Here is a 253,708-nt window from a genome sequence, read left to right as displayed (position 1 = left end):
TTCTATATCGCTGTTGAATCACTGGAACTATATCCTCCCTCAAGTTGATTTTGTGCTTATACACAGCCGGATCCATGCCCTTCAAATCAGAATAATCCCAAGCAAAAACATCAATAAACTCTGTCACACAACTGCTTCAATTCTTCCTTAAATGCATCATCCAAATGAACACTTATTTTGACAACTTTAGGACTCCCTTGAGATCCCAAATCAAGATCCTGCAATTCATCCTCTTTGACTATGGAAACCTTTTCCATCAATTTATCATAAAGAAACTCTTCTCTGAGGATTGCTTTCTTTGGTGCAATATCCCCTTCGGAATTATCGTGATCCTTTTCTGCACTACTATGACCAATTTGTGACTTCTTATCTGACTTCAGATCTACACCTGCTGCTTCTAACTTATTAGTTGACTTCTTCAACTCTCTTACTGCACATACTTCTCAACAATCTTCACAACATCCACTTCAAACACTGGAACCACTGTAGGATTAGCCTCTATAAAACATGCTTCCTCATCATCTTCAACTTCCTCACCTAAATTTATAGTATGAGCCAACATTGGTTTCATCGATGTCAACAACAGCTTCTTGGAACTCATCGAAATCCTCATTGACTTTTTACCCTTCTTCAAAATGACCTCATTATTTTCCCAATCCTGTTTAAGCTTTGCTGACTTAAACCATGGTCTACCCACCAACATAGAATAAGCATTACCAACATCTTGCATCTTCAGCACCACAAAATTTGCAGTAAAAGACAATCCATGTACTTTAAGAGTTTGACATCTCAACATGCCAATAGGCTGCACTCTCTGCTGGTCCGCCATCCGCACTTGAAATGGTGCAGGCTCCAACTTCACATTTATCATCTTCTGAAATTCAGTTTTCGACAAAATATTCACCCCGGATCCACCATCCAACATAACTTCTGGAAACACACTGCCATCAAACTCGAGCCGCACAGTTGGTATAGTGAAATCCACATCATCTGGATTGATTTGATAACTCCCAATTGATTTCTCCAATGAATTTGAAGTCATGGGGACTTTTGTCATCCTGGTTGCCGAATAAAACCTATCTCGGAAAATTGGTACCAACGAAAGCAACTAATCCAATGTAAAGTGCATAGGAGTATTTAGCAGTTCTTCAAACAATGCTGCTGACGGTAATTCAGAATTGACCACTTTTTGCATCTGCTTTTGCATCTTTTTAGAAATTGTCTCATTAGGACCCAACTTCTGAACTTCCTCAATTGCTTCATCTCTTACATCTCTTTTCTCCTCCCAATCCAAAGGTGGTTTAAGACGTGCTTTTGAACGTGTTACTGGCAAACTATCCAAATCTTCCCACATATCATTTGAAGAACCACATTCAAAAGGAAAATCTACCGAAACCGTATTTGCTTCGTGATCTGGAAAAACCTCAACACCAACTAAATTGCTCTGAGCCTCTTCCTTTGGTGCTACCTGTTGTGCGGGTGGTGCAAGCAACTGTGGTACCTGCGCATTCCCTATTTGCGAATTCCACCCTTGTGAATTCCAATTTTGTGGTTGTTGCCACCCCTGTGGCTGCTGCCAGTTTTGCTGCTGATTCCAGTTTCCTCCCCATGGCCTAAAATTCTAATATCCTCCAAACCTTGGTCGAAATCCTTGATTGAAATTTCCCCAAAATGGTCGATTCTGATTAAAAGGTGGTCTCCACCCCAAGAATGGCTGCTGATTTCGCTGCCATCCCATACTATTAAATACCTTCTGTTGTCCACCTATATCCGGAAAGACTCCACTTGCCTATGCCATATTTTGCTGAATCTTCTGTTGAATCCTCTCTGGGATTGGTCCTCGAAAATTTGGATTATACCAACAATTAGGTGTAACATGACTATCTTTTCCACAAATGTCACAATGGAGCTTCCTGGTAGATGACTCCGGCTTGACACCCAACTCTTTCAATTTCTTCTCTACCATCATTTACACTGTACTACTCTTAGACTTCCCTTTGGCCTTCTTCTTACCCTTCTTCTTATGCTTCCTCTTCTTGGCCTCCTTCTCTGAATCAGAATCAGAATCTGAACTCTCATCGGAGTCTGAATTGCTATCAGAATCTGAATCAAAATCTGTATCTGTATCCGTATCCAAATCGAAATCGTAATCTGACTCATCCGTACTACTGTCATCTACTGATCTCTTCTTCTTTTTAACCTTTTTCTCCTTCTTTTTGGACTTCTTTTTAGAGGAACCTGGGTTAACAACTCCAAACCTCTTCTCTGCCCTTGTGGCAGTTGCTACCAAATTATCCAATCTTGCTCCAACATCAACACCTACAACTGCATTCCGCAATTCTTTCCGCAGCCCATTAATATAATATCCGGCTAACATTTCATCCGTAGGCCTCTCTGGATAGGTAAGCCTATTCAGGTACTGATTAAACCTCTGAGTATAATCCTCAACAAAAAATTTCTTCTACTTAATGTCCTTCACTTTATTAAGCACGTCATTTGGTGTCTTCTCCTTTCGGAATCTGTTCAGAAATGCATTCCTCAATGCATCATAATCCACAAAATGTCCCACATTGAAATTACTCAACCACTGGATGGCTTTCCCCTCCAATGTCGCTTGGAATTGTCGCATTTTGGCTGCTACATCATATACTCCGTCAAATCCTTTGGCCTGCCATCTTGTCTCAAATTGAGCTACATGGCAATCAGGGTCCTGTTTGGATTTCCGTGAGAAGGTCCCGAACTTGACGCGTAAATCTGCTCTAACCGCTGTCGCCATATTCCTTTGCGGATTTGGAGATAACTGCCCTGCTGAAGATGATGATGATGATGATCCCGATATTACTGGTTGCCGTGGAATATTTATGCCAATGCCCAGAGGGTCATATTCTAATCTTCTCCTGGTCATAAACAATTGCTGCAACACTTCACCTCCAACATATCCTGGGTCTAATGGCCTATTTGCCTCAACTTCATTGAAAATTCCCCCATATTGCTCAATGACCTCTAAATCCTCCATACTCGGCTCTGATGCTTCCTCCCAATTGTCAACTTGGACACCTCGGTCTTCACAATTCTCCTATCCCGCTTCACGTTGTTCCTCCTGTGTGTTGCAACTCCCGCTGCCTCGGAGCCAACCTTGTCAAATAAGAATGTGATGGCTGTGGTAAATTATCCAGAACGGATTATCCAATGGCACTTGACCTCTTCAAATCCAAACTGTCATAATATTTGCCGATGCCTTTTCGATTCCACTTCATCCTGACACTCCACCTTCTCACAGAAGAGAGTAACTTCGTCCATGAACACACGTCACCAACACCGTGATCGCTAGTGTATTATTGTCCTTTTCTCTCTCATTTAAACATCATCCTACTCTGACAGACACTCTGACATTCACAGAATTCCGCCATTGCTACAAACTTCAGTACCGACTTACACACATACTCTGGAAAGACTCGCTGCTTCCTTTATGCATTTAGAATACTACATTGATGAGAATATAGAAAGAGAGGAAAGACAACAATGTTGAACAAACATTTGTCACTTTCTTAATCCTGCAGGAATCCGCCATTACATCTTCTTCATCATCGTAACTGAAAAACTGTCTATTGCCGAACACTTCTTGACATAAATAAACATCCCTATACTTAAGATCCCAAAAGACACACCTCCATATTAAGGTTCATTACATAGTCACTATTAAAGGAAAAATCCTACTCCACCGAGGTGTAGCCTTAACACACATATGAATCATCAAGTGCTGCACTGTCAAGGGAAATGAGAGGAAGACTGAAGGAGAGGTTCAAGAATCAAAGGGGTCATGATCACTCAAGGCGGAGCAAGTCACATACAAAATCAGTTCTTGAGTGATGGAACTGCGATAAGAAGGGCCACATCAAGAAGGATTGTTGGTCCAAGAAGAAGAAGGAGTCAGAGTCTCAAAACAACAAGCCAACATCGGAGGCCAATGTGGCAGGTAAAGTAGAGCAAGATGCTCTAATTCTATCATCAAACAATGTGTCTAACTCTTGGATAGTAGATTTTAGAGCTTCATTCCATGTGATACCCCACAAGCAGTGCTTCCAAGATTACACCAAAGGTAATTTTGGGTATGTATACTTGGGAGATGATGAAGCTTGTGAAATTGTCTGCAAAGGTACAATTTGTGTCAAAATTGCAAGTGGAATTGTATAAAAGTTAAATGATGTTAGACATGTTCCCTCTCTTCACAAAAACTTGATCTTTACAGGTCAATTGGATGATGAGGTCACAATAGTGCATTTGGAAACAAACGTTGGAAGACCTTGAAAGGATCAATGGTGATTGCAAAAGGAGATAACGTGGGTACACTCTTCTTGTACGGTCAACATGCAATCTTCAATTTGTGCAATAGCTACAGAAGTTGATGGAAGGCTTCTACCAGGTTTGAAAGAAGTGGACCTATAATTGTGAATATTGTGTTTGCAGTAAACAAAAGAGTGTAAAATCCTTAAAGTAGGGAATAAAAGAAAAACTTGAATTAGTTCATGCCGATGTATGGGGTCCTGTGAGTACACCATCCCTTGGTGGCTCGTTATACCATGTAACGTTCATGGACAATGCAACTAGGAAAACATGGGTTTATGCAATGAAGAATATATCCGATGTAATTTCCATATTTCAAAGGTGGAAAGCCTTTGTGGAAAATGAAGCAGGTAGCAATCTTAAATGTCTCAGATCCGATAATGGAGGTGAGTATTGCAGCCAAGATTTTGAAAGCTTTTGTGCTAGCAGTGACATTTGAAGGCAAAGGAAAACCCCAAGGACACCTCAACAAAATGGAGTTCTGGAAAGGATAAACATGACAATCATGGAGCAAGCACAAAGCATGCGACTACATGCAGGCCTACCACTTGAGTTTTGGGTAGAAGCAGTAAGTATGTATGTATACTTGACCAACCGGTCACCCTCAATGACACTGGATGGAGGAATTCCAAAAGAGGCATGGATAGTTAAACCGGTGAATTATGAATTTTTGAAAGTGTTTGGATGCGAGGCTTTTATGCACATAGATAGAAGACTAAAGTCAAAGCTAGATGCAAAGTAGCCAAAGCATAACAATTTGACACATAAGATGCATGGAAGAAATTATATGAGTACGACTAGATGTAGGTGCATCCAATTTATTGTCAGGCAAAGTATGCACCAGCCATTTTGCAAAAACTCTAGCCTGCTCATTCTCTGCCTTTCCACATCAAGTATATCATGTACATGTGCATCAAAAATAGGTTGATCCATAGCATTCTCAAAAAACCCCATAGGCTATACATTTGACTCGTTGGAATTTACATTTAAGTTTCCACCATGAAAAAGAGATAGCAAATTGGCATAAATGTCCCATGAGTTTACATTAGTATCTCTAGTATATGACAATAAAGGTTGAACAGAATCTTCCATAAACACAATATCTCGTGACACCAAGATACGTTTCGTTTGTGGACGGTATAACTTGTAAACTTTTCTTTTAGTACTATAACCTTTAACAGTCTTATCATCCAACTTTTTGTGTTGCATTTGTGGAAGTGTGTGTGAGGTGGAGAAAGACAGTGAAGTGAGGCGGGAATTCCATTAAGGGTTGCTAATCCCTTTGTAACCTACTTCAAGATTAAAGTGCAAAACCATTAAGTGACTGCTTTCTCATTGTCGTGCTGCTCCGCTTCCATGATAGAAAAAAGGGCCATGGGATGCAAGTTTAGCTTCTTTGAAGCCTATATGTATATTGAGCAGTGGCCAGGGCTTGATAACAGGCAAGGTTTGATGCTAAATGTACGCCAGATGCAGGTTTAAAGGGCCAGAACCTATGTTTTTAATGCTAAAAGTGGGTATGTCTGAGGTGATTAAAATGGAAGTTTATGGATTAGAATTGTAGTACTCAAGGGGCTCTATGGTTCTGTCTTTATGGCTTGACAATCGGAGCTACGATGAAGAAGTTATGCAAGTTTGAAGTTGGGATTGGTTGCAGAACTGTACCGGATTGGGCAACTGCAGATGAGGGATTAGGATGAAGTGAATGCATGGGCCTAAAGTGCTCATCTTGTGGAGCACGTCGGTCTTTTCAAATCAGCAATCGGAGCTCTCGTTGCCAAGATATTGGTAGTTTAAGTTTCCTCGGGGGCCAGTTTCGTACCAGTTTGGTCGCCTCGGTGAGTGTGCCAATTGGGATTTTTTTGGCTTTTGACCAGGTTATGGAATGCGATGCACATAATAGGGCAATAAGTGGTAAAGTGGCATTTTTCCCGAAATGTCATCTCCTGCAGTGCATTGATAACGGGGAATGCTTCCAGAGTTGTGCTCAACACTACGGTGGATAGGTATGTATGCAAAATATGGTAATTTGACAATGCTCAACTGGCATGTACCCTAAAGGTTATTCTCGGCAATGCTTAGAGGGCGATAAGTGCTTGAAGAGATTCGTGTCAGGAATGTCGTCTCTTGGAATGCAATGATTGTGGGATGTACCCAACAGAACCAGAGCTAGGAAGCTGGCTATGTTCAACAGATGCAAAGAGAGGACAACTCTCCAAATGCAATCATGTACTCTTGTATCTTGAAGGCAAGCGGCACCATGCAAAACATTGACATGGGCAACAAAATTCATGATGATATTGTTAGTTGAGGGCTTTGTGAAAAGATGTCGTGCGAGGGAATGCCTTGGTTAAAGTGTATGGTCATTATGTATGTCAAATGTGGTGCCTTTACGAAAGCACACTAGATTCTTGATGGGCTTGGTGTTTCAAACATGTGCTAGGCAATGCCTTGGTTGACATGTAAACCAAATGTGGGAGGTCGCCCAAGGGCCAAAGACTTGGCCGCCCATTGATTAAATTACACAAGAGGTGTGAATAAAGGGGAAAAAAATAAGGCATGGCAATATTGAGCAGGCTACGGCAGTGTATAGGGAGAAGGAGTGACTTGCGCAGGGAATTGGGAGCATTGGATGAGCTTGTGCATGAAGGCGAAGTTTCTCAGCATGCAAGGGCGCATCATTACAATCCTGCTCACGTCGGGTTTCATGCACGCCAAGGCCGAAACTACCACAACATCACAGAGTGTTCACAAGCCACATCAGTCTCACGACGTCGTGACTAATTGACTGAGGCAAAAAAGGGAAAAAAGGGAAGGCGCTTAGGGGTGTGGGAGAAAATAACGAAGGTGCTCTCCCTTACTCTTGCTCACGAATGGGGTTCAAAGGAACACGACGGAGAAGAGGGGAAGCCCAACCTCGTCACTATATGGCACGGCTCCGGGTCAGAGGGGATCTAGGGCCCAAAGTTAGGGGGCAAGTCGGCTTTAATCTCTGCCATCGGATCACATAGTGAACTAGGGGTGAACTAGGGGCGGGTGAACTGAGGGTGAACTAGGGGCGGGTAAGTTAGGGGTGGGTGAACTAGGGGCGCCTAAACTAAGATATGATCATGTGCCATGCCAACATGGACAGTGACGCACGCTAGCGTGGTGGTAGGGAATTCGTGTGGCAACCAAGACGTCCCAGGTTTGACCCACACTCCGCGAGGCAGGTGAACTAGGAGGAACTTGGGGCGCCATTTTTGCCCCGAGTACACCCCTAGTTCACTACGTGATCCGACGGCTGAGATTAAAGCCGCCTTGCGCCCCCAAATTTGGGCCTTAGATCCCCCCTGGCTAGAGCGGTGCCATATAGTGACGGAAGCCCAATTCTCTCTCTCTCTCTCTCTCTCTCTCTCTCTCTCTCTCTCTCTCTCTCTCTCTCTCTCTCTCTCTCTCTCTCTCTCTCTCTCCCTCCTAAGTATGCCAAGAAATCTCTCTCACTCCCTCGCCCGTGATCAAGAAGGATTTTCTATCGACCTAGTGAAGCAAGCAAAGGGCAAGAAGCTCGGCAAGGAACCGAGGACATAAAAGAGCAAGGAGCATAAGGGAAAAGCAAGGTGGCTATCTCGCTCTAAACTAGAAAGCATGGAAAATAAATATTTCTCTTGATCGACTCAAGGAAGAAACCGAAGTATCTCGGTCTCAAGATCGCTCTCTCTCGCGATCAACTCAAGGAAACAAGCACAGGAGTAAAAATTAGGGCTTAAAGATATCTCTCGATATCTCTCTCTCTCTTCCATATTTGCAAGATACAGAGACTAGAGGGTGCAGAGAATTTAAGCTAGATTGCATGTTTGAAGAATCAAAAAGGCGGCAAAGGTGTAGAAAGGCTAAGTAATTGGGTTGATACCGCGTATTAGTTTCCTAGGATTTGGAAATTGGCGCAAACTAAGGGGCTCCTATGTGTTCAAAGGCTTTGGGATAAGAAGGGTCAGCTCATCTAGCAGCTAAATGATTGCCACTATTTGATGCCAAAGCCAATTTATATCGAGGAGCTTGAGTGCATGCGGCTGTAAGGGCTTGGACATGCAACGGGAAGACTCCAAGATTATGATGTGATTGGAAGCAAATCAGTGGTTCCATGTTGACTTTATTGCTGGAGCTAATGAATTTACCCAAGGTTTTTGATCATCTAGGTGATTATAAGAGGTCAATTCGACCACATCATGTATAGTTTGTTCCAATTCTAATGATATAGCATTCATTTTGGGTTCCTATTAGCATTCATCTATCTGTGTATGTTGTTTTCTCTCTCTTCCACCTCTCACAGCTAGAGGCCCCGTGTATTCCCGATTCACCACACGAACCAATATCACCCGACATCTTTGGTGAACCCGACGCGAAGCGAGCCAGGGTGGGAGATATAGATGGAGAATTTAGAGCAAATGATGAAGCTTATGGAAACATTAACTTCCAAAGGATTTGATGAAAATCTAGTAGCTCTAGATTTTTCAAAGATGCTTGAATTGGTCCAAGGATATACACTCGAAGTGGAAACCATGAAGACAAAAGAGCAAATTGATGATGCAATAGATATGGCACTTGATGCCGTATGGAAACAATATGGAGTTTTTCAAGGGCACGATTCGGAAGGTTTTCTTGCATGCTATGAAGCAGAAATGAAGAGTCGAGGAGTTCCACAATATCGAATGGTTGCAGCTTTTGATGAACTTGTAGGTTTCGAGTTTAGAGATCAAGTTCCCACACAGTGGGACTATTTTGCAGATTGTTTCATTAATGAAATCTCAAGGATTATAGACTTGAGAAGTAAGCAAATTATTGAGAAGAGTTAGATTACTTTCAGCAAAGGTGATATGAAGATCAATTGCAAGTACTTAGCTATGATGAATTTTGGGAACAAATTGGTGCAAGAAGTAAAGTGAAAGCAAATGCAACCTTGGAGGTAGCATATTTAGTCTTAGATGATCATGTTTCAAGCAATGTAGCATAGAGGAATGATAAATGGATGCTAAAACTAAGATTGATGGAAAATTTTCAAAGATTGCTTGCATGGCAGCTATGCCCATTAGTGGCTTCAGTGAAGATGTAGATTGTACTATAAGTGTTTCACAGTCTACTTACCTTTGTATGGGTTATTTTCAAGGAATTCTAGACGAACTTTACAGAGTATAAGTGGAGCTTTCAACACCATGGAAGCATATGAAGCCAAACATAACAATATGTTTGCTGAAGACAATTGCATAGATAAAGTTATGTGTATGGTAACTGATGAAATGCACAAAATTGTGGAGATAAAACAAGAGGTACATGAGAATACAAATGAGTTTATGCTTATTGCTGACAGCATGTTCACATGTGTCAGTGTCACAAAGCAAGAAGAGAATGCCATTATTGATGAATTCTTAGCAATGCCTGATGGAGATGAACTCAACAATCTAGAAGGGCTTTCGAATGTATGTACCTATTCAAAGGAGGTGCAAGAAGAAGCTTTACAGGGTGTCAAGGAAATTTTGGGTCACATAGATGCATATAAAGCAGAATATGATGAAGAAACATATGAAGATTACCTAAAGGATGAAGTATTTAATGTGTCTTAAAGTTTTGAAACGACTGAAGTGCAGTATATCTAGGAAGTTCTTCCTTGTATGCTATCTCATGAGTTGCAAGATCAAGCAATTTCCAGGTCTTTGACAAATGATGATTATTTTCAAGGCTCTACCAGTCCAACAGAGGATGTTATGGATGAAAATTTACAGGTTGAAGTTATTTTCCATGATGAGGCTAGAATCCTAAGTGAAAATGGCTATGATGCTACAGGTCTAGATTGTTCCAAGGTTCTTCATGATGGCTATGAAGTCAGAGGGGGTGATGAAGCTAAATCATCGTGGGTATTGCAAAGGGTGCACAAATGTCTTCGTTTCCTTGGGCAATTCACAAGCTATGGTTGGGTTTGGATGGTCTTTCTAATGATGCTTATGTCAGTGATGTTCAGGATGCCAGTAAAAGGGAGTGAGTGCTCTTTAATGCTTGCTCGTAACGAGATAAAGTTGGCAAAATTTTATGGGATGCAGATACTACACTATGCTTCAGGTGAAGCTCTAGTGTATTGTGGGGCTCATCAGTGCTATGTAATCTCAATGGTGTTTGATCGAGGAGATTCTAGGGATCTGGAAAAGCAGGTTCAATATGGATGGATTCTTTTGGATACACATTACGGTTGCTTGTTGTTGGATCCAGGAATAACATACCTACACGAGAAGTGTTTGATGCTGATTGATACAAGCAATGTACGCTCATGTTAATATTATACTGCTCCACTGTTTGGGAAATTCCTTTGATCTAGGAGGGTGTTGTGCTGACTATGACTTGGGGTAGGGCATTTCTATGTGCCACGACACTGGGGACTCAATGGATTATGTTCCGTTGATTACATTCTCTTTTATCGTCCGTACAGCTGCCACGTGTCAGTCATTTCCGCGTGATTTCCGGGAGAGGTTGTGCCACTGCAAGAGAGAGTGTGTGTGTTTTAGGGTTATGCCACGTCACCATTTTGTGACATGTTTCATGTCAGTCGCCTTGAAGAAAAATTAGGTGAAGCTGACGTTGTTGTGCCTATCGAGGAAAATGTATGGCAAGATATGCAAACTTAGTATATTCCTCGAGAACCAGAGGCGGTTTTAGATCATCGTAGGCTTCATGTCCAAAGCTATGTGGACAAAAAGGATTTCTTCATCTCCCCTCTCAAACATGAGAATGTTATCATTGGGGCACCATGGTTTAACCGCATGGCTCCCAACATGAAGTTCCCTTAAAGGAGAATCTACTTCACCTTCAGGGAAAAGAGCATGTACAATGATACTCATGAGTCGGGGAACACCATATCCCTACAATGAAGGGAATAAGAGGAATTAGAGTTGTCTAATTTCCTAAATAGATTCCAAGATGTTTTCATTGATGACATCCCTAGTGAGCTACCTCTAAAATGAGGGATGATGACCATGCAATTGAGCTCCTAACAGGAAGCTCACCACCTAACAAGCCTCCTTATTGAGTTTCACAAGCTTAACAAGAGGAGATCATCATGCAAGTGCATGAATTGATCGAAAAAGAGATGGTGAGGTCTAGCTCCTCTCCATTTTGTTCACCATTACTTTTAGTGCAAAAGAAATACGACACATATCACATGTGTGTCGACTATAGAGCACTAAATAAGATCACTATCAACAATAGATTTCTCGTAATGTAGGTAGAAGATCTCTTTGATAAGTTACAAGTTTTGGACTGACACATGCTCCAGACACATTCAAACTCATGATGGACAAAAGTCTTTAGGCCATTCAAATTCTCTTGAGGACTACAAGCGACACCTCTAGGTAATTTTTCAAGTTGTGAGAGAGAATAAGCTTTTCATTAAAAAAGAAAAGAGAAATTTTTTCTACAAGAGATTCAATATTTAGGTCACATTATCTCTAAAGATGGCACCCATATGGATGCAACAAAATTAGAGATAATAAAAGGATGGCCTAATCGAAGGAATCTACAGGAGGTACGAAGCTTCATAAGTATGTGTGCATACTATAGATGGTGCATTAAAAAAAATTCTCGCTAATAGCAAGCCCATTACATGACTTAACAAAAAAGAACGTTAAGTATTCATGGAGTGCAAAAGTGCAAGAAGCTTTTGAAGAAGCTTAAGGAGAATCTTATCACTCAACGTGTACTCACACTATTAGATCTCTCAACGCCATTTGAGGTCCAATGTGATGCTTGTGGTAATTGCCTTGGAGCTATTTTGCTTCAAGAAGGGCATGCCATAGCATATGAGAGTCAAAGACTCAACTTTGATAAGTGAGTATTGGGCAAATACGAAAAAGAGCTACTAGCTATTCTATATGCCCTAAACACGTGGAAACACTATCTCTTGGGGACTCCATTCATCCTACTAATGGATCACAAAGCCTCAAGAACTTCATGACGTAAACCAAGCTCTCCGATAAACAAATGAGGTGGGAAAATTTTCTTTTGCAATTTAAATTTCATATTGCTCACGTTGTTGGCAAGCACAATCAAGTGGTTGATGCACTTTCACAACGACCAAGGGTAAATGTGGTGTCTGTAGCAGCTCACAATGATCTATCTTTTATGATAGATGAGTATGCTACGGACCAAGACTTTAAGTATGTAATTACATCCTTTGCATTAGGGAAGAAAAAAGAACCATTCACCTTGAAGGATGGTTATCTTCCAAACGGCAATAGGCTATGTGTTACTCATCCATACAATAAGAAAGTCATGTATGAATCCCATACTTCTCCTTATGCGGGGCAAAAAGGGATTCCATAGTCTACTCTTCGAGGAGTAGAAATTTATTTCTATTGGTCTATCATGAAAGTAAACATACAAGAGTAAGTTTCAAAATGCGTGGTATACCAAAAGTTGAAATTTGATCGAGGGAAGCAACTTGGATTTTTTTAATCGACAGGCTTAACAAGAGAACACACTCTATGCCTGTCAAAAAGACTATTAAGGCACATCAAATGGAAACCCTCTTCAGATCTCAAATTGTCAAACATCATGGATTGTCAACATCCATAGTGTCGGACAAAGATCCTAGAATGACCAGTAATTTCTAGAAGGGTCTCTTTTGGAATCTAGGAAGTAGATTAAATTTCTCTTTCGGCCTATCATCCACAAACGGATGACCAAAGTGAAACAACTGATCTAACGATTCTTGAATCTACTACAAGCCTATGTCATGGAAGTAGATCAACATTCTCAATGATAGAAGTACCTACCTCTTATAGAGTATGCATACGATGACATTGTACATACTTCTATGGGGAAAGCACCTTTTGGGGTTAAAGAGGGAAGATCCAAAAGTCCCTTCCCCCCTCCAATAGGCATTTGTATTATAGTTTCTCCCATCAAGAGAGACTTGGCACAATAAAATCTTTGTGTTCCTTGTGACTTAGGTGATGCAATGAAGATGGAAAGCTTCACACATCACAAGCATAACATAAACTTTGTAGAAAGCATTAACTATCCCAAGGCTTCAAACACCTTCGAAGGTGGAGAGAGCTAGTGAGGAATGAGAATAGGGAAGAGGAAGAAGAAACATTCCATATGAGAAAGAAATAGTTCCTCACTTATCATCACTCTTCTTGCTAGCATACATAATAGCATAGTAATGAAGATGGAGAAGATGACAAGCTTAAGCATTGAAGCATGGCCCTTGGTTGGATTTGCATTCCATAGCCAAGAGTGTGGGTGTAGGCTCTGACTTCTCATAAGCTTGGAGAAGGAGGTGGAGTTCCTCAACTTTCACCAAGTGAGAATGAATCCACAAAATGAGTGTGTGTGTGTGTGGTGTATATCCCCCTAGCACCCTCCTTGCTTGCTTGGGGCGAGTTGTAGCTTTTACACAATTTTCAAGCTCATTGGACCCCTCTCCCCCCTAGCCAATCACATACAACACGCATTCAAGTACATGGGTAGTCTTTGGACAAGTGTCCTCCTTGCCCCTTACAGAGAGAGAGCTTGAAAATATCTAGATATTTGTTGGATGGAACTAGAAGCTCATTGGAACCCTCTTTAACCCAACCAATAGCATTCAAGCACACCATGTGGTTAAGCATAGGGAGAGTCTGACATGTGTCACATGTGCCCTTTCAGAAAAGGGGTGCCCTTTGGGTGAGTGGTGGTTAAGTCAAAGATTCCCCTAACTTTGGGACTCTCATGCATAGGAAGCTTCTCAAGCACCTTCCTCATTAAGTTTGTAGGGTCTCTTTTTGACTCAAGCACCTTACCCCCCCATGCATGGGAAGATTCTCAAGCACCTTCCTCATTAAGTTTGTAGGGTCTCTTTTTGACTCAAGCACCTTATCCCCCATGCATGCGAAGCTTCTCAAGCACCTTTGTTATTAAATATGACAAGCACCTCAAGTACCTTAGTCATCAAGCATGACAAGCACCTCAAGCACCTTACTCATCAAGCACAACAAGCACCTTAATCATCAAGCACGCACCTTAGTCATCAAGTACGACAAGCACCTCAAGCTTAGGTTGGGTTCCTATTCAAGCTCAACCCTAGCTTGCCTAAGGTCAAAGGACTTTTAACACTAACCATTGGAGGTATTTAATGAAGCTCACCCTAAGGTCTTCTAAGCTCCATTAGTTGCACGTTGCTCTTTGATAGACTACCTCCATTTGGACCCATATTGAGATGTAACCATCTCTCCTCTTGGTCCCCTGCTGAGATAAGTCTAGAAGCATTTATTGCACATTGCTCTTCGGTAGACCATCTCCTTTTGGACCCGTATTGAGATGCAACCATCTCTCCTTTTGGTCCCCTGTTGAGATATGTCTAGAAGCACATGTCTCAATTCTAACTCTTGTTCCCGTTTATTCTCCCATATTAATGTCATAAAATCTAATACCTAACTAACCCAAATTATTTTCTCATATTAAACTGACCATTTATGTGGGAGAATAAACGGGAACAAGAGTTAGAATAAACACATGTGCTTCTAGACATATCTTAGTAGGGGACCAAAAGGAGAGATGGTTGCATCTCAATAGGGGTCCTAAAGGAGACGGTCTACCAAAGAGAAATGTGCAATAAGTGCTTCTAAACTTATCTCAATAGGGGACCAAGAGGAGAGATGGTTACATCTCAATACGGGTCCAAAAGGAGGCAGTCTATCAAAGAGCAGCATGCATCTAATGGAGATTAAAAGCCCTTAGGGTTAGTTTCATTAAAGACCTCCAATAGTTAGTGTTAAAAGTCCTTTGACCTTGACCTTAGGCAAGCTAAGGTTGAGCTTGAGGTGGGAACCCGACCTAAGCTTGAGGTGCTTGTCATGCTTGATGACTAAGGTGCTTGAGGTGCTTGTCGTGCTCGATGACTAAGGTGCTTGAGATGCTTGTCATGCTTGATGGCTAAGGTACTTGAGGTGCTTGTCATACTTAAAGAGGAAGGTGCTTGAGAAGCTTCCCATGCATGGGGGGTAAGGTCCTTGAGTCAAAAAGAGACCCTACAAACTTAATGAGGAAGGTGCTTGAGAAGCTTCTCATGCATGGGGGGTAAGGTGCTTGAGTCAAAGTCCCAAAGTTAGGGGAATCTTTGACTTAACCTCCCACTCACCCAAAGGGCACCCCTTTTATCAAGGGGCACATGGGACACATGCCAGACTCTCCCTATGCTTAGCCACATGGTGTGCTCGAATGCTATTGGTTGGGTTAAAGAGGGGTCCAATGAGCTTCTAATTCCATCCAACAAATATCTAGATATTTTCAAGCTCTCTCTCTCTCTAAGGGGTAAGGAGGACACTTGTCCAAAGACTACCCATGTACTTGAATGCATGCTGCATGTGATTGGCTAGGGGGAGAGGGGTCCAATGAGCTTGAAGCATGTGAAAAGGCTAGAACTCGCCCCAAGCAAGCAAGGGGGGTGTTGGGGGGGTATACACCGCACTCATTTTGTGGATCATTCTCACTTGGTGAAAGTTGAGGAACTCTACCTCCTTCTCCAAGCTTATGAGAAGTCAGAGCCTACACCAACACTCTTGGCTATGGAATGTAAATCCAACCAAGAGCCATGCTTCAATGCTTAAGCTTGCCATCTTCTCCATCTTCATTAGTATGGTATTATGTATGCTAGCAAGAAAGAGTGATGATAAGTGAGGAACTTTTTCTTTCTCCTATGGAATGTTTCTTCTTCCTCTTCCCTATCCTCATTCCCCGCTAGCTCTCTCCACCTTCGAAGGTGTTTGAGGTCTTGGGACTGAGGCTTGGGATAGTTAACACTTTCTACAAAGTTTATGTTATGCTTGTGATGCGTGAAGCTTTCCATTTTCATTGCATCACCTAAGTCACAAGGAACAAAACATTGTATTGTACCAAGTCTCTTTTGATGGGAGAAACTATAATACAAATGCTTATTAGAGGGGGGACCGGCTTCGTATGAATCCGGTCCTCAATTGTTGTCATGTTCTCTAAACTCTTTCTCTTGCAAAAGTATTGTTCATGCCAAGTTAACTAAGTACCATGTTTATGTTGCTACCATCAATTAAATTCACCCGCTATGCTCACAAAGTAATCTCACAAAAGTGCTTCATCTAATTCCTAATTTCGCTACTCTCAAAGTTCATAGGCCATTCCCATTACAAGTACAGACTCCTATGGAATATGCTAACCACTCATCCATCTATAGAAGGCCAATTTTTCTTTCTCTCGGGCTGTCCTTATCTTAGGCATCACTTCTAATTGAAGGACTATTTCTTTCTAATGGAGAGGAGATGTCCTGTATGTATGCAAGAACCTGTGCGGGCCCTTCTCACTATTTATGAGATGTCCTGTATGTATGCAAGAACCTGTGTGGGTCCTTCTCACTATTTATGAGATGTGCTCCATCTTTGCAATTCTATTATTATCCCCGTGGGTTTCGATAGCAAGCCTGCATAGAGGAACACCCACAATAGAGAGCATGCCACGCTTTTCCTACTACAATTATAACAAGAGAATCTTGGATGGTCATAGTTGGTTAACTCAAGCAAAAGAAAAGTAAAAATATAGATGTAAATCCAAAATTTATGCAAGAGTTAAATTGCAAAAAGGAAAAAGAACATAAGAAAACGAGTAAGATGATATCTTTGTATGTTGAACGAGCCAAAAAAATTTAAAGAAGGGAACTGCAAAGCCTTTGAACAATCCAAAACGGTGGATAGAAGTAGTTGAGAGAGCGTTTCTTGTTTTGTTTATGATTGTAGGCATTTTGATTAATTTTAAGGCTGATTTTGAACACTTTGTGATTGTCCCTTGAGAGTGTAAGCAATGCATGGATTGCATTTATTGCTTTTCTTCAATTGCTTGCATCTTTTCTTGGAAGTATGTTGCTCGTAGTTTGATTGAAACTATTGAGATGAAGAAGCTTGTTATTCTTGCATCTTTAGCAAAAAGAGACCCTTTCAAAAGCTATCTTCTTGAGATATTCTAATAGAAATTTATTTAATTTGTCCACAGGAAGCACTCTTTTTTGCTTCTACACACTATCTCAAGCGTTTTTAAAGCTCCCATATCACTGTTGGCTTCTTGATATTTTCCCAACAGTTTTAACACAACTTTAATTTATTAAATATAAATAAATTCATCAAAACAATTGATTGAATAATCACAAAACATAAAGAAAACAACATAAATAAGAATCAAAACACGACACCATACTGGGTACCAACCATCTATGATTCAGTATTTACCTTCAACCTCTTTATTCATTTCATGGAGTGTGAATTACAATAAGATAAATATATGAAAGATAAGAGAGCACGAGTTGCGTAATCAAGAGAATGTATGCCGTGATCAAGGGAGAAAATTCAATGAAAAAGGGCAAAAGTGTATCTTCTACAGCTTGACTCTAATGGAGATTATGATGGCTTCGTTGGCTTCAATGATAACAATGATGCACCAACTGGAGCTCAGTGAGGTGCAAAATATAGCTAGGTGTCTGGAATTTACATGCAAAAACAAAGGCCACGTTTTGTCACGCACATAATAGAAGCAAGACTATCACAATTTTCACATTGTTGGCGATGAGAAGAATGTGAACCAAAAAAGAAACAACAAGTATTATGGATTGCAGTCACATGTTGCAAAGAACATGATGGCACAAACCATTATGCCCCTTCACTTCCAATGTACTATAACTAGGACCTAGATGTACTTATCATACACTCTTCTTTGCGGCTTCTACCCTATCAAGACTATGGTCCCTCATAGTTCAAAATGATTATTGTCTACATAGTAACTTTACCCTAAGTGTTAAGGACACCATTAGAAAATTGGCCCAAAAAAAGTTCTTTGATGGAGTTGCAACTATTCATAAGATAAAATACAAGCATGACTAGGTCACCACAATCTTGGAAAAGGAGGAATTAAGGAGAACCTCTTAAGATTCTCTCTCTCTCTCTCTCTCTCTCTCTCTCTCTCTCTCTCTCTCTCTCTCTCTCTCTCTCTCTCTCTCTCTCTCTCTCTCTCTCTCTCTCAGGCCAAGGGCCAGGATGGACATGCGGTCAAGGGGCGCTATATTTAGGGGCTAGGAGTCTATATATGGCACGGTTGGGTGGAGAGTTGCATGGTCCAATCCCCCGCGGTCTTACATTGGTATCAGAGCTCAGGGGGAGAGAGGAACTATGGAGGGGAGGAAGCCTTGCGGAGGAGGAGGAAGCTTTACTTCGATGCATGTTCTCTCTCTCTCTCTCTCTCTCTCTCTCTCTCTCTCTCTCTCTCTCTCTCTCTCTCTCTCTCTCTCTCTCTCTCTCTCTCTCTCTCTCTCTCTCTCTCTCTCTCTCTCTCTCTCTCGATCTCTCGATCTCTCGATCTCTCTCACAGCCCTGGCGAAATTCAGGTCTCATGAAAAGCCATGAAAAGGAGGGTAAGGTCGTGCATCAAGTTGCATGGCAGAAACGGTCACCATCAGAGACTCGACAGCAAGCAGGGCTATGGGATGCAGTCCCTCCAGAGTCGAGGAGGCCGCGTGTGAAGCCGACCTTGCATGGAATTGGGGAATCCGTCGACCTGCTTGGAATCGAGTGCCGTTTGGCCTTATGGGAGCGCGCCGGGTTGAGGAGCAAAGCTCGCTTCATGAGCGCGCTGTGTCGAGCAACGCAGGCACCTAGCATGGCGTTATCTTTGCTTGCGCAGTTCGGCAGCCCGCCATAGCCTTATGCAGGCTTTTTTATTTTCATACCAAAGTTAATTGGGCGCCCAAGGGTGCCCAGGGGCAAACCTAGGGGCCCATCCCATGGAGAAAACCTCCAAGAAATGCTTCCATAAGTGCCCACAGCGCCCAACGCTTTGGAGTCCATAGCCGTCGAACGAGAGCTCTCTCTCCCATGGAGAAAACTTCCCACAACACGACAAAAAGAGCGACTGAATCCCGTGACCACAGAAGCCAATGGCATACACAACCCGAACTCGGCAAGGGTGTAGTCTAGGGAGAGTTGCAACCTAGATAGGTGCTGAAAGGCTTCTCCGTAATCTCGGCTGCGGTTTCGGTTGCGGTCTAAGGTCCATGGACACATTGACTCACGGGTCGAATCGCATGATTGACCAGGTATGCAATAGTTTTTGTTTTGGGTTTGCTGACGTTTTCAAACATGCTATGTAGCTATTGCATGCAGGCACAAGCACAGCTTGTGACAGTTCAGTACATATTCTACTTTTGTTGCCTGCTTTGTTTGCAATGATCAACTGTTGGGTTGCGGGATCAACATCAAGCACGGCTTGAGTATACTGTTCGTCGGAGAGTGAAGGTTGATACAAAAGAAACTAAGGCAGGGCCTGTGCCATATCCTAATACAATATTCGGCAAGGCCGACCAGTAGCAACGCTCTTGTTCAAGGTGCACAAAGCTCGGCATGATCGGCGCACACTTTGTGTACCACCACTGGAGCATTGAAGTTGCTCACAAGATTCCAAATTGGTTGCGAATTGGGCAAGGCCCTTGACAACATGAAGTAGAGTAATTATTGAGCAAAGTGCTTGATAATTCTCGTATACAATGGAATGAAGGATCACGGTTATCATTCATAGCGCTAATCAGCTTGCTAGGAGCAGGCAATATGGGTACATGAAGCATCGTGGAACAAGCATTGACATTCACAGCTAGGAGCGAGATGCAACGTTGACCACCATATGAATTTTCACACTGCCAACTTGTCAAGCAAAGGTTGCTTTGATCAAGCAGTATTGGACAGTCGCTGACAATGGATAGTTCCGCTGTAGCTGATATCTCTCTCACTGTCGAGCAATCTTATGATTCTCAATCAGTAGCAACATTTGGCAAGGCCAATTCTCTACGCAATTTTGACAAGGTCAATCTTTTTCTGCTCGGACATATGTGTGTCACCAAGAGCATCTGTTAGCTATGAGCTTTTAGGTTACATTCTTGTCTCATCCATTTGATGACCTTAAGTGAAGCAAGGCTTCTATTTATGCATCCTGCATTGAGACTCCCCACATTTGGCATTTGCTAAGAGCATACAAACTAGGGAAGGATTTACCAATTTCCTTGCATTGTTATTTCATTACATGCACAAAAGGTGTATATGATACACACGCCAACTCTCTCTCGTACAACAGCATAGGCTACGAGCCTGATGGGAATGAGTTCCTCCATCACGCGTTCAGGAAAACCGGTTCCAGCAGGATAACCAGGTTAGACAAATTTTAAATTTGTTTATTTTGCATGTTTTCATGGTTACTTTGGAACATGTTGTTTGTTGCGGAAAACACAATGCTTTGATAACTCGACATGAAGCAAGGCTTCTCCTGCGTGCCATGCTACTGCCCATTGCTTTGGCATCAAGGGTATTGGTACGCAAGTTTGGAGAATTGGTTGTGCAAGGCACTTTTGGTTTCGACTCTCACGCTTGAGGCCGTCATAGTAGCCACGCGCTTACAAGCTTGCATGCAAGGCATGTTAGCCAGGTGGACTCACCTCCACCCCATCATGGATTACGCTTCCGCTATCACACTCGTCACTCTGTTAGCATACATGATGGATTATTTCACAAGATTGTTTAACATGATTGTTGGTTGCTATTAATACACAACAACACTAAAAGGGACCTCACTCTAGGACTTATTTTATGGGCAAAGTGCCATAGCTCAGTCGTACTCATACACTCACGACCCCTACAAGGTAGGTGGGTCGGAGTGATTTTTGTGTTTCTGTTACCTATCTCGATGAGAGCGTCATACCAGAACACTGTGGAATGCTTATAGGATAAGCTGCACTTCAGGCATACGATGCGTAAGAGCACACAGCTTGGGCACCCACTCTACACACTTAAGGTTAGTTCCTCAGCCCAGCATGCTCTTATTCTCTCGTTCTCTCTCTCTTTAAGGGAAAAATGAAATGAAAAATCTTAGGAGAAGCTTTTGATACGTGTTTTGCTCGTGAGTCAGCCTGAGCCAAGGAGCTCTAACTCTCAGCTAGCATGTAGCTAAGATGCTACTCAGATTAGTCTTCATCAGTTCGTCCATTGAACACTTATTCGCACAAGGGCTATGAGCCACACAGGCTAAGAGCCATTGTCAGGCCAAGGGTAAGACCCAACTAGTGGCATTCTTTGGGTGATTGTTTTCAAGATTGAACAGATCTACCCAAGGAAGTATACATTGACGTTAATGCACAAGCAAGAGTCTTGTCATTACGGATGTTTAGGGTGTCATTTTTGCACTACATGTTTTCAGTGCGACACTCAAGCTGAGTTTTTGATAATCTTCAACTCACAGCAGTTGATCTCTATAAGGAAGTATAGATGCAGCAATCAGTGGTGACAGTCTCTATAGCACTACAGAGTGTCTATGGACATATTGTTTTGGGGTACGACCCGACGGGTGACTGCTACATCACCCCATAGGCATGGAGGATCATAGTTGATCTGCATTGAGGATCACAGTTGATCTGCATTGAGGATCACAGTTTGATCTCTCTCAGTTAGACTTTCAAGGAAAGAATTCCGCAATCTACCACGCGGTATCGGACAAACTTAACTTTTCAAGTTGATTCCAATCATTATGTACACGGTTAACTATGTTGGTTGCCGTTACGTGCTAGTTGAGCAGTTTCTACAAAGGGTCTTACCAAGGGGTTTGACTACGTAGATTTTAACCAAAGGGGTTGGATTGCGAAGGCAACACCCACGGTTCCCAGTGCAATGCTATTTGTTTTTCAGGTAGGAGATGTGCTCCTCTCCGTCTGAATACTGGTAAGTGAACATTACGTTCAAACCTCCAGGTACGCATCTATTAATTTGGTGTTATTCCATTTTTTGTATGCTTTGCTTGTTTTTTTTTTTCAAGACGTATAAGTACGCTTGAATGTTACAGAGCCATGCCAAGGGCATGTTGGCACAAAGTATTTTGGGCCAAGTGTCCAATCTACCTTTTTGCCTAATGTTGTTACAAACCTACTTGTAGGGTTCGATTTGGCACATGTTGTCACATGGGATACAACATGGTCTAGGAACTCAAGGAGTTTGGTTTAGCCAGTGTGGAGCATGATAATGAGGGTCCCTCTCACTCGCGTTGCAGAGTGTTCGTAGTTACCTCTACACACAAGTACAGCTCGTACTTGATGGATGTCACTTTTCCTGGCATCCTTACTTGAGACATATTCCACATGTGGAGAATATGAGTCTTTGGGACTGACACTGGTGCCCAATTCGAAATGATATGTCGCGACGAAGTCCCTAGGTGCTAGTCGCATCCGTTCATTAGACAAATTGACGCACACAGTATCAGGAACAATTTCAGTGGCCAAAAATTGTCGGGTACTAAGTACAGACTTGTTGTGATTACAAGTGCTGTGAAACCACCTTAACGGAAGGTCGTTTCTACATATAGCAAAGTATGCTACGTTCATGAGAATGTCTCATGGTTGGTTCCTAGGTGTGACCGGGTTGTCACATTCTATTATGGTCCAACTTTTGCTGCAAAGTATGCTACGTTCATGAGAAGGTCTCATGGTTGGTTCCTAGGTGTGACCGGGTTGTCACATTCTATCATGGTCTAACTTTGTTGCAAGATTTTCATGTAAGTATCGTGGAAAGTCTCGTCATGGAATTGCGGTTTGGATATGTTTGTGTTAAATGCATGCACACTAGGTGTTATGGGCCCTAGTGTTTAACACAAATTTATTTGGAGCGGCATGCAAAATCCATGGACTTTATTCTTTCTGCACCCTTTTTTATTGCTAGTGCAATCTCTCTTGCAGATTTCGTATGAGTTTACACCTGCCATACAAGGTGATGGCTGAGTATGGATATTAGTGATTGGTTGCTGGAACCTCCAATCTACCTTCAACCTAGTTGGTTGTCTCCATTCCATATCGAGTATATGGCTGGATACTCAATGGTTGAGTCATAGTTTGTCGTCAGTCGTGGAAGACTGTCTCTAAGTGGTTGGGGAAAGTACCTCACTCTTATTGCTGTTATTCATCCCATGTTGGATGGGCAGCTTACAAGTATTCTATTTAGTACTAAAGGATATGCTAAGCGCATACGTTAGTAAACCGTGCTAAAGGATCTGCTAAGAGAATACGTTAGCACAATGCATTCTGAATAGGTGATTCTCTCCTTATTCTAGAATTTGCTTCGGTTAGGTTTTCAACTTTGAACACCTGTTGTGGTGGGGTTGGATACTGACAGTTTCATAAGTCAAGGACTTAGTAGGTGTGCTGACAGAGTATGTTGGCATGTAACCTTTGTTAGGGGTGAACATGTGGTTCTGTGTGTTCCAAAAGGTTCAGAAGTCTGACATGAGGACACTCCCTATTCTATCTTTCAGTAGCTATGAGCTTTTCAAGATACTCACATGAGTTATCATGAGTTACCATTTAGATACGGGTGGTTGCAAAAGGACAACAATGTTGAAAATCAAGATGTTGCTCTTGGTTTCATTGAACCTCCTCACTACACCAGGTATCGGTCATATGGACAATTGGCCCGTGTAGAGGATGCCAATAAGGAAAACATCAGTGTTCTTACGAAGATACTACCACTTGTGTTTTCGAGGAAGAAAACGCTTCTCCAAGGGGGAAGTAATGTCAGGCCAAGGGCAGGGCCAAGGGCCAGGATGGACATGCGGTCAAGGGGCGCTATATTTAGGGGCTAGGAGTCTATATATGGCACGGTTGGGTGGAGAGTTGCATGGTCCAATCCCCCGCGGTCTTACACACACTCTCTCTCTCTCTCTCTCTCTCTGACTATGTGCGGAGCTCCTTATGCTCGTGGTATTTTAGAGCCCATCTTGTCTATCTACTCATTTACGTGCTGATAAGTTAGAGCATTCCATCGTTTGTGCATAGAGAGAGGTAGCATGGGGTTGCATGGCTGGGAATGTGATGGGTGTCCGTTGAACCTTGTAGAAACTTTTCAATGGGTCTCATTCATATATATATATATATATATATATATATATATATATGGGATTATGAGTGCCTATGGGTAAGCGACATGTGAAGTAGGGGGGACGCGATGTGCATACATAAGCTGGGAGGATAGCGAGAGGGGGAGAAAAGTGTAGCCTATAGTGCAAAAAGGGTTCTGAAGGGGTTGAGCGAATCTAGGCATCTTTGAGGTATTAATGGTAGCTTTTTTAATAGCGAGCCAGTAGTATGTGTGCCTTGACAACAAAAACAACAATATTGAATGGAGCATTCTACAGGTTCTCTCTCTCTTCTCTCAATTAATATTCTCTTTCTATCCATGGACACACCTTCACATCTCTCTCTCTCTCTCTCCCCCCCTCCGCCCTTCCCCCCCAGTGGCGAGCAAGTTCTCTCTCTTTGTCTATTGTGTCGAGGCGAGTCCCCCTCTCTGTCTGTGTCTTTCTCCCTATGTTGCATTGAGGGCGGACGAGATGCACATCTCCCAAAAACGTCCCCTCAACCCTACGCTCACCTAAGGGGGGGATCTTACTAATAATCCAGTTTTATCAAAAGTGGAGCCAAATATGCTGGTATCCGTATCGAGAGTCTAAAGTTATCACATTGAGAGGGGAAGGGTTCCGTAGCTTAAAGCTTACTACTTTTGCAACGTGGGAATGACTTGCAAACTTAAAGGTAGAGAACTTTCCAACAGTTAGGTAATGGCTTCTAAATAAATATTCCTCTTCTCTCTCTACTCTCTCTCTTTCAAAATGTAATCACGTGGGTGATCGTCGCTAAAGAGGAAAAGACTCTTGCCAACCTTACGCTGCGTACCCGCCGTGTCCTCCTCTTCCTGTTTCAAACCTCCGCTTTACCTCGCTTTCATCAGCAGTAGCAGTGGTCGGAGTGTCTCAGAGAGAGAGAGAGAGAGAGAGAGAGAGAGAGAGAGATGGATGTAGCGCTTTACCTCCAAGACACGGTTATAAGCAGCACGAAGTTCTGCTAAACCCACCTGAAGGTGTTCTAGAATGCTCTGGTAGACATAGTTTAACTTTGAACTGAAAATGTCCCATAGCTCGCAGCAATATTGGCCTTGTGACTCATTTGTTTCACTCTCTTTTTTCTTTGCAAAAGACAATTGATTTCTTTTGTTTGTTTTGCAGATAATAGGTATCTCATAAGCATGCATGCTGATTAAGCATGTTGATCCATTAAAGTGCTGATCATTACACTGTTTGCATTCCTTTGATGCACATAGAGTTTCATCAAGGTAAATATTGATCATGGGCAATCATTGCCTCCGCAAAATACGCACACACACCCTTCACTGCTGCATTTGGTTATGGAAAACTTGTAGTTGATGATAGACGGTGTCTCTATTTTGCAGGCATTGTAACTGTCCTCCCTTGCATTAGTGCATACACAAGCTGCAAATCCAAGCAAAATATACTGCAACCCAAGTTCAAGAAAATGGATCTGCTAAATAAACGAGAGCATAATTAGAGAGATGACCATGCTAAATTTTACCGTGTGGTGTTGAAGCAAATGCACCGGCAGTTTTGGGAAGCGAGTTGATAAGAGATGTGAGAGGTCCAAAGAGCTAGTTGCCTCACATGTCTTGGATTGAAGGTTGCTATGAGCCAAATGTCAAGGAAGCTGCAGGAAGTAGAGAAGAGACATCGGGTTTGCACGATAAGGTTGAAACAATGCAAGTCGAAACAATGCATGCAAACCACATACCTCTTGGGGAAGCCAGTGAAACTAAGATGCAGAATGGAGACATCTGCATTGGAACCTACGAAGTCAATGTTCCAGATGGATTTGGGAAGCACCTATGGTCAGATGGATGTTTATATGAGGGTGACTGGGTTTGTGGTAAGGCTACTGGCAGAGGGAAGATGTCATGGCCTTCAGGAGCAACTTATGATGGTCAATTTTTTGCAGGCAATTTACACGGAGTGGGTACTTTTGAACATCCGGGAAACACTGTCTATAAAGGCAGCTGGGTCATGAATGTAGAACATGGTTTAGGACGAAAGTTGTACTCGAATGGTGATCTCTACGAGGGCTTGTGGAAACGAGGGGTGCAAGATGGTCTTGGTAGATATGTGTGGAAAGATGGGAGCGTGTATTATGGGGATTGGAAAAGAGGTAACATGTGTGGCCAAGGGTGCTTGTCATGGCAAAGCAAGGAGTCGTATGATGGACAATGGCAAGATGGACTGCCCCATGGACATGGAACCTTCACTTGGGCCGATGGTAGTGCTTACATTGGCTTCTGGAGCAGAGGCAAGAAGGATGGTAAGGGAGCCTTCTATCCTCTGGGCTCACAACGTCCTCTCCATTCACACATGCTTATGCAAAACGAGTACATTCCAACCCAGGACTGCATTCATGTGCAGAAGCCTTACAAGCTTCCACTGCAAAAAAGGTTCGGAAGACAATCTTATTCTGTAAGGAAATCCAAATCTCTGCCTTCCTGGTACAAGGTAATCGAAAAAGAGTTGAGTTTGAGGGGCCGAGTAGATATGTTGGTTGCAGATGGAGAGCCCAGCTTGAGTACTGATGCAGGAAATTGCTGCATTCCAGAAAGGAAATCGATGCTTGTTCTTGAAAGGGAATATGCCCAAGGTGTTCTTATTGGAGAGCTTGCACATGACAATGTGCAGTCGAGCTTGTCTCAAAGTGGTAATCTATGGCAGAGACATTCAGCAAAGCAATTACGAAAGCCTGGTGAAAAGATTGTCAAGGGTCACAGGAGTTATGATTTGATGCTGAATTTGCAGCTTGGAATCAGGTTGGTAGTGACTCTTTTTTGTTTACAATTTTTGAGGAAGAACAAGCATAAAATACTTTTTAAGTGTGCATAATAGAAAAGGATTGGTTCTATTGCCCCAGTGCAAGACCATTGAGGCTCCACAATGCTTTACGTAACAGTGGAATGCATTGGCTGGCTCCATGAGGGCCTTGCAGCATCGCCACACCCAATTTCTCAGTTACCAGGGCGATGCTATTGCATCAATATCAGGCATATACATGATCATTATCATTCTTCTTACACGCATCCTATTAGTTTCCCTGACAACACCCTCTTGCATTGTCATGTATCTATTACAATTTGATATTGTTCTATTGGGAGGGTCATTAGTGCAACTTTTGAGACAATACACCTTGTGCAATAAGACTTACTCAAGGCATACTGAGGACATTGGTTCATTGGTCAGAGACATATTTGTTAGTCTCTTTTTTTATGGCCTTCTTAATGATGGCAAAGTTTCCTGTTTACATTGAGATACCTAGATTCTGGCTGAGAGATGGATCCCAGGTTTGACATTTTCATTTGGAAATATTCTGCACAATGGGCTTCTTTCCTCTAGACATTTGGAGCCACTACCAATGGTGCGATTTGTGTTTCAGTTTACGTCTGTCGTACTGGACTGTGACGGAGGTCAAGTTCCTCAGATCTCAAGCCTATCTGGTACTTTTCCTGTTTTGCGATTCTTGAATGGGGAGGTTGGAACTGTCAGCATCATTACAACTTGGAATCCTCAATGAGCCTGAAACTTGGAACTCTCAATGAGCCTGAATCACATCATGTCACATCAGTGAGCCTCATGGGGTGGCCAGCGGTGGATATTTACATAACAACATGGATCCAAATTGCAAAGGCTTTGTGTGCCGACCAATCAGCAGAGGGAGCTCGCCCAAAAGCGAAGGGAGCTCGCCCTTTGCTTTTGAGAGACGAACCACACAGCCAAACCTTGTGGAATGTGAAATCTTGTACCTAGAGAGGAAGAAGCTCCATGATGCCCAATGGAAACACTTAATGTTGGCAAAGTGTCAGAGGGCTTCTCCAAGAGTGAGGCTACGAAGAGTTTTCTTATTCACGCTTCATGTTTTCTTATTCGTGCAATGAAGAGAAGCCTGGCATCTTCAGCTCTGGCAATAAAGTCCTTTGAGGTGAACTCTGGTTGCAAAGCTTCGCCCGGCTTCTACTGTTTGGCTTTGGAAATGGCTTTCTTAACCCCACGTGCCAGCCAGTAAGCTGGGTCACAGGACCCTTGGTTGGTCATCAGGTCGAAAAGGGTTTCTCCTGGCTTTAGCTCCAGATTCTCAAGTTGGTCTAGGGATTGCTTGCGGTGGTTTCCGAGCCTAAAAGCATTGTAAAAAGCAGTCCATAGCATATTCTAATCGGCAAAGTGGTTTTTTCCATACTGGATCATACTACTGGTAGGTTCTTGATTTTATTGGGTGGAATCTTTATAGATTCCGCTCCAGTCCTACCCTTGCGTGGGCATCAGCCAAAAATCCCTGAGCAGGGATCGAACTTGGTTTGACGCAACCAGAGATCCAGTTACATCACGGTAACCACCTCACCCAAGGGAACTCGGTGCTGAACGGGTGTCACGGGTATATGTAAAGACCCTTTTGCAGTTCCCTTCTATAGCAGCTTCTGCGCACACAGTTGGTTTCCTCGCTTGCCACCTCGAAACTCACTTTAGCCGGTTTCCTCACCTGCTCTCCACCTCTCCGCCTTCATTTGCATCGAGCAATTTTTTTCTTGAATTTTTTTCTCGACACCTTTGCCGGCATCTCCTGAAGATTCGCCTTTATTCAGAATTTCTTGAAATTGTTAGGACATACTAGTTGTACTAGTATGCCAAACTGTACAAGGTGGATAAGTCAACAACAGTTATGCATCTTGATTGTTGAGGCTTTAACTCGGAAAATGGATTTGAAATTTTGTTTGTGTCTTCCGTAGAGTGCCCCTTGAAGGTGGGAATTCCTGGCCAAAATGGTTACTAGGTCTCTCTCCATGAGAGCTGAGGAAGAAAAGTGGAAAGGGTGGACAATGGGGAGAGGGCGGTGAAGGAGAATTGGATATTGATGGAACCCAAGAGGGTGGGGAAAGTGTTGGGAGGCAAGGATCCGCAGGAAGAGGCAACGAGAGAAGGGGATACAGAGTGTAGCGCGGATAGTGTGTCGTGTTCTCTACAGTGGGTGCTCCTCAGTGCAATGTGCGTGACATCTCACTCAAAACAGAATGAAACAATGGAAACAATAGAGAACAGTTGATCAACACAGAGACACAGCAGCAGACCAGAACATATGGACTTGAAGATTCGCCTTTATTCAGAATTTCTTGAAATCGTCAGGACATACTAGTTGTACTAGTATGCCAAACTGTACAAGGTGGATAAGCCAGCAACAGTTATGCATCTTGATTATTGAGGCTTTAACTCGGAAAATGGATTTGAAATTTTGTTTGTGTCTTCCATAGAGTGCCCCTTGAAGGTGGGAATTCCTGGCCAAAATGGTTACTAGGTCGCTCTCCATGAGAGCTGAGGAAGAAAAGTGGAAAGGGTGGACAATGGGGAGAGGGCGGTGAAGGAGAATTGGATATTGATGGAACCCAAGAGGGTGGGGAAAGTGTTGGGAGGCGATGATCTGCAGGAAGAGGCAACGAGAGAAGGGGATACAGAGTGTAGCGCGAATAGTGTGTCGTGTTCTCTACAGTGGGTGCTCCTCAGTGCAATGTGCGTGACATCTCACTCAAAACAGAATGAAACAACGGAAACAATAGTAACAGTTGATCAACACAGTGACACAGCAGCAGACCAGAACATATGGACTTGAAGATTCGCCTTTATTCAGAATTTCTTGAAATCGTCAGGACATACTAGTTGTACTAGTATGCTAAATTGTACAAGGTGGATAAGCCAGCAACAATTATGCATCTTGATTGTTGAGGCTTTAACTCGGAAAATGGATTTGAAATTTTGTTTGTGTCTTCCGTAGAGTGCCTCTTGAAGGTGGGAATTCCTGGCCAAAACGGTTACTAGGTCCCTCTCCATGAGAGCTGAGGAAGAAAAGTGGAAAGGGTGGACAATGGGGAGAGGGCGGTGAAGGAGAATTGGATATTGATGGAACCCAAGAGGGTGGGGAAAGTGTTGGGAGGCGATGATCTGCAGGAAGAGGCAATGAGAGAAGGGGATACAGAGTGTAGCGCGGATAGTGTGTCGTGTTCTCTACAGTAGGTGCTCCTCAGTGCAATGTGCGTGACATCTCACTCATAACAGAATGAAACAACGGAAACAATAGATAACAGTTGATTAACACAGAGAAACAGCAGCAGACCAGAACATATGGACTTGACTATCTCAAAGAACCGATACAGACTCTGGCGTGGCAGCACACTCAGCTCCAGCCCAGAACTCACAGGTACAATGGGGGTGTCGAGGCTCAAATGTGCAGGGATAGTGCTTACGTGCTGTGTGTATAGACTCGCTTGAGAGACTCTAGATGACGGACCACACAAAAGTAGATAATGTGCCTACCGACGACTGGAACCAACCCCTCATATGTATCTCCCAAGAGCCACCAACAGCTGGCAGATATCCCAATCCAGCTAAGCCTATCTCCTAACTGAGGTGGTGGTGATTTGGCCACGGTGTCCAGTGGACCACCATCCGTAACACTTGCCACGTGTCACTGCCCAGTAGGCGAGAGTCCGCCCAGTGTGAACTCAAGCCCAACTGCAACTAACTGCTTGTCCCATGCCAGTTAGCCCTGCTACACAAAGAGGGAGTGTAGAGATACTTCCTGTGCTGTTAGAGCTTGAGTGGACTCTTGATGAGACTCACCCAACAATTTTAAGGCTCAGGCTTAGCATGGGTCATGCATGGTTTACCGTCCAATGAGACGGAACTTTCTAACGAGATATTATCTTCTAATGGACCTTTCAATGGACAGACCTTCCAACCGAGTCTAGACCTTCCAATGGACCAGCCTCCCAGAAGGTCCTTTCAATGGACAAATCTTCCAATTAGACCATACCATCTAATGGAGAGACCCTCCGACAAAGACTGGACCTCCAATGGAGAGACCCTAGACTTTCCAACAGATTGGCAATACAAAACTTGGACATGCTTTCCAAGGCCAACTGGACTCGGGTAGTCTTTTCAAGAGACTTGGATAGTCTTCTAACCTGACTTGGGTTGTCTTCCCAAAAGACTCTGCATAGATAGGTGTTCACTATTGTGATCTTCGTGAGACTTTGTGAAAGGCCAACCTGGGTGTGCCAAAACGAGAGCATATGTAGCAGAAAAAACTATGTTGTTGTTTCACGTGTCACGTTGCCTCTGGTGTAGTGTGCAGAAAGTCTCAACTCACAAGGCAATCATGAAGATGATATGCACACTAGTAGAATTTCGAGTCAGAATACAACACCTACAATAGAAAAAGAAACAAACAGTGCACAAAGACCATGAACTGAGCAGTTACCTTAATACACCATTCCAAAATATTAGTTCAAGTGTGACTAGCTTGCAGCACTCTCAGCTCCACCCCAACGACTGAGGACTTAGATACATGGGTGGTAGTGTGCTCTAGTGAGAACTCTATAGACTCTAGACTGAAGACTCAAAAGACTCTGACAATCTTATGTACTGAGGAGGAGATGCTCCACCAATCCCATTACATGTACTGTGGCAAAATCGTGTGCATATGTGGTGGACGTGGGAGGAGATGCTCCACCAATCCCAAGATATGTACTATGACAAAATTGTTTGCATATGTGGTGGACGTGGGAGTGGATGTGTGAACGAGCTAAACCATTTGCTGCCCCTCTAGCGTCTCTTCAGGAATCTGGTTGACACTTGGAGAGGTTATACTTGGCCTTGTGAACCAGAGTACTAGTGCAGCCATGTGGACCATGAATACCAGCAAGGGGTGGAGAAAGGGATGGTTTACAGGCACATAATGTCTTCTTGAAATTTACCTCCCTCTTCTCTTGTTCAGTTGTCCACATCCACAAACCTACAGGTACATTTGCAGCAAAAGAGTTTAGATTAGACTATCTGTTAAGAGTTTGGTCTTTCTCGTCATTCCAGGTATTTCCCAGGGATAGGTGATAGGGAGTGAGGGATGTTTTGTGCCTGTGTGGGTTAGGTGATTTTATTTCTTGGTATGATATGTCACATTCTAGCCCCTGTGAGTGGCTCTTTGCGGCTGTGTATCCTCCTGCACTGTTGGAGTATTTTCCCTTACATTGCAGCCCTCCTTGCACTCATAAGGGGGACTTGCCTCCTTGTGTTGTTTGGAGCAGCCCGTATGGGCATTTTCTGGCAGCCGATTGGGGGGTGTCACAGGGACAGGTACCACGTGCCAACGGAAAAGAGCAGACTGAACAACTTTAGGCACTTCAAATAACAACTGAACAGAAAGAGATGCACGACACACGAGACGGGGAGTGGCGGAGCTCCATCCCGAGAGAGCACTGGCCCCAAATGTTGTCGCCCCTTTCAGTATTTCTTTGTATTGCATCAATCGAGTACAACTCCCATGGCTCTGCTCTACATCCCCCACCGGTAGACTGCTAGAGAGAGAGCCCATGGGTCATATTTAAAGGCCCTTGGCCTCTAAAAGCAGTTTACATGAAAAGCATTCAAACTCAAAAGCAACCAGTCAAAAAGCTGCCAGCGCAATTTTAGGGAATCTGTACACCTGCCACGTCATCAACGTAAAACACAAAAATCTGTACAAGTCACATCAGAACAACCAGCGTAAAATGCGGGATTTTGTAAAACTCTTGCATGTCATCAATCTTTACGCCTGGATTTTGTGTGGGTCCTGCTTTATTTAGGTCACTTGGGTCACTTTGGCCCCCGTCGAACGGGGTCCCAGAAGTTGGTAAAAACTTCTTCTGTTGCTTCTTCTTAGGGTTTAGGCTCCTCGGCCGGGATTTGCAGGTTGGCTCCGTTCTTCAGTGGCTTGACACGTCAACAATTTGTGATATCCCCCCTATTTGAAAGAAAGTAATCGCATTACTTTCCGCGATTACAACATATATGCAAAACAACTCAAGCTAGCTCAAAAATATTTAAGGGTCATTCCGAGGAACAATCAGTTTTCTCATTCCATATTGGAGCTCTTGATATCGTGGGTCGTTGGCTTCCCGGAAAAATCTCATCCAATAAGGAGTCTCATTCCAGATTGGAACTCTTGATATCCAGGGTCTTCGGCTTTCCAAAAGAATCTCATCCAATAAGGAATATATTCAGTGGTTGGCACATCACAATACAACACAAATTCTCACATATGCATGTTACAAGACATAGAAACATAAAGTCGCCGATGAACACTCCCCCCGCAAATAACCATCCAGGTCCGAGCCATGAGCTGTTTCCCTCATCACTCCTCCCGCATAACCTAACAAGGTCCGAGCCAGGAGATAGAGAGGCCTTTTACAACCAAACGCCCCTCAGACCGCAGCCTGCTTCGTTTGGAGGTTTTCCAGTATACAACAAAACGCTCCCTAGACATCCAACATTTCTCACTACTCCACTCAAGAGTAAAATCACCAATTATTGAAACCAATATTAAAACCAGAGTCAAACAATTCAAATCTACACCAAGACAGGTTCAAAACAGATACCATCCATTTCAAACAAATTCCAAACAGGATCACCAAACAAGTTCTCAAACAGAACTCAGAGAACTGCTGAAAAAGCATCCTCAACATTAATTGGGCTTCTGTTTCACTTGTACCTCTAGAGGCTCCAAAAATAATTGAAGCTAGTTTATTTGAAACTCCTTCAATGGCAGTGGTTGCAGACTCTGCCTCAGTAGTTGTGCTTGAGTTAATTCTACAGCCCCAAGAAAAAGATCTTGATGTCTCTACTACAAAGAATGATGATTGCAAAGATTTAGAGAATGAAGAAATTGATGAGCCATTAGATGAAAGTGTTGATGCCATTCTAGAACTTCTACAGGGAACATGTTAAGCTGGCTATTTTCAAATTTCCCATGATATTTAGATCATTGATATTTGGATTGTTGGTATGCACAGATGACAGCTTGGTTCAAGCTATATGGTTTTGACATGGATAGACTACCCCCTTTCGAGTATTCGTTGGATGCACCCTCCTTATCTCTCACATTGACCGAGATCACTCAGCTCATCAGACAACTAGACACTAGGAGGACATGGATACAGCCTATGCGTGTGCTTGGCATGAAGGTGGATTTCTACAGAGAGCATCTCCTTGAGCTTACAGAGGATGGTTTTGTGATCAGACCCTCCTACATGGACACTCATCTATCCCATGGATTACGATGTGCTATTGGACAGATGTGCACATCGTCACGTCAGTTAGAGATTGAGACTGGTAGATTTAGAGAAGTACCAACAGAGGCCAGGATTTGTTAGCTATGTCATATAGAGCCAGAGACAGAGTTACATCACATTTGTCACTGCCCAGTCTACTATGAGATACTAGGCCGTTTTCACTGCCTATTCAGAGAAAGTTTTGGACCACTCGCGAAAGTTATAAGATATCAAGATCAGAGATGCTTTGGGCTATTTTTTTTGGAGCTGCGCAGACATAGGGAGAGCCTTTTGAGGAGACTAGACAGTAGGAGACACTCACAGAGGGAGATCACTGATTTTTTCAGACTACATGCGCGACATTCATATGAGCAGGCATCACAGCAGACTTCAGAGTCCACCTGTACCAGGGGTACACTAGCTGATAGGGCCAGTAGAGCTCTACACGACGGTGTGAGACCTATGGGACCACAATGAAGATGGCTACTTGGAATTGTAATGGATCTATGAGGTTGGACGTTGGTGCCTTTGAGGACAGTTTCAGAGAGAGGGACGTTGTTTTCTTCTCAGAGACTCATCAGGCCCCTGGAAAGCTTATGCCACATGGTGGTGGATACAGATGGGAGATAGCCCACAGGACAATCGCGAGATCTGAGCATGGTAGTAGAGGTTCAGGAGGAGTAGCAGTGCTATTTAAGGAGGAGTTACAACCACTACTACATATTATACGGAGAGATGATCATGCTAGATACATGTGGGTGAGGCTGAGAGCCGACACATGCCGATTTCTATACATTGCCATATGTTACTTCCCCCCTAGTACGTCAGTATATGCTGCACCCAGAGGACAGTTGCCTTTCTCTATACTAGATGATTTTACGACACTTCAGATGAGATGCTTAGAGAGCTGGATGTGGGTGACTTGGGGCTTGACAGATGCTCACATGGCAGTGAGCAAACGGAGTATGGGAGATATCTCACGGAGAGAGATATGGACGACCACACATGGGTTAGCCATACTTAATGGCTTACAACGATTTCCTGGAGCAGCCGGTTTCACATGCTTTCCACATAGACACGGGGCGAGTACAGTGGACTATGTTATGGCACAGCCAAGCTTTATTCCTTGTATTCAGGATTTCATAGTGGGAGCTAGACCGGTCGGTGTAGCAGTGGATCATGCTCTTTTGACATTGTCCGTTTCATTTCAATATAACACAGCCCAGACATCAGGAGGCAGGTCACATACCCGTTATACATTTACACCAGAGATTGACTTGGTTTACACAGAGGAGATCTATCGCTGTCTATGCACAGCCAGTCCTGTCTCTCAGTGGAGGTCTGCACCACTTTACTGACTGAGACACTGCATGGTGTAGCATTAGAGGCATACCCACACACTCAGCTGGGTCAGAGTTAACATTTTGGGAGCATGCCCCAGAATAGTTGGTATGATGAGGAGTGCAGAGAGATGAGAGCCCAACTCCAGAGAGATCTTCTTTTAGGAGTCATCACTTACAGACAATCTCGGATTGGTTCCCGGCGCCTTGTGCGACGAAGGAAACGAGCTTACTTGGCCCATATGGAGCGAGACTTGTATAGGCTGTTCTTGAGTAGAGACTCAGGAGAGGCATGGCGATTCTTTCATGAGCACTCCCCTCCCCCGGTGATTACTTCTCCTGATGTGTGGGGCCAGTATGCGACGATGATCTATTGTGTGTCCACAAGATGTCCCCTTCATTTTTGTAATGGGTATCTTTCAATATTTATATGATTGTATCATCTAAAATTTATTTTAGAACAAAGATGTGTCGATTTGATGAACACTTTAATGAAGTGCACCCTGCTCTAAGGGGACTTTAATGTATTACTAGAGTGTATCCTATTGTAAGAAGATTTGAATGTATTGCTAGAGTGCATCCTTTTTTTTGGGACTATATACAGTTCCTGGACAGGAACCCCTTCCAGATCCTACAGAGCCATGCCCACCTACCAGCACCTTGTTTACCACTGAGATGGTAAAGAGAGCCATTGACAGGATGAGGACCAGCAGGGCATATGATCATGATGGTCTAGTAGCAGAGCACTTTATACATGCTAGAGATATGCTGGTAGAGGTTCTTGCAGTGTTGTTCAATCGTGCCATTTGTGAGGGGTTACCTGCCATTTGTGAGGGGTTACCTGAGACTTGGAGGTTGTCTACTATTGTGCCGATCTTCAAGGTAGGTGATCCTACAGAGCCTGGGAATCACCGCACTATTATGGTTGGGCACACATTGGCATGGTTGTATGCATCCATTCTTGAGCAGCAATTGAGTAATTGGACAGAGGGTGAGGGTGTACGAGCAAAGGGCAAGGCCGGTTTTAGGAGGGGTTTTTCCACTCTTGATCATATTCTGACACTCAGAGCCATCATTGAGGAGGGCAGGTCATATGGGAGACGGATTTATTGTAGCTTTGTGGATTTTTGCAAAGGATTTGACATGGTACCTAGAGCTCGATTGATGCGCAGACTGTAGGAGATGGGGGTGCCCATAGTGTTGATTTGGGGGATTATGGCTCTATACAGATCAGTGATGGGACATGTACGCACCGCGGCGGGGATATCCGATTTAGTTCACTCCACCATTGGGGTGAAACAGGGTTGCCCATTGTCTCCAACTCTATTTGGTATGTATGTTGATGAGGTGTCTGATTACATTGACAGAGAGGGTGATAGAGGTGCCCAGCTGGCAGGGACGTGGATCCCATTGTTGTTATATGCTGATAATATTGTGTTGATCTTTGACTCACCAGAGGGTATGCAGAGACAGTTGGATGCATTACACAGTTTTGCAGAGGATAGTGGATTGTCTGTTGTAGCAGGCTACAGTGTCACTTTCACAGGACAGTTAGTTTACAGTTGGGCTTTGGTCAATTGGTCTTTGGTCTGGTCGGTTCACACTAGACGGACTCGTTGGGCAGAGACACGTGGCAGGGATAGGGTGGTCTAGTGGACATCGTGGCCAAGTCACCACCGCCACCCAGTGGGGATAGATTTAGATGATGTTCTTTATGAGCCGTTGGTGGCTCTTGATGATTGTACATATGAGTAGTCGTTTTGGGCCAGTGGATTATCCTGTACGTAGTGGTCTAGAGGGAGTGAGTCTATACACAGAGCACGACTTCACCATCCCGGCACATCTGAGCCTTGACACCCCATTGTACCTGTGAGTCCTGGGCTGGAGCTGAGTGTGCTGCTACGCCAGAGTCTGTATCAGTCTTTGAGATAGTCGAGCCATATGTTCTGTTCTGCTATTGTGTCTTTGTGAGCTCTGTTGACGTCTATTGTTCCTTTCTGTTTAGTGTGTTTGAGGGAGATTCAGTCTGTTTGAGTGAGATTGTCACGCACATTGCACTGAGGACCACCCACTGTAGAGAGCAGGACACATTATCCGTGCTACAGGTGCTCTCATTCAGGCCGACAGACTTTTAGAGACGGACAGAAGAGCCATTTCGACGATTATGAATGTAGCCCTCTCATTGCAAGGTACCAACGGTCTGCATCGCGCTTGCTATGATGGTATGCAAAGGGAAGTGCAAGCTCATTGTCAATCTGCGATGGATAGGGACAATTTCATTGCTACAGCTCAAGATCGCATAAAAATCTTAACTTAACAGGTAGTGGACCTCAAACATATTGTCCACACTCAGCAAAAACAGTTAAAAGAGGCACATGATATGACCGCAGCAGTTCAGGACCTCTCTCCTGTGGTACATACACTGTGTCCCTCATGTGCAAAATACCAAGCTGTAGCCATTTCACAGACAGTTCCAGCTACAGCTACAGCCATAACTACAACCCTGGTTTCTCCGTAAGTTCCTGCTATGGCAACACAGATACAAACACAGACGGACATTTCCAAAGCCCATTCAGGGGATTCTCAAACAGCAGAGAAAGCAAGTCCTACCAATATGGAGTCTAAGCCAGCAGGATCTGTCTCATCACAATTTCATGGACCCTCTATGGCCTCCCCCCCCAGTCCCCATCCTTTCCTCAGCACTTCTACGGCTTCCTTGGATTCCAACAACCTGTTCCACCCTCTCAGCCTACCCAGTCTTTTCCTGGGTTTCCACCAGCTCCACCTACTCACCCTCACCCTACGCAGCCTGCTGCTCATGGGGTGGCTACTCCATACCCGATGTACCCTCCTCATGGCCACTACCCCTCACCATACACTTGGCCTCCATCTCCTTACCCACCTTTCTATCAGCCTCCTCCTCCTCCTCCATCATCCAACCACCAACAGTAGATCGCCGATATTTCAGTTCTTCAGTTCCGCTCTCCGGCACGGGCAGCGGTCTTGTGGCGGGCAACCTATAGCAGGCTACAATGTCACTTTCACAGGACAGTTAGTTTACAGTTGGGCTTTGGTCAGTTGGTCTTTGGTCTGGTCGGTTCACACTAGACGGACTCGTTGGGCAGAGACACGTGGCAAGGATAGGGTGGTCTAGTGGACATCGTGGCCAGGTCACCACCGACACCCAGTGGGGATAGATTTAGATGATGTTCTTTATGAGCCGTTGGTGGCTCTTGATGATTGTACATATGAGTAGTCGGTTTTGGCCAGTGGATTATCCTATACGTAGTGGTCTAGAGGGAGTGAGTCTATACACAGAGCACGACTTCACCATCCCGGCACATCTGAGCCTCGACACCCCATTGTACCTGTGAGTCCTGGGCTAGAGCTGAGTGTGCTGCCACGCCAGAGTCTGTATCAGTCTTTGAGATAGTCAAGCCATATGTTCTGTTCTGCTGTTGTGTCTTTGTGAGCTCTGTTGACGTCTATTGTTCCTTTCTGTCTAGTCTGTTTGAGGGAGATTCAGTCTGTTTGAGTGAGATTGTCACGCACATTGCACTGAGGACCATCCACTATAGAGAGCACGACACATTATCCGCGCTACATCTGTAAACCTTGGTTTTACCAAGGTTATGGTGTTTAACACCACACCACAGTGGATCAGGAGATCATCACCGACTTTCACATATGGTCAGGAGATTGTAGAGTATACAGATGCATACACTTACCTTGGGGTTGTCTTCACTAGGCTGAGATTTTCTTTGGGGAGAGCAGCAAAGACTAGACTGACTAGAGCTTATGCGGCCTTGGGAGGCTTGGAGAGGATGTGTTCGCAGGTTCAGTTCCAAGAACCTCTGACAAAGTTATGGCTCTTTGATACTTTAGTAGCCTCAGCTATGTTGTATGCAGTGCAGATATGGGGACCTTCTGTAGGCCAGGATGGTTGGAGACGTATGGAGAGGCCCTTGGTATCTATGACCTCTCGACTGATCGGAGCCAAGGTCTCCGTACCCTACGCTATCATTCGAGCAGAGCTAGCTGCCCCTCCTATGGAGATTGAGGCGCTTACCAGATCAGTCTCCTTTGTGCAGAGCTTGTGGGATACTACTAGAGACAGATATGCTAGACTGGCCCTTGAGTCTTCCAGACAGTAAGCTCTTCAAGGGAACACTTCATGCTGGTATGCACAGATGACATCATGGTTTCGGATGCATGGCTTCACCATGGACAGGCTGCCCCCTTTCTAGTACTCTCTTCAGATTCCCTCGATGTCTCTTACACGGGTGGAGATTACTAGACTCATTCGTTAGGACCTGATCCAGCTGGATACTAGGAGGACATGGATAGAGCCACTACAGGAGTTGGGCACGAAGATGGATTTCTATAGAGAGCATCTTCTCCACCTCACAGGAGATGGGTTTGTGATTCGACCCAACTACATGGATACACATGTCTCATGGTTTGCGGTGTGCCATTGGTCAGATACGCACATCCTCACATCAGCTGGAGATTGAGACTATAGATTCAGAGGGATACCAGCAGACAACAGGATATGCTGCTTACGCCAGCTAGAGCCAGAGACAGATCTACATTACATATGTCATTGCACAGTGTACTATGAGATTCGGGGCCGTTTCCACTGCTTTTTCAGAAAGGGTTTCGGTCCTTTCTCTAGGGTCATGAGTTATGAGGATCGGAGATGTCTTGGGCTATATCTACTTGAGTTACACAGGTATAGAGACAATTTACTTGGGAGAGCTAGAGAGAGACAGTCCTAGAGAGAGATTACAAATTTCTTTCACTAGATATGGGACAGCCAGAGGAGCAGCCATCACTGCAGAGCTCGGCCCGCACTCATTCGACCACTGGCCCTCTCATCGACCGAGCACTGGAGCTATGGAGATCCAGATGGCCACAATTGAGGAGAAGGGCTACACAGCATCGACGGAGACTACAACAGAGGATTCGCGCCATACTCTCTCGACATCCAGAGTGCAGATGAGGATGGATTCTAGTAGTAGTAGTATTTTTGTTCTAGTCTTTTTGTACCCAGACATGGTATCAGATTCACAATTTTGTAACAATTTGGTCTCATAAGTCATTTTGGCCTTTTGAAGACGTTAATATAACATTTCATTTCATCTCTCTCTCTCTCTCTCTCTCTCTCTCTCATTCTCAGATGTCTTTGTCTTTGTCTACTGCTATGATCTCTCTTCTCCACCATTGCATTGCAGGTGTATATGACATTGCAATTTGCAGGTGTTCTCATGTGGGAGAGGGTCCTACAGGAATTGAGCCAGATCGTTGAGGTGTCCACTGGATCAAGGCCATTCCATGTCATTACTGCATGTTCTGCTGCCCATTCTGACATATCAATATAGAATATGAAGGGATCAACTTGGCTATGATAGTAACTTCTCATTTCCTGATGAAATCCATAATAAGGACAAGGCTCCTTCATATTTTAAACGGTCTTCTATGGTCAACTTTAACTCCAGGCCCTATAAACGGCAATGCCTAATGGGCTATGAGGTGGGGATTGCCTTCCCTCCTTTTGGATCAGCTTGGTTTTACCTTTTATTGGACGAGTGTATTATAACACATCTTTATATTTTTCAGTCGGGCCCATGTTTTTGAAATAATTTTTTGATAGGATGATTTCTTTTGTGGGGAAGAAAACTCCTGTTCTCCTGAGATACATTAAGCTGATTGCAGTCTGTTTACCAAGGAAAAATTCTTTATTTACAGGTTGGAAACCAGCGTACGGACGTTTGTCTTTCCCCTGCATTCACGTTTTGTAGCTTGTGTCTCTTGTGTATAGTATTACTGTGGTGCTGGCCTTGACCATCATGCTTCCCTTTTTTGTGCATGCATAGTTGTCCCCTTTGAGTCTTTTCTAAGAGTACAGACCCTTTAAAGGTTCTTGGTACACCAGAAACTTTAGCCAGTAATGCATATTCTTAGAGACCTAGGCTTTTTTTCTTGGAATGACAAGTACTGGTTTTCATCACCAAAGGATAAAGATATTGTGAAACCTTGAAGCTTTTACTGTGTTGCTCTGTTTGCACCTCAAAGAGTGATAGTAGGATCTATGGTAACAGTTTTTAACTGTTGAAAACCTCACATGGATGGAAATTTTGGGAAATACTCCCTACGAGGCCACCTTGCAATGATGAGTAATAACTCTTGTCCTTGAACCGGGCAATAATGGACTCATGTGATTGTCACAAGAAATGATCCACTTACTTTGATAGTAAGATCATTTATTTCATCTCTCTTCTTGATCTGAACGATTATTGGTAATTTGGGTTGCCCTTTTCAGGTACTCTGTTGGAAAAGCCAGGAAAGAGTGCGAGTCAGAGCTATGTTTTTCTGATTTCAGCCCAAAAGCGAGAGAGATGATATTTTTCCCCAAACAAGGATCTCAGAAAACTCCTCCTCACCAGTCCAATGATTTCAAATGGACGGACTATTGCCCAAGGGTTTTTAGGTGCTTCTTATCTTTTGATCTCTGCTCTATTTTTCTGGGTGCATGCATTGATATTGTGCCTGCACTTTAAGATGTTACTTGTTTGTTTATTGTTTGATTGAGGCTCCCCACATCATTCAACATAGGCATAATTAAATGGTAGCCACTCAAAGGATTCTTCTTTCAGGCAAAGTCTCCTTCACTCATGCTGAGAACTGACTTACCAAGCCCCATGCCTTGGTCCGGCCTATGATACATAGATTTTAATGCCTTCCTTTGAAAATACTTGCATGAAAAACATGGAGGATCTTGCTCTAAATCAAGGGTCAAAATCATGGGTACTGACTTTCTAACACACAAATTCATTTTAATTCATTATCTTCACATTCTAATCAGACCAAGCGCAATGTGAGCACTGCATTACCCTCATTTTCCTTCCCATGTATACAATGCTCGTTTCAGCCTTTGCATATTTTCAGCCAGCTAGTGGAATTTTCTTGTAGTAATACTTTAATACTGTTTTCGTATATTGAAAGGTCGTTTATAGGTTCCATTTTTTATTGAAAGGTCATTTGTAGGTTCCATACATATTCATGAAAGGTTTCATAAATAATCATGAAAGTGCCTGCTTTAATTTATGTGAAACTATTACAGAGAACATGGTGTGAATGACCTTTGAAGTAAAGACACTCAAGGCTCTTTATAAATAGCCAAAAAAACACTAGTTTCATTCATTCCAAGTTTCTCTAAGTATCTATTTTCCCTTTAGTTTTCTCTCTTCACATATTTACCATGCTTAGGGGGAATCAAAGACAATGTGATTAGCATGTTCAACCACCCCCCAGATTGACCCCATCAACAATATGCACGCCAATTACATTCTCAACAATGTATATGCCATGAATGATGTATGCACAACAAAAAGTGCACACAACTACACGGACACTCTACATGCAGTCAACAAGGCCACATGCACCATCACCATCTCAGAGGTGAAAAAAGCACATGTGTGTGGGCATGGATCGGGGGGGGTCGGGAAGGGGGGGCTGCTCAGGAACTGTGTACAGAGATGATGCGTACTGGCCCCAGGCCTCTGTAGAAGTGATGGCAGGGGGGGGGGGGGGGAGTGCTCCTGAAAGAGCCGCCATGCCTCACGTGAGTCTTGACTCAAGAATAGTTGGTATAGATCCTGCTCTAGGCGAGCCAAAAATGCCCTCTTCTTCCGCCGCACTAGGCGTCGGAAGTCAATCTGTGACTGTCTGTGAGTGATGTCCCCCAAAAGCACCTCCATTTGAAGTCTAGCTCTAGTGTCCCGGCATTCCTCATCATACCAACTGTTCTGGGGCATGCTCCTCGAATGGCATCTCTGCTTAGGCTGGGTATGTGGGTATGCCTCTGCTGCTGCATCATGTAGTGTCTGTGTCAGTATAGTAGTAAGCTCCTCCAGAGGTCGCCCTGGCTCCTCTGTGCACAGGCGTCTGTAGATCCCATCTATGTATACAAAGTCCGTCTCACACGTGAAGGTGTAGCGAGTAGGGGCTGCTGCCCGTAGCCTGTGTGCTACACTAAACTGAAAAGAGATGGTCAACGACACAAGAGCATGATCCACTGCCACACCAACAGGTCTGGGTCCAACCGTAAGATCTTGGATACTAGAGATGAGGCTCGGCTGTGCCATGACATAATCCACTGTGCTGGCTCCATGTCGGTGTGGAAAGCATGTAAAACCCCCGCAGCGGGACATCTCTCTAGGCTATTCAAGATGGCCAATCCATGTGCAGGCCCCATGTCTATCAAGTGTCGTCCATACTCAGTGTGTTCTCCATCTTGTGATAGTCTGGATAGGCCCGTCTCTGCAACATCAAGCTCTCTCAGCATCTCCTTTGAAGTATCATAAAATACTCTTTGATGATGGGCAGTCCTAGCATTGAAATCCCCTAGAATAATGATGTCACCATCTCTAGAGAACTCCCATATGTCATCATCTAAAATAGAAAAGGGGGAGTGTCCTCTAGGTGGTGCATAAACTGACGTACTCGGGGGAAAGTAGCAAATAGCAATGTAAAGATATCTGTTTGTCTCTGCTCTCAATCTCACCCACATGTACCTATCTTGCTCATCCCTGCAGGCTATATGTATCAATGGCTGCAACTCCTCCCTGAATAACACTGCCACTCCTCCCTCTGTGCTCTGATCGTGTCTCTTGTCTACAGGCTGTCTCCCATCTATATCCACTAATGTGAGGCATAGACTGCCCAGGGGCTTGATGTGTCTCAGATTAGAAGACGATGTCTCTTCCCGTAAAACTATCGTCAAAAGCACCCACATCAAGTCGCATAGATCCATTACAATTCCAAGTGACAACTTTGAGTGTGGTCCCATAGGTCTCGCACCGTCATGTGGAGCGCCGCTCTACAATCACCACCCGGCCATCTTTGTAGAAGGCCGTCTTTCCCTTCTCCCTTGACGCTTGAATCTCTGGCATTACCTCTCTCATATGCGCAAGCTGTGTGAGAGTGAGGTCATCTCCAAGGAATATGCCCGTTTTCTTTAGTGTAGGATGCTTCTTCAAGAAGTCCTTCTTTGCCTCCATAGATGGGAAACGGATGATTAAAGCTCTCCCTTTTGAAGTCTCCCCATTGCCTTGTGTCTTCTTTCCCACCCTCCATGCGTTTGTATGAGTAGCCTCACTATCCATCATGCGGAGAAGTTCTTTGACTTCCCCTTCCACATCATCTCAGTCTTTTAGACAGGTTACACTTATATGCAAAGCTCTAGTTTTCCTTCACTGCTCTTCTTCTAGAGTCATGTTGATGATTGTAGGAGTGGGGACAGATGTGGTTTCTTTCCCTTTCCCTTTCTTAGCGACTTCTATCCATTTCTCGGCCTCATCCGCCTTCTTTTGCGTCTTCGTGATCACATCCATCCACGAAGACGTCTTTACCACCTTCTGTATCTCCTCCTCTTTGATCATCCGTACCTGCTCTTTGATGACCTTGATTTCCTCGATCACCGAAGGTTGGAATTCCCCTTCCTCTAGTCCATTGCTTGCTCTATCAGCAAGCTCTCGCTTGAGGGCAGAGACCTCTTCTTTAAGTGCTTTGGAGTCCGCCTTAAGTGCTTGTCGCTCTGCGTGCAAGTCCTCTTTCTCCTCCTTCCACTGCGCGCCTTCGTTGAGAAACATTTGAAGAAGGTTGGCCTTCTCTTTCCACCATCCCTCCGTATCTGCTTTCCATTCTTTCATCTCCCTTTCCATTTGTGTTATCCGCTTGTTTGTAAGCACAAAGGTTGTCTTCGGATGGGGCTTACACACTGGCGAAGCGCTCATGACCAACCCACTATGTCCACATGACCTCCATCAAAACACAATCTGCACTTCTGCAAGGCCAACCCACTATGTCCACATCACGCATACATCCAGGTCCCGCATAATGCATACATATATTTTCCTCATATCAATCATACATTTTTGATTTTAATTTTTTGATTTTCTGCTAGTTTTTGTCAAAGCTGTTCTGTATTTTGTAAATTTGCAGGTCCTTGCAATTTCTGCCCAAAAAATCCTTGCAATTTCTGCCTTTTGTAAATCTGCAGGTCCTTGCAATTTCTGCCAAAACTTCTCCAATCTGATTTTTTTTTTGAATTTTTTGTATTTCCTGTATTTCTGAATTTCTGGCTGTTGTGGGGGGATGTACCGTCGGACACTTTACGTGCTGCTGAGGGAGGGGGGGCGGGAGGGGGGGGGTCTGGCTGGGCGAGAGGGTTGGGGATGGCGCAGCAGGCGAACAATAGCCAGTAGCAGCAGCGTCGTGAGAGAGAGGCTGCTTTGTGCTGCGAGTCAAATTCGAACCTGAGAGAGAGAGAGAGAGAGAGAGAGAGAGAGAGAGAGAGAGAGAGAGAGAGAGAGAGAGAGAGAGAGAGAGAGAGAGAGAGACACCATGCTGTTCACAGTTGATACTGACTACTCTCAGGGGATTCATGCTAGATTGACATATGATACCACCTCTCCGCACCTTGTCTACCCCGGCGCTCGATGGGAGGCCATACGAGGACCCGCTTTTCGCTTCCGCTGGTGTAGCACTTCGGAGGCTTTGGGTGTGGGAGGGTCGTGCCCTATCTCAGCTTTATTGGGACCCAGGAGAGTGGCATTGGCCTCACTCTAACCCCACCGGTGCACCTGTATCATTCTTTGAGTACATTGTTAGAATTGGAAGATTAGCATTGATGAGACAGCACCCAGAGCAACCCACTCGTATGCGTTTCTGGTTACATTCAGGTCTCTCCCATGCCTATCTACAGCAGTTTTGGTCAGCCATCTGGGATTTACATGCGGCTCGTCGTATTTCTTTTTTCATGTGGATGATTGCACATGCAAGACTTCCAGTTGGGACTTGGCTAGCTACTATGGGTCATGATCCGTTATGTACTCGCTGTCCTTTGCGACTACATGAGTCACCTGCACACTGTCTTTCATCTTCTCATGTAGTGTGGCTAGCAGTTTGCTTTTTACTTAGCAGAGCCGGTGTTCAGCATGGATTTCTCACTTGGGGATCTGTCTCATGGTTGATGCCGATGCCCGGATAGCATCTTTTCTACGAGGGCTAAGACACAGATCAAGCTCTTATGCTTACCTCGACTGGTTATCGGCGAGGGACTTTGGCTATGTTACCACAGATTGCTTGGCAGGGGGATCCTCAGACACGTGATGAAGTTTTTTCAATCATCACTAGCATTACACTATGGAATGTTTGGAGAGCTCGTTGTCTTCACATTCTCAGTGCGGCTCCACAGCTCCTTCAGGATACCCTCACTGCCATTTGGCTGGACATCATTCACACCCCGATTTGGCAGTGGGATTCTTCCTCAGGTACATCTCGAGCAGCCGAGGCTCATCGATTTGCCTTCCTTCGACGTTGGGCCCGATCTCTACTCTTGTTCACACTTACAGGTGGCCAGATTACATGGCATTATGCCCCCCCTCGGTGGTTTCTCCTCCACTCATCACACAGACCACCATGAGATTGTTCTAGTTGAGTTGTCAAGATAGTGGCTCTCACCCTTACATTCAGCTTGTACACCCCACGTGATAGGCTATTTTGGCATCCGCTGGGGATTATATTGTACTCAGTAATATACAGTCTTGATTTTTCCAACAAAAAGAGAGAGAGAGAGAGAGAGAGAGAGAGAGAGAGAGAGAGAGAGAGAGAGAGAGAGAGAGAGGAAGATTCCTCTCTTGACTTCAAGGTGGCTTGCTTCAGAGTCCACGTACCGATTCTAGCAACTAGAGGGGCAGAAGCCCTGGACACATCGGCTGGTTTCTCCTTCCCACTGAGTGGCATGGACCAGACTGATTGGACTCTAGACTCAGTTATGGATTGGCTGCACCACACGGGAGATTTGGGAATGACATATTTGATACAGACCCTGTGGTCATTGGCCAAGTTCATTGTGACACCACCGATACAGCAGGATGTAGGCACATTGTGGTACATTTTTTCGTTGACACGCAGAGTCCACCCTGCTATGTATACATACATGAGGACTCTTGGATAGAGGAGGTTGCTTGACGGATGGCACGCTCTTCCTGGCCTGGGTGGGACAGACTTTACACTCATGACAATCTCGAGGTCGCTCAGATTTGGATCACTCCCCATCCAAGCCGGCCTCAAAGATAGCGAGGTTGGCTGCTATTGTAACATCGGTTTTTTCTTACTGACTTTATGAGGATTGTCTCATGGAATGTGCAGGGACTAGGTGAACCCCTGTTTAAACATCAGAAGGGTCACTTGCATCAAGAGCTTCAATGATGCCTTGTGGGCGGTATGATTGATATTCTTATGCTTAAGGAGCACCATCTTGTGAGCCGCATTCGGTGATGTGGTCAGATTTTGTGTGTCACGTGCACACCTAATCCTATGTGCATGTGGACAAGCTAACCTACTTATAGGGTTTAGGTAGCCTAGGAAGTTATCTGGCACCCTTGTGAGCCTGTACGCGGGTCTGCATGTCTAGGTAGCTGCATACCCGCTGATTGCACAACCCATGATCACTAGCATTAACATCAGTACCCTGCATAAGCATTTTCCAGCACATGAACCCTTTTTTTTGGCCAAGATCGTGGGGCTTTGTGGAGCACTGATCGACCTAGACTTAAGCACCTATATATGTGACCCATGGGGCGCCATGCAAAAGCAGAAGACATAGAATAAGCAATTCAAGGAGCGCAGGCAAGCAGTGCACTGCAGGACCAGCACCGCTGGCGTTTTCTCACAGATCTAGCGCTTTTGCTAGCAGAGAGTCAGCATTTTCAGCATCAGTCCCCTTGGCATTTTTGCATCCGCAATGAGCCCTTAGCCTCGCAACACAGTACCCTTCCTGCACCAGATCCTCGCGGGCATCAGCCATCGTTTTCAGATTTCAGCCACTGTTTTCAGATTTCAAACACCAGTAGCAAGGGAGGGTCTCCTTTCCTCTAGAGTAAGAGGAACCTTGAGCACTCATTGTTCACTCATCCTGAGCTTACACCATCATTCACTTCCGCTACACATTACATTGGTATCAAAGCTCTTTGGTAGTGTTCGGTATCATTACTCAAGGAAGAAGCACAAAGTGAAACCGGCCCGTAGGGCGGTAGACGTTAGCTTTCACCCGATTCTTTAACACTTGACTTTACGACACAAAGCAATGACTTAATAGGAACCTGTAACTGAGACTGGAATTACACTTCAAAACAAAAGCACGGCCAGGAAGCTAGAATGCTCCCAAGCAGACAGTGACCTGTAGGCCCCAAAGGTTGGTGCCCCTTTCGGTATTTCTTTATTATCTTTCAGGAATGAGGAATAGACTACAAAAACGAGAGTCCTTGAGACCTTTATGTGTATCCAGCAAGATGGCACCTGTACAGGCGGAATTTTGGCAGCATAACGGCCCCAAAGCTTGCCCTGGACAGTCTTCCAAGCTACGACTAGATATCACCTGTGCAGGCAAAATTTCGGTAGCACAACAACCCCAAAACTTGCCTTGGACAGTTTCCCAAGCTCTGACTCGTTTCCAATAGCATAGACCCCCCGTTTCCTGCGCAAAAACAGTAATTACAGCACGTTGTAATTACTCGTTTTTTCTCTGTTTTCAGCCCTAAACATCGCCCGAACTGTCATCTAACAGTGGGGCACTATTCCCAATGCTCCCGGCATCATGACGGCTGTAAAACAATCCAAATTCAGCGCGTACGCAGCGTTGAAATCACACCTGTTTGGTGAGGTTGTCACCCTCACCGGTGCCTGCTTTGGTGTAGCAGTTAGCTACACCCGTTCCTGTTCAGAGAGGCTCTTGCCTCGGCACAGAAGCATAAATCCCCACAGCTGTACATTGGTCAAATGAGAAGCCCACTTGGGGGGCATAACATAACTGCTCATAGGGGAGAGAGAGAGCAGTGCATAGCGTGCAGGGCATCACTCCTGGCACTGCACTTTACATAAAAGGGAAAGAAAGCACTCCATAGCTTTTAACCTGACAGGAACTTGCAAATGAGCCTGCCAGCTATAAATTCAGCGCCACTTTTTCTTGCATGAGGAAAGTGCACAAAAATGTGCCACTGGGCGCATTTACAAGCCATTTCCTGTTTTGGGGTTGCCGCCTAAAAATCTCCCGACTGGTTGCCAAGGTGACTTCACGGCAGAGTTGTAGAATGTTCCCCTTGTCATATCGGAGGTAATGACGCGAATACATTTTCAGGTCTGAAATAGCAATTCTCTAAATTTTAGGAGATGCTTCCATGGCACTCACACTGGTCATTTGACCATCAATCACCACTGTAATCTCATCGAAAAATGCAATGTTGGCCAGCTATCAAGTGATTTACACTCGTAGCCCCACCGTGGCTAACCTTAGTCCATTTGCCCAACTTCAGTGCTCATTGGCCGTCCGGCCTAGACTCTCATTGTCCGCCTCACACTATGCAACTCGGGCATTGGCATTTCCAGAGGGATGCTTTAAAACAAGTCAAATAAAATTCCCCCAAAAAGAAATCAACAAGTAAAGTTGCCACAGTCTCGACATACCCCCCTCTTGAAATCGCGAACGTCCTTGTTTGCATGAATATCAATCCATTAGTGTGTACAACACTTTATGGACACCGTATCACGGTTGTAAACCTTTTCGTGTGTACAGACCTGGTCGACATGGTACGAGACATACATGCTCGTAGTTAACACTCTTGTGTATTCAACACTTATTAACTCATGTATGGTCTACCTGTGAGACTGTTCCATTGACATAGTGGATAGCTTTCACGTTGTGCCATTGGCTTTAATAGAGTCCATAACTGTTAGTACACTTCGAATCCTTTCAAGCATAATAAACCAGCAGTTAAAAAATGCGTCAACATGTACTCATTAGAAGCAATTGCTGTACTCTTGACAACCGACAAGACATACTTACTTCTATAGCACTGAACAGACTTTTGGACAAAACTTTTATTCCCCAAGGGCAATTGCCAAGCAGGGTACACTTCTATTGCACTAAATCCATAGATACACGAGAAGTGCTAGCTCCTGGATCACCCCCCTCTAGCGCAGGTCTCTTTCCTTCTGAACTTTGCTCTTCTTGAGTTGGAGAATACGTAGGTGGTAAACTAAAGGCTTCAAGGTATAGCTGCAATACATTTGGTGACTCTAACAGCTCGCTCTCTTCCATCCACTTTGCATCCATAGGTGGATAGTTCTTGAACTTCACCAAATATCGCCTTGTAAGCTTGCCTTTGACTTTTCTTTCCTTGTGTGCCATGATCTGTTTTGGGACCAAAATTTCATCAAGCTCTTCAACTTCTGGCTGCTCTTCAACTGGCATATCCTCTGGCACATCACCATTAAATGGTCTGAGTAGACTCATGTGAAAGGCATTGTGAATCTTCCAGTTCTCAGGCAATTTCAGCCTATAACTGACGTCAATGATTTTCTCTGTTACTTGAAAAGGCCCATAATAACGCATACTAAGCTTTGTAAAGAGATTTTCTTTACCTTTTCGCTTCTTTAAATTTCAAACCGTAACAGTACCCAATCACCAAGTGAAAACAACAATTCACAATGGTGGAGATCAGCAGCTTTCTTTGCTTTGCCTGAGTCTTTTCAAGGGCATGCTTTATCTTCTGGTACATTTCATCCATATTCTGTACATATTGATCTGCTTGAAATATCTTTTCCTTGGTATGCAAAATGGAAGGAACTTTGACATGACCTTCGACAATTTCAAAAGGTGCTTTGCCTGTTGAAGAATGCACTGTATTATTGTACGCATACTCAACCAACGGCAAATACTGCTCCCACTTCGCCTTGTGCTCTGACACATAGCACTTAAGCAGATCCAAGACAATAGAATTTGCCTCTTTTGATTGCCCATCTGTCTGTGGATGAAACGACGATGAGAACTTAAGCGTAGTGCCCATATTCTCAAATATGCCTCTCCTGTCATCCGTGGATCACGGTCACTGACAATTGACCGTGGCATACCATGGTATTTAAAGACATTGCACATAAAGAGACGTGCCATTTGATCTAGTTTTATCTTCTTCCTCACAGGAATGAAATGAGCTTGCTTGCTGAATCTGCAAATAATGGTCCACATTCCATCATTTCCTGTTTGTGTTCTCGGAAGATCAAAAATAAAATCCATAGCTATGCTTTCCCATGGTTTATCTGGAATCGGCAATGGCTGTAACAACCCTGGTGCCTTTTGCCTGTCAAACTTGACGTTTTGGCAAATCACGCATGCTCGCACAAATGCATCCACATCTCTCCTCACTGTAGGCCAATAAAAGAATGTCTCAACCGCATTCACTGTAGCATCTATACCACGATGCCCTCCATATGGTGGGACATGACACTCTACCATGACCTTATGTCGCAATGGCCTAGTGACACAGAGTCTGCCATGCATCATCATAAAACCATCTCTGAGGAGGTAGTGCTCATGACGTTGTTCTTCTGTAACTGTTCGAAGATCCTTGCAAAATCTTCATCACTCGTATACTGTTTCTTCATATCATCAAGCTCATGATGATAAGGAATTGACACAACTGAAATTTGTGGCTTTCTTGATAACTCATCAGCCACAACATTCTTCTTGCCTTCCACATACACAATCTGAAAGTGAAACATGGATAGAATGTTTGCCCATTGCATATGCTTTTCCGATAGCTTTGACTGTGTCAGGAAGTATCGCAAGGTCTGATGGTCTGTTTGGACAACAAAATCAGCACCTAGCAGGTAGTGTTTCCAACTTAAGAGCGCATGAATCACAGCCAGTAACTCTTTTTCATAGACCTGCATGGTCGTCTTTGGCCCTTGCAAGATTTTCTCTCATAGGCTACTACCCTGCCATCTTGCGTTGGCACTGCACCAATGCTACTGCCACAAGCGTCACACTGGACCACAAATGACTTCCTGAGATATGGCAAAACAATGATTGGATCTGAAGTCATCTTTTCCTTTAAGAAATTAAAATCTGAAATTTCTTTCTGGGTCCATCCGAAAGTGACCTCTTTCTTTTGCAAAGCATGTAAAGGTGAAGCAATCTCTGCAAAGTTGCAAATGAATCTTCTGTAGTAAGAACACAGCCCTAAAAAGCTACGGACATCGTGCACAGTCCTTAAAGCTGGCCATGTCTTGATTGCTTCTACCTTCGCAGGATCCATTTGGACACCATCCTTTGACACAATGTGTCCGAGAAAGTGGATCTCTTCCAAGAAGAACTCGCTTTTCTTGACATTGATGAGAAATCTATTCCTGCGCAACTCTTCGAACACAATGGTCAAGTGATGCCTATGCTCCTCTTCATTCTTCGAGTAGACTATCATGTCATCAAAGAATGTGCCAGCAAAGTTCTGATATGGATGGAAGATCCTATCCATCATCCTATTGAACATAGCAGGAGCATTCGTAAGACCAAATGGCATCACTAAGAACTCGTAGAGACCAAATGTCGTTCTTAATGCAGTCTTGTGCACATCCTTAGGCCTAGTTTGAATATGATGGTACCCACTTTTAAGGTCGATCCTACTGAAAATCGCTGCACCCTCTAGGCGGTCAAGAATATCATCAATCCTTGGAATAGGAAACCTATTCTTGATAGTATTCTTATTCAGCGCACGGTAGTCAATACACATGCACCACGAGCCATCCTTTTTCTGTACTAAGAGACCTGGAGAGCAATTGGGTGACGAGCTAGGTTGAATCAGCCCTTTCTCTAAGAGCTCCTCCACTTGATTCATAATCTCTTTCCGCTGCATCTCACTAACCCTATACGGTGGCCTATTTGGTGGGCTACAACCTGGCACCAAATCAATCGCATGATCCTCGGGCCTCTCCGGCAGTAGTTGAGACGGTAATGAATCAGAAAAGCAGCCATTAAACTTTTGCAAAAATGCTAACCTGTCTTTACCTAGTGCAGATAAATTTGACTGACAACTATCTGAAACATGACGTGCAAAAATCAAGTACGCAGAAAGATGATTCTTTATTACAGAAGTGATAGCAGAAGCAGATACAATAGAGACTGACTCTCCTTTTAGCTTTACATCCGAGATGTGAGTTTTGCCCTTATGCTGTACAATGATCTTTTTGCTGTAGGCATCCAAGACTTCATGCACTCGGAACATCCACGGGATCCCCAACAAGGCATCACATCCTTCCAGCGGCATGATGTAGAACTCTTCTATGTCTACATACGACTGAATATGCAGACGCAGTTTTCCAATGATGAGAGTGATGCATTCTGAGTGGCCAGGACATGCCAATCTTGCCTCTGTGGTGTACCCCATCTCTTCAGCTCTGATGGCCAGCTTCATAGCTAATTGTGGAGTGATAAAGTTCGCTTTGGCACCTGGATCAAAGAAGATAAGTGCCATCTGGTCTCTAACTTTACCCCACGTGCATAACTCACTGGCATCTGTACCAGGCCTGTCCCCCAACATGTCTGGTACTAAACCTGCCAAGGGCATATGCTTCTTTCCTTTCCTGTCCTCTTTGTCATCTGAGTCAGCTTGTCTTTTCTTTTGTGGGTAGTTGGTTGCAAAATGATCAGTCTGCTCGCATATAAAGCACTTGTTTTCAGCCATCAAGACCTTCTTTTCCTCGGGCGTCTGATGCATAAAAGGCTTCCTTTTCTGCTTCTTTGCCTGCGCTCCAGAAGTCTAGGCTGAACCCTTGCCTTTATTTAACTTTGCTGGCCCCTGGAACGCTTCAGGAGCCGCTTTCGTAAAGGTCTGCTTTGCTGAATTTTTCTTTTGCTGCCCTCCTTTCTCGTTGCTCGGAAACCCACTGTCTTCTCCTTTCAACGAGGCAAGACCAGTGTTTGCAACTTGCATAAGCTGAGTGAGGGTAGCCACTCTGTTCCTGGTACAGTAATCGCGAAGCCCTTTAGGCAGCCCACAACAATACTTCTCTATCTGCTCTGCCAATGGCACAAATCTGTAGGAGGTCAATGAGAGTAACGCTTTACAAAACCTCCTATTGTACTCCAGCAAGCTCTTGCATGTAGCCGAAGTAAGCTGGTGCCAATCTATCATGACGTCGGCTTCAAATTCATTTGATAGCCAAGCAGATGCAAACATTTGCTTGAAGTAAACCCAAGTGGCGGGTGCCTGTCCTTGCATCAACAATGTCGTCCACCATGTAAGCGCATTTTCCTTTAAGAAAGTGACAGCTTTTCTTACTTTAGAGGTCTCCGTAAAATTCCCTCCTGCATTAGCTGTATCAAACTGCTGGAGGAAAGTAAGAGACTTTGCTTTATCCTTGAAGCCACTAAAGGTGCTGAACTTCACAGCTGCATGGTTTTGGCTTCTCTATTGGCCCCAAATTGTCATAGGGAAGCGTCTGCAGCATGGACATTGTAGTAGGGACCATTTGTGCCCCTTGGTTATTGAGATTCTGCATCAAAGGTGCCATATCTGGCTGCTGTCCAGAAAAACCAGCCATGCCAAAATTGACATGTGGCACCCCAAACTAGCCTTGATGCTCTGAAAGTCTTGCTTCATGCCAATGTTACCATACATGGGGTTTGGCATCATGCCATGCATACCCCCAAACACTGTTCTAGGCATGTACTGTTGGTTTCCAAGCACATAACCAGCCATACTTTGGAACATGGATCCACCTCCAAAATACCCAGGAGGTATCGTGGGTGGTGGAAAAACCTGATGCATTGCCTGGAGACTAGTTCCCTGTCCATTCAATGCAACATTTTGACCCTGAAAGGTGGCGGGCTGAACTAGAAAAACCTGAGGAGTAGGGATCCTCGCCACCTGCTCATGGACAGAAAGGACCTGTCTAGGAGCTTGACGTGACTCCGCAACATGTGAATGCTCCCCGTCCTGCTGAGACGCATGGGGGACCTGGGCTTGGGCCTCAACAGGCTCTGTACGATGAGGGCGTTCCCTTGCCTGTTGTGACTTTGATGGTGCTTGCAAATAATCCATAAACCTGGGATTCTGCACCAACTGAGTGAAAACATTCACAGCAGCAATTAACTGTGTCCTAAACACATTCTCTTCAAAGTGCCCAGTCATGAACCCGTGAACCTGTTCTCGCTGTGCATTCACACGAACAAAAGGCGTAGACAGTGGCGGTCGTGAACTCTCGCCAACTTCATGCTGTAAAGGAATAGCCCGTCTACCCTGGGAAGAGGAACCCTCTTCTCTAGCATCGTCTGTCCTGTCAGCCATAGTGTAATTCCAAGTTCCTGTGCTTTGTGTCTTCGCCGCAAACCAACCAAGGTTCACTTCTTAAGGAAAAAGTGATCTTGTCCCGACGAAGGAACCATGAAACTGGCCCGTAGGGCGGTAGACATTAGCTTTCACCCGATTCTTTAACACTTGACTTTACGACACAAAGCAATGACTTAATAGGAACCTGTAACTGAGACTAGAATTACACTTCAAAACAAAAGCACGGCCAGGAAGCTAGAATGCTCCCAAGCAGACAGTGACACCTGTAGGCCCCAAAGGTTGGCGCCCCTTTCGGTATTTCTTTATTATCTTTCAAGAATGAGGAATAGACTACAAAAACCAGAGTCCTTGAGACCTTTATGTGTATCCAGCAAGATGGCACCTGTACAGGCGGAATTTTGGCAGTATAACGGCCCCAAAGCTTGCCCTGGACAATCTTCCAAGCTACAACTAGATATCGCCTGTGCAGGCAAAATTTCGGCAGTACAACAATCCCAAAACTTGCCCTGGACAGTTTCCCAAGCTCTGACTCGTTTCCAATAGCATAGACCCCCTGTTTCCTGCGCAAAAACAGTAATTACAGCACGTTGTTTTTCCTCTCTTTTCAGCCCTAAACAGCCCCCGAACTGTCGTCTAACAGTGGGACACTATTCCCAATGCTCCCGGCATCATGAAGGTTGCAAAACAGTCCAAATTCAACGTGTACACAACACTGAAATCGCACCTGTTTGGTGAGGTTGTCACCCTCACCGGTGCCTGCTTTGGTGTAGCAGTTAGCTACACCCGTTCTTGTTCAGAGAGGCTTTTGCCTCGGCACGGAAGCATAAATCCCCACAGCTGTACATTGGCCAAATGGGAAGCCTACTCGGGGGGCATAACATAACTGCTTGTAGGGGAGAGACAGAGTAGTGCATAGCGTGCAGGGCATCACTCCTGGCACCGCACTGTACATAAGAGGGAAAGAAAGCACTCATAGCTCTTAACCTATGAGACGGGAAACTTGCAAATGAGCATCCCAGCTATAAATTCAGCGCCACTTCTTCTTGCATGAGGAAAGTGCACAAAAATGTGCCACTTGGTGCATTTACAAGCCATTTCCCATTTCGGGGTTGCCGCCTTCCCGGCTGGTTGCCCAGGTGACTTCGCGACAGAGTCGTAAAATGTTCCCCTTGTCATACCGGAGGTAATGACGTGAACACATTTTCAGGTCCAAAATAGCAGTTCCCTAAATTTTTTAGGAGATGCTTCCATGGCACTCACACTGGTCATCTAACCATCAATCACCACTGTAACTACATCGAAAAATGCAATGTCGGCCAACTATCAAGTGATTTACACTCGTAGCCTCACCGTGGCTAACCTTAGTCCATTTACCCAACTTCAGTGCTCACTGGCCGTCCGGCCTAGACTCTCACTGTCCATCTCACACCATGCAACTCGGGCATTGGCATTTCCAGAGGGGTGCTTTAAAACAAGTCAAATAAAATTCCCCCAAAAAGAAATCAACAAGTAAAGTTGCCACAAACTCCTGACAAAAAGAACCACAGAAAGTTTTTTGCTTGTTGTGGTTGCACGTAACCCAAGACCACTTGGGCGTGTCGATCCCTAATCTGTGTTTTTGAAGAGTGGGAGGTAACTCAAGAAAGAAGGGCTTGTCTAGCCTCCCCTGATTCCTCTTTTCCGCTCATTGAGAGTGGACCTTGCACTTAGTGGCAGGCCAATCAAGGTGAGGTGGAAAAAGCAAAATCAACGTGAGGCCAATCAATGTGCTGCAGGCCAATAAACGTGAGGTGCACTTAGCGGAAAGGTCACCAAGGGGTGCACCCGCAGGAAGGAGTTGAGCTTGGGTAAGAGAAAAGCCTTCTTAAACGCAGATTGCAAGCCAAGAACCTCAAGAACTTCAAGAACCCAAAACCCTGAAGAACTCAAGAACCTCATGACCCTCAAGAACTCAAGAACCCAAGAACCCAAAGTACCTAAGAACTTAGTGCATTGGTAATCACTTGAAGCGGAATGGATAATTTGCATGAAGGTGATGAGAGTGGAGTTGGAGAAGACGAAGTTTCTACACCAGGAGGATCGTTCCCCGATCCTCCTCCATCCCCAAGAAGGGCAGCTATGGAGCTCGAGCGTGAGCAAGCACGCGAGGCTCAATGCATAACAGCTGAAGAGAAGCGAGCGTCTATGGAGTCAGAACGAGAGCCGCAAAGGGACCAATGCATGCAGGCATTGGTCCTACATGTACTCTCCACGAAAGGCGAGCCACTCAAGGAGGTCAGCAAGTTATCACGTAGTCCAGGTAGAGGTAACAACTCCAACAATCTAGTGACTGCGAAGTTTACATTAGTAAGTATGATGATAAGATGGATGCATTTGTGATTCGTTCTTGGTTGCATCAATTTAATGCTTACTTTGTGACTAACAAGAAAACAAGTAACAATAAAGTCTTGACGGCTGCCATGTATCTAGCAGATGATGCCATTAATTGGTATCAAGCTTGGCAGGAGTCACAGTTGGCTGAGCATCTTGAGCATGTTGAGGAAGGCGTACCTCTCTCTCTTAGTTGGGGCCACTTTCAAGACAAGCTCAAGGCTCGCTTTATGCTGACGGACGCAAAGCAGACCCCGAACCCCGACGGCCTCTAAAACGACGGGGGCCGAATGGCACGCCTCGAGCCTGCCACGGTAAAGTGAATAGGGGGCACCAACTAGCTTTGAGCGGCTAGGACGCAAACCACGATGATATGAACACCGCAAACTTACACACACAGAGAGAGAGAGAGAGAGAGAGAGAGAGAGAGAGAGAGAGAGAGAGAGAGAGAGAGAGAGAGAGAGAGAGAGAGAGAGAGAGATTTGCAAATGATGAAAACCCTCGGGGGTGTGAGGGTGAATTATTTCTGCAACATTTACAAAGTGGCATGCCGTGGTGATAGAGAGATAGGGAGAGGAGGTGGTGCAACCTACTTGGTGCATTCTCTAAGACGGCTCAATGATTGTGAATACTTACTACCAAGAGCGTGTATACGTGTGTGCATCGACCATTGGAGTCGAGAGATGGATGTGGTTCCCTTCGCATGGTGCAATTCCCAAGGCAAACCCAACACACAAACCCCCCCCTCCCGTGATGGTGATGGTGTCAATCCTTCCCACTACACTCTACCAAATGCTTGGCTCCTCATGAATTGCCCCCCCCCCCCCCCCCCCCCCGATAGTGACCTCTTAGTGCCAATTTATAGGTGTTGGCTGCTTTGATTATGGTAATCCCAGTGTGGTTAGGGTAAGCTTAATCGGGGAGACAAAGCAAGTGGTGGGCCCGGTGTGGTTGACCCTTGCTTTGTTTTGGGAGGTTATTAAAAGATGGGAATCTCTAGGTGGGCCTTTGTGACCATCACCTAGAGAGAGGATATTTACAAAAAATGGAAATTTACAATGGCTTGGATGAAAACTGAAGATAATGATGAAAATAACCTATAAATTACTGGAATGGCGTCGTGGTTGCGTGTTGCCGGCGAATGGTGTGCTGCCGGTGCATTGATGTCGAGCGTACTTCTTTTCGGAGTCGGCCGGGGCATGCCTTCGGCGCATTTTCTCTTTTTGTTGTTGGCGGCGCGTGCTTTGGATCCTTCTTCTTTATTCGTCGATGTCGTAGTCGTTTTTTTCCTTTGTATTTGTGGTGTGGTGCGTATATGCGTGTGTGTATGTATTCGTGCATGAGGGCGGATGTGTGTATATATGTATATGTATGTGTGTGCGCGTAAACGTGCGTGGGAAGGGGCTTTTATATATATATATATATATATATATATATATATATATATATATATATATATATATATATATATATATATATATATATATATATATATATATATATATATATATATATATATATATATATTTTTTTTTAATGTTTTTTCGTTGATGGTTGACGGCCGGCTGCCTGTCTTCTACGCGAGGCGGATGGGGAGGGAAGATGGGGTAGAGAGAGAGCGGGAGTGTGTGTGCGGTGTGTGTGTGTGTGCGCGCGTGTGTAGGTGTATGTGTATGCGTGTGTAGGTGTATGTGTAGAGGGCGGATGACGGTCTGCTACCGGCGCGTGAGTGCCCGGGTGGGAGAGAGAGGGTGGTTCTGTTGTGGGCTCGTGCACAGCGCCAAAGGGGGGGGGGGGGAGGTGTGTGATGGTGTGTGTGTGTGTGTGTATGGAGAGAGAGAGAGAGGGAGGTTCTACTGCCGCGGTCCGTTAGAAGGAGAGAGAGGGTGATTTTCTGCGCGGCCTGAGCGCCTGAGATGGAGAGAGAGAGGGTGGTCCGCGCCTTCGGGCTGAGAGAAGGAGAGAGTCTGAGGGGGAGAGGGAGGGATAGGGTATGTGGGTAGAGAGGGTGTGTAAGGGAGGGAGAGTGTGTGGATAAGGGAGAGAGGGAGATTTTTCAGCGCCTTCACAGGCTCGTGAGAGAGAGAGAGAGAGTGTGAGGGAGAGAGAGGGATAGGTCCGCGCCTTGTGGCCGCCGGACAAGAGAGTGAAGGAAGGGGGGGGGGGGGGGGTTGGCAATGGAGTGGGGTAAGGGAGATGTGTGGGTGTGAGAGAGAGGGAATAGTATCTACTGTCTTGCATGGGAGCTTAAGGACGAGAGGAGGGAAGCAAGTCAATGGGTGGGAGTGAGGGAATATATCAGCGGGCCAAGGGGGAGAGAATGAGCCGAGGGGAGGGTGAGGTGAGCGGGTCGGGAAGAGGGGGGAGGGGTCGGGGAAAGAATATTAGCGAGGCAAGGGGGGGGGGGGGTTTCCATGCGGCTCGCACAGATGGAGCACGAGAGAGGGGTGGGGGGGGGGGGGTGAGTGCTCAAAGCTTTCGCCTGGCCGGGGGGGGGGGGGGGGGGGAAATAAGCTACGGGGGGGGTAATGAGAGTGGGGGGGAAAAATAAGTTTTTTTCTTTTGTTTTTCTTTGATTTTCGAAAGTCGGCTATCAATGCCATCGTAGTACCTATATCGGTTAAAAGAAGATTGGCGTGGTTTTAAGCAAAATGACACTCTTGTTATGTCTTTTTCTAACCGTATTTTGTAGATTGGCGTCCAATTGCGCGAATCGGATGCGGAGCGAAAAGAGGCTTTCCTTTTTGGGTTGGATGAGTACATCAAGTTTGATGTGCAAGTCTTCAACCCTACGAACTACAACACTGCAGTGGCGATAGATCTCGCCCAAGAGATGAAGCACAACAAAGGCAAGCCTAAGGAGGCCAAGTCGTCTCAAAGTACCTCTCAGAACCCTCAAAACCCACCGAATGGTAAGACCAATGGTAAGCATAACAGTAACTCTTCTTCTCAATCTTCCTCCACACCTAGAGCAAAAAACTCTCATAATGAATCTAAGGGAAAGTGAAACCGGCCTGTTCAATCCAAAAAGGGCAGTAGACTTTACTTTAAACCTTGATCTAGCTTTCACCCATTATTAGTCGTCTATTTTACCTGTACTTTCAAGACACAACAAAGGGGAGAGGGATACAGGCTGCTAGATTGCACCTGTATAAGTAGACCGACACCAGATTGGCCCCTAACTTAGGCGCCCCTTTCGGTATTTCTTTATTGTTCAACAGAGGGAATAAACGTTGTGGATCCCTACAAGCTGCCCCGCACACACTTGGCTGAATTTCCACTGTTCCGGCCTGATTTCGGCAGCATAACTGTACTAGGACACTTCACAATCAGTATTCCCACGCATTGAATGACTTTCCCGACGCATACGGGCACTTTGCAAAACCTGGCGAGAATCTGCAGCACGCTGAATTCTTTGTTTTCAGCCCTGAAAATGCGCCAGATCGCCTGTATAGCGATCCCCTTGCGTCCCCAAACCTCCTGGGGGTATTAGGGTCCGTTTAGGGCCAAAACCCTAAACCTGCAAAAATACACAGCAGGCTGTAATTTACTGTTTCGGGCTCCATTTCGCGTGCCGGTCGCATCCGTAGCAAGTCCTCGAGCTCCCGCACTTGTAGGGCTACTTGCCCTTTGAATCGTACGAGATTTCTGGCGTGAAACCTCTTCGAATTCACCTGTACCTGCGGGGGATTAGCCGCTAGCTAATCTAGTACCTGTGCAAGAGGCTCTTGCCTCGGCAATCGCGCATGAACCCACACAACTGTACATTGGTCAAATGAAAAGCCCACTAGAGGGGCATAACATACTGCCATAGAGGAGAGAGAGGGCAATGCGTAGCGTGCAGGGCATCACTCCTGGCACCGCACTGTACATAGGAGGGAAAGCAAGCACTCCATAGCTCTTAACCTGTGACAAAACTGAAAATCAGCCTCCTCTCTCATTTTACGCGCCCCCTCCTCTAGCCAGAAGTAGCAGAAGGCTCACAGAGTGACACCTCGCCCAGTTTCTGATTTTGGCCAACTGGGCTAAAAATATCTCAACTGGTGTGTCATTTGACTTGACAGCAGAGCAATAAAATGTTCCTCTTGTCATTCCGGAGCTAATGACGCAAACACATTTTCGGGTCCCAAAATAGCAGTTCCCTAAATTTTAGGAGATACTGCCATTGTATCTTTCTAGGTCATCCGACCCCCTTTGTACACTGCAGCCACACCCAGAACTGAAATGTAGCCTCTGTAGCAAAGGATTCCACTTTGGCTAGTCAATGACCCCACTTTGGCTAACCATAGTCCTTGTCCAACCTTAGTTCTCTCTTGCCCTAAGGCCTGGACTCCCTCTGGACAGTTCCACACTAGCTATGCAATGCAGGGCAGTTAGATTTCCCGAGGGGTGTTTCCAAAAAGTGAAAGTAAATAGATAATAAGAAAGAAATCAACAAAAAGGATAGATAGTAGTCACACGCTGGTGACAGAAAGAACAAATCTCAAGATAAACCAAAGTTGACACCTGATGAAAATCCTGCTCAAGGAATCTGAGGGGGATGGTTAACTTTGGAAGAAAGAGCCTCTTATGGCAAAGAAGGAAGATGCTATCAATGAGGACATTAAAGGTCATGTAAAGAAAGATTGTCCTAAGAAAGCACCCCCAAAAGCAACCACAGAATCCACATCTTCTGTCAACACCTTGATTAAGCCCAAAAGCACACCACACTTTTTTGATGAGCAGCTTGGTGAGTCTCTCTTTAAATGTTATGGTCAACCTATTGTGGTTTTGTTTGACTCTGGTAATATGCATGACGTGGTCAAAGATTCTCTTGTAAAGAGAGCTCGCCTAGAAGCTATTTCAGCGGCTCCTATCGAGGTGTCTAGTTTCGTTCCTAGCATGCACTTTTTAATGCTCCTATAGCATAAGAATGTCAATCTCACCACCCACAAGGCATCTCTGAAGCTCCTGACGCAGTCGACCCCTCTGACGCTGAAACTGGGGCCCTCCTAATCCCTGCACATTCCATGAGATGATCCTCATGGAGTCAGTGAAAGAAAACAGATGTTGCCACAACAACCAAGCTCGTTATCTTTGAGGCCGGTTTGGATGGGGAGTAATCCGCATTCGAACGACCTCTTGACAAGCATGAAAGAAGTGACTGTCCTGCCCAGGCCCAAGCCGAGCGTGCAGCCCGAAGGGCTACATCCTCTGTCCAAGAATCCTCATGCACAAATGCATAACAAGGAGGGCACTGAGTGTCAACAAACAAGTGCATCACAATGTGCCTGCAACTCGCTGCATCCTGAGGCGTCATGCTGAACTTGGCCAGAGGCTAAAGTGTCTGCACCAGATTTGTCACCCCTAAGTCCCCTCTGTGGTGTGAGAACGCAGTAGCCTGCATCTGGAGCCAGTCAAGGACTATGTGCTGGGTCCACTCTGTGAGATCCCTACCACACAGCGGAAAGGAGAAGCCCACTGCCGTGTCCAAAGCCTCAATGCCTCTAGCTGCAAGAAAGAGGACGTGGACTCGAAAGCTAGCCTCCTCCAGGTCAGAAGAAGAGTCACCCAAAAACCGAGTGAAGCTGTAGTCGAAGAAGTCCCAACGTCTGCGTATGTCGAAGCTAGTCAAACCTCGAGGGATTGTTGCTAAGGGAGAGGCCTGCACTAAGAAAGGCGGCCTCAGGCTGGACTGTCCCTCTCGAGCCACACGGCTCGTAGCGAAAGCACTACCAAGAGAATGCCTCACGGTAGAAGCGTGTCCAGAACCCTGCGTCTCAGAAGGAGTGGAGGGGTTCGGAGATGAGGTTGTGGGCCCCATCGGGGAGAGAGGAGGGGCGGGAGGTGAGGGTGGGGTGGGGGAGGGGGAGGAGGTGGGGGAGGCGGAGCGGCAACGTCTGAGGAAGGAGGAGGCGGTGGGGGAGGCGGAGCGGCAACGTCTGAGGAAGGAGGAGGCGGTGGTGGATGTTAGGTATTCAAGCCCGAGTTCGGCTAATTTTTCGGTATACCCATGGGAACAAGCCCCACAAGGCATGCAAATAGAAGTTTAGTCTATGTGCAGATTGCATGCTAAACTTCTATTTATATTGTAAGGTCTTTACACAAAAATCAATCAATCATAGCGTATTTTTGTTCATTCTGCTGTGTCAAGCTCTCTCTCTCTCTCTCTTCTCTGCACGCCCTACTCCAAGCCATGGTTACCCTCCGGCATCACCCGCCATAGCTCCTTTTTCCCAACATATGGTATCAGAGCTTCGGTGCTCCTGCAGCAGGTGATCCTTGGCGCTGGCATCTCAAGACGTAGTCACAGCCGGTTTGGTACGCAGTCACAGCCGGTTACACAGTCAGAGCGTCTCAAAACGCTACTGTTTTGTGGCTTTACAAGACCTAGGTGTAGTACCCCTGCGTAGAACATTTCAATACGCTGCAGGAGATCAAGGAGCTTGTCAAGGCCACGGTTCTGCTACAGATCAAAACTGCACTCAAGGCGGCTCACAAACAGTGGCAAGGCAAGGAGTTTTGAGACGTTGCAGTAGATGCAAAGTCAGCAGAGGCTGCTTGGCGCTGTGTACAAAGGTTGAAGGCACAATCTCAAAACGCGTTGCAGCTGTGGTTGAAGGTCACGAAGTCGGCATCTGCAAAGCCTAAGGCATTTTAGAGGCAGTCTTGCAGAAAGGCTATGATTAAGCGCTGCTGGCTGTGAATAAGCTATTAATTAATTTAACTAATTTAAGCAAGAACCCATTCACGCTTGGCCTCATCTGTGTGCAGCATGCCAAAATCTGCGGGTAATTTTATAGATGAATTGCCTTGCAATGCAATCATGCCAACAAAATCCAAGCAAAGAGAGAAAATCTCCCCTACTTTCAGTTTGTGTGACTCACGTGTATCGGACATTTGGGTATCGGGGTCTCTCAAAGAGTATGAAGAAAATGTTTCGAAAGAATCAATTGATACATTTTTTGATGGTCGAGGCTACGGTGGAGCACTATTTCGATACTTGCTGGTGGTTGGCCAGTACAATCAAAGTTGTGGGTGAAAGCTGTCTGAAAATAGATGTCAGTTTCTGCTTGAATTTGTTGAAGCAATATCCAAGAATGATGTTCTCTAGTATCAGTTCGTCTTTATGTTATCACAGATTTGTCATCTTTTGTCAGTTGTCAGTCATGCCATGTCAAAAGTTGTACGGGATATAGACACTGCCATCCATAAATGGTAAGACCTCCCATTTTGTCAGTTCTCAGCCTGTTGTTATCACTTCTCATGAGGTTATTGGGTACACCTTAAACCCAAGGTTTGGCAGTGAACCAAAAACTCCATTTTTGGTAGCTAACTTTTTTGAGCTACACCCTATTTGTTCAAGGGGGGTTACTCACCTAGCACCAGGTTATGGATACACCACAAGTGAGAAAACCTAAAACTCACGGTTGCCGTGTATACCAAAAACTCGAGGTATTTCATGAGAGGGTCTGTCCAGTTCGGGCTTGAGGGGGAGATTGTTAGGTATTCAAGTCCGAGTTCGGCTAATTTTTCGGTATACCCGTGGGAACAAGCCCCGCAAGGCATGCAGATAGAAGTTCAGTCTATGTGCAGATTGCATGCCAAACTTCTATTTATATTGTAAGGTCTTTACACAGAAATCAATCAATCATAGCGTATTTTTGTTCATCTGCTGTCTCTCTCTCTCTCTCTCTTCTCTGCACGCCCTACTCCAAGCCATGGCTACCCTCCGGCATCACCCGCCATAGCTCCTTTTTCCCAACAGTGGAGGAGCTGAAGTGGGCGCGTTGAGGAGATGCGTCAGAGACTAGAGCTGCCTCTCCAGCCAGAGGAGCTCCATGAGGCTCTTAGGGCACTCCCCCGAGGTAGTTGTCTAGGGGAGGATGGTTGGACTGGACCCAGATTTTTCTTGGAGTACTGGGACTTGCTGGATTCGGATCTTTGTAGTGCCTACCATACATTTTGCACAGTAGAGGGTTGTCAAGTTGGCTTGGAATTATCCCCAGAGCAGCAGACTGCTCCCCTCCTCACGCCCATCAGGAGGAAATTGCTTCATTGGAGTTCTACACGGATCCCTTTTCCCTTTGGTAGGCAGAGTTGTAGTGGCCAATCAAGTGCTGTTGGCTACCACGTGGTACATCACATCCTGCAAGATCTGCTCAAGCTCCTGTATCAGCCAGTTGGAGAGGCTGATTAGGATTTTTTTGTGGTCAGGGTGTGACAGTTAGCTAGCCCGGGCCAAAGTGGCCTAGCATGTCATCACCTTACCATGTTCTTAGGTGGGGCTGAGGTTCATCTACACAGCACAACAGAGCAGATCCCTCCTTGGGAAGCTTGTGGTCAGAGGACTCCTTCCAGGGGAGGAGCCCTAGAAGGATCTATTGCTTCATCGGATTCGTGCTCGAGTCCCTCATTAGGGCAGCCCTTGGAGCCCGTCCACCAAATGGATTTTTACAAAGATGTGCACAATTGGTATGAGCAGGAGGTTAGAGGACTGTTTTGCTACGAGCCTGCCTAGGTCTTGGGAGCAGTTGAGGAGTTGCCTGGAGCAGCATCAGTCCACTTGCACGGAGGAGCGCTTGAGGCAGTCCCTTGTTTGGAACCCCATGGTCTGCACACAGAGAGGCCACCTGGTTGGTAGTAGGCCTCATGTTTCTTGGGATCCCATGGTAGAGGGTCCAGTCCGCACTCTCGGCGACTGGTTTCAAATTTTAGGCTTGCCCGAGGAGGTTCAGAGCATACAACTAGGAGGCATGAGGGGGGTGCAGAGTATGTGTCAGGATATTACAGAGGGTATACCAGCTGTGTGGATTTCCTCTCTAGGGGCAATAGCTCCCATATGGATGGGGGCCTTCACACGACTGGAGGTCCTCGTTGCAGTTTGAGCTTGCTCGGAGTGAGTACCCCACATGTTCTTTGAGGTTCAGGGAGAGGGTCCCCTTCACAGAATCGCAGTTGAGGCTCCACAAGTTGCAGAGTGTTGTTTTGAGAGGATCCGAGTCGTGGGAATTTGTAGGAGGACTTGTGTCATAGATCTTGACCTAACAGATCTTGAGACAGGACATTGGCGGCTTTGAACTTGGGAGAGCCGCCCATTGGCACGAGTGTAGTGGGAACCGAGAGAGTGGTTTTGGCGGGATCCTTTCTCTTTATCCAATCACCCAGGGACTCCCTTTTTCCAATACATAGCTGGCTTGGGGCGCCACATACTGACAGCATGGAGAGAGGTTCGTCCTGCTGTAGCACTTGAGTGGCGAGAGGAGGGTCTCACAGCCGAGTTCTTGTCACGTTTCTTGGTGCGGTTGTGGGACAGCAGGCAGCTGAGGAGAGTTACTTTGTTTCAGTGGCTAGTTGCACACAGAGCTACATCAGTTGGGACTTGGTTAGTACAGGAGTTGGTTAGAACATAGCGACTTCTCGGCAGCATGTGCAGCTTGCGGCCATCCTCTAAAGAGTCAGTGTCACTATTTGTGGGACTGCAGCATGGCACAATAGGTTTGGCTTCCGGTTCTGCGATTGATGCTTGATCTTTCCATGTGCATTCGCCTGTACCCACCTGTTCTCAGCCCGGTGTTGGGCCTCGATTGAAGGCCTATGTGCTGTAGCGTCACGTTGCCCACTCCGGGTCAAGTGGAAGCCCACTGAAACGTTCTCGGATCCTCATAACTCATGACCCTAGATAGTGGCCCGAAACCTTCTCTGAATATACAATGAAAACGGCCTCGTATCTCATAGTACACTGTGCAATGACATATGTAATGTACCTCTGTCTCTGGCTCTAGAAGGCATAAGCGGCATATCCTGCTATTTGCTGGTGTCCCTTTGAATCTGCCAGTCTCAATCTCGAGCTGATGTGAGGACGTGCGTATCTGGCCAATGGCACATCGGACACCATGAGAAAGATGCCTGTCCATATAACTAGGTCGAATCACAAACCCATCCCCTGTGAGGTGGAGAAAATGCTCTCTATAGAAAGCAGTCTTTGTGCCCAACTCCTGTATCGGCTCTATCCATGTCCTCCTTGTGTCCAGCTGAATCAGATCCCGACGAATGAGTCTATTAATCTCTACCCGCGTCAAAGACCTCAAGGGTGCCTGTAGAGAGAGAGAGAGAGAGAGAGAGAGAGAGAGAGAGAGAGAGAGAGAGAGTCACAAACTACTAACGTTCAAGCCATTGAAGAAAGGAGCCAAATTGGAGATCCTCGCCAAGGGGCCTAAACCCTAAGAAGAAGCAATAGAAGAAGAAGAAGAAGAAGAAGAAGAAGAAGTCTTTCCAACTTACAAAGTCTTGTCGAGTGGCCTATTTTTAAAGAAGAGTTCCCACCAACTTACGGGACCCCGTCCGCCGATGGGGCCCAAGTGACCTAAAGAGATTACATAAAGCGGAAAACACACACACACACACACACACATTTTTTTTTTTGTAAATCAATTTGATTTAGCTATCTGTGGGAAACCTCAAAGAGAGGAAAACCCACCAAAAAGATGTACAAGGAAAGGAACACAACAGTGTTCAGCGGTATAGAATAGCTAAAAACATTCATAAGAAAGCTGATGTATCTCTGCTGTGATATCACCAACTTCCAAGGCAAACCTCAAAGACTGCCGAAGGGAAATCTTGAAGAAAGGTAGTGGATCCGTATGAATGCGATGGAACATATAGCCATTACGCTGCCGCCACAGGCTCCAGTATGCCCAAAACCTGACCCACATGAAGAAGGCTGCAAAGCACTGCAACGCCGGCGAGAAGATACCGAAAATCCAAAACCGCTTATGGAATACCGTCGTGGGAAAACGTAGCCGCATACACGTAGAAACCCGACGAAGGAATTTCGAGTGACACGGCAATCCCACAAGAGGTGACAAACATCCTCATCGGCAGATAAGCAACGGACACATGATGAAGAGCGGATACGGCGCATCCGAAGAAAGGTACCCACTGGGAGCACACCAAGTAAACACCGCCAAAGAAACAAACGCTCTTTCAACGGCAAACGACTTTCCCATATTGCAGATATAATCCTGCGCCACCAAATATGGGATTTATGCATGTGCCAAATAACGTTGCAATGATCAGCAATCCATGGACGAGGCAGCAGAAGAGCATATGCCCGGCCAGCAGAAATATCACGAAATGGCATTTCCCCAAGCTTCCAGACAGACATGGGATCACCATCTGCCAAAGGTGAAACTGGCAAGAAACCTGACAACATTTGCTGTAATTCTCTCCAAAACTGGCGATAGTGCATGCCCAATCCAAAGTGGCGAGCGGCAAATGGAAACTCAAAAGTGAAACCATCCGCATCCACCACATCCTCAACCACTCGAATGCCACGACAGGAGAGGAAATACGCCTGGCGAGGCGAGCGGTCAACCAAAGTAAGAGAAAATGCCCGACTCCAATGAAGACTCTCCGCACGAAGCGAGTTTTCTTCCCTCCGAGCATTCCAGGAAAGATAAATCGTAACCTGTTTCCATGCAGAAAGCAAGGTGGAAGAAAGAGGGCATCCAGGAATACGAGCATCCATCTTACCAAATACTGCCTCCCACATGGATGATTGCGAGTGACCAAATGAAGATGTAACCACATGCTGAGTCAAGTGTGCAAACATAAGAGTCCAAGGCTGAGATTGTTGTACAAGTGTAGGCAAAAGCATAGCCTTCCTGGCAATGACATGCCTTCGCAGATCCAATATATTCAAACCACCAAAGCGCTTTGATGTACATAGTTTCGCCATCGATATCAAGCGCAACCCTTTTTTGTGAGCACGCGTTCGCCACAAATGAGACAAAATGGTCGACATTAGAGAGTCAAGACAATGACGGGGCCAATGCAACAATGGCAAAAAGAACTGAACATATGCCACGAGGATACTCTGAACAATACGAAGGCGAACATGTAACGGCCAGGTAGAAAGCTTCCAGTAATGCAGTTTAACATTCAGGCGATTCATAACCCAATCCACTTTCTGCGTGTGCGTAACATTCCATCCAATTGGATAACCCAAATGCCTAGTGATTACATTTGGAAGAACAATCTCTCCTGGCCACAACAGAGCATGCCAATCACAAGAACGAAGCGGCAGAAGCTTTGATTTACGGAAATTGACTTTTAGACCAGCCGCAAGCGCAAACAATTCCAAAGCATTCATAATCTCTTGAACATCATTTTGCTGATTGTGGGGCATAAACAGCGAGTCATCTGCATAACCCTGTCCAATAAAAGTATGACCCGAAGGAAGCTGCAAACCATGAAGACGGTGCGCAGAGGTCAAGTGATCAAGATACATCAACAAAGGATGAGAAGCAATTGCATACAGCAAAGCACTAATAGGGCAACCTTGCCTAACCGAACAACCAAGCGGCCACGATTCTGTCAATTCCCCGTCCAGGATGCCCGAAGATGTACTACAATCATACAAAAAATAAACCACATTTGCCAACTTAGGACCAAATCCTAGACATCTCATTGTGGCAGCAATGAAGTCCCAATGCACAGTGTCAAAGGCCTTTTCAATATCAATTTGCATGACGAGCACATCTTGCTGCGTATACTTAGCATATTCCATGCCAATCATAAGATTTGCCAAATTGTCCATGATTTGACGACGAGGAATGAAACCATACTGAGCCTGATGAAGCCCTGTAAACAAATGGTCCTTGATGCGATGGACTAACATTTTAGCCAAAATCTTGTATATCACCGGCATCAAAGTTATAGGCCGCCAATGAGAGAACTGCTCGCAAAGCGCTTGCTTGGGTAACAACTTAAGTAAGCCCTCTTTCCATGAAATTGGCAAATCCTGTTTTTCCCATGCCACATTTATTGTTTTTTCCATGCCACATTTATCATGAAGATCAGGGGTTGTTTAAGGTCATCCCAAAACGAGAGCAAAAATTCCACAGTAAGTCCATCCCAACCAGGAGATCTCCACCGGCCCAATGCAAGCAAGGCACCATGCAATTCGGCGACAGAGAAAGGATCTTCAAGGCATTGTGCGTCCTGCGAAGACAGGATCGGACTAACATAAGAAAGCAACAATTCACGCGCTCTACAAGTTGCCGAAGAAGGCTGAGATGGGGCAGCAAACACCGTACGATAATGTGAAACCATAACATCAGCCAATTCTCGCTTCGAAGAATTCCAGGCACCCGAAGGAAGCATAATACGTTTAATCGACTGTGAGACTCTCGAATGATGCAACTGCTTAAAAAATTTCTTAGAAGCACAACCTTTATCCATAAAGGCCTGTTGTCGGGCACGCGTCTGCCACTTAGCAATCTTCCTCTTATCATTTTGCTGAATACACACTTGAGCTTCGCATAACTCCGTCATCTCAGAGCCAGACAATGGCCGAAAATCAACCAGCTGATGTAATCGTTGACTAACCTGTTTCGCATCACCGACAGTCTCCCGAATACGCTGCATATGCTGCCTACCATAGTCAAAAATCACAGTTTGTATTCTCATGACAAAACGATACCAAGCAGCATCCAAATCAATATGCATTTGAGCTAACAGCGGGGGAATAATATCGGCAACCATGTGACGAAAAGATTCATGAGTAAGATAGGCATTATTAACATGCAACAAATGTTTCTTGTGAAGAGGCCGATCACAAAGAGACTGTCCAAAAGACAACGACAGCAAAAGAGGATAATGATCTGATAACTGTAGAGCATAATCTATCCTCATGTCACATACAAATTCATCATATTGTTGCCCATTAAGAAAATACCAACGATCTAATCGTGCTCTGTAAGAGGAATGAGCAGCATGCTGAAAGGTAAAACCAGAGGCATCAGGATGCAAAGAACGCCATATATCTATCATTTGAGCAGAGGTAGCTAGAAGATCCCAGTTATGCTTCTCCGTAAGCAACATATGCGAATGTCCTGTAGTACTGTCAAGTAAATCAGGAGTATTATTGAAATCTCCACACAAAAATGCATTCGATGTCCATGGGTGAGACGAGATTTCTCGCCACAAAGCAGCTCTTTGCCCAGAGACCGTATATGCATATGTACCTCCAAATTCATGAACTCGACCATTCAACAAACACTGTACAACCATCCACCGACCAAGCGGATCGTTGTATAACATAACAGGCTGAAGCTCATGTCGAGTCATCATCAATACACTAGAGAAATCTTGCAAGCCAGCATACGCAATCCAATATCCAGCAAAATAGGAACATTGACCAGAAAACTCGTGCTGATTGTGCTCTTGCAATACAACTATGTCTGCCCTACATGTATGTACATAGTGCCAGGTCAGCCGCCATTTGTCCAGGTTGCATAAACCACGCACATTGTATGAGATGCATTTAATATGACTCTGCATTGGAAACATATGTACATAAAGCAAGAAGTTTCAAAATCAAGTGGAGGTGCCCATAGACACGTCTCCATCCACTGCATCCGTGCGAGGACCCATCCTCTGAGTCAGGGCAGGAAACGTGTCCACAGTGTTCACATGCGATGTGGAAGCCTCACCAAGGAGTACAGCTTTGTAAGAGTGCATCACTTTATCCCATGCATCAATCAGCGTGCGATTGTCATTGCATGGAAGTTGCTTAAATGATGCATTCTTGTTAGCATTAACAGAAGGAACGTAATTACGAGCCGAAAGTGGCGTGCGAATCTTCAGTGCTTGTTTTGGCACCACCCATGTATTGAGATCATCAGGGCCAACTTTTTTTCCTTTAACAGCAGTCCCAGTCCCAAGATCAGTAACTTGTTGTACCTTGCCTTTCCCTTTGTCCATAGTCGAAGCCACTTTAGCAGTAGAAACTCCACTTGACTTGGCATCACTTGTGGGTTTTCCAGTAGGGAGAGAGGTGGACAAAGGAACAGCAGAGGGAGGGGGTTGCAAGACTGGCTCCGGACATTCAGATTGCATATGACCAAATTTGCCGCATCGAAAACAAGAATTCGCAAATTTTCCCCATTTAAGTTTAAAAGGGCGCTTGCCCACTCAAGGATCACCTGAGTCAACCATAATACCATCAGGGGTAATCTTATCCGTATCCCAAAGAATACAAAACCTGTTGGTATTCGCATCCAATTTTGGAGGACAGATAACCTTCCCAAGCTGCGCAGCCAACAACGACAGGAAATGTCTCCACGTGCGAGGGAAATCAACAACTTCCACCCACACCGGGCATTTGTGACGAATAAGACTCTGGTAGTCTTTAGTGAGTGACCACGGGAGAACATGTGTCATCTGCGTATTAAAAAAGAGGGGAGACATCTCAAGCAAAAGATTTCGAGCTTCTATATCTGCGAGCAAAACTTCATAAAATCCACGCGCCCCAAAGTAGACACCACGGACAGCTTGACGCTTAAGGAGAAAATCGACCCATTGGCCGACATCTTGCGCAGTAGGCATTTTCCCCGGAAAAAACAGAATAACTGCATTGATAGCGTACTGCGCAACTGGGTCCATAAGATCCTGCACCGGAATACGCACCTCAAGAGCAGGCGCTTGACCATTCCATGCCTGTCGAGCCTCCTCAAAGTCCTCATACAAGCATGCCTTTATCTTAGAAGCTGCCTCCGACGTGGAATCCATTGCTTTCCGACGCCTGTATACAAACTCCAATTGGCGTGCAAAGCCTTCTGCAGCTGTCACCAACAATCTGGTTTTGCAACACTGCACCTGTCAACAGCAACGCACAGGAGGGTGCACTGCTTACTGCTGCTGCTGTGCGCACTGAATTGGTGCAGCAGTTGCTTCACGCGCTGTCTCACAGCAGTCCGCCTTCAGAGTCTGCCCACACACACAACCTCGCAGGAATTTTTCGAAAAATTACACCTCTCTCTCTCTCACACACACACACACACACACACACACACACACAGATTTGCACGGAGCATGATGATGTGGCAGCTGTACGGACGCCCGTATTTTGCACTACAGTGCCACATGGTAGAATTTACAAATTTCCTTGATTTGTGCTGCTGACATGGTAGGTGTACGGATTTCCGTGAAATGCACTGGTAGATTTTGGGACCAGATGGTTTTAGAACAAGAATGAGTCCCATGCTGTTCAGGTTCTACTGTTGAGTCGCTGTGATTGTTCGCTCTGTTAGTCATTGTCTTCAGTGTTTTCATTCTATAGGAGCGAGATTTCACGCACATTGCACTGAGGAGCACTCACTGTAGAGAGCACGACACCTTATCTCCGCTACAAGTGCTCTCATTTTTGGCACGCTCGGTGGGACCTCAACTGAAGTCTCACTCTGTCGAGAGTTGAATCTTCTAGGCGTCTGTGCTAATCTGCTCGTTTCGACTGGCCTGATCGAGCTTCGTCCGGCTTGGTCTAGTCCAAATTCGCCCTAGACCAGCTTCGCCTTGCGCTACACCAGCTTGGTCTAGACCAGCTTCGCCTCGCCCTAGACCAGCTTGGTCTAGACTAGCTTCTTTGCCCTGGACCAGCTTGGTCTAGACCAACTTCTTCGCCCTAGACCAACTTGGTCTAGACTAGCTTCTTCACCCTAGACCAGCTTCGCCCTAGACGAGCTTGGTCTAGACCAGCTTCGCCCTAGACCAGCTTTGCCCTAGAGTAGCTTCTTCGCCTTGGACCAGCTTGGTCTCGCCTCGTCCAGCTTGGTCTAGCTGGTCTAGTCTCTCTTGCCTCTATTTAGCAAGAGTGGTGTAGGGTCTAGTGGGTCTAGACTATCCAGAAAGTTCGAGGATCTCAATGTCCAGAGCTTGTTGGGATGATTGTTTCTACTGCATGACACATACAAGTTAGTCTAAAGATCGGCAAAGCCCACTGTTGAGCCCGCTGAATTACTACCACGGAAAGCGTCAACCGCTCGTGCCAAGTAGAAGTCCACCAGCCCTGTTACCCCTACCATCCCACACATCTATCTCCATTCCCTCAACCAGATCTTCACCTCCAAGGTCACCTGCCCCGGTACAGTTGTCACCCACTGTGTTACAGCAGCCTCTTGAGCAACATGTTCAGGAGCAGATAGCCATGGAGGAGCTGACAAGCATTCTGGCTAAGGTGAACATCAAGTTCGCGACTTTCAAAGGTCTCTCCACAGAGGATGCAGATGACCATGCTAGGATATTTGTATCCTTGTGCAGGGGTCGTGGTCTCAACCGAGAAGACGCCTACCTAGTACTCTTCCCATCCACCTTGGATGGCTCAGCAAATAAATGGTATAGTCAGTTTGCAGAAAACCACTTTACGACTTGGGCCACATTAAGACAACAGTTTTGTGAAGCTTTCCGACCAGGGGACTTCCAAGAGGAGGTTCTGGATGAGTTGTCCAGCCTGATGCTCTAGCCCAATGAGACTTTTGCAGAACTCATGACTAGAACAAAGTCTCTAGTAGCCAAGCTTCCTCAGCAACCGAGTGAATTTATGGTCAAGAAGTGGGTAGAGAAGGCTCTTCCTAAGACTTCTCAACAAAAAATCAGAGAGAGTCTCCGACCTGAAGCCACTCGAGAGGAGTTTATTGCTGCTGCTACTGGGATAGAGGGGGCAAGGAAGCTGTTCAACGACTCTCCTCAGGTAGAGACTACCTCTGTACTCTTGAAAAGTCAATCTGACGTGTTGAATTCTTTATGCGGAGAACTAAAAGCCCTAAAGTTACAACTAGCTCTTCAAGAGGAGAGATCCTTCTCTCTCAAAAAGAAGAAGCCTCCACATCACGAGGCTTTGGACCAGATCAAGCGCGAGCAAGAGGAGCTCAGGTCTCAGCAGAAGACTAAGGCTATGGTCTGGTGTAGCTCATGCCGCTCTCCAGGGCACCCTCCACAGGAATGCCCCCTTCGGACTTATTGCCACTCCTGTGAAAAGTCTGGACATGAGGACAAGGATTGCTACTACTTCAAGGGATTGTAGAAAATACAACAAAGTCTTGGTCCTACTCTCCAAGAGGCATTAGCACTTGCATCCAACATAGCTTCTCTCTATGGTGATCCAAACCACATGCCCCCTTTGCTTACAACCCCTCCTATGCAAGGTATGCAAAGCACTTTTCCATTGCAAAGCTTTTATCATGCAAATGCTCCCTCGGCCCCTCAAAGCTTCTACACATCCACCTCCACCTCCGTGCAGCATGAGCAAAGACTGCGCTGTCCTTCGTTTTGCCCATCCAATCAGCCCATTTTGTGCTATAGATGCGGGAAATATGGGCATTACCAAAGCAAATGTCCTTTGCCAAAAGGGTGTCCTTGCCACATTGCCCCGAGTCTCAGGATCACTATGGTAAGGATTGCACAAAACAACGTGCATCTACGTCTTCGAGCCCACCCAAATTCACCTTTCGCAAAATAAATTTGATAACAGTTGGCACCATCCCTCAACCATCACCTTCTACTCATGTGGTGGCCCCTCAAGACAACTTCAAGTAGGTCTAGGAGTCCACTCGTGTCCTCACTCGGGCCCAAAGAGCATCCTTGGGTCTCTGTAACTGGCTTGGACACTCCAAGCGAAAAATCAATAGCAACACACGAACATAACTTCATAATCACTGAACTTTAATAGAATGAGAGAGAGAGAGAGTCGACACAGCTCGGCGGAGTAAAGTGCTCCCTCTCAGACTCTGCGTCCAAATGCTCTGCGAAGTGAGCCCCTTGGGTCACTTATAAACATTACAAGGGATGCTAAAAGCAGAGCCCCAAAAGCATGAAACTCAAAAGCAATTGAGTCCCAAAAGCAATTCCCAAATCTGCGAGGAAAAAGCATCCAACACAATTTATGGATTTCTGTATAGTTTTGCCACGTCTGCCTGTTAGCGTGAAAAGTGGGATTTTCGTACAGCCTGCCATGTCAGCAGCTGTTAGCGCAAAACGCAGAAATCCGTATTGTCTACCACGTCATCTGTTAGCCCGCGGGTGTATTTTCCACATCATCAGTTTGTGACATACCCCCCTCTTGAAAGAATTAAAATCGCCCTTGATTACGCTTGCGAAACAGACAGAGGACATAAACCAGTTCAATAGACACTAACTAAGTACCGACGCACTAGACACGACACATCTAGTAATTGTACAAAGACGATAGTCACATCACCGGACATCACATGACAAATCAATCACAGAAAAATTCATTCCAAATCTTAGACCATGGATGCAAGCAACGTATTTAGTAACCGCATCTAGATCTATCTCGGACCTCACTGATGCCGGATTAACTAATCCTTATTGCGATCATGTCTATAGAGATTTATGAGACCGAAATGCTGCAGTCATTTCGTCTTTCAATTCCTGCACTCAAACAAGTCAGACAAGTACAAATCAATCATATTCAATTTCGGGAATTCCATTTCATAAAGTCATACAACAGAATACTGTCAGCCCAACAGTATCCCTGAAACCCAAAGGGGACATCAGTGACGTTATTCAATCAAGGTCTGTTGACAAAGGAGCGGAGTGACTCCCCTCTTGCGCATCCCCTCTGAACCAGATTCAACCTTGCTGATTTTGGGGATCTATCGGAGTAGACGATGCTAAACCAAATGCTTCAAGGTAAAATTCCAAAATCTGAGGAGTATCTGCTAGGTCCTCCTCCTCCTCCATCCTCTTCTCATCTAATGCCGGATAGTTCTTGAATTTAACCAAGAACTGCCAAATCACTTTACCTTTCATCTTTGTTTCCTTGTGTGCCAAAATCTGTTCAGGAACGAGTACCTCCTCGCTCTCGTTCACTTCAGGGTGCTCATCAGGCTCCCCATCAGCTGGCACCGCACCTTTAAAAGGTTCCAAGAGACTCACATGGAATGCATTGTGAATATTCCAAGTATCGGACAGCTTGAGTCGAAAGGAGACATCATTTATCTTTTCTTAAATCTGGAGAGGGCCATTGTACCTCATGCTAAGCTTTGGAAAAAGCCGCTCCTTTCCTTTTCATTTCCTTAGGCCGTAGAAGAGATAAAGCCTTAGTCATTAGTCAATGTTTCTTAGCAAGTAGAGGATCCCGTTTTACCCTACGACATCATTCCAAGATGGATAACTAATCCATTTGGTGCTTGGGAGACGTAGCTTCCGCAAGCATGTCTGCTCTTTAGTCCATTTCATTCTCTCAAGTAGAGGGACAAATTCCACTTGGTGTTTGAGAGATGTCGTCATCACAAACATGATTCTAAGCATGCATACTACTTAAATTTGTGCACAATGAAAAGAGACTTAGTCTTATAAGACAAAACATTGGTCATTTAAAAGAAATTTGTACATTTTCTTACTTTAATGTAGCATTGTAAGCATTGACAAGGTTCGTACTATCCTTAAGCTGTATTCCTTGCATCCATCTAGCATCTTTAAAAGGATAATTTTTGAACTTAATAAGATACCGTCGGATAATCTTACCATGTCGTAGTACCTTGTCTTCATGCCGAAGGATAGCTTCGGGTTGTAGCACCTCTTCTTGGTCGGGTCTTCAATAATTGGTTCACTTGGTGACTCTCCTTTGTAGGGCTTAAGTAGGCTTACATGAAAAGCATTTTGTATGAGCCAATGGTTGGGCAGCTTGAGTTGATTGGCTTCAAAATTTGAAAAGGACCATAGTATCTTTTTGCTAGTTTAGCATAATACTTTTGATGGCCTGTAGGATTTTTGCCCGTCGTTTGCCTCAATCAAGCCTTGGGAAACTTAAGTAAGATCCAATCATTTTCTCTGAACGTTAAGGCCCTTCTGTGTTTGTCAGCAGCAACTTTTTTCCTTCGTTGAGAGATGGATATAGGCTCCTTAATCTTTTGGAAAGATTCTTGTTGGTCACGGATATACTCATCGGTAGTGAAGATCTTCCGATGTACTTTAAGTAGCAAGGGACTTTTAGGTCTTGCGCTTGCTTGCTAATCCTGTCGACTATTGTCTATATTCCCATATTCCCATGGATTGACTTGGTTAATCCAAAGATGAAATCCATGGATATACTCTCCCATGGTGAATTAGGGATTAGCAATAGCTAGAGTAATCCAGGTTGCTTCCCTCTATCATACTTAGTCTTTTGGCATACCACACATTTTGAAACATACTCTTGTATGTCCACTTTCATGGTAGGCCAATAGAAGTATGTCTCTACTCCTCGAAGAGTAGGTTGAATGCCTCTATGCCCTGCATAAGGAGGAGCATGGGATTAAAACATGACTTTCTCACGAAGGGAGTGGATAACACATAGCCTATTGCCATGGAGAAGATAACCATCCTGCAAGGTGAATGGTTTTTGTTTCTTCCCCAATGCAAGGGCTGACGTTATGTCTTTAAAATCAGGGTCAGTAGCATACTCATCTATCATAGAAGACCTCCAAGGACTTGGAGTAGATGATGATATCATCAAAGAACACTCTAGTGAATTTGCGGTAGGATCTAAAGATTTTTTTCATTAAACGATTGACGTGGCTGGTGCATTAGTCAAGCCAAAAGGCATGACTAGATATTCATAAAGACCAAACATTGTACGAAACGCGGTCTTTAGGATACCTTCATTCACTATCCTTATTTGATGATAGCCACTTTTAAGGTCAATCCTACTGAAGTAGGTAGAGCCTTGTAGCTTGTCAATCAGATCTTCTACCCGAGGTACGAGAAATTTGTTTTTGAGAGTGATATGGTTTAGTGCTCGATAATCCACACACATGCGGTATGTACCATCTTTCTTTTGCACTAGAAGGACTAGAGAAAAAAAGGGAGAGGAGCTAGGCCTCACCATCCCTTTGTCTACCAATTCTTGTACTTGCCTCATGATCTCCTCTTGTTGAGCTTGGGAAACTCGATAAGGAGGCTTGTTAGGCGGTGAGCTTCCTGGTAGGAGCTCAATTCGATGGTCATCATCCCCTCGTTTTGGAGGTAAGTCCATAGGGATATCATCGACGAACACATCTTGGAATCCTTTTAGAAAATTAGACAAGACTAAGTCTTCTTGATTCCTACCATTTAAACTTGATGAAAACATTAGGACCTTTTAGAGACTCTTTGACAAAAATCATGTACGCAGAAACTGAGCTTTTCATTGATTTATCAAAAGCAGGAGGATATACAAGTGGTACAGTCTGTCTCCTACCGTTTTCTCTCTTTAGCGTTTACAGTGTACGTCTCATTCTCTCTCTAGCGTGTTGCAGGTTGGCGTTTTCTCTATGCGATCTCTCCTCCATCCACTAGCGCTTCCCAAGGAAGACTACACACCCTTGCGGTGGTTGTAGTGATAGATTGGAGAACTTCAATCCTCTAATCTAAACACAAGCAACATCTCCAGCTGATTTTTCAATCATAGAGGGAGAACACAAATGAGGTAACACCTTCGATGAGATCCGGTGCCCGTTCGGTGTACGGTACGCGCTTGTGCCTTGACGGCGAGGAGATCCATCGCGATAGATACGAGATCTATTGGCTGCCCGTCACAGAGAGGTGCCTTGATCATGGTCGCAGACGAGTCTCTCATCTGATTCACCTTCTTTCCGCTGCACCTTTGACAGGATCCACCCGAAGCCCTCACCTGGTGACCAATGAGGCGTAGAAGCACTGCCGACCCAGAAAGCCGTTGTCTTTCTCCAGTTGATCAGTGCACCTAATACACAACAAAACACCTCTAGAGCCTGCTCATACTTGTGCTCCTGGCCCTCCAAGTACAAGGTTGAGTCGTCGGAAAACTCAGCGTCGAGTAGCTCATTCCCCTAATAGGGAGCTCTAAACCCCGCAAGCCAACCTGCTGTGAAGCCAAAAATCTGCTGCTCGCCTCAACATAGAACAGAAAGAGGAAGGGGGCTAGAGGGAAACCTTGTCTGATCGAACATGTGAGCAAGAAGAGTTCCCCTCCCAGAAATCTCAATTAGCTCTGTTGTAAGCCTTCTCAAAATCGAGAAAGAGTATCACTAGATCCTCTCCTCGGAGACGCGTGAGGGCAGACGCCTCCCAAAAAGTGAAGATGTTGTCAAGGATATTACGCTCCATGACAAAACCAGCCAAACCATCCTCCCTTGGACAGCTACCTTGGGGGAGTGTTCTAAGGGCCTCATGGAGCTCCTCTACCTGGAGGGGAAGCTCTAGTCTTTGATGCAGCTCCTCAGTAACAAGGCAGGGCATCTGTGCCCAAACCTGCTCTCTGCATGCATCCTGACGCTCTTACTGTGGCCCAACTGACACCAAATCTTGGTAAAAGTCAGTAGCAATTGCACGCTTATCCTATGAAGCAACTGACCTGCTGGGTCTCCTTAGCTGGCTCACACTGGTGTGCGCATGGCGGGGACCCACCGTCTCAAAGAATTCGCCAGTAACTCTGTCAACCACCTGGGTCCGCTAAGATGCCTGCCGATGGAAGGCAAACTCATGACGCCACTCCTCAATGCTAGCGAGCTCCTCTAGAGTCTGTTGCATTTTCTTCTCCAACCAAGGACTGTCTGGGTGATGCTCCCACATCTCTTGCAAGGAAACAACGCCCCATCGGAGACGCTTCTCCTCCTCCTTGGCTGCAGCCAATCGAGCTGCAGACTCCTGGAGAAAGAAGCGACTAAGCTCAACAAGTCCAGAGGCCACTCTACGAATAGGGATGTCCTTCGTGTCCAAGCTCTCTGTCCAAAGTGCCACCACTCGCTCTCTAAGCTCTAGGTCCAACAAGATCCTCTGAGGGATGCACAGCATCGTGCTCCACCTCCTCTGCCTCTCTGTCAACAGTGAGACATGGTCAGAAAAAGTAGTCCCTTCCAGAATGCAAAGAAATCCCCCCATGTCACAGATGTGGTCACTGGCGTATTCGAGATAGATTCACTCCTCCTATTTGTAGCGCAAACAGTGTGTCGTGCTCTCTACAGTAGGTGCTCCTTAGTACAATGTGCGTGACAATCTCACTCAAAACAGACTGAAAACAGGAAACAATAGACAACAACTAAACTCACAGAGACACAACAGCAACAGTAGACCACAACAAATGACTCGACTATCTCAAAGAACTGATACAGACTCTGGCGTGGCAGCACACTCAGCTCTAGTCCAGAACTCTCAGGTATAATGGGGTGTCGAGGCTAATATGTGCAGGGATGGTGAATAAGTGATCTGTGTATAGACTCTCCTTCTCTCGACGACGATGCTAGACTAGATGTAAAAGAAGAAGATGATCCTGACCCAACAGCTACTACTCACATGTACCATCATAAAGAGCCACCAACCGCTCATAAATGTATGTCAGCTAAGTCTATCTCCAAACTGAGTGGTGGTGGTGACCTGGCCACGATGTCCTCTAGACCACCGTCGGTACCTTGCCACGTGTCACTCCCCACCCCAGAGGGTCCGTCTAGTGCGAACCAGACCAACTGTAACCAACTGTCCAACTGTCTGTCCTCTGAAGTGACACTGTAGCCCTGCTACAGGTTGCCCGCCACAAGACCGCTCACCGTCTTGGTGAGAGGAATACTGAAAAAACTGTGAAGGAAAACCACTAGGTACTGCATCCGTACATCTTTCTTGAAGCAGGTGTTCAGCCCATGACCTTACATACCTCAAAAGTGGAGTTAAAAACATTGCACTGCTTGCAATCGCCTTAAGCCTCTAACTACGCAGGAACCCAGTATGTATGATTGCATAGCCTAAGAATCCCAATTGGCAAAAAAATGAGTCTCTATAGCAAAGAGATAAGCTCAGTTTGATTCCAGTGCATCTTTATCGTCCCTAACCATAGTGATAGGAAAATGACATGGTCCATGCTTGCAGTTGCAGATAACCTTGCCACGCTTTTTGCAACAACACTCTTCTCGAAAAGAGGGATGACCATAAGCCCGAGTAACACTGCAAATAGGGTTAAGCTCCATCATGATGGCAGAACGAAAAAGCCTTCACAGCAACAAGATGGCAACCAAGTGAATGCTTGAGAGACAGCTAATCATGCGGGGTGGGGGGGGGGAAAAACTTGCTGAGGTTGAGAGGGGTGGGGAGGGCTAGATAGGGGCGAGTGGTGGAAGGGGGTAGGTAGGGGCGAGGGGGGGGGGGGGGGGGGGGGGGGGGGGGTAGGTAGGGGCGAGGGTGGAAGGGGGTAGGTAGGGGCGAGGGGGGGCTGGCTAGGGGCGAGGGCAAGAGAGGGGGTGGGTAGGGGCGAGGGCAAGGGAGGGGGTTGGTAGGGGCGAGGGGGGGACTGGTTAGGGGCGAGGGCAAGGAAGGGGGTGGGTAGGGGCGAGGGGGAAGTGGGTAGGGGCGAGGGCAAGGGAGGGGTTGGGTAGGGGCGAGGGAGGATAGGGGGTGTGAGGGGCGAGGGCAAGGGACTAGGGGTGAGGGTGAGTGGGCATGGGGACTAGGGGCGAGGGGAAAAAAGGTAGGGGGATGAGTGGGTATGAGGGGAAGGGTAGGGTGTAGAGGGATAGGGGGTAGATGGGGGCGAGAGAGTGTGAGGGGGTGGCAGGTAGCAATTATCAATCTCCAATGCAAAATATGACCGGAAGAGTTCGTGTTCCATTGCAGACGAATTCCCTGGTCCACCGGGTGAAAGTTGAGATGCTACAGAGCGTGGTAGTTGATGGAGAGCATGAGGAGGTACCATGAGCAAGACAACTATCATGAGCAGGGAATTCATCTAGCAGGACGTGCCGTGTGAAGGGAGTTCGCTAGACCTAGAGGAGAGCTTTGTTTTGGTCGGAGAAGCAGATACCACTGAGGCTGATGTTTGAAGGGGGGTGAACTCCTGTAGAGGGGATTTCTTTCCGCTTCTATGATTCTTCATAGGCTCACCAAATTCACAGGCTTCCACCAAGGGTGCATCAGGAGTATTCTCTGTGTCCTGCAACCTTTGAGCTAGCTCAGGTGGCTCATTAGGTTTAGTTACTGTGGAAACATTGGAAGAGGGTGTAACTTCAGGCAAAGAGTGAATAGAGACTCCATAACAAGGCATAGGTTTGGTAGCATTCAACCTCTCCAACAGATCCTCATCCGACTCGTCAGGTGGAGTAGGCTGTTCATGTTCAGGGTTGGTTTCCATTGACAAAGAAACTTGCTACACCATGGGATCCATACCTCCTTCTAAGAGAATGGGTTGCATCAGGGAGCCAGAAGTATGTATCCACATTGCATCGTTCCCCCAATCATGGAGTGCCTTAGTGTGTCGCAACCATGGTCTTCCAATGAGCAAGGGAAATCCGCCCTCAACCTGGGGAAGACGAACCACCACAAAATCCAAGTTAAAAGTAAAGTCTTGTACTTGCAGAGGCACATTGTCCACGATGCCCACTGGGTATACTGTCCGTTGGTCGGCCAATGTAACTGTGAAGGGAGCAGGGCGAGTAGGCTGTAGACCTAGAGCTAACATAGTGAACTCGGGCGTCAGGTTGATGCCAGATCCACCATCCACTATCACTCCCGAGAATTGCCGACCCAAAACGGACATTGTCAAGCGAGGGCTTCTATAATCAGTGAGTGGAGTAGCGGGATTGAATATCATATAGGACTCTTTGACGGTCGCACTGGGAGGTGCCTGCCACTAGGACCTGCTCCAGGGTAAAGTGACTGAATAACTGCAAGGGTGTCACTTCTGAAACTCGCATCTAGCCGCAACATGTCATAGAGGGACACTTGTTGGAAAGTGTTCTTCAAGACTATCTTTGCTGTAAGCTTCTCTTTTTCTACCTGTTGCTCCTCTGGTACCTTGACCTTCAATGGATCGGAAACTGCTTCTAAGAAAGCTTCATCAAGATCGGAGAGCAAAGATTTGGATTCCTTCATGGCACTGGGGGATGGCTTGTTAACAGCTGAAGGCAGGATATCCACTGGTGTGAGAATTTGTGGGGGAGTTGAACTTGTTGGAATGCTAAGACCGAGAGCGGCTCTCTGGGCCCTGGTGAGGACGCCAAATGGCTCCTCTACCAAATGTGGCGGCTTACTTTGAGGTGTAACCACGTGGGTAGAAGGGGGCGGCTGAGAAACGGTGCTAACTGCTATCAAATTGAGCTTGGGAAAGGCAAACTCATTCTGGCTTTGACTTGGGTTCGAAGCCGTGGATGCATGAATTTTAGGGCAATCCTTACTGTAGTGATCCTTCGTTTCGGGGCAGTGACGGCAGGGAGGGGACCCTTCGGGCAGAGGGCATTTGCTTTGGTAATGACCATATTCCCCGCATCTGTAACACAAAGTGGGCCGATTCAATGGGCGAGTCGAAGGGCGAGGTCGTCCTTGCTCCTAGGGCATGGAGTTGGAGGTGGAGGCATAGCAGTTTTGAGGTGATGAGGGAGCATGGGTATGATAAAAGCTCTGAGATGGAAAAGTACTTGGCATACCTTGCATAGGAGGGGCTATTAGCAAAGGTGGCATATGGTGTGGATGGCCACAGGGAGAAACCATGTTGGATGCAGGTGCTGGCCCTTGTTGAAGAGTAGGACCAAGACTTTGCTGTATTTGTCGCAATCCCTTGAGGTAGTAACAGTCTTTGTCCTCATGCCCAGATTTTTCACATAAGTGGTAGTAAACCCGAAGGGGCCATTCCTGTGGAGGGTGCCCTGGAGAGCGGCATGAGCTACACCAAACCGTAGCCTTAGTCTCTTGCTGACACTTGAGCTCTTCTAGCTCGTGCTTGATCTGTTCCAACGCCTCGTGATGTGGTTGTTTCTCTTGTTTAAGAGAGGACCTCTCCTCTTGAAGAGCTCGCTGCAACTTTAGGGCTTCTAGTTCCCTGTGTAAAGAAGTTAAAGGATCAGAAGGACTTTCCAAAAACACAGAGGGGGTCTCTATGTGAGGGGGGTTGGTGAACAGCTTCCTAGCCCCCTCTATCCTTGTAGCAGCTGCGATGAACTCCTCCAGAGTGGCGTCGGGTCGGAGACTCTCTTGTAGTTTTTGCTGAGAAGTTTTGGGAAGCGCCTTCTCTACCCACTTCTTAACCATAAATTCACTTGGTTGTTGGGGAAGCTTGGCAACCAGAGACTTGGTTTTCGTCATAAGTTCCGCAAAAGTCTCCTCTGGCTGGAGCACCATGTCGGCCAATTCATCCAAAAACTTCTCCTGGTAGTTACCTGGCCTGAAAGCTGCACAAAACTGTTGTCTTAAGGCTGCCCAAGTTGCAAAATGGTTCTCTGCAAATTGGCTGTACCATTTGTCTGCTAAGCCATCCAAGGTGGATGGAAAGAGTACCAAATAAGCATCTTCTCTGTTAAGACCACGACCCCTACAGAGAGATACAAATCTCCTTGCATGGTCGTCAGCATCTTTCGAAGAGAGTCCTTTGAAGGTAGGGAACTTGATATTCACCATAAAGGTACAAAGTGGGGATAAGTGTCACCATGATACAATATAACAGTAGCATGAAGCCTATCCCGATCGACATTCTTGGTGTCGTACTAGAATCCTGTGGATCCTCTGCCGCAATCTCCGCCGGTGCTGCGTGGCTCCCCTCCTCAGTCGCGGTCGTCTCGATCTCCCTAACTCTGTAGCTCGATCAATGAGAGTACCGCTGATGTGTGTATGGGTGGGAACCGAGCTCTCTGGTGGTGGTGTCCCCTCTGACTCTGTGGTACCCAGACTAAAGAAATCTGAGATGCGTCTCTGGGACTGTCTCTGTCTTTGCCCATTCAATAGAGCGTCTCTATGTCTCTGAATCTCAAGTAGGAATAATCCGAGACATCTTTGATCCTGATATCTCATGACTCTGTCTAACGAGTCAAAACCATCTCTGAATAGACAATGAAAGCGTCCCCGTATCTCATAGTAGACTGTGCAGCGACATATGTAGTGAAACTCTGTCTCTGGCTCTGCATGGCATAACTGACATATCCTACTGTCTGCTGGTATGCCTCTGAATCTACCTGTCTCAATCCCAAGCTGGTGTGAAGATGTGCGAATCTGGCCAATAGCACATCGTACCCTATGAGATAGATGTGTGTCCATGTAATTGGGCCGTGTGACAAATCCGTCTGTCGTGATTTGAAGAAGATGTTCTCTATAGAAAACCCTCTTCGTACCCAACTCCCGTGATGGTTCTATCCATGTCCTCTTGCTATCAAGCTGGATAAGATCCTGCCGAATGAGTCTAGTAGTCTCCATCCGTGTAAGAGCCAAGGATGGTGCATCAAGAGAATACTGGAAAGGGGGCAGCCTGTCCATGCCGAAACCATGCCTCTGAAACCATGAGCTCATCTGTGCATACCAACATGATGTATCTCCCTGTAGTGCCAGCTGTCTGGATGACTCGAGAGCAAGCCTGGCATACCTGTCCCTGGTGGTGTCCCATAAGCTGTGTACAAATGATACTGATCTGGTGAGTGCCTCAACCTCCATAGGTGGGGCAGCCAGCTCCGCTCGTATGATGTCATGTGGGACTGAGGCCTTGGCTCTAATCAGCCTAGAAATCATAGATATCAGGGGTCTCTCCATATTAGTCCATCCAGCAATGTCAATAGACGGTCCCCAAACCTGAACCGCGTAGTGCATAACTGAAGCGACCAAAGTATCGAAAAGCCAGAGCTTTGTTCGAGGTTCCTGGAACTGAACTTGCGAACAAATCCTCTCTAAACCACCTAGGGCTGCATAGGCACGAGTCAATCTAGTGTCTGCTGCCATTTTCAGTGTGAACCTCGGTCCACTAAAGACCACCCCAAGATATGTGTATGCATCAGTGTACTCCATACTGTCCTGTCCATATGTGAAAGTAGGTGCTGATCTCCTAACCCACTGTGGCGTGGTATTAAATACCATGACCTTGGTTTTACCAAGGTTGACAGACAATCCACTATCCTCTGCAAAACTATGCAATGCGTCCAAATGTCTCTGCATACCCTCTGGCGATTCTGATATCAACAGGATATCGTCAGCATACAATAAAAGAGGGATCCATGTCCCTGCAAGCTGAGCACCTCTATCTCCTCCTCTTTCAATATAATCAGAGACCCCATCAACATACATACCAAATAAAGTAGAGGACAGTGGGCATCCCTGTTTCACTCCGATGGTGGAGTGAACTATGTTGGATATCCCCTCTGATGTGCGTACATGACCCATCACTGAACTGTACAATGCCATGATCCCCCACATTAGCTCTGTGGGTACCCCCAATTCCATAAGCCGGTGCATCAATCTGGCCCTCGGCACTGTGTCAAAAGCTTTGCGAAAATCCACAAAGCTGCAGTATATCCGTCTACCATGTGCTCGACCCTCCTCAATGATAGCTCTGAGTGTAAAGACATGATCTAGTGTGGAGAAACCCCTTCTGAAACCAGCCTGCCCAGGTGCTCGTATGCCCATAATCTCTGCCCAACTGCTCAGCCTATGCTCGAGGATGGATGCATATAACCGTGCCAATGTGTGTCCTACCATGATAGTACGGTAATTCCCCGGCACTGTGGGGTCACCTGTCTTGAAGATAGGTACAATAGTAGATAATCTCCAAGACTCAGGGAGACCCTTACACATGACACGGTTGAATAGCCGTGCAAGCATCTCTGCCAACAAATCCCCAGCATGTATAATGTGCTCTGCTACCAAACCCTCATGATCCTGTGCCCGTCTGGTCTTCATCCTGTCAATGGCCTCCTTTACCATCTCAGTGGTAAAGAAGGTGCTCGTAGCCGGACATGGCTGTGGTGGGTCTGGTAATGGTGGTTGTCCAGGTACAGTGTATAAAGATGTTGCATAGTGCCCCCATATCTCTGTAGAAGTAATCACTGGTGGGGGAGACTTCTCATGGAATAGACGCCAAGCCTCTCCTGAATCTCTACCAAGGAAGAGCTGATATAAATCTTGCTCCATCTGGACCAAGAAAGCTCGCTTCTTCCGCCGCACTAGTCGTCGTGTAGCAATGCGAGACTGTCTATAGGTGATCACTCCCAATGTAAGGTCCCGCTGTGTCTGAGCTCTCCTCTGTCTACACTCCTCATCATACCAGTTGTTCTGAGGCATGTGTCCAGAAAGACGTCTCTGTCTCGGCTGAGTGTGTGGATATGCCTCTGTCGCTGCCCCATGTAATGTCACTGTTAGCATAGATGTGATCTCCTCCACTGTGTATACTCGCTCTGATGTACATAAAAGCCTACGTATCTCCTCTACATAGACTGAGTCAGTCTCTGATGTAAAAGTATAGCGTGTATGTCCACCACCCCGTGAGGCCTGATATGTATTGTACTCAAAGGAGACTGATAATGTTAAAAGTGCATGATCTACTGCTATCCCAACTGGCCTGGGCCCCACTGTGAAATCCTGAATGTGAGAGATAAAGCTCAGATGTGTCAGAACATAGTCTACAGTGCTGGACCCATGTCTATGTGGAAAACAAGTAAAACCTGTAGACAATGGGAAAGTCGTTAAGCCATTCAGTATGGCTAAACTGTGAGTAGTCGTCATCTCTCTCAGGTATCTCCCATACTCTGTATGCTTTCTGTCGTGTGAGCATCTCTCAAGTCCCAACTCCTCTGGCTCTAGCTCTCTAAGCATCTCCTCTGATGTGTCATAGAAGACTGTCTGTGAGCTGCCTGTACGGGCATTGAAATCCCCCAGGAGTATGATGTCTCAATCTCTGGAGAACTCCCAGATATCATCATCAAGTGCAGAGTAAGGAGACTGTCCTCTGGGTGAAGCATATACTGAAGTGCTGGGAGGAAAATAGCATATGGCGATGTAAAAGAAACGTCCAGTCTCTGCCCTCAGCCTCACCCACAAGTATCTGGCCTGATCATCTCTCCGAACTATGCGCAATAGTGGTTGGAGCTCCTCTCTGAAAAGAACTGCTACACCTCCTGATCCTCTAGTCCCATGTGCAGTTCTGGTGCATGTCCTACAAGCTGTCTCCCATCTGTATCCTGATATGTGCGGCATCAACTGTCCTGGAGCCTGATGAGTCTCTGAGTAGAAAACAATGTCTCTGTCTCTGAAGCTATCCTCAAAGGCCCCCACATCAAGTCTATACGAACCATTACAGTTCCAAACTGCCATCCTGAGAGTGGTCCCATAGGTCTCGCACCGTCATGTAGAGCGGTGCTCTGTAATCACTACTCATCCATTTCTGTAGAAAGCTAACTTCCCCTTCTCCCTTGCTGCTATAATCTCTGGCATGACCTCTCTCATATGTGCAAGCTGTGAGAGCGTAAGATCATCTCCTAAAAAGATACCTGTTTTCTTGAGGGTTGGCCTCTTCTTTAAAAAGTCTTTCTTTTCTTCCATGGAGGGAAAGCGCAAAATGAGAGCCCGTCCTTTTGAACTCTCCCCATTACCTTCACTCTTCTTGCCCACTCTCCAAGCTTGTGTGTGCGAGGGCTTATCCACCCCCATCATGGACATGAGGTTCTTCACCTCTTGGTCCACCTTATCTGAATCTTTTAGGCCGGTCACTCTCACGTGTAGAGCGCGTACCCTTCTTCGTTGTTCCTCTTCTAGTGTTTTGTTGATGATGTCGGGTGTCGTCAGAATTTCCTTGCCCTTTCCCTTCTTGACAACTTCAATCCATTTTTCAGCCTCGTCCATTTTCTTTTGCGTTTTGGAGAGAACCTCCACCCATGAGGTCTTCATTTCTCCTTCCTCCTTTATTTCTTTGACTTGTGCTCGTATACTATTCAGCTCGTCAATCATTGATGGCTGAATTTCCCCATCTTCGAGGCGTCTTCCCTCTTTGGTTTCGTCGAGTTCCTCCCGAAGGGCTGAGATGCTACTTTTTAAAGTTTGAATTTCGTCCTGGAACTCCTTGCGTTCTAGTTCCCTCGCCTGTTCCTCCCTCTTTTTCCATTCGAGAATTAAATTCTTCTCTTTCTTCCACTCATCCATGTGAGCTTTGCATTCTTTCAACTCCTTTTCAATGGCTGTCATCCTCTTGCTTGTGACCATGTAGTGCGCCGCCATTTGTCTTGCCTTATTTGTTTCACTTTCTGAGAGAGAGGAGAGAGCAACCTATACGCACCGCATTATGCATACATATGTTTCCCCATTCAGCCTACATGGCATATGTTTGCTTTCTGTATGTGTCAATTTGCAATTTCTGTGAGCTTTGCAGTTTTCAAATTCCTTGCATATAAATCCCTGCAGGTTTGATGAATGTTGCAAGCCGGTAAAGCTGGTGGGCACTGCAGAGGGTGACGGCGATGGGAAGTCTAGCACTGAGTTGATAAAGAGAGAGAGAGAGAGAGAGAGAGAGAGAGAGAGGGTGCACCAATGACCTCCTCCCTTTTCGTTTCTGCAGCCCTGTACTTTCAACAACCCTAGCCTGCCTTAAAACCTGTGCGCTGTGGTACTGAGGCTGAAAACTTGCGCACTGTGTTGCTGAGGCCGAAATTTGCGCGCTGTGGTGCTGAGGCTGAAACCTGCGCGCTGTGGAGCTGACTGAAACCTGCGCGCTGAGGCGCTGTGGTGCTGAGGCTGAAACCTGCGCGCTGTGGAGCTGACTGAAACCTGCGCGCTGAGGTGCTGAGGCTGGAAAATTACACTGCCACTGGCTGCAAATTTTGTGGCGCAGTTGCTGTATCAAGTCGCACAGAGCTGATAGGCTGCGGGCAGCAAAAGCAAATCACCCGTAGGCCTTGAGCAGTTACGTAGAGCCAGTGGGAGACCTTACGGGCACAACTGAGTCGCTGACGCAGGCACAGAACACCACAGCAGGGAACAGAGGGGCCTTCGCAACAGGGGGCAGAGATTCAACCCTCACACACACACACGCTGGCGAAGATGCAGAGGGCTGCTGTTGCGCGCAGAGAGAGAGAGAGAGATGAAATGTTATATTAACGTCTTCAAAAGGCCAGAATGACCTATGAGACCAAACTGATACAAAACTGGTGAATCTGTTACAATGTCTGGGTACCTTAGTACTAAAGTACTAAGTGTGAAAGTGTGAAAATAAATGTGAATGTGAAAAACTAAATACAAAGTATTAAATAAACTTCTTAGGAGCATTCTGGGTGTCTGGCTAGAATGCTTCTAATCCTTTGTTGTAGTCTCCTCCGGTGAAGTGTGCTTTTGCATCTCGGTCGTGGTCGTCTCGCTTTCCTAAGCTCAATCACCCTGTCAATGAGGGTGCCTTTGGTATGAATGTGGGTACTCCTTTGTGCTTCTTGCTTCTCCTTCTACTCCTGCTTCTCTCGATCCGAAGAAATCTGTGATCTGCCTCTGAGGCTGTAGTGCTCTTTGTCTTCTCATTAGATTATCCCTGTGCCGATGTAGTTCCAGTAGGTACAAGCCTAAGCATCTTTGATCTTGGTATTGCATGACTCTATCTAGAGGTCCAAAGCCTTCTTTAAATAGGCAATGGAAACGCCCACGTATCTCATAGTATACGGTGCAATGGCATATGTAGTGTAATTCTATCTCCGGCTCCATCCCGCATAACTTGCAAATTTTGCTCTCAGGTGGGATTCCCCTAAATCTGCCAAATTCAATTTCCAGCTGGTGTGAGGATGTACGAATCTGACCAATAGCACATCTCAAACCATGAGATAGGTGGGTATCCATGTAGCTCGGGCGAATCACAAATCCATCTTCAGATAGCTGTAGGAAGTTTTCTTTGTAGTCGGCCATCTTCGTGCCCAATTCTTGTGTAGGGTCTACCCATGTCCTCTTAGTATCCAACTCTTAAAGAGAGAGAGAGAGAGAGAGAGAGAGAGAGAGAGAGAGAGAGAGAGAGAGAGAGAGAGAGAGAAATGAAATGATATATTTACGTCTACAAAAGGCCAAAATGACCTATGAGACCATCACGGTTACAAAATGATGTGTCTGATACCCTGTCTGTAGAACTGAAAAGATGAAAAAACTATGAAAGAAAAACTAGACTGAAAGCTGTAGTGACAAGCTAGGGGGGGGGGGGGGGGGGGGGGGGGCATTGACTAGAGACTCTCTAGCCAGTACAACAATCCAATGATACAAAACTCATGCACATGAAGAAACTGAGGGTGAGGGAGCATCTGCACATCAGGGTCCCAAGATGTCCAGCATCGGCCGCTGGCGAATCTCATCAATGTCCTCCATAGTAAGCACTCTGGCTGGGCGTCTCCCATATCGTGCTAGAATGATCCTGATCCTCTGATGAATCCTCTGTCGATGCAGTGATGATCCTCGCAATCGCGGGCGTCTAGATCTCCCAAGCTCAATGGCCTTGTCAATCAGTATACCTCTAGTGCAGGTAGGTCCTGGAGGCTGCTCTGGATCCTGCTCCTCTGACTGGCGCGTCTCCACACGAAAGAAATCAGTGATCTCCCTCTGGGACTGTCTCCCCCTATCTGATCTCCTCAAGAGGCTCTCTGTGTGTTTGCGCAGCTCTAGCAAGAATAGCCCAAGGCATCTCTGATCCTGGTACCTCATAACTCGAGATAGTGGCCCAAAACCATCCCTAAAGAGGCAATGAAAACGACCTCGTATCTCATAGTAAACTGGGCAATGGCATATATAGTGCAGCTCTGTCTCTGGCTCCAAATGGCATAACTGACATATCCTGGCCTCTGCTGGTACTCTGCTAAACCTACCCACCTCAATCTCCAGCGGATGAGAAGATGTGCGTATCTGACCAATGGCACATCGTAAACCATATGACAGGTGTGTGTCCATGTAGCTAGGTCTAGTCACAAAACCGTCCTCTGTGAGCTGGAGAAGATGCTCCCTGTAGAAAGACATCTTCGTGCCTAGCTCATGGGTCGGCTCTATCCAAGTCCTCCTGGTATCCAGCTGAGTCACATCCTGTCTGATGAGTCTGCTAACCTCTGTCCGAGTAAGGGACAAAGAGGGTGCATCCAGCGAATACTGGAAGGGTGGTAGCCTGTCTATGCTAAAACCATGAATCTGGAACCAAGAGAGAGTGTGCAGCCCATTCAGGCCTCTTGCTTTCTCGAGTAAGCAGGCCCATGCTTAAAAAGGAATGCTTTATTCAGGAAATATGAAGGTGTCAGCTGAATCATTAAAGAGATGTCTTCATTTAGAGTATATGCAACACAAGAAGGGTGTCCATTTGATGAGAAATGGTTCTTAAGATAGCAAGGACAACAAAGTCGCGATGTGGTTTAGTTTTGGGAGGCCCGTTCCTTGACTAGTTGAAGGGAATTTCTCTTTTGTTGGTGGGTGCTTCGAGTTAAAAAAAAAACAAGGAAATTCACTTCAAAGCAAAGAGAGAATTGTTCTTTTTTTTTCAACAGCCATTATTTTCAATTGTCTTGTTTTCCAAAGGCCACACCATGCTTTGACATAGCATGACTTCACTGAAATGTTACCATTTGTAATGTCAAATGCAGTTGAAAGAAATTGATTTCAAATCTATTGACATTTCTGATATTCAAGAGGTGTTCTAGGTTTATTCAGAGTTGTTTCCGTTGTACTGCACTAATGCCAAGTTATGTATTGTATGCAGGAAAATTCGGTCAATCTTTGATATAAGTGAGGTGGATTACCTGATGTCAATATGTGGAAATGAGGGGCTAAGGGAGCTTTCCTCTCCTGGAAAGAGTGGTAGTGTATTCTATCTTTCGAATGACGATCGTTATATGATAAAAACATTGCGTATGTCAGAAGTAAAGGTAATGCTACATTCATTTTGCATGTGAAACCAGTTTTTTCATTATTTTTCATTTTGTTATATACAATGTTTACGAGATATTAGCATTTTGTTATTCTCGTTGGAAATGGAAACTAGCCTTGAGGAGGTGGTGCCACTTGATAAGATGTTTGTGAGAAGGACGGACAGATTAAAGCCGGATTCCCATCTTGTATTCTTATAGAAATATCTCCCATGGTCATAATCTACTATTTAGAGCTTTTAGGGATAAAATTATGGCTACATTTGTTTGAGGTTGAGATATTACTATATTCTTTGTGAGTTCAAGTTTTTAAATTGTGTTATTGCAGGTTCTGTTAAGGATGCTCAAGAGTTACTACGACCATCTTTGCAAGCATGCTGAAACTTTGATCGTAAAATTTTTTGGACTTCACCAAGTGATACCTGATGGTGGTAAAAAGGTATGATATTCAAGTTTACAAAAACCATGTCCGATTTGGTCCATGATTAGGCTGTAGAAAGTAATGTAAAGCAAATTTATTTCTCCTCTTTTCGTAGGACTTGCTGTTATGCGCCTTCTTCTACTTTTCTTTCACACTGTGCAAACCTCCTGTAATATTTTTAGCTAAGACTATAAATGAATAAAGATGATTTTTGTGCATTTTCAGTCTTAGCTATATACACCCCCCCCCCCCTCCCTCCCCGGCAACCAACACACACACACACACACACACACACACACACACACACACACACACACACACATTTTTTTGTAAATCTTGTTGATGGAATTTACAAGTGGGCAACCTCAAAGCGAGGAAAACCCATGAAAAATAAAAGATACAAAAAGTGGAGCACCATAAGGCTCTGAGGGCTAGAAACAGTCAAAGTAAATCCTATAGGAATCAAGAGTGATATCCTTAGCATCATAAGCGAAATGCAGTGCTGACCAAGCGACAATTTGAAATAGGGAAATGGATCAACATCGGTGACTTAAAACATTAATGAGTTTTGGTGGTGCCAAATGGCCCACAAGACCCAAAATCTGACCCAATAAAAAAACATTGTGAACTGAGATTGCCTAGACTAGAGCACCCCAAAAAGCCAAAACTGCCTGGGAAAAATCCCGGAAGGAAAACACAACCGAAGAGCAGTGGAGGATTTAGAGTAGCACAACCTGCAATATGTGTGGCACAATCTCCTCAACTTCATGGTATCTGAGACAATGAGAAGACGCAATATGATGTGCATGCAAGCTGCCAACACGTAGAGCTCCCACTAAGTAGCACCACAAGAAAATACGTTCTTTTAGAGTTTATGACTCTGCCAAATGCTAGACAATGTTCGTTGCCACCACAAGGATGACTTGGAGAGTGACCACAGCTGATTGCCATGACGCACAATCCATGTATCAGACCGCAAGAGGACATAAACATTGCCGGCTGAAATACATTCTCGTCTGATAGTAACAAGATTCCAAATAAAGAAGCAGGAGCCTACATCCAAAGGAGGAATGGGTGAGAGATCAACAAGCATACTTTCAATCTCCTGCCAAAGAGGAGAATAGTGGAGTCCCAACCGAAAATGGGACGTTGCATCAGGGAACAAAAGAACATAATCCGTGTCATCCACCATCTGATGTACCTGGCATATTCCTTTTTAAGAAAGAAAATACGCCCGGCGAGAAGACCGCTAGACCAATTTGAAGAGAATGCTCTGCTCCAATGCAAACTCTCCAATCGAAGGGAGTTTCCTTGAGAGGATTGCCGACCATGCCATGCCAAATACGAAGTGACAGCCTTCCAATCAACAATGAGAGAAGAAATAAAGGGATATCCTAGAATGTGTCCTTCAAGATTCCCAAAAATGATGTCCCAATATGTCGGCTGCCAATGACCGAAGGATGGCGTGAATATGTGCACACAAATGTGATACCATGAGTGTCCAAGGTTGTTGCTGCTCCACTAAGACTGGCAATAACATAGCTTTTCGAGCCAAAACATGTCTTTACAAATCCAAAATATTCAGCCCTCCAAGGCGCTTAGGAGAACTCAACTTGTCCATAGAGAAAAGCGAAGACCCTTTCTACTCGATGAGATGCGCCAAAAATGCTCCAAAATACTAGACACAAGAGACTGCAAGCGCAATTGAGACCAAGATAATAGAGGCAAATACAACTGTATATAAGCCATGAGAATGCACTGGACAATCCGAAGCACATGTAGTGGCCAAGTGAACAAATTCCAATAATTTAACTTGGAATGCATATGTTGGAGCACCCAGTCCACTTTCTGCGCAAGTGGTACATCCCAAGCCAGCAGATAACCCAAATAGCGAACTATGATGTGCAGAGGAACAACCTCCCTCGGCCACAATATCTTATGCCAATTGTACTCATTTAGAGTCAATAACTTGGATTTACAAAAATTAACTTTGAGGCCTGCGGCCAAGCCAAACAAGTGTAGAGTATGCATAATTTGCTCCACATCATCATAGTGATTGCGAGGCATAAATAAAGTGTCATCCGCATAGGCTTGACCAATAAAGTGCTACCTAGATGGTAATGCCAGGCCATGCAATCTACCAGTGGAGGTCAAGGAATCCAAATATGTAAGCAGGGGGTGAGTAGCGACTGCATAAAGCAAAGAACTGAGAGGACACACTTCCAATGTGCGTTGTGCACTCACTGCTGCTGTTCATCCCCCGCGCCCCCTTGCTTGCCATCGCCCCCCCCCTCGTCCCCCTGCTCGCCTTCGCCCTCCCCCCCTACCTGTTCGCTGCCGCCTCTCTGCCCGCTGTCTGCCCACTTGCCCTGTTGACCTACCCGCTTTTTGCTTGACCTGGCCGCCCACAAGCTCAGCCGTACCTGCCAGCCAGCCAGCCGGCCCGTTGCTTGCCTGCCCGCCTACCTGGCCGCTGCCCCGCCTGCCTGCCCACTGCCACTAGTCCACCTCCTCGCCCACTCCCAATCCTGCTTGACTGGTTTCGACAGCACTTTCGACGTGCTCGGTCTAGCAGGAGGTCTTCGTTCGCCAACACCTCTTCCCCCTTTTTTCATAGCAGCAGATACAGATGGAGGCTCAAGCTCCGCCATAAAGGGACTCCGATGGAGTCCCCTCGCCCAACCCTACTGAACCCACTATTCGACTTGCTCTCACACCGACCGAGCAAGCGAGCCTAGCCGCAGAGGTGGAATGCCTTTAGGCGACTTCCGTCATCTGCAAGATTCTCGGGACTGGACCCAGCAGAGGAGAGATGCGTGATCTTCTCCAGGCCCCCCTACTCGCAGAGGTGGGCAAGATCTAGGATGTTCAGTTCCTCGGACGCGGCTACTATCAGATAGAGTTTGAGACTTCCGAGATGGCGTCCAAGGTCATTGCGATGAGCCTTGTTTCTAAATGGACTATTTTCTTATTTTCTCGAGTAATTTCTTTTTATTGAAATTAGGATATTTAAAGATGTGCACTTGAACCGTAAGGTTGGGAACTGTAGATCTACTGGAATTATTAAAAGCCATCCGGAGTGGAAACTCTGATGCGTCATATGATGGGTGACATTAAGCATCGCGAAGGGGTTTTACCGTTAGTTCGGTAGGAGAGACTGGGAAACGAGTATTCCTGATGTGTCACGTGGTGGGGTGACGGGAGCATCGGAAAGGGAATATCTCGTTGGTTTGGTAGGAAATCAGAATTGGAAAGAGGAATACGCGTAAAGACGCAAGCACAAGATACAGATGGGTTCTGAGAAGCTTTTCTTAAAAAGCGGAATATTTTAACGAGTTTTCCGGGAAGAGCAGACGCTTTCTCACGAGGAATCTATGTCTGCATTGCATTTGTGCATGTGGTTGCATCTAAGGACGTCTGGGAAGTACTGTGAAAGGCATTGTTATAAGGTTTTATTGAGTTTTTAGGCAGGTTCAGACCAATTTTAAAAGATGCCGGCCGCCCACTTAATAAGTGGACAGCCACTTAGAAAATAAAGCAACAAAACCAGCCAGCGAATTCTCTCTCCCTATTTCAGGTAGAACATCAAAAAATAAAAATAAAAATAAAGAAAAATCCGCCGCGATCTCTACGCGGCCAGCCTCTGCTCAACTATTTCTGTTGTGGCCAGGGAGCTATAAAAGCACCACATGCCCTCACTCAGGGGAGTTGTTGCTAGCGCCCGCAAGAGAAGGCTCTGCCGCCAGAAGACGCAAGAGATCGCGAGACTACGAAGCACGGAAGTCACTTTTCCTGCGAAAGAGTGACAGGTATCTATTGTGGATTCGCCATACGAATTGTTGTCCCGTGTTTGTGTGTGTGTGTGTTTGAAGGTACTTCATCGTGAAGGAGAAGCGGGAAGGCTTCAGCCTATGCTTGGGAATTCCGGGAACGGAATTCAAACATTGTCTGCGGAGTCTCGACTCCGAGTACAGACGGAAAAAGGATTGAGAGCTCGTCTCTCGGATTTCCCTTACAGGAAGAAACGACCATCGAGTCAGGGAATTAGAACGGAGGGGTTTTCTCCGGTTCTTGTGCTTGTAAAAAGATTCTCCCTAATAAAGGGTTCTCTTTAAGGGGGGGACCAGCCCATCCTCTGGTCACAAATACTGTGTCGAACTTCTCCCTCAACTCTGTTTAGTTGAAAGATTATTTATTTTCATCTTGTTGATTATTCGTGTGCGCTCCTGTTTGTGACAGTGATATCAAAGCTCGGATTCCTCTCTTTCTCCGCAAAGAAGGACGATTCCGGGGAGGAAGGGTAAGAACCAAGCCATGGAAGAACCGCTGAAGACGAACTTCAGCAAGTGCGAGCCCAACTCGCGGAATTGCAACAACTCATTTCGTTGCCGGCTGTCCAAAAGGCTTTGGACGGAATCAAGAAGCCGCAAGAACGGATGTCGATGGACGTGAGGAAAATCCTGTTAATGGAAGTAACCCGCAGGTGGATGGTGCGGAAAGAGGTGCCGAAATGCACAAGGGATCTCCGGATCAGGACAAACGGCCTTCCAAGAGCAAGGGCCAGGAAAAAGAACTTTCTCTGCTTAACGAAATAAAGGATGTCTCTATCCCTTCTCCATCATACTCTCTTGAATATACTACTACATCTACTTCTCATACAATATCTAAATATTCTCCCAAGAAGAAAACTCCTACTACTTCCCTACATACTACTAAAGAGAAGCCCCAGTTCAAGAGGGATAACCGGAGACGTCACCGCAAGATGCGGATTTTCAAATCCGGTGACAAGGATGTGAAGTTTGATAACTACACAGGACATAGAGATATCTCCAAGGCACCGTCTTTCATCAGGCAGTTTGAAGTTGCTTTTGCCAACGGAAACTTCACTGAAAAACCCAAGTTGCGTCATGTTGGGATGCATCTCAAGGAGACTGCAAGCAACTGGTGGCTAGCCAAAATTCTGGCAGATACTCAAGCCAGAACCTGGGCTCAATTCAAAGCTGAATTCTATGAACAATTTCTTCCACCCGATTTCGAGAAGGACATTCGGAAGGAATGGGACTGGCTTGCCCAGAAGGAACAAGAGAAAGTCATGGCTTATGTTGACAAGTTTTGGTCGGTTCTTCTAAAAGTTACGCCTTTTATGAAGATTTCCAACGAGGAAAAGATGCGAAAGTTTGAAGCAGGTCTTCAACAACCGCTTCGGAAGAGCATGAAGGTGTACCCACATGACACCCTTCAACGGATGATGGAGTCGGCAATCATTGCCGAGGATTTACATTCCACTAATACCCCGAGACGGATGGAACATAGCACATACCGTGCAAGGCAAAGAGCAGTCTGTGATGACCATGGCAACCAAGGCAAAAAGCGTTCCCCAAAGGACCCGGATGAGCCTAAGAAGCTAGAGGATACCGGAAAACGGCTTAAGTATCTCACACCGAACCAAGTACAAACCTTCAAAGAACAAGAAGGTGCTTCTATGTGGTGAAAAAGGACATATAAAGCTCAACTGCTCTGTTCGGCAGCAACGGCAAGAACAAGCATCTTCGAAGAAGAAACAATCGAAGAAGGAACCCGCTCCTCTGAGCTTGAATTCCATTCCTGATGTGCAAGAGAATACAGAAACCGAGAAAGGGAAGCGCCAGCTCCTTAAAGGCTCCTTAAAGGCTGGGGATCTATGGATAACCAGCGGGTGTTGATCCTCTACGACCCTGGATCGACGAACAACTTCATCTCACTGGAAACTGTAGAATGCCTGGGCCTTACACCAGCTCAGCTTGGAACTCCGGTCACTTCCAGATCAGCATTTGAGGGGTTGACCACCAATGCAACTCCCGTGCAAGGACAACTCAATCTCCGGATTGGTGAATACAAGGATCGCGAATTCTTTTTGATGGCACCTTTCGTGGGATGTGATATCATCTTGGGTATGCCATGGCATTACCATATGCAACCGGTCCCAGGTTATGTAGAAAAGACCCTCGCTTTTGAGCATGAAGGCAAGAACATCAAATTTTTTGCTGATGCAGGGGATTGGCTATTCCCTATTGTAAGCCATATCTCTGGCAAGAAGGAAATGCGTTTCTGCTTACTTGATTTTTGCACGTGAAAGAGATAAAACTAATGAGGGTTCGCTCTCTAGTTTGGAAATTAAACGTTTTCAATTTCTTGAAAAGTATAAAGATTGTTTCACAAATACTCTCAAGAATCGCTTTCCGATACCCCGGATTGATGATATTCTCAATAAGTTGCAGGGAGCAAGCATCTTTAGTCGCATTGACTTAAAAGCGGGTATCATCAGATACGCATAGCCCCTGAAGATGTCCATAAGACTGCCTTTTGCACAACTTTTGGACTTTATGAATTTTTTGGTAATGCCGTTTTGCTTGACCAATGCTCCTGCCACATTCAATCGAATGACGGATCGGATTTTCAGCCCACACCGAGCTTTCACAGGAGTGTTCTTTGATGACATACTCGTCTTGTCAAAGACCGAGGAGGAACATCGGAAGCACTTGGATATAGTGTTTCAGGAATTGCGAAAGCATGAGTTTCATGTGAATGCAAAGAAGAGTGAGTTCTTCCTCATTGAGATACGCTATCTTGGCCATATAGTCTCACACAACCAAGTGAAAACGGATCCCGCAAAGATCCAAGTCGTGCAAGATTGGCCAACCCCCACTACGGTACATGATGTACAAAGTTTTCTAGGATTGTGTTCTTACTATCGGAGGTTTATCCGAGCCTGTGCTCAAGTAGCAGGACCACTTCATGACCTAACAAGGAAAAAGATCCCTTTCAGGTGGGGATCGAGACAACAAAGTGCCTTTGGTAGGCTAAAATACCTATTAAGCCATGGACCTATTTTGATAGTGCTATACTTAAGGAAACCATTCGAGATTCACTGCGATGCTTCAGGTGATTGCATCGGTGCAATGCTTAACCAAGAAGCCCATGCAGTGGCTTATGAAAGTAGACGACTTAAGGATGCAGAATTGCATGCCTCAATCTACGAGAAGGACCTTATGGCTGTGATCCACGCCTTGTCTACCTGGAAGCATTATCTTCTAGGAGCAGATTTTGTGATCAAAACCGATCATCAGAGTTTTCTTACGAAACGGAAATTATCTGAGAAGCAAATGAGACGGGCCAACTTTTTGTCCATGTTTCACTTCCAGATCCTCCATACGGTTGGGAGTAAGAATGTGGCTGCAGACGCATTGTCTAGACGGCCTAGGGTGAACGCAGTTACTTTTGTGTATCACCAAGAATTGGAATCACTTCCAGAGTTGTATCCGAATGACCCAGACTTCTCCTCCACTTGGAATAAGTTACAGAACGGAGAGGATGAATATCCCTATTCTATTAAGGATGGTTACCTCTATCACCACCAAGCAATTTGCGTGGTAGAACCATTGAGAAAGAAAATTATGGAAGAAGCACATGCTTGACCATATGCGGGTCATCGGGGAATTCTCCCTACGACCTTAGCATTGGAAAGATATTTCTTTTGGCCAAGCCTTAAAGCAGACATTGATCAATATGTCAGGGAATGCTTGGTTTGCCAAAAAGTAAAGTGTGATTGGCATAAGACGCCTGGGTTACTCCAACCTTTACCTATGCCTGATCAACCCTGGGAGAGTATTGCCATGGATTTTATTATGGATCTCCCAAAGACTCAAACTGGAAATGATGCGATATGGACTATCGTGGACAGATTTAGCAAACAAGCTCACTTTATTCCAATTAAGAAAACAATCAAAGCAGACCATATGGCTAGAATTTTTCTAGCACAGATCTTTAAGCATCATGGGCTGCCCAAGTCTATTGTGAGTGATCGAGATCCTTGCATGATAGGCAACTTTTGGCATGCCTTGTTTGATAACCTTGGCACAAAGTTGAATTTTTCTTTTGCATATCATGCTCAAACGGATGGGCAGAGTGAGATCACTAATTCCATAGTATTGGATATGTTGAAATCTTATGTGTCAAAAAGACAGTCTGATTGGGAGAAGTATTTGCCCCTTGTTGAGTACTACCGTGCATTCGTCTACGGGGAAAGCACCTTTTGAGATTCTCTATGGTAAGCCTTTGCTTCCACCGATCCTTGTCACTAAGGATAAGATTTTCGCAGTAGATGAGTTTGTCCGGATTTGGACACAGCCTATGGACAAGTTAAGAGAGAAATTTTGCGCTCTCAGGAAAAACATAAGAAAGCTGCAGACAAGCACATAAGGAATTTGGACTTAACAGTTGGTCAATTAGTCTTACTCAAGTTTGAGAAGGCAAGACTTAAGAAACAAGCGACTCATAAAGTGAAAGTGGTAAAACTTTCTAATCGCTATTATGGGCCGTTTAAGATAATTGACCAAGTGAACAATGTGACGTTCCGATTATACTTACCATCTAATTGGAAGATCCACAATGCTTGCCATGTTAGTTTACTCCGGCCATATGTGGGACTGCCTCCAAGTCAGCCTATTGCTGAGCAACCTCCTGAGGTTGAGGAAACGGAAGAAATACTCCAACCGGAACAGATCATTCATCATCAGGAGCGGCCACTTAAGTCCGGGAAGATTACAGTAGTTTTTGGTAAAGTTTAAGAATTATTCTACTCTAGATGCGCAGTGGATGACCGAGCAGGAATTAGCATCCTATCCCGAGATTCTGGAAGGATATGTACAAGCACTATAGTTGAGGACAACTGTTTAGAAGCCAGAGGGATGTTGTTAAATGGACTATTTTCTTATTTTCTAGAGTAATTTCTTTTTATTGAAATTAGGATATTTAAAGATGTTCACTTGAACCGTAAGGTTGGGAACTGTAGATCTACTGGAATTATTAAAAGCCATCAGGAACAGAAAACTTTGATGTGTCATATGATGGGTGACATTAAGCATCGCGAAGGGGTTTTACCGCTAGTTTGTAGGAGAGACCGGGAAACGAGTATTCTTGATTCGTCATGTGATGGGGTGACGGGAGCATCGGAAAGGGAATATCTCGTTGGTTTGGTAGGAAATCAGAACTGGAAAGAGGAATACGCGTAAAGACGCAAGTACAAGAATAAAGATGGGTTCTAAGAAGCTTTTTTTAAAAGGCGGAATATTTTAACAAGTTTTCCGGAAAGAGCAGACGCTTTCTCGCGAGGAATCTATGTCTGCATTGCATTTGTGCATGTGGTTGCATCCAGGGACGTCTGGGAAGTGCTGTGAAAGGCATTGTTTGTAACTTATAAGGTTTTATTGAGTTTTTTTTTTCCAAAAAAAGATCCTTCTATTAGTTAATAAAACTGCCCATAGGGCTACAACCACCTCTTCAAGAGAGGGCTACAACAACCATGAAGGGGAGACTCTCCCAATGCAAAAACAGCATATGTACAATGAGGCTAAATCAAGAAATGGGAGGAGGGAAAAGCCACACAGGTGGATGGTAGTGCCATCTGAGTACACCCTGGACCATGGTGAAAAAAGGCCCAGGACGCCAGAGTCGAAGGAAGGCCTCTCTACCCTCCCGCATGCGGTCGGAGCTCCCTGGAGTCTCTCGAGATGTCCTCTGAGAGTGTGGATTAGCTCTAGCCAAAGATCGCGAACAGTCTTTGCTGGTGGTACAGGGCGAGCCTCAAAGATGCGGAAACAGCGGGCCCGCGAGATGAACCAGAGTGTCAGGCGAGTGATGAGCTCCCAACACTCCTCTCTCTCACTGCACCACTCCCGTGGAGTAAGCTCTGTGGCAGGCTGGAGTGTAGGTCGCCCCCCCTGCATCACTATCATCTTGCTGGTGGAAGATAGGTCAAACTGAAGTGCCGGGCCCGTGAGAGTGAACCAAGCTGCTGCCCCCCAAGTGTACTGCTGAGCCGTGGAAAGAGCAGGCATCAGCCGAAGAACACGAAACCACACCTGCTGTGCCAAAGGATAGTCCCAAAGACAATGACGCTGACTCTCCACAAGGTGGTCACAAGCTGCACATGCGGCCGAGAGACCACTATACACCAGCCAACTCCCAACTATTGTAGCTCTGTGGGCAACCAGCCACTGAAACAAAGTGACTGGCCTCGGCTGTCTAAAGTCTCACAACCTCTCCCAAAAAGCTGCCAAGAACTCAACTGTGAGACCCTCCTCCTACCAATGAGGTGCTGCAGTAGGGCGAGCCTCTCTTTGTGCTGCCAGTATGTGACGTCCCAGTCAAACAGTGTACTGAAAGAAAGGGACACCTCAGTGGTCTGCAGAAGAGAAAGGGTCCCTCCAGAGCCACTCTCTAGGGTCCCACTGTACTTGTGCCAGTGGACAAGACTCCCACATCCACAGCCTCCAATGTCCAGTCTCAAGAGCTGCTGGGTGAGAATCGATGACACAAGTCCTCCCACAGATGTGCACCACTTGGATCCTTTGAAAACAGCACTCTGCTACCTGCGGGGCCTCTACTGCAACTCGCTGTAAGCGTCCCTCACCCTCTAGCTCGAAAAACAGGGAGGGAACAATCTCTGAGCAAGCCCGAACAAAGATGAGAACCTCCAGTCGCATGAAGGTTCCCATCCATCAGGGCGCTGCTGACTCGAGAGGCGTGAGACACTTAGCTGGTACTGCCTCTGAGATGTCCTGGCACATGCTCTGCACCCCTCTCATGCCCTATAGTAGCTGAAAGCCCTGTAGATCCTCTGACAAGCCTAAAAACTGTAACCAGTCACCTAAAGAGTGTGCTGGACCCGCTGCCATGGAACCCCAGGAAACATGAGGCGAACTACCAACCAAGTGACCTCTCTGAGTGCTAACCATGGGGTTCCAAACAAGTGGTTGTCGCAGGCGCTCCTCCGTGCAAGTAGGTTGATGCTGCTCGAGGCCTCGTCGCAAGTGCTCCCAAGATCGAAGCAACCCCACAGCGAAGCGATCCTCCAGTGTCCTGCTCAAACCAACCTACTGATCTTTGTGAAGATCCATTTGGTCGAAGGTTGCCAGGGGCCTCTTGCCTGAGGCACCCTAGCACGAAGCCGCTGTAACAAGAACTCCTTCCAGGGCTCCTCACATGGAAGAAGACCTCGGAAGATGAACTTCCCAAGAAGGGCTCTGCTCTGCTGTGCTGGGTCAATGATCTCAAGCCCTCCCTATGAACAAGGAAGAATGATGACCTGCCAAGCCACTTTGGCTCGGGCAGTCAGAGTGTCAGCTCTACCTGGATGATACAAGAACTGGAGAAGATCCAACAAGAAGTGATGTACCACATAGTAGCCAATAGCACCTGGTTGGCCTCTACAACTCTGCCAGCCAAAGAAAGTCGTGCGGAGCTCCAATGCAACAACTTCCTCCTGATGAACAGGAGGAGGGGAGCAATCTGCTGCTCGGGAGACAAGTCCAAACAAACCTGACAGCCCAAGTACCGAACTGCAGTCCCTGGGGAAATCCACCCGAAACCCTCACCTGGCATCCAGTTGAGCACAGGAGCACTACCAACCGAGAAAGCCACTGTCTTTCTCCAGTTGATCAGTGCGCCAGATGCACAACAGAAGGTCTCAAGAGCCTGCTCACACATGTGAAGGTTGGCCTCCTGGCCATCCAAGTACAAGGCTGAGTCGTCAGCAAACTCAGCGTCCAGTAGCTCATCTCCCTGAATAGAGAGTGCTAAGCCCCGTTGACCAACCTGCTGCGACACCAAAAACCTGCTCATCGCCTCAACATAGAACAGAATGAGGGAGGGGACAAGAGGACAGCCCTGTCTGACCGAACGTGTGAGCATGAAACGATCACCTCTACCTCCTGACAAAAGTACTCGACTGCGTGCCTGTCTGTACAAAGCTGACATCCCTCTGATCCAAGTAACTAAGAAGCCAATCCTACGTAGAGTGCCCTCTAGAAAGTCCTAGTCAACTCTGTCTCACCACGGAGCCACGTTAGGACAGAAGCCTCCCAAAAAGTAAAGATGTTGTCAAGGATACTCTGCTCCTTAACAAAACCTGTCTGAGTCCCATGTATAAGGCTCTCTAGAAGTGGCTGGATCCTCAAACTCAAAGCCTTGGCAAGAATTTTATAGGCAGAGTTGAGGATGGGGATGGACATCCAAGGAGCCAGCCTCCTTGGGAATGAGGTAGATCAGACTCTCACTCATGCTGTCAGGCATCTCTCTTGTGTGCAAGATGTACTGAAAATCACTACAGAGATCTGGGCCAAGCAAGTCCTAGTACTCCAAGAAAAAACTGGGAGTCAATCCATTCTCACCTGGACACCTACCACGGGGGAGTGCACTAAGAGCCGTGTGCAGCTCCTCAAGCTGAAGTGGTAGCTCAAGCCTCTGACGCATCTCCTCAGTCACAAGGCAAGGCATCTGTGCCCACACCTGCTCCCTGCATGCATCCTGACGCTCTGATTGAGGCTTGCAGACAGTAACTCACGGTAAAAGTCAGTAGCAACTGCACGCATGTCCTCTGGCTTAGAAGCAACTGACCCGTTGGGCCTCCTCAACTGACTGACCTTGGCATGCATATGACGAGGTTCCACTGCCTCGAAGAAAGCACCAGTCACTCTGTCACCCACTTGTGTCCACTAAGATGCCTGTCGGTGGAAAGCAAACTCATGGCGCCGCTCCTTTGTGCTAACAAGCTCCTGGCGAGCTTGCTGTAGCTGCTTCTTCAACCAGGGATTGTCTGGATGCTGCTCCTGCATGTTCTGCAAAGAAGCAACGCCCCGTCTGAGACGCTGCTCCTCCTCTCTCGCTGCAGCCAGGCGAGCCAAAGACTCCTGGAGAAAGAAACGACTAATCTGAGTTAGTCCTGAGGCCACTCTGTTAGCAGGAGAATCTTGCATGTCCAAGCTCTATGTCTAGAGAGCCTCTACTCGCTCTCTGAGTGCAGAGTCGAGCAAGACCCTCTCTGGGATGCGAAGCATTGTGCTCCCCATCCTCTGCCCGTCTGCCACTATGAGGATCACTGGTGCATGGTCCGAGAAGGAAGTCCCTGCCAGAATGCCAACTGTCCCACCCAAGTCACTGAAATGGTCGCTAGTGTAGAAGCGATCTATCCGCGATAGATTCACTCCTCCCACTCTGCGGTCCACCCGAACGAGAGAAGGCCAGGCTGTCTGAGGGCCTCACAAAACTAGAGTGCTGCCACACATCCGAGACCCTCAGAGTCATACAAAACCTCTCCCAAGCTACCAACTCAACTCCATGCACAGTAGCATGTCTACCACCGATCCTGTCAGAAGGGTCCTCCAACATGTTGAAGTCACCCCCTATGCACCAGTGTTATGTATGCGGCAGAGACTCAACAATCTGTGACCAAAACTTTGCTCGTGCACTCGCCACATTGAATGTATAGACATTCAGGAAGCCCACAAGGCAACCCTGAACCTGCATAGTGATCCACTGAGCCCTGCCTGGCACAATAATCCCTCTGCCCACAATGGCCCGCTGCAAAGAATCCGCAATAGTCATACATACCCCTCCCTGGATGCCTCGAGGTCCAAATGCAGCTGACCAAAAAGTATCATATCGTCCACGCAAGAGTTGACTAGAACGTCTAATGCGTCTCTCACACAGATGATGCAGATGATGCTCCTGTAGCATAAGGAGATCTATCTCTCCTCCCACAAGGCAGCGCTGAAGCTCCTGACGCAGTCGGCCCCGCTGACGCTGAAACTGGGGCCCATCAAGTCCCTGCACGTTCCATGAGACGATCCTCATGGGGAGCAAGAGAGAACAGATGCTGCCGCAACAGCTAAATGTGCTATCTTCGAGGCTGGCTTGGATGGGGAGTAATCCGCATCTGAGCGTCCTCTAGATAGGCGTGACTGCTATGAGTGCCTGGCCCAAGCCTGCCCAAGTAGAGCGAGCCGTACGTAAAGCAACCTCCTCTGTCCAAGAGTCCTCATGAATGTGTACATAGCATGGCAAGCACTGCGTATCGGCAAAGAAGTGAACCACAATATGTGTACATCCTGCTTTATCTGGAGGGGTCCTGCAAACTTGGCCAATGGACACAAAGTCTGAAGCATGTCTGGAACTCCTAGGTCTCCCATGTGGTGAGAGAACTCTAGGACCTGTGTATGCAACCACTCCAACACTGAGTCGAGAGTCCACTCAGTCCGGTCCCTGCCGCAAAGGGGAAAAGAGAAGCCAACCGCTGAGTCCAAGGCCTCTATCCCCCTAGCTGCAAGGAACAAAACATGGACCCTGAAAGGCTGCCTCGTGGTCTGCTGAGGAGTCGCCGAGAAAATGTGGAAAGTCGTAGTCAAAGAAGTCCTATCGGCGCCGAATATCGAAGCTCGTCAGACCACGAGGGACTGCTGCAAAGGGAGACGTCTCTACCTGTAGAGGGGGTCGCAAGAAAGGCTGTGCCTCTCTCCAAACGACTTGTGGCAAAGGCGCTACCAAGAGATCTCCTAGCAGCCGGAGATGGTCCTGTCCCCTGGGTTGACTGTGGAATTGGAGCGGGAGGGGGGGGTGTAGGAGTAGGGGGGAGCGGCAGAGGTAGAGGGGCGGGGGGAAGAGGCGGCGGGAGCAGGAGGCGGGAGGGAGGATGATGAGGAGGGGGGAAACTCTGGGGGGGGGGGAGGGGCTGTCTAGGGTGAAGCTGAGGTGGGGGCTAGAGCAGGGACCTCATCCTGCTCAAGAGGACCGAAACGGTGCCCAGTGGGAACCACTGCTGTTGCGCAGGCGCCTGAGGACCACCCTGAGTGCCAGGCTATCGCTTGGCCCCTGCTGTCGTCGGCCACGGACCTGCTGCCATCCCTCCTCCGTTGGAGCCCCACAACCGGCTATGCTGCTGGAGCCCCATCATATGACCTAACTGCCTATGCCACAAAGCAATAGTTGGCAGCTCGTTTACAGAAAGAACACTGTTCTTGTCAGATACATAAAGAGGATAAAGTGTACCAACTTTAGAACCATGGGCTAAAATAAGATGACCTTTCGCAATACGCCAAGACTGCTGATGAAAAGTGACTTTGTAACCCAAGTCATCAAGACGTCCAACCGAAATCAAATTTCATGTCAAAGCTGGAACATGACGCACATTATGTATGGTAAACCTCACCCCATTTGCCATAACCATAGCAATATCACCTATGCCCACAATGTCACAAGAGTAGCTGTCACCTAGCGTAACATTGCCAATGGTTTCCTTATATGTAGTAAACCAATGCCTATGAGGTGTGACATGCAATGAAGTGCCCGAATCAAGAATCCATGTATGGGACACTTCACCACTAACAAGTAGCTGTGCTGGCATAGAACTCTGCAAAGATAGAGTTTCTTGTGCATCATAAAATACATCATTATTTTCGGTCAACATATTGATGTCTTGTGCATCAGAATCATCTTGCACTATGTTCAGTTCTTCAATCTTAACCAAACTCTTTGGTTTCTCCTCTTTATCATCATTGTCTTTGCCTTTGCCTTTACCTTTGTCACGCTTCCAAGCATAACAATCCTTCTTTATGTGACCAAACTTATCACAATAATGGCATTGAACATTGCGACGACCAGGAGACTTTGATCTACCCTTTGAAGCATCTTTATTGCCCTCTTTCTTGGATTTACGATTCCAAGAACGACCTTTACGCTGTTTTCCATCCTTTTGCACATAATGAGCTTCGCCATGATGCGAGCTATCCATAGCCTTGCGGCGCATTTCCTCTGACAAAAGAGAACTAGTGACATCAATGTACACTAGCGTACCATTAGGAGCAGAGTTATTGACAACTGTGCAAAAGATATCCCATGAGGGTGGCAACAAACAAAGTAAGAAGATTGCTTTCATCTCGTCATCAATATTGATCCATTGTGCACGAATCTGGGCAAATAGAGAATCAAAGTCAATTATATGACTAGCAACACTCGTTGACTCCTTCATGCGAAGGTTAAACAGTTTTCGCATCATGAAAACCTTATTACTTGCCGTATCCTTCTTATAAGTGTTGCATAACTTTTGCCATAAAGCATAGGCAGATTCACATTCTAGCACTGAAAAGTACACTGACTCAGCAAGGTGCAATCTAATAGTAGATTTGCATAGCTCATGAAGCTCCTCCCACTGAAACTGAGTCAAATTCATCTCTTCAGTCCGTGTCGCATAAATAATAGGAAATTTTTGTTTCTTTTGGACAAGCACATCTTGCATCTGATTCTTCCAAAGCTAAAAATTAGTGCCATCAAACTTCTTTATGTTATAAATGTCACGGTCTTTGCTAGTAGACATGGTGACAAAACTACCAAAAGATTCTGGGAAAATTTCGGCAGAGTCTCCTTTGTATTTGGGACTATGTCAACCAAAATACGAGACAAAATGACCAAGTATGTCACTCACAAAGCATAGAAGAGAGCAATGCCTCTCAAAAGCACACTGTATAGAGACCAACTGAGGTGCATAAACAGTCAAATTGACCATAGACCGCTAACTCGACGTCAAAAGCACCTATACCACTCTATACATATCCTATGGCGAGGCCTCGTAAGGGATGCTCCAGCTACCTGTATCACCGAAGGTATCTCCACATTTGAGAATACCCGAGTTCAATGAAAACCTCACGCTATCGACCCTCAACAACGTAGGTTATGCAGCAAAAAACGTATAGCCAAGTCTCAGAAATGGCTATCTTCCGGACCAAGTCTCAGAAATGGCCAGGACTGTCGTACTAGCCAAAAGATGGCTCCACAAAAGCGTACAATGGCAGTATCCACAAAGACGTACAAGTCTATCAAGACGCTCAAACACGCGTCAAAAGCATGTGCCTGCAACTAAACATCCCTGTGGGGAGTCAATTTGCTCTCAAAAGAGCTCAAACACTGTCAAAAGTGTCAACATATGCATGTACGCATAAACAACTGCTCCCACTGGAACCATAATATCGCAAGCACTGAAACCTTTAGCCTGTACCTGTACCTGTAGTCGAAGAAGACAATGTTGTCAAGCTCCCACTCTATGTGTGTGTATGAGGCCACTCCGAAAGAGGCTACACACTCCTGAAAGAGGCTACACACTCCTGAATGAGCCGTGGTCTCTCGTAGATGGAAGAGACTGCAACAATGGTACCTGTAACTGGCTATGGAAGCACTGCAGCACAAACTACCACAAGAGGGCTGAAAATTTCAGCTCTTGAACCGTAGCTTGAATGGGGTTTCTGATGGCTCGAATGGCTCCGAAAGAGGGGGTAAAACTGTAGGACACCTGCTGGGAATGCTCTCAGGAAGCTGAACTTGCCAACGGCGAAATCGGAATCCTGTTTGCACTCTTGAAAGTGCGCGTGTGCGGAAACGATTTCGGGAATGAAACCGCTCTAATACCAGATGATGGGAGGAACTCGGAGCACAATGGAAGAAGAATACGCACGCACACACTCACACACACACCACCATAGCCACACACAGGTTGAAGGGGGAGAGCCAACGTATTGTATGCCCCTTTCTTTCTTCTCTTATCTTATGCATTAAGGCACAATACACATTGTACTTAGTGTTAGTGGCTTACACAAGTGTATAGCTGTACACTTAGGGTTAGCGGCAGTTAGTGATGGGCGGTCGGCCACATGGCCATTAAACCTAACATTGTTGTCCCATGTTTGTGTGTGTTTGCAGGTACTGCATCGCGAAGGAGAAGCAGGAAGGCTTTGGCCTACGCTTGGGAATTCTGGGAATGGTATTCGGAAATTGTCTACGGACTCTCGACTCCGAGTATAGACGGAAAAAGGATTAAGAGCTCGTCTCTCGGATTTCCCTTACGGGAAGGAACGACCATCGAGTCAGGGAATTAGAACGAAGGGGTTTTCTCTGGTTCTTGTGCTTGTAAAAAGATTCTCCCTACTAAAGGATTCTCTCTAAGGGGGGGGGGACCAACCCATCTTCTAGTCCCAAATACTGTGTCGAACTTCTCCCTCAACTCTATTTAGTTGAAAGATTATTTATTTTCATCTTGTTGATTATTCGTGTGCGCTCCCGTTTGTGACAAGCCCCTTGGCTATCTGAGCAGTTCAAGCCCACTTTTGACAGTGGAGGCATGGTTTTGATCCAACTACAGATGTTCTGGTAGAGGAGGCAGACCTTCCTATCTCCTTCTGCTTTCCTGGTTTGAGGAGGAAGTACCTATCACTCTTGTCCAGGATAGGCTCAGAGATTGGGACTGTCCTGGAGACACCTCGCACGGCGGCCTCTGTAGCTGCCAAGGTGGCCGGCATCCCCTCAGCACGTGTTCTAGTTCGGGACACCCACACTCTCCCGAAGGTCATCCTACTTCCTCAGGTGAGTGGGGGTTGGTTCTGACAGAGCGTGGAGTATTTGGCCCTCCTGAATCAGTGTTTCATTTGTCGACAGATGGGCCATCTTGCGAAGGCCTGTCCACGGAGGAGACCCCGACCTACACCACAGGCCCAACTCAAGCCTTCAAGGGCTGGCCCAGCAACAACAGACAGAGTCACAGAGTACGCAGGTAGAGCCGCCCTCCGAGCCTGGGGCTCAAGCAGAGGAGGGTTGGCAGTAGGTTCGTGGTCGATGTCGACAGGGGCCACCGCGCCAGCCTGGCACTCAGAGTAGTCCCCAGGCTCTTATCCAGCAGTAGTGGGTTCCCACAAGGAACCGATTCGACCCTCTTTAGCAAGACGAGGTCCCTGCTCCAGCCTCCATCTCAGCCTCACCCTTGATAGCCCCTCCTCCCCCCGAGTTCCCCTCTTCCGCCCCTCCCCCTCCACCTTCTCCCTCTGCCTCTCCATCTCGCTCTCCTCCCTCTGCCGCTCCTCCTCTCCCCCTTCTCCCTTGAGCCCCCCTCCTCCCTCATCTCCTTCCGCTCCATGTCACAAACTGGTGACGTGGGTGCCTTGTACACACATAGATACCCTCCCTTGGCTGGCTGAAATGCTGACCCCGCTTCAAATACTGACACATGGCAGAGCGTACGGACACCCGCAGATTGTGGCGCAAAACGCGGGATGGTGTGGCAGCAGTTGTACGGATTTTTCCTACGCAAAAAGGGGTTGCTTTTTCTACGTGAATGAAGTTGGAAATCCTACGCAAATTCTTGCTTTATTTTTCCACGCAAGCTTGAGAGAGAGAAAGGGCTTTATTTGGCAAGCTTATTTTTGGGGCCGTTTTTTATGGGCAGGTTTTGAGGCTCTGCTTTTGGCACCCCTTGTAACTCTTTATAAGTGTGGTTTGGGCTCCCACTTCTCAAAGCATCTGGACGTAGAGTCTGAGAGTGAGAACCACTCCCTTGTACTTTGGCAACAGATTTAATATAAAAGAAATACCGAAAGGGGCGCCAGTCTTTGGGGCCAATATCTCTTGGCACGGAACTCCGCCGGGCCGGTGTCGAATCAAATTGTGAACTGTTTTGAAGTGAATTCCTGTCGTCCCACGGTAGATTCTTGACTTGGAGTGTCCAAGTCTGTTACAGTGGTATCAGAGCATAGAAAGAGTCTTCTTCTACGGAGGATCCGATCCTTTTTACAGCGCACGCAGGGTTTGGGAAAGAATCCCCGTGTCTCGACCCCGGACTTATTAGCCTTTCCCACCCTTCATACATCGCGCATCGGGCGCGCTGCTGTCTTCATCGCTCTGTCTTACAAGGCATAAAGCCATTAAAAATTCCAGATTACACATGGGTTGTGGTGAAGAATCTGACAGTGATGACACTTTCTCAATGGTAAGGCAAAGAAAAGTTGAAGATCCAGCGCGGGAACTAAAGAAAAGAATGAAGATTTGGGCAAATGTTTTTTTGAACAGGTTTTGCCAGAAAAGGAGTACAAACGTCAACTGCAGATTGACATATATCTGAATAGATTAATTAAGTCTCCAGGAACCCGAGATTGGAAATACACCTGAAGAATTACCCGATTGATACGATTTACTCGAGATGACGTGTGGCCATTTCTTTTACTCTCAAGAAGGGAGTAAAGCCGAAAAGACAAATGAGTGTAGAAAAGTAGATGTTGTACTCGTAGAAAGACATGGACAAGCAAAGCTTCAGAAAGGGCAAGAAAAAGGCAAAGAAGCCTAGATTTTGCCTAGTTTTTGACAGCTCTACCGAGGAATCATCCTCAGATACTTCGGACCCCGACGATCACATGTTTTATGCAAAGAAGAAACATTTTTTTTAAAGCCAACCAATATGACTTCCTCGAAGATAAAAGCAAGAAGGTCATAGAATTTAAAGAAGGTGGACAATCGATTTGAATCCTTTTCTAGGTTCCGTGATGCTCGAACATGGTGGTTCACTCTTCTACTGAGAAAGGAAGCTCCGGTTAAATGGTTGGCTTTTTAATTTCTTCTTGGCTAACTCGGGAATACGAACGAGATATACGAACTGCTTGGAATCATCTTCGGATGACCAAGGAAGATTCTTTGGACGCTTATTACGAGAGATTTTGGAACTCTTTTCTCCCAGCCTCTTCATTTATAAAGGTTTGTTTAAGGAACAGATTGAGCGGTCTTGCTACGGACTTCCTACAGAGATCCGAGACTACTGCTTGGAATAGAAGTTGAATTCTATTGAAGAATTGATGGGTCATGTGAAACGGGGTTTTTGCGATACATTTGAGAAATTTGACTTACCCCATTGATGAGATCTTGACTCAGAGAACCCAACAGACCTCTTGCAATAAAAGTAGAAAGAGAAAGAGTTCCCAGAACAACGAAAAGAATGATACATGTCCCCGACAGATTCTTAGAGAAAGGGTTATCTATCTCAAAGAGGGGAAGTGTTTTGGATGCGGGGAACATGGGAACATCTCCGCAAAGTGCCCCAAAAAGGCACAGCAAGAACAGATTGCTGTAGCAGGCTACAGTGTCACTTTCAGAGGACACAGTTAGTACAATTGGTCTAGGCTGTTTCACACTGGACGGACCCTCTGGGTTGGGAGTGACACGTGGCAGTGGTGGCAGGGTACCGACGGTGGTCTAGTGGACATCGTGGTCAGGTCACCACATGGCTGACATTTATGAGCCGTTGGTGGCCATTTATGGTGTTACATATGAGTAGTAGCGGTTCGTCATCGGCAGGATGGGCTTCACCTTTGGTCCAACATCGTCTAGGTAGCAAGTCTTACACAGAGCACTGCTTCACCATCCCTGCACATCTGAGCCTCGACACCCCCATTTGTACATGTGAGTCCTGGGCTGGAGCTGAGTGTGCTGCCACGCCAGAGTCTGTACATGGTTCTTTGAGCTAGTCGAGTCCACATGTTCTGGTCCACTGTTGTGTCTTTGTTGTTATCCATTGTTTTTGTGTTTCATTCTGTTTGAGAGAGTTTCCATTTGTTTGAGTGAGATTGTCACGCACATTGCACTGAGGGGCACCCACACTGTAGAGAGCACGACACATTATCCGCGCTGCAGGTGCTCTCATTTTGGCGATCACGGTGGGACCTCAACTGAAGTCTCACTCTGTTGAGTAGCTGGTTTCTTCGCTTCGCTTGTGCAGCCCGTTGGTCTGGTCGAGTTTCACCCTTGACAGCTTTCGCCTTGCTGGTCTGGTCCTCTCTCGCCCTGGCCCACCCAGTCCTCGTCTTGGTCTAGTCCTTCTCGTCCCTGGTCTAGTCCTTTCTCGTCCTGGTCCAGGCCAGGTGGTCTAGTCACTCGCCCTCGTCCTGGTCTAGTCCTTCTCGTCCCTGGGCTAGTCCTTCCTCGTCCTGGTCCAGGCCAGGTGTTCTAGTCACTCGCCCTGGTCTAGTAGAGTCTAGACCAATGTTCAGCCAAGTGAAGGTTGTCTTGCCCAAGTGAAGGTCTTCTTGCCCAAAGCTTGGTGGGGTTGGCGGTTACTGCATGACACATACAAGGAGGTCATTGGAGCGTCAAAGTGCACTACTGAGTCCTCTGAAGTACTACCACAGACGGCGTCAACCCTTGGTGCCCAGTAGAAGCATATTAACCCCATCACCCATACCTACTCATACGGCTACCTCCATTCCTTCGACCGGTTCTACATCAGGTCACCTTCTCCGGTAAGGCTCTCCCCCATTTTGTTACAGCAAGCTAGTGAGCAACAGACTCAAGAGCAAGAGGCCATGGAGGAGCTCACAAGTGTTCTGGCAAAGGTGAACATCATGTTCCCTACCTTTAAAGGTCTCTCTATAGACGATGCAGACGACCATGCTCGGAGGTTTGTCTCTCTTTGCAAAGGTCTTGGCCTCAACAGAGAAGACGCATACATGGTGCTCTTTCCGTCCACCTTGGATGGTCTTGCAGATAAATGGTACAATCAGTTTGCTGAAAACAACTTTACTGCTTGGACCATGTTAAGACAGCAGTTCTGTGAAGCTTTCCGACCAGGGGATTATTAAAAGAAGATTCTAGATGAGTTGGCCAACCTGTTGCTCTAGCCCAAGGAGACATTTGCAGAGCTCATGACCAGAACAAAGTCCCTGGTCGCCAAGCTGCCTCAGCAACCAGGGGAATTCATGGTGAAGAAGTGGGTAGAGAAGGCTCTGCCTAAGACTTCTCAACAAAAGCTCAGAGAAAGTCTCCATCCTGAAGCCAGTCTGGAGGACTTTGTTGCTACTGCTACTAGAATAGAGGGAGCAAGAAGGCAGTTCACTGACTGTCCTCAGTTAGATACTGCCCCTGTACTCGTGGACAGTCCATCAGACCCCTTGACTTCTTTACGCAGGGAACTGGAAGACCTAAAGTTGCAGCGAGCTCTTCAAGAGGAGAGGTCCTCCTCTCTTAGACAAGAGAAGCCTCCACATCACGAGGCATTGGAACAGATTAAGCGCGAGCTAGAAGAGCTCAAGTGTCAGCAAGAGACTAAAGCTACGGTTTGGTGTAGCTCATGCCGCTCTCCAGGGCACCCTTCACAAGAATGCCCCCTTCGGGTTTACTGCCACTTCTGTGAAAAATCTGAACATGAGGACAAGGATTGTTACTACCTTAAGGGATTGCGACAAATACAGCAAAGTCTTGGTCCTTCTCTTCAGCAAGGGCCAACACCTGCATCCAACATGGTTTCTCCCTGTGGCCATCCACACCATCTGCCACCTTTGCTGACAGCCCCTCCTATGCAAGGTATGCCAAGTACTTTTCCGTCTCAGAGCTTTTATCATACCCTTGCTCCCTCATCACCTCAAAGCTTCTATGCCTCCACCTCAAACTCAATGCACTAGGATCAAGGACCACCTCGCCCTTCGACTCGCCCTTTGAATCGGCCCATTTTGTGCTACAGAATAGCAGTGAGCACTGTTTCTCAGCTGCCCCCTTCTACCCGCGTGGTTACCCCTCAAAAAAAGCCGCCGCAGTTGGCAGACGAGCCATCAGGCGTCCTCACCCGGGCCCAGAGAGCCGCTCTCGGTTTTAGCATTCCAACAAGTTCAACTCCCCCACACAGTCTCACACCAGTGGATACCCTGCCTGCAGTTAACAAGCCATTCCCCACTGCCATGAAAGAATCCACATCTTTGCTCTCTGATATTGATGAAGCTTTCTTGGAAGCAGTTTCCGATCTACAAAAGATCAAGGTACCCGAGAAACAACTGGTAGAACAGGACAAGCTTACAGCAGAGTTAGTTTTGAAGAACACCTTCCAACAATTGTCCCTCTACGACATGCTGCGACTAGATGCAAAGTTTAGAAGTGACACCCTTGCTGTTATTCAATCACTTTATCCTGGAGCAAGTCCTAGTGGCGGGCACCTCCCAGTGCAACCATCAGAGTCCTACATGATATCCAATCCCGCTGCTCCACTCACTGATTATAGAAGCCCTCGCCTGACAGTGTCCGTTTTGGGTCGGCAATTCTTAGGAGTGATAGTGGATGGTGGATCTGGCATCAACCTGATGCCCGAGTTCACTATGTTAGCTATAGGTCTAAAGCCTACTCGCCCTGCTCCATTCACAATTATATTGGCCGACCAGCATACGGTCTACCCAGTGGGCATAGTGGACAATGTGCCTCTGCAGATACAAGACTTTACTTTTAACTTGGATTTTGTTGTGGTTCGTCTCCCCCAGATCGAGGGCGGATTTCCTTTGCTCATTGGAAGACCATGGCTGCGACACACTAAAGCACTTCATGATTGGGGAAACGACGCAATGTGGATACAAACTTCTGGCTCCCCGATGCAACCCATCCTCTTAGAAGGAGGTATGGATCCAGTGGTGCAGCAAGTTTCTTTGTCAATGGAAACCAACCCTGAACTAGAACAGCCTACTACACCTGATGGGTCTGACGAAGATCTGCTGGAGTGGTTGGAGGCTACCAAATCTATACCTTGTTATGGAGTCTCTATTCACTCTTTGCATAGATGTACACCTTCTTCCAAGGTTTTCACAGTAACTAAACCCAATGAGCCACCTGAGCCAGCTCAAAGGTTGACTGCCATAGAAGTTACCTCGGATGCACGCCTGGTGGAAGTCTTTGAATTTGGTGAGCCTATGGAGGATCATAGAAGCGGGCAGAAATCTCCTCCGAGAACACAGCTCCCTTCACAGAGCTTGTCTTGCCTAATGAATTCCATTCTCAGGATAGTTGTCTTGCTCATGGTGGCTGCGCTCAGTAGCATCTCCTCTTTCAACCAGTGGTACATGGACTTCATCTACAGCCCTAGTCCCCCTCACAACTCCTCGCCCTTGCCTTCCCCTACTCGCCCTCTCCCTACCCCCTCGCCCTCGCCCTCACCTACCCCTAGCCCTCTCCCTACCTTCCTCGCCCTCGCCCTCCCACTTACCTACCTACTCCCTCGCCCTTCCCCTCCCACCTACCTACCCCTCGCCCTAGCCCCCTACAGTGTGTCTAAACTCCACTTTTGGGCCTAGAACCTGCTTCAAGAAATATGTGCAGATGCAGTACCTAAGGGTTTTCTTTCACAGTTTTTTTAGTATTTCCTCTCACCGAGACGGTGAGCGGTCTTGTGGCGGGCAACTTGTAGCAGGCTACAGTGTCACTTTCAGAGGACACAGTTAGTACAATTGGTCTAGGCTGTTTCACACTGGACGGACCCTCTGGGCTGGGAGTGACACGTGGCAGTGGTGGTAGGGTACCGACGGTGGTCTAGTGGACATAGTGGCCAGGTCACCACATGGCTGACATTTATGAGCCGTTGGTGGCCCTTTATGGTGTTACATATGAGTAGTAGCGGTTGGTCATCGGCAGGATGGGCTTCACCTTTGGTCCAGCATCGTCTAGGTAGCGAGTCTTACACAGAGCACTGCTTCACCATCCCTGCACATCTGAGCCTCGACACCCCCATTTGTACCTGTGAGTCCTGGGCTGGAGCTGAGTGTGCTGCCACGCCAGAGTCTGTACATGGTTCTTTGAGCTAGTCGAGTCCACATGTTCTGGTCCACTGTTGTGTCTTTGTTGTTATCCATTGTTTCTATGTTTCATTCTGTTTGAGAGAGTTTCCATTTGTTTGAGTAAGATTGTCACGCACATTGCACTGAGGGGCACCCACACTGTAGAGAGCACGACACATTATCCGCGCTACAATTGCAGACAGGCCAGAGAGTTCTAGAGCAACAGAGGAATGTGGCATAAAAGGCAGATGAAAACAGAAGTGGTACCACATTGCGTGGGGCACCAACCAAATCAGTTGAATAAAAGTACAAAATTTGCCGCACCTAGGGCAAAGCGAAAGAACAGGAAGCCCTCATTTTTTTTTGATGGAGGAGCCAAGGCCAACTTCTTTTCACTTGAATTGGCGGCTCAATTTGGGATTACGCTCGACAGGCTGAGGCCATAGGCGGAGATAGTTCTAGCGGCACCCGGACGGGATGATGCCATTACACCGATCATTGGCAAACTTCATTTGCAATGTCAGGGGTGTTTAGGACACGAGGAATTCTACGTAATGCCCTTGGGAGGTTGTGACGTCCTCCTCGAAATCCCTTGGTACCATATGAACAATGCCGTGGTTGACTCTCGGGTTGAGAAAGGGACTTTGACAAATGAAGGGCACAGAGATTGTGAAATTCAGCTTCTTTCCTCGATTTTCTGGAGAGAATTGAATGATGATTGAAGGTCGAATATGTTTTGACATAGAAAAAGAACGCCAAGATTTTCTCCACACATGCTGATTGCTTTTCTGAGGGCCTGCCAGGCGAGTTGTCACCAGCTCGTCGTGAGGATCATACCATATTGATCGGATTCCTGGAAGTACACCACCGAACTGGCCACCTTACCGTGTGAGCTGACCCCAGAATGAAGAAATTATGAACCAAGGAAAAGACCTCTTGGAAAATGGGTCTTGTCCAGCCGTGTACTTCATCGTACTGCACTCTAGTGTTGTTGGTTTGGAAGAAAGACGGATCTTGGAGAATGTGCATCGATTATAGAGCTCTCAATAAAATCACCATCAAGAACAGATTTCCAATTCCTAGGATCGATGATATTCTTGACAGACTACAGGGATCCTCGTGTCTTAGCAGGATCGATTTGAAGAGCGGATATCATCAGATCCGAATCGCGCCGAGAGATGTCTACAAGAAAGCTTTTCGGACGACTTTTGGGTTATTTGAGTTTTTGGTGATGCCTTTTGGCCTAACCAATTCTCCCGCAACATTTAACTGGATGATGGACAAGATTTTTCGAGAGTACAGACTATTTGTTGGCACTTTCTTTGACGACATCATTGTCTTCTCCAAGGATGAGGCAGAACATAGAGCACATCTGCTACAGGTCTTTAGGCATTATGAGATCACAAGTTGGTGATATATACAAAGAAAAGTGAATTTTTCCTACCAACGTACACTTTTTGGGACACATTGTCTCAGCAGCTGGAGTGCAGATGGACCCGGTCAAGATAGAGACTATCCGTGATTGGCCCGACTTGAAGAATGTCCATGAAGTTAGAAGCTTCTTGGGCTTAGGTTCTTACTACCGGCGGTTTATTAGAAAGCTTGCAGAGGTTACTTCCCCTTTGCATATGTTGACACAGAAAGGAGTCCCTTTCTTGTGCAGATCCACAGAGGTGACTCCCTTTCAGACATTGAAAGAGAAATTGACTGCAGGACTAGTTTTGACTTTGCTGGACTTGCAGAAGTCATTTGAAGTATATTGTGATGCTTCTGGTCGTAATCTGGGTGCGGTCTTAATGCAAGAAGGCCATGTCATTGTGTAACCGGCCTACTCAATCCAAAAAGGGCGGTAGACTTTACTTCAAACCTTGATTTAGCTTTCACCCATTATTAGTCGTCTATTATACCTGCGTTATAGTGACACAAGAGAGGGGAATGGGATACAGATTCTAGAATGCACCTGTATGAGAAGACCGACACCAGATTGGCCCCTAACTTAGGCGCCCCTTTCAATATTTCTTTATTGTTTAAAAGAGGGAATATACGCTGTGGTTCTTTCCAAGCTGCCCCGCACAACCTTGGCTGAATTTTGACTGTTCTGGCTTGATTTCGGCAGCATAACTGTACTAGAACCCTTCACAGTCAGTATTCCCACGCATTGGCCGACTTTCCCGACGCATACGGGCACTTTGCAAAACATGGCGAGAATCTGCAGCACGCTGAATTCTCTGTTTTCAGCCCTGAAAATGCGCTAGATCACCTGTACAGCGGTCCCCTTGCATCCCCGAACCTCCTGGGGGTATTAGGGTCCGTTTAGGGCCAAAACCCTAAACCTTCAAAAATACACAGCAAGCTGTAATTTATTGTTTCGGGCTCCGTTTCGCATGCCGGTCGCATCCGTAGCAAGTCCTCGAGCTCCCGCACCTGTAGGGCTACTTGACCTTTGAATCGGACGAGGTTTCTGGCGTGAAACCTCTCCGAATTCACCTGTACCTGCGGGGGAATTAGCCGCTAGCTAATCCAGTACCTGTGCAAGAGGCTCTTGCCTCGGTAATCGCGCATGAACCCACACAACTGTACATTGGTCAAATGAAGAGCCCACTAGAGGGGCATAAGATACTGCCAAAGGGGAGAGAGAGGGCAGTGCGTAGCGTGCAGGGCATCACTCCTGGCACCGCACTGTGCATAAGAGGGAAAGCAAGCACTCCATAGCTCTTAACCTGTGACAAATCTGAAAATGAGGCTCTCCCCCTCCTAAATTCAGCGCCACTTCTTGTTGCATGAGGCAAGTGCACCAGAAGGTGCCACTTGGCACATTTACAAGCATTTTCCCATTTGGGGGTTGCCGCCTAAAAATCTCCCAACCGGTTGCCCAGTTGACTTCACGGCAGAGTAAGAAAATGTTCCCCTTGTCATTCCGGAGGTAATGACGCCAACACATTTTCAGGTCCCAAAATAGCAGTTCCCTAAATTTTAGGAGATGCTGCCATTGTATCTTTCTAGGTCATCCGACCCTCTTTGTACACTCCGGCCACATCCAGAACTGAAATGTAGCCTCTGTAGCAAAGGATTCCACTTTGGCTAGTCAATGACCCCACTTTGGCTAACCATAGTCTTTATCCAACCTTAGTGCTCTCTTGCCCTCAGGCCTGGACTCCCTCTGGACAGTTCCACACTAGCTATGCAATGCAGGGCAGTTAGATTTCCCGAGGGGTGTTTCCAAAAAGTGAAAGTAAATAGATAATAAGAAAGAAATCAACAAAAAGGATAGATAGTAGTCACACGCTGGTGACATACCCCCCTCTTGAAATCTCAAGCGTCCTCGTTTGTATCTATGTCGTACATGCTTACTGTCAACACTGATGTATTCAACACCTGTCGACACATATACGACACATACATGCTCATTGTCAACCCTGGTGTATTCAACACCTCGTCGACTCATGTATTGCCTGCGTGTGAACCCTGTCCCAATGACATAGTGGTAGCTTCGCACTCTGCCATTGCTTTGAGTCACTAACTTTCCAATGACAAAATGGTAGCTGCACATTTTGCCACTGTCTTATAGTACACGTTGGATCCCGTAACACTTTCGAGCATACCCAAACCGACAGTTTAAGAATGCAGTTACACATGTACTCTTCAATAGAAGCAATCACTGTATCCTTGAAAATACTGACAAGAAATACTCACTTCTATAGCACTAACCAAACTTTTGGACATTCCATAAGAGCAATTGCCAAACTGACAATCTGTACAGCTCTAACATTCATGTAACAGGTATTTGATTTGAGCTCACTTTAAATACCATGTACATGATTTGTTTCAGAAGCCATTGTCATACTGACAATCCATGTAGCTTTGAAACTGAAGGGGTGAAGGTAGGTTGCAAATCGAAGGCTTCTAGGTAAAGTGATAACACAGTTGGTGACTCTGCAAGTTCACCTTCTTCCATCCACTTAGCATCCATTGGTGGATAGTTTCTGAACTTTACCAACTAACGCCTAGCAACCTTGCCTTTCACTTTCCTTTCTTTGTGTGCCAAAATCTGTTGCGGGACCAAGATCTGGTCAAGTTCCTCAACTTCCGGCTGATCTTCAGCTTGCATATCTTCTGGCACATCACCCACATAGGGTCTGAGAAGACTCACATGAAACGCATTGTGAACCTTCCAACTGTTAGGCAATTTCAGCCTATATGCAACATCATTGATTATGTCGCATACTTGAAAAGGCCCATAGTAACGCATGCTGAGCTTTGGAAACAGTCTTTCCTTGCCCTTCATCTTCTTTAACCTTGCCTTTTCAAAGCGTAAAAGCACCCAATCACCAAGTGAATATACCACTTCACGACGGTGACGATCAGCTGCTTTCTTTTGCTTTGCCTGAGTCTTTTCTAAGGCCAATTTGACCTTCTTGTACATTTCATCCATGTCCTGAACATACTTATCTGCTTCAAATATCTTGTCCTTTGTATGCAGTATGGGAGGCACTTTTTTGCCACCTTCAACTATCTCAAAAGGTGCCTTGCCAGTTGATGAATGCACTGTATTATTGTATGCATACTCCACCAATGGCAAATATTGCTCCCACTTTCCTTTATGCTCTGACACATAGCACTTCAGCAGATCTAGGACAGTAGAATTGGCCTCTTCTGACTGCCCATCTGTTTGAGGATGAAATGACGAAGAGAATTTGAGCATGGTGCCCATATTCTCAAACAAGCCTCTCCAGAACAAACTTGTTATGCGTGGATCACGGTCGCTAACAATCGACTGTGGCATGCCATGATATTTGAAAATATTGCTCATAAACAAGCGTGCCATCTGATCTGGCTTTATCTTCTTCCTGACATGAATAAAATCAGCCTGCTTGCTGAGTCTGCAAATAATGGTCCAAATACCATCATTTCCTGTCTGCGTTCTCGGAAGATCAAAGATAAAATCCATAGCAATACTTTCCCATGGTTTATCTGGAATAGGTAGTGGTTGCAATAACCCTGGTGCCTTTTGCCTGTCAAACTTGACCTTTTGGCAAATTAGGCATTCTCGCACAAAGGCATCCACATCCCTTCTCAATGTAGGCCAATAGAAGAATGTCTCAACCGCTTTAACTGTAGCATCGATACCACGATGCCCTGCATACGGTGGGACATGACTCTCTTCCATAACTTTGCGTCGCAATGGCTTTGTGACACACAATCTGCCATGCATCATCATGAACCCGTCTTTAAGAAGATAGTGTTCATGACGTTGTCCTTGCATTAGCTGCTCAAAGACCCTTGCAAAATCTTCATCATTTGCATACTGTTCTCTCATATCATCAAGTTCATGATGATAAGGAATTGACACAGCTGAAATTTGTGGCTTCCTTGACAAGGCATCAGCCACAACGTTCTTCTTGCCTTTCACATGCACAATCTGAAAATGGAACATGGACAAGATATTTGCTCATCGCATATGCTTCTCAGATAACTTTGTCTGTGTCAAGAAGTACCGCAAGGTCTGATGGTCCGTTTGGACAACAAAGTCTGCACCTTGCAAGTAGTGTTTCCAACTTAAGAGCGCATGAATCACAGCCAGTAACTCTTTCCCATAGACCTGCATGGTCATCTCTGGCCCTTGCAAAATTCTGCTCTCATAGGCTACTACCCTGCCATCTTGCATTAGTACTGCACCAATGCTACTACCACAGGCGTCACACTGGACCACAAATGACTTCCTAAGATCTGGCAACACAATGACTGGATCTGAAGTCATCTTTTCCTTTAAGAGATGAAAAGCGGAAATCTCTTTCTGTGTCCATCTAAAGGTGACTGCCTTCTTTTGAAGAGCATGTAAAGGTGAAGCAATCTCAGCGAAATTTCGGATAAACCTGCTGTAATAGGAGCATAGTCCCAAAAAGCTTCGGACATTATGCACCGTCTTCAAATTTGGCCATGACTTGATCGCTTCAACTTTTACAGGATCCATTCTGACACCATCCTTTGAGACAATGTGTCCCAGAAAGTGAATCTCTTCCAGAAAAAACTCACTTTTCTTTGCATTGATGAGCAACCTATGACTGCGTAGCTCTTTGAACACAATGGCCAAGTGATGCCTATGCTCCTCTTCATTCTTTGAGTAGACTATCATGTCATCAAAGAATGTACCAACAAACTGCTGGTGTGGACGGAAAATTCTGTCCATCATCCTATTGAACGTAGCAGGAGCATTTGTGAGACCAAAGGGCATCACTAAAAATTCGTAAAGGCCAAATGTTGTTCTGAAAGCAGTCTTGTGCACATCCTCTGATCTAATGCGGATCTGATGGTACCCACTCTTTAGATCTATCCTGCTAAACATAGTTGCTCCTTCTAATTTGTCCATAATATCATCAATTCTAGGTATAGGGAACCTATTCTTGATGGTATTCTTGTTCAGTGCACGGTAGTCGATGCACATACGCCATGAGCCATCCTTTTTCTGCACCAACAACACTGGAGAACAGAATGGAGATGAACTGGGCTGAATCAGCCCCTTTTCTAACAGCTCCTGTACTTGGCCCATTATCTCTTTCTTGGCCCATTATCTCTTTCTGTTGAGCCGCACTAACCCTGTACGGAGGCTTATTTGGTGGGCTACTGCCTGGCACCAAATCTATCGCATGGTCCTCGGGTCTCTCTGGCGGTAATTGAGACGGTAATGAATCGGAAAAGCAGTCACTATACTGTTGTAAAAACATTGACCTTTCTTTATCTAGCACAGATAAATTTGATTCATCACAATCTGACACTTCACATGCAAAAACCAAGTACGCAGAAAGATGCTTGTTCATTACAGAAGTAATAGCAGAAGCTGATACAGTAGGAATAGACTCCCCTTTAAGCTTTACATCCAGAATGTGAGTCTTTCCCCTGCTCTGTACAGTGATCTTTTTGTTGTAGGCATCCATGATTCCCTGTACACGAAACAACCAAGGAATACCTAACAACACATCACATCCGTCCAGTGGCATGATGTAAAATTCTTCAGCATCTACATAAGACTGGACATGTAGACGCAACTTTCCAATGATGGGTGTCACAGCCTCTGTATGGCTAGGACATGCCAAACCTGCCTCTGCTGTATACCCCATCTCTTCAGGTCTGATTCCCAACTTTGAAGCCAATTCTGGGGAAATGAAGTTGGCTTTGGCACCTGGATCAAAGAAGATAAGCATTGTTTGATCCCTGATCTTTCCCCATGCTCTGCAAAGCTCATTTGCATCTGAATTTGGCTTGTCGCCCACCATATCTGGCACTAGACCAGGCATGGGCTTCTTTTCTTTCTTGTCTTCCTTGTCATCAGAATCAACTGGCCTTTTCTTTGTAGGACAGTTGTAAGCGATGTGGCCAGGATGCTCACATATAAAGCATTTGTTCTCTGTCCTCAGGACCTTCTTTTGCTCTTCTGACTTGCGAGGAAAACGTCTTTTCCATTTCTTTGCTGGTCCTTTTTCTGATTCAGCCGTAGCTTTGTCTTTCCTTGCGTTGGCTGACTCCTGAGTCCCTTTAGGAGCCTCATTGGGAACGTGCTTTTTGGCTGAATTTTTCTTGCCTGATCCTGCCTTGACGCCAGTGTTAAATTCACAATCTTCTCCCTTGAGCAAACCATTCCCAGTGTTTGCTACCTCGATGAGCTGCGTCAAAGTAGTGACTTTTGTCTTCGTGCAGTATTTTCTCAATCCTTTGGGTAGGCCACAACAGTATTTTTCAATCTGTTCTGTCAATGGCACAAACCTATAGGAAGTTACTGGAAGTAGAGCTTTCCAAAACTTCCGATTGTAATCATCCAGATTTCTACAAGTGGAAGCATTAAGCTGGTGCCATTCTGTCATGACATCTGCTTCAAAGTCATCAGATAACCATGCTGCTGCAAAAATCTGCTTGAAGTAAATCCATGTGGATGGAGCTTGCCCTTGAAGCAATAAATTTGTCCACCATTGTCCCGCATTCCCTGTCAAGAAAGTGGCTGCCTTGCGGACCTTTGAAGCCTCTGTAAAGTTTCCCCCTGCATAGGCCTTGTCAAACTGCTGGAGGAATGAGAGTCTTCTTCCTGTCATCAAACCCTGTAAAGGTCGTGAAAGACACACCTTTGCCACCTTCTTTGTACGGAGTTGGCCTCTCCAACGGCGTTACATTGTCATATGGAAGTGACTGAAACATGGGAACACTACTAGGGTTCATCTGTGTTCCTTGGCTGCTATTAACTTGACTTGGAAATGCCATATTTGGCTGCTGATTTGTAATTCCAGCCATACCAAAATTTGCCTGTGGCATCCCAAATTGGCCCTGAGTGCTCTGAAACCCTGGTTGCATACCCATGACACTGTACATGGGGTTAGGCATCAACGTTTGAGCACCCCCAAACACTGTTCCTGGCGTGTAAAACTGATTTCCAGGTGCATGACCAGCCATGCTCTGGAATACCGATCCACCTCCAAAATAGCCAGGGTGTACTGAAGGTGGTGGGAAGACCTGTTGCATAGCCTGTAGGTTGCTTCCCTGCCCATTAGAACCAGCTATTGGCTGCTGAAAGGTGGCGGGCTGAACTGGTACAGCTTGAAAGACTGGCATCTCAGCCACCTGTTCTTGCACCTTAGGCACAGGTTGTGGAGACTGCATGTTCTCCGTCAAGTGTACAGGTGTTTCCATTGACTGTGCGGTATGAATCACCTGTGCTCGAGCCTTAACAGGCTTTTGAATATGATCCAGTGACCCAACTTGCTGAGATGGAACAGGAGGTTGCAGAAAGGCTAAAAACCTTGGGTTCTGCATTACTTGTGTGAACATAGCCACAACAGTAGCCAACTGCGTCCTGAATATATCATCATCTGTCTGTGGTGGTCTTGAGGACTCACCCACTTCATGTGTCTGTTGACCCTGTGAAGAGGAAACCTCTTCAGTCACATCATCTGGTCTGTCAGCCATAATTGCAATTCCCTGTGTTTGGTCTATGATCCCCTGTGTCTTCAAGCCCAAAACTGACCAAGGCTCACTTCTATGGGAAAAAGTGATTTAATCCCGGCAATGGAACCATGTAACCGGCCTGCTCAATCCAAAAAGGGCGGTAGACTTTACTTCAAACCTTGATTTAGCTTTCACCCATTATTAGTCGTCTATTATACCTGCGCTATAGTGACACAAGAGAGGGGAATGGGATACAGATGCTAGAATGCACCTGTATGAGAAGACCGACACCAGATTGGCCCCTAACTTAAGCGCCCCTTTCGGTATTTCTTTATTGTTTAAAAGAGGGAATATACGCTGTGGTTCTTTCCAAGTTGCCCCGCACAACCTTGGCTGAATTTTGACTGTTCTGGCTTGATTTCGGCAGCATAACTGTACTAGAACCCTTCACAGTCAGTATTATCACGCATTGGCCGACTTTCCCGACGCATACGGGCACTTTGCAAAACCTGGCAAGAATCTGCAGCACGCTGAATTCTCTGTTTTTAGCCCTGAAAATGCGCCAGATCACCTGTACAGCGGTCCCCTTGCATCCCCGAACCTCCTGGGGTATTAGGGTCCGTTTAGGGCCAAAACCCTAAACCTTCAAAAATACACAGCAGGCTGTAATTTACTGTTTCGGGCTCCGTTTCGCATGCCGGTCGCATCCGTAGCAAGTTCTCGAGCTCCCGCACCTGTAGGGCTACTTGCCCTTTGAATCGGACGAGATTTCTGGCGTGAAACCTCTCCGAATTCACCTGTACCTGCGGGGAAATTAGCCGCTAGCTAATCCAGTACCTGTGCAAGAGGCTCTTGCCTCGGTAATCGCGCATGAACCCACACAACTGTACATTGGTCAAATGAAGAGCCCACTAGAGGGGCATAACATACTGCCAAAGGGGAGAGAGAGGGCAGTGCGTAGCGTGCAGGGCATCACTCCTGGCACCGCACTGTGCATAAGAGGGAAAGCAAGCACTCCATAGCTCTTAACCTGTGACAAATCTGAAAATGAGGCTCTCCCCCTCCTAAATTCAGCCACTTCTTGTTGCATGAGGCAAGTGCACCAGAAGGTGCCACTTGGCACATTTACAAGCATTTTCCCATTTGGGGGTTGCCGCCTAAAAATCTCCCAACCGGTTGCCCAGTTGACTTCACGGCAGAGTAAGAAAATGTTCCCCTTGTCATTCCGGAGGTAATGACGCCAACACATTTTCAGGTCCCAAAATAGCAGTTCCCTAAATTTTAGGAGATGCTGCCATTGTATCTTTCTAGGTCATCCGACCCTCTTTGTACACTGCGGCCACATCCAGAACTGAAATGTAGCCTCTGTAGCAAAGGATTCCACTTTGGCTAGTCAATGACCCCACTTTGGCTAACCATAGTCTTTGTCCAACCTTAGTGCTCTCTTGCCCTCAGGCCTGGACTCCCTCTGGACAGTTCCACACTAGCTATGCAATGCAGGGCAGTTAGATTTCCCGAGGGGTGTTTCCAAAAAGTGAAAGTAAATAGATAATAAGAAAGAAATCAACAAAAAGGATAGATAGTAGTCACACGCTGGTGACACATTGCCTATGAGAGCCGATTGTTTTCAAGGCCGCAATTGATAACATAGATTTATGAGAAAGAGCTTTTGGTGGTTATTCATGCTCTTACTCAGTGGCGACATTAGCGGATTTTACGGTCTTCACAGACCATCAGAGTTTACGCTACTTCTTGTCACAGAAGCAGTTTACGCAAACATCTTGTCAGAATTTCACTTCCAAATTGTCCATGTGCAAGGACATAAGAATTTGGTGGCGGATGCTTTGTCCCGGAGGCCGTTGGTTCAGGCGCTTTCCCGATACATTATAGGAGCTTCGAGGATATGGTCGATCTGTACGCCACGTATACAGATTTTGCAGATATTTTCACTCGGTTACGGAATGGGGAGGTAGTAGCGGGATATTCCATTCGAGATGGCTACTTAATGAAGAAAACCATGTTCTGCGTTACATAGCCGTTGAGGGAAAAGGTTCTAACCGAATGCCACTGTCTACCTTTTACCGGTTACCGCGGCATTGCTATCACCTTGAAAGGTGTAAGTGATACTTCTTTTGGTCGAGAGTCAAGAAGGACGTGGACGATTTTGTACGCAATTGCTTGGTATGCCAGAAGGTCAAGTTTGACAGGCATGAAGCATAGGGATTGTTACAGCCTTTTCCCATACCCACCCGCGCCCATGGGAAAGCACTGCAATGGATTTCATTTTTGATCTCCCGAGAACACAGAATGGGCACAATTGTTTATTGCCCAGATCTTCAGATTACATGGCATTCCTGAGATGATTGTCTCCGATAGAGACCCTAGATTCACGAGTTTGTTTTGGAAGGTTATTTGGGAGAACACTGGCACGCGGTTACAGGCTATTTGGGAGAACACTGGCACGCGGTTACAATTCTCATCATCATTCCACCCGCAGACTGCACCCGCAGACTGACGGGCAATCAGAGATGGATAATTCAGTGGTACTAGATTTGTTGAAGTCTTCTTCTTTGAATCTAAAGACTTCATGGGAAAAGTTTTTTACCTTTGGTGGAATATGCCTACAGAAACACGATTAACTCTTTGATGGGGAAGGTGCCATTTGAGATTACTGAATTTGCTACAAAGGTTCCACACTTGCTTAGCACGAAAGATACGATTTTCTTTTGAAGCCGAGCAGTTCAAGAAGGACTTGGACTTGGTCCGAAAGGCTTTGGAGAAATCTCAGAAAAAGGCAGCAGATCGACGTCGTCGCGATTTGAAATTGAAGAAGAACGATTGGGTGCTCTTAAGTTTTTTTTTTTTCCAGAAAAAGATCCTTCTATTAGTTAATGAAACTGCCCATAGGGCTACAACCACCTCTTCAAGAGAGGGCTACAACAACCATGAAGGGGAGACTCTCCAAATGAAAAAACAGCATATGTACAAGGAGGCTAAACCAAGAGATGGGAGGAGGGAATAGCCACACAGGTGGTTGGTAGTGCCATCGGAGTACACCCTAGACCATGGTGTAGAAAGGCCCAGGAAGCCATAGTCGTAGGAAAGCCCCTCTGCGCTCCCGCATGCGGTCAGAGCTGCCCTGTAGTCTCTCGAGCTGTCCTCTGAGAGTGTGGATCAGCTCTAGCCAAAGATCGCGAACAGTCTCTGTTGGTGGCACAGGGCGAGCTTCAAAGATGCGGAAGCAACGGGGCCGCCAGATGAACCAGAGTGTCATAGCTCCCAACACTCCTCTCTCTCACTGCACCACTCCTGTGGAGTAAGCTCTGTGGTGGCAGGCTGGAGTGTAGGTCGCCCCCCCTGCATCATTATCATCCTGCTGGTGGAAGATAGCTCAAACTGAAGTGCTGGGCCCATGAGGGTGGACCAAGACGCTGCTCCCCAAGTGTACTGTCGAGCCGTGGAAAGAGCAGGCATCAGCCGAAGAACACGAAGCCACACCTACTGTGCCAAAGGATAGTCCCAAAGACAGTGACGCTGACTCTCCACAAGATGGTCACAAGTTGCACATGCGGCCGATAGACCACTATGCACTAGCCAGCTCCCAATTGCTGTAGCTCTGTGTGCGACCAGCCATGGAAACAAGGTGACTCGCCGCAGCTGTCTGGAGTCCCACAACCTCTCCCAAAAGGCTTCCAAGAACTCAACCGTGAGACCCTCCTCCTGCCAATGAGGTGCTGCAGCGGGGTGGGCCTCTCTCTGTGCTGCTAGTATGTGACGTCCCAGACGAACAGTGTACTGAAAGAACGGGACACTTGGGTGGTCTGTAGAAGAGAAAGGGTCCCTCCAAAGCCACTCACCAGGATCCCATTGTACTCGTGCCAGAGGATAGCACTCCCAAGCCCACAGTCTCCACTGTCCAGTCTCAAGAGCTGCTGGGTCACGATCAATGACACAAGTCCTCCCGCAGATGCCCACCACTTGGATCCTCTGAAAACAGCACTCTGCCACCTGTGGGGCCTTACTGCAACTCGCTGAAAGCGTCCCCCCCCTTGTAACTCGAAAAAAAGGGATGGAATAGTCTCAGAGCAGGCCCGGAATGAGATGAGAACCTCCTGTCGTGTGAAGGCTCCCATCCAGCTGGGTGCTACTGGCTCGAGGTGAGCCACTTAGCTGGAACTGCCTCTGAGATGTCCTGTCACATGCTCTGCACCCCTCTCATGCCCTATAGAGCTGGAAGCCCTGTAACTCCTCTGACAAGCCTGAAAACTCTAATCAATCACCTAGAGAGCGCGTTGGACCCGCTGCCATGGGACCCCAAGAAACGTGAGGCCGACTACCAACCAAGTGGCCTCTCTGAGTGCTAACCATGGGGTTCCAAACAAGGGGCTCTCGTAGGCGCTCCTCCGTGCAAGTAGGCAGTCGCTGCTCCAAGTCTCGCCGTAGGTCCTCCCAAGATCGAAGCAAACTCACAGCGAAGCGGTTCTCTAGTCTCCTCCTCACACCAACTCTGCGCATCTCTGTGAAGATCCATCTGGTCGAAGGTCGCCAGGGGCCTCCAGCCTGAGGCACCCTAGCACGAAGCGGCTGTAGCAAGAACTCCTTCCAGGGCTCCTTACTTGGAAGAAGTTGTCTGATATTAACTTCCCAAGAAGGTCTGTGCTCTGCTGTGCTGGATCAATGATCCCTAGCCCTCCCTGTGAACAAGGAAGAGTGATGACCTGCCAAGCCACTTTGGCTCGGGCTATCTGAGTGTCACGTCCTGACCAAAGGAAGTTCTTGATCAGCCTCTCTACCTGGCTGATACATGAACTCGAGAAAATCCAGCAAGAAGTGATGTACCACATAGTCGCCAACAACACCTGGTTGGCCACTACTCCTCTGCCAGCCAAAGAAAGTCGTGCTAAGCTCCAGTGTAACAACGTTCTGCTGATAGACAGGAGGAGGGGAGCAATCTGCTGCTCGGGAGACAAGTCCAGACCAACCTGACAGCCCAAGTACCGAACAGCAGTCCCTGGGGGAATCCACCTAAAGCCCTCTCCTGATATCCAAGCAGGTACAGACCAACCGAGAAAGCCACTGTCTTTCTCCAGTTGATCAGTGTGCCAGATGCACAACAAAAACTCTCAAGAGCCTGCTCACACCTGTGAAGGTTGGCCTCTTGGCCATCCAAGTACAAGGCCGAGCTCTCAACAAACTCAGCGTCCAGTAGCTCATCTCCCCGAATAGGAAGTTCTAAGCCTTGCAAACCAACGTGTTGCGACACCAAGAACCTGGTCATCCCCTCAACATAGAACAGAAAGAGGAAGGGGGCAAGAGGGCAGCCCTGTCTGACCAAATGTGTGAGCACGAAACGATTGCCTCTACCCCCTGACAAAAGTACTTGACTGTGTGCTCGTCAGTACAAAGCTGACACCCCTCTGATCCAAGCATCTGAGAAACCCATCTTGCGTAGAGTACCCAAAGTCCCAGTCAACTCTGTCGTAGGCCTTCTCAAAATCGAGAAGAAGAATCACCAGATCCTCACCACAAAGCCTTGCTAAGGCAGAAGCGTCCCAAAAAGTAAAGATGTTGTCAAGGATACTACGCTCCTTGACAAAACCAGTCTGGGTCCCATGTATAAGGCTCTCTAGAAGTGGCTGAATCCTCAAACTCAGAGCCTTGGCAAGAATTTTGTAGGCTGAGTTGAGGATGGTGATGGGGCGCCATTGTCGAATCTCATCCAAGGAGCCACCCTCCTTGGGAATGAGGTATATCAGACCCTTAGTCATGCTGTCAGGCATCTCTCCTGTGTGCAAGATGTACTGGAAGTCACTACAGAGATCAGGGCCAAGTAAGTCCCAGTACTCCAAGAAAAAACTGAGAGTTAAGCCATCCTCACTTGGAGAGCTACCATGGGGGAGTGCACTAAGAGCCGTGTACAACTCCTCAAGCTGAAGTAGAAGCTCAAGTCTCTGGCGCATCTCCTCAGTCACAAGGCAAGGCATCTGCGCCCACACCTGCTCCCTGCATGCATCCTGACTCTCTGACTGAGGCTTTGCAGATAGTAACTCATGGTAGAAGTCAGTAGCAACTGCACGCATGTCCTCTGGCTCAAAAGCAACTGACCCATCGGGCCTCCTCAACTGACTGACCTTGGCATGCGTATGCCGAGGTCCCACTGCCTCGAAGAAAGCACCAGTCACTGTCATTCACCTGCGTCCACTGAGATGCCTGTCGGTGAAAAGCAAACTCATGGCGCCGCTCCTCTGTGCTACCAAGCTACTGGCGAGCCTGCTGTAACTGCTCCTCCAACCAAGGACTGTGTGGATGCTGCTCCTGCATCCGCTGCAAGGAGGCAACGCCCTGTCTGAGACGCTGCTCCTCCTCTCTCGCTGCAGTCAGGCGAGTCAAGGACTCCTAGAGAAAGAAACGACTAAGCTGAGCTAGTCCTGAGGCTACTCTGTTAGCAGGAGAATCCTGCGTGTCTAAGCTCTCTGTCCAAAGAGCCTCTATTCGCTCTCTTAGTGCAGAGTCCAACAAAACCCTCTCAGGGATGTGTAGCATCGTGCTCCTCTGCCTCTGCCTATCTGTCACTGTGAGGATCACAGGTGCATGGGCCGAGAAGGAAGTCCCTGCCAGGATGCCAACTGTCCCACCCGAGTCACATAAAAAGTCACTAGTGTAGAAGCAATCTATCCATGATAGATTCACTCATCCCACTCTGCGGTCCGAACGAGAGAATGCAAGGCTGTCTGGGGGCCTCACAAAGCTAGAGTGCTGCCACACATCCGAAACCCTCATAGTCATACAAAACCTCTCCCAAGCTGCCAGCTCAACTCCCTGCACTGTAGCGTGGCTACCACCAATCCTGTCAGAGGGTCCTCCAACATGTTGAAGTCACCCCCAATGCACCACTGCTCTGCTTGCGGCAGAGACTCAACAATCTGTGACCAAAACTCTGCTCGTGCACTCGCCACATTGGGCGCATATATGTTCAGGTAGCCCACAAGGCAACCCTGAACCTGCATAGCGATCCACTGAGCCCTGCCTGGCACAATAATCCCTCTGTCCACAATGGCTTGCTCTAGAGACTCCGCAATAGTCATACATAACCCACCCTGGATGCCTCCAGGTCCAAAAGCAGTTGATCAAAAAGTCTCATCGCGACTATGCAAAATCTGACCACAACGCCGAATGCGGCTCTCACAAAGATGATGCTTCTGCAGCATAAGAATGTCAATCTCATCACCCACAAGGCATCTCTGCAGCTCCTGACGCAGCCGACCCCTCTGTCGCTGAAACTAGGGTCCTCCTAATCCCTGCACATTCCATGAGATGATCCTCATGGAGTCAGTGAGAGAAAACAGATGCTGCAGCAGCAGCCAACCTCACTATCTTTGAAGCCGGTTTGGATGGGGAGTAATCCGCATCCGAATGACCTCTAGACAAGCGTGCAAGAAGTGACTGGCCCGCCCAGCAGGCCCAAGCCGAGCGTGCAGCCCGAAGGGCTACATCCTCTGTCCAGGAATCCTCACACAAAAACATAACACGGAGGGCACTGAGTGTCAGCGAACAAGTGTACCACAATGTGCCTCCAACCTGCTGCATCTGGAGGTGTCACGCTGAACTTGGCAAGAGGCCAAAGTGTCTGTACCAGATCTGTCACTGCTAAGTCCCCTGTGTGGTGTGAGAACTCAGTAGCCTGTGTCTGGAGCCAGTCCAGGACTGTGTGCTAGGTCTACTCTGTGGTATCCCTACCACACAACGGAAAGGAGAAACCCACCGCTGTGTCCAGGGCCTCACTGTCTCTAGCTGCAAGAAAGAGGATGTGGACTTGAAAGCTGGCCTCCTCCAAGTCGGAAGAGGAATCACCCAGAAACTGAGTGAAGCTGTAATCGAAGAAATCCGAGCATCTGCGAATGTCGAAGCTGGTCAGACCTCTGGGGATCGCTGCAAAGGGAGAAGTGAGCACCACAAAAGGCGGCCTCAAGTGGGGCTGTCCCTCACGAGCCAAACGGCTCGTAGCGAAAGCACTACCAAGAGAACGCCTCGCGGCAGAAGTGTGGCCAGTACCCTGCGTCGGAGGAGGAGTACCGGAGGGGTTCGGAGACGAAGGTCTGGGCCCCATTGAGGCGGGGGGGGGGGGGGGGGGCGGGGGACGAATGTGGAGGAGGGGGGGGGGGGAAGGAGGCGGGGGAGCAGCGGCGGAGGGAGGAGGAGGCGATGGTGGAGGAACAGAAATGGAAGGGGCCTCCTCAGGCAGGACCTGCTGAAGGGGGTCAAAATGGTTTCCAGTCGGAACCCAGTGCTGCTGAGCTGTAGCACGTCGGCCACCAGGAGGAGCAGTGGGGTGAGCTCTCCCCTGACGGCGGCAGCTAGGCACCTGTTGCCAACCATCAGCTGGCCGGTCACTAGTCTTTGTCGAAGTACCAGCCTGTGTATCCTGTGTACCTGGCTGCTTGGCATGCTCAGCCTTGGGTGGCTGCGCATGCGCTGTGGGTCGAGGTCTCCTGCGAGGACAGGCCTTTGCCATATGGCCCATCTGTCTGCAAATGAAACACTGGTTCAGGAGACCTTAATACTCCACACTCTGTGTAATCCATCCCCCACTCACCCTAGGCAGCAGTACCACCTTGGGGAGAGTGTGTCACGAACAAGAATCTGCACAGTAGGTAGACCTGCGGCCTTGGCCACAACGAAAGCTGCCGTACGTGGAGACTCCAAAACTGTCTCGAACATGGAACCAATCCTGGGTAGGAGGGGGTGGTACTCACGCCTCAGGCCTGGAAAGCAAACCGAAATCGGCAAGTCTGCCTCCTCCGTAGTAGGGTTGAAACCGTGATGCCAACGTCTGAAGTAAGTTAGAGTTGCTCTGATGCCGAGCGGGCTCATCGAAATCACTTTGGTCGCCATGTCTGCAGACTCGAACTCGACCTGGTAGTACTCTCTCCCGAGGATTTGGACATCTGTAATCTTGCCCACATCGGAGATAAGACGGGCCTGCAGTAAATCCTGAACTTTGCCCTGACTGGAACGAGTGCAAATGACTTTACAGATAACCGAAGTGGCCTGCAAGCGCTCCACTTCGGCCATCAAGCTCGCTTGCTCTTCTGGCGAAAGAGCAAGTCGAAGGGTCGGCTCCGCGGTGTCGGGCGAGGGGGCTTCTGTGGAGTCCCTCTGAGGTGGAGCAGAGGCCGCCATTCTGTGTTTGCTGCTGAGAGGATAAGGACGTTGGAGGCGAGGTGAATGCCCGCAAGCTGAAAAAACAGCCTACAGGCTCGAATAAGGCGAAAAAAGGGGCGGAAAGAAGGGGGGGGCGGGGGGTGTGAGAGGGCAGAGGCCAGTGGGCGGGAGGCTGAAGCGGCAGCAAAAGGGGGGTGAGGGGGCTGGCTGAAACTGCGCAGCAGCACGCTGGGGGACCAGCGGCGGGTAGGGCAGCAAGCGTGGCGGGCAGGGCAGGGCAGCAGCGAGGGCGCTCTTACGTTTTGAGAAGGCACTCCTGAAAAAGAAAAAGAGAAAGGAGCGGCTTTTTTGAAAGCTTAGCATGAGATAGTGTGGACCTTTCCAGATTTTCCAAAAAGATAAATGATGTCTCCATTGGACTGAAGCTGGATGCTTGGAGAATTCACAATGTTTTTCATGTGAGTCTCTCGAAGCCTTTTGAAGGTGATGTGCCCGATGATGGGAAGCCATATGAGCAACAGGAAGTGGAGAAAGATAGAAGGTAAAGCGATAAGACGGTTCTTGCTTAAATTCAAGACCTACTCCGCAATGCGAAGTGAATGGAGGAGGACCTGGCAGATATTCCTCATATTGTGAATCTTTACCTTGAAGCATTTGGTTGAGCATAGTCTTTTCCAAATGGAATCCCGAACTCAGCTTGGGCGGAATTTGGTGCAGCGCGTATGCACAAGAGGAGAGTCGCTCCGCTCCTTTGTCAACAAATTGCCCCGATTTTTGATACTAAAGTCATTGATGTCTCTTTTGAGTTTCAGGGATACTATGAGCTGAGAGTATTCTGTTGTAATGACTTTATGAACTAGAATTCCCGAAAACAATGATATTGATTTGTCCTTGACTTGTTTAAGTGCAGGAACCGATAGGCGAAATGACTGCAGCATTTTGGTCTGAACGATCTCGATAGACATGGTTGCAATAAGGATTAGTCAATCAGGCATCTGTGAGGTCCCGACTGGATCTAGATACGATTGCTAAATACGTTTCCGATTAATGACGGTCTGAGATACAAATGAATTTTGAATGTGATTTGTCATGTGATATCGTGATGTCACTATCGATTGGTACATGTGCTAGATGTGTGTTCCTAGTGCGTCGCTACTACCAGTCAATGTTTGCTAAGACAGTTTATGGCCTCTGTCTGTTTTGCATGCGTAATCGAGGGCAATTACAATGCTTTCAAGAGGGGGGTATGTCACAAACTGGTGACATGGTTGCCTTGGACACACACATATACCCTCCCTTGGCTAGCTGAAATGCTAACCCCGCTGCAAATGCTGACATGTGGTAGAGCGTACGGACACCCCCGAGATTGCAGCGCAAAACGCGGGATGACGTGGCAGCTGCTGTACGGATTTTTCCTATGCAAAAAGGGGCTGCTTTCTCTACGTGAATCAAGCTGGAAATCCTACGTAAATTCTTGATTTATTTTTCCATGCAAGCTTGAGACAGAGAAAGGGATTTATTTTTAAAAGTTGCTTTATCTTGCAAGCCTATTTTTGGGGCAGTTTTTTTTCTGGGTAGCTTTTGGGGCTCGCTTTTGGCATCCCTTGTAACTCTTTATAAGTGTGGTTTGGGCTCCCACTTCTCAGAGCATCTGGCCGCAGAGTCTGAGAGTGAGACCCAACCGCTCCCTTGTACTTTGGCAACAGATTTAATATAAAAGAAATACCAAAAGAGGCGCCAGTCTTTGGGGCCAATATCTCTTGGCACAGAACTCCGCCGCGGGCCGGTGTCGAATCAAATTGTGAACTGTTTTGAAGTGAATTCTTGTCGTGTCGTGATAGATTCTTGACTTGGAGTGTCCAAGTCTGTTACACTCCATCCGCGCAGCCATCCCAGGGGGCAGGACCTTCCTCGGCTGCTAGGAGATCTCTTGGCAACGCTTTTGCCACGAGTCGCTTGGCGAGAGAGGGACAGCCTTTCTTGCGACCCCCTCTTCTGGTGCAGACGTTCCCCTTTGCAGTAGTTCCTCATGGTCTGACGAGCTTCAACATTCGTCGTCGTTGGGATTCTTTGCCTACGACTTTACATGGTTTCTCGGAAACTCCTCACCAGACTTGAGGCAGCTTGCTTCAGAGTGCATGTAATGTTCCTTGCAGCTAGGGGAAAAGAGGCCTTGGACTCTGCGGTTGGATTCTCTTTTCCCCTATGCGGCAGGGACCAGTCTGAGTGGACTCTAGAATCAGTGTTGGAGTGGCTACAGGCACAGGCCCTAGAGTTCTCCCATCACATGGGAGACCTAGGGGTTACAGACTTGGTTCAGAATATGTGGCCGTTGGCCAAGTTTTCTGTGACACCTTGAGACTTAGCAGGATGTAGACACATTGTGGTTCACTTCTTTGCTGACACGCAGAGCCCGCATGTTATGTACACATACATGAGGACTCCTGGACAGAGGAGGCTACTTTGCGCATGGCTCGTTCTACTTGGGCTTGGGCTAGACACTTTTTGTAGTCACGCCTATCTCGGGGACGCTCGGATGCGGATTACTCCCCATCCAAGCCTGCCTCGAAGATAGAACGGTTAGCTGCTGCTGCAGCATCAGTTCTCTCTTGCTTTCCATGAGGAACGCAGGGATTAGGCGGGTCCCAGTTTCAGCGTTAGAGGGGCCGACTGCGTCAGGAGCTTCAACGATGCCTTGTGGGAGGAGAGATTGACATTCGTATGCTACAGGAGCATGATCTGTGTGAGAGCCACATTAGACGTTGTGGTCAACTTTTGCGTGGACGTTATGAAACTTTTTGGTTAGCTGCATTTGGACCTCGAGGCATCCAGGGAGGGGTATGTATGACTATTGCGGATTCTTTGCAGCAGGCCATTGTGGGCAGAGGGATTATTGTGCCAGGCAGGGCTCAGTGGATCACTATGCAGGTTCAGGGTTGCCTTGTGGGCTTCCTGAACATCTATGTGCCCAATGTAGCGAGTGCGCGTGCAGAGTTTTGGTCTCAATTGTTCAGTCTCTGCCACAAGCAGAGCAATGGTGCATTGGGGATGACTTCAACATGTTGAAGGACCCCTCTGACAAGATTGGAGGTAGCCATACTACTGTGCATGGAGTTGAGTTGGCAGCTTGGGAGAGGTTTTGTATGACTCTGCGGGTTTCTGATGTGTGGCAGCATTCTAGCTTTGTGAGGTCCCTAGACAGCCTGGCCTTCTCTCGTTTGGACCGCAGAGTGGGAGGAGTTAATCTATCTCGGATAGATCGCTTCTACACTAGTGACCACTTCAGTGACTTGGGTGGGGCAGTTTGCATTCTGGCTAGGACTTCCTTTTTGGACCATGCACCAGTGATCTTCACAGTGACAGATAGACAGAGGAGGGGGAGCACGATGCTACGCATCCCAAAGAGGGTCTTGCTGGACTCTGCGCTTAGAGAGCGAGTGTTGGCTCTTTGGACAGAGAGCTTACTCTCCTGCTAACAGAGTGGCCTCAGGACTAGCTCAGCTTAGTCGACTCTTTCTTCAGGAGTCTTCGGTCCGCCTGCTCGCTGCAGCGAGAGAGAAGGAGCGCTAGCGTCTCCGACGGGCGTTGCTTCCTTGCAGAGGATGCAGGAGTAGCTTCCAGATAGTGCTTGGATGGAGGAGCAATTGCAGCAGGCTCGCTAGGATCTCGTCAGCACAGAGGAGAGGCGCCATGAGTTTTCTTTCCATCGACAGACATCTCAGTGGACCCAGGTGGGTGACAGAGTGATAGGGGCTTTCTTTGAGGCAGTGGGACCCCGGCATACGCATGCCAAGGTCAACTAGTTGAGGAGTCCTGAAGGGTCAGTTGCTTCAGAGCTAGAGGACATGCGTGCAATTGCTACTGGCTTTTATCGGGACCTACTGTCTGCAGAGCCGAAGTCAGAGTGTCAGGATGCATGCAGAGAGCAGGTGTGGGCATAGATGCCTTGTCTTGTGACTGAGGAGATGCGCAAGAGGCTTGAGCTGCCTCTTTAGCTAGAGGAGCTACACGCGGCCCTTAGAGCACTTCCCCGTGGTAGTTGTCCAAGTGAGGATGGTTTGACTCCTAGCTTTTTCTTGGAGTACTGGGACTTGCTTGGCTCAGATCTCTGCAACGCTTTTGAGTACATCCTCCACATAGGAGAGATGCCTGACAGCATGAGTGAGGGACTGATTTACCTCATTCCCAAGGTGGGTGGCTCCTTGGCCCGCTGCTTCTACCACCAGCAGAGACAGTTCGGGATCTTTGGCTAGAGCTGATCCATACTCTCAGAGGACAGTTCGAGAGACTCTAGGGCAGCTCCGACCGCATGCAGGAGCGTAGAGAGGCTTTTCTTCGACTCTGGCGCCCAGGGCCTTTCTTCACCATGGTCCAAGGTGTTCTCAGATGGCACTACGATCCACTTGTGTGGCTTTTCCCTCCTCCCACCTCTTGATGGTTGTAACCCTCTCTTGTAGAGGTGGTTGTAGCCCTATGGGCAGTTTCATTAACTAATAGAAGGATATTTTTCTCGGAAAAAAAAAAGAACTGAGAGGACATCCTTGCCTTACGGAACGTCCCAGAGGCCAAGAATCTATGAAAAATCGATTCAACATACCTGCAGAAGTGTTGTGTGCATACAAGAAAAATACCACACGGGATAGCTTAGGCACAAATCCCAATTGTTTCATGGTATGTGCAATGTAGTCCCAAATAATAGTATCAAAGGCCTTTTCAATGTCAATGTGCATGACCAAGACATCTTGTTGAATATTTCATTTTAATGATGACATTGCGAAATTATCAGTAATTTGATTTCTTGGAATGAAGCCATATTGAGATTGATGTAAGCCTTCATGTAGAAAGCACTTGAGTCGATTAACAATAATTTTGGCCATCCACTTATATACCACAGGCATGAGCATAATTGGCTGCCACTGACAGAATTCTTCACATAGTGCATGCTTGGGTATCAACTTGAGCAAACCTTCTTTCCAAGAGGAGGACAGTTCTTGGTTCTCCCAAGCCTTATTCATCATGATCAGCAATGGAAACTTTAGGTAATCCTAAAAAGACAAGAAAAATTCCACAGTGATACCATTCCAGCCAGGAGCTTTGAAATGGCCCAAATCAAGCATTATGTCTCAGCGAAAGTTACTTTCAAGTCTTGAGCCTGCTGAATCGAAAGAATGGGAGTAACATGCGATAGAAACAAGTGACATGCCTTTAGCAAGCTTCTTGTGTAAAGGAGTCACACAAAAAATGGATTGGATTTTCCAATATCTGCATTCAAAGATAAATTATTGGAAATTGTCCACTTGGCCACTACACGTGTGTCTCAAGACAATACATTCTCATGGCTTATGTGTAGTTTTACTTACCTTTGTTATCTTGGTCTCGGTTGTGCTTGTAGTCCCTTATGTCTAGTATTTTGGAGCATTTTTGGCGCACCTGGCTGACAGAAAGATTCTCCGGTTGTATGGTCAAGTTGTGTTCTTTCAAGCGCCTTTGAGGGCTAAATATTTTGAATTTGCGAAGTCATGTTCTGGCTCAGAAGACTGCGCTATTACCATTCTTGGTGGAACAAAAACAACCCTGGACACACATTTCTGTACACATATTGTCACACCATCTTTTGGCCATTGGCAGCAACCAACATAATGGGAAGTCATTTTTGAGAAGCTTGAGGGCACATTCTAGGATGTCCCTTTAGTATTTCTCTCATTGTTGGTTGGAAGGTTATTTTGCATTTGAAATGGCATGGTTGACAATCCTCTCTAGACAATTCCCTTCGATTGGAGAGCCTGCATTGGAGCAAAGCTTTCTCTTTGAATTTGGTTCTCTGACGGTCTCCTCGCTAGGCGTATTTTCTTTCTCAAAAAGGAATATACCAGGTACATCAAGTGGTGAATGATATAGGTCATGTTCTTTTGTTCTCTAATGCGGCGTTTCGTTTTCGATTGGGACTCCATTATTCTTTTTCTTTGGTGGGAGATTCAAAGGATGCTTTCTGATCTCACATATTCCTCCTTTGAATGTGGACTCCCTCTATTCTCATTGGAACGTTGCTGATACCAGCCTGGAATTGATTTCAGCCGGCAATGCTTATGCCCTCTTGCAATCCGATGCGTGGATTGTGCGTCATGGTAATCGGTTGTGGTCACTCTCAAAGTCATCCTTATGGTGGAAACGAACATTATCTAGAATTTGGTAGAGTCATCTACCTCTGAAAGAACGTATTTTTTTGTGGTGCTGCTTGGTAGGAGCTCTACTTGTTGGCAGCCTATTGCATGCACGGCATATTGCGCCTTCTCGTTGTTTCATATGCCATGAAGCTGAGGAGATTGTGCCACACTTATTGTAGGGTTGTCGCTACTCTAGATCCTTCATTCCGCTGCTCTTCGGTGCCATTTTCCTTCCGGTACTTTTCACAGACAGTTTTGGCTTTTTGGGGTGCTTCAGTCTCCACAGACGGTTTCAGCTGGCGGCTACTCTTTTGCTATGTTTTCCTTCTGATTCTTTTCATAGATGGTTTTGACTTTTTGGGGTGTTTCAGTCTCTACAGTCTCAATTTACGGTCTTTTTTGGTTGGGTCAGATTTTGGAATCTATGGGACATTTGGCATCATCACAACATCTTAATGTTTCCAAGGCACTGATGTTGCCCCATTTCCTTATGTCAAACTGTCGCCTGGTCAAGCACTGTATTTTGCTTATGATGCTGGGGACATTACTCTTGATGCCTATAGAATTCACTTTGACTGTTTCTAGCCCTCGAAGCCTCATGGTGCTCCATGTTTTGTACCTCTTCTTTTTTGTGGGTTTTTCTTGCTTTAAGGTTTCCCACTTGTAAATTAGCATGTGCTTCAAAAAAGAAAAAAGTTTATGCTTTCGAGTTTGTGTGGATTAGGCTTGTGTTTGTTCTCCTCTTTCCACACCATCCTTTCCTTCCCCGTTTTCTTCAATCTCTGGATTGTTTGCTACAAGCATATGCTTCATTGTCGTTGTTAGCGTGCAAACAAGACGGAAAATGAGAACCTCTATAGCCTTGCACACACCACACCGTTGGAAAGAAACACTGTTAAGCTGCAAAAAACACCTATGCCGAACACTTGTAAAGTCGGGCGGGAAACAGCTCTAACCCGAACCATGACTAAAATTGTTGAAAACCGAGACCATAAAGACTAAGCTTGTGTCGTGTAGACCTCCGTAGAGTATCCATATGCTTGATTCCGATAACAGATGACAGAGTTACAAGCTTCCGAGGATGGGAGTCTCTCAAAAAGCTCCAAAAAAACAAGTCTCTGTAAGCAAAAGGGGCGTGCAGAGAGTTGGAGCTAAAATAATGGGGGCATTTTCTACTTTATTGGATTGGATTTCTCTTCCTTATCTTAGCCGACATCCTTCTTTCTCATCTCCCCTTTTTATTGGCTCATTTTGATCATTTTTTGGGAAAGGGGGGCTCTATCGGTCACTTTGACTTGGGGAGTGGGCAGCGCGGAGTGTCCAAAGGCCAAAGAAATAGTCCAGGCGCGTGTCCAACAGGTGAGAACCTAAAAGGGGCGCCCCCTCTCTCCCCAAACACCCACGAGCCCCCATAGCCAAGGAGTGAGAGCTCCAATTGCCCCTTTGATTCAAACTTAGGGGGTACCCACTCCCCCTTTATACCCCCCATTTTCCACTCGCTGCCCCCCATGTGGGACTACTTTATTGCCACTTGGCACCATCCTCCCACCTCCCCACCAAAGCATAAAATTTTCTGTTTTGCTCCCCAAATGTAGCAATCTTGGCGGAAGTATGGCGGATGACTCTGAGCACCAAATGCAACGCCTTACAGCACGGCTCGGAGCTTATCACTTTGGCTATCTCCATAAATCCTCGACCACATCATTTATAATTAAATTTATCAAATCGGCCCACTTGCCTTTCCTCGCATGCATCCGCAACCACTTTCTAATTAAGGGACCGCCCACTTCAAATTCATGTAACTCATGATGTATGAGTCCGATCCACAGGCTATCAAGCACGATTGAAAATGCTTATTGAAAACCACCTTTTGAAAGTTCAACCAACCCGAAACTCCAGCAAATAACTTAGCAAGACCAAGCTTTTATACATAAATTTTACAAGGACACTCTTAAAGCTCAAAGCATTATGTATACCTCTGTACTCGATGCTGGTGGGCAAGCTTTTTAGCATGGATTAGTGACTTTATCTTCATCCAAAAAATGCATGATATAGCTTGCCAACCTCCCCAGTCTGCTTGATCATTTATGACAAGCAGAGGTTTCTAGGGTGAACAACTGCTGCATCTCATCCCCAGAAACCTCATCTACATCCTCATATATCTCCATATTGTCTCCCTCCATTGATAACATCTCATTTGTCACAATGGTCATCAAACGCGCCAGATACTTTTTTAATCTATAACCATTAACACGATATTTATGCTGTGCACCGCCCAAATCTGCCAACTGGCATGTGCCATTATCAGATGTATTCACAACAGTAAAAGGACCCTCCCATTTGATTTGAAACTTCTTCTGGAAGGTATTGTCCAACTTACTATTGTATCGCAGCACTAAGTCACCCTCTTCAATTTTCTAGTTTTCCACGCATTCATTGGCTTTTAGCTGAGCTTTCCTTGATACTTCCTCATAGTAGCTCAAAGCTAAGACTCTGTCGAATTGCAAACATTGTAAATGCAACAATCTTTTCTTCTAGGCATTTGCTTGCTCTTCATCTCCCAATAACAACTTGAGTGCAACAATTTCCACTTCAATTGGCAATAAAGCTTCCTTGCCATAAACCAAGTGGTAAGGAGAAAGTGCTGTGCTCGTTTTGATAGCAGTCCTGTAGGCCCATAATGCACAAGGCAATTCTGAATCCCAAGTCTTCATTTCCTGGGCAGCATCACGAGCTTCTTCATTTTGAGACCTCTCAATATGCTGCAAACTCCATGCTTCAAACTTTTTGAGTAACGCTTTCACTTTGAAGTATAAATTCTTCACTTTAGGGTTCTTATTCTTCCATACTCCCAATACTTGCTTCACAACCAACAAAGCATCTCCTTTGATTTGCAAGCGTTTAATTCCTAATTGTATGCAAATATGCAAAACACCTTCAAGAGCCATGTATTCTGCTTCATTGTTACTTTTTGCATCAAATTTCAGCCCTTGCTTTCTCATAAGCTTCCCTTGTGCATCATAAATGATAATGCCTCGCCCGCTGCTGCTGCACGCTCCCCCCCCTCCCCTTGCGCCATCGCTCCCTCTCCCCCCCCTTTTCTCCTCCTAACCCTCGCGCTGCCCTCAGCCACCCCCGCGCTGCCCCCCCCCCCCCCTTCGCCCTCGCGCCACCCTGCCCAGCCTGCCACCTGCCCATCCCGCCACCTCCTGCCCCCTTCGCCCTCGCGCCACCCTGCCCAGCCCCCCAGCCTGCCCAGCCCGCCAACTCCTGCCCCCTGCTGCCCGCCGCCCTCCCCCCCTAGCCCTCCCGCTGTACCCGTGCTCGCTCGGCTCTGCAACACCTTTTCTTCAGAACAGGTGTTCGGCGTTCTCGGCTGCAGATTGTTCTTCTCCGTCCGCTTCTTCGACTCAGAAGTAGACACAGACGGAGGCTCCAGCTCCGCCACAGAGGGACTCACCTCAAGCCCCCTCGCCCGACCCCGCTGAGCCCACCATTGGACTTGCTCTTTCGCCGACAGAGCAAGCGAGCCTTGCCGCAGAGGTAGAGCGCTTGCAGGCGACTTCTGTCATCTGCAAGGTTCTCGGCACCCGTCCTAGCAGAGGAGAGCTGCGAGACCTTCTCCAGGCCCGCCTTCTCGCAGAGGTGGGCAAGATTTTGGATGTCCAGATCCTCGGACGGGGGTACTACCAGATCGAGTTCGAGACTTCCGAGATGGCCTCCAAGGTCATAGCTATGAGTCCACTTGCTATCCGAGCATCATGCGCCCACTTTCGACAGTGGCGACACGGTTTTGACCCGACTTCCGATGTACTTGTAGAGGAGGCAGACATCCCCATCTCAGTCTGCTTTCCGGGTTTACGGAGGGAGTATCTTCCACTGCTCTCCAGGATTGGCTCCGCCATCGGGACTGTTCTGGAGACACCTCGTACGGCAGCATCAATAGCTGCCAAGGCGGCCGGCATCCCTTCAGTTTGAGTTTTGGTCAGAGATACCCACACGCTCCCGAAGGTCATCCTTTTGCCTCGGGTGAGTGGGGGTTGGTTTAGGCAGAGTGTGGAGTACTCGGGTCTCCCGAACCAGTGCTTCATTTGCAGACAGATGGGCCACCTAGCGAAGGCCTGTCCACGGAGGAGACCACGACCTGCACCTCAGCCTCAGCCCCAGCCTGCCAAGGCTGGGCCGCAGCCTCAGCCAGCGACAGCGCACAGATTCTGAGCCACCCTCCGAGCCTGGGGCTCCAACGGAGGAGGGATGGCAGCAGGCCCGTGGGCGTCGACGCCAGGGGCCACAGCGACAGCCTGGCACTCAGAGTGGCCCTCAGGTGCCTACTCAGCAGCAGTGGGTTCCCACGGGGAACCGCTTTGGTCCTCTTGAGCAGGAGGAGCCTCCTACGCAAGCCTTCTCTTCCGTTTGACCCTCGCCAGCCCCTCCACCTTCAGATTTCCCCTCTTCCTCCTCATCCCCTCCCCCGCCCTTTGCTCCCGCCCACTCCCCACCTCGCCCCCCTGTCTCTGTCGTCCCGCCCCGCTTCTCTTCTCCTCCGCCCTCCCCAGCTCCTTCTCCCCCTCCTCCTGCTTCAGTACCACAGTCGACTCAGGAGACTGGCCCCTCGCCGACGGCTAGGAGATCTCTTGGCAGCGCTTTTGCCACGAGTCGGCTAGCGAGAGAGGGTCAGCCCTTCTTGCGGCCCCCTTTGCAGATTCAGACATCTTCCCTTGTAGCTATCCTTCGTGGTCTGACGAGCATTGACCCCGGACGCCGCTGGGACTTCTTCGATTACGGATTCACTCGCTTTCTCGGCGATTCCGCAACAGACCTCGAGGCAGCCTGCTTCAGGGTCGACGCTCTGTTCCTCACCGCTAGTGGGACAGAGGCCTTGGACTCAGCAGTTGGTTTCTCCTTTCCTCTCTGCGGTAGGACCGAGACAGAGTGGTCCCTCGACTCAGTGGTGGGATGGTTGCATACACAGGTTCTCGAGTTCTCTCACCACATGGGAGAACTTGGAGTTACAGATTTGCTGCAGACTTTGTGGCCACTGGCCAAGTTTGCGGTGACACCCCCAGACTCAGCAGGATGTAGGCACATTGTGGTGTACTTTTTTGCTGATACACAGTGTTTGCCTTGCTATGTATACATACATGAGGACTCCTGGACAGAGGAGGTTGCTTTACGCTCGGCTCGCTCTGCTTGGGCTTGGGCCAGGCACTCACTACAGGCTCGCCTATCTAGAGGACGCTCGGATGCGGATTACTCCCCATCCAAGCCTGCCTTGAAGATAGCCCGTCTTGCTGCTGCGGCAGTATCTATTCTCTCTCGCTCCCCCTGAGGATCGTCTCATGGAACGTGCATGGATTAGGTGGGCCCCAATTTCAGCGACAGCGGGGCCGATTGCTGCCGGAGCTTCAGCGTTGCCTTGTGGGAGGAGAGATTGATCTCCTTATGCTTCAGGAGCACCATTTGTCTGAGAGCCGCATCCGGCGCTGTGGTCAGATTTTGCGTGGACGTTATGATACCTTTTGGTCAGTTGCTTATGGACCTGGAGGCATCCAGGGTGGGGTATGTATGACTATTGCGGACTCATTGCAGCAGGCCATTGTGGGCAGAGGGATTATTGTGCCAGGCAGGGCTCAATGGATTACTTTGCAGGTTCAGGGTGGCCTTGTGGGCTTCCTGAACATCTATGCACCCAATGTGGTGAGTGCTCGTGCAGAGTTTTGGTCATAGATTGTTGAGTCTTTGCCACAGGTTGACCATTGGTGTGTAGGAGGGGACTTCAACATGTTGGAGGACCCTTCTGACAGGATCGGAGGCAGCCATGCTACTGTGCATGGAGTCGAGTTAGCAGCTTGGGAGAGGTTGTGTATGACCTTGAGGGTCTCGGATACATGGAAGCATTTTGGCTTTGTGAGGCCTCCAGAGAGTCTTGCCTTCTCTAGATCAGACCGCAGAGTGGGAGGAGTGAATCTATCGCGGATAGATCGCTTCTACACTAGTGACCACTTCAGTGACATGGGGGGGTCAGTGGGCATCCTGGCAGGGACATCCTTCTCGGACCATGCACCAGTGATCCTCACAGTGGCAGACAGGCAGAGGAGTGGGAGCACGATGCTTCGCATCCCAGAGCAGGTCTTGTTGGACACAGCACTCAGAGAGAGGGTAGAGGCTCTTTGGACAGAGGGCATGGACAGCCAGGATCTACCGGCAGACAGAGTGGCCTTAGGCCTAGCTCAGCTTAGCCACTTTTTTCTCCAGGTGTCTTTGGCTCGACGGGCCGCAGAGAGAGAGGAGGAGCAGCGTCTCAGACGAGGCATTGCTTCACTATAGAGGATGGAGGACCAGCATCCAGACAGTCCATGGCTGGAGGAGCAGTTACAGCAGGCTCGACAGGAGCTTGCTTGCACAGAGGAGAGGCGCCATGAGTTTGCCTTTCACCGACAGGCATCTCAGTGGACTCAGGTAGGTGACAGAGTGACAGGTGCCGTTTTTGAGACAGTAGGACCTCGGCACTCGCATGCCAAGTTCACTCAGCTGAGGAGACCCGATGGGTCAGTTCCTTGTGAGCCTGAGGATATGCGTGCAGTTGCTACTGACTTTTATCGTGAGCTACTGACAGCTGAGCCCCAGTCAGAGAGACAGGATGCATACAGGGAGCAGGTTTGGGCGCAGATGCCTTGTCTTGTGACTGAGGAGATGCGCCAAAGGCTGGAGATACCTCTTCAGCTTGAGGAGCTGCATATGGCTCTTAGGGCCCTTCCTCGTGGTAGCTGTCCAGGTGAGGATGGGCTGACTCCCAGCTTCTTCTTGGAGTACTGGGACTTGCTTGGCCCAGATCTTTGTAGTGCCTTTCAGTACACTCTGCACACATGAGTGATGCCGAATAGCATGAGTGAGGGCCTGATTTACCTCATTCCAAAGGAGGGTGGTTCCTTGGATGAGATTCAACAGTGTCGCCCCATCGCCATCCTCAACTCAGCCTACAAAATTCTTGGCAAGGCTCTGAGTTTGAGGATTCAGCCACTTTTGGAGAGCCTTATACATGGGACTCAGACAGGTTTTGTCAAGGAACGCACTATCCTTGACAACATCTTCACTTTCTGGGAGGCTTCTGCCCTGGCACGTTTCCGTGGGGAGGACCTTGTGATTCTTCTTCTCGATTTTGAGAAGGCATACGACAAAGTTGACTGGGACTTTCTAGAGGGCACGCTACGCAGGATGGGCTTTTCAGATGCTTGGATCAGAGGGGTGTCAGCTTTGTACAGACAGGCTCACAGTCAGGTGCTTTTGGTAGGAGGTAGAGGTGAGCGCTTCATGCTCACACGATCGGTCAGACACGGTTGTCCTCTTGCCCCCTTTCTCTTTCTGTTCTATGCGGAGGCGATGAGCAGATTTTTGGTGTCACAGTAGGTTGGTTTGAGGGGCTTAGCACTCCCGATACGGGGAGATGAGCTTCTGGACGCTGAGTTTGCCGACGACTCAGCCTTGTACTTAGAGGGCCAGGAGGCCAATTTACACAGGTGTGGGCAGGCTCTTGAGACCTTCTGGTGTGCATCGGGCGCATTGATCAACTGGAGAAAGACAGTGGCTTTCTCGGTTGGCAGTGCTCCTGTGCCAGAGTGGATGCCAGGAGAGGGTTTCAGGTGGATTCCCCCAGGGACTGCAGTTTGATACTTGGGTTGTCAGGTTGGTTTGGATTTGTCCCCCGAGCAGCAGATTGATCCTCTTCTCCTGTCCATCAGGAGAAAGCTGTTACACTGGAGTTCAGCACGACTTTCGCTGGCTGGTAGAGTAGTAGTTGCCAACCAGGTGTTGTTGGCAACCATGTGGTACAGTACTTCTTGCTGGATCTTCTAGAGTTCTTGTATCAGCCAAGTAGAGAGACTGATCAGGAACTTCCTTTGGTCAGGTCGCGACACTCAGGTTGCCCGAGCCAAGGTGGCTTGTTCGGTCATCACACTTCCTTGTTCTCAGGGAGGGCTTGGGATCATTGATCCAGCACAGCAGAGTAGAGCCCTTCTTGGGAAGTTCGTCGTCAGAGGACTTCTTCCAGGCGAGGAGCCCTGGAAAGAGTTCTTGCTGTAGAGGCTTCGTGCCAGGGTGCCTCAGTCAGGAGGCCCTTGGCAACCTTCGACCAGATGGATCTTTACAGAGTTACGCCGAGTTGGTTTGAGCAGGAGACTGGAGGACTGATTCGCTGTGAGTTTGCTTCGCTCTTGGGAGCTCTTACGGCGTGGCCTAGAGCAGAGACAACCCACATGCACGGAGGAGCGCCTACGACAGCCCCTCGTGTGGAACCCCATGGTTAGCACTCAGAGAGGCCACTTGGTTGGGAGTAGGCCTCATGTTTCATGGCGTCCCATGGCAGCAGGTCCAGTGCGCTCTCTAGGTGACTGGCTAGAGTTCACAAGTTTGTCAGAGGAGGTGCAGGGTGTCCAGCTACAGGGCATGAGAGGGGTTCAGAGCATGTGTCAGCACATCTCAGAGTCAGTTCCAGCTGAGTGGCTCACGCCTCTCGAGCCAGTAGCACCCCGATGGATGGGAGCCTTCACACGACTGGAGGTTCTCATCTCAGTCAGGGCTTGTTTAAAGACTGTCCCAGCCTTGTTCTTTGAGCTTCAGGGTGGGGGACGTTTACAGCGAGTTACAGTAGAGGCCCCGCAGGTAGCAGAGTGCTGTTTCCAGAGGATCCGAGTTGTGGGAATCTGTGGGAGGACTTGCGTCATAGACCCTGACCCAGCAGCTCTCGAGACAGGACACTGGAGGCTATGGGCTTGGGAGTGTTGTCCACTGGCACGAGTACAGTGGGATCCTGGTGAGTGGCTGTGGAGGGACCCCTTCTCTTCTGCAGACCGCCTAGGAGTCCCTTTCTTCCAGTACAGTGTTCGGCTTGGACGTCATATACTTGCAGCGCAGAGAGAGGCCCGCCCCGCTGCAGCACGTCATTGGCAGGAGGAGGGTCTCACAGTTGAGTTCTTGGCAGCTTTTTGGCAGAGGCTGTGGGACTCCAGAAAGCCGAGGCGCGTCACTTTGTTCCAGTGGTTGGTTGCACATAGAGCCACAACAGTAGGGAGTTGGCTTGTGCATAGTGGTCTCTCGGCCGCATGTACAGCCTGTGACCAGTTGGTGGAGAGTCAGCGACACTGTCTTTGGGACTGTCCTTCGGCCCAGCAGGTGTGGCTACGAGTTCTTCGGCTGATGCCTGCCCTCTCCGCGGCTCGACAGTACACTTGGGGGGCAGCGGCTTGGTCCACCCTCATGGGCCCGGCACTACAGTTTGAGCTATCTTCCACCAGTAGGATGATAGTGATACAGGGGGGGCGACCTGCACTCTAGCCTGCTATAGACCTTACTCCACAGGAGTGGTGCAGTGAGAGAGAGGAGTGCTGGGAGCTCATCAGCGGCCTAGCTCTTTGGTTCATCTGGCGAGCCCGTTGTTTCCGCATCTTTGAGGCTCGCCCTGTGCCACCAGCAGAGACTGTTCGTGACTTTTGGCTAGAGCTGATCCATACTCTCAGAGGACAGCTTGAGGGACTACAGGGCAGCTCCGACCGCATGCAGGAGCGCTGCGAGGCTTTCCTTCGACTCTGGCGCTGTGGGCCTTTCTACACCTTGGTCTAGGGGGTGCTCAGATGGCACTACTGTCCACCTGTGTGGCTCTTTACTCCTCCCGTTTCTTGATTTAGCCCCGTTGTATATATGCTGTTTTTTCATTGGGAGAGTCTCCCCATCATGCGTGTTGTAGCCCTCTCTTGCAGAGGTGGATGTAGCCCTATGGGCAGTTTTCATTAACTAATAGAAGGATCTTTTTCTTGGAAAAAAGAAAAATGACAATGCCTCTTGAAGCACCATGATGACTTCTTCGATAAGAACCATCAAAGTATAACAGTGAAGCATTAGAGATGGCAAGAGTCTCGAATTTCTTTTTCCGCACCACCTCTTCTTTAACAAAAACAGGAGTGTCTTTATAAGTGAGAAGATCTGCCAGGGTGGCCCGAGTCCTTTCTTTCACCAAAAAGTGAATTGAAACTCTTGAAGCTAAATAACCCATTTCATCACTGTTTTTGTCATATTTGAATTATTGAACAGCTGGGAAGCAATGAATAACTGGTGAGAAAGGTGAATGACTTTTGCAGCAAGTAGTGTCTGAATCGTCTGCAAGCATAAACCATACTGGTCATCATCAATTCTTTTTTAGAAAAATATCTTTCATGAGGAGTTTTCACTCTGCTAGCAAATGAACAGGCTTCATATATTGAGATTCCTTCCCCCTTTGCAATAACATAGCCCCAATAGCATCATCTCCCACTGATGGGTTAACATACAACTCCTTTTCCCAGTCAGGAGCTTGCATAATGGGCAGCGTACTCAAAACCTTTTTAACTTTGTCAAAAACATCATCACAATCACAAGACCATTCCAAGGGATCATTCTTAACTGTTTTGTGCAATGGATACAATAACTGTGATGCCAAAGGTATGAAACGACACAGATATTTAACCTTTTATATGAAAGTGGCCAACTGCCTGGTATCTTTTGGAGATGACAGTAACAACAAAGCCTTCACTTTCTCTGGATCTGTTTCAATTCCATTTTCTGAAATCACATGCCCAAGAAGCTTCACCCGTGGCTGTACAAAATGACATTTCTTAGAATTGAGGTGACCCCACATTCATCATACCTTGCAAAAGTCATTTTAAGCTTTTGAACATGCTCTTTCCTTGAATTGTATACACAAAAATCATCTATGAACCTTTTGACAAACTTCCCAAGGACCCAAACCACTTTCCTTTCAAAAGCTCTAGGCCCATTTGTCAACCCAAAAGGAAGGTAGCAAAAGCAAAAACAACCCCATGGCGTGATAAAAGTAGTCTTTTTCCGATCTTGAGGAGCAAGGATAAGCTGAAAATATTCTGAATAACCATCACAGACACTGTATCTTTCAAAACCAGCCATTGCATCTAGAAGTTGATCAATAAAAGGCAAAGGGTAAGGATCTTTCTTGGTCACTGTATCCAATGGCTTGTAATCAACACAGACTCTCCAACGCCCATCTTTCTTCGGAGTGACCACTACAGGGCTCACCCATTCAGCATTATCAACTGGCACAATGAACCTTGCATCCAATAGTTTATCCACTTCTTTCTTTAAAGCACTCATCTGCTTCTTATCCATCCTTCTTAATTTCTGCCGTATTGGCTTTGTCCCTTCAACTAGCTCGATCTTCGCAGGATCCCCAACAAAACCCCTTATTTCTTGATATAAGGTAATGAAAAGATTTGGAAACCTATCCAGCATTGCTAAGTACTCCCTTCTTTCTCCTTGTGTCAAATGGGTACTCAACATATTTTGAATTAACTCTTTCTTCATTGGCAATTCCTGTTTTGGTTGCATCAACTCTTCCAGTTGCTCTAAACGGCTTGAAGCATTTATTTTTCCTGATAATTGCAGCACTTTACTAACTTCTTTTTTCTCCTCGTCCAACAACAAAAATGACACTTCATCCTCATCACTGGAACTCGAAGGAGTGCTACTTTTTGAGTCTTCAGAACTATCATCGCTCGCTGGTAGTTTTGGATTCATCATTCTCAATTACTTCTTCAAGTGCCATAGGTTGTTTGGTAGTCACATCAAACACTCTCTTTTCACCCTTCTTACCATGCACACCGATTGTGCCCTTGCTCCAATCTTGCACGGCACCAACAACCCTCAACCAAGGTCGTCCTAGAATGAGAGGAAAGACTCCCAGACCAATTGGCATAACATGAAAGTTTACCATAACCTTTACGTTAAAGACTTTGACTTCCAAATTCTTGATCATTCCCAAACATTTCACTTTGGCATGGTTTGCTAGTCGAATCCGAAACCCAGAGCTTCCGCATGTAATGAGACCCAATCTCTCGACACATGACTGTGTGATCACACAAACTTGAGCACCTCCATCAATGTAGGCTTCTTCCATGCCCACACCTTTGTACCAAGCGTTCACCACAGGACAAATGTCGGGTAACTCTCCCACAGACAACACTTTGACTTGTCCATGCTTCGGCTCTTTCTTTGGTTTCACTAATGACTTTCACTGCCTTTTAAGTTTGGGCACCATATTTATCAACTGTCCAAAAGTATAATCTACTTTCCTCCCAATCAGGTCTTCCTTTAAACTGTAGTTGTGTGGCCTTCTCCCAAAAGCAAATCTGCCACTTCAAATCGTCTACGAGTTTTCTCTTCCTCTTGGATTTCACATCTTCACTCTCCTTCTCTTTCCGTTTCTTTCTGCTAGGCTCTGGCGCGGCATAACCTTACCTCTCTCTTTTGCCTATTGGCAACACATCTGCGTCTTTCTTTTCAACCCGCAGAATACCCACATGACCATCGGAGGTTGAGGCTTGATTTTCCTGTTCAGTACCTTGATCTCCCCGTATATCCAACGCATAATCATTAGCCTTGTTATGAATTTGTTGAGGAAGTGAAAACATATCACCTCTCATCCTTACTAGCGTTGAACAATAAGTGCTAATATGACCAAGTTCACGGCAATTATAACAAGTGGAGATAAACCTCCTCTGCAGCTAAAAACCGCCTTGTCCACGATGATCATTCGCATTAGGCTGAGCTTCACATTCCTGAGCCATTCCTCTACCACGTCCACCTCCTCTACGAACACTAAGTCGCAATTCTTGCATCATGGTCATTATGTCTTGCATATTTCGTTGTAACTGTTCGGTATTAGAAGCCCTTTGAATAGGTTGGCCTCCAGCTTCGCCTCCAGCTTCTGCCTGATTCTCCTCTGTTTGGCCACCATTATTTTGTACAGGAACCTCTTTTTCATATTCATTAAGTCTTTGAGCCTTCCATTCTTTCTCTCTGGCAATAGCGACTGCCTCCTCGAAGGTGATGGGTCTTTTTAGCTCGACTTTGAACTTGAGGCTTTCTTTTAGGTTTGCCACAAAACGGTCCTTCTTTAACATGGATGGAGGGATCTCATTTCCCAAAGCCCGAGCCCATTTATCCCATAAACGGGTCAACTGTATGACAAAATCATCAACACTTTGGTTAGTGTACCTCAAAATTTCATGCCAAACTTCATCAGGTACTTCGATGGATCTGTATTGTGCCAGGAAAGCTTGCTTCACATGATTGTAGTCCAAAACTACCCTTGGATTTTGTGCCTACATCAACTCCTCATAATTGTGTAACCAAACTTTTGCCTCATCCTGTAAACTATGTTGCTGGAGCCACAACAATATAGCTTGGTCTAGTATATTTTGCAATAAGCAATTGACTTCCAAATTTTCAATAAAAGTCTGTGCATTCTCTTATGCAATCCATGAAACTGTGGAAATTCGTCTGCCATGTTTGATTGCCACAAAAACACTTACATGTGACGTCGAAAAGTCAAGGGATGTCGATGGATCGCTCCAGTACCTAATCCACCTCACACTGGGTAACCCGGCCCCTAGTGCTTGGCTTCACAAAACCTCACGACCCTCCAAAGGCTACAATCCAATTAAACGACCGCCTCAAGTGCTGTCCACAATTTGTACATACATAGGCGGTTGTCCGTAAGGACCCACAGCCCTTTTACATTCACAGCCTGTAGAATAAACATATTTCATAGAAATGGGAGCATAAGAGCGCTTGCTCCTCGGTGGGGGCACTAATACGATGTTAGCGTGCAAACAAGACGCAAAATGAGAACCTCTATAGCCTTGCACACACCACACCGTTGGCAAGAAACACTGTTAAGCTGCAAAAAACACCTATGCCGAACACCTGTAAAGTCGGGCGGGAAACAGCTCTAACCCAAACCATGACTAAAATTGCTGAAAACCGAGACCATAAAGACGAAGCTTGTGTTGTGTAGACCTCCGTAGAGTATCCATAACCTTGATTCCGATAACAGATGAGAGAGTTACAAGATTTTGAAGATTGGAGTCTCTCAAAAAGCTCCCAAAAAACAAGTCTCTGTAAGCAAAAGGGGTGTGCAGAGAAATGTAGCTAAAATAACGGGGGAATTTTCTACTTTATTGGAGTGGATTTTTCTTCCTTATCTTAGCCGACATCCTTCTCTCTCATCTCCCCTTTTTATTGGCTCATTTTTACCATTTTTTGGACTTGGGGAGTCGGCAGTGTGGAGTGTCCAAAGGCCAAAAAAATAGTCCAGGTGCGTGTCCAACTGGTGAGAACCTAAAATGGGCGCCCCCTCTCTCCCCCAACACCCATGAGCCCCCATATCCAAGGAGTGAGAGCTCCAATTGCCCCTTTGATTCAACCTTAGGGGGTACCCACTCCCCCCTTTATACCCCCCATTTTCCACTTGCTCCTTCCCATGTGGAACTACTTCATTGCCACTTGGCACCATCCTCCCACCTCCCCACCAAAGCATAAAATTTTCTGTTTTGCTCCCCACACCGAGCAATCTTGGCGGAAGCGTGGCGGATGACTCCGAGCACCAAATGCGACGCCGTAAAGCACGGATCGGAGCTTATCACTTCGGTTATCTCTACAAATCCTCGACCACATCATTTCTAATTAAATCTATCAAATCGGCCCACTTGCCTTTCCTCGCATGCATCCGCAACCACTTTCTAAGTAAGGGACCGCCCACTTCAAATGCATGTAGCTCATGATGTATGAGTCCGATCCACAGGCTATCAAGCACGACTAAAAATGCTTATTGAAAACCACCTTTTGAAAGTTTGAGCAACCCGAAACTCAAGCAAATAACTTAGCAGGACCAAGCCTTTATACATAAATTTTAAAGGGGCACTCTTGAAGCTCAAAGCATTATTTATACCTATGTACTCGAGGCTAGTGTGCAAGATTTTTAGCATGGATTAGTGACTTTACCTTCATCCAAAAAATGCCCGATTCCATGTTTGAGCACTAGTGTCATCAGACACGTTTCTAGGAGCCACACACAAAGGATAGGATGGTGTCAAAGGTTCAGCCCACCAGATCCTTTCCATGCTATGTTGTCACTACCACTTCTTGAGGATCTCCTCTCTCTTATATCATTAGATCTTCTGTAGCTCCATAGCCCATCCCCCTAGTCAATCCAGACTCAAAAGCACTACAAGCTCTAGGACTACGCCTCGTAACAGAGGGTATGATGACGAACGTAGAGAGCTATATAGAAAACTTCGTGTACAATGTACACTGGTTGAGGTCACTGAGCGAGAGGCTTGCAGATAGATGAGGACCCTTACCCTGTCACAGAAACGAAAGCGAGCACATAAGAGTGTCGTTTCTGATTGCATAGTTTAAATTCGACAGGAATGAAAGGACCAGAAGATGAGCTACACCCTCCCCCCCCCCAACCCTCCCCTCCCCTCCCCTCCCCTCTCTCCCTCCCCATCTTCAGGAGATTTTTCTATTAACTCATCAAATGATTCTTACAAAGCACATGAACTAGAGAAACGTAGTCTATTCTCCGTCCCGAAACTATTCTGATGCGCAAAATGCATACTATTCCTTAGAGCCGTGGTTGTTCTTCCAGAATTCCAAAACAAGATCCTCCTTGCTCTGAGCTCGTTTGAGGCCTGAAAATTGTATGGACCGCCAATAAGAGCACTTGTTTGAGCGCGTTTACCAAGAGTGGGACACACACAAGCATCTGTTTGGTACCTTTAACCTTCATGTGCCTTCCTTAGCATTTATGTGTGTGGGAGCATGAGATTGAGAAAGAGAGGGCATGAGAGAGAGCTCTTCTTTGTTCGGTAGTCCTCTGAAAAATCTAAGAAAAATGCAGCACTAGAGATTCTTATAGCAAGCGAAGAGAGGTGATAGTGTAAAATATGGAAATCTGCCATTTCAATAGCTAGCGCTAGTTGCAGATTTAAGCATAGCAAAAACTTCGTGCTAGGTTTTGAGTATATAAGCTTATTTTAAAGTTTTATTAGCTTTGGCTAGTTTCACACTAGCTTGGCCAGTTATTTTAAAAGATGTTTAACCTTAGGCTTAAAAACCAATGCTAAGAGATGAGTTTCTGGCCAATCTGGAGTAAACTCTTCTTATCTAAGTACTTCTAATGAGTCATTTCAAACTTTGGTTGTGGCTCCCGATGATGTTTAATCTATTTGGGAAAAAAAATTTCTTTAGTTTCATGACTGTTCAGTAGGGGATTCGGCAATGTAATGTCGTAGAAGACTCATGTGAAAATCATTATGGATTTTCCAACTGCGTGGAAGATCCAGCCGAAATTTAACTTCATTAATCTGGCATATAAACTTAAACGGGCTATAACGTCTATTGGAAAGTTTTACAACTTTTCCTTTCTGCTTCGCCTATTTCTTGAGTCAAACTTTAGAAGAACAAATTGTCCTTCAACTAGTTTGAGTTCACGACGATGTTTATCTCCTTCTTTCTTATGTTTCTCTTGAGATCTTTGAAAGCGCGTTTTACCTAGGTGTGAGCGGTGTCAAGATCTCGCACAAATTTATCAGCTGCAAATATTTTATCCTTGGTAAGAAGGATTGAGGGAAGATATGGTTTTCCATAATTAACCTCAGAAGGAGCTTTCCCAGTTGAGGAATGCACAATGAGTTGAGGAATGCACAATGTTATCATAGGCGTGGAATAGGCCGAACAAATGCCATCGCTTGTAGCCCCCCCCCCCCCTCCCCCGCCCCCCGCTTTGTTTCTACTTGATAGGATTTACCAACGGCTTTGACCCGCTCTAGTAGGAGAACGATCTCTTTTTGCCTACATTTGCAGTAGCAGACACAGATGGGCTCTCGTGCTCCGCCTCAGAGGGACTTATATGAAGTCCCCTTGAGCCCACCATCCGACTTGCTTTGTTGCCAGCAGAGAAGCGAGCCTTGCAACAAAGGTGGAGCGCCTTCAAGCCACCTCTGTTATCTGTACGATCATTGGCAGTCGTCCTAGCAGAGGCGAGGTGCGCGATCTCCTACAGGCTCTCTTCTAACAAAGGTGGAAAAGATCATCGACATACAACTTCTCAGGTGAGGATACTACCAGATTTATTTTGAGACTCTCGAGATGGCTGCCAAGGTCATTTAGATGATCTCGTTGGCCAACCGAGCGGTTAGGGCTCATTTGCAATAGTGGCGCCATGGTTTGGACCCAACTTCAGATGTACTTGCCGAGGAAGCAGATCTGCCAAATTTGGTTTGCTTCCCAGCCTTAGGAGAGAGTACTTTATGATTCTTTCAAGAATTGGTTCTGAGATAGGGATAGTCTTGAAGTCTCTACGTGCGACAACTTCAGTTGCTGCCAAGGCTCCAGGTATACCCACAATACGCGTTCTGTTTGGGACACCCACACTCTCCCGAAGGTAGTCCTCTTACCTAGGGTGAGTGGCGGTTGGCTTTGCCAGAGGGTGGAGTATTCGGGACTCCCAAACCAGTGCTTCATTTGCAGACAGATGGGACATCTAGCGAAAGCCTTTCCTCGCAGGAGATCTCGACCTGTGTCGCATGCTCAACAGCGAGGGCACACAAGCTGGTACCTCTTCAGAGACCATTGACCAGCCACCTGATGGCTGGAAACAAGTGCACAATTATTGTCAACACGGATGGGCTCGTCTCAGTGCCTCTCTTGGTGGCCGACCTTCGGCAGCCCAACAGGAGTGGGTTCCTACAGGGAACCGTTTCGACCGTTTATAGCAGGATTTCCTTGAGAAGCCTCCTTTCACCTCAGCTTCACCTCCCCCCATGGCAGCCCGCTCCCCCCCCCGTTTCCCACCTTCTCTGCTCCGCCTCCGCCTCCACCTCTCCCTCCCCCTCTCTCTACTCCAGCCCCACCTCCTGCCCCCATCATCTCCCCCGCTTGAGCCTCGAGTATTGTCTCCTGACCCTTCTCGCACTCCTCCTCTGACACAGGGAACTGGACGCTCCATCCACAGTCCGCCGACGCTCTCTTGGTAGTACCTTCGCTACGAGCCGAACAGCTCGAGAGGGACCACCCTACCTGAGGGCACCACCTTTGTTACATGTCTTTCCTTTTGCGTTAGTCCCTCGTGGATTGACCAGTTTTGATATTCGCTAATGGTGGTATTTCTTCGACTACAGCTTTATCCGATTTCTCGATGACCTATCTTCTGACCTCGAGGTAGCTTGTTTCTGAGTACACGTTCTTTTTCTAGCTGCCAGAGATACTACTAAAGGCTTTGGTTACAGCGGTTGGATTCTCCTTCCCGTTGCATGGCAGAGATCAAACAGAGTGGACTCTACACACAGTCCTAGATTGGCTTTAAGTCCAGGCTTTAGAGTTCTCGCACCACACCAAGGACCTGGGTGTGACTAACTTAATCCAGACACTTTGGCTGCTAGCCAAGTTCAGTGTGACGCCACCTGATGTAGCTAGATGTAAATACATTGTGGTGTACTTCTTTGCAGAAACTCAGAGTACTCCTTGCTATTTATTTATACATGAGGATTCTTGGACAAAGGATGTAGCCCTACGGACCGAATTCTCTGCTTGGGTTTGGGTTGGATAGTCACTACAGACACGCCTATCTCGGGGTCTCTCAAATGCGGATTACTCTCCATCCAAGCCGGCCTCGAAGATTGCGAGGTTGGCTGTTGTAGTAGCATCGGTCTTCTCTCATTGATTCCATGAGGATTGCCTCATGGAATGTGCAAGGTTTAGGGAGACCCAAGTTTTTGGGTCAGAGGGATTTTCTGCAATAGGAGCTTTTGAGATGTCTTGTGGGTGGCATGATTGACATACTTATGCTATAGGGATATCACCTTTGTGAGAGCCGTACTCGGCGTTTTGGTAAGATCTTGCGTAGTCTCATAGGTCAGATCTTGCGTGGTCTCTATGAGACCTTTTGGTTAGTTGCTTTCAGGCCTAGAGGCATTCAAGGTGGTGTATGTATGACTATTGCAGACTCATGGAAGCCCGGGCATTGTGGGCAGAGGTATTATTGTGCCAGTCAAGGCCCAACGGATCACTATGTAGGTTCAAGGTAGCCTTATTGGGTTCTTGAACATCTATGCGCCCAACCATGGGAGTGAACAAGTTGAGTTTTGGGCACATATTGTGGATTCCCTGCCCTCATGCAGAGAAATGGTGTGTTGGGAAGACTTCAACATGCTGGAGGACCCCTCAGATAGGATTAGAGGCAGCCATGCTACAGCTCACGGGGCAGCTTGGGAGCGTCTATGTATGACCTTGAGGATTTCAGATGTATGGCAGCATGCAGGTCTTATATGCCCCTCAGATAGCCTCTCTTTCTCTCGACTGCCCGCTGCAGAGTAGGGGACGTGAATCTATCTAGAATAGATTGCTTCTACGCTAGTGATCACATTTGTGACATGGGGGGATCAATATGCATTGGACCAGATCAAGCAGGAGCTAGAAGAGCTCAAGGCTCAGCAAGAGTCTAAGGTTGTGGTCTCGTGTAGCTCATGTTGCTCTCTAGGGAATCCTCTACATGAATGCCCCCTTCGAGATTATTGCCACCTTTGTGAAAAATATGGACATGAAGACCAGAATTGCTACTACCTAAAGGGATTGCGGAAACTACAACAGAGCGTTCAACAAGGGTTAGCACCTGCACCTAACATGGTTTCCCCATATGGTCATCCAAACTACATGCCACCCTTGCTGAATACACCCTATGCAAAATATACAGAGAAATTTTCTATCTCAGAGCTTTTATCATGCTAATGCTACCTCTGTCCCTCAGACCTTCTACACCTCAGCCTCCACCTCCATGCCGCCAGAACAAAGACCACCTCATCCCCCGAATTGCTCATCCAATCGGCCCATTTTGTGCTACATAGGTGAGGAATATGGGCATTACCAAAACAAAGATCCTCTGCCAAAAGGGCGTCCTCCTTGCCGACATTGCCTTGAGGCTCAGGATAACTACAGTAAGGACTGTCCAAAAGAATGCGCATCTACATCTTTGAGCCCAAGTCATAGCCAACCTGAATTCACCTTTCTCAAACTCAATCTGATAGCAGTAAGCACCATCCCTCAACCGTCACCTTCTACTCTTGTGGTGGCCCCTCATGACAAATTCCAGCAGGTAGAGGATCCCACTAGTGTCCTCACTCGGGCCTAGAGGGCAGCCCTTGGTCTTAGCCTTCCAGCAACTTCCACTCTTCCACCAACTATCTCATCAATGAATACCCCGCTTCCAGCAATCGACAAGTCATCCCCTAGTGCCAAGAGAGGATCTTCCTCTCTGCTCTCCGATATTTATGGGGCTTTCTTGTAAGCAATAGTTGACCTACAACAAATCAAGGTACCAGAGAAAACACTAGTAGGAAAAGAAAAGCTTACAGTAGAGACTATCTTGAAGAACACCTTCCAACAGGTGTCGCTCTATGACATGCTTCGGCTAGATGCGGGTTTTTGAAGTGAACCCCTTGCCGTTTTTCAATCACTTCACCCCTGAGCAGGTCCTAGTGGCAGACGCCTCTCGGTGCAACCATCAATCCTATATGATATCCTACCCGTTGCTTCCCTCAGTGATTATAGAAGCCCTTGTCTCACTGTGTCCATCTTGGGACGGCAATTCTCAGGAGTGATAGTGGATGGGGGATCTGGCATCAACATGATGCCCGAGTTCACCATGTTGGCATTAGGTCTACAGCCTACCCGATCCGCCCCCTTCACAATTACTTTAACCAGAGGACAGTCTACCCACTGGGCATAGTGGACAAGGTGCCTCTGCAGGTACAAGACTTCACCTTTAGCTTGGATTTTGTTGTGGTTCATCCTCCCCAAGTTGAGGGAGGGTTTCCTTTGCTCATCGGTCGACCATGGCTTCGGCACACTAAGCGCTACATGATTGGGGCAATGACACCATGTGGATACATACTCCTGGCTCCCCAATGAAGCCCATCCACCTTGAAGGAGGGATAGATCGAGTGGTGCAACATAGTTCTTTGTCAGTGGAGTCAACCCCGAAGAAGACTTACTGGAGTGGTTGGAAGGTACCAAGTCTATGTCTGGTTATGAGGTCTCCATTGAATCTTTACCTGAGAATAACCCATCTTCCAATATCCTTACAATAGCTGGCCGTAGAGTGCCACCTAGCTAGGATACAGGTATGTCTGACTATCCAACCAAGTCAAAGCTCACCTTTGTGTTCGATGAACTACACTTCGACGAGCTTCCACAAGTATGGCTACAAGAAGCATATGCAGATTTCTATATCAATAAAACACCAGCTCCAGCTCATGATGTCTCTATGCTCCAAAAGGCGTAACCTATTCACTTGCAGAAACATCTTCAGAAATACCCTCTCAACACCCAGTTCAAGAAATCAAATTCGGTGACTCTGACAATCCCCAACCTGTTCTTTCAGCTGCATGGTTGTGGGACCAACCGGTGCTGCTACATCAAGTTTTTGCAACAACCAAGAAAATAGCTAGCGGACAGTCGTATTTTTTGTGTCCTATGTCCTAGAAGATAAGATTAGCCTCTTCCAAATCGACAAAAGAGTCATGCACTGATAATTTTGAAAGAGATTTCTTTGTAAAACTTTTGGTCAGCCTAGTGATGGTACAACTCGCAAATTCTCCTGTATGGATTCTGCATGGGAGTTGTTTTGCAAGGGTCACAGAGGGCCTGCTTCTTTCAAATCCTACAAACAAGTCACCTTAAGCTTCATCCACCAGATGTCTCTAAATTTTTAAAAGCACTCAAGGTTCTAGAAACACCTAAAATGGTTGAATATCTTCTGTCTACACTGTCCCCACTCTCTCTTCCCTCACCCCTACCCCCTACCCTCGCCCCTACCCAACCCCCTTGCCGCTATCCTCTCCCCTCTCGCCTCTAACGCCCCCCCCCCCCCCCCCCCCCCCCCCCCCCTCTTTGTGTACTTTTTGTACTTGTACTTCAGACATTGTATTAGATTCACCACTTTGTATCTGATGGTCTCATAGATCATTTTGGCCTTTTGAAGACGTTAATATATCATTTCATTTCATTTCTCTCTCTCTCTCTCTCTCTCTCTCTCTCCTCGGCCCTACCTTTTCTACTCCCCCTCGCGCCTACCCACCCCTACCCTCTCTCCCCTCACCCCTACCACCCAATGCACAGCTCTCACTCATATCTAGCCCTAGCTCCTACCTACCCTCTTCTTACCCCTACCCTACTGGCTTAACGTGGCGAAGAGAGAATTAAAGCTGTAGAGAGATTACAGTTAATGGGTGCATCTTGCTTAACATGCTTTGCTCCGCATTTGTGGTAGAATCCTTTCTCAACTCACTTAGTACCTGCAATCCCCTTTCACAGTTCAGTGGTTTCTCTCACCAAGACGGTAAGTGGTCTTGTGGCGGGCAACCTATAGCAGGGCTACAATGCCACTTGCACAGGACAGGCAGTTAGTTACAATTGGTCTCGAGTTCACACTAGACGGACTCTTGCCTGGGCACTGACACGTACGAGTGATATGGGTGGTGGTCTAGTAGACACCGTGGCCTGATCACCACCACCAAAGTTTGGAGATAGATGTAGCTGGATTGGTATATTTTGCTAGTTGTTGATGGCTCTTTATGATTGTATACATGTGTGATTGGTTCTAGTCGTCGTATGCTTCATCTTATTTCTTTGGTCTAGTGTCTTGAGTCTTGTGTCTTATGTCCAGCATTGCACATTCGCACTCTTTCTGCACATTGGAGCCTCGACACCCCCATTGACATGTGAGTCTTGGGCTTGGAGCTGAGTGTGCTGCTAGCCTGAGTCTGTATTGGTTCCATGAGTTAGTCGAGTTCCATGGTGTTCTGAGTCTATTGTTGTGTCTGTAAGTTTCTCATTCCGTTGTTGTGTTGTGTTTTCTTTCTGTTGGAGTGAGATTTCACACATATTGCAATGAGGAGCACCCACACTAGAGAGCACAACGCACTTTTCCTGCAACATATATATATATGTATATGTATGTCTGTGTGTGTGTGTGTGTGTGTGTTGTGTGTGTGTGTCTTATATTTTTCTAGTTGTTGATGGCTCTTTATGATTGTATACATGTGTGATTGGTTCTAGTCGTCGTATGCTTCATCTTATTTCTTTGGTCTAGTGTCTTGAGTCTTGTGTCTTATGTCCAGCACCGCACATTCACACTCTTCCTGCACATTGGAGCCTCAACACCCCCATTGACCTATGAGTCTTGGGCTTGGAGCTGAGTGTGCTGCTAGCCTGAGTCTGTATTGGTTCCATGAGTTCCATGGTGTTCTGAGTCTATTGTTGTGTCTGTAAGTTTCTCATTCCGTTGTTGTGTTGTGTTTTCTTTCTGTTGGAGTGAGGTTTCACACATATTGAAATGAGGAGCACCCACACTAGAGAGCACAACGCACTTTTCCTGCAAAACACACACACACACACACACAGACACACACAACACATATATAGTGGTATCAATAATGCCCTTCTTCTTTTTGTTGTTGAAAGACTTTTTCCTTGTGGTGGTAGGCATTGGTTTGTCAAAGGGGTAAGTTAAAGGCAGAACTGGTTTTGTAGGAAAAACCTTAGAGTAGAAGAATGAGAGTAGCCACATTGAAGAATGAGAGGCAAAGAAATCATCCAAATTGTAAAATTAAAGGAAGAATGTGTCCCACTTGTATAGGCTTGGGTCATTTCCAAAGTAATGAACTACAAGCTTTTTGTTTACTCGATCTTTTTGAGAGATTAGAAAGAACATAACACGTCAAATTTGTCAGAATAAGAACAAGAACGCCAAGAATTTTTGCAAGCTCAAGCCGATTGTTTCTCTCAGGGTTTTCCTAGAGAGCTATTTCCTAAGAGACCTGAAGATTATACAATTGATTTGATACTTGGCAATACACCACTGAACCGGCCACCTTAGAGAGTGAGCAAAGCCTAGAATGAGGAAATAATGAACCAAGCAAAATAACTTCTTGAAAAGGGTCTAATTCAACCAAGTACATCGCCATTTTGCTCACTAGGGCTACAGAGTGAGCAAAGCCGAGAATGAGGAAATGATGGACCAAGTAAAAGAACTTCTCGAAAAGAGTATAATTCAACCAAGTATATCGCCTTTTTCTTCAACAGTGCTAGTTTTGAAGAAAGATAGATCTTGGAGAATGTGCATTGATTATAGATCTCTCAATAAATTCACCACGAAAATAGGTTTTCATTACCTAGGATCGATGATATACTTGATAGACTACAAGGTCCGTCATGTTTCAACCAAATCAACCTGAAAGGTGGCTATCATTAGATTAGGATCACTCATGGAGATGTTTACAAGACTACGTTTAGGACATCCTTTGGATAGTATGAGGATTTGGTGATGCCTTTTGAGTTTTTCCTACCAGAGATACACTTTTTGGGACACATTGTCTTTGCAAAGGGTGTACAAATGGACCCGGCTAAGGTAGAAACCATTCGGAATCGGCCAGAACTAAAGAATGTGCATGAAGTTCAAAGCTTTTTGGGTTTGTGCTTGTATTACAGGTGGTTCATTAGAAAGTTTGGGAAGAGGCTTTATTGAGCACTTTTTGTGTTTTTTGTGTTGTCTCGATCACTAGTCTGCTTGTTGGTCTACTATCTAAGTTCTGTTCTTTTACACATTTGAGTTATTCAATTGTACTACGCACCATTGGAACTTGATTGAGACTCTGAGCATACTACTCTGAGGCTACCCACTTCACGTACATAGCACCAGAACAAATTTCTCTGCTGCTGGGTGCTTGTTAGATGGGCCATATCTTTGAGCGGGAAAGTCTGCCTACTTTGTCTCATTTCCAGTGTTCTCTTTCAGTTCTTGTTTGCTGTTTTCTGTCAATTTTGGTATTGTTTCACTGTTTTACCACGGTGTCAGGCGACTTGCCGGTTTCAAATCTCATAAAATTCACTTTCAATCTAGTAGCTAATCCAAACAATTCAAAAGCAGATATTATCATTTTTTAACGTCAGATTGATGTCTACAAGGCATGAAAACATCCACATAAGCTTGCTCTATAAAGTGTATACTAGGAGGTAAAAGCAAATCATGCAATTGACTAATAGTAGTCAAATGCTTCCAAAAAGGGAAACAAAGGATGTGTGGCATTAGCATAGAGGAGAGAACTCAAAAGACATCATTGTCTAGCCAAACGACCAAAAATTCATGCATTAGTAAGCTTTACATCAACGATACCAGCAAAGCATTGTTTAGCATTTTAGTTGTCAAGACCGAGACAAGTTATTGTTTGAGCAATAAAATCCCATTTGAGTATATCAAAATCTTTCTCAATATCCTCTTGCATAATCAACACTACTTGATTTTCTATTAAGCATATTCCACACCTATAAAGGTATTGGAAAATTATTTATAATTTTCCTTCGTGGAATAACCCCATATTGTGCTTCTTGAGAACCAGAAAGTAGACACACCTTCATACAATTAACCAACATCTTAGAAGACTATTTATGGTGCATGAGAGTATTGAGTCTCCAATTGGAAAAGTACTCACAGAAAGACTGCTTGGGTGAAAACAAGCCCCTCTTTATGACAATGAGGAAGGGATTGCTTATGACATGCCTGATTCATTATCAACAACAATGGCTGCTTGAGTGGTCCCAAAATTGAACGAATATTTTAACTATAAGACCATCCTATTTGGGATAATTCTAGGGATTGAACCTGATAGAATTCACTTTAATGCAGTTTCTGTAAAATCCTTTTTCAAAGCCAAGGCATCTGCTGAAGACAAGATGGGTGTGACATAAGATAACAAACTTTATCGAGCATGTAAGACAGCATGAGATGGAGGTGGAGCAGCACACACGCACACACACATATTTGTGCACATGCACACACACACACACACACACACACACATTTGTGCACATGCACACATATAGCTCCATATGCTGCTGGTACACAAACATGTGCCTGTAACACAACTTGAGGCACATGTGGAGGCTGCATTAATCAATGCCTTAAATATGTTGACTTACAGCAGGCATATCGTTGATCTAAAGTTATGATTACCTTCAAAGTTTTCATTTCTCTCTTGTTTTACCAATATTGACATTCTGAATTTTTCCTGCCATTAGATACAAGTGGTGATCATGGGAAACATATTTTGGACAGAGCTAAGGATTCATCGCAAATATGATCTCAAAGGTTCTTTGCAAGGACGCTCATCTAAGAATATTGAATTGGATGAGACAACCATACTGAAAGACCAGGATTTGGACTTTGATTTCCTCCTTGAACCGACCTGGCGGCTAGCTTTTTTTGAGTATGTCAGAGAATATGATTTTTTTTTGGCTTATCTTTAAATTATTCAATACTTACACATCAAACTATGTAGCCTCTCCTTCCAAAATTCCATCGATCAGTTTTGCAACAACAACCTGTTTCTCTAATGATCTACTCAACATCAATTCTCTTTGAGAAACTCCCCCTCCTCACAACCATCTTCCCCCCACTCAACCCAAAAAAATAAACTAAAAAATAAAGAAATTCTTATTGCCTTCTTCATCTCCCTATATTTTCTTGCACAAATTTTGCATCCAATAGACTTTTTAGCATCGCATCTTGTGGCGTGGTACCAAAGTGTCAAAAAAATCCCCATGTGTTCTTCGTCTCCCTCCTTTCCCTTCCATCAATTTTGCATCCAATACCATTTTAACATTGCATCTTGTGGTATCCTACCAAAGTGTAATGTCAATCTCACTTCCCTCATCTGTAAATGTAATTTTTATTATATGAATTATTGGGACCATCAGCATTTTGCCCAGCAAAATGATCTGTAGTCAAATAATTGGTCTGCAGAGCTCAGCCACCATTCTGTTTGGTCAGGTTAAGCAAGTTTTCCTCTTAGACGAGGCTTGTTCTTCTGTAAAGATATTCATCCAAAGAAATTGATGACTTTAAAACTCCTATCAGGTTTCTTTTATTTTACGGTTGGATAAAAGATACTATTAGACCACATCCACATCATTTTGGGACTCTTCAATTGCAGTGCACCACCTTCATCAGGGTATGACATAAAGTATCCCACAAACCTCCAACTCAGGTTTAGCTGATGACTGTATGACCTTCACTTTATTGTCAAAAAAAAAAGGTGATAGTGAAACTGACCATTCTTCTGTTTCAGAGACTGGACATTGTCTTGGGAGACGGGCATTCAAACCTGGTTTATATGCACAAAACTCTGTCCGGGATAGATGCACAACAGAATACAGAACTAAGGGTTCAAGCTACTGTGATAATAGGTTATCCTCATATACAGGCTACCCAATGACAGAGATTTCCAAGTCTGTTATGATGGGAACAAAAGCCTCACACTTGGGCACAACAATGTAGCAGGACTTTGCCAAGGTTCCTACTACTTTCTTTAGACGGTCCAGTGAGGAAAATTGGAAGAAATTTTTCTAGAGGGTTCCTTTCACATGCACTTAGGGTTTGGAGTGACCCTTTAGCTGGCTTTTTCAGGGATTGGGTCAGTTTGGTCTTACAGTAGAAGATATGTAAGCTCTATATTTTAGCTCGTAATGGGTATAATGAATGGATGAAATAAGGAGTCCAGAAAGTTGCACACTATATAGACTAGTTGATTATGAATGTTCACAGGTGGATAGGAGTTCAAGGCCAAGCTCAATTCAAACAATTGTAACAGGCTACCAGTGTGTCTTCAGCATTTCATCCGTTGGTTTGCTGCCAGCTTTCAGGAAATTGCCATCCATTGGCTTTGGGACTCCATTCTTCTCTGCTGATATATATCCGTAGTTGGTTTGGATCATATTGTCAACTTCTTTGTATGGTTGTGAGTTCTTGAGTCTAGTATCTTGAGTTCACGCACAACACGTCTTCACCATCCCTGCACAGTTGAGCCTCGTCACCCCCATTGTACCCATGAGTTCTGGGCTGGAGCTGACCTCAACTGAAGTCTCACTCTGTGGAAGGTCAAGCCGAGGAGCTGCTGGGTTTAAACTCTCTGTATTGGTCTGTTGGTTTTGACTGGGTTGGGCTGCTTCAGCTTGGTACAATGTAGTTTCTCCTTGACCTGGTTAGTTCTAGACCTATTGGTCTAGTAGTCTCTCGTCCTGGTGTAGTAGTCTCTCGGCCTGGTCTAGTCCTCTCTCGTCGAGGTCTAGCTAAGTGGTCCAGTCACTCGCCTTGGTTTAGTGGCGTCTAAACCAGTGTTCAAAAAGTTACAGGTCTTCGTGCCCAAAGCTTGGGTGGGCTTCTGGTTACTGCATGACACATACAAGGCAGTCAAAAGAGCGACAAACCCCACTACTAAGTCCTCTAAAGTACTACCACAGGAAGTGTCAACCCTTTGTGCCGAGCAGAAGTCTACCAGCCCCATTACCCCTACCTTCCCCCACAACTACCTCCATTCCCTCAACTAGTTCTTCACCTCCTATGTACCCTTCCCCTATAAATTTCTCGCCCATAATGTTACATCGAGCTCTTGAGCAACACACGCCTGCACAAACAGCTATGGAGGAGCTCACTAGCGTTTTGGCTAAGGTGAATATCAAGTTTCCGAATTTGTAGCGTGGATAATGTGTTGTGCTCTCTACAGTGTGGGTGCCCCTCAGTGCAATGTGCGTGACAATCTCACTCAAACAAATGGAAACTCTCTCAAACAGAATGAAACACAGAAACAATGGATAACAACAGAGACACAACAGTGGACCAGAACATGTGGACTCGACTAGCTCAAAGAACCATGTACAGACTCTGGCGTGGCAGCACACTCAGCTCCAGCCCAGGACTCACAGGTACAAATGGGGTGTCGAGGCTCAGATGTGCAGGGATGGTGAAGTAGTGCTCTGTGTAAGACTCACTACCTAGACGATGACCCGACCATCTATAAAAGATAATGATAATGACCCAACGGCTACTACTCATAGATACAATCATAAAGAGCCACCAACGGCTCATAAATGTCAGCCAGCTAAGTGTGACCTGGCCACATGTCCACTAGGCCACCATCCGTATCCCTGCCACGTGTCACTGCCTAGAGTGTCCGTCCAGTGTGAACAGACCAAACCAACTGTACTAACTCTAACTGTGTCCTGTGAAAGTGACACTGTAGCCTGCTATAGGTTGCCCACCACAAGACTGGTCACCGTCTCGGTGAGCCAAAACTGAATGAAACTGCAAAAGTAACTATATGTACAATGAAAGGTGGGGCAAGAGCACAGTCCTGTCACCCAAGGGAAAGTGTCGTCACCATTGCTGCTCCAGAAGTATCCGGATCGGGAGGAGCCATCAGATCGATTGTATAACTATGCGGTTGCTGTACTGTGCTCTGCATAACCTAGCTTCCTGTGGTTGTAGCAGCCATCTGCTGCACAGCGGATGGAAGCACCTGCCCTGAAGTGAACTCTGGACGCCTAGTAACACAACCATGGCGGTGTGCACGAGCAACACCGTCACAGCAAGGAACACTCTAGCTCTGCATGTATGGCATCTGGACCTGAGACCCCTGCTGAGTAAAGTAGTGGTACTGGGGCTGTGGGTAGTGTCCCATGAACTGCTGAGAGGGCTGAGAGGGACCTGCTAGCGTTGCAAATCCTGCTGGATTCTGGACCTGTATCCTTGGACCAGTCCATCCATATCCTACAGGAGCCTGGGTAGGCGTGTTCCCATACATAAGCATTTCTTGAAATCCCTGCACCTGTGCTTTTAGGTCATCAATAATCTTTGACTTTATCTTCAATGCTTGCTGTAGTACAAAAATCGTTGCATCTCGATCTGCGATGGCACTCTCGGCAACTCGCAAAGATCCCTCCATAGCTGCGTATGTGGCGAAGTGATGCTGGTGCGTTGCAGCTAGCTGCTCTGCGCCTAGCTCGATGGTCGCAATAGCAGCTCTGGAGTCCTGAAGTAACTTCTTTGAAAGCTGAAACAGAGAAGTGGAGTCGGTCCTACCTGAAAATCCCTCAGCTGCATGTGATGATGGAGGGCGCACCTGTGGCACAGCCGGCGACTAGAAGTAGGTACAATTGGTATAGTAGGTGCCTCGGAGATTGTTGTTGTAGGTGGAGCGAGAGATATGTTGACCGGCGTATGAGTGAAGATGGGAGAAAAAGGAAGAGGATCCTGTATGGGTGAAATGACCATCCTCTCCTAAGGAGCGGTAGTAGACACTGGTGTCGGCACAGCAGAACCAGGGGTAGAAGTAGACGTGTGACGCTGAAGATGTACCCTAGTCTGCTGGCTCTGAGAAACTAGCAAGGAGAGTAGAGACTTCACTGTATCCTTCACTACTTTCGCCTTGATCTTCTTTTTCTTGGTGACCGTGGGGTCAACCTGCATGCTCACGGTTTTCCTTTTCCCTTTCGAGGTTCCCTGCTCCTCATCCACTTCATTTGGGTTAATAGGTATGTTTATTACCCATGCCAAGAGAGGTGCCGCAAAACATTTAAAACTTAACTGTACATACTGCACTTGGGCCCGAAATCTTTTAGCCCTAGACTGCAAAGAGCTGAAGAGAATCTGGTGGAATCCACAAGGGATAGTGTGGAATAAACAGTATAGCCCGTCGCAGTGGGAGAATGTAGTGAGAAGATTAGTTTTTTCCTTGTCTTCTTTGGCATCTCGAGCCAGAAAGTAATACCTGAAGATTGCAAGAAGCCGTCTGTTTCGCTCATAATTTGGGTGATCCGAACTCAATAGCTCTTGACATGCTTGAATAGTCACATCCTTGGATAGCAAAGAGAAAGTGCGACTAGTAGACTTCACAGCTGGAAAGTTGGTCATACCCATGGCATGGCCAAGCCTTGTAGCTATTAGCTTGTGGCCCCGGACCTTTTGAAAGTCTTTGAACAGGTGTTGTATCAGCTCTGCTGGAACTGTATGAGGTAAATCTGCATCAGCCAGCCGAAAAATTTGGGCACCCCGCTCGCTACTGCTGGTTGCCCCCCCCCCCCTTGCTGTGCCATTGCTACCCTCCCCCCCCCCCCCCCCCCCCCCCCCCTCCTCCCCACCCGCTGCCCCTACACTGTCCCCCCACCCCCTTCAGCCCCTGCGCGTTGCCCCTCAGCCCACCCGCTGCCCCCCCCTATCTGCGCGCTGCCCCAAAGGCTGCCCGCAGCCCGCTGCCCTCCTCTCGCTTTGCCTTCCCCACTCCATCCCCCCGCTCGCTGCTGCTTGTGCACCCGCACATTGCACGGCTGCCCTCTTCGTCCTCGCCGTCCCCCCATCCCCCCCCCCCCTATCCTCTTCGCTTCCGAAGGCCCTCTGCACCTGGCTCGACAGCATTTTCTCTTCGGAAAAAGTGCCTGGCTGACTTGTTTGCAGGTTTTTTCTTCACCGCCCGCTTCTTCGACTCAGCAGTAGACACAGATAGAGGCTCCAGCTTCACCACAGAGTGACTCGCCTGAAGCCCCCTCGCCCGACCTCGCTGAGCCCACCATTCGACTTGCTCTTTCGCCGACAGAGCAAGCGAGCCTTGCCGCAGAGGTAGAACGCTTGCAGGCGACTTCTGTCATCTGCAAGGTTCTCGGCACTCGTCCTAGCAGAGGAGAGCTGCGAGACCTTCTCGAGGCCCGCCTCCTCGCAGAGGTGGGCAATTTCTTGGATGTCCAGATTCTCGGACGGGGGTACTACCAGATTGAGTTCGAGACTTCCGAGATGGCCTCCAAGGTCATAGCTATGAGTCCATTGGCCATCCGAGCATCACGTGCCCACTTTCGACAGTGGCGACATGGTTTTGACCCGACTTCGGATGTGCTAGTAGAGGAGGCGGACATCCCCATCTCAGTCTGCTTTCCGGGTTTACGGAGGGAGAACCTTCCACTTCTCTCCGCCATCGGGACTGTCTTGGAGACACCTCGTACGGCAGCATCAGTAGTTGCCAAGGCGGCTGACATTCCTTCAGTTCGAGTTTTGGTCAGAGATACCCACACGCTCCCGAAGGTCATCCTTCTACCTCGGGTGAGTGGGGGTTGGTTTAGACAGTGTGGAGTACTCGGGTCTCCCGAACCAGTGCTTCATTTGCACACAGATGGGCCACCTAGCGAAGGCCTGTCCACGGAAGAGACCACGACCCGCTCCTCAGCCTCAGCCTCAGCCTCAGCCTCAGCCCGAGCCTGCCAAGGCTAGCCACAGCCAGCAACACAGCGCACAGATTCAGCGCCACCCTCCGAGCTTGGGGCTCCAGCGGAGGAGGGGTGGCAGCAGGCCTGTGGCCGTCGACGCCAGGGGCCACAGCGACAGCCTGACACTCAGAGTGGCCCTCACGTGCCTACTCAGCAGCAGTGGGTTCCCACGGGAAACCGCTTTGGTCCTCTTGAGCAGGAGGAGCCCCCTACGCCAGCCTCCACCTCCGCTTCACCCTCGTCAGCCGCTTCGCCTTCCGATCTCCCCTCATCCCCTCCCCTGCCCTCTGCTCCAGTCCACTCCCCACCTCGCCCCCCCCCATGTCTCTGTCGCCCCACCCCGTTTCTCTTCTCCCCCGCCCCCCCCCAGCCCCTTCTCTCCCTCCTCTTGCTTCAGTACCACAGTCGGCTCAGGAGACTCGTCCCTCGCCGGCGGCTAGGAGATCTCTTGGCAGCGCCTTTGCCACGAGTCGCCTAGTGAGAGAGGGTCAGCCCTTCATGCGGCCCTCTCTGCAGATTCAGACATCTTCTCTTGCAGCTATCCCTCGTGGTTTGATGAGCATTGACCTCCGACGCCGCTGGGATTTCTTCGATTACGGGTTCACTCGCTTTCTCGGCGATTCCGCAGCAGACCACGAGGCAGCCTGCTTCAGAGTCCATGCTTTGTTCCTCGCCGCTAGGGGGACAGAGGCCTTGGACTCAGCAGTTGGTTTCTCCTTCCCCCTCTGTGGTAGGACTGAGAGAGAGTGGTCCCTCGACTCAGTGGTGGGATGGTTGCATACACAGGTTCTTGAGTTCTCTCACCACATGGAAGAACTTGGCGTTACAGACTTGCTGCAGACTTTGTGGCCACTGGCCAAGTTTGCGGTGACACCCCCAGACTCAGCAGGATGTAGACACATTGTGGTGTACTTTTTTGCTGATACGCAGTGTTTGCCTTGCTATGTATACATCCATGAGGACTCCTGGACAGAGGAGGTTGCTTTACGCACGGCTCGCTCTGCTTTGGCTTGGACCAGGCACTCACTACAGTCTCGCCTATCTAGAGGACGCTCGGATGCGGATTACTCCCCATCCAAGCCAGCCTCGAAGATAGCTCGTCTTGCTGCTGCGGCAACATCTGCTCTCTCTTGCTCCCCATGAGGATCGTCTCCTGGAACGTGTAGGGACTAGGTGGGCCCCAGTTTCAGCGATAGCGGGGCCGATTGCGTCAGGAGCAACACCGTTGCCTTGTGGGAGGAGAGATTGATCTCCTTATGCTTCAGGAGCACCATTTGTCTGAGAGCCGCATTCGGCGATGTGGTCAGATTTTGCGTGGACGCTATGATACCTTTTGGTCAGCTGCTTTTGGACCTGGAGGCATCCAGGGAGGGGTATGTATGACTATTGCGGACTCATTGCAGCTGGCCATTGTGGGCAGAGCGATTATTGTGCCAGGCAGGGCTCAGTGGATTACTATGCAGGTTCAGGGTGGCCATGTGGGTTTCCTGAACATCTATGCGCCCAATGTGGCGAGTGCTCGTGCAGAGTTTTGGTCACAGATTGTTGAGTCTTTGCCACAGGTTGACCAGTGGTGTGTAGGAGGGGACTTCAACATGTTGGAGGACCCTTCTGACAGGATCGGAGGCAGCCATGCTACTGTGCATGGAGTCGAGTTAGCAGCTTGGGAGAGGTTGTGTATGACTTTGAGGGTCTCGGATACATGGCAGCATTCTGGCTTTGTGAGGCCTCTAGAGAGTCTTGCCTTCTCTATATCAGACCGCAGAGTGGGAGGAGTGAATCTATCGCGCATAGATCGCTTCTACACTAGTGACCACTTCAGTGACTTGGGGGGATCAGTGGGCATCCTGGCAGGGACATCCTTCTCGGACCATGCACCAGTGATCCTCACAGTGGCAGACAGGCAGAGGAGTAGGAGCTCGATGCTTCGCATCCCAGAGCGGGTCTTGTTGGACTCAGCACTCAGAGAGAGGGTCGAGGCTCTATGGACAGAGGGCATGGACAGCCAGGCTCCACCTGCAGACAGAGTGGCCTCAGGCCTAGCTCGGCTTAGCCACTTCTTTCTCCAGGAGTCTCTGGCTCGACAGGCTACAGCGAGAGAGGAGGAGTAGCGTCTCAGACAAGGCATTGCTTCACTACAGAGGATGCAGGAGCAGCATCCAGACAGTCCATGGTTGGAGGAGTAGTTACAGCAGGCTCGATAGAAGCTTGCTTGCACAGAGGAGAGGCGCCATGAGTTTGCCTTTCACCGACAGGCATCTCAGTGGACTCAGGGGTGGGTGACAGAGTGACAGGTGCTTTTTTTGAGACAGTGGGACCTCGTCACTCGCATGCCAAGGTCAATCAGTTGAGGAGACCAGATGGGTCAGTTGTTTGTGAGCCAGAGGATATGCGTGCAGTTGCTACTGACTTTTACCGTGAGCTATTGTTGGCTGAGCCCGAGTCAGAGAGACAGGATGCATGCAGGGAGCAGGTTTGGGCACAGATGCCTTGTCTTGTGACTGAGGAGATGCGCCAGAGGCTAGAGATACCTCTTCAGCTTGAGGAGCTGCACACGGCTCTTAGGGCCCTCCCTCGTGGTAGCTGTCCAGGTGAGGATGGGCTGACTCCCAGCTTCTTCTTGGAGTACTGGGACATGCTTGGCCCAGATCTTTGTAGTACCTTTCAGTACATTCTGCACACAGGAGTGATGCCGGATAGCATGAGTGAGGGCCTGATTTACCTCATTCCAAAGGAGGGTGGCTCCTTGTATGAGATTCGACAGTGGCACCCCATCACCATTCTCAACTCAGCCTACAAAATTCTTGCCAAGGCTCTGAGTTTGAGGATTCAGCCACTTTTGGAGAGCCTTATACATGGGACTCAGACAGGTTTTGTCAAGGAACGCAGTATCCTTGACAACATCTTCACTTTTTGGGAGGCTTCTGCCCTTGCACGGCTCCGTGGGGAGGACCTTGTGATTCTTCTTCTCGATTTTGAGAAGGCATACGACAGAGTTGAATGGGACTTTCTAGAGGGCACGCTACGCAGGATGGGCTTCTCAGATGCTTGGATCAGAGGGGTGTCAGCTTTGTACAGACAGGCTCACAGTCAGGTGCTGTTGGCAGGAGGTAGAGGTGAGCGCTTCATGCTCACACGTTCGGTCAGACAGGGCTGTCCTCTTGCCCCTTTTCTCTTTCTGTTCTATGCGGCGGCGATGAGCAGATTTTTAGTGTCACAGCAGGTTGGTTTGAGAGGCTTAGCACTCCCTATACGGGGAGATGAGCTTCTGGACGTTGAGTTTACCGAAGACTCAGCCTTGTACTTAGAGGGCCAGGAGGCCAATCTACACAGATGTGAGCAGGCTTTGGAGACCTTCTGCTGTGCATCGGGCGCATTGATCAACTGGAGAAAGACAGTGGCTTTCTCGGTTGGCAGTGCTCCTGTGCCAGATTGGATGCCAGGAGAGGGTTTCAGGTGGATTCCTCCAGGGACTGCAGTTCGGTACTTGGGTTGTCAGGTTGGTCTGGACTTGTCCCCCGAGCAGCAGATTGCTCCTCTTCTCTTGTCCATCAGGAGAAAGCTATTACATTGGAGCTCAGCACGACTTTCGCTGGCTAGAAGAGTAGTAGTTGCCAACCAGGTGTTGTTGGCGACTATGTGGTACATCACTTCTTGCTGGATCTTCTCGAGTTCTTGTATCAGCCAAGTAGAGAGGCTGATCACGAACTTCTTTTGGTCAGGTCGCGATACTCAGATTGCCCGAGCCAAGGTGGCTTGGTCGGTCATCACACTTGTTATCAGGGAGGGCTTGGGATCATTGATCCTGCACAGCAGAGCAGAGCCCTTCTTGGGAAGTTTGTCGTCAGCCCTGGAAGGAATTCTTGTTGCAGAGGCTTCGTGCCAGGGTGCCTCAGTCAGGAGGTCCTTGGCAACCTTCAACCAGATGGATCTTTTCAGAGCTGCACCGAGTTGGTTTGAGCAGGAGACTGGAGGACAGATTCGCTGTGAGTTTGCTTCGATCTTGGGAGCTCTTACGGCGTGGCCTAGAGTAGAGACAGCCGACGTGCACGGAGGAGCGCCTACGGCAGCCCCTCGTCTGGAACCCCATGGTTAGCACTCAGAGAGGCCACTTGGTTGGGAGTCGGCCTCATGTTTCTTGGGGTCCCATGGCGGCAGGTCCAGTGCGTTCTCTAGGTTGCTGGCTAGAGTTCACAGGTTTGTCAGAGGAGGTGCAGGCTGTCCAGCTGCAGGGCATGAGAGGGGTGCAGAGCATGTGTCAGGACATCTCAGAGTCAGTTCCAGCTGAGTGGCTCACGCCTCTCGAGCCAGTAGCACCCCGGTGGATGGGAGCCTTCACACAACTGAAGGTTCTCATTTCAGTTAGGGCCTCCTCAGCGACTGTCCCAGCCCTGTTCTTCGAGCTTCAGAGTGGGGGACGATTACAGCGAGTTGCAGTAGAGGCCTCGCAGGTAGCAGAGTGCTGTTTCCAGAGGATCCGAGTTGTGGGCATCTGTGGGAGGACTTGCGTCATAGACCCTGAGCCAGCAGCTCTTGAGACTCGACACTGGAGGCTATGGGTTTGGGAGTGCTGTCCACTGGCACGAGTATAGTGGGATCCTGGTGAGTGGGCTATGGAGAGACTTCTTCTCTTCTGCCGACCGCCCAGGAGTCCCCTTCTTTCAGTACACTGTTCAGCTTGGACGTCATTTACTTGCAGCACAGAGAGAGGCCCGCCCCGCTGCAGCACGTCATTGGCAAGAGGAGGGCCTCACAGTCGAGTTCTTGGCAGCTTTTTGGCAGAGGCTGTGGGACTCCAGACAGCCGAGGCGCGTCACCTTGTTCCAGTGGCTGGTTGCACACAGAGCCACAGAAGTAGGGAGCTGGCTGGTGCATAGTGGTCTGTCGGCCGCATGTGCAGCCTGTGACTAGTTGGTGGAGAGTCAGCGTCACTGTCTTTGGGACTGTCCCTCGGCCCAGCAGGTGTGGCTACGTGTTCTTCAGCTGATGCCTGCCCTCTCCACGGCTCAACAGTACACTTGGGGGCAGCGGCTTGGTCCACCCTCACGGGCCCAGCACTCCAGTTTGAGCTATCTTCCACCGGCAGGATGATAGTGATATAGGGGGGGTGACCTACACTCCAGCCTGCTACAGAGATTACTCCACAGGAGTGGTGCAGTGAGAGAGAGGAGTGTTGGGAGCTCATCAGCGGCCTAGCTCTCTGGTGCATCTGGCGGGCCCGCTGTTTCCGCATCTTTGAGGCTCATCCTCTGCCACCAGCAGAGACTGTTCGTGACTTTTGGCTACAGCTGATCCATACTCTCAGAGGACAGCTTGAGGGACTACAGGGCAGCTCCGACGGCATGCGGGAGCGCCGCGAGGCTTTTCTTCGACTCTGGCGCCGTGGGCCTTTCTACACCATAGTCCAGGGGGTGCTCAGATGGCACTACTATCCACCTGTGTGGCTCTTCCCTCCTCCCATCTCTTGATTTAGCCTCATTGTATATATGTTGTTTTCTCATTGGGAGAGTCTCCCCATCATGCTTGTTGTAGCCCTCTCTTGTAGAGGTGGATGTAGCCCTATGGGCAGTTTTCATGAACTAATAGAAGGATCTTTTTCTCGGAAAAAAAAAAAATCTGCATCAGCCAATGCGGTGAGGCCTAGAGTCCGTAGCTGAGCAGTCGAAAGCACCTCACTGAGAGATGGTCGAGGATGCTGCATATGAAAATTTAATGAGAAGGTTGTGCGATTTTTTGAAGAAGCAGGCCTCTTGATTTCATGAGTGATGATTGGCTGTTTTTCTTTTTTCTGAGCCACTTTTGAATGTTCCTCTTGATCACTGGAAGCACCTGACTCGGAATTTACATCTGAATCATCAGATGCTGCTGACTCTACTTTGTAGCTCTCATCACTTGGGTCACTGGGGGTAAAGTCATCTATGCCATGGCTGCTGCTTGCAGATACTTCCTCTGCTTTGCTCTCTGATTCTGCAACCAGAGCTTTCCTCTTCTTCAACTCTACCTTTTTCTTGCTACTTCCTTCTAGCTGTTTCTCCTGTTGCTTGCTACCTCCTGCCATGGTGAGGTCGGGTGGATGACAAACAGTGAGCAGTTGAGTAGACCTGTTGATGAAAAGCACCTCGATCAGACAGACGCAGACCAAGGCGGAGTATAGAACCGATTTGGATTTGGCTAGGCAGCCTTTGGACAGAAGGGGACCTGGTGCGATTTATGGTGGGGCTGGGCGAGAGGTTACGACTGAGGATTGGGTATAGGGGCGAATCAAGAGGTAATAGGCGAAGAGGTTAGGGCTGAGGCGAGTAAGTTAGGTAGGGGCGAAATTAATAAGAAAGGGCGATTTTTTTTTTTTTTTGGGGCTGCGGCGACTGCAGAGGAACTGGGTAGGGGCGAAATAAAATAGTGCAGGGGCGAGAGTGGGTGGGTAGAGGGTAGGGGCGAGAGGGGGTGCTGAGAGGGTGGGGGCGAGGGGGGAGAGTGGGAGGGTAGGGGTGAGAGGGGGTGCTGAGAGGGTAGGAGCGAGGGTTAGAGGGTAGGGGCGAGAGTGGGAGGGTAGAGGGTAGGGGCGATTGGTAGAGGGTAGGCGAGAGGGTTAGAGGGTAGGGGCGAGAGGGGGTGCTGAGAGGGTAGGGGCGAGAGGGTGAGAGGGTAGGGGCGAGGGTAGAGGGTAGGGGCAGTGCTGAGAGGGTAGGGGCGAGAGGGTGAGAGGGTAGGGGCGAGGGTAGAGGGTAGGGGCAGGGGTAGAGGGTAGGCGAGAGGGTTAGAGGGTAGGGGCGAGAGTGGGAGGGTAGAGGGTAGGGGCGAGGGCTAGAGGGTAGGCGAGAGGGTTAGAGGGTAGGGGCGAGAGGGGGTGCAACTGGGTAGGGAAAATTGAATAGGGGCGAATTATGAAGGATAGGCGAATTTTACAAGGGGCTGAGGCGAATCCAATATAGGCAGGGGCGAATCCAGGCAGAGGAGGGCGAATTTCACAGTCCCAAATTCTTGCAGCCGGCAGCTATGAAAAAGGGACGAATTGGGAGGGAAGGGGATATTGCAGCCAGCAGCTATGAAAAGGGACAAATTGGGAGGGAAGGGAGCCGAATTTGGAGAGAGCAGAGGAGGGCGGATTTAAGAGATAGGGGAGGGAGACTAATTGGACAAATGGGATGATTGGCAGCCAATGCTGAAGACGAAAATTTTTTTGTGCCCCTCCGGTGAGGATACCATACATCGCTTTGCACACCTTGCAGAGAGGCATACAGCCAAGAGTTTACCGCTGCTTGATATAAGCATGTCCTTGAATTTTGCCCATTGTGACCACAGTGAGAACAATGCTCAGCCATTTTCGAAGAAGGCCAAACAAGGCCAAGGCTAAGAACTTACTTACCAAATCTTTACTAACAAGCAACTTATATGTGGCAGACCTTGAGAGGAGGTAGTACCCTTAAAGAAAAGATCACCAAAGAGACTAGGAGCTTAACTGTATAACACTGATGATAGAACAATTAGAGAAAGAGTGATTGAATTGTAAGAAGTTGAAGACAATACCCAATTACCGAGACTGAGTGGGAAATGATACTTCAGACTGAAAGATGGAAACTTCTACAAACCTAGCAGAGATTGAGACATAACAAAACCTCCCGTTCTGGTGGTGGAAAGGTAGTTGGGATGAGAGAGATGGGATATTTGAACCAACATATGGCGAAATGCTGCAGATTACTTACTCAGAGTAATAGCACTTGATTCTGGAGCCATTTACCAGAGGCAGTGGGACACCTTCTAGAGTGACTAACTGGACTACCCCTTGTGGTAAAATCTCTTCCACCACGAAGGGCCCTTGCCAAGCTGGAACCAACTTCTTTGATTTTTTCAAATATTTTGCCTGATAGAGTAGCACCAGTGTGCCTTGCGTTATTTTCGGCTTTCTGAGGTGGCGATCATGCCACGCTTTGCGACGAAGTTTCTCCGCTTGGAGAGCATGAGAAGCTAAAAGGCGGCTTTCATCCAATAAGGTAAGACGGGATATAGAAGCAGCTTCCATGCCCCAACTTGCACGCAGACTCCCCACCCTAGGGGATCCGGAGTTGAACTCAAATGGAGCTATGGCTTCCAAACCGAAAGCGAGTTGAAAAGGCGTGTGATTCGTTGTTGCTTTGAAAGATGTGCGGTATGCCCAAAGAGTTCCGTGCATAGCCTGAGCCCACGATGCTGGATGGAGATGACATGCTTTTCTCAGGAGTGCGATCAGAACCTTGTTGGTGCTCTCAGCCTGCCCATTGGCTCTAGGGTAATAAGAGCACGACTTGCAATGAAAAATCTTGTAATTGGCCAGTAAAGTTGAGATCATGTCATTGAAAAAATGATTGCCCCTATCATTGGTGATCTCTAAGGGACATCCAAATCTGCATAAAATATTTTCATATAAAAATTTGGCTACTGTATTGCCAGTGCAATCTTGGACTTCAACAACAATCTCCTCTTCTGCAGTGGAGATGCCTTCTCTGGGTACAGCCCAGTAGATAGAAAATGTAGGACCTCACCGTACCATTCTGGTATTGTATCGATTTTAAAAAGACTGCTATCTGGAAAGTCATCCGCAATCCCAGTAGCTTCTTCACCTGTGTGAATGCGAGAGAGGTGGTCAGCCATTACATGATGCTTACTAGGACGGAGTACCACTTCAAAATCAAACTCTTGGAATAGGAGGAGCCATCGCCATACTCGACCTTCGACCTGTGGCTTATTAAGCAGATAGTGCAAGGCATGGTGATCAGTAATAATTGTGAAGTGGACCCCTAGCAAATAGTGACGAAATTTTTGTAGAGCATACACTATAGCCAAACCTTCCCTCTCTAAGGTGCTATAGTTGCGCTCTGCTTTGGTGAGCAGGCGACTTGCGTAATGTACAGGGCGATCCAAGTTGAACTCTTTGCTAGGCTGAGTCAGCACAACACCCACAGCCAGCAGACTGGCATCTGTATGCACATGAAAAGGTAGGGCCCAATCCGGGGCAACTAGAATAGGCGCTTCAGTGAGGCGTTTTTTGAGGTATGCAAATGCTTCGGCCTCAGGTGTTGACCACTGGAAGGGAACAGCAACACTTGTGAGCCGGGTCAATGGTTGAGCCACCTGTGCATACATACATATAAACCTGCGATGATAGCCGGTGTGGCCCGCAAAGCTCTGAACACCTTTGGGATTTATGGGAGGAGGTAACTTCAAGATGGCCACTATCTTCTCTGGGTTAGGTGCTAAACCTTGAGCAGACACCACATGGCCCAACAGTGTGCCCTCTCTGACCAAAAAATGAAACTTGTTCGGATTGAGCTTCAAACGTGCCTCTCTGCACCTGAGGAAGACTGTAGAGAGTTGAGCAAGATGCTCCTTTAGATTTTCTACTGGGGTCGAACATTGAGCACCCGAGAAGGTGGAAACGTTATCCATGAATATGCGAAGGTGATCAGTAAGCAGAGGACAAAAGATGAGATATACTATGCGATTGAAAGAAGGCGGTGCATTTTTAAGCCCAAAAGACATTCTAGTGTAGATGAAAATACCCCAGGGAGTCACAAAAGCTGTTTTGATTTGGTCGTCAAGATGTATTCCTAACTGATTGTAGTCGCTGAACCCGTCCATAAAACTATACAGTACATGGCCAGCGACATCTTCGAGGACTCTCTCAGTGAAAGGTGTCGGAAATCCATCCGGGATTGTGACCTTATTCAGAGCCCGGTAGTCAACGCAAACTCGAATTTTGTTGGACTGCTTCTTTGGGGCAATAACCATAGGGGACAACCATTCTGAGTGCTCTACTGGTACAATAATACCTGCTTCTTGCATTTTTTCCAACTCGATTTTGACTGCTTCTACATACTTGGGATTCAGTTTGTAAGCGTGTCCTCTGACCGGCTTAGCCCCCTCAACCAGAGGAATTGTGTGGACTCCTAGCTCTGCTGGGATTCCTTCCAAATCGTGGTAAGACCAAGCAAACACATCCTTGAAAGAGCGCATGAAAGAGATTACCAGGTGGAGTAGAGCGGGGTGATCCCATAACCAAGTGGCTAACAAGATGGGCTGATGGTTGTCAGGGCCGCCTAGGTTGACCTCTCTGACTGGTTCAGGCCGTGCAGTGGGCGAGGCTGCGTCAGGGAGAGAAGACCGTGCCGCCTCTGTTAGCTTCTGGACATTATGAGTTGGTGTCTGATCAATGTTGAAATCAGCATACTCTTCCTGCAACCATCCTGATGGAAGCTCTGCAAATGGTAAATCCTCAGATACCTCTGCAAAGTGCTCCGGCATGGGTGGAGAGTCAGATGGAGTAGAGGCTAAGGAAGGAGCTGGGGTGTTGGCCAACTCTTGCAAGGGAGACTTTTTCCCCCTTCTATGGTGGGTTATAGGCGCACCCAGGCCGACGGTTTCCATCAAGGGACCCTCTAAATGATGGGCACCAGAGACCGGTCCACTTGGTTCTGGCTCACTTGGCTGACTGGGATTACTGGCTTGAGGTGTAGCTTCAGGTTTAGCTTCAGGTGTAGGATCAGGGGGAGACGGTGAATCTGTTGGTAAAGGTTGAAGAGAGACTACATATCATGGCATCGAAGAGGTAGCTTCTAACCACTGCACTAAGTTTTCATCGGACCCATCAGGAGGGACCGGCTGCTCCAAGTCAGGGTTGGACTCTACTGACAAAGAGCTATGCTGAACGACCGGATCCATACCTCCTTCAAAACGAATTTTTCGCATAGGAGAGCCAGGAGTATGTATCCACATGGCGTCGTTTCCCCAGTCGTGAAGTGCTTTTGTATGTCGCAACCATGGCCTACCAATCGGCAAGGGATAACCTCCCTCTACGTGGGGAAGATTAACTACCACAAAATCCAAGTTGAAAGTGAAATCTTGTACCTTCAGAGGCACCTTGTCGACTATGCCCACTGGGTAGACTGTTCTCTGATTGGCCAATGTAACAGTGAAAGGAGCAGGTCGGGTAGGCTTTAGACCTAAGGCCATCATAGTGAATTCGGGCATCAAATTGATTCCAGATCCACCATCAACGATGATGCCGGATAGCTGGTGCCCAAGAATAGATACAGTGAGACGAGGACTTTTATAATCGGTGAGGGGAGCAGATGGATAGGAAATCAAATAAGACTCTGAGGGCTGTACAGGGAGGTGCTCGCCACTAGGCCCAGCCCCTGGGTACAGAGACTGAATGACTGACAGGGTGTCACTTCTAAGTGTTGCGTCGAGCCTTAGCATGTCGTATAGTGACACCTGCTGAAAAGTATTTTTCAAGATGGCTTCTGTTGTGGGCTTGGCGCCTTCGAACTGGGCTCCCTTTGGGACCTTAATCTGTTCCATGTCAGCCACTGCTTCCAAGAAGGCTCCATCAATGTCAGATAACAGGGAAGTTTGTTTGCTTTGAGCAATTTTGAAGGACTCATCCTTTGGGTCAAATAGACCAGCTTGAGGAAGTGGGGACTGGCGAGGTGGACCTGTGGGCAGACTGAGACCAAGAGCTGCTCTTTGTGCCCGAGTAAGGACACCAGCAGGCTCCTCCACTTGCAGTGGCTTAACCACATGAGTAGAAGGTGATGGTTGAGGCACGGTGTTCACAATAATCAAGTTTATCTTCGGGAAGGTGAATTCTTGCTGGTTCTGAGTCGAGCTTGAAGACATGGATGCCCTTTGCGTGGGACAATCCTTACTGTAGTGATCCTTCGAATCAGGGCAATGACGACAAGGAGGGGACCCCTCAGGTAAAGGACACTTGCTCTGACAATGCCCATATTCTCCGTATCTGTAGCAGAGTATGGGCCGATTGGAAGGACGAAACGGGGGGCGAGGTGGTTGCTGCATGGAGTTGGAGGCTGAAGTGTAGAAGCTCTGAGGGGTTTAGGTGGCATTAGCATTATAAAAGCTTTGAGTCGGGAAAGTACTTGACATACCTTGGACACCTGTAGTGCGGATAATGTGTCGTGCTCTCTACAGTGTGGGTGCCCCTCAGTGCAATGTGCGTGACAATCTCACTCAAACAAATGGAATTTCTCTCAAACAAAATGAAACACAGAAACAATGGATAACAACAGAGACACAACAGTGGACCAGAACATGTGGACTCGACTAGCTCAAAGAACCATGTACAGACTCTGGCGTGGCAGCACACTCAGCTCCAGCCCAGGACTCACAGGTACAAATGGGGTGTCGAGGCTCATATGTGCAGGGATGGTGAAGCAGTGCTCTGTGTAAGACTCACTACCTAGAGAATGACCCGACCATCTATAAAAGATAATGATAATGACCCAACGGCTACTACTCATGGATACAATCATAAAGAGCCACCAACGGCTCATAAATGTCAGCCAGCTAAGTGTGACCTGGCCACATGTCCACTAGGCCACCATCCGTATCCCTGCCACGTGTAACTGCCCAGAGTGTCCGTCCAGTGTGAACAGACCAGACCAACTATACTAACTGTAACTGTGTCCTGTGAAAGTGACACTCTAGCCTGCTACAGGTTGCCCGCCACAAGACTGGTCACCGTCTTGGTGAGCCAAAACTGAATGAAATTGCAAAAGTAACTATATGTACAATGAAAGGTGAGGCAAGAGCACAGTCCTGTCACCCAAGGGAAAGTGTCGTCGCCATTGCTGCTCCAGAAGTATCCAGATCGGGAGGAGCCAATAGATCGATTGTATAACTATGTGGTTGCTGTACTGTGCTCTGCATAACCTAGCTTCCTGTGGTTGTAGCAGCCATCTGTTGCACAGCGGATGGAAGCACTTGCCCTGAAATGAACTCCGGACGCCTAGTAACACAACCATGGCGGTGTGCACGAGCAACACCGTCACAGCAAGGAACACTCTAGCTCTGCATGTGTGGCATCTGGACCTGAGACCCCTGCTGAGTAAAGTAGTGGTACTGGGGCTGTGGGTAGTGTCCCATGAACTGCTGAGAGGGCTGAGAGGGGACCTGTTGCCGCTGCAAAGCCTGCTGGATTCTGGACCTGTATCCTTGGCCCAGTCCATCCATATCCTACAGGAGCCTGGGTAGGCGTGTTCCCATACATAAGCATTTCTTGAAATCCCTGCACCTGTGCTTTTAGGTCATCAATAATCCTTGACTTTATCTTCAATGCTTGCTGTAGTACAAAAATCGTTGCATCTCGATCTGCGATGGCACTCTCGGCAACTCGCAAAGATTCCTCCATAGGTGCGTATGTGGCGGAGTGATGCTGGTGCGTTGCAGCTAGCTACTCTGCGCCTAGCTCGATGGTCGCAATAGCAGCTCTGGAGTCCTGAAGTAAGTTCTTTGAAAGCTGAAACAGAGAAGTGGAGTCGGTCCTACCTGAAAATCCCTCAGCTGTATGTGATGCTGGAGGGCGCACCTGTGACGCAGCCGGCGAGCTAGAAGTAGGTACAGTTGGTGTAGTAGGTGCCTCAGAGATTGTTGTTGTAGGTGGAGCGAGAGATATGTTGACCGGCGTATGAGTGAAGATGGGAGAAAAAGGAAGAGGATCCTGTATTGGTGAAGTGACCATCCTCTCCTGAGGAGCGGCAGTAGACACTGGTGCCGGCATAGCAAAACCAGGGGTAGAAGTAGACGTGTGACACTGAAGATGTACCCTAGTTTGCTGGATCTCAGAAACTGGCAAGGAGAGTAGAGACTTCACTATATCCTTCACCACTTTCGCCTTGATCTTCTTTTTCTTGGTGACTGTGAGGTCAACCTGCATGCTCACGGTTTTCCTTTTCCCTTTCGAGGTTCCCTGCTCCTCATCCACTTCATTTGGGTTAATAGGTATGTTTATTACCCATGCCAAGAGAGGTGCCGCAAAACATTTAAAACTTAACTGCACAGACTGCACTTGGGCCCGAAATCTTTTAGCCCTAGACTGCAAAGAGCTGAAGAGAATCTGGTGGAATCCACAAGGGATAGTGTGGGTTAAACAGTATAGCCCGTCTCAGTGGGAGAATGTAGTGAGAAGATTAGTTTTTTCCTCGTCTTCTTTGGCATCTCGAGCCAGAAAGTAATACCTGAAGATTGCGAGAAGCCGTCCGTTTCGCTCATAATTTTGGTGATCCGAACTCAATAGCTCTTGACATGCTTGAATAGTCGCATCCTTGGACAGCAAAGAGAAATTGCGAGTAGTAGACTTCACAGCTGGAAAGTTGGTCATACCCATGGCATGGCCAAGCCTTGTAGCTGTTAGCTTGTGGCCCCGGACCTTTGGAAAGTCTTTCAACAGGTGATGTATCAGCTCTTCTGGAACTGTATCATGTAAATCTGTATCAGCGAATGCGGTGAGGCCCAGAGTCCATAGCTGAGCAGTCGAAAGCACCTCACTGAAAGATGGTCGAGGATGTTGCATATGGAAATTTAATGAGAATGCTGAGCGATTTTTCGAAGAAGCGGGCCTCTTGATTTCATGAGTGATGATTGGCTGCTTTTCTTTTCTCTGAGCCACTTTTGAATGTTCCTCTTGATCACTGGAAGCACGTGACTCGGAATTTACATCTGAATCATCAGATGCTGCTGAGTCTGCTTTGTAGCTCTCATCACTTGGGTCACTAGAGGTAAAGTCATGTATGCCATGGCTGCTGCTTGCAGATACTTCCTCTGCTTCGCTCTGTGATTCTGCAACCAGAGCTTTCCTCTTGTTCAACTCTACCTTTTTCTTGCTACTTCCTTCTGGCTGTTTCTCCTGTTGCTTGCTACCTCCTGCCATGGTGAGGTCGGGTGGATGACAAACAGTGAGCAGTTGAGTAGACCTGTTGATGAAAAGCACCTCGATCAGACAGACGCAGACCAAGGCGGAGTATAGAACCGATTTGGATTTGGCTAGGCAGCCTCTGGACAGAAGGGGACCTGGTGCGATTTATTGTGGGGCTGGGCGAGAGGATACGACTGAGGATTGGGTATAGGGGCGAATCAGGAGGTAATAGGCGAAGAGGTTAGGGCTGAGGCGAGTAAGTTAGGTAGGGGCAAAATTAATAAGAAAGGGCGATTTTTTTTTTTTTTTTGGGCTGGGGTGACTGCAGAGGAACTGGGTAGGGGCGAAATAAAATAGTGCAGGGGCGAGAGTGCGTGGGTAGAGGGTAGGGTGAGAGGGGGTGCTGAGAGGGTGGGGGCGAGGGTTCTCCTGTCTGAGAGAGAAGGATCTCTCTTCGTGAAGGGCCCGCTGTAACTTTAGGGCTTCCAGTTCCGTTCTTAAAGTAGTCAAGGGGTCTGATGGACTGTCCACAAGTACAGGGGCAGTATCTAACTGAGGAGAGTCAGTGAACTGCCTTCTTGCTCCCTCTATTCTAGTAGCAGTAGCAACAAAGTCCTCCAGAGTGGCTTCAGGACGGAGACTTTCTCTGAGCTTTTGTTGAAAAGTCTTAGGCAGAGCCTTCTCTACCCACTTCTTCACCATGAATTCCCCTCGTTGCTGAGGAAGCTTGGCGACCAGGGACTTTGTTCTGGTCATGAGCTCTGCAAATGTCTCCTTGGGCTAGAGCAATAGGTTGGCCAACTCATCTAGAATCTTCTCTTGATAATCCCCTGGTCGGAAAGCTTCACAGAACTGCTGTCTTAACATGGTCCAAGTAGTAAAGTGGTTTTCAGCAAACTGACTGTACCATTTATCTGCAAGACCATCCAAGGTGGACGAGAAGAGCACCAAGTATGCGTCTTCTCTGTTGAGGCCACGACCTCTGCAAAGAGAGACAAACCTCCGAGCATGGTCGTCTGCATCTTCTGCGGAGAGACCTTTAAAGGTAAGGAACTTGATGTTCACGTTTGCCAGAACACTTGTGAGCTCCTCCATGGCCTCTTGCTCCTGAGTCTGTTGCTCACTAGCTTGCTGTAACAAAATGGGGGAGAGCCTTACCGGAGAAGGTGACCTGGAGGATGTAGAACCGTTCGAAGGAATGGAGGTAGCCATATGAGTAGGTATGGGTGATGGGGTTAATATGCTTCTACTGGGCACCAAGGGTTGACACCGTCTGTGGTAGTACTTCAGAGGACTCAGTAGTGCACTTTGACGCTCCAAAGACCTCCTTGTATGTGTCATGCAGTAACCGCCCACTCCACCAAGCTTTGGGCAAGAAGACCTTCACTTGGGCAAGACAACCTTCACTTGGCTGAACATTGGTCTAGACTCTACTAGACCAGGGCGAGTGACTAGACGACCTAGCCTGGACCAGGACGAGGAAGGACTAGACCAGGGACGAGAAGGACTAGACCAGGACGAGCACTGGGTGGACCAGGGTGAGAGAGGACCAGACCAACAAGGCGAGAGACTAGACCAGCTAGATTAAGCTGTCAAGGGTGAAATTGGACCAGACCAACAGGCTGCACAGGCGAAGCGAAGAAACCAGCTACTCAACAGAGTGAGACTTCAATTGAGGTCCCACCGTGATCGCCAAAATGAGAGCACCTGTAGCGCGGATAATGTGTCATGCTCTCTGTAGTGTGGGTGCCCCTCAGTGCAATGTGCGTGACAATCTCACTCAAACAAATGGAAACTCTCTCAAACAGAATAAAACACAGAAACAATAAATAACAACAGAGACACAACAGTGGATCAGAACATGTGGACTCGACTAGCTCAAAGAACCATGTACAGACTCTGGCGTGGTAGCACACTCAGCTCCAGCCCAAGACTCACAGGTACAAATGGGGTGTCGAGGCTCAGATGTGCAGGGATGGTGAAGCAGTGCTTTGTGTAAGACTCACTACCTAGACGATGACCCGACCATCTATAAACGATAATGATAATGACCCAACGGCTACTACTCATAGATACAATCATAAAGAGCCACCAACGGCTCATAAATGTTAGCCAGCTAAGTGTGACCTGGCCACATGTCCACTAGGCCACCATCCGTATCCCTGCCACGTGTCACTGCCCAGAGTGTCCGTCCAGTGTGAACAGACCAGACCAACTGTACTAACTGTAACTGTGTCCTGTGAAAGTGACACTGTAGCCTGCTACAGAATTTCAAGGGTCTCTCCACCGAGGATGCCGACGACCATGCCAGGAGATTTGTTTCTCTCTGCAGGGGTCGTGGCCTCAACCGAGAAGACACCTACTTAGTACTTTTCCCGTCTACCTTGGATGGCTTAGCAGACAAATGGTACAGTCAGCTTGTAGAAAACCACTTTACTACTTGGGCCGCATTAAGACAAAAATGCTTTGAAGTTTTCAAACCAGGGGACTTTCAAGAGAAGGTTTTGGATGAGTTGGCTAACCTGGTGCTTCAGCCCAAAGAGACTTTTGGAGAGCTCATGACCAAAACAAAGTCTCTGGTCGCCAAGCTTCCTCAGCAACCAGGTGAATTCATGGTTAAGAAGTGGGTAGTGAAAGCTCTTCCCAAAACATCCCAGCAAAAACTTTGTGAGAGTCTCCGACCTGACGCCACTCTAGAGGAGTTTGTCTCGCAGCTGCTACTCGGATAGAAGGAGCTAGGAAGCTGCTCACCGACTCTCTGAGGTAGAGACCACCTCGGTCTTTTTAGAAAGTTCCTCAAATCCTTTAACTTCTTTACACAGAGAACTAAAATCCCTGAAATTACAACGAGCTCTTCAAGAGGAGGGATCATTCTCTCTTCGGCAGGAGAAGCTAAAACATCAAGAAGGTTTGGAAAATATCAGGCACAAGCTGGAAGAGCTCAAAGCTCATCAGGAGACTAAAGCTATGGTTTGGTATTCCTCTTGTCGTTTTTCCAGGCATCCTCCGCAAGAATGCCCGCTCCGACTTACTGTCACTTCTGTGAGAAGTCCTGCCATGATGACAAGGAGTGCTACTTTCTGAAGGGACTGCGTCACCTACAACAGAGCCTCGCCCCAACGCTTCAACAAAGCAAGAATGCCCGCTCCGACTTACTCTCACTTCTGTGAGAAGTCCTGCCATGATGACAAGGAGTGCTACTTTCTGAAGGGACTGCGTCACCTACAACAGAGCCTCGCCCCAACGCTTCAACAAAGCGTGGCTCCTGCATTCCATATGGTTTCTCCTTATGGTCAACCAAACCAGATGCCACCTTTGCTGACAACCCCTCCTATGCCAGTGATGCAAGAGTACCTTTCCATCTCAAAGCTTTTATCATGCTAGTGCCCCCTCAGGTCCTCAGAGCTTCTACACCTCAGTTGCCAGCCCTATGCAGCAAGAGCAAAGACCACCTCGCTCGTCCAATCGCCCTATTCTATGCTATAGGTGTGGGGAGTATGGACATTACCAAAGTAAGTGTCCCCTCCCTGAAGGATCTCCGCCTTGCTACCATTGCCCTGAGGCGAAAGATCATTACAACAAAGATTGTTCAAAGCAAAAAGCATCCACATCTTCGAACCCGAGTCTAAACCAACAAGAGTTCACATTTCCAAAGACCAACCTAATTGCGGTAAGCACCATTCCTCAACCATCACCTGCTACACGTGTGGTTACCCCTAAGGATAAGGCGCAGCAGGTGGAGGAGCCCACTGGTGTGCTCACTAGGGCGCAACGAGCAACACTAGGCCTCGGTCTTTCTGAAGGTCCAACTATTTCAGTTCCTTCTCAACAACCTCGTCCATTTGCAATATCTAACAAGCCATTCCCTAGTCCTAGCTGACCGACCTCTATGCTATCTGAGATTGATGGGGCCCTCTTGGAATTTGGAGCGGAGATAATGTGTCGTGCCCTCTATAGTGGGTGCTCCTCAGTGCAGTGTGCGTGAGATCTCACTCCACAGAATGCAACACAGAAAACAAAAAACAGTAGAGCAACATCAACACGACTTAGCAGTGAACCTGAACATGAACAACATGAACATCGACTAACTCAAAGAAACCAATACAGACTCTGGCATGGCAGCACACTCAGCTACAACCCAGCTCTCATGGGTACTGTGGGAGTGTCGAGGCTCAATTGTGCAGGGATGGTGCAAACATGTTGTGTATAACTCAAGATGATAGACTCTAGACGACTGACCACAAAAAGTAGATGATAGGCTCAATTGTGTAGGGATGGTGTAGACATGTTGTGTATAACTCAAGATGATAGACTCTAGACGACTGACGACAAAAAGTAGATGATAGATAAAAACCCAAACAGCTACGGATATATACAACCATAAAGAGCCACCAACGACTCATAAATATCTAATCCAGCTAAGACTATCCCAAAACTGTAGTCGTGGTGGTCTAGCCCCGCGTCCGCTAGACCACCACCCATATGCCAGCCACCTATCACAGCCTAGGCAAAAGTCCGTCCAGTGTGGACTCACCCCAACTGCAACTAATTGTCTGTTTAGTGCCTGCGACACTGTAGCCCCTACTACAAGTTGCCCGCCACAAAACCACTCACCGTCTTGGTGAGAGTAACACTATGCTACAAAGAGAATCGAGAAGTCTCTATATGTACAAAAGAAAATTGGGTGGAGCATTGCAGTCCTCTCAATCGAGAGAAAGCGTCGTCGCCACTGCTGCACATGAAGTATCCGCCTTTGGGGGAGGAGCCATCAAATTGATAGTGGGAGGATGCTGCTGATGAGCTCTACTGCTCTGGACGAACTAGCTCCCGGTGACCAGAGCTACCACCTGCCGCGCAGCTGATGGAAGCACCTGGCCTGCAGTATACTCAGGGCGTCAGCTAACATAGCCATGTTGGTGTGCACCAGCGAGGCTGTCGCAAGGAATGTTGTGTCTGCATATTTGGTAGGGAAGCCGATGGATGAAGCCTCTGAGGATAATAGGTAAAGTGCTAAGGCTGGCCATATCGGACAGAAGTTTGTGTAGAGGGTCCCATGAAATGGGCAGAGCCACCTTGTTGTACATACCCAACGGAAGTCTGTACCTGTATCCCCTCTCCTATCCAGCCATATGTCCTACTCAATGGAGCCTGAAATCCCATATCACTGTGTAGTAGCACTTCCCAAAGTCCCGCATCTTAGCTCGGAGGTCGTCGATGATTTTAGACTTTTCTTGCAATGTGTGTCACAAAGCAAAAATAGTGGCGTCTCTATCCGCAATTGTGCTCTTTGCGACACGCAAAGAGCCCTCCATAGCTGCGTATGTAGCGGAGTGGCGCTGGTGAGTAGCTGTAGCTCCAAACGCTCTGCCCCAAGCTCAATGGTAGCAATGGCCTGCTTGGACTCCTGCAATATATCCTCAGATAGTCGAAAAAGTGATGTAGAGTCCGAAGCTGTGGAAGATCTTGCAACAGTGTCAGGTGGGAGAGGGTTGGCAAGTGGCACTGCTGGTGTGGACTGGGAGCATGCGTCTCTGGTGGAGTGGAGATGGGTGGAGTGGCTACAACAGGGATAGGTATAGGAGAAGAGGCAACTGCAAGCTGGGCTTGGGAGCTAGTCACTGTGGTAGGAGTGAAAATAGCAGGAGTAGAGAGAGGGACACACAATGTAGAAGCCACAACTGAAACATGCATAGTGTGATTCGACACACTCGAGCATACCACAGAAGAAGTAGCGGGAGTATACGAGGAGCTCCATACAGGGCGCTTCATCTGAAGCTGCTGGCTTTCAGATACTGGCAGTAATATTAGAGATTCTACTGTGTCCTTCACCACTTTGGCCCTCTTCTTCTTCTTCTTCCTAGGTAGATCCGTCGTTTGTTCAATAGATTTTCCTTTTGCCTTTGAGTTTTTACGCCGCATATCGGCATCCACATCCATGGGGCTAACATGTATGTTAATGACTCAAGCCAACATAGGAGCTGCAAAGCACTGAAAGCTAGATTGCACAGATTGCACCCGAGCTCTGAATCTTTTGGCCCGGGACTATAAGGAGGTAAAGAGAATCCGATGAAAGTTACATGGGATGGTATTGATGAGGCAGTATAGGCCATCCCACTGAGAGAACATAGTAGGCACATCACACATGCCCTTGCTTACTTTAGCAGTTCTGACTAGGAAGTAATACTTGAAAATGGCCCAGAGCTTTTAATTCTTTGCATAGTCAGCGTGATCATCACTAAGTAGCTCCTGGCATGCCTGAATGGTCGCATCTTTCGAAAGTTTTGAGTAGGTTCGCGTAGCCAGTTTTACTGAAGGAAAGTTTGTCATCCCCAAAGCATGCCAATGCGTGTAGCCATCAGTGTGTGCCCTCGTACTTTTGGGAAAAGCTTGAGAACCTCGTGGACTATATCCATGGGAATATTAGTAGGGAGATTTGCCTATGCCAATGCTGTCAGACCTAGCGTTCCTAGCTGATCCCTTGATAAAACTTCTTGAAGGAAAGGATGAGGTGGCTGCAGATGAAAGTTCGAAGTGAATCTGGTTTGACTTTTGGAGGAGGGAGGCCTAGTGATTTGATGGCTGAGAATCTGAATGTTGGCCTTCTTTTTGTCTTTCACATATTCTTCTTGTTGGCTAGAAGACGTCAGAGCCAGAGCCGGAGTCAGATGCCGACGAGGACTCCAGAGAAGCTTTGTAACTCTCATCACTATGATCACTGGAGGACAGATCTGTGATGCCATGGCTAGAGTTTTCTGTGTCTTCCTCCTCAAAACTTCGAGGTGTATTAGACGAGGGCCTCTGTCGTGAAAAGGTCTTCTTACGAGGTTGCTTGCTTGTACTAGACATATTGAGTTGTGTTGTTGTGAACACCACGTACTTGAAAGGCGTGAGGTTGATGGAGGTATCGGGTCGTGTGGAGAATGTAGACGAACGTGTAACTGCACTTGATAGGTTGAGACAGAAGGAAGCTGAGGACAGACAATCGAGAATTCGAGATAAGTGGGGTAGGGCGAGGGGGGTAGGGCGAGGGAATTACCGGGACAGGATGGGGAGGATAGGGTAGGGGCTAGAGAGGGTAGAGTAGTGGCAAGGGAATTGCACAGGATAGGGGCGAGGGTAGGGAGGGGCGAGGGGACTGGGTAGGGGTGACGGTACTGGTGGTAAAGAGGGGCAAGTTGACTGTGTATGGGCGAGAGAGGTTGAGGGTACGGAGGGGGTGAGGGTGTTAAGTAGGGTAGGGGCAAGGGGGCAAGGGCAGAGGCGAGGCTAGGAGGGTAGGGACGAGGGGAGTGTAGGTAGGGGCAAGTACGAGATAGATAGGGACGAGGGAGGGGTGGTGAGGGGCGAGGGTAGGGACGAGGGGTACTGAGTGGTAGAGAGGGGCGAGTTGGCTGGGTATGGGCGAGAGGTTAGGGAGGGGGCGAGGGTTGAGGGTAGGGAGGGGGCGACGGTGCTAGGTAGGGTAGGGGCGAGGGAAAGTGGATAGGGGGACTAGAGGTTGAGGGTAGGGGAGAGAGAGAAACTCTGTGAATCGACACACAAACTCTGCAAAGATCCCCTCCCTATTGCAATCTGTAAGTGATTGTGAAGAGCATCCAATAAAAGGGAAAGGAAAGGTTTCATATTACACAGCATAGCCTTACTCATGCAAACAACGATGATATTACTTTCACACGGAGGAGAGTTGTAGATTTCTCACTGAATGCAAATTGGCAGAACTTACACGCCCAAGGCTGTGCTGTTTGAGGGTGTAAGTACTTGTGGTGAGGGTAGTACTTACTAGGGGAAGAGATGGTTTTGCACAACCTTGGCAAGGGAAGGATAGCCTGCTATGTTCATGATGGCTAACCAACAGATCTTGAATTCCACATGTGAGATAAATATCGCAATTAGGAAAAGAAGAGTAATACAGCAACTAGGCATGCTCTTAGAAAGGGACACTAAGGAGGTAAAGCGGGCAATACAATTAAGATGAGAAAGCAATAGGAGAAGGTTCCATGAGAAGAGAGAAATACCCAGTTAAAGATCCAAGTGGACAGATCGAGACCTTCGAGTAACTCAAATAAATAGACTGATGCAATTAACCCAATAGGAAAATGTTTAATGAAAGAATACGCTTCATGACAGAGCAGGTATCCATTGAAAAAACTTGGGGGATAGAAGACAGACACAGGCCAGAAGAACAGTGTTTAAGAGTGGCACAAAGATGAAGGTGAAGAAAGACTGTGATAAGGCAAATGATAGAAGCAAGCAAGATGGTAGAGAGTGCAAGGAGGAGGCACATTCTTGGCCTGCAGGTTAAAATACTAGTTTGAGAGACGACAACCTCTAGGTTATGGTGAAGGGTAGTAACATTTAATCCTGGAGCCATTTACCAACGGCAAGAGAACACCTTCTAGAGTCACTAACTGTATTGCCCCTTGTGGTAGAATCTCCTGTACTATGAATGGTCCTTGCCAAGCTGGGACCAACTTCTTTGCTTTTTTTTTTATATCGAGCCGGATAAAGTAGCACCAGTGAGCCTAGCATAATTTTTGGCTTTCGAAGATGGCGATCATGGCACGCCTTGCGAGCGACGAAGCTGCTCTACTTCAAGAGCCTAAGAAGCCAAACAGTGGCTTTCTTCCAATAGGGCGAGACGAGAGACAGAGGCAGACCCCAAACCCCCAGTGGCACGCAGACTGCCTACTTGCGGAGATCTTGAGTTGAATTCGAAGGGTGCTATTGCTTCCAAACCGAAAGCTAATTGAAATGGGGTGTGATTCGTTGGGACTTTGAAAGAAGTGCGGTATGCCCAAAGGGTGCCGTGGATAGCTTGAGCCTAAGACGCCGGATGGAGATGACATGCTTTCCGCAAAAGGGCTATCGGAACCTTGTTGGTGCGTTCGGCCTTCCCATTTGCTCTAGGGTAATAGGAACAAGATTTACGATGAAAAATCTTGTAGTTAGCGAGCAAGGTTGAAATCATTTCATTAACAAAGTGACTGCCCCTATCACTGGTGATCTCCAGGGGACATCCAAATTTGCACAAAATATTTTCATACAGAAACTTGGCTACAATATTGCCAATGCAATCAGTTGTCTCCAGTACCTCTGCCCACTTGGTTGCATAATCTGTAGCCACCGGCAGATACTTCCTGTTACCTGGTTGGGCCGGGGGAGCAAGTGGACCCACAAAATCCATGCCCCATCTCTCAAAGGGCAGCCATGCCATAGAGACCTGCAGAGGACGACTGGACTACTTGCTTGGTTTAGGTCCACAGCACTGACACACATCACATACTTTCACATAGGCAATTGCATCCCGAAAAACATAGGGCCACCATATACCACTTTGTAGAATCTTTTGGGCGGTGATGTGACCAGGGTAATGGCCACCAGAGGGACCACTGTGGGCATCTTCTAGAATATTCTCAACTTCATGAGGGGAGACACACCGCCTCAAAACACCATCTGGTCTTGACTTGTAGAGCTGGCCTCCAATCAGAATGAATGGCCTAGACTTCAAAAGCAATCTTCTCTTCTGTAGTGGAGACGCATTCTCTAGGTACAGGCTAGTAGATAGCGAATGCAAGACATCGCCGTACCATTTCGGAGTGGTATCCACCTTAAAGAGACTGCTATCTGGAAAGTCATCTACAACCCCTGTTGCTTCTTCACCTGTGTGAATGCGAGAGAGGTGTTCAGCAAGGACATGATGTTGTTCGGGTCTGAGTACCACTTCAAAATTAAACTCTTGAAATAAGAGTAGCCACCACCATACTCAACCTACAACATGTGGCTTATTAAGCAAATAGCGTAGGGCATGATGATCAGTAATAATTGTGAAGTGGATCCCTAAAATGGTAGAACACTTCAAAATCAAACTTTTGAAAGAAGAGTAGCCACTGCCATACTCGACCTACAACTTGCGGCTTATTAAGCAGATAGCGTAGGGCATGGTGATCAGTAGTAATTCTGAAGTGGACCCCTAATAAATAGTGACGAAACTTTTGTAGAGCATACACAATAGCCAAACCTTCCCTTTCTGTGGTGCTATAGTTGCTGTAGCGGAGATAATGTGTCGCACCCTCTATAGTGGGTGCTCCTCAGTGCAATGTGCGTGATGTCTCACTCCACAGAATGCAAACACAAAAGACAATGAGCAACAGAGCAATAACAGTAAGACTCAGCAGAACCTGAACATGAACAGCATAAACATCGTCAAACTCAAAGAAACCGATACAAACTCTAGCATGGCAGCACACTCAGCTCCAACCCAAATCTCATAGGTACAGTGGGGGTGTCGAAGCTCAACTGTGAAGGGATGGTGCAGACGTGCTGTGTATAACTGAAGATAATGGACTCTAGATAACTGGCCACACAAAAGTAGATGATGATGGGTCCCAATGACTGAAACCAACCACTCATGTGTATCTCCTAAGAGTCATCGACAGCTGGCAAATATCCCAATCCAACTAAGCGTATCTCCTAACTGAGGTGGTGGTGATCTGGCCACGCTGGACCACCATCCATAACACTTGCCACGTGTCACTACCAAGCGAGCCCAATGTGAACTCGAGTCCAACTGCAACTAACCGCTTGTCCCATGCCAGCGACATTGTTGCCCTGCTACAGTCGCGCTCTGCTTTGGTGAGCAAGCGACTTGCATAGTGAACAGGGCGATCCAGGTTGTACTCCTTACTAGACTGAGTCAGCACAGCACCCACAGCCAGTTGGCTGACATCAGTATGCACATGAAAAGGGAGAGACTAATCGGGAGCCACTAGAATAGGTGCTTCAATGAGGCGTTTTTTGAGGTATGCAAATGCTTCAGCCTCAGGTTTTGACCATTGGAAGGGTACAATAGCACTGGTGAGTTGGATCAATGGTTGAGCCACCCCTGTGCATACATGCGTATAAACCTGCGATGATAGCCTGTGTGGCCTACAAAGCTCTTAACACCTTTTGGGTTGATGCGAGGAGGTAACTTCAAGATGGCTACTATGTTCTCCGGGTTAGGCTCTAAACCTTTAGCAGACACACATGGCCTAGAAGTGTGCTTTCAGTGACCAAAAAATGACAGTTGTTCGGATTGAGCTTCAAGCGTGCCTCTCTGCAGCTGAGGAAGACATCAGAGAGTTGAGCGAGGTGCTCCTCTAGATTCTCCACTGGGGTTGAACATTGAGCACCTGAGAAATTTAAAAAAATCATCCATGAAGATAAAATATGAGATATACTGTGCGATTGAATGAAGGTGGAGCATTTTTCAACCCAAACAACATTCTACTGTAGATGAAAATACCCCAGGGAGTCACAAAAGCCGTTTTGATCTGATCACCCGTATGGATGTTCAACTGATTGTATCCACTGAACCCATCCATGAAACTGTACAATACACGCCCTGCTACATCTTTGAGCACACGCTCAGTGAAGGGTGTGGGAAAACCGTCTAGGATAGCTACCTTGTTTAGAGCGCGGTAATCGACACACCCGGATTTTATTGGATTGCTTCTTAGGCGCTATCACCATGGGCGAGAACCACTCAGAGTGCTCCACAGGTACAATGATCCCTGCTTCTTGCTTTTTTTTAAGCTCTGACTTGACAACTTTTGCATACTCTGGGTTGAGCTTGTAAGCTCGGCCTCTGACCGGCTTAGCCCCTTCAACCAAAGGGATAGTATGGACACCCAATTCTGGTGGGATCCCTTCCAAATCTTTATAGGACCAAGCAAAAATATCTAAAAAAGAGTGCATGAAAGAGACTCACTGATCGAGTAGCAGGGGATGCTCCCATAACCAAGCGGCTAAGAGGATGTGTTGAGGGTTGTCAGGGTCGCCCAGGTTGACTTCTTTGACCGGGTGCAGTTGGGGAGGGCGCATCAAAAGATGAAGAGTGATCTGCCTCTTGGAGCTTCGAGACATCATGGGCTGGTGTCTGATCGATTGGAAACTCCGCATACTCCTCTTCTTGTAACCATCCTGGTGGAAGCTCCTCGAAGGGTAAGTCTTCAGAACAACAGAGTGCTTCTGAGTGGGCGAGGCATCAGACCCAGGGGATGTTAAGGGAAGAGGTGGAACGTTGGCGAACTCTTGCATAGGAGATTTCTTTCCCCTTCTATGATGTGTTATAGGTTCACCAAGGCTGACGACTTCCATCAGGGAGACACTTCAAGCATGATCATCAGGGACTGACACACTTGCTTCTGGGACTGACACACTTTCTTCTGGATGACTTAAGTCACTGGTTTCAGCCTGAGGATCCGAGAAAGAGAGTGTATCCACAGGCAAGGCTTGAATAGAGACCACATAGCACGGCATCGATGTGGTAACTTCCAACCAGTGCAGCAGGTCTTTGTCAGACCCGTCAGGTGGGGTAGCTCGAGGTCGGGGTTGGACTGTACTGACAAAGAGCTGTGATGAAAGACTGGATCCATGCCTCCTTCTAGTCGAATTGGTTGCATGGGGAAACCAGGAGTATGTATCCACAAGGCGTCGTTTCTCCAATCATGAAGTGCCTGCCGCAAACATGGTCTACCAATAAGCAAAGGAAATCCTCCCTCCACCTGGGGAAGACTGACCACCACAAAATCCAAGCTAAAGGTAAAATCTTGTACCGTCAGAGGCACCTTATCTACTATGCCCAATGTGGACAAAGTAGTAAAGTGGTTCTCTATAAACTAACTATACCACTTGTCTGCTAAGCTGTCACGAGGACGTGGCAACTGCTAACCTTAGTTGTTGGTTTCTTTCCAATGATTTTTGTTTTATTTTTGAGACCCTCTTTTTGAAGTTGCAAATGGTTAGACATTGTATGGCCAATGTGAACGGTAGTTTCACCCGCAGACGGGAAGTTGGTCGGCACTGGAACTCGTAAAGTAAAAGGATGTCTAGGCTCAGTTCAAGACATGTAGGTCCCCCGGTCGCACTTAGCAAGTTGGTGGATACTAGGAAGTGAACTCAATACAAGCATAAAGTCAAGGTGGGATCACCAACAAAAAGTATCCGACAGTCGGGCCACATTGCACTTTTGGATGCGGTCCCAATGAGGATAGATGGTCAGATGACTAGTGAGAGCCCAACGGAAGCATCTCCTAAAATTTAGGAAACTGCTATTTTGGGCCGTGAAATGTGTTCGCGTCATTACCTTCGGTATGACCAGGGGAACATTTTATTATTCTGCTGTAAAGTCAACTGATGCACCAGTTGAGGGATTTTTAAGCGAGAAGCCCAATGCGGGGAAATTGCATGTATGAGTGCCAAGTGACACTTTTTGGTCAATTTACCAAGTCTGGGAGAACAGAACTCGTAACTAACTCTTTGGAGAAGTTTTGGTGGCTGTTAACTCTGATTTTCAGCCATTTCTCTCCATTTTTGAGCTTCCTATGACCCAAGGAGCTTATTTTGAGCATTGGAAGGTATAAGATGCGTGTTTACAGGGCTGTTTTGCTACGTTTTCAGTGATACGCAAGTTTTGGCAGCCATGGAAATCTTCCCCTTTTTGCATCTATTTGTTCACAGATGCATTAAAAGGTCAAGGGCAGCAGAGGGGACGCTCGATTTATGCTTGGGGGATACTTCATTGAGAACCTGTCACAGGTTAAGAGCTATGGAGTGCTTTCTTTCCCTCTCATGTACAGTGTGGTGCTAGGAGTGATGCCCTGCCCACTACACACTGCTCTCTCCCCCCCCTACGTGCAGTTATGTGATGCCCCACAAGAGGGCTCTTCATTTGACTGATGTACAGTTGTGTGGGTTCATGCTTTTGTGCTGAGGCAAGAGCCTCCTTGAGCAGGAACAGGGGTAGCTAACTGCTATTCCAAAGCAGGCACCGGTGAGGGTCATAACCTCACCGTACAGGTGCGTTTTCAGCGCTGTGTATGCGCTGTAAATTGACTGTTTTTCAGCCATACGGATGCCAGAACCATTGGGAATAGTGCCCCACTGGCAAAGGACAGTTAGGGGACTGTTTGGGGCTGAAAACAGGGCAAAAACCAGTAAATACAACGTGCTGAATTTACTGTTTTTACGCAGGAATCAGAGGGTTTATGCTAGTGGAAGTGAGTTGCAGCACGGGAATTGGTTTCGCGCAAGTTTTGGGGCTGTGATGCTGCCAAAATTTGGCCAAATCAAGTGGTATCTAGTTGGATATAGACAAAGGATTCCCAGGACTCTACTTTGTAAATTTACCCTCTCAAAGTATAAAGAAATGAAAGGGGCGCCAATTTTGGGGCCTACAAGTTGTCGGCGTCTGCTCGGGGCATTCTAGCTTCCGAGCCGTGTGTGTATTCAAGCGTTAATTCTCGTCGCAGGTTTCCTTTGCAAAGTGCTCTGTGTGTGTGTCGTAAAGTCAAGTGTTAAAGAATCGGGTGAAAGCCAACGCCTACCACCCCACGGGCCGGTTTCATAAGCCATCCAAGGTAGATGAGAAGAGTACTAAGTAGGCATCTTCTCGGTTGAGGCCATGACCTTTGTAGAGAGAAAAAAACCTCCGGGCATGGTCGTCAGCATCCTCTGTGGAGAGACCCTTGACTGAGGATTCACCCTTTTCTCTTGCTCCTCTACCTGAAACAAGTGAGCCACATCATTCAGAAGCAAGTGTGACAGCTACTGAGGACCATACTTCTATTGCCCCCTTGATAGAAGCCATCGGCCTCGGTGAACCTATAACACATCATAGAAGGGGGAAGAAATCTCCTTTGTATGAGTTGACTAGTGTCTCAACTCTTCCCTTAGCTTCCTCTGTGTCGGACTCCTTGACCACGCAAATGCACTCTGCAGTATCCGTCTCTGAGGACTTACCCTTCGAGGAGCTTCCACCTGGTTGCAAGAAGAGTATGCTGATTTTCACATTGACCAGACACTTGCCCATGATATCTTGGCGCTCCAAGAGGCGCCTCAATCTTCATCTTCTCACGCACCCTCACCAGCACACCTCTTGACCTAGTCAAAGAAGTCAACTTGGCGGTCCTGATGATCCTCGGCACATCCTCTTAGCCTCTTGGTTATGGGATCATCCAGTGCTACTCGATCAGGTAGTCTCATTTATGCACTCTTTTAAAGATGTTTTTGTTTGGTCTTACAAAGATTTGGAAGGAATCCCACCTGAATTGGGTGTCTATACTATTCCTCTGGTTGAAGGGGCTAAGCCAGTCAGAGGCCGAGCTTACAAGCTCAACCCTAAATATGCAGAAAATGTCAAAAAAGAGCTAGAAAGATGCAAGAGGCAGGGATCATTGTACCATTGGAGCACTCTTGGTTATAGCGCCTAAGAAGCAATCCAATAAAATCCCCGAGTGCGTCGACTTACCGTGCTTTGAACAAGGTAACTATCCCAGATGGTTTCCCCACACCCTTCAATGCGCGTGTGCTTGAAGATGTGGCAGGGCACGTACTGTATAGATTCATGGATGGCTTCAGTGGTTATCCATCCAGGTGATCATATCAAAACGGATTTTGTGACTCCGTGGGGTATTTTCATTAACACTTGGATGTCGTTTGGGCTCAAAAATGCTCCACCTTTCAATCGCACATTATATTTCATCTTTTGTCCCTTGCTCACGGATCATCTTTCGCATATTCATGGACGATTTTTCAACCTTATCGGGTGCTCAATGTTCAACCCCAATGAAGTATCTAGAGGAACCACCTCGCTTAGCTCTCTGTTTCCTTCCTCAGATGCAGGGAGGCACGTTTGAAGCTCAATCCATACAAATGTCATCTTTTGGTCACTGAAGGTACACTGTTGGGGCATGTGGTGTTTGCTAAAGGTTTAGCACCGGACCCACAGAAGATAGTGGCCATCTTAAGGCTACCTCCTCCTATCAATCCTAAAGGTGTTCAAAGTTTTGTAGGCCATACATAAATCATCACCAATTCATTAGGATGTATGTCGATGTTGCCCAACCCCTGATCTGACGGACCAGTGCTGTTGTACCATTTCAGTGGTCCACAGCTGAAGCCCAAGCCTTTGCTTACTTGAAAAAACGCCTAACTGAAGCCCCTATTTTGGTAGTCCCAGATTGGTCTCTAACTTTTCACGTACATACTGATGCTAGTTTGACAGCTGTGGGTGCTGTCCTCACTCAGCCTAGTAAAGAGTTCAATTGGATCGTCCCATTCATTATGCAAACAAGTTGCTCACTAAAGCTGAGCGCAATTACAACACTACCGAGAGGGAAGGTTTGGCCATTGTTTATGCTCTTCAAAAATCTCGGCACTATTTATTAGGGGTTCACTTCAAGTTATTACTTATCATCATGCTCTGCGTTATCTGCTAAATAAGCCACAAGTTGCAGGCCGGGTTTGGCGGTGGCTCCTTTTGTTCCAAGAGTTCGATCTCGAAGTGGTACTTCGTCCTGGCAAACGTCACGTCATGGCCGACCATCTCTCTCGCATTCACACAGGTGAAGAAGCTACTAGTATTGAGGACGACTTTCCCAATAGCAGTCTCTTTAAGGTGGATACAACTCTAGAGTGGTACGGCGATGTTTTGTATTTGTTATCCACTGGCATGTTCCCAGAGAATGCTTCTCCATTGCAGAAGAGAAGGTTCTCCATTCCCTCACCATAAACCATACGTCGCCACTCTCTCCCCACTAGTACTTAACCTGTAGGTGTCTCCTCCCTCATACGGTCTGGCATTAGACGCCTTGTCCTCCCTACCAGCCTCCTAATAATTCACCTCACTTCTATCATATGTCTTCATCACTATCTTTGCCTCACCTTTCTCCTAGCCCCACTCTGTAAACAATGTTCTTCTGTTGATTACGTCTGTCTTTTGCCCCGCAAATTCTTCAATTGATTCTTGCTCTGTTTAATAAACGCATTGTGTTCTCTCATGCAATATTCTCACATTTGGTTAATTGGATATGGACTTTTATTCAGTGGCACGGAGGTCTCTATTTGTTTAATTGGGTACTTCTCTCTTTTTCATGGAGATTTCTCATCTTAAATTGCATTACCACTTCCTTTCCCTGGTATTCCCTTTTTTACGGAGAATGTCTTGTAGCTGTTGTACTCTTCTTTTCTTGAATGCGGTCTTCACTTTACATGCGGAGTTAAGTTTCTGTTTGCTAGCCCTTGTGAACATAACAATATATGATTCATTTTCCAAATGTTTTACAAACCCATCTATCTCTCAGGGTTAGTTCTATCCCCACCTTAAGTTTGGTCTTCACTCTACTGTCTTCATCACATACACCCTCCACAGCAGCCTTGGGTCTTCCAGATTTGTTACTTGTTTCATACGGCTCAAATAACTTTCCGCGAGCCAGAGCATTTCCTCACCATGCCTTACTCCCTAGTTGTTCAAATTCCACCAACTCAACCCCCTACCCTCCCTATTTAACTTCCTCGCCCCTACCCTCCCTCCTCGTCCCTATCTAACCCCCCCTCGCCCCTACCCTCTCATTTCGTCCCTACCTAACCCCCCCTGCCCCTACCCTCTCCTTTCGTCCCTATCTATTTCCCCTCATCCCTATCCTCTACTTTCGCCCCTAGCTAACCATCCTTGCCCCTACCTAACCCTCCGCCCTTACCCTTCCCCCTCGCCCCTATCCAATCTCTCTCGCCCCTACCCTCCTTGAATTGCCCCTATTCCAACCCTTTCGCCCCTACCTAACCCCCTGCCCCTTGTTAGCAGCAAGCTAACTAGGATACCATTTTCGGAGTTTTCATTGTAAAAACATTTATTATTTTGATGAATTGGGAATATTGTAACTCCTATTTTCCGGATAAACTTTGTAATTGATGAGCCGGGGTTACAAGCTTCCAGATTGTATCAACCTGTCTTTAGTTACAGCTCCCATATTATTAGTTTTGACCACAAAAAACATTGGCTAAGGTATAAAAGCCAATTTTTGTAAGTTTTGGATAATGAAATACAAAGCGTGAGCTAACGGCACTCACTTCTCTCCTTCTCGCGCTTCCTACTCCCTCGTTGGTTGTCACATTGCAGTCGCGTCTATTGCGTTGCAACCGCAGGTAAGAGCTCTACGCATTGATGTAAGCATTTCACGGTATTTCGTAGCTTCTGGCGTCGTTGACCCACGGTCTAATCTCATCATAAGTAGTAATTTACACTTCAAAATCAAAAACTAAGTATAGGCGGGGTATTGGGGCATCATTACTAAGCATTTAGATGCATCTGGGTCGAAAACGACTAGGTCAAAAACTCATTGTTGTTAATAATCGCGATTTTGGCACTTGACCTAAAGGGAGATTTGAGACTATAAGCACGTGTGCTTAAGTCGTATAAACATGTCCTAGAAGTTTCATTACGTTTGAATGTCATTTGATGCTGTAACGGATGTGATTTGTTTGCCGATGAGCGATTGGCTTTTGGTGATTTCAGCCACGTGAGTGTAGCCTGAGTTAGATGCGAGCTGTTTGTTGTTTTCCAAGAGATTGACAACCTCTTGTAGCCTCTATGCACTAGTCGAGTCAGCTTCGTCCCATGGATTGACAATTTGTTCGTGGTTCTCGCTATGTCTACAATAAGATAGGAGTGAGGTTAGACACCCGTCCCACACCCCTACTCTTCTCCCTCGCTCCTCTCCAATCTCCCTCGCCCCTACTCCAACCCCCTCGTCTCTCTCCAATTCCCGTCGTCCCTACCCTCCCTAATTCCACCCCCTCGCCCCTCTCCCATCTCCCTCGCCCTTACCCTCCCTAATTCGACCCTACCCTCTAAACCCTCTCGACCCTACTCTTTTTCCCTCGCCCCTACCCAACCCTTGCGTCCCTCTCTTATCAGTATTGCCCTACCTCTCTACCTTCGTCTGCCTCGCCCTTTCCAAGCCCCTTGCCCTGCACTCTCTACATTCAACCCTCCCCAACTCTCTAGCGCTTACCTTTAACCCTAGCGCTTTCCCTCTCTCTCGATTGATATTTCACATAGCAGCAAGCAATTGCGACGGACAGCTTTGCAAATACAGACAACTTTAGTTGCAGGAGTGAGTGATGATGACTAAGAAAATAGTAGCCACGGCCTCGACGACATCACTTCAGGTGACCCCAACGATGAAAGTTACGCCGCCTCACCAACAGACTCAAAGTCGGATTCTAAATCTAACTATGAATCGGATGCTTCCAGCAATCGAGAGGAGCATCTAAAAGGAGGTCAAAAGAAAGGCAAACATCAAGTCATCACTCATGAGATCAGGAGGCCTGCAACATCTAAAAATCGCTCAACATTCTCCTTGGATTTATATCTATAGCCGCCTCGACCATCTCTGAGCGAGGCGCTTTCCAGTGCTCAGCTACAGAGTCTGGGTCTCACAGCATTGGGTAATGGCGATCTACCAACCACTATTCTTGTTTAGATGATACATGAGCTTTTAAAAAAATTCCCAAGGTAAGGGGCCACCCTCACTGCTACATGGCTTTGCCATGCCATGGATATGACCAACTTTCCATCTGTGAAGCCGGCTACACGAACCTTTTCTCAATTGTCCAAGGATGCAACAATTCAAGCATCCCAGGAGATGCTTAGTACGGATCACCCAAAGTACGAAAGGAAAAAACGGCTCTTGGCAATCTTTAGGTACTACTCTCTTGCCCGAGAGGCCGTAGCAGATAAGGAAAAATGTGACCTGTCCACTACATTCTCCCACTGGGACGGCCTTTACTGTTTGATCCATACCTTAACCAGATTCTCTTTACATCCTTAGAGTCTAGGGCCAAACGATTTCAAGCCCAGGTGTAGTCTTTGCAGTTGAGCTTCAAATGTTTTGCAGCACCTCTCTTGGCGTGGGTCATAAATATACATGTTACCCTTGATGATGTGGATAAGAATACGCAACCAGTGCATTCGCACGGGCAAAGAAAATCTCTAAGCATTCAAGCTGATCCTAAAGTAACAAAGAAAAAGAAGATCAAAGCAAAGGTGGAGAAGGACACAGTAGAGTCTCTACTCTCATTGCCAATATCAGAGAGTCAGCATACTAGGGCTTCCGTGATGCTCTCTGTCTACTCCCACCCCTTCTTATACTGTGCCAGTGTCTACTTTCACTCTTCATGACAAGGCAGCCGGTTCTCCCTCACAAGATCCTCTCCCTTCTTCTCCCATATTCACCCCTACTGCAGTCAATATATCTCACCCCATTAGCACCAACCATCTCAGATGTACCCACTACACCCGTTGTACCTATTCCTAACTCACCAACTGTGCCCCTTGCGCGTCCAACAGCACCACTTACATATGTAGGATCTTCAAGGGTGGCCAACTCTACTTCTCTGTTTGAGCTTTCTAAGAAGATATTTCAAGATTCCAGGAATGCTATCGCCACCATAGAGCTAGGAACAGAGAAATTAGCTCCTACGCACCACCGTCACTCTGCCACATACGCACCTATGGAGGGATCTCTGCGAGTCGCCGATGAAGGAGTATGAGCGGAAGTGCGACGCGAGAGAGAGTGCGAGAAGAAGAGCACGACGATATGGTGAACTCGCTCTACTGTAATGTGTAGAGCATAGTGAGTTCTTATTAGGTTTTTACAAAAGAACATGTGTACATACCTGGCGGCCCGCCCACTTACCTGGGCGACCACATTGGGCTTTATACCCCAACAACCTCCCACTTAAAGTCCAATGTGGTACTTTAAGTGTGAGAGAAGCTACTATACAAGCTAATATACAAGAGATGTAGAGAAGTGATGTACTACCCTACACCTAACTGCTTGCAAAAATGCGCAAAGCTCTCTGAGGGAAGTCCTTTTGTAAGTAGATTAGCAGGATTTTCTGTGGTGTGAACTTTGACAAGCTGAAGTTGCTTATCCTCGAGCATTTCCCTGATGAAATGATACTTCACATCCACATGCTTTGTCTTTGAGTGATAAACTGGATTGCGAGCCAATTGTATAGCACTTTGACTATCACAATATAACACAGGCATCTCTTCTTTGATTCCCAAATCTGTTACTAATCGATTAAGCCAAATTGATTCTTTGCATGCCTCTGATGCTGCAACATATTCAGCCTCTGTAGTAGACTGAGTAACACAATCTTGTAATCTAGAACGCCATGATACTGCTCCACCAGCCAATGTAAAGACATACCCTGACGTAGACCTTCGGTTGTCTAAGTCACCTACATAATCTGAGTCTGTAAAACCGTTTACACTTAGCTCCTGACTCCCATAGCATATACGCATACTCTTTGTAGCTTTCAGGTATCTCAATATTCCTTTCACTGCCTCCCAATGTTTCTTGCCTGGGTTTGACATGTATCGACTTACTACTCCCACTGCAAATGCAATGTCTGGGCGAGTAGCAATCATTGCATACTTCAAACTACCCATTGCAGACGCATATGGAATCTTATCCATTTCAGCCTGTTCTTCCTTAGACACAGGACAATCTTGTTTGCTAAGTTTCACATATGGTGGCAATGGAACACTCAATGCCTTTCCCTTCTCCATATTGAAATGTTGCAAAACCTTGTCAATATACTTTGTTTGAGATAACCAAATCAACTTCTTTGATCTGTCTCTCTCAATGCGCATACCAAGTATATGACTTGCCTTACCCATGTCTTTCATGTCAAACGATTTTGCCATCTTTGACTTCAAAGCTGAAATTTCTTCCAAGTGCTTGCCAGCAATCAACATGTCATCCACATACAAAATAACGATCAGCCAACTGCCATCCTTAGCCTTCTTTGTATATAGACAGTGATCGAACTCACTACGTTTGTAGCCTTGAGAAAGCATAAACTTGTGGAATTTATGGTACCATGCCCTCGGTGATTGTTTTAAGCCATAAAGACTCTTTAACAACTGGCATACCCAATCTTCCTTGCCTTTCTCAACAAACCCTTCTGGCTGCTGCATGTAAATTTCCACATCTAAATCACCATGCAAGAACGCTGTCTTGACATCCATTTGGTGCAACACCAAATCTAATATGGCAACCAATGCAAGAAAGCATCTCAATGTAGTCATCTTGACCACCGGAGAGAAGACTTCATCAAAGTCAATGCCTTGTTCTTGCTTAAAGCCCTTGGCAACAAGCCTTGCTTTGTACTTTGGCTGACTATCATGAGCGGTGATCTTATACCTGTAAACCCATTTACAAGGTAGAGCCTTTTTGCCCTGTGGTAATTTAACTAGCTTCCATGTCTTGTTTTTATGCAGAGCTGTCATCTCTGACTGCATGGCCAATTGCCAATTCTCGGAGTCCTTCATTTGCACTGCTTCCTTGTAACATGAAGGCTCATTGCAATCAGTCAACATGACATAGTTCATAGATGGAACAAACCTATCAGGAGGTCGTGTGACACGTCCAGATCTACGCACAATAGGTGGCTCAGGCTCAGCCACAACCTGTGGTTCCACTCTATCCTGTCCTTGCTCCTCTTGAGCCATGACATTTTGTCTTGCACGTGCAGGTCCATCTTCTTGGAAGACAACTCTTCTAATCTCCTTAACCCTGTCTGGTTTAGAATGATATTTGGATTCATTAAAGTGAACATCATTGCTGCGGACAACCTTTCTGGATTCGGGATCCCAAAGTCTGTACCCCATCTCACCAGAATTACCATAGCCTAAAAAGATGCACTTTCTACACTTTGGCTCAAGTTTGTTCCTAAATTCCTTTGGAACGTGAGTATATGCCTCACAGCCAAAGACTCTGAGATGCTTGTATGAGGGCATTTTGCCTGACCATACCATCTCTAGCACTGAATCCTTCTGCAAAACCTTGCTAGGAGATCTATTTACAAGATGAACAGCTGTTGATACAGCTTCAGCCCAAAACCCATTTGGCAGCTGTCCATTAGACAACATACTTCTGACCTTCTCTTGTATGGTCCTATTCATCCTCTCAGCAACACCATTTTGAGGAGGATTGTAAGGAGCAGTAAGTTCATGTTTTATACCTTTTGACTCACAAAAGTCCTGAAAGGCCCTTGAAACATACTCTCCACCATTGTCAGTGCGTAAGCATTTAAGCTTCTTGCCACTCTGATTCTCCACAAGTGTCACAAACGTTTTGAAAACACTAAACGCTTCATCCTTGTGCTTGAGAAAGTAAACCCATACTTTCCTCGAGTAATCATCTATAAATGTCATAAAGTAAGAAGCTCCCCCTAGAGATAGGTTAGGCATAGGTCCACACAAATCACTATGAACAAGTGCAAGCTGTGTATCTCTTCTACTGCTTCTATGCTTATGTGGCTGCTGTGTTTGCTTACCATACAAACAATGTTCACAGAATTCAAAATCATTAAATGAAAAGCCAGGCATATAACCAGAACGAGACAAGATTTCCATTCCCTTCTTGGACATATGTCCTAACCGGCTATGCCACAAAGAAACGTTCGGCTGCTCGGTTACATTGATTACATTTTTAGAGACATTTGATACATAAATCATGTAAAGTCCTCCAGACTTTACTCCATGTGCTACTGTCATAGAACCCTTGGATATCTTCCACATGTTCTGTCCAAAAGTGGTGACGTAGCCAGCATCATCAAGTAAACCTGTGCTGATCAAGCTCTTTGTAATTGCGGGAACATGTCTCACATTCTTCAGCGTGAAAGAAGAGCCATTCTGAAACTTCAATTGAACATCTCCAACACCTAAGATCTCACATGTCTGCCCATTGCCTAGCCGAACATGATCTTTAGTGGTCACATAAGAGGTAAACCACTCCTTGTTTGGAGACACATGAAGTGATGCCCCTGAGTCTATAATCCAGTCACTCAGTGCATTTCCATCAGATGCTGTAAGAAGAGCTGAGTCCATTGTATTCTTCAAGAAGTAGATGTCTCCTGACACTAGACTGTCATCGTCTGCAACAGTGTTTGTCACATTTATTTCTTGAATCTTCACTGAGGACTTGCTCTTCTCACCATGGTCTTCATCTTTCTCTTTGCCTTTTTCTGCTTTCCATTCTCTGCAGTCTCTTTTCATGTGACCCTTCTTGCCACAATGGTAGCATTCTATGTCACTCTTGCCTTTAGCACTGCGGGACTTGCTACGAGACTGATTCCTCTTTCCACCTTTGTACTTTTCTTTGGTCCTTCCCCTGACAACTAAGGCTGTTCCTTTGCCCATTGTCTCTATTGGTTTCTTCAGTAAGTAGACTTCCTTCTACACCTGCTATGTTCAAACCATCTGGAGGTGCAGAATTACTCAAAGCTGTGCGAAAAGTGTCCCAACTTTCCGGCAATGTGATCATCAGGAACATAGCTCTAACAGGTTCATCAAACTTGACACCTTGAGCTGACAACTGACTATAGATTGTGTTGAATTCATTCAGATGATTGGACATAGGTGTCCCTTCTTTCATCTTCAAGTCAACAAGCTTCTTAAGCCAGTATACCTGTGAAGCTGCACTCTGCTTCTCATAAAGATCACTCAGCTTTAACCATGCTTGATAAGCCGACATCTCGTCTGCTACATTGAAGTAAACGTTTTCTGCCAAAGTCAGCATAATGGTAGAAAGTGCCAATTCATCCATTTCGCTCCATTCATCTTCGTCCATATCTTCTGGTTTTATCCCCTTGAGCTTTATAGGTTTTATCTGCTTCTTTTGTACCAACACGTGCCAAATCTGCTTCTTCCACAATGGGAAATTGGTTCCATCCAGCTTCTTGATATTGTAAAGAGCAGCGTCCTGTGATCCAGCCATAGCTACGCTTCATAGTAGTTTACTTTCCTGGGAAAAATTCGGCAGAGTTTCCCCTGTAAACTGACCTCTGAACCAATATCAACCTGTCAAATGAACCAAGAAAGCTTCAGATTCTGCAGAAATTTTGGCAGAGTCTCCTTTGTAAAATGGCTCTGGTGTACTAAAAACAGACCAAAAAACAGCTCAAAAAACCACTGTCTCTCTAACACTGTAAGCTGTGGGTAAACCTGTCCTGCACCTGTACTGTCTCGGACTGTCCTGTCACTATCCTGTAAGCATAGACTGCGACAATGCCTCAACAGCAGTAAAGCAAAGATGCAATCCCAACTATCTAACTCACAGTCAATACATCCTAGCTGCCTATCTAAGGGTGCTCGAGGGATCGCTCCAAGACCTGTATCACCGAAAGGATCTCAACATTCAAGAATCCCCCAGCTCAATAAAACCTCACTCGACCCTCAACAAAGGCTGCAGTAAATCTGACAGTACATAGACTTCCCACAAAGTCATACATCCACAAATTTCCCACTGTATGCTGTAACCGCTGCGGCGGTTGTTTGCTGCGTGACTCACAGCCAGCAAACCCTCAACAGACATACATCATCTCTGACAATACATCCCATGTGGAAGTACCTGCAATGTCAGGATGAAATCTGGAATATCAAGCAGCAAACACAAGCTACCTGATGAACTAGTGGATGTCGCCTACAGTCTGTGTAGATCCGCCCGTGTCGTATGTGACACGCCTCCAAGAACTGTGAGCCATCCTTCGATGTGTAGACAGCCACAAATCAACACTCTGGGAGTGTCGATATCCTCAGCACCTACAGTCGTAGGCCGAAAACCCCAAATTTGCAGAGTCGGATTTGCACCCGCTGAGACCACGTAGTCGAAAATGGCCTGCGCAGAACTTTGTCGAAGCCGAACGGTGACTGAGATGACCTCAAAATGAAATTCTGAGCACACCAAGCCCTACGGGCTGTCCCACAAGATTTGTGGCCGTGTCTTTTCCTGTCGAATTTCACTCCAATCTGAGCTGGTGACTAGCCTCCTGCAGTGCTGCCCCGAGCCTCGATCTGAGCTCTGATACCAGTTGAAGGAGTATGAGCGGAAGTGCGACGCGAGAGAGAGTGCGAGAAGAAGAGTACGACGATATGGTGAACTCGCTCTACTGTAATGTGTAGAGCATAGTGAGTTCTTATTAGGTTTTTACAAAAGAACATGTGTACATACCTGGCAGCCCGCCCACTTACCTGGGCGACCACATTGGGCTTTATACCCCAACAGCCGAGAGTGTCATTGCAGATCGAGATGCTACCATTTTCGCATTGCAACAAGTTTGAAGATAAAGGCCCAAAATCATTGACGATCTTAAAGCACAGGTATAAGGATTTCAAGAAATGCTTTTACATAGAGATAGGTCTACCCAGGCTCCTATGGGAATGGGGTATGAATGGACTGGATCAGGGACTCAGATACAGCCTCCTGTCAAGTATGCTGCAAACAAGTCCTTCTCCACAATTCATGAGACCCTACACAGAGACTCCATCCACTACTATCCTTAGCAGTATCCTGAGACCCAGCACTATCCTCAGAGATCTCAGTCATTGGGCCATATGACACACATACAGAGCGTTCCTTGCTGTGACGGTGTTGCTGGTGCACACCGCCATGGTTGTGTTACTCAGCGTCCTGAGTACGCTACCGGACAGGTGCTCCCATCTGCCGTGCAACAGGTGCCTGCTCCTTTCACAGGCGGCCAGTTTGTAGACAGCAGAGCGCAACAGCCTCTAGTCTAGCCGCAGGGTGTTCCACCCTACGATGGCTCCACCTTCAGAGACTGACACTTAGGGTGCGACTGTGACGACTACTCTTTCTCTTGTGTGACTACATCGGCTTGCAGTTCAGTCTTTTCACCATGGCAGTGCAGTAGTGGTTTATTTTTGAATGTTAAGGTCTTTTAGCAGCTTCAATTGTTTCTCTCACCGAGACGGTGAGTGGTCTTGTGGCGGACAACCTGTAGCAAGGCTACAGTGTCACTGGCACGGGAGAGGCAATTAGTTACAGTTGGGTTGGGTTTCACACTAGACGGACTCTTGCTTGGTTGGTGACACGTGGCAGGGATACGGGTTGTGGTCCAGTTGACACCATGGCCAGCGCATCACCACCATAGTTCAGAGATAGACTTAGCTGGAGTGGATATTTTGCAGCCGTTGATGGCTCTTCATGTTTGTATATATCTGTAGCTGGTTTGGATCATATTATCATATTCTTTGTATGGTTGTGAGTTCTTGAGTCTAGTATCTTGAGTTCACGCACAGCACGTCTTCACCATCCCTGCATAGTGGAGCCTCAACACCCCCATTGTATCCATGAGTTTTGGTCTAGAGCTGAGTATGCAGCCATGCGAGAATCTGTATTGGTTTCTTTGAGTTAGTCGATGTTCATGCTGTTCAGGTTTCACTGCTGAGTCTTGCTGTTGTTGCTTTGTTATTCATTATCTTTTGTGTTTTCATTCTGTGGAGTGAGATCTCACTCACATTGCAGTGAGGAGCACCTACTATAGAGAGCACGACACATTATCTCCGCTACACCTCCTCATGAGTCAAAAATATCTCATTCAATATCTTTATCACCTCTTGTCCAACAGTTCTTAATGTATGATTTTGGTGCAGCTAGTCTTTTGCAATGTCGGCGTATCTCTGGGTGAAAGAGATCCAAATATGTCTGATGTGTAGCCCATGACTTGAGAGAGCGGTCAAAACCACCTCTCTAAATGGACAATGAATCATCCCCGGATCTCATAATAATTTGTACAGCGACATATGTAATGCTCCTCTATCTTAGCCTTCTGCTCACCAATCTGACATACTGCTCCTCTGGAGGTGCATCTCTATATCTGACAACCTCTTTCTCTAGCTGATGTGATGAGGTGCGTATGTGGCCAATGGTACATCTCAACCATACACTAGCTTCTCCTGCCTATAAAAAAAGATTGGTGCTGATTCCATCACGCGCTGAGTTGTTGTATTAAACACCGACCTTGGTTTTGCCAAGGTTCACTTATAGACCACTATCATATGCACAAGTACATCAAGATGCCTTTGTAGCCCTTGCAGAGAATCTTCAATAAGCACATTATGATTTGATATAATAAAAGGGGTATCCAAGTACCTCTCCTCCTCTAGCGATAGTATGAGATCTCATCAATGTAGAGACCAAATAGTGTCGGGGAGAGTAGGCATCCATGTTTTGACCCCAATAGTGGATCAAAGATAACCCTAGAAGCCCGTAATCTACCCACTTGTCACAAACTGCTGACGTGTCAACCACTGAAGATAAAGGGGCGTTATGACGCCCGGATCCCTAGCCAAATTATAGATCCCGGCCGAGGGGCCTAAACCTCAACTAAAGATCACAGGGTTAGGATTAAAAAGTCAAACCCTACCAACTTGAAGACTCTGGCTGAGGGGCCTAAACCCTAAACGATAGAGCAAAAGAAGACTAGTTGTTGCGCGACACTGTACAGATGCTCACATTTTGCGTTGCAGCCCTTTGGGCGCCAGATTTTAGACACTGAGCTTTTGGATGTATAGCTTTTCATGTGAGATGATTTTGGAGAGGCCAAGGGCCTTTAAATAGGTGTACTTCATACTCACTCTGGTAGTCTACCTTGCGAAAGATGCAGAGCAGAGCCCCATTGCTTGTACCTTGTTGAAGCAATATAAAGAAATATCGAAAGGGTCGCCAAGGTTTGGGGCGAGTCCTGTCTAAAGTGGAACTCTGCCAACTCCGTGTCTCTCGCGTGGATTTTCTCTCTCTTTTAGTTCAATTGTTTTGAAGTGCTAAAAGTCTATTCCAGTCTGTCCTTTTAGTTGGCACGCGATGACCTTCCATTACACACTATTGTCTCCTTAAGGGCCATAATCCCCCAGTAGGAGCTCCTTACGCACATCTATGGCATGTAGTCAATGCATCAACTTGGCTCTCGGAACTATCAAAAGTTTTGCGGAAGTTCACAAAGTAGCAATAAATCCATCTCCCATGCATTTAACCCTACTCTATAATCAGTCTGCGTGCGAGGAAATGATCAAGTTTAGAAAAGCCTTTCCTAAAACCTGCACGTCTCTGTGCCCAATGGCCTAACTCATGGTTCAATATCGAGGCATATAGCCAATGTATGACCGATCATGATAGTGCGATAGTTAGTGCACAAGGTGTGGTCTCCTAATTTGAATATGGGCACAAGTGTGTTTATGGTCCAACTTTCTCGAAAGCCCTCACATAGCTTAGTTAAACATACAAGCTCCCATTTCTGCCATCATATCTCTAGAGTGCAAAAGATGCTCATCCACTAGTCCATCATAGCCTTGTGCTCTAACCGTGTGAAGTCTATCAATGGCCTTACAAACCATATTCACTGTGAAAAAGGTGGAAGTCTAGGGGCAAGGTTGTAGTGGGTCTGGCATAAGAGGCTGTCATGGCACTATATATAGAGTAGTTGCATACTGTACTAATGTCTCAAGAGATGTGATGGGTGTGACTGGAGAATGCTCTTTTGAAAATTCAACAAGCCTCTCTCAAGTCCTGACTCAAGCATAGCTGGTACAGGTCTCTCTATAGATAAGCTAAGAAATCTTTTTTTCTGTCGTATGAGGTGTTGTGAGAGTATGCATGCCTGCCTATGTGTAGTAGACCCAAGGGCCACTTTACATTGTAAGCGAGCTCTTTTTTCACGGCACTCATCATCATACCAGTTGTTCTAAGCCCTGATCCCAGAATGAGATCTCTGTGTATACTGTGTGTGTGGAAATGTTGTCATTGCAGCCACATGGAGAACCTCAACAAGGCACTATGTTATCTTTGGAAATGGTTTTTGAGGATCATCTTGACATAATAATCTTATAGATCTCCCCCATGTATACACCATCAGTCTCTTTTTGGAAGCAATATCTCGGATATCGAGGAGATAATTCTTGAGCTTTCCAATAGTACACTCATAATACATAGTGAATGGTATGTAAGCATGATCAGCCTCAATACCAATGGGTCTGCAGGATTTGAATATCAATGGGTCTACAAGAGAGCAGAAGATCGTGAATCATTAAATAAATGTTTTGGTAGCAAGTACATAATCCACAGTGCTAGCCATGCTAGTAGGGGAAGCAAGTAAAACCTCAAGAATGTGGATATCTATTAAGGGTATTAAGTATGGCCAGCCCGTGTATAGTGGTCATCCCTATAAGATACTCCCTGTACTTGGTGTATTTTTTGCATCCTCAGAACTCCGCTTCATGCCCATCTCTTTTGAGTCAAGGTCACATAGCATCTCCTATGATGCGTCAAAGAAAGAGGACTAACGACAAGCTGTCCTAGCATTGAAATCTCCAAGTAAAATGACATTTCCATTCTTTGGGAACTTCCAAACGTCCTACTTTGTGCTGGGAGGAAAGTAGCATATAGCAATATACAATGCTCTGCACTCTACCTCAAGTACCACGCTTAGTGGGGGCTCGAAGTGACGCTCAGACCTTCCCACCTCTGTAATATGCCAATTTCACTTCTTCCCTAGCTACCAATATCCTATGCATGCATTCTTCCATATGTGCTAGCTGATTTGGAGTTAGGGCATCTTCCAATAATATCCGTGTGTCCTTAAGTATTCTTCTCAGAGCAAGGAACCTCTTTCCTAGCTTTTATTGATGGAAAGTGTAGCATAAAAGCTCTATCCTTGGAGCTTTCTCCCACTTCACTTAAGTTGCCAATTCTCTTTCATATGTGCATGGGCTTTTGGACGCCCATGATCTTGTAGAGCTCTTTCATTTCTTCTTCTATGCTTTGTTTTTGTTTGAGCCCTATTACTCTCACATACAAGGATCTTGTTGCTGCTCCTCTAAGGTGGTGTTAATTATTGATGTCAACAAGGATTGCATGTCGATTCCTGTCTCTTTTAAAAAAAAACAAGAGTGTGTGTGTGTGAGTGTGTGGTTTCTGGAGCGGATGGATTGGGGTGATCAGTGTATCTACAAGCACCGGAAAGCTTCGGAGAATCCGGCTATGGATACTTTATCTCTTATCAAAGATTGTCTTCAAGAGGATTTTGAGAATGCACGCCGAGCATGGGAAGGGAATGCTTCTATCATGGAAATGCGTTTTCGTGTCCTCATGGATCTATTGCTCAATATGCTCTTAATGCGGTGATTCTCTTTTTTCCGGGCAAAATGCCAACTACTCAGGATGTAGGCCAGTAAGTTGATTCTCTGCTCAAGAGGCAAGCAATCTGAGGAGTCTACTTTGGAGCGGGAGGGTTTTATGAAGTGCTGCTTACAGGTATGGATGCTCAAGATGCATTTCTTGGAATGTCTCCTCTCTTTTTCAATACACAAATGACTCATGTTTTTCCCTGGTCTCTCACCAAAGTCTATCAGAATCTTATTCGTCATGAGTGTCCCGTTTGGGTTGAGGTGGTGGATTGTCCTCACACTTGGCGTCACTTTCTTCCCTTGTTGGCTGCTTAGCTGGGTAAGGTAATTTGTCCTCCTAAGTTGGAAGCGACCGCCAATCGTTTCTGCATCTTGTGGGACACGGACATCCCCACTCCAGCAGGCATTGCGGTTGACTCTAGGGATGCGGTGGTCGAAAAGCGCCCTTTCAAGCTTAAATGGGGTAAATTTGCAAATTTTTGTTTTTGTTGTGGCAAATTTGTTCATGTACAATTTGAATGTCCGAAATAGAACTTGCAGCCACCTCCTTCAGTTGTCCCTTCCCCTCAACCTCTTTTGCCTCTAAAATCCTCTTCTGAGGTTCGGCCCAAAGGTGCTTCTCCTTCTACTTCGACTGCTGGGGCAAATAAAGGTAAAGCAAAGCAATCCCAATCGAACTTGTGGGCGAGAGAGAGAGAGCTTGTGGGCGTTGAACCATCGCGATGCTTCCCCCATCTCCCGCTACTCCTCAGTCTTGCTTGTGCTGCTGTTCAACTCACCTCTCATGCTGCCTTGCCTTTGCTACAACAGAGTTCCAGCGGGCCCTCAACACCCTACGCATACGCCTCCGCTGGTTCACTGGCGGATGTCACTCACATTGCATTGAGGAGCACCCACTATAGAGATCACAACACACTATCCGCGCTACAGGTGCTCTCATTTTTGGCACTCCAGGTGGGATATCAATTGAAGTCTCACTCTCTGTTGATGTGAAAATCGAGGAGCTAGCTGGGTTTTACCTAGCCTCGTCTACTTTGACTTGTGCAGTGCAGCCTGTTGGTCTGGTCCTTTCTCGCCCTTGTCCAACCAAGCTCTCGTCCTGGTCTAGTCCTTCCTCGTCCCTGGTCTAGTCCTTCCTTGTTCTGGTCCTCTCTCGCCGTGGTCCAACAAAGCTCTCGTCCTGGTCTAGTCCTTCCTCGTCCTTGGTCTACTTCCTCGTCCCTGGTCTAGTTCTTCCTTGTCCCTGGTTTAGTCCTTCATCGTCCTGGTCCAGCTAGGCGGTCTAGTCACTAGCCTGGTCTAGTAGAGTCTAGACCTGTGTTCAGCCAGTTAAAGGTCTTCTTGCCCAAAGCTTGGTTGGGTTTGTGGTCACTGCATGACACATACAAGGGGTTCATTAGAGCGTCAAAGCGCACTACTGAGTCCTCTGAAGAACTACAACAGAAGACGTCAACCCTTGGTACCTAGCCAAAGTCCACCAACCTCATCACCCATACCTCCACATACGGCTCCATCCGGTTCTACATCTTCCAGGTCACCTTCCTCGGTAAAGCTCTCTCCCATTTTGTTACAGCAAGCTATTCAGCAACGGGCTCTTGAGCAAGAGTCCATGGAGCCGTTGACCAGTGTTTTGGCCAAGGTAAACATCAAGTTTCCTACTTTCAAGGGACCCTCTTCAAAAGATGCAGACGACCATGCAAGGAGGTTTGTATCTCTTTGTAGAGGTCGTGGTCTTAATAGAGAAGATGCTTATTTGGTACTCTTTCCATCGACCTTGGATGGCTTAGCCGATAAATGATACAGTCAGTTTGCAGAGAGCCATTTTGCAACTTGGGCAGCTTTAAGACAATAGTTCTGTGCAGCATTCAGGCTTTTGCAGAACTCATGACTAAAACCAAGTCTCTGGTTGCCAAGCTTCCTCAGCAACCAGGGGAATTTATGGTTAAGAAGTGGGTGGAGAAGGCTCTTCCCAAAACCTCCCAGCAAAAACTCCGAGAGAGTCTCCGACCTGACGCCACTCTGGAGGAGTTAGTCGCGGCTGCTACTAGGATAGAGGGAGCTAGGAAGCTGTTCACCAACTCCCCTCAGGTGGAGATCCCCTGAGTGTTTTCGGAAAGTCCTTCTGATCCGTTAACTTCTTTACGCAGGGATCTAGAAGCCCTAAAGTTACAGCGAGCTCTTCAAGAGGAGAAGTCAATCTCTCTCAGACAGGAGAAGCCCCCACATCACGACGCTTTGGATCAAATCAAGAGAGAGCTAGAAGAGCTTAGGTCTCAGGAGGAGATCAAGGCTATGGTATGGTACAGCTCGTGTCGCTCTCTAGGACACCCTCCACAGGATTGTCCCCTTCGTTCTTATTGCCATTTCGGTGAAAAGTCTGGGCATGAAGAGAAGGATTGCTACTGTATCAAGGGATTGCGGAAAATACAACAAAGTCTAGGTCTTTCTCTCCAACAAGGGCTAGCTCCAACATCCAATATGGTTTCCCCCTATGGCCATTAAAATTACCTGCGACCTTTGCTCAATACCCGTACTGTCCAAGGTATGTCGAGTACGTTTCCGTCTCAAAATTTTTATACCCATGCTCCTTCAGCCCCTCAGAGCTTCTACACCTCAGCCTCCAACTCCATGCAGCAGCAAGAGCAGAGACCACCTCGTCCCCCGTTTCATCCGTCTAATAGGCCCATCTTATGCTACAGATGTGGAGAATATGGGCATTATCAAAGTAAGTGTCCTTTACCTGAAGGGTCTCCTCCTTGTCGACATTGTCCGGAGTCTAAGGACCACTACAGTAAGGATTTTCCCAAGCAAAGGGCATCCTCATCTTCAGGCCAGACTCAGAACCAACAAGAATTCACATTCCCGAACCCCTCAGCCATCACCTGCTACTCATACAGTTCAGCCACAACAAGTGGAGCTCGCTAGCGTACTCACTCGGGCACGAAGAGCAACTCTTGGTCTCATCTTGCCAACAGGTCCATCTCGTCCATCTCCACTTCCACACCCTGACCAAACGGACGAGCCCTCCATTGGTGCTAAGAGTAGGCCAGTCTCTATGCTTTCGGACATTGATGGAGCCTTCTTAGAAGCAGTGGCTGACTTGGAACAGGTCAGAGAGGAAGCCATCACCGAAGGGGGAAGAAATCTCCTCTGTATGAGCTCGCCAACGTTCCACCTCTTCCTCTAACATCACCCGGGTCTGATGGCCCGCCCACTCAAAAGCACTTTGCTATGTCTGTGTTTAAAGACTTACCCTTCGAGGAGCTTCCACCAGGATGGTTACAAGAGTATGCGGAGCTTCCAATCAATAAAACACCAGCCCATGATGTCTTGAAGCTCCAAGAGGCAGCTCACTTTTCATCTTCCGAGGCACCCTCTCCAGTTACACCTCCTGACCCGGTCAAAGAAGTCAACCTGGGCGACCCTCAACACGTCCTCTTAGCAGCTTGGTTATGGGAGCATCCCGAGTTACTCGATTAGGTAGTCTCCTTTATACACTCTTTTGAAGATGTTTTTGCTTGGTCCTACAAGGATTTGGAAGGGATCCCACCAGAATTGGGTGTCCATACTATCCCTCTGGTTGAAAGGGCTAAGTCTGTTAGAGGCCGAGCTTACAAGCTCAACCCAAAGTACGCAGAGGCTGTCAAGTCAGAGCTTGAAAAAATGCAAGAGATTGGGATCATTGTACCTGTGGAGCACTCTGAGTGGTTATCACCCATGGTGATAGCGCCTAAGAAGCAGTCCAATAAAATCCGTGTGTGCGTAGATTACCGCGCTCTGAACAAGGTAACTATCCCATATGGTTTTCCCACACCTTTCACTGAGCGTATGCTAGAAGATGTAGCAAGGCATGTATTGTACAGTTTCATGGGTGGGTTCAATGGATACAATCAGCTGGGCATCCATCCAGGTGATCAGATTTAATGGCTTTCGTGACTCCCTGTGGTATTTTTATCTACACTAGAATGTCGTTTGGGTTGAAAAATGCTCCACCTTCCTTCAATCGAGCAGTATATCTCATTCTATCCTTTACTTACGGATCATCTTCGCATCTTCATGGACGATTTTTCGACCTTCTCAAGTGCTCAATGTTCAACCCTCGCTCAGCTCTCTGCTGTCTTCCTCAGGTGCAGAGAGGCACGCCTAAAGCTCAATCCTAACAAATGTCATTTTTTGGTCACTGAGGGCACACTTCTAGGCCATGTGGTGTCTGCCGAAGTCAGCGCCTGGCCAATAGAAGATCGTGGCCATTTTGAAGTTACCACCTCCCATCCATCCAGAAGGTGTTCAAAGCTTTGTAGGCCACACAGGCTATCATCGCAGGTTTATATGAATGTATGCACAGGTGGCTCAACCATTGACCCGACTCACTAATGCTACTGTACCCTTTCAATGGTCAAAACCTGAGGCTGAAGCATTTGCATACCTCAAAAAATGCCTCACTGAAGCACCTATTCTAGTGGCTTCAAATTCGTCTCTTCCTTTTCATGTGCATACTAATGCCAATCAACTGGCTGTGGGTGCTGTGCTGACTCAGCCTAGTAGGGAGTACAACCTGGATCGCCCTGTTCACTATGCAAGTCGCCTGCTCACCAAAGCAGAGCGCAACTACAGCACCACAGAAAGGGAAGGTTTGGCTATGGTGTATTCTTTACAAAAGTTTCGTCATTACTTGTTAGGGGTTCACTTCACTATCATCACGGATCATCATGCGCTACGCTATCTTCTGAATAAACCCCAAGTTGCAGGAAGAGTCTGGAGGTGGCTACTGATATTCCAAGAATTCGATTTCGACGTTCTTAGTCCTGGCAAGCGGCCGTCATGGCCGACTGTCTCTCTCGCATACATACAGGTGAGCCCGATACTGGGGTTGATCATGACTTTCTGGATAGTCATCTCTTTAAGGTCGACACGACCCCAGAATGGTATGGAGATGTGTTACATCTTCTCTCTATTGGCCTATATCCTGAGAATGCTTCTCCCTTGTAAAAAAGAAGACTCTTGTTGAAGTCTAGACCCTTCTCTTTGATTGGCGGACAGCTCTACAAATCTAGGCCAGATGGTGTGTTGCGTAGGTGCGTCTCCCCTCATGAAGTAGACCACATTTTGGAAGATGCACACAGTGGTCCTACAGGTGGCCATTACCCTGGTCACATGACGGCGCAAAAAATCTTACAGACAGGCTTATGGTGGTCCTATCTATTCAGAGATTCTATTGCTTATGTCAAGATTTGTGATGTCTGTCAGCGATGTGCGCCCAAGCCTAGCAAGCAATCCAATCGCCCTCTGTAGGTATCTATGGCGTGGTTGCCCTTTGAGCGATGGGGTTTGAACTTTGCTGGTTCAATTGCTCCACCTGCTCAACCCGGCAATCGTAAGTCTCCTGGTAGCGACGGATTATACAACAAAGTGGACCGAAGTGGTGGCTACCATCGACTGTACAGCCGCCACTATTGCAAAGTTTTTGTATGAAAATATTTTTTGCAGGTTTGGGTGCCCTCTGGAAATCACCAGTGATCGAGGTAGTCATTTCGTCAACGACATGATCTCCACACTCCTCACGAACTACAAGATTTTTCATCGCAAATCTTGCTCTTACTATCCTAGAGCAAATGGGCAAGCCGAGAGCACTAACAAAATGCTAATCGCGCTTCTCAGGAAAGCTTGTTCCTTGCATCCAACTTCTTGGGCTCAGGTTATCCTCGGCACAGTTTGGGCTTATCGCACTTCCTCCAAGGCAACCACTAACCACACCCCATTCCAACTAGCTTTTGGTCTAGAAGCACTTTCATCATATGAGTTCAACTCAGGTTCAGCAAGAGTGGGAAGCGTTCGCGTCATAGCGGGGATTGCTTCCGCAAACCTCTCTCATCTCTCGAAGTTAGAAGAAAGTAGGATGTTAGCTTCACATGCTTTGCAAGCCGAGAAACTTTGTTGCAAAGCGTGGCATGATCGCCATCTCAGAAAGCCGAAAATAACGCAAGGGACACAGGTGCTACTCTATCAAGCTAAATATCTGGAAAAAGCTAAGAAGCTGGTCCTAGTCTGCTGGCAAGGGCCATTCATGGTACAGGAGATTTTGCCACAGGGGGCTGTCCAATTAGTCACTCTAGAAGGTGTTCCCTTGCCACTAGTAAATGGATCAAGAATCAAGTGCTATCACTCGCCCTAACACAACCGTATGACGGTCCCCTCCTCAGCTCTCTTCGTCTTTCCATTTTCTCTCTTCTCAAGTCTTCGTCATGTTAGTTCTCATCTCAGTTGTAATCGGTGTTATCTTTAAAATTCTCCTAGTTTTAGTGCGTGCATCCATTTTGCTCTCATCTCGGTGATAGAATTGGGTTTTTGGAGTCCTACTATGATCCAGCGTTACTGCTCTATTTCTACTGCCTCTCTGTCCTCATGGATTTGTTGAATGTCCGAGGTTCAACTCTCGTCGGATAGATATTTGATTTTTGGTATTGTTCCTAACACGTTCAAACCTCCTTTACTGTATCTCCCTTCCCCTCTCTCTCTTATGGTGAGCTCTCACACACACATCTATTTCTTTGCCTTTCTTGTGCGATCTCTTTCGTAACAATCTTTCAATATGCTTTACTCCTACTGCCCTACTCCTTTCATTGCTCTTCCCCCTCTCTCTCACACATACATGCAAGTTTCCTCTAGCTGAGTGTGTTTGCTCCTACCTTTCTGATCGCACACATCCTAGTTAAGGAGAAGCACTACATCCTAGTTAAAGAGAAGCAGGCAAATATTTTATTCTAGCAGCACAAAACAACTTTTATCTCTCCCTCTCTCTCCCCTTCTCCTTTCTCTCTCTTGTGCAGGGTAACCTGCCTGCTCACCCCCTATCTACCCCTCAACCCCCTCCTATCTACCCCTACCCACCGCTTGCCCCCCCCCCCACATCTAGCCCTCGCCCCTACCCACCCCTTGCCCCCTATCTAGTCGTCGCCCCCCCTATCCACCTCTCGGCCCTACTATCTACCCGTCGCCCTAACCTATACAGCCCTGTCTACCCCTTGCCCCCCTGACCAACTCTCGACGTTGTCCGCCCCTATCGAACCTCTCGCCCCTCGTTCCCTAGCCTGTCTACTCAGCACCCTCCCTCGGCCCCTAACCACCTTCATCTCTGCAAGCCTACGTGCACTGTCGTCTTGTCGTTGCAGGCCTGCGTGCTTAGCGTCCCTATCGAACCTCTAGATGATGGTGTGTTTGCCACCTTGTCACTGCAGGCCTATGTGCACTGTCATCTGACTTCCTCGAGACTACATCCTCTGACTTCCTCGAGATTACATCCTCGGCTTGCTCTCAGATTTTCAAGCTTCCACCTTTCAGCAGCACAGATCGGGATTATGTGATTGTGTTAGAGGCACAAGGTGATGTGCTGATGGATGTATGATCCTTGGATGTTTTCTATGTATGCTCTTGTGGGCCTAACAGAGCCTACTCTGTAGTGAGATCATTGCTATAAGCTTTTGGGGTTTCTGAAAAATACTACTATATTGTTTACAGATAGTCGTCAATCAGTGGCTATGGCAGGAGGCAAAAAAGTGTTGCTGAGGAAAAGGCCTCAACCACACAAGCAGGCTATTTATGAAACTGAAGTAGAATCAGAACCTAGCAGCCATGAGGTCACAGATATGACGTTCAGTGCTCCATCTGACGAAAGTTACAAGGCATCGGCATCAGATGCAGATTCCAGCTTTGGCTCAGACAGTGGTAGCCAAAGCTCAGACAGTGGTAGCTCAAGTGATCAAGAGAAGGATCCAAAAGGGAAAAGGAAAGTCATGAGTCACATGATCAGTCATGAAGTTGCAAGACCTGAAAAAACAAAACACAAAACAAAGTTTTCACTCAATTTTCACATGCAGCAGCCCAAGCCATCTCTTATGGATGTTCTCTCACAGGACCAATTGGACAACTTGGGTGTCAAATTGCTAGGTGAAGCTGTCTTTCCTTATGAGATACCTGTCGGCATGATTCATGAAATGCTGAAAAATTTTCCCAAAGTCAGAGGACACACTTTGACAGCGGCGCGTTTAGGACATGCAATGGGGATGACCAACTTTCCCTCCTTGCAGCCGAGTACTAGGTCTTATTCTAAGCTCTCCAAATTTGATACCATACAGGCATGCAAGGCATTGTCCGAACCTGATCATCCGAATTTGCAGCGTCACAAAGCTCTTTTAGTAGTATTTAGATATTATTTTTTAACGAGAGATGCTCAAGACCAAACGAGAAATGTGAAGTACCTACCACATTCCCACAATGTGATGGTTGTTATTGTCTAATCAAGAACATACCTTGTGGGTTTCATAAGATCCTCTTTACATCATTGCAGACTGGGGCAAAAAGGTTTAGAGCACAAGTGCAGTCACCTCAATTTAGCTTCCAATGTTTTGCGGCGCCACTGTTGGCTTGGGTGATAAACATCCGCATCAACGCTCTTGAAGTGGATGAGGATGCATCGTTACCACCGCAAGAAAAAAGAAAGTCTCTTAGCACAGATGATCAGAAGAAGAAACAAAAGAAAAGAGTCAAAGTGGTCAAAGATACGGCAGAGACACTACGACCTCTGCCATTTTCAGAGAGTCGGACTCGGGTGACGCATCCTCCACGACGTCCTTCTTCTACCTCCATCCCCGTTTCTACAGTGCCGGAGGCCGTCGACAGCTCTGCTGCTCTTGGTACGCCCACTCCTGTTATTACTGAGGCGGTCTCTCTGCCCCAGGTACCTCTCCCTACTGATCCCGTCTATACTATTACCAATTTTACCACACCATTCTCAGCAGCACTTGTGGTACCCTCGTCATTCTCTCCCATCTCCAGCTCACCCACTGAGCTTGCTACCACTGTCACCCCGACGACCACTGCAGTGCCTCTTGGGCACCCTACTACTATTGTCACCCCGACATCAACTGTAGTGCCTCTTGGGCACTCTACACCTCCAAGTGCTACTACTGCTTCTTCCAGTGGAAGTGACTCTACTTCGTTGTTCAAAATCTCTGAAGAGAACCTGCAGGAGTCAAGAAATTCTATTGCAATGATTGAACTTGGTGCCGAGAAATTAGTAGCTACCCACCATAAGCACTCGGCCATATATACGGCCATGGAAGGCTGCTTGCAAGTTGCAGAGAGTGCCATTGCTGATAGAGATGCTATATTTTCGCCTTGCGTCAGGCTTTGCATGTAATGTCCCAGATAATTGATGACCTCAAAGCTCAAATGCAAGGATTTCGGGACATGCTAGTCCAAGGGGACATGGGTTTCAGCAGCAGCCTCAGGCTACCATGGGATATGGGTGGGTTCGTCTCACTAGATCAATACAGACGCCCATGGGATATGGAGAGTACAGTCATCGATAGTTTGGGGCAGGTGCTCCATCACAGCAGCAGTTTGACTACTACCCTCCGGGATTTCAGCAGCCTGGCACCTTTGGCTCCTTAACCACACATGTCATCCTCACAAACAGCTCCGTGTGACGGCTTCGCAGGGGCACATCGACATGGGTGTGCGAGTCGGCGGCCTCAGTACACTTCAAGCCAGGTACTCCCATCCGCCGAGCAGCAGGTGACTGCTCCTTTCACTGAGATTCGGCTTGTGGAGAGCACTCATAGAGTCCAGAGTTTTCCCACTGATCTGATGGCTCCACCTCCAGAGTTTGATACTTCGGGTGCAGCAGTGGCCACAACTCTATCTCTTGGATGACAGATTCAGGAGCTCACCATTGTACATATGCAGTAGCTAGTGGTTTTCTTTCATAGTTTTTCAGTATTCCTCTCACCGAGACGGTGAGCAGTCTTGTGGCGGACAACCTGTAGCTACAATGTCACTTTCGCAGGACACACAGTTAGTACAGTTGGTCTGGTCTGGTTCACACTGGACGGACTCTCTGGGCTAGGTAGTGACACATGGCAGGGATACGGACGGTGGTCTAGTGGACATCGTGGCCAGGTCACCACCACTCAGTTTGGGGATAGACTTAGATGGCTGACATTTATGAGCCGTTGGTGGCTCTTTATGGTTGTACATATGAGTAGTAGCTGTTGGGTCATGATCATTATCTTCTTCATATATGGTCCAACGTCGTCGTATAGAGTAGCGAGTCTATACACAGCACGTCTGCACCATCCCTGTACATCTGAGCCTCGACACCCCCATTGTACCCGTGAGTTCTGGGCTGGAGCTAAGTGTGCTGCCACGCCAGAGTCTGTATCGGTTCTTTGAGATGGTCGAGTCCACATGTTCCGGCCTGTTGCTGTGTCTCTGTGTGATTAGCTGTTATCTATTGTTTCCTTTGTTTTCATCTTGTTTTGAGTGAGATGTCACGCACATTGCACTGAGGAGCACCCACTGTAGAGAGCACGACACACTATCCTCTATGGGTAACTCTCTTCGCTTAGGGAGTCTGCATTGGAGCAGGGCTTTTGCTTCGACTTTGATTCAACGGTCTCCACGCCAAGCGTATTTTCTTTCCCAAAAAGGAATCTGTCGGGTGCATCAGGTGGTTGATGACTCTGGTTATGTTCTTTCGTTCGTTGATGCAGTGTCCCGCTTTCGGTTGAGTCTTCACTATTCTCCTCTCTGGAGGGAGATTCAAAGGATGCTTGCTGCTCATTCACCCATTCCTCCTTTGGATGTGGGCTCTCGCTTCTCTGACTGGAATCTAGCTACTAGATTGGACTGCATCTCAGCTAGCAATGTCTATGCCATCCTTCAGTCTGATGTATGGATTGTGCATTAGGGTAATCAGCTACGGTCGCTTTCTGAGTCATCCTTGTGGTGGCAACACACATTGTCTCGCATTTGGCAGAGTCATCTGCCTTTGAAGGAACGTGTTTTCTTGTGGCACTGTTTGGTGGGAGCCCTACCTGTTGACAGTGTGTTACATGCTCGGCATATTGCGCCTTCCTGCTGTCCCAGATGCCTTGAAGCTGAGGAGACCTTGCCACACTTACTGTGGCGTTGTCCTCACTCCAGAGCCTTCATTCGGCAAGTGTCGACTGCTCTTCGGATTCGTTTTCCTTCCGGCTCTTTTCACAGACGTTTTTGGCTTTTTGGGGTGCTCCAGTCACCGCAATCTCAGTTTGTGGTGTTCTTCAGCTGGGTCAGATTTTGGACTATGTGGGCCATCTAGCACCATAGGAACTCCTTAATGTTCCAAGGCACTTCTATTGATCCCTTTCCCTATTTCAAATTATCTCTTGGTCAAGCGCTGCACTTTGCCTATGACGCTGGAGACATCACTCTTGATACCTACATGATTTACTTTGACTGTTTCTAGCCTTTTGAGCCTCATAGTGCTCCGCTTTCTGTATCCCTTTCTTTTAGTGGGTTTTCCTCGGTTTGAGGTTTCCCACTTGTAATTAATCAAAGCAGATTTACCAAAAAAAGTGTGTGTGTGTGTTTGGGTGGGTGCATAGATATGAGTGAAGTTTGTTTTTACAATATCTTTCTTTCGTTTGATTTCCTTGGTTTTATATTTATTGTTATCTTCCGCTTTATTTTTGCCTTCTTTGATTCCTAGTGTTCTTCGCATTGGGTTGTTTGGGTTTACGTTCGTTGGCTTGTCTCTGTGCTCTCAACTCGCTCTAACAGGTTTCTACATCAAGTTTCCAAAGAAGTTGTCCCCCGAGACTCCTTCATTGTCTTCCTGGAGTTCCCTCCCTAGCTTTGCTCTTCGGGAGCCACCTTCAACAAGTGAACTGGTGCTGGCTGATAGCTCCTTGACAGCTCCAATGCAGTAGGAGAGGTTTTTACTCTGGCTTTCAGGTTTACAGTTGCCATGTGGTTAGTTATTTCCAGTCTTGACACTTTTAAGATTATTGCCTTCGGGCCTGCTTTATAATCAGTAATATACTTGCCCCCAAAATCGGCATCATATGGGCGTTCTTAGGGACTTTTCCTGTAGTAGAATCAGCCTCTTTTGTCGGAGAGAGAAAATGAAATGTTATATTAACGTCTTCAAAAGGCCAAAGTGACCTATGAGACCAGGAAGTTACAATGCGGTGTATCTGATATCAAGTCAGATTAACAAAATAAATTAAACTAGGGATAACAAGATATAAATACTGCGGAATCCTAAACTAAGCGGATAGGTGTGAAAGGCGAAAGGTGTGAATCGTGTGAACTGAGCTATACAATGTGTAGACAATTTGGGAGGGAAGTAGAAATCTATCTGCATAGAGATCCATCTTCATCTGCACTCTGGACGACGAAAAAGAGAGAGAGAGAGAGAGAGAGAGAGAGAGAGAGAGAGAGAGAGAGAGAGAGAGAGAGAGAGAGCGAGAGAGAGAGAGAGAGATCCTAAACATGTTTTCCAGGCAGATTCATAAAGATTGCCAATTTCTCGCATCACAAAATATTATGGACTATAGTCTGTTATTAGGTGTCCACCTTACAGCCCCTAAAGTTTCAGAACTCTCTGTGTCAAGCTCCATTGAGATGAGCACAGAAGATCAAGACGGTAAGTGCCGGAAAATTTGGATTTTAAAAAGACTGAAATTCCAAAATATTTCTTTACATTGTTTCCATTATCTTGTTTGCAGTGCAGATTATACAAGAAGCTAGTTTGCCAGGAAGCTTCGCCCTCGTTGTTCACGATAGCGAAGGCAGCACACCAAGCTCTCATGTTCGTGGAAACCCTTTGAAAGTGGAACAAGTTGAACATGAGGAAGTTGACTCGATGATTTTGGCTACCAATTCTAGGTATAACTAACCTCTTGTAGAAACATTTAGAAAATCTGAGAGCCAAATAGAAAGGAGCATGATGTGGAAAAGGGAAACTCTCATAGAAAATGGATAATTTATGGTAGAAGTAGGGTGTATAGTCAGAGTAGCATTCATAACCTCATGGGGTGTGTGTGTGTGTGTGTGTGTGTGTGTGTGTGTGTGTGTATGTACTCCGAGAGAGAGAGAGAGAGAGAGAGAGAGAGAGAGAGAGAGAGAGAGAGAGAGAGAGTCTCTACATGGGAACTACATGGGACAATGCAAACCCTGAGCAATACCCAAAAGAAGAAAAAATTAAGAGCAAAGTATGGGCAAGCATACAGTCTAGAACATGGGCAATCTTAAAAGGTATTAGGGAAAGAAGAGATCTAGTGGCAACAACGTCGAATTGGTGTTTTTTTTAATCCAACTTATTTTAGGACAAGGAAATATGTCGAATCTGGATAGGGTGTCATCCTTGTTGTAGTTAGCTAGGTCAGTGTGAGATGTAAAAGTATAGAGCTTTCACATGAGATGTGTTAAGGGATCTGAGACATAATTACATACATTTATTATACTCGTATATATGTATACATAGGCATGTCAATATGTTTGTCCATACTGGTATTTTTATGTTTGTATGTCTAAAGACAATTTACTAAAAAGATTTTCTGGTTAAGAAGTAGGATAAATCAGTCCATGATATTCAGCATAAAACTTCTGACCTCCTTGGTTATCTTCCTTACTTGAAGGCTGTCAGTGAAGTTGGGAGTGAACATGCCAGCAATAGTAGTTTGTAGACAACCACTAGCACACGCCCCTAATCATGTGGACGAGGGAGTTTATGATGTCATAATTTATTTTGGGATTATTGACATTTTGCAAACTTATGGCCTTGGGAAAAGGCTTGAGCATGTCTACAAATCCTTGAAATATGGCTCAAATTCTATATCAGCAGTGAATCCGCAATTTTACGCAGAACGCTTTCAAGAATTCATTTGTGGGTTTTTCCCACCAAAATTGTAAGGCCAATTCTTTCATACAGCAGCATAAAAGCTTGCATTTTAAGTTGAATGTTCCAAGCATGTATACATTTGCCAATTTTAGGTGATTGCTTCATTTTTGCACATCTTATAAATGAACATACTTATCGGTTTTGCTCTTGGCGTTGCTTTTCTCCGTGAGCACTATGTTGTGGGCAGCTCTTTGTAGGTCATGGCAGAGTGTCATACCCATGTCGAAGGTTAAAGCTTTGCAATACGAGTGTTGAGCAGTATGTATACTATGTGTATGTGTACGTCGATGTGGACGTGTACGTCTTGGGGCATGTGTACGTGCATGGGTGCATGGGTGGGTGTGTGTGTGTGTGTGTGTGTGACATTACTTACTATTTACAAAAAACAAAGTGTGTGAGATTACTAAAACATGTGTGTGTGTGCGCGCGCGCGTGTCGGGAGAAAGAGAGAGGGATCTCTCATTCTACTTTCTTTGATTGCGCAAGTCTCTTTGTTTGTTTTATCGGCTTTCTTAGTGCAGAAGGGAATCAGGCATACATTTGACTTTTGCATGGGAAGCATCACATGATTGAAATCTTGTTTAGTATTTTGTAAATGGGTCCTTTCGTTTAAGAGCCTTCTATGGATCCCCTTTTTTTTTTTGGGATGCTAGAGTAACTCTTCACCTAGTTTCTATCAGCTTTTTCTCAACTTTTAAAATAACCTTACTGTATGTGCTCCCACTATGTAACTTGCATGTGCAACTATGTAATCTGCATGTGCAACTGGTCCGTACATGGCTTCTAGCCTCATTATGAGTATGAGAGAGAGAGAGAGAGAGAGAGAGAGAGAGAGAGAGAGAGAGAGAGAGAGAGAGAGAGAAATGAAATGTTATATTAACGTCTTCAAAAGGCCAGAATGACCTATGAGACCAAACTGATACAAAAGTGGTGAATCTGTTACAATGTCTGGGTAACTTAGTACTAAAGTACTAAGTGTGAAAAGTGTGAAAGTAGATGTGAAAAAAAAAAAAAAAAACTAAATACAAAGTATTAAATAAACTTCTTAGGAGCATTCTGGGTGTCTGGGTAGAATGCTTCTAATCCTTTGTTGTAGTCTCCTCCGGTGAAGTGTGCTTCTGCATCTTGGTCGTGGTCGTCTCGATTTCCTAAGCTCAATCGCTTTGTCAATTAGGGTGCCTTTGGTATGAATGTGGGTACTCCTTTGTGTTGGCTGCTGGCCTCTTGCTTCCCCTTCCACTCCTGCTTCTCTCGATCCGAAGAAATCTGTGATCTGCCTCTGAGGCTGTAGTGCTCTTTGTCTTCTCATTAGATTATCCCTGTGCCGATGTAGTTCCAGTAGGTACAAGCCTAAGCATCTTTGATCTTGGTATTGCATGATTCTATCTAGAGGTCCAAAGCCTTCTTTAAAGAGGCAATGAAAACGCCCACGTATCTCATAGTATACTGTGCAGTGGCATATATAGTGTAATTATTTCTCCGGCTCCATTCCGCATAACTTGCAAATCCTGCTCTCAGGTGGGATTCCCCTAAATCTACCAAATTCAATTTCCAACTGGTGTGAGGATGTACGAATTTGACCAATAGCACATCTCAACATCGTTAGATAGTTAGTAGGAAGTTTTCTTTGTGGTCGGCCATCTTCGTGCCCAATTCTTGTGTAAGGTCTACCCATGTCCTCTTAGTATCCACTGTATAAGATCCTGTCGGATGATTTTATTAATCTCCGTTCGTGTAATTGTCAGTGATGGAGCCTCAAGAGAGTATTGGAAGGGGGGTAATCTTTCCATATTGAACCCGTGTCTCTGAAACCACGAGGACAGTTGCACATACGAGCATGATGTATCCCCTTTCATTGCCAATTGTCGAGAGGATTCGAGGGCCAGTCTAGTATATCGTCCATTATTTGTATCCCACAAACCATGTATAAAGGACACTGATCTGGTAAGACCTTCAATTTCTATCGGAGGGGCCGCTAGTTCCGCTCGAGTAATCGCGTGTGGTACGGAGGCCTTGGCTCTAATCATTCGGGAAATCATAGATACCAAAGGTCTCTCCATTGACTTCCAATTATCCTGATCCACAGATGGTCCCCAAATCTGGACCCCATAAAGCATAGCCGAAGCCACCACAGTATCAAAGAGCCAAAGTTTTGTTCGTGGTTCGTGAAACTGCACTTGTGAACACATCCTCTCCAACCCTCCCAGGGCCGCAAAGGCTCTGGATAATCTAGCATCCGCTGCTTTCTTAAGAGTAAACTTCGGTCCTGCAAATACCACCCCAAGGTATGTGTATGCATCTGTGTACTCTACTGTATCTTGGCCATATGCAAATCTAGGTGCCGATCTCCTAACCCACTGTGGTGTGGTGTTAAACACCATAACTTTGGTTTTACCCAAGTTTACCGACAGTCCACTGTCCTCCGCGAATTTATGTAATGCATCTAGCTGCCTCTACATTCCATCTGGTGATTCTGCTATCAATACAGTATCATCTGCATACAACAACAAAGGGATCCATGACCTTGCAAGTTGAGCCCCTCTGTCACCCTCTCTATCAATGTAATCTGATACCTCATCTATGTACATACCAAATAAAGTAGGGGACAGTGGGCATCCCTGCTTTACTCCAGCGTAAGAATATGATCTAAAGTGGAATAACCCCTTCTGAATCCAGCTTGTCCTGTTGCTCTTATGCCCTCATTCTCTGCCCATCTACTCAATTTTTGTTCAAGAATGGATACATACAGTCGGGTCAAAGTGTGACCTACCATAATGGTACGGTAGTTCCTGGTATCATAGGATCCCCTGACTTGAAAATAGGTACGATAGTAGATAATTTCCAAGATTCAGGTAATCCTTCAAACATGACCCGATTAAACAGACGAGCAAGGAATTCTGAAAGTAGATCCCTGGCATGGATCAGATGTTCTGCTACTAAACCATCATGATCATATGCTCTTCTTGTCTTCATCTTATCAATGGCTTTTTCCACCATTTCCGTAGTAAAGAAAGTACTAGTAGCAGGGCATGGCTCTAGCGGATCTGGTAATGGAGGCTGTCCAGATACCATATATAATGATGTTACATATTGACCCAAGATCTCAGGAGAAGTAATCGTCGGAGGCGGTGAGTGCTCTTGAAATAAGCGCCATGCCTCATGTGAGTCTTGACTCAAGAAGAGCTGATATAAATCCTTCTCCAGTTTGGCTAAAAATGCCCTTTTCTTGCGACGTACTATATGCCGAAGAGCAATCCGAGACTGCTTATATGTGATGATCCCAAGTGTAAGCTCTTTCTGGACTTGGGTTCTCGTCTCTCTGCATTCCTCGTCATACCAACTGTTTTGAGGCATGTTCCCAGCTCCTCTCTTCTGATCAGGTTGAGTATGTGGGTATGCCTCTTGTGCTGCTCCATGTAGTATCTCTGTTAACTGAGAAGTAATCTCCTCTACAGTATATACTGGCTCGGCTGCCCACATCCTATTATAGATCTTTTCCACATAGACTGAATCAGTTTCTGGCGTGAAAGTATATCTTGTGTGTGTCTTCTTCCTTTGTACTTGAGAGGCATTGTATTGGAAGGAGATTGATAAGGTCAAGAGAGCATGATCCACTGCAATCCCAACCGGTTTGGGTCCCACCTTAAAGTCCTTGATACTAGAAATAAAGCTTGGTGAAGTCATGGCATAATCCACTGTACTGGCCCCATGCCTGTGCGGGAAGCATGTGAATCCCCCAGATAACGGGAAATTCTCTAGACCATTAAGTATGGCCAAACCATGTATAGTTGCCATCTCCATGAGATGTCTCCCATATTCAGTGTGTTCTTTATCCTGTGAGTTTCTAGTAAGCCCCCTCTGTGATAAATCCACTTCTCTTAGCATTTCCTCAGAAGTATCATAGAATACTGCTTGAGAGTTGGCCGTTCTGGCATTAAAGTCTCCTAAGAGAACGATGTCTCCATCTCTAGAGAACTCCCATATATCATTATTCAATATGGAGAAAGGGGATTGTCCTTTAGGTGAGGAGTAGACTGAGGTACTTGGAGGGAAGTAGCATATAGCGATATATAGAAATCTACCTGTCTCTGCTCTCATTCTCACCCACATATACCTTGCTTGCTCATCTTTCCTGATAATCTGTAGTAGTGGTTTCAGCTCCTCTTTAAATAAGACTGCTACTCCTCCTGAACGCCGGCTACCCTGTAGAGATCTCTTGTCTGGTCGACCAGCTGTTTCCCATAAATAACCCTTCACATGTGGATACGCTGTCCCGGTATCTGGTGTGTCTCTGAGTAGAAAACTATGTCTCTGTCCCTAAATCTGTCTTCAAAGGCACCTACATCTAGCCTATATGATCCATTACAGTTCCACGCCGCTATCCGGAGCGTCGCCCCATAGGTCTCGCACCGTCATGCTGAGCGCTTTTCCAGAACCACTACTTTCCCTCCTCTATAAAAGGCGATTTTCCCCTTTTCCAGAACCACTACTTTCCCTCCTCTATAAGAGAGAGAGAGAGAGAGAGAGAGAGAGAGAGAGAGAGAGAGAGAGAGAGAGAGTAAAAGCAAATCTTTGCAAGAAGCAATGATCAAAATATAGGGTTGATCTTTTGTCATGGCCAAAAAATCATGATCAATATTAGTTTTCTGGAACGTAGGAGTCCAATGCTAGCGAGGTTGGCTTGTGAAAAGCAAGAGAGAATAAGTAGAGGTTCTTTGTACCATAATTTTCAATACCATGGGAGCCTATGATCCATATGGTAACCAAAAAGAAAATTATTAGTTTAAGGTCAAACCAGTCCTAAACCCAATACAGGATTATAGGAGCCAAAATTTTGGAAATGAAACTAAGACAAGTTGAAATTTTAAAATTATAGAATTTATACTTTGAGTAACAAACCTAGGCAACATGTATTGAGCAGGAGAATGTATACCATACAAGACAAGCACCTTACAACGAGGGACACAAAGAATTGACAAGCTTAGATAATAACTAGAAGTTACACACGAATAGTGAAGCCAAGAAAGAGGACCAAGATTTTTAGGAGCTTCAGATCAACCAAGACCATACATCAAACAATCCAAACCGACGTGGGAGAATTGTTACTTGTCACCATTAACCCACACTTCTTATCAATGTCACCAACATAAAATACATATGTAGGGTTAGGGTGGATAGATTAGTAAAGCGTTCATGGCCTTTGTGTGTGTGTGTGTGTGTGTGTGTGTGTGTGTGTACATCAGACAGGGGGCGGAAATCAGCCAACTATTGTAAACGTTGACTAGCCTGTTTCGCATCAATGACATTCTCCCAAATACTTTGCATATGCTGCATACCATAGTCAGAAATCACACTTTGTACTCTCATGACAAAACGATACCAGGCAACATCCAAATCAATATGCATTTGAGCCAACAGTGGAGGAACAATATCGGCAATCATGCGACGAAATGCTTCATGAGTAAGATAAGCATTATTAACATGCAACAAACGTTTCCTGTGAAGAGGCCGATCACAAAGAGACTGTCCAAAATACAACGACAGCAAAAGAGGATAATGATCCGATAGCTGCAGAGCATAATCTATCCTCATATCACATACAAATTCTTCATACTGTTGTCCATTAAGCAAATACCAACGATCCAATCGTGCTCGACAAGAGGAATGAGCAGCATGCTGAAAGGTAATACCAGAGGCATCAGGATGTAAAGAACGCCATATATCAATCATTTGAGCAGAGGCAACAAGAAGATCCCATTTGTGTTTCTCCGCAAGCAACATATGCGAATTTCCTGTGGTGTTGTCAAGCAAATCAGGGGTATTATTGAAATATCCACACAGAAATGCATTCGAGGTCCATGGGTGAGACGAGATTTCTCTCCATAAAGCAGCTCTTTGCCCAGAGGCCGTATATGCATAGGTACCTCCAAATTCATGAACTCGACCATTCAACAAACACTGTACAACCATCCACCGACCATGCAGATCATTGTATAGCAGAACAGGCTGAAGGTCATGTCGAGCCAGCATCAATAGACCCGAAAAATCTTGCGATCCCGCATACACAATCCAATATCCGGCAAAATAGGAACATTGACCAGCAAACTCGTGCTGATTATGCTCTTGCAATACAACTATGTCTGCCCTACATGTATGTACATAGTGCCAGGTCAGCCGCCATTTGTCAAGGTTGCATAACCCACGCACATTGTATGAGATGCATTTAATATGAATTTGCATTGGAAACATATGTACAAAAAGCAACAAGTATCATAATCAAGTGGAGGTGCCCATAGACACGTCTCCATCCACTACATCCGGACGAGGATCCATCCTCTGAGTCAGGGCAGGAAACGTGTCCCCAGTGTTCACATGCGATGTGGAAGCCTCACCAAGGAATACATCTTTGTAAGAGTGCATCGCTTTGTCCCATGCATCAATCAACGTTCGATTGTCATTACATGGAAGTTGCTTAAACGATGCATTCTTGTTAGCATTAACAGAAGGAACGTAATTACGAGAAGAAATTGGCGTGCGAATCTTTAGAGCTTTTTTCGACACCACCCAAGTATTGACATCAACAGGTCCAGCATTTTTTCTCTTAGCAGCAATCCCATTCCCAAGATTAGTGAATTGTTGTACCTTGCCTTTCCCTTTGTCCACATTCAAAGCCACTTTAGCAGTAGAGACTCCACTTTGCTTGACTTCACTTGTGGGTTTTCCCGTAGGGATAGATGTGGACAAAGGAACAGCAGAGGGAGGGGGTTGCAAGACCGACTCTGGACATTCGGATTGCATATGACCAAGTTTTCCGCATCGAAAACATGAATTCGCAAATTTTCCCCATTTAAGTTTAAAGGGGCGCTTGCCTACCCATGGATCACCTGAGTCAACCATAATACCATAAAGGGTAATCTTGTCCGTGTCCCAAAGAATGCAAAACCTGTTGGTATTCGCATCTAATTTTGGAGGACATATAACCTTTCCAAGCTGCGCAGCCAACAACGGCAGGAAATGTCTCCACATGCGGGGGAAATCAACAATTTTGACCCACACCGGGCATTTGTGACGAATAAGACTCTGGTAGTCTTTAGTGAGTGTCCACGGTAGAACATGTGTCATCTGCGTATTAGTGAGTGTCCACGGTAGAACATGTGTCATCTGCGTATTAAAAAAGAATGATAGGAGGAAGCTTGCTAAGTGGCAGACGCGTGCACGTCAACATGCTTTTATGGACAAAGGTTGTGCTTCGAAGAAATTTTTTAAGCATCTGCATCATTCAAGAGTCGCGCAGTCTATTAAACGGGTTATGCTTCGCTCGGGGGCTTGGACTTCTTCGAAGCGGGAACTTGCGAAGGTTATGGTTTCACATTATCGTAAGGTGTTTGCTGCTCCATCTCAGCCTTCTTCGGCAGCATGTCGAGCGCGTGAATTGTTGCTTTCTTATGTTCGTCCGATCCTGTCTTCGCAGGAGGCACAATGCCTTGAGGATCCTTTCTCTGTCTCCGAATTGCATGGTGCCTTGCTTGCATTGGGCTGGTGGAGATCTCCTGGTTGGGACGGACTTACTGTGGAATTTTTCCTCTCGTTTTGGGATGCTCTTAAACAACCCCTGATCTTCATGATAAATGTGGTATGGGAAAAACAGGTTCTACCAATTTCATGGAAGGAGGGCTTACTTAAGTTGTTGCCCAAGCAAGCGCTTTGCGAGCAGTTCTCTCATTGGCGGCCCATAACTTTGATGCCAGTGATATACAAGCTTTTGGCTAAGATGTTGGTCCACCGCATCAACGACTATTTGTTTACAGGACTTCATCAGTATGGTTTCATTCCTCGTCGTCAAATCATGGACAATTTGGCCAATCTTATGATTGGCATGGAGTATGCTAAGTATACGCAAGAAGATGTGCTGGTCATGCAAGTTGATATTGAAAAGGCCTTTGACACTGTCCACTGGGACTTCATTGCTGCCACAATGAGATGTCTAGGATTTGGTCCTAAGTTGGCCAATGTGGTTTATTTCTTATATGATTGTAGTACGTCTTCGGGAATCCTGGACGGGGAATTGACAGAATCATGGCCGCTTGGCTTTTCGGTTAGGCAAGGTTGCCCTATTAGTGCTTTGCTGTATGCAATTGCCTCTCATCCTTTGTTGACGTATCTTGATCACTTGACCTCTGCGCAGCGTCTTCATGGTTTGCAGCTACCATCGGGTCATACTTTTATTGGGTAGGCTTATGCAGATGACTCATTGTTTATGTTTCGCAATCAGCAAAACGATGTTCAAGAGATTATGAACGCTTTGGAATTGTTTGCGATTGCGGCTGGTCTTAAAGTCAATTTTCGTAAATCAAAGCTTCTACCGCACCGTTCTTGTGATTGACATGCTCTGTTGTGGCCAGGAGAGATTGTTCCTCCAAATGTAATCACTAGGCATTTGGGTTATCCAATTGGATGGAATGTTACTCACAAGCAGAAAGTGGATTGGGTTATGAATCGCTTGAATGTTAAATTACATTACTGGAAGCTTTCTACGTGGCCGCTACATGTTCGCCTGCGAATAGTTCAGAGTATCCTCATGGCATATGTTCAGTTCTTTTTGCCACTGTTGCTTTGGCCCCGTCACTGTCTTGACTCTCTCATGTTGGCCATTTTGTCTCATTTGTGGCAAACGCGTGCTCACAAAAAGATTTGCGCCTGATATCAATGGCAAAACTTTGTACACCAAAGCGTTGTGGTGGTTTGAATATTCTGGACCTATGTAGGCATGTCATTGCTAGGAAGGCTATGCTTTTGCCTACACTTGTGCAACAATCTCAGCCTTGGACTCTTATGTTTGCACACTTGAGTCAGCATGTGGTTACATCCTCATTTGGTCACTGGCAATCATCCATGTGGGAGGCAGTATTTGGTAAGATGGATGGTCATATTCCTGGATGCCCACTTTCTTCCACCTTGCTCTCTGCATGGAAACAGGTTACGATTCATCTCTCATGGAATGCTCGGAGGGAAGGAAACTCACTTCGTGCGGAGAGCCTTCATTGGAGTCGGGCTTTTTCTCTTACTTTGGTTGACCGCTCGCCTCGCCAGGCGTATTTCCTCTCTTGCCGTGGCATTCGAGTGGTTGAGGATGTGGTGGATGCAGCTTGTTTCACTTTCGAGTTTCCCTTTGCCGCTCGCCGCTTTGGATTGGGCATGCATTATCGCCAGTTTTGGAGAGAATTACAGCAAATGTTGACAGGTTTCTTTCCCGTTTCACCTTTGGCTGATGGTGATCATATGTCTGATTGGAAGCTTGGGGAAATGCCATTTCGAGATATTTCTGCCACCCGGGCATATGCTCTTCTTCTTCCTCGTCCATGGATTGCTGATCATTGCAACGCTGTTTGGATCATGCATAAATAAGATATTTGGTGGTGCAGGATTATATCTGCAATATGGGAAAGCAAGTTGTTGTTGAAAGAGCATTTGTTTCTTTGGCGGTGTTTACTTGGTGTGCTCCCAGTGGGTACCTTTCTTAGGATGCGCCGTATCCGTCCTTCATCATGTGTTCGTTGCTTATCTGCCAAGGAGGATGTTTGTCACCTCTTGTGGGATTGCTGTGTCACTCGAGACTTCTTTCGCTGGGTATCTGCGTGTATGCGGCTACATTTTCCTGCGAAGGTCTTCCATAAGCGGTTTTGGGTTTTCGGTATCTTCTCGCCGACATTGCGGTGCTTTGCAGCCTTCTTCATGTGGGTCAGGTTTTGGGTGAACTGGAGCCTGTGGCGACAACGTAATGGCTATATGTTCCATCGCATTCATACAGATCCCCTACCTTTCTTCAAGATTTCCCTTCGGCAGTCTTTGCGGTTCGCCTTGGAAGTTGGTGATATCACGATAGAGATACATCAGCTTTCTTATGAATGCTTTTAGATATTTTGTACAGTCGAACACTGTTGTGTTCCTTTCCTTGTACATCTTTTTGGTGGGTTTTCCTCTCGTTGAGGTTTCCCACAGATAGATAAATCAAATTGATTAACAAAAAAAATAAATGTGTGTATAATACGAAGGAGATTGAAGTAGCACAATGTAGACTCAAATGCTCTTGTTCATTGAGAGTGAATGCAAGGTTGAATATATAGGGTCATTTGCAATTTATGTAATGGCCTAGGTAAGCAAGATTACATTGTCATGTAGGTCATTTGTCTTAGGTGTAAAGCATCGTCTGCAATCACATGGGTTATCACATGGGTATTGCCACAGACATCTAGTAGACTAGAAGGATATCCCACAGTCTCAGATCTTGTCATGAGAAAAGAAATGCTACCCATGACTAGGGCTAACCAACAATCTCCCCCTTAAAATTAGTCATAGTACTTCTAAACTAATTGATTCATCTAAGGTTTTTGTGATTCAAAAATTCATCGAAGAAGTTCAACATTATTCATCTCACTAGGTTCACAAAGTGATCACTTATCATTTTTAGGTTCATAAAAGTACATCGTTCATTTATTCATTCTTATAAAGATTGTCTCTCCTTATTCATAATCACAATTGTCTTCATATGTACTTTGCTATTTTGTCACCTAGGAATCATGTTGTGCAAATCATATCAGGCGGTCTTACCAATAAATGAGGAGTGTCTGAAATCCCTTTACAATCATCATCTTTATGAAGCCAAAAGTTATATTGCAAATATGGATGCAATAAAAGATTTATAAATGATCTGCAAATGCATGGCTTGAGGCTACTTTGGTTTTAACAAACTAAGGATTGGATAACACATACATAGCTTCAAACAAGTTGACCTTCAAGTGTGTCATGGAAATGGTATACAAAGTGTACAATTAATATGAAGGGTAGTAGGATGAAAGCATGGATGGGTGGTACACTTTTAAGGGTGGGAAGCTATTTTCAATAGCTATTTTTTCAAAAGTGGAACTGGTAAAAATTTTAATAGATTTAGATTCTCCTTTTGAAGAGCTATCTAGTGTTATATAACATGCCTTAGAATTTTTCATTTTGGTTAAACATATTTGGTCAAACAATTCCAAAAATAACGATGTTTGGGAGACAAATTTTTTGTCCACCCACTCATACTTTCACCTAGTAGCTCAAGGAGTGGATCCAAGAACATGCATAAGCATTGGTAATTGAAATCTATTAGAGTGCTTAGTAAAGAGAGGCTAGGATCAAATGGAAGTGGTTAAAGGATATTAATCACCATGCAAGCTCTTAAACCATATGTAGGTTTAAGATGGACACATTACTAAAGTATGGTGGGTGGGTGGGTTATAGAGTAGAGACTGGAGTAGCACAATGCAAACTCAAAATGTTCTTGTTCATTGATCTAATATGAATGGAACAAAGGTGAATATATAGTCTCATTTGGAGCTTATGTCATGGGCTAGAGAAGCAAGATTACATCATCATGTAGGTCATCTCTCGTAAGTGTAAAGCATCTCATACAACCACATAGATTGTCACATGGGTATCGCCACATAGCTGTCTAGTAGACTAAAGGGATGTCTTATAGTCTCATATTTTGTCATGAGAAAAGAAGTGGTTCCCATGACTAGGGCTACCCAATCCTAGTGAGACAATTAGCAGATGGTGGGTGTTAGACACTGTTTAGAGAGTAGTCTTTCCACATGCATTACACATCTCTCCCTTAAAATTAGTCATGGTACTTCTAAACTAACTGATTAATCTAGGGGTTTTGTGTCAAAAATTCGTCTAAGAGGTTCAACACGATTTATCTCTTTAGGTTCACAAGGTGATCGCTTATTATTCCTAGGCTTAGAGCTAGAGTACATCGTTCATTCCTTCATTCATCCATGGAGATTGTCCTTATTCATAATCATAGTCATCTTTATCTTCATATGCTACATGTCGTTACGCCATCTTCTTCATATGTACTTTGCTCATTTGTCACTTTAGGAATCGTGTCGTGCAAATCATATGGGGCAGTCTTACCAATAAATGTCAGTGTCTGAAATCCCCTTACAATCATCATCTTTATGAAGACAAAAGTTATATTATATTGCAAATGTGGATGCAATAAAATTGTACAAATTCAAAAAAATTGTGCGGATGCATGGATTCGGGCTACTTGGGTTTTGGCAATGTGGGGATTGGATAATACATACATAGCTTCAAACAAGTTAACCTTCAAGTGTGTTGTGGAAATAGTATACAAAATGTAGGATGTAAGGCTAGGATAATACATACATAGCTTCAAACAAGTTAACCTTCAAGTGTGTTGTGGAAATAGTATATGAAGTGTAGGATCTAAGGCTTGCAATATCAGGATGGGAAAGGTCCTCAATTGAAATTTGAGGCACAAGGTACACAAAACATAGTGGAAACAAGGTATAAGAGAAAAAATAAAACCCTTGAAACCAGTGCTTGGGAAAAAGGGCTTAACATAGAGATTGGTGTGAAGCATTCGCCATCACTTATGGCAGTTTTTGATGCCTTTACTACTCGCCATAATACATGCTACCATAGATGATGAGCAATGTTGTGTGTTGTCAAGCCTAGAAGATGTCATCAATAAAGTAGAGTGCGACAATGCTTGAGTAGGTTGTAGCAAATGCATGAGTAGACGGGGTCAATTGAAAACTTGATAGTGATGATGAAGAATGAGCATGTGGGTAGTCGTGGGGTTTCAGCCTTGGAAAGTGGCAATGAAGAGGATGTCAAAGATGCCGGAAAACATGCACATGGGTAGCTTGGACTAACCTTTTTTGCTTTAGAAGATGGATCCCACCACAAAAAAGGTGCGTGCGCGCGCGCACACACACACACACACACACACCTAATTTTCGCGGCACTTCAACAAGTAGAATCTACAAAACTCTTGATCAAATCAATGATTTTCATCAAGGTATTTCTTTTAAACCAAATTGAACATGGATTAATGCATTGTGAAGTTTGTGAAGAGACCCTTGCACATATATAAGCATGTGTCTCCAATTTGTTGATTAAGGCTTCAAATTGAGTTGATGCAGCCTAAATGCAAATGCAAGCTACACGTACACACTAATTGATTTCAATTCACATGAAGGGTAGTAGCCCAAGGATTGAATCCAATAACATATCCAAAATTGGTTATCGAAATCAATTAGAGTGCTTATCAAAGAGAGGTTGGGATTGAAGATAAGTAATTTAAGAGATATTAATCTCCATGCAAGATCTCATATTATATGTAGGGTTATTGTGGATACCTTAGTGAAGCATTCATGGTGTGTGGGTGTGTGTGTGTGTGTGTGTGTGTGTGTGTGTGTGTGTGAGAGAGAGAGAGAGAGAGAGATTAAAGATTAATGTAGCACAATGTAAACTCAAATGCTTTTGTTCATTAATCTAATATGAGTGAATACAAGGTTGAATATACAGGCGCATTTGCGGCTTATGTTAGATGTTAGGTAAGCAAGATTAAATGATCATGTAGGTCATCTCTCCTAAGTTCTCTCTCTCTCTCTCTCTCTCTCTCTCTCTCTCTCTCTCTCTCTCTCTCTCTCTCTCTCTCTCTCTATAAATTTGTGTATGTATGTGTGTCAATGTACTTGAATATCTATACATACCATCTATATTTGTACATGTATGTATATAAACCCTTTTTCTGTTTTGTTTTTTGTTTTGAAATGCTCTTTTGTGCTTGTATTGCATTAACCATTCACGACCTCCTCAACCTTTGCAACACGATCAGCTACATGACGAGCTCCTTGCGCAGGCCTGAAGCCAAACCCTCATACTATTCTCCTAAAAGGGCCCCCACTCAGTGAGAAGTAGTTAGAGCTACTCGACACAGGCCTGCGTTAGGGTTGGGAGGCCCTTGCAACGAGCGAGAGAGCAAGTGGTAGTCATTTAAGTCTTTTAATACACTTAGGACTTTCCTCACGAAATTGCACAAAGATTTGTTGATACAAAAACTTCTCACTTGCTTGCACATCATAGTTGGCATTATTTTATCAAATAGTCCATCGCCATTGAGATGTGTTGGCATTCAATTGTTTGTACTAGGGGTAGTGGTCTAATGAAATCAATTCCCCACTAGAAAAATTTCTTTCTTTTTTTGTTATACTCACAATTGTGAGTGGATGAGTTATATCAACCCAAAAACCGAACGTGCAAATATCCTCAAGCATGTTAGGTTCCTTGTGGGATCATAATACACATGCTATATCGTCCATGATAGCCAAGGGCTACTTAGCTAGTCACATTCTGGTGTTGGTAGATCTCAAACCTGAGAGGGCTTTATTGTTAGATTCTAGTCTTAAGAGGTTTTATGTTATCCGATAAAAATGATCACTTCCCTACTTTCTTGAATAATCTCGTGGAAGCTTGATGATTCTCCACTAGAAATATTACCTTCTAGAGTGTTTTCTATTTTAGAAACCTTTTGCTACATTTAATTCTAAAGAGTAAGGTGCATTTGGCCTGTCCAAAGGAGCTAGCTTGGTTGGTTGAGCGCTTGTCCTCCGTGATCCGGGTCATGGGTTTAAGTGTGGCCTGACGATCCTGATAATGCTCACGGATGCTCATTATATCATGCGAACAGGAATGCTAGTGCTGCTACAAACAAAGGTGCAATTTTTTTTTGAAGGAAAGTGGAAGTAAATTAAAACCTAAACTTAACATGTACAAGATCCCACATATAAGGGGTGGGAGATAAAGGTGCATTTGGCCTAATTTTCATGAGTTTATAGATGTAAGTTCCTTGTCACAAATTAAACATGTAGAAGGTCTAATACGTTTTTTGTTTCTTGTGATACAATAGCAAGTTAGAAATGAATTAGCATATAATAAGTTAACATTATATCTTTGTGTAAGGGTTGTGGGAGTGGCTCCGTTGCTAGCTCTGCAGTCTGCGAGGCCATGGAGCCGGTGGCGCTCAAGGATGGTTTTGTGGCAGTGCGGAGCGATAGCGCAGCCTGCTCGAGCTCGAGGACCGGGATTTTTTGAAGGTTGGATGGCTCTGTGGTGTGCAACTGTCGGGCAACTCAATGCTTCTCGCCTTCGATCTCCCCATGCCGGTCCCCATCCTTTTTGGATCAAGTGGAAGACGCCCCTCCTTGCTCTAAGAAGAGCAAAAATGGCAGTCGTGGTTGTACATATTGCTCGTTCAGGGTTGTGGGCCATAGATGATTAGGGTTGATGCGGCAGTTTTAACCCTCTTTGTGATAGTCTCGGACCCTACCTGCTATATCTTGCAATGGTGTGTGACCCACCTTTAATGGTTTGTTTCATGGAGAATCTTGGATGGTAGAAGGGCGGTGTGGTCTGTCTTTTGCTCGATCTTGCTTTTCTTGAGGTGGGGGACATGGCCTTCCTTGTTAGCCGGACGCTCTTGCTATGTATTGTGGGTATAGCTCCCCTATAAAGGCTAGAAAGGTGTGATGATATTGGGTCTCATGGCACGGTTTGTGCATGAGATTGTATAGTACTTTTTAGGATGCACAATCACAAATTCACAAATTCAAATAGGTAGTGGGTGAATCAGTACACAAAGCAGCATTACGGCTCAAGAGAGATGTCAAGTTTTTTCCAAGAGCGGAACTACCTACACAGGCACTATTGATGCTAATCTTTATCCAGGGAGTGAGACATGCGGGTCTTCAGAAGATAAGGAGCCTGACGCTAAATGAATTGATCAAAGAGGCTCTTTTATCTAGTGGATAACTATGAGGAATATAAAGAAAAGGATTGTAAGAGTCAAGAGGATGACACACCCTCTCAGCACAGTGATTCACAGATGAGTGAGTCCATCCCAAAACCAACAACACCTATCAATCAAAAAAAGTTTATCAATGAAATGGTCAAGAGGTTAACTCCTCTTGTAAAGTTTTATCCGAGAGAGGCTAAGTGGTGCAAAATTGAGAGGAAATGGAGAAACCATACGAGGGAAGAGTGCTATTATAGCATGAATATGTTAAGGAGAGGTATGTACAACCTATTTCAGTAGCACCTACTCCACCTACATACGCTACGGGGAATGCATCATGACCAGTAGGAGTTTCAAGACCACAACCTGTCTTAGGACAACAACTTCTGCTGCTAGGTGCTAGAATGCTCGTAGGCATGAGATTTACATCGACGATGGAAGCATCTAATAAACAAGCGCTAGTACTGACTACAATGTATTATAACAACCAAAGCGGGTACTTACCCTCAAAGCGGCAGAAAATGAGAAACACATGGAGTGGTGAGACCGATACAATCTCCACCTCTTGTGTTTCGACCTAAAGAAAGAAGGTATGAAATGGATGAAAGGACATTGCAATTCATTGTGAATAGTGGCTTAGCCAGGTCAAAGCCTGTTTACAACCAAGAGGGAATGCAAGAAGAAGCTCCTCAACCAGAGACAGATTGTCACAAAAGCTGTGACAATCACTTGGTCAAACAATGCCCTGACACCGAGATCACTCAGGTGAATGCCTATTGTCTTGATTGTGGCGTCATTCACTTGATCCCTGACTATCCAAAAAACCCAAACTGAGTCAGAAAGATCACAATGAATATATCAGGTATCGCTCAGCCACCCAGTAGCTCGGAAAACAAAAATGCCGTATCAGCTCAAGTAGTTACACGAGCGCAATCTCAAAAGGAAGCTAATGAGTATCCAGAGACAAAGAAAACAAAAATTGACGTGAGTCCAAAGATGGGCGAACCAAATAACGATGCACCTAGTCAAAAAACCTAGAGCAAACAAAAAAGTTGGAAAGCTAGAAAGACTAGGATGAAAGCATGTAGGAATCGAGAGCAGAATTCCCTAGCTGAGGAGCTTACCCAAGCTAAATAGAAGATAAGACAATATGAGGAAAGGGTTTCACCTTCTCTTATGCAGACGTCTCCACCTCCAGAACAACCATCCACGGAAGATAAACTGAGAAGTGCTAGTTTAGGAGGATCAATGTTGGTCGAGAAGGTTAATGATCCATTAGATGCCTCTTGAAATCCTATGACGTGCGGCTCAAAAACAACCAAACCCAAGAATAGAAGTGGATGACATATCCCTATGCAGAATTAGAAAAGCAAAGGCTTGAAATGTGCAAGAAAATGATTCAAACAATCCAAGCTTTACTAGAACCACCACTCGGAAAACATGAGGATGTGATCCTGTCCCACCTACATCAGTAGCCCCTCTAAACCATGAACGAATAGAGCCAGATTCCAATAACGAGCACGAACCAAAGCTCAAGGACCTAACATTAGAAGTAAGGATAGCGTTGAATACCGTGGATAACTCTTCCGAGGGATTTCACCAGCTATACATGAGGGTTGTAAAGAAATAGATGGCCTGGACAAATTGTGGAAACAAGTTAGGGTGGCCAATGAAGCGAGTGAGCTAAGCAGGCGAGTAAACCAGTCTGGTGATCACAGAGGAGTTTTTCTTCCACCAATAGAGAAAATTGAGATTGGATCTCAAATGAATATAGAAGTCTCAAGGGGTGCACCTTTAAGAAACCATTCATATAACGTGCGTTCAAAGGGTATTTAAAAAATCCCCTTACTTACATGTTTAAGGCAATAAAATGGCCCCTTTTTCTTTAAAAACTTACAGGTTTTTCTCTAAAATCAATTAAAAAACCCCTTCTATTAATATAATCCTGTTAAAATTTTAAAATTTTGGCAATTGAAAAACCCATTCATTTGAACTCACATGGTATATATGTCTAAGAGGTGAACCCCCGAGTAGAAGTGCAATCATATTGGGGAGACAAAGGATCTGTACATTCTATGGACAATCAACCCCATTTGCTAAAAACACCACCGTCCTATACGGTAGAGCACAAGGCAAAGTCAGATGTTATTGCAGTCCCAACACAAATACTATCTTCCAACAAGGTCATCGATTCAAAAGGGTTAATAGATATTCTATCTACCCCGGTCACATGTACGATAATGTTAGCCAAGTTGCTCAGAACAAGACCAAACATGTGGACTCCTGTCAAAAAATACCTAGAGATA

The 253,708-nt window shown here is 46.6% G+C and overlaps 1 protein-coding gene across 7 annotated transcripts; it reads left to right on the top strand.

The window, feature by feature from the left end:
• The first annotated feature begins 25,079 nt into the window (after positions 1–25,079).
• On the top strand, positions 25,080–235,901 carry LOC147448991 (phosphatidylinositol 4-phosphate 5-kinase 9-like). 7 transcript variants are annotated; one of them, XM_086521375.1, is made up of 10 exons: positions 25,080–25,298; positions 25,444–25,550; positions 25,668–27,077; positions 42,051–42,218; positions 94,493–94,658; positions 94,987–95,097; positions 170,513–170,700; positions 234,354–234,496; positions 234,579–234,738; positions 235,491–235,901. In XM_086521375.1, exons 3-10 carry the CDS (start codon positions 25,894–25,896, stop codon positions 235,762–235,764), a joined length of 2,394 nt encoding a protein of 797 aa, XP_086377501.1. In that variant the 5' UTR covers positions 25,080–25,298; positions 25,444–25,550; positions 25,668–25,893; the 3' UTR covers positions 235,765–235,901. The 7 variants fall into 7 exon arrangements, 5 of the variants coding, with proteins under 5 accessions (XP_086377501.1, XP_086377500.1, XP_086377502.1 ...); XM_086521374.1 differs by having other exon boundaries at positions 25,080–25,316; XM_086521376.1 differs by lacking the exon at positions 25,080–25,298 and having other exon boundaries at positions 25,323–25,550; positions 25,668–26,155; positions 26,225–27,077.
• The last annotated feature ends 17,807 nt before the right edge of the window (positions 235,902–253,708 follow it).

The sequence above is a fragment of the Adiantum capillus-veneris genome, chromosome 10, assembly GCF_014529385.1.
Source record: "Adiantum capillus-veneris isolate H3 chromosome 10, ASM1452938v2, whole genome shotgun sequence".
NCBI lineage: Eukaryota > Viridiplantae > Streptophyta > Polypodiopsida > Polypodiales > Pteridaceae > Adiantum > Adiantum capillus-veneris.
The sequence above is the reverse complement of the archived record's forward strand: the minus strand, read 5'-3'. Positions and strand labels throughout refer to the sequence as shown.

Bases quoted from the DNA above. Each gene is read 5' to 3' on its own strand.
- LOC147448991 (XM_086521375.1), top strand. From the start codon at position 25,894: ATGTCTTGGATTGAAGGTTGCTATGAGCCAAATGTCAAGGAAGCTGCA. The intron at 27,078-42,050 runs GTTGGTAGTGAC...TGCCCTTTTCAG, and splicing joins AATTTGCAGCTTGGAATCAG to GTACTCTGTTGGAAAAGCCA. The intron at 42,219-94,492 runs GTGCTTCTTATC...TATTGTATGCAG, and splicing joins TATTGCCCAAGGGTTTTTAG to GAAAATTCGGTCAATCTTTG.